This window comes from Lacerta agilis, chromosome 6 (genome assembly GCF_009819535.1).
Source record: "Lacerta agilis isolate rLacAgi1 chromosome 6, rLacAgi1.pri, whole genome shotgun sequence".
NCBI lineage: Eukaryota > Metazoa > Chordata > Lepidosauria > Squamata > Lacertidae > Lacerta > Lacerta agilis.
Genome location: NC_046317.1, coordinates 52,299,427 through 52,587,784, shown reverse-complemented (window position 1 = coordinate 52,587,784; position 288,358 = coordinate 52,299,427). Strand labels below are relative to the sequence as shown.

General features: G+C 42.4%; 2 protein-coding genes across 7 annotated transcripts; both read right to left on the bottom strand.

Moving 5' to 3' along the window:
• Positions 1–22,391: 22,391 nt before the first annotated feature.
• Positions 22,392–64,206, bottom strand: MDFI (MyoD family inhibitor). The gene is made up of 5 exons (XM_033152680.1): positions 63,715–64,206; positions 63,245–63,349; positions 34,984–35,211; positions 24,511–24,771; positions 22,392–22,756 (listed from the first exon to the last, which is right to left on the bottom strand). Exons 2-5 carry the CDS (start codon positions 63,336–63,338, stop codon positions 22,500–22,502), a joined length of 840 nt encoding a protein of 279 aa, XP_033008571.1. The 5' UTR covers positions 63,339–63,349; positions 63,715–64,206; the 3' UTR covers positions 22,392–22,499.
• Positions 64,207–115,841: 51,635 nt separating this feature from the next.
• Positions 115,842–264,455, bottom strand: FOXP4 (forkhead box P4). Of its 6 annotated transcripts, none has more exons than XM_033152674.1 (17): positions 264,237–264,455; positions 220,625–220,823; positions 193,952–194,041; positions 170,337–170,459; positions 164,100–164,186; positions 155,873–156,023; positions 153,459–153,663; positions 151,482–151,586; positions 148,421–148,508; positions 145,223–145,306; positions 142,661–142,862; positions 142,468–142,544; positions 138,183–138,284; positions 124,184–124,305; positions 121,313–121,379; positions 119,880–120,046; positions 116,565–116,709 (listed from the first exon to the last, which is right to left on the bottom strand). In XM_033152674.1, the coding sequence occupies exons 2-17, from the start codon at positions 220,805–220,807 to the stop codon at positions 116,565–116,567; spliced, it is 1,998 nt and encodes a 665-aa protein (XP_033008565.1). In that variant the 5' UTR covers positions 220,808–220,823; positions 264,237–264,455. The 6 variants fall into 6 exon arrangements, with proteins under 6 accessions (XP_033008568.1, XP_033008570.1, XP_033008565.1 ...); XM_033152675.1 differs by lacking the exon at positions 264,237–264,455 and adding an exon at positions 263,918–264,023; XM_033152676.1 differs by lacking the exon at positions 264,237–264,455 and adding an exon at positions 233,995–234,116.
• Positions 264,456–288,358: the final 23,903 nt, after the last annotated feature.

Genomic DNA, 288,358 nt, shown 5'->3' with positions numbered 1-288,358 from the left:
CGCCCTTGCTTATACCCATGCAAGCCATTTTTGAGCCTCTGTGGTTGCAATAATGCAATTAAAGGCAGGATTTGGCCAGCTGCCTTGAATAAGCAAGATACAGCCCAAGTTAATTACAAAACCCATCCAAACCTCAGAAGCAGCTGAATACACACTCACTCCTCAGTGTCCTTCCTCTCCCAACAAGTCCTGTCTGCTTTCAGTCCCAACTTCACGGTTCTTTGCAGGGCAGGGCGTCATTCACAAAGTTTCCAAAATTGAGACCCCCCCACCCCCGGTTTAAAAAAAAGTTCCAAAATCTAATTTGCAATTCACTGTAAACTACTTCTGTTTGAGCTCATGAGTAAAGAGGAATGGGAAGCTAAAGAAACCCATGAAATACTTCCCTGGGTAAAGATGGCTCAGCTCCAAAGGTACTGCTCTTAGCTGTCTACAGGAACCTAGCCCTTAAGCTGTGTCCTGGCAATAATCTGATTTCACAAGAGCTTCATGTGTTAGTGGTCAAATACATGGTCAAGGAGGTGGGTCCATAACTAAAACTCCAAAATCCACCATTGCACAATTTTTTATTAGGATCTAATGAAGGTTCAGTTTTCACCCAGGACTGCTGGGACAAAGAAACAAATAAGGAATGGCCAATTCCCCCCCCCCATTTTTAAAAATACAAAATCCAACAGCTATCCAGTTTTCAGCCGTGAGCAAAACACACAGGTTTCTTGCTAGGTAGAAAAGTCAAGTAAAGATAAACATGGCAGTTTTTTATGTTAGCTAAGCTGGTCAGGAAAGGCAGCGTTGGAGGAACCTATTTGGACAGGACTCTGTTCAGGAACAGTTATGGATTTAACAGTAGGCCAGAACCAGTGGCAGGCGGGAGTGACCAACTAATTCCAGCCCCAGCCCCTTCCTTCTGCCTGATAAGTTCTACAGGGGCAGCACTGAGACTAAGGAGGAGGAAGCTGACAGGACAGGCAGTGCCACTTGCTGGACTGGCTGTAAATGTGGAGGTAGACAGGAATGGCTGAAGGCAGACTTGAAGTTGGTGAGGCAGTGTTCCATCCATCCTAACTAACCAGGCTCCACAGCCTAATTTGGAATACAGTATTCATTTCTGGGCTGCAACATTCACAGAAGACATCAGCAAATTTGAAATGACAAAGTGAGACTTGCAACAAAACGTTGCTGTGTATGCTTCCCTCCTAACAGGAGCGCCGGGCAGCCAGGCCTTCTTCCATTCCCCCTCCCCTCCCTCCTTTTTCTGCTCAAAAGATTGTTGCTCACTGAACTGTTTTCTTGAGGGAGTTGCCCCCTTGTGTCAATCATGCTAATGCCTCTCTGATATTTCTTGGTGACTCTATTTTTTGTTGGCCCCCACCATCTTAGCTCACTGCTGGGAGAGTGATTCCAAGGAAAGGCACAGAGCATCTACAAGGGGAAAAATTCTGTAACTGCATACAGTGGTACCTCGACTTACAAATTACTTGACATACGAATTTTCCGACTTACGAATGAAAAAAGTACCGCACGCCTACGAATTTTTCAACATCCGAAGGACACCCATTGGTGGTTTTAGATGGGGTTTACTTGACTTATGAATTTTAGATGCTGTTTACTCGACTTACGAATTTTTCCGAATTTTTCGTTTCCAATGCATTCCTATGGGGAAATCGCTTTTTTTGACTTACGAATTTTTCGACCTACGAATGTGCATTCGGAACGGATTAAATTCGTAAGTTGAGGTACCATTGTACATTTAGGTTGCAGAGATTAAGATTAAGTGAGAAACATACATTGCAAAATGTTGTGATTTGATCAAAGACATTCAGGTCTGGATCACTCTTGGGCTGTGAAAGACACAGCTGGGTTGTTCTTTAATAATAATAATAATAATAATAATAATAATAATAATAATAATAATAATAATAATATTTTATACCCCATCCACTCTGGGCAGCTTCCAACAGAATATTAAAATACAATAGTCTATTAAACATTAAAAGCTTCCCTAAACAGGGCTGCCTTCAGATGTCTTCTAAAATTCTTGTAGTTGTTTTTCTCTTTGACATCTGGTGGGAGGGAGTTCCACAGGGTGGGTGCCACTACCGAGAAGGCCCTCTGCTTGGTTCCCTGTAACTTGGCTTCTCGCAGCGAGGGAACCGCCAGAAGGCCCTCGGCACTGGACCTCAGTGTCTGGGCAGAATGATGGGGGTGGAGACGCTCTTTAAGGTATACTGGACCAAGGCCATTTGGGGCTTTAAAGGTCAGCACCAACACTTTGAATTGTGTTCGGAAACATACTGGGAACCAATGTAGGTCTTTCACATTGAAGCTGTTTGTAGGGAAATGCATCAAAACACAGTATATTGCATAAGAAACAACAGGAAATTGTGGCCAATGTATTGTGTACACTGTTTCCCAAACCAGTAGTGTGATGGGAACATACTGGATGAAGAGTAAATGGGAATGTCTACATAACCCGAGTTCACTCTTTTTCATTTTAACAGTGGCCAGGTTGCTTAATCAAAGGAAAGTAGACATAGGTCCACTGAAACTGTGGAACAATTATCTCAAATTTTGATTTATTTTTTTGCAGTGGTTGATTTATTACAAGGATTATACAGTAGGAATCACGGGTATTCTGGTGTGTTTGTTTTGTTTTGGAAGTTGTGTTACAGAGAACCCATGATTTTGCATGCGGCCATTAACTATGAACCCCCAAATTTGGGATTGCTCCTGAGAAACTTCCAGTGTCTATGAAACTAATGTAGTGTAACAAGGATCTGAATACTATCAAACACCAGGGAAGCTAGGATGTGCAGGAGCAAACCGCTGCATTAAATATTTCTGCAATAAAACTCACCTTTTGCTGGGGACAGGGCCAGCATGCAGTGTGAAGATAATCTGATGGCGTGTTTGTGTTGGGATAAGAGATGCTGTCTGGGGTAGTCTTTAAAATCCTTCCTTGGGCAGGGGGTGGTTTGTAAATAATCCAGTTTCACAGAGAAATCTCATTGACAAATGTTAACCGAAGCGATAAGGAGAACAATCAATTATTTAGAGAGTGGAAACAGCCTCCAGTAGGCTGTACAACTGCAAACAAACACTCCCCAGACTCAACCACTTGGCAGGATTTCAGATCACATCTGAGCTTTACCCTCACCCCAAGAGATCTGAAAACTCCTTGCTCTCCTCCTCTCTCTCTCTCTGAGCAGAATTTCCAGAGGACTTCAGCTTCCATGAACAAGGGTACTTTAAAGACATTATGACCCTGTTTCCCCAAGAGGAGGTTGGTGGATCTCACCAATCAACTGGATGCTTTCTTCTGCATCTTTCAGTGACCAAGGGTGCCTCAATCCTGGATAGCATGCTTCCTTAAGATACTCTGCTTTAGGAAATATGGGAGGTCAGGTGTGCAGCACAGACAGCTCTCAAAGTGCTTGGGACTGATAGCAACCCAAGGTCAAGGAGTGGAGTAGGCCCAGATTTAATTTATTTATGCTTCTAAAGCATTTTACACATTGTATTTCACTTCCAAAGAAAAGAGGCATTTAAATTGGGTGAGTGAACAGTGCAAACCTAAGTGCCGAGGAGGACAAGCCCCCTGTTCAGCTGTGTGGAAGAGGAAGGAGCAGCTTTTCACACCCTGCCCCCCACCTAAAAATAAACCCTTCTAAAGAACTATGAGAGTTACTGGCACCCTACCTTCCTTTGAGTCTTAGATTTGGGGTGGGGAAGCCATGGCCTTCCAGATGTTGTTGGATCCTTAATAATGTCATAGATCTGAGCTGTTAGTGAATGGTAGAAATCAATAAATTGTAGTATTTAGGTAATATCTGAGATATGAAGGGAAAATACAAGCTGCAGAACTGTGCTAGGCAAGAAATTCCTGGGTTTGCTTATGCAAATCAGTCTGGCTGGGCCAGCTAAGTGCAGAGCCATTGAGAAACTATGGGGAACCAGGTACTGGGCCATTAAGTGCAATTGGCAATGCAAATGGTTATCCTTCCCTCCTGCTCTGAGCAGTAGACAGAGACAGGAGATTTGGGAGGTAGCTAAGGCAGTGGGGGGTGGTGCGTCAGAAAAATGTGTCCTTTTTGAAATCTAAAGATGTTCTGGGGACAAGAAGGAGGAGGTAGCCAAATGAGGTGCTGGTGGCTGGAGGAAGCTGCTCCCTGAAAGCCTGCTACATTGGACCCAAGCTTGCTGAATCTATGAGGGAACAACGAGAAACACTCTTGGGGTATAAATGCTCACTATAAAAGTCATCAGGCCCATTTACTTCAGTGGGACTACTCTGAGTAGGGCTAACATTGGCTACAACCATTGTTCAGTCCGGACACTGAGGTCCAGCTCCGAGGGCCTTCTGGCGGTTCCCTCACTGCGAGAAGTGAGGTTAGAGGGAACCAGGCAGAGGGCCTTCTTGGTAGTGGCGCCCGCCCTGTGGAACGCCCTGCCGTCAGATGTCAAGGAAATAAACAACTATCTGACTTTTGGAAGACATCTGAAGACAGCCCTGTTTAGGGAAGTTTTTAATGACTGATGCTTTATCGTGTTTTTAATATTCTGTTGGGAGCCACCCAGAGTGGCCGGAGAAACCCAGCCAGATGGGCAGGGTATAAATAAAAATTATTATTATTATTATTATTATTATTATTATTATTATTAGTGCTTTTTTCCTTTAAAAATGTTTAGGGGTACTCTCATTTTACTGCTCATATTGAAATACTGCCCCTCAATGAGGCCAAACTTAGATTCACAAAATGTTTAGGGATATGCATACCCCTGAGTACCCCCCAGAAAAAAGCACTTATTATTATTATTATTAAAATAGAAAAAATAATGCCTCTCACAATTGTGCTCCTGCTCAACCTGCTATCTAGGTGCAACTTCAAAATGTTTCCTGTTCTCCTTTCCTATGGTTCTTTCTCTTTTAAGTGGACTTAGTCCGTATAGCCCTTCAAATAGAGAGCAGTTCTCTAGAATGCAGCACTCATGTTCACCTTATTTCCAACTCTAGCACTGCCGGAGCACTGGCATTGGAAGAGGGACAGCCATGTAGCTTTCTGTACCTGCAATGAGGAGGCGTTGGAAGGCCTTTTCCCCCTGCTATGAGGTCAGTAATATTCTGCGGCTCCTACAACACCCTCACGGGGACCACAAGCTTGGGCTCTGGCGCATTATATCAGTTTGAACTGGGTCCTCCTGCTGCCAACTGCCATATAAATATTCCAGTATGGTTAACATTCTTTGTTCATGTTATCAGCAAGCATGCTGGTTAGGGAGTCTGAGGGCGTGCAGACATTAGCACCTTAAAATGCAGTGGGGTCGTTTCCCCCTGCTGTGTTTCGAACCACATTTTATTTCGCGCCATTACCTGATTTGTTTCGCCACACCTGCAACCCTTCTGAACTCGTATTCACCAAAGCAATCATCTGTGCATGTGCTGTCATCTGCACATGCGCAACAGGTGCCTCCAATATACATACTTACTGCGGCTTAACTGTGGCCTATGTTTCCGAAACTCAAGAAACTACTGAATACATAGCTTGTGGCTAGTCATGTGTGCTCTGCTTCAAGCATCAGCCCTGGGAGTGCACTGGAGCCTGAGTAAATGGTAATGTGTACACAGCCTGGGATTTTGTGTTGTTTTGTTTAACCACTGAGGAGAACCATTTGGGATAGAAAATGTGTTCAGCTTTAATACAATTTTCTCTGACTTTGTTACTGTTTGAACATTGCGCTATTTGATTTGTGACTGATGTCTGAGATACATATGTGCCAGTGCTAGGCCTTTTTTTGTTGTTGTTGTTCATTCTGTTGATTACAATGGCATGTCCCCCCCCCCTTTGGTTTTCGAACTGTTCCCTTGACTTTTGCTGTTGCTGTTGGCTTAGGTTGCTCCTTTTTTATCTTCCAGAAGTATTCTACCGTACAAGTAGAACAAAAGGCTTAGAACAAGTGAGTTTACTAGGGCTCAGCCTTGGTGCCTGTGTTTTCAACACCAGGCAAGTCTCAGCCTTGGTAGAGGTGGCATTAATAACAAAGCAGAGGTTAGGTTTCTGAGCACAGGCAAAGTATATTTCCCTCACTCGGTGAGTAACTGCAGCTCTTCCACCCACAGCTGGAAGGAGTGTGTGTGTAAGGTTTTAAATGCATGGCTTCTAGATAGACCCCCAGAGCTCCTCTCTTTTTAGAACTGTGTGTGTGTGTGTGTGTGTGTGTAAGCAAACTGCCAAAGTTGTATGAGGAATGTAGGCAGACCATTCTCTTTTCTTTTTCAAGGCAAAAAAAAAAGGAAAAAAGTTGACATATTTTCACTCCATAACTCACAGAGACATAAGCCCATTCAGTGAATTTCGAAGTGGGTTAAAGGTATGTCTCTTAATTATCCTCCCAAAATATTCTCGGTTAATGGCTTTCAAATGTTGGCATGTGTCCTTTCCTTGTGCACTTTGGCTGCTGGCTCCGTTTCAAGCATACAGCAACTCCTCCAGGACTGAGATATTTAAACACCATCTCCTCTCCGATTTCAGCAGCGTGTTGTAAAGAAAACAACTCCTGCCGGCTGCAGCAGGAAATCACTATTTGGCTTTATGAGGCACCTCTTCCTGACAGCCCTCACTGAAAAGCCTTTGCGAGATTTACAGGGTTAGTATCCCACAGCCAGTCCAGCCCAGTCCCTTTTTGCTCCCATCACAACTCCTCCTGGAAAGAGCAGCATGGTGAGCCTGGAATGTGGCACTCTCCAGAATAAGAGACCCTCCACTCTATTCGCTTGTTGGGCTTGGCCATGACTGGAGACAAGAAATGGATGGGGAAAGGAGGCCCTTGCTGACAGCAGATCCAGGGACCAGAAACTAGGGGTATAAAAACAGGGAGGTCCAAAATACAGTCCAAATGCAGAATAGAATATCTGTATAAACATACCGGAGTAGAGGCCCAAGGCAGAAAAAACCATCCTTTGCTCCAATGCTCCAAACAAAAGAAAACACAACACTTGCCTTACCCAGCCAGTGATAATAGAAGAACTTTCATTGAAGAAGAAAACAAGCCGCCGCCATCTCCCCCCGCCCCCCCCCCAAATCCACCCAGAAATATGGATTCTGGCACTAATAAGAAGGAAATAGCTTTACGCACAAAGGTGCAGCTTGCTATTGGACCAGGCAAATGGACATGAGACAAACCCCAAGTACTGTGCCAATCATAGATGGAAGACAACGATTCCTCAGTTCTGCAGACATAGATTGCCTTGCCCACAGCACCACGTTATATCCTCCCAACATCTGACAAACAGGATATGGGCTTTCTTTTTAGTAAACACTAATCAGCAAACTAATTTCTTAGGAATAAAACTCCATGTTTCCGGCCAGTGTAGGATTCCTACCAATTTTCTCATTGTACTACTGCAGCCAATAGGGGTGGGGGGGGGAGATTGAAATTTAGAGGAATTTGGAAATCCAATACCATCTATTAGCATTGCCACAAGCTACATTAGCCTCCCAAAAAGCCTACAAGCTCACATGGTTTTTAAACTAGAGTGTATCCTACCTCTTCCTATGTATTCATTGTCTGTTTGCCGGAGAGCGAGACCAGTTTCATACATGCTAACAGCTTAGTGCTGTTAAACCTTTCTCTCTGTACTATCGGTGTGCAGTTTCTAAGGGCCCAACTACTTGTGATGTTAAATGCGACTCTGCATATAATGTGCTGGTTTTCTGAATTACAAATTGTATCAGCTTGTGGAGGGGTGGGGAACTGATAATAGGATCAAGGCAGGCACAGAGCAAGAATGTAACCCTTTCATTCCTTGCAGCCCCAATGAAAACCCTTTTTCAGAAGCTGGCATTTGCTTTTGGAGGAAATTTCCCATTGGAAAAACAAACAGTGGGTGGGGCAGGCTCTATAAACTCATATAATTTGCATTGTATGGATTTGAAACCATGTTTAAACCCCTGCATGGTCTCTACACAGCATGTATCACATGGCGTGGTGTCTCCTCACCTTTGTTAGCTCTCTCCATTCTGAGGTGTATCTTTGCCATTTTAGATTGTTGCTAAGTACTTACCCTGGGACACTGGTGGTGCTGTGGGTTAAACCACAGAGCCTAGGGCTTGCTGATCAGAAGGTTGGCGGTTCGAATCCCCGCGATGGGGTGAGCTCCCGTTGCTCGGTCCCTGCTCCTGCCAACCTAGCAGTTCAAAAGTACGTCAAAGTGCAAGTAGATAAATAGGTACCGCTCCGGCGAGAAGGTAAACGGCGTTTCTGTGCACTGCTCTGGTTTCGCCAGAAGCGGCTTAGTCATGCTGGTCACATGACCCAGAAGCTGTACACCGGCTCCCTCGGCCAATAAAGTGAGATGAGCGCCACAACCCCAGAGTCGTCCGTGACTGGACCTAATGGTCAGGGGTCCCTTTACCTTTAAATACACACCCCACCACAATTTTTTGGGTGGGAATATTAGAGACCTGATTAGATAAATGGATTAGTTGCTGCTGCTGTTCTTTTTCCTTTTCTTTTTTTTTGTAAATTACTATTTAATGAATTGTTATGAGTGGTTGTGTAGTTTAAGGACTGTGTTGTTTTATGGATTTATGTGCTACGCGAAGGGCAGTATATATATAATCCGAAACAACAACAACCATTAATCGTCTATCTAACTAGCGAATAAATTTCAAACTTCCTGCACATATGTTGTCACCTGTGATAAAGTATGTTCTGTCTGAAGTGACATGGCAGCATGGGCATCTGCTTCCCCATCCCCCTCCTCCAGACTCGGGTGAAATGGATGAAGCTAGAGTCTTATTTCCCTTGTTGGGTTTCTTTCTCTCTCTCTCTCTCTCTCTCTCTCTCTCTCTCTCTCTCTCTCTATATATATATATATATATATATATATATATATATATATATATATATATATATATATATATATATTACTATGAGCATTTGCCTGATGCATCTATGCACATGCTTTTGAAGAGTGGCAGTGCGGGGATGAGGGGGACAGGACTTCTGATAAAGCTGATAGGGTTTTCTTACAGTCCTGTCAGTTTCACTTGAATCCAGAAATGGAGGACAAGCTTGAAAGGCCAGGCAATGCCAAAAGGTGGTTTAAACACTGTCAGTTCCCAGCCTTGTTTTGCTGGGACTGCATCCGAATGAGGATGCAGGGAGGAAATGTCTTCCCCCCACACTAAGCAGAGGGGGAGTAGGTAGGTTTAGTAAGATAAAAAGAAACATTGTGAACTGTGCAAATGTGTAAAAGCAGGGGAAGAATCCCACGTGATCATGAAATATGCCAGTGTGATTTTTGTCCACATTCTTACTTGCTTCAGGAAACGTAGAGAAGTTGCAATTTATGAGCCTGTGTTAAACTGGTACAGTTGGGGAGTATGTCGCACTCCACCTTCTCTCAGCTTATTACCCCCTCCCTTCCCCAGAGTATCATTCCAGGAGCCAAGAAGAAAGAGCCACCAGCTGCCACATTATCTAGGCCTATCTGACACTATGCTTGACACATCAGCATCAATACAGAGGCTGTTTGTCCACCCATATTCATGCAGCTGATTCAAGGTGGGCATCTGAGGATGAAGCTTAAGTATATGAAGCGAAGGATGCTGGGATTTCTGCATTTTGGTTGGCTCCCACAGTGCATGGATAGATATATGTGCGGGTGTGCACAGGCACATGCATCTGTGGATTGAGAGAGTGAGCACTAGCCGTTATAAAGGTAGGAAACATCTGCTAGCATGTTGCAATGGCCAACATTTATAGCAGGAAACTGATGCCGGTTTGGTGTGCAAATGAATAGCGGCCCTAGACACAGCAAAAGCTGGGCAGCAGTAAGAACTGATGTAAACTAAACTGAACTAGATTGGCCACCCAGGGCTTTTTAGTTTTGGAGAGGGGGCAGGAGGGGAAGAGGAGGTACCATTTATTATCTTAGTTGGTGTTTATAACTTTAAACCAAACCAGAGCAAATTCATTGTTTAAACAAGGCTGCAGTCTCACTGGGCTGCCTAGGAAATGGAGATACCCACCCACCCCCCCAAAAAAGTGGTGTCCTCTGCTTGTTTAGACTCTCTAAGCTAGTCATGGGCAATTGCATTCCATAAAAGTCTGAAAAATCATAACAGGTGTATTATGTGACTTAGACCACCAGCACCTCTCTGCATACAAGAGCTCTCTCGTGGCAAAATTCCCTCATGGAAATCATTTTGTCACAGGAATATACAACGACTCCTATGTCAATCCTATAAAGTGGTAGTTTACTGTTTGCAATGGAATATACAGCACATGTACCACAACAGAACTTCCCCCTTCAACAGAACTTCAACAGAACTTCCCCACGCAACAGAACTTCCCCCTTCACCTCCCCATGTGCCTTCTCAAACAGGGGTGGACTTTGGTATAAGGTTACCAGATGTCCCCGTTTCCTGGGGACAGTTCCTGGATTTACAAATCAGTCCCCATACAAAATCCATTGAAGTTGAAAAGTGTCCCTGGATTCATTGAAAAAAATAATCTTGTAACCTTACTTTGGTAATCTTTCATAATATGGCACCCTGTGCGAGGCCAACATTTGGCACCCCCAAATGGACCTTCTCAACTGTGGATCTCAAATTTGCACCCACTCAGCTTGGCGCCCTGTGCTGGGGAACTGCCCATACTGCCCTAAATCTGGTACTGCTCTCCAATCTATTATGGGGTTTGTGGAAGGTGTGGGGGCATGAACAGGGGGTGAAAGTGATGTTGTGCAAGTGGAAATTCTCACACTAATGGAAGGAGGGGGTTGGATACTGCCCATGAGTGTTAGGCTCTTGAGAAGATCACCTTTCTCCTTTGGATGCTGAGATGGTTGTGTGAATTTAAGTACTTGTACCTCAAACTGTTGATCATAGTTTTGAACATGCATCATGTCATAGAGAAACCCAGTTGTGCCTCTAGGGCATTTCTGGAGCAAGAACAAGTTCTCACACTTGACTTTGGAGAATTTTCCTTATAAAGCTGGGCATCGCTTGTGACAGAGCTCATTCTCTTCGTATCCACCACATATTGAAACCCTTCCCACTGCCCCACCAGAGTAAACTCCACCCAACTGCAACTTTTCTCCTCCAACCTGGTAGCAATGCAGAACTTAGAGGAATACGGACTGTGTTCACTCAGGGCTGTGCTGCTGGAGAAGCCAAAGTTCCCAGACAGACTGCAGTTTGGCACACGGAGATCTGGGACCTGCCAAGTTGGCCTCATTTCCAGTATTGCAGGATCCAGAGTGCTTCTGTTCCCACAAGATATTACATGATAGCAACGCAGATCAGATTTGGCTCTTCCACTCCTAGGCAACTATCAAACGAGCAAAAGGGTTGTGTCTGCAGAATCTTGGAAATAAATGCAATGCAGAGTGCATTTATTCATTCACTCATGTACAGTATTTATAAGCCTGCTCTTCATTGAATATTTTCAATCCTAGAGTAGGGGGGACTAAGTAATAAAGCTAAAGAGCGGATACCAACAACATATAAACATTGCAAAAGTGTATAGACGTGTGCAATAAACAGCTAATGAAATAATTCTATCATAAGGTAGACAAGCAAAACTACAACGGCAAAAATTAAAACAACCCACTTAACCAAATACATAGATGGAAAAACACACAGGGCATTCAATCACATTAAATGGCCAATGGTCTTAGCAATAGTTCCCACCCCATTTTTCACTTATGGCTGACAACACCCCCCCACACACACACACAAAGAGGTCCCCACGCTGTGCTAACAGATTTTCTCTCACTCAGTGGCTTTTGAAACAACAACTTAGCAACTTTCACCCCCACTCTCCAAGCCATCCAGGCTCTTGCTCTGGGCGGTATGAACTGTTGTCCACAGGCATCCACAGCAGGAAGCTCCCAGGACAGAGGGTTCATGCTACAAAACTACAAAACTTTGGCATTGGTTTGGAGGGCACCCAAAATTTTGGGGTTTGTAGTTAATGAAGCTAACTTCATACCCTCCAACATTCCTCAGAGCAAATTAGAAATGTGTAAGCAACTGCAGCATCCTGGGTGGATCAGCTGCGCAGGCTTCCCCCCCCCCCAGCAGCCCCCTCAGCTACCCTGGGACTCCCCTTCACTCCAGTGCACAAAATGGGGGGACTCATCAGATTTCAAAAGGCACCACTAATTCAGCTCATGGGAGAGATCTGCTTCCAGATGAACTGTTTACTGAGCATTCATTCTGATTCGTTTGCAGGAAAAGTATACAAGGTTGCAATACCATGTAATTGTTGTCCCTCACTTCCCGGTGCTTTTCCCCATCACATTCCTTATTGCAAAAAATATATATTAAAAAATCCACTTTTGTGGGCAAGTAGGTTAGTTGTGCAATAACTCAGATCTCCTGTAATTGCACAACCTGAGTTCCCTGCCATGTGATTGAATCCCTCCCATAAACGATCTCTGGATCCCCAGAGATTTTTTGCTTGATATCATAATTTCATGATTTATCTTGCCCTTTTTGATTATTATTTTTTAAAAAATCTATTTATGCTTTCTATATATACTACTCTGGGAGCTGAAGAGCAGCCAACAAACATTTTAAATAACAAAGAGCCTGACTATTCTTAACATGTCAAAGTCAACTGGCAGTGGTATTTCTGTGGATTTTGGTGTACCAAAGTCGTTTTCACTGTGTGCTTTTTGTTGACTCTTCCAGACAAGCCTGTAAATGATAACAGCTTTCTGTACTCCTCGCAGCACAACTTCTGTAGCGCTTTTCTTTCCTCGTCTCATTGCAGGTTGGGGGCGGGGGGAGAGAGAGGCACAGGCAAAATCAAGCCAGCAATTGTCTGAAGCGAAGGGGGACAAGGTGAAGCTGCCTAGACTACAGCCGTCAAGCCATTTGTTTTCTGGAGGGAAAAGCAGCAAGGCGGCTGATGGATCTGAAATGTTAATTTCTTCCAGCTGTTGTCAGTCTGGCAGGCTCTCAAAGGAAGTTTAATAGACTGCAGCCTTCTCTGCTTGTCCCCCCCCATTCCACCAGCTTCGCTTAGCAGAGGCAGCGCAGCACAACCCGATGATTAAACAAAAGTCGTCGTCTCCCACGGAATTGTTTTTCTTTTTGGCTTGGCTCACTTCGGTGCCATGTGTTTCCTTGCCCTTTAAATTTTCAGCTTCTTAAAGGGGAGGAAACCATTTCGGCAAAGGGGGTAGGCAACCAATGGGGGGTGGGCACCTTTAGACGTGACTGAAAGTCAGGTGACTAGCCTTGGACGCCATTTCACAGCACTCCACAGCATGTCCCAGTTTGGTATTGCGGCCAGATGGGAAGCAGGATGGAGAAAGTTTTTGCAATGAAGGAGAAGAGAAAGAAGAAAACCCTTACATTTTATTGATTTTTTTTTTCTTTAAAAAAATGTGTGGCTAGAAATAGCATATGCGGTTCAAAGCAACAATTGCCAGATTGAACCAGAATACGGATGAGTTTACTACAATATCCTAAGAGCCCGTGCCAGCCCCACTGCACGGTAAAGCAAAGGATAACCACAACCTTGGCTACACCGCTCAAACACAACCCTCCACAACTGGCTGAGTGGAGGGTCAGTGTAACTCCACATCAGCCAGTGAAAACATCAAGAGAGCTGTCTGTCTGCCATTTAAAGCTCTTTCTTTTGTGGTGAGAGTCACCAAAAGTAATTCAAGACAAATCTCAATGAGCCTGACCAGGTGCTGGCAACACTTTTTCAGATTTCCTGACCCCCACGCTCCTCCATTTCAGACATGCAAGGAAAGCACTTTGGTTCATGTTAGTCCCTCACCTTTGTACAAAGCTGGTGGAGACCAGCAAGAGGCCTCTCTGGTCCCTATGGCTGACTTCCGTTCTTGACAAGTGAGCCTTGCATGCACACATCCCACTGGAGAAGGTTTTCCTTCCAGAGGTTTGCTAGGTCACCAGAACAGGAGCACAGAGCCTGCGGTTTCAGCATCCCCTTACTGCTTGTTGAAAGTTAAGCTGGTGCCATTTTATAACAGCAGACAGAAGAGGAGGAAATCAAATCCTGCCTGAAAAAATATATATATATAAAGATTTTCTGACGTATGTCATCCTCTGGGCTTGGGATGAAAAAAATGCAAGCAGGATTTAGATATAGATCTGATTCTTGGATATGGCTCTTGAAATAGCAACAGAAACTAGTATCAAAAACATTTATATTTGGGAAGAAAAGGAAAGAGGGGGGATTTTGTGAGAGGAGCCAATCTACACTAAACATTTTGGTTCAAAAAATTCAGTCACATTCTTTTTGTATTGTTTATTCAAAGCCCACTGAGTCCTCCTTTTAATCCTTTTGTTTCATATAATCCTCACAACTACTTATAGGTCTCTTGTATCCTAATTTTATCAATGAGGAATTGAAGCTGAAAGGGGTTGTAATATGACCAAGGCCACACGATGAGGTGATGGCCAAGGTGTGACTTGAAGTCAAGCTTCCCAGGGAGAAGATCAGCTTAGGACTGCAATGTCTCACTAATTCAAAACAAAACAAAATAGTAAAAAATTCCTTCCAGTAGCACCTTAGAGACCAACTAAGTTTGTTCTTGGTATGAGCTTCACTAATTCAACTTCAGCTGCCATCCTTTATGTACTTACCTGGAAGTAAGTGCCACTGGACTCAAGGGGACTTAATTTCTGAAACTGTTGTTCACAAAAGCAAATGGGTCCACCCCAGCAGAAATGGTTTGGTTTCTTTCGAGTGAAAATAAAAAGCTTTATAACACAGAGAGCACTGACTGCAAAAAAAGGAGAAAGGAAAGGAGATAGAATAAATCACTATAAATTGTTGTGGTGATTTGGAGGTTAAATTTGAAATTAAGTTGGATTTGAGTTTGTTGATGTCTCTGGTAACCATATCATGGATGTTGGCTCATATTATGGATGTATGATCTGTATTGTTTTATTGGTACTGTTGCTGTGGGTTTATCATGGCCTTTGGCTAGAACAAGAAACATGTGTTGTGTTGTATGTATTACTGACACTCTAAACTGCAAGACTACTAAGGTGATGGCTCCTATACTACCAGGTGTTGTTTTGTTTTTTGACATAGTTGCTGTGGTGCTTCTACTCAAATGTTTCTCTCTATCCATTAGGTTCAAGGTTAATATCCTTCATCTCCATCTGGCTGGACATCTTCCCTGGGCCAGCACTTTGGCCAAACCTCAACTCTTAATAAAGGGAAGTGCATTTCCAAAAGCAATTTCCATGCAGAGGCACAGCACGAAAAGAGCTCTGTGCATTAATGTCTTTTCTCGAGCTGGGAAAGCAAAGGCAGAGCTCAGGGAATGTAGTTCCCTTGCAGTCAATTAGCAATTCGACAATAAACTTTCATTATTAATATGCTCCATAATAAATTGCTGGTGGTTAAGCTGATGAAAATTAAAGCTCCCCTAAATGTAATCCATCAAAAGGGCCCTCTGGATGAAATTTGCTGGAAAGGCCATCTCACAAAGTCCATCTCACTTGCTGTTTAATAGATCTGTCTGGGGTTCCAGAAAATGGATTCCTATCTAGTCTGATCTGTTGGACACACTGATGGTATATGTTTCAGAAGGATTTTCATACTTATCCAGACACTGGTTTGGAGCAGGGAAAGTACTAATCCAGGGAAACTACTTACCGTATCTTAACCCCAGGAAGAAGCATGTTCTGTAAAAATAGCAAGGCTCCAGACTAGGCATCCCCAAATTTCGGCCCTCCTGATGTTTTGGACTACAATTCCCATCATCCCTGACCACTGGTCCTGCTAGCTAGGGATCATGGGAGTTGTGGGCCAAAACATCTGGAGGGCCGCAGTTTGGGGGTGTCTGCTCCAGACATTAGTAAGGGTGCAGTATTGTTACTGGAGCATGGGAATCTGCTTAAAACCAAGTCAATCTATGAGCCCATCTAAGCCATTTGGTACTGTCTACACTGAGTGATGGTGGCTTTGCAAAATTTAAGAAGGGCTTTCTCCCAATCGCATCTGAAGATGCCGGGGAATGAACCTGGGACTTTACGCATGGAAAACATGTCTCTACCACTGAACTACTTAAATTAAGAGTCACACAAACAGAAATCTGCTTTGTGGGGAAAGCATCAACCCATTTCTTTGTCCTTTACTTGCTAGGTTGGTATGTTGTTTCTAAACTGATTGCCCCTTGCCCCGAGAGTGTTTGGGGTCCATACCATAATTGCTTCATACTGACTCACTACTGTGTTTCTCCTAAAATAAGACACCGTCTTATATTCCCCCCCCCAACAAAACACACTATGGCTTATTTTCAGGGGATGTCTTATTTTAACCGCGTCGCATCGGTACGCTGCATAGCCACGCCTCTCCAGGCTGTTTTAATATGAGGTGCTGCGTCACTATGGCTTATTTTCGGGGTATGGCTTATTTTCGGGGAACGGCTTATATTTCACAAATGCATGGAAATCCTGCTATGGCTTATTTTATGGCTATGTCTTATTTTAGGAGAAACACGGTACTCAGCAAACAGCATTTTGCAACACAGGGCAAAGGAAGGGATGTACATATTTGACTTCCATTTGTAGGACTTGCACCCATGGTCGGGAAAACAACCCCCAGCAAGGCTACTATCATTGCAGCAATATAGTCATGGAAACTACCCCTGGTGCAGTTCTCCTTTCATGAAACTCAAAGTACCGGTAATGGTGGGCAACTTGTGACCCTTCAAATGTTGTCGGCCCCCATCTCCCATCAGCGCCAGCCAGCATGAATAATGCTCAAGGGTTATAAGTGCAGAAGTCTTCCCAGGGGTCTGCAAGGACAACCTCCTCAGCAGTTGTGTAGCACAGATTGCCACTTAGCAACCATCATTTTATCTTCAATTTAAGAGAAAAATAGCCCATCTGATTTTTAAAAAATCCCATCTAAAATTCAGCATATGTGCTTGCCATACAGTTTTAAGTGAAAACTGATCCTGATTTAAGTGATCTAAATTCATATATTTACCTAATCTGGACTGATTTTCAGAGTCCCCCTGAACACACAGTGCCAGGTGGCAGTAATTACTGGCCAATGACCCGCAACCCCTTGGGAAATAGTCTGAGAAGCATGACGCTCAATGCGTCACTGCTGCCAACGTCAGGGGAAGTGTGCCTGTCTGGCCAGCTGGCGCTGCGCAAATGGGAGAACAACAAACCCATTTACTCACTGCCCCTGCCCAGTCAGGCTGCTCAAGGCCCACGTGACCCTCCAGGCCTGTAGGCATGGGACTTGCCTTGGCATCTGGACAGCTCTTCGTTTTGGAGAGGCTTCCAAGGGAACTGTAAAAACCAAGCGTGGCAGGAGATTAATTAATTGAAACTGAAGACATCTGTTGTTAATTAATTCCCCGAAGCTTGGTTAACTCTTCCTTTGCCCACTGCCTGCAGGTTTCAAAGCTTGCAAACCCCTCCGTCCTACTAAGATTCAGACTGTTTCTGCAGTCTATGTTTGGTACTAGGTGGCTTTTTGGGGCAGGGGTAAGTTGCTTAGATGGGATAGAGGAGGCAGGGCTCGTGTTCCTATAAGCATTGTACAAAGGGGGCATTTCAGCAAATGTGGCTTTCCTTGCCTCTGCATTACTGTATCTTGGCAAGCGGCACCTGCTTAAATTCTCTTATGTAGCGGCAAAAGTTATGAATAAATGAAGGGTGGAGGAGATACTGGCTTCAGTCAATAGGAATTCCTCCCAATGAGGAGGAAGATTTTGCACCCTTAAGCATCCACAGACAGGAATAACCCCATTCAGAAAAGCTCCCTAATCATGGGGGATGGTTGAACAATTCAGTGTAGAAACTGCTTGTGTTTATTTTTCTGTAAATATGAGTCTCCCCCCCCCATTAAAAAATACTATGGGTATATATGCACTGGATCAAATTCATTGTTCCTTTCTCCCTCACTGCCATGTAGTCATTATTTTTCAAGTATTAAAGTGGATTATAGGGTGAAATTTAAATTTATTTAAATAAATAAATATATTTATTTAAATAAATATATTTCATTTATTTAAAATAAAATAAAGTATTTTATTTTATTTTGAGCTAAAGGGTGACATTTTGTCACTCAACAGTTATATCCAGTTCTACAGTACTAATGACTTCCCGCTCACCCATCATCAATGTTTATAATCAAAATTTCTGACAATTGCATTTTAAAATTCCACCTGATGTGGGAAAGGCCACTGTCACACAAGCCCCTCTAGTAGACACACTGAGTTAAGGAGAGATGACCATATATGACTCTCCACCTGGGAATCCTGCACAATTGGGCTTCCTGGTTGCAAGGAGGAGCCCTAAGTGCAAATGGGGCTGTCTCATGAGTTTTGAATGCACAGCCGACAAGGGTGGAGATGGCAAGAAGCTGCATCGCATTTGGGGATGTGACCAGGATGGGGGAATGTCTGTGCATCCTAATGTTTATTGACATACTGGGAATTGATTGATTGATTTGCGCAGACCAAGTGCAGCTAAACGCATAAAAGCAGAGCAGGGCTTTTTCTGGTTAGTTGGCAAACTTACCACTAGTCCATTCCTAATTGGGCTAGACTCTAGAGTGATGTTATGCTCCCCACAAAGGTGGAAGAGATAAAGGCAGCCACGTCATATCCCACCCCGCTCCACCAAGCCCTTCCAATGCATTAGGTCAGGCATAGGCAAACTCTGGCCCTCCAGATGTTTGGGACTACAATTCCCATCATCCCTAGCTAACAGGACCAGTGGTCAGGGATGATGGGAATTGCAGTCCCAAACATCTGGAGGGCTGGAGTTTGCCTATGCCTGCATTAGGTACATGGTGCTGCTTGAAGGCTTTTAAGCAACAGAATAATAATAATAAAAAAATACGGCTGCAAGCTGCACATTCCAGTTTAATGGGAATCCTTTGTCCAGCCAGCAACCTTTGCACTTCCATCTGATAAGCTGCATGGACAGGGGCTAAGAGGAAAGGCGAAACATGTAAGGAACCAATTAAAATAAACTTCTGGGTTTAGAGGTTAACAGTAAGCATAACTAAGGAGCAGATGCTCTGGAGGGAATGGGAATACGTAGAAAGAGGGAATTTGGATTGCAAGGGATGGAGGGGGAGCAACTGAGGAAGAGTGTGGAAGAAGCACAGAAAAGGATTGGGGAGGCTGAGCAAACAAGAAAAAAGGAGCAAAAATTGCACATATACTACCTAAGCAGATCAGACAGACAGGATTGTCATTGGTGCATTTACTAACTAGCTGTCTGGGAAACTGAAAATGACTAAGTGATAGGCTTCTGGTCAGGGTAATGTGAGATACCCAAGGCCAGGAAGGAAAAGGAGCTGATATTGTAGCTTCTAACCACTCCACCATTGGCCTAATGTCCTGCACAGGTTTCTGCAATTGGGGTGGGATTTCTCATGGTACCCTAGTGGTTCAGGACACAGTAGTGCTGCTGCCATATGTTCTCATGCTGCTGGTGTAGCCTAGGCCTGCCCAAAGGCCACCAAGAGTGGGGTCCTTGGGAAATGCCTACAATTTAGCTGACATTCCCCTCTCCCTGGATTCACAGGCATGTAGGGAGCTAGCAATTCTCCTACCTTGTTTGCACGGGGAGAAAGTGAAATCCTGCTGCTGCTTTTTCCTGGAGGCAGGAGAGAAGGGAGATGCAGGCACTGGTAGCACAGTAAGAGAGTAGCTCCAATGACAGCTTAACCTGTATTGCCGCTTTAGCAGGGATGGAGAACCTATTAATTCCTGGAATGTTGTTGAACTACAACTCCCATCATCCTAGAGTCCGCAGGCCATGCTTGCTGGGGCTGCTGGGGGTCGGGAGTCCTACATTTGGAAGATGCCAAATATGTGCCTATGTTTTACTCAAGAGTAGAAATTAAGGGACCTAACTTAGTCATACTTAGTAATTTCAGTTGGTCTGCTCTGAGTAAAACTTCACTGAAAACCAGCCACAGGGGCTGCCCATTTAGTCCTAACTCAAAGCTCTTCCCAGACCTACAAAGGCAGAAGAGGCTCTCCACTTCTGAAGCTTATTCCCCGAAATGCAAGGGGCTGGGAACAGCCCGGCAATGTCAGGGACAGGGCTAATATCGTCATCGTCATTGTCCATAATCATTTTTAATTGTTAAACTGTCCTTCACCCCATAGGATCCCAGGGCGGTTTACATAAACGTCAGATAAAACACCACAGAGCAGAATTTGACCTCCTTATCCAAACATATTACAATAATAAGAAATGACAGCAGCAGACAAAATAATAACTGTTGAGCTCCACATGTTTATCTCCCAAAAGCCCAAAGGAAAAGATAGTTTTCGGTTGACGTCAAAAAACTTGACTAGGGGGAGAGCTGCACCTCCGCAGGGAGTTCCACAAACAAGGATGTCCTATCCAGTGTCACCACTGAAGCATGAGCCTGGCTGCTCCCCACCCCCACCCCTCCCAGCAGATCTCAAAGCATGGGGGTAAAGGTGCCATCATCCCACAGCGACTTTGTTACCTGTGTCACCAGTTCACGAGAGCACCATGTTAAGGGGGCTTATACAGAGAGCATTCAGTCACGCAAAGCCTCCGCCGACAGTCTGGAGCACAACCCAGAGAGTTTTCAACACTTCCATAAAAAATGGAGCAGTCTGGCTACTAGACCTTTTTTCCTGGATGCAGTATAATCAAACCCAAAACGACCTTGTTCTCCAAACAGCGTTCATCATTAAATGATAAGGAATTGAGAGATGTGCAGAGGCTCCTGAAGTCAGAACCACTCATTCCAGCGCAACACCCCTGCAATTCTTCAGCTCTTTCCAGACGTTTTTTTTTGGGGGGGAGGGATATATCTAGTGAGTCCCATTTCCGATGCTCTGATCTGGGAATTACTCCCTGCCTGTCTCCGTCTTAAAGAATGCCTTCCCAAAAAGGTCCTCCATTTATAAATTTAGGCTATTTGAAACAAAACATTTTGTGCTTGGATATGACAACCCAGATACAAAATGTGCATGGGCTTATTAATTAATCACCGGTGGCATGGTTTTTTTAAAAACACACATGCACACATATGGCAGGTAATGCTTCATGCACTTAATATGTGGTGTGTGTGTGATTTGTACTGGGGTAAAAGGACCCTAGGAAAGGCGTCTCCTTATCAGTGTGTGGTAGTTTCACCCCTAAAGTCAGTAGACAACACTGAAGTATTTTCTGGCTCAATGCGATTTTTCAACATTTTTATTTACAGTAACAAATAACAATGGAAAGACAAAATATGAACCCATCGCTGAAAGGGTTTTGAGGACTCTGCACGGCAAGGATGTCTACATCTGGAGCGGTATCTGTTGTTCCCCTTTATGGTCCCAAAACAGGCTACCATTTTGGATGGCTCTCTTGGAAGGCCGTCATGTCAGTGTCCAGTATCAAATGGATTGCTGCCTTTGCATTAGGCCTAGTGTTTGCCTGCTGTGGGGGAAAGGCACAGAAATGAGGCTCCTGCTATCCCCTTCCACACCTAGCATGTTCCCTATTCTCGGGGAAAAGCTCCTTTAAAAGTATTGCATTCAAACAGCAGATATGTCATTGAGATCCTTGAATGTGTATGGAGATGACTTTGTAGTGACTGGATGGAGCTGTCTAATCTCAGCACCGATATGTCCACTGCAAAAGGTTGACTAAAGGATTTGGGGAGGGGAGTTAGGGATGAGATACGAGTCCTCTTAAAAGTTCACAGAACAGTTCAGCTCCTGGCTGCTGACAATGGTGGAGGGGCTGCTCACAAGTCACTTTCTCGTGGGATTAGGGGCTGCTCTGGGGCTTTGGCTTCCTTTCTTTCTGCCACCGGAAGAATTCTGCTACAGAGCCAGGGATCAGCCCAGAGCAGCTGCATGAAAACATTCCATCTTGGCACACTAGGCTAGCTGCCATTCCTCTTGGGCGCCAGAGATGCTCAGTAGCCAGCCAGGAGAGAGCAAGGCTGCCAGCTAGTTGACATCAGTACATTTAAGGCACTTTTGCCAAACAAAAAGCACCAGAACTAAGGGGGGAATTACCCAGGAGTCGAACAGCAGCAGGACCTGATGGCCAGTAGGTGGCACAGCTTACTGGCACGCTAGACCCAGGCAGTACATCATGCCCATCTCTGGGCTCCGTGTGACTGCTCCAGATCCCGGCCAAGCAACATAGCTGGATGTGCAGCTCATCTTCATCTGCTCTTGGCTCAGGCAGCAGGAACACTCCTCTCCCCCAGCCGCCATTGGGAGGAATCTGGTTGGAGGCGAGAGATAAAGCAAGCACACCCACTACTTGTCCTTCAAGAATCCTGCATCTTGTTCCCAAGCAGTTCTGCAGCCCATAATTTTGGTCCCCTCTACAGGGCTCATCTGCTGTTTCAAACTTAGCTTCTTTGGATTCAGATTATTGGATGGTGGGGGAGAACAGTGAAGAGACCTCATTGCCAAGGTTTCCCGCACATTCAGTTTCTATTCAGGGAATGAGATCTGGCTGCATGTCTCAGGAGGAGAAGCACAGGCCACAGCACTCCATGCAGATCTCAAGGCAGTCAGCAGACTCACAGCATGCATCGATAATGCCGCAGTCCATGTCACATGGCAGGTCGCAATCGGCGCATTCCCCAGAGCCGCAGCAGCAGCAGCAGATGCAAGAATCCTCGGAGCTGCAGGAGCCACAAGTGGCACAGTCCAGCATGATGTTGCAGAGGGTCAGGAACTCGCAGAAGAGGCAGGAGAGGATGCAGTGGACACAGCAATCTGGAAGCAGAAAGAAAAGAGAATATCAAAAAGCAAGCAAAAGAGAGCCAAGTGTGGGAAGCTGAAACCAGGCATGGAGAGAAGTGATTGCACCAGAGTGAGAAGACAGGAAGAAACAGAAGATACCATTGTGCATAGCATTCTGCAAAGGCATTGCTCCAAAAATCTAGTGTTGCTAAGAAAAGCATAAATGTTGCATTTCAGTATATCAAGGCATCTGGGGCCAGTCTGATGAAAGAAGATGCTGTAGGCGCTTGGATGAGAGTCAGTGATTATCTGGGATGCTATGGCTAGGGAGAAATCACCTAGGAATCTCTTCAGTGGTCATGAGATTGTGAGCCTGGCCAGCTAGGGAAGGTTAACATCCACACTGTGTACAGTGACATGAATTAAGGCCTGAACTTTCCTTTTGAACATACGTAAATATAAATCCTCTCTCTTCCAGAGAAGATCCCATCATAAGCCAGGTGCCCCACAACTGGTTGAACGGAAGAACAGATAGTGAGAGTTCATCTACTGGCTTGCTGGCATCAACAGTCCCTTGAGATCTCTTGCCGAGAAACAGTGGCCGGCCTCTTGCAGCTGCAAAAATAATGATGTGCAACTGCAAGGTCTGATTTGGAGCACACACACACCCTTTTCAGTCTCTTTTTTCTCTCTCCACCCACCCACCCAGCCAGAGTGCTAACCTGGCCCTTGAAGTGGCCCTGTTTACTTTGTGCCACACCTACTGGCACACAGCCTCCAGATGTTTGGCCAATGGTGAGTGCGCAAAGGCAGAAATGGTTATAGCAATTAGCGTCAACAATTGCAGGGCAAAATTGCTCTGTCAGTAATTCAGCATGCCACATAATGCCACAGTGCAGATAATACTCTCCAGTTCTCAAGCAAGGGCCACTCAGCAGCTTCATAGTAAAGGGAACCAGGGGACAACTCCCCATGAAATATTTCCCACTCCTGCATTGTTCTGTAGTGCACAGTGGAAAGTATAGGAGACTGTATGCGCCACTAGTCCCCCAAAGGATGATATGTCCACTTCCCTTGTGAAGGCTGCATTTCTCTGCAATTGCCATATGACTAGATGAAGAATCTGGAAGAATCATACACAAGTCCCAAAAGGAAGAGCCAACAGCTGCTATGGTAGCTAAAGTAACTAAATCCTGAAAGAGGGAAGGCATATAGCTTCAAGAGCTAATGCAAATGAACATGTGCATGTAATCAAATTGTTTCAGACACTGAACAAGAGTTGTGAGAATAGCAACTCTTAAATCCATCTCCATAATTTTGCTTCCTTCTCTTCAGGCCTGTTGAACTGCCCCTGATCTTGTCCCGGCTTCCACTTGCTGCCTGCATCCTTCCACTGAATCTGCCCTCTGTTGCATGGAAGCTGACCATTCTCCATTCCTGCCACTGAGACTCCGTGGACCCTGGCTGGCTTGCTGGCTGGGGTCCAGTCATGTCTATCTAATGAATCATTGGCTTTGTAATTGCATGAACTGGAACTCGAGTTAGAATATATCCTATGGATAAGACATGCATCTTAATGCAGGCATTGACCCAGTCCTTGTGTCTGGGAACAAAACAGGTGGCGTATATACTAAAAAGTAGTAATCAGGAGCATCAGTGTTTCCACCTTCACATTCTCTCCCAAACAGTCACTGGTGTGGTGGTGCTTTCTACTCTCCTCCTGATGAACGAAGGACCAAATAAACTCTAGCAGTAGCTGAAGAATATTAAGGTATGGGGAGAGGTACCTTCCTGTGCCTCAGTAGGTATCTGAGATGATGCAGATTTGGAGCTGCCTTTGCTCTTTTTACTGATCTGGCTGTTGATGGAGTGATGAGACTGTAGCTTCCGATGAGGCTTCTGGGAGCCTGACAGTGAGCTGAGTTCAGAGCACAAGGCTTCACCGTTAGAAGCACTGAGGTCTGACACATGCCCAACACCATTCTGCAGCAGGGGAATCAGTGTTGAGGTTGGAGGGGTCCGGACAGTTACACGGCTTTGGGGCTGACCTGTTAGGGAGGAAGAGAAAGATTATTGAACATAATGCCTATGCAGTGCTGACAAAAATATATCTAGGATTCCACACTGCCCTCAGAAGCATTGAGAAATTGTGGACTCTGTTATGTGTTGTTTTTTTTTTGGGGGGGGGAATACTTGCTTTGCAACAGTTTGTCCCTTCACATTTTCCTTTTAGTTCCCCTCAACCCACCTTTCTTTTCACAATCTTAAAAATAAGTTGCAAAAAGATAAACCTAAAGTATTTCAGAACATTTACAATATCCCTCTTCCAAGCAAATGACGTCACCTCCAAAGCTCCCTGAACAAAATCCAAATTGAGTTTTGTGATTTCAGACTGTAAGCTATTCCTTTTTCAGCCGAATAACCATTATGAAAGCTACACAGTTAAAAGCTTTGTACCTACAGTTTGCAGAAAGTATTGTATTTGTCCAGAAGACTAGCTAGGCAGAGCCGGGGGGGGGGGGGGCTGGTCCTAGAATAGACTTTGGTCCCAATTCAGTAATGGCCATGCACAGCAGTGAGCTATCCTCCTGAAATCTAATCTACAGGGCCAGTGGTGTGCAGTTCTGGTACAAGTTTGAAAGAGAATGAGATTGCTGGAATCAGTTCTGCACCTGGAATACAGATCCTTTTGTGATGTTTGCTCACAGGTCCTCTACACAGTTGATTAGAAGTTTCCTTTTTATAGGTTTTGCCCAATTCTCTCTTAGTTGGCTCTTAGAGGCTATAAGTACTGGATGTAGGGGGGGGGGAAATAAAACATACAAATATAGCAAAGGCTAAACTGAGAGCAGGGTAAGTTAAACAGTTTTAAATGTATGCAGTAAATTTGTCCGAAGGAATGTGTGACAATGATGTGGCAAGAAAGATGAATAACTAATATAGCAATGGAAGGTGGCAAACGGTCATTTTAGGAGAGTTCAATAAATAATAATATACTGAAGACATTTCTGTATGGGAGATAGTTTGGCAATCCAGCCATCGATTATCAGGTCTGATGATCATGCAAGCATCTTTCACTGCATGTAGAATCACTACATATGATGGTGTAAGCATGGATGGGGGGCCTGTAGCTCAGCACCAGCCAGCCCAGCAAATAGTCAGGAGTTGATGTGGGTTGTAGTCCATCATCTGGAGGGCCACAGGTTCCCCACCCCTGATGTACAAGCAGGTTGCATGCTATTTCCTACAGTGTAAAAACACACATTCCCTGGCTTGGTTTTTGAGATCTGCTGATCTCTGGAAGAAGGTACTGCAAGATATCTGCTTCTGCTGTGGAGTTTCTCTCATTCATGGGTTAAAAAAATGTTACGGAATGAATTCTTTCTCGTTGGGGTTTTGTTTTTGTTTTTTTGCCCGTCACCTTGGTTATTCTTTTGGATAGGAAAGTGGATTATAAATATTTTAATAATACCAAAACCCCAAGCGGCTTCCATTCTAAAATGTCTGAGGCCTTTTGGGAATGCTGTTGACTTTGAACCTTTTGTTTTCTGTACTGACCATTCCCTGTGGTTAAAAGATGTATTTGTGCGCCTTGGCATTGCTTTTTAATAAGTGCGTGTAGAAATGTGGGGGGAGGGAGATTACAGGAGATCTTACCTGTGTATTACACAAATCCATACAAAATGTGAAGTAAAGTAAACTCAATAGTTTCCTCAGGGAATAGTAGCTTTAACTGATAATTCCTCCCCCTCCCACACCTTTTTTACTTCAATGAGTTTTGAAAAACAAACAAAAATTATACTAGCTATCAAGTGGATATGTGGTTAACATCACATACTGTACATTCTTGAACATTCACATATCCACAGTAACCAAGAGGCAAAATAAGCTGCGACTTCCAAAATACAGGCTATTATTGTACTGAATGGTAACACATGTGAAAATTGAATGTATGCAATGGCAAGTCAAGGGTTAGTTGTGTGTCTCTTCCCAATGGCTCATTCAAGTCTCCATATGACAATGGGGATTTAAAGGGGGACGGGACGGTCCCCCTGGCTATTTATGTGGAATTGTACTTATTTTATTTAATTATTAAATTTGTATATCACCCTTCATGTGAAGATCACAGGCGGTTCACAAAAATACATAAAAATGCAAAACGAGAACACAAAATATGTAATAAAACAAAAACAAACCAGTAACACCATCTCCCACAAACACAAGCACAGGATCACAGCCGAAAACAAAAGGGAAACCATGCTAGCCATTTGCTTGGACAACAGAGACATTCTAGACTCCTAAAATCAATTTTTGCTCTTCCTTGGTGGTGGGGAAGAGAGCAAAACTTCTTTGGGGTCTTCACTCTACGCTTGGAGCCTTGGGACATGGACCCTTCCCTTTTATGAAGCTGCAGTCTCCTCTCTGGTCAGAGCCAGCCAAACCTCTGCTATGAATGGCATGCATCTGCTGGCTTGGGTTCCCCCACCCCCCTCCGAGCCTCAACCACAAACTGTTCAAGAATGAAGAACAGTTGTGATTACAGACCATTGTCCGGTTGTGTCAAAGTAGCTCCGTTGACTTTAGGAGAGGTTACACAGTATGCATGGTGGCAGCAGTAAGGCAGGGGGAGGCCTGTGTACAATAAAGACCCCCCACGTGTGCAGCACTGGAAGATTTCAAAGCATGTACACCAGCCCACCGGGAAGCAGTACTCGCTGAGATCTAAGTGGTGGCGCTCTATTAATTTTTGGAGGCACCACTTAACGATGTTGCGGCATTCTTGCTTGAAATGTAAATGTACAGAAAATCAGTTTAAAGAGAGATTGGGAAGTGATGCAAAGATGTGAGTAACTTGCCCAAAGCCACCATTAAATAGGAAGAAAATAATATTATGTAATTCCCAAAATCCACCTCCCCCTACTCGTAGACATTTTTTAAAAGAAGAGCAAAGGAAGTCAGCTCTCCCCCTTAATTCTAGCACTACCGAAGTGACAGTCATGAATGTAAAGTGTGTAAACTACTCCTAAGTGCAAGAGATTACAAACTGCAGTTTGGCAGTGGCCAAGTCATGGAAACAATCATTTGAATGACCTTAGCCAAGAAATATATTTGGGGATAAGCAAGCACCATTGGAACCTGCAACCTTTTGCATACGCTTCTGATTTTCAGTTTATAAACCAACAATCCAGATCAGGATAGGGTTAAGGAAAATGACGTGATTGGCCCCCAAACAAATAACTCGCCACACATTCACCTCATCCCTCCCCTTCCAAGCTAGGGCTTGTTTTTTCCCTCTGCTAGACTTTACATTTCTCTCCCCTCTCTGATCTGTAAACACGCGGTGATTCAGCAGAAAGGCTTGAGAGCAGAAATTATCTTGAGCCAATCCAGGGAACAGACACTGCATTCTCTTTGGGGTGTCAGCTGGACAGGACTCCTGAATTTCTGGGATGAAAAGGGCCAGGGCTGAGTCATACTGAAAGCATCATGCACAACCTTCCAGCACAAGATGTTTCTTGTCTCATGATAGTGGGGGAGCAGAGCAATGCACAGTAGGTGGCAAAAAGGCAATCGGTTTCTCTAGCATGGGTAACCTACCAGAGGGTGTTAAGTTGACACAGGATTCTATTTTGACACACATGGACTCAAGGAGAAAAGAGGTGGAATTGTAGGCACCAAGAAACACAGCTGCCATTTCCTGGATCTGAGCTTGGCTCTGCCAATAGAGACATCTGCCAGATACAGTAGGATGCCAATATTGGTTTGATGGTGGTAAGAGGGCATCTCTGGATCAGGAGCCAACATTTTAGAATGGCAAAGCACCAGAATGGCCACCTAGTTATCTTCAATTATTATTTGTTCCACTGCTCAGGAAGCTTGTGAAGTCACTCACATTAAGAGATGAATGACAGACATTATATAGGAAAGCTGACTCATTAAAGGCTTGTAGGGAAATATTACAAATATTACAGAGGCCTGCATAAAGCAAAGCGTTTCTTCTTCCCATACATACCACACCTGTACATGAGGTTAAGCAAGAGAGGATTCTTCAGTGAGCCAGAGCTATTGGTAGTTAATAAAGGCCTCATAAAATGAGCATGGATATACTAGTTATTTTATCTTGTGGTTTTGCATAGAACTGGACTGGTAGGGCCAGGCTCATAGGAAGGGTTATTCTTCTGCTGGAGAGTTCATGCTCAGGAGAGGGAAACTGCTGGCCAATGAGTGCAATCATGATTATGAATAATCACTATTTTTTATTTACTTATGAAACGTCTATGCCACTTTTCAATCAATATTCCCAAAGGACATTGGATGGACAGGTGGCAGATACTGTCACTGTTTATAGTTGCCAAGATCATTTTCAATGCCAAGCATAGTCACTGACAACCGTACCTGGAGGGAGGGAGGATCATTATAGGATTAGAGATGGCAAAGAGGCAAGAGGCCTTTATCAGGTGTGTTGAATGAAGAGGGCAGGTTGGGAGGGAAGAGCACCCACAATCACACTATCTCTGCCCCCATCCCCATCACATCGTGCATGTTCCAGGGTGACGGCCTGCAAAGTGAAAGCTTCCTATACTTGTGGAAGCTCCCACATGAATCAGAACCTTGAAAAATAATGAATAGAGAAGCAGAAATTCAGCCCAAAGGAATGGAGAGCTGAAGGGACAGGTCATCACAACCATAATGGGAGGGGCAGGGTCATTGAGCAAGGCCTGCTCTCCCCACCTGCTCTTGCAGTGTGCAGGAAAATGGCTGAATGGGGCTTAAGAAGAGGACTTGAACCTTGCTGCCCTCTGCCCAAACCCGATGTCCCACTCCCTACACCACACTTGTCTCATTCATATTGTGACATGGTGAGGCACTGTCCTACCAGCAGAAATTTCCTTTGCATACATATAGCCCTTGCCAACACAAAGACTTTTCGAATTCAACTATAAAGGTTTTGACCTATCCACGACCTGGGTGTGCAAGGATCAGCATTTTGAAAACACTTTGTGCTGAGGTTTTCATTCTGACAGAATGCCAGTTGTAAGGTTTCTCCCCTACCTTTTGACCTCAGAAACCGCACATTAGCATGCTAATGGCAGCAGGACAGTTGGTGACTACACAAGTCTCTCGCTTAATGCTAATGGTTGCAGTATCCAAGCACACCTATAGCTCCTTATCTGCAACATGACGGGAGCAAAAGCTTTATCGTTAGTTAAAACTTTTCTAAGAGGGAGAGACTCCTTGCTATATGCACATCTGCCTCGTTTTCAGTTTCAGCTTAAGGCTAAGAATGAATTTCACCAGCTGAGTTCAAATAGAGCCCATGAGAATATGGGTTCACACACTGACATGACCTTAACTGCAGTGGCATGAGTGAACCATTATAATCATCATTATTTCGGGGATGAAATTATAGAGTGGTGAATCCCCTAATCAGATAATTACAGGTGGGAATTCCACTGATGATAAGAATTTCATTCCCAGCCATTTATTATAGGTTTTTTTCCCCCTGGCTTTTCAACACAGTCTCCTTTCTCAAACCAGGCCAACACCCAATTCACCATTAGCAACCTGGACCGTTTCAAAAGCTTTCTCTGTTCCAGAGGTGAATAAAGGGCAAGTAGCCTGAAGACCCATTTGATACAATCCACAGGGAGCTTCCCTTATGCAAGCTCACCAAAGTGAACAGGAGCTGCACACATATTCTATTCATATTCCTTTGGTCCTGTTTTCTGAAGGAAAAAAATATGGGGGGGAGGAGGGATTAAGTCAAGCTTATTTATTTATTTAAAGCCGGGGTGACCGACATCTGATCTGACCCCCCTCCAAGCAGATTTTTCTGTCCTGCCAAAAAAAAAAAAAAACCCAACCCCATTGATTTTGGCAGTAATGATGATTTAATTTCTATATTCAAAATATATCTAAGCAGTGTACAGAAAACTGAAGCAACAACAGACAAGTTAAACAAAAATATTATATAGCACGCAGTTACATATAAAAATGTTACATTGATGCAAAGTTACTAATATATATAAATCGGTATCAATTCATTTTTTCCTCACAGCCTCTGGGTTCTCACCCAGGGTCTGAACAAACTCTCAGCTGGCCCACAAAAGTCGCACAATGAGAAGAGATCCTGGAAACAGCAGACATCACCCTAGTCTCGCACTCCAGATTTGCTCTTTATGGTCAGGCTCAAGGTGGATGTTACTTCCTCAGGCTACCCACAGCTGGGTCCCATTCAGCTGCACTTTTCACACCCAGTTCCAGGTGCAGCAGGTTTGTTGAGTTTCCCTTGAGGTCCAAAGGATAGGGGAAATGGCCCCCTGCACTCGCAGCTCTTTCTTCACCCTCTGTGCTTCTCTCCTGCTCAAGCTGCGGTGGCAGCAAAATAAATAAATAAATCAAGTGGACACAGCACTGAGTTGGGCTGAGAGGTTTGAGCTAGGGCTGCAAAATTGCCCCTCTTACCATTTGAGGAGCGGGGAAGAGGAAATAATTTGCATAGATCATTAGAGGAGGGGGCCCTGTGTGCTTGTGCATGTGTGTGAAAAGGCGCTGACTGGCCACATCGACTTTTGGCCACATCCACGACTGGCACACAGCCCCAAGTATAGTGAAAATGGAGCCTTGCATCATCATGTTCATCAATTTGGAGTAGACTCGGTTTTGTTTTTCAGGAGAAGGACCATCGCTTTTGAGATGTAGTTCAACAATAGAACAGAAGGTCCCAGGTCAAATCTACAATGGCTTCCTAATGTAGGGCTGGGAGAAACTGACTGAAAGCCACTGCCAGTCAATGTATACAGTACTGAGCTAGGCAGACCAAATGTCTGACACACTGCAAAGCAGCTTCCTAGGTTCCTAAGGGAATGTTTGTACAGTAATGAAACAAATTCAACATCTTGGCTTCTCCCTACCCAATACCATCTAAAGAGTGATGATCCTACCTGCTATGTAAGCATAGCAAAAAGTTCCGACTCAAGTTCCAGAACTAACAGAAGTGTCGCAATCTGGTTGATGCATTAACGCCATGAGTATTCCCTTGATCTGGTCACTCTAGTCACACTGTTGTAAGGTAGCTAGGACTTGTTCTAGATCAGGGATGGGGAAGCCCAGGGACTAAGCCTGACAAGCAGTTGATGCCACAGTGACATCCAGTGATGCATATTTTTGTATAGCTCTGTGCATGGAAGCCCTGATGATCGGCTGATCACTGGAGCTTCAAAAGCACTGCACTTTTCAGGCACCAATGACCAGCTGATCAGCTGTGCTTGCAAAGTACTGTACACCCAGACTTTGCAGATCAGCTGTTCCGTGGTACCTGCAAACTCCCTTCACCCCAGCCTCACCTTTACCTGTCACAAACTTGATGACATTCATGATAGCTTGGCCAAAATGGCATTACAGAGCAAACAAGGAGGCCTGGCAGGTCTAATTAGGTCTGCAAGTCAGAGGTTCCCCATTATCGCTCTAGACAAACCTATTTTGTCTAGATGGTTTCATTCTCTCTAACCCCCGCTCTGCTAGCTCGGAAGAATGCAAAATAGGATCCCGAATGGTGTTAAGTTGGAGTGGCTTAAATGGAAGCACAAGCCCAACACTGGCATTGCCAGTTAAAGATGAGAGGTCTACTTCAGATGACCTAGCCATGACGATACTGTGACAAATGAATCACAAACAAATCCACTTGAATATGGAGATGCACATTAGGTCAGATCATGGTGGAGCAAAAACCTTGCTCTCAGTAATGTTCTTTGTGGCGGAGGGAAAAAAGCACAATTTATAGCATGCTTACAAAATCAAAAGCTTCTCCTAAGGAGAAAGATCTCTATTTCAAGGAATTTTCATTTGAGGAAGCCACCTCAGGGAGTGGTTTGAGGGCCAGTGGCAATGTGTGTGTGTGTAAAAACCTACAGCAGAGGCGCAACATCTGGGCGCGTAGCTGCTGAAAGTTCCCTCTCTGCAGAGGGTGCAGCATGACTGCAGAGTGACTCATGAATGCAGAATGTCAACAGGCAAGCAGCCCAGCACCAGATGCTCACAGGCAAGCATGTGGCTTCAGAATTGCTAGTACCCTTTCCCCAGTAACCTTTTGCTCTCTATATATGCCTGCACAACAAATGATTTGCAGAAATCACCCAAAGTATTTTCCTAAATGAGGAAAAGCCTTTGGGGGGGATGAAAGGGCATGTTAGTGCCCAGAAGGGATTGGTGTTCTTAGGGTAGGGCAATCTCCCCTTCCTTGTTTTCCTATTGTCTACTTATGGAAGGTGCCATTGGGAGCAGAAAAGCAAGGCAATGGGTGCTAGCCTCTGCCACTATGGTCGCAATAGCACCCTCTCAAAGCTTCCAGGGGGGAAATGGGTTATCAGGCTATCATGACATGTGTTAAGCAGTAATGTGCAGTTTGGCCCTCAAAGTAGCTTCTGGTGCTACTTTGTCTCAACACAGATCTGTGTCCCAAGAGCCACGGCATCACCACCCTGGAATGATGCTTCTAGATCAGTGTTTTTCAACCTTTTTTGGGCAAAGGCACACTTGTTTCATGAAAAAAATCACGAGGCACACCACCATTAGAAAATGTTAAAAAATTTAACTCCGTGCCTATATTGACTATATATAAAGTAATTTTCCCACGGCACACCAGGCAACATCTCGCGGCACACTAGTGTGCCGCGGAACAGTGGTTGAAAAACACTGTTCTAGATCACCTGTTTCTTGAGCATTTAGTCTGAATGCCTACCTCTACCTGATTTAGCTGGATGGCTTCCCTACCTAGAAACAGCATCAATAGATGGCAGTAACAGAGAAAGGGTAGGCCAAAAGAGCTTTGTGCACCTGTATATCAAGTAACTTTCACACAAGTCAGTGTGTGCTTGCACTGACTGCTGAAGGGAACTGTGCATTGTGGGACAGACTCTGCACTTCCTGGCTCAACAGCCTCCATGCAAAAAAGTTACTCTCTTGATGGCAACAACCTCACATGTAATCACCTAGTTCTACAGGGTGGAATCCACATCCCTGAGAATGGTATAAATCAAAGTTTAATCTCGCAACAGAAGGAGATTGTGCGTGTCCAACCCAAATTTCTGTGGATTACCCTGTACTGGCTGTTCTTCAGATTTCTAAACGACAGCTGTTGTATCCTGGTCACACTTCATTTTTTTTCTATCCAGCCACGAGTGAGTGCAAGAAAGGGGGTGGGGGAATCAGAAAGTGGGCAATAATTAGTTTTTGTATTTGTATTTCCAGGGAATACATGTATCTATTGGAATTAGAAACAGACATTTAAGAACATTGCATGAAGATCCAGAAATAAGTTCCTACCACTAGAGGAACAAAGGATTTTTTATTAAAAATATTACCATCTTATAATCGGGAAAGATTTGGAAGCAGGCGAGTTTTATGGGCTACATAAATGCTTCAGTCATTGACTGATATCTGAAAGACATTTTCTTACCAGGGAGCAAAGTCAAAGTTCTTGGACAGTGGAACAGTCTCCCTTGGGAGGTTGTGGACTCTCCTCCTGGAGGTTTTTAAGCAGAGGTTGGATGGCCAACTGCCATGGATGCTTTAGCTGAGATTCCTGCGTTGCAGGGGGTTGAACTAGATGACCCTTGGGTCCCTTCCAACTCTACGATTCTATGATTCTACAAATACAAAACGTGTATGCATCTCTAGACAACTTGAAGATCTCTGAAAATGGGAGGAACTATAATGTTACCTTTGCTTATTTCTTGCATATTTGCGCACTCACGCCCATCTGTGCAACAGTTCTTGATGGAAATGGTGAAGGAACTCAACAGGATGATAAACTATAAACATACCTTTAACCTTTAAAAAAAATTCACTTCAAAAGGAATTTGTATTAACAGTACAGTATCTTTACTAACAGCATAAAAAAGATTATTCCTAGATACCGCTAAAAACAGAAAAGGCCCATCATTTAAAGAGTGATTGACAAGGGTTTTGCAAACATCTCCATTGTATAAAGGGAGTAAAAAATGTCATCTGAATAGGTAGTAGACAGAGAAACAATACCTAAAGAGTTGGTGACCTTTTATTTACTGAAAGCAAAGAAATCTTGTTTATAATAGCATATGTAATTTATTTTTGACAGTTTCGTTACTTGCATCAGATTCTTCTTTCTTTAAGATAATCTGATTTTGTCTTTCTAAAAAAGAATGCCCTATCAAAATTGAAAAAAGTTTCATGAAACAGGAGACCTTACTATCAGTTAGAGACAGGGGTAATAGACATACGTGTTATAGCTTCTCTCGCTGCTGCAGAGTCGTCCTCAGATTTCCTCTTGGAGGGTGCTGTTCCGTTCACCAGGGACCTACAAGATGCTGAGTGTTCTTGTGATGGGTTTTCTTCCTTCACATCTGTGGTCTGATTATGACAATGAAGAGCTGAGGTTGGCAACTTTGGAGTAGTTGGTGCTACCGCTGAATTCGGCATGGAGGAAGGGCACGAGTTTGTATCTTGGCCTGAAAGACAGAAGACAGCTCCAGCTTAAGTGTTGCTTTATGCTGATGACAGCAGGCTCACCTGATGCCTGAAGTCCTGGAAAGGAGGTATCCTCACAACAGCTCTCACCTGATTAGAGGTGATGGATAGCTCACTAAAGTTCATTCTCTCTCTCTCTCTTACACACACAAACCACTTATCAGTTCAGACCTACAAATCTCAGTTTACTAAGCAGAGATACCTACAAGGTAGTGTTGTGCTGAAACTTGTCCTCCAAAGTTTTCTTCCCCCGCAAAAGAGGGTTATTTTTCTGACTAATTTGCAGGATGCTTTAGCAGTGCAGCAGGCACAGGACTGAGCCTATTTTATTGTTGCAACATGGCCACAGAACAAAACACGAGCAATTTTTCAGTGCAGCACTAATATGCGCCCTGTGGTTTCATGCTTGGTCCTCACAACCACCCCTTTATTGCAATACAAAAAATGTTGCTTATATTTATTAACCATGGTTTCCTCTCACCCCCAAGGTCTGAAAAGAGGAACAATGGGATGCCATGTCATTTCTTTTCAGACAGACCTGTAACTATCATACTTCTTTTCTAGTGGACATAACTGAGCCTGGAATCAAAAAGGAATGGGGTGGTCGACACTCCTCTTTGAAACCATCCCCATTCCTTCAAAACCATTCCACTTCTTTGACCCCTGCCCATCCCACGTTGATTACTTACTTTGATTACCAAAGTGGGAAACTGATTACCAGGTTAGGAACAAACTAGGATCTTCAAACTCTGGTTCAAGATCCCGACTTATTCCAGTCCTATTAACCAAGATTTCCCCATTCGGACATAAGAAGAGCTGGCTGGGATGAGGTCAACAGCCCTTCTAGCCCAGCATCCTGTTTTTGCACTAGAGAAGCAGATGGCTTTGGGAAGCCCACAAATAGGACATAAGCACAAGAGCCTCTGCCCACCTGTGATTCCAAGAACCTAGTATCCTCAGGTCTAATGGAAAACTAGAGTTAATTAACCCCAGAAGTGCTGGATTGCAGCATGCAGAAAAAAAGAAAGGAGTGGTATGCGGTTGGAGCGTGCAGGTGCAAGGCTCGTGCATATATCGACTTAATAAGCCAATATATCTACGTTTAAGCCAGGCCACAGAACTGTGATGCATTAAAAGTGTAAGTAAAATGTATTCCATTACCATATTTTTAGTACCCTGGTGGGAAGGACAAAAGGGCGACTCAAATTCGTATTAAGCACTGTGCAACGAAGAGAATAGTTAAACTGTACAAATGCATTTGTAGCAGAGACGGTGAAAGAAGAAATAAGGGGCAATACTTTTCCTGCATTGTTTAAATCAGGAAAGGGGAACTTGTGGCCCAGATGTTGTCATACTCCACCCCCACCAGCATGGCCAATGGTCAGGGATAATGGGACTTGTGGTTCAGCAACATCTGAAAGGCCACAGGTTCCCAGCTGTGAATTAGGAAATGCGGGGAGTCTGACCTTATGAGAGCTTCCCAGGCCATATATGGTCTGCTGACCAATTGCCCTCTTAAGCGAATTTGCAATAAACCCTTCTGTCTGCCTGAGTTTGGCCTCAAACTGAAGAAAGAGCTCCAATGTCAGAATCTCCTTGCCATTAATGCCAAAACACGGTCACTTAAGCTAAACCAGTTGTGCTCAGTACTGATCTCTCATTTATTCACAATTCTGTTTTCCATCAGGAAAGAGCCAGAAATGTTCTGTGGATGAGAGACACTGGGGTGTTTTTTCACCAGGATGCCATTGGCGTTCAGAATTAAATTTATCTCATGCGCAAACCCCAATTATCGTTGCCACTTTTCTTTTGGCACACAGTGCCTTTTGGCATAACAGATGCAGCTATGGGCCATCTGTGTTGGGGGAAGCTGCTCTTGCTGGATTTCTTGCCCAACACACACCTGTTGAAGGCACAGGAACCTTTCCAGAAAGAAGGTGGAAGCCCTATTTCTGAGGTCTTGACTAGTGGACAGGTGGAAGGCCAAAAGGCAATACTTAAAAAGCAAGCAACATCTAGGAGTTGTTGATTTTGGCCAGGTCCATGAAATTTGCTTATTGCGCACTCAGAGGAAGCACATTCCGCTTCACTACTTGAGGCAAAGCAGGAACGTGCCACTGTCCCTGCTGCCACCTTGACCCCTCGCTACAGCCTCACGGCCAGCACCATGCCTCTCTTACCTGTGTAGTGCAACAGTGTCCACAAAGTGCCAGCAGTGGCACTGACTTTGCTGAAGTCTTGTGAGCTTTCATGTGCTGTGTATGCCGCAGATCACCTCTAATGGTATTTATATTGTTTGTATGCATGTGAACATGGGTTTTCCCCATAGATACTAACTGCAGCTTCAGCATTCCTATACACAGGGGCTTTTTTTTTTTTGCCAAGCTTAACCTGCTGCATGGGGCATAGAGTATGCTCAGGCCCCCAGCTGGCCACACCTCAGCTCTTGGGAGGGGGAGTAGGCCCACTAGGACCTTCCTCTTTCCCCCTCCCTGCTGTTTTGCTGCTCTGCCTAGCCCCTATCCTCCTTCCATGAGAGAAAGTATGGGGCTGGGGCAACAGAAGTATATAGGTGAATAAATCACAGCCCATAGATTAGGTAAATGGGCAGCAGATTGTGGGTGAAATGGAGGGTCCAATTAGGACTTTGTCAATTTTGGTTCCTCTCCATTTCTTGTTTTTCAAGTCTTAAGCTCCATTTTCCACATCAGTTCCCGAGTTTCTTCATCTATCTATCTATTCCTCATGAAAATTCATCAGCATTTTATTGCATATTTCTCTGAATATGCATTTCTGTACGTTGTTTTGCCCAATATACACTTTTTTTGCAAAGCAATTTCCTCTAACATACAATGCATATGTGTTATTTTCACTAATAGATATGCATCTTTATGCACACTACTTTAATTGAGCTGAGAGATTGCTTAGCAAAATTCTGCAAAGTGTGAGTTTTGAAGGATGGCTATGTTTCAGTATTACTGAATTAGCTAGGTTCACCTTTAATTGAGAACTGAACCAAATTTCTCCCCCATCCCTAGATCCAATCCACACACAATGCAATGAGCCCAATAAAACCATGTTGGCGCTCCTGTGTGTTGCCAGTTGTGTAGTACAGTAGCAAAGTGTGCAAAAGGAAACCTGCCTTATCTCAGCAAACGACTTGCTACAATGGAGGATTTTTATCAGGTGAAACGGAGGTCTGTTCTAAGGGAATGGAATAATCACACACAAATGACCAGAGCATAGATTCACTGAAATCACACCGGGACTCAGGGTGGTGGTTGTGGTAGGGATTGGACCTGCAAATCCTTCCTCTCCCTCTTTTTAGCATCCCTCCCCCCTTCACAGTTCAACCACGGACCTGTTCACTCCCCCCGCCCTCAGAGCCCCTTCCTGCTCCCTCCTGGCACTCAGAATAGCAACAATTTACACACAAGACAAGCAGCTGGAGTGCAACAGCTTCGGAGGGGTGGAACCACACTTTATATAAAGTAAATTACACCTTAGGCGCAGCGAGCGAGGCCAAACACCCATAATTACACTGACGGTAACAACAAGACCTACTCTCAGCCAGGCAGGGGGCTGAGGGCAGGAAGCAAGAGGCCCTTGGACCCGTTATTATACTCAATATAACAAGAGGTCCTACATGCAGGCAGACAGGGAGGAAAGGAGGCAGACTGCACATGCACATAATTATAGTGACTGTATCACGGAGCCCTGCGTGAAAGGGAAAGGGCTGGATCCTCAGGCCATTACAGTTAACAGGCTACTTTCTATAGGCATCAGAAGGCTTCACGTCAACCAAAAGGCTTACCAGAGTTGTGCTAAACATACAAGCTTGGATCCTGTGTAGCTTAGCCGCTGAAGACTATGGCACTTAAAACATGGTCTCCACAGAACACGTGCTCATAAGTCGTTTAAGCATATGGGAACTTTGGTAGGTTAATTGATTGTAAAGGATGAGGCACCTCGCTCATGCTCAGAGGCCTTTTTTTCAAATTATTGCTTCATATTTTCTATTCCAGAAGTGCATACTGGCATAAATGCAACCTTTCACATTGCTGCTTTCTGTTGTATGTACCTAGAGCAGGCATAGGCAACCTTCGGCTCTCCAGATGTTTTGGCCTACAACTCCCATGATCCCTAGCTAACAGGACCAGTGGTCAGGGATGATGGGAATTGTAGTCCGAAACATCTGGAGAGCCGAAGGTTGCTGACCCCTGACCTAGAGTAAAGCAGCCACAGTCATCGACACAGCAAGTTCTGTGGCTGGTTTCTTATGTGATTATTAGGGATGAGTCATAGCTCACTTGCAGATGTTGCAGTCGTAATGACAGGTTATTAAGTGCATCATTTTCACACTGGATCAGTTCAGATGACATCACCAAACCACACACACACTTGTTCCCTCCTGTCCTCAAACACTTCTGATTCCCCACTATGGTTCTTGTTTCACACAAACTACAGGTTGCTTGGACCTGGTAGATGAGGGTTAACTGCTAGGAACCTTTGGAGAGTGGAGCTACTTCAGCTCTTTTTTTGGCACTGAGGAGGAAGGGGAGCAAATTATTTTATTTTATTTTAGGCAGGAAGGATACACTGGAATTTTGGTGACTGAGATGTTTAGGAAATGTTACTGAGATTATCTGAATTGGAAACCACCAACTTCCCAACTCTGATTTGGAGGCAGCTTGTGGTTAGTAGTAACCACGGTTTGCCTGATGATAACCAAAACGAGCCATTGTGAATATATTCACCGAATGAACCTTCATACAATGAGAGTTAGAATTTACTAAGTCATTAAAAAGGGAGGGGGATTCACTTTAATGTGGTAAATTCCCCCTCTCATCACAAGAAAAAATGTGGGTAGGCAAACTAAGGCCCGGGGGCCAGATGCGGCCCAATCACCTTCTAAATCCGTCCCGCAGACAGTCCGGGAATCATTATGTTTTAACATGAGTAGAATGTGTGCTTTTATTTAAAATGCATCTCTGGGTTATTTGTGGGCCTAGGAATTCATTCATCCCCCCCAAAAAAAATATAGTCCGGCCCCCCACAAGGTCTGAGGGACAGTGGACTGGCCCCCTGCTGAATAGGTTTGCTGACCCCTGAGAAAGAAGATTCAAGCAACATATTCATCACACAACATTTGATACAGTTAAGATGACTGCTAAAATGTCTTTCAAAAGCCCCAAAGTAACAGCTCTTAATCTCCAGGAAAAAAAAGCCTAAAGAAAAAGAGAAATGTCAAGAAGCCTAAAACCCTTGCAGCTAAGGAAAAGACCATGCAGGCTCATACTTTCCATGGAATATATAAGCATTAAAAGTGCATTGCACTTTTCCTGACCTGGTTCAGCTGTACTCATTGAGCCACACTCCAGGGAACTTTATGTGGATGGTTTCTCCACAGTCTGCCTGTCAGATTAGCCCATATGAGAAGAAGGGGCTCTCTGAAACCCTCTCAGAGACACACACAGCCTTGTGTCCAAAAACAGGAAGACAAATATTGGTTTGGCGTACCAGTTTTTTTCCTCCTCGGTATTGGAATTATTTTAAGACAAGCTCTCTTTCTGGAGACGCTTTTATCAGCAAAGCGTCTCCTAGATTAAAGCTACATTTTCAAACAAATGTAGAAAGGTCCAAAACATTATCCAAAACAGTTTTGTTATTCCAACAGTACTATACACACACACACATATTCTGACACCAAGACCTGCAAATTACTTCCTGCTAGAAAGGAACACAGAGGTGCAGCAGGATAGAGAAGAGTCACAGACCATGACTCTTGACTGGAAGAATTTGGTTGCATCACTGAAACGTTTTTTTTTTAATGAAGAATCTTGCTAGAGTATACCTGTTATAAAGCTGCAAAGCACTCTGGATTTAAAGAGATGTCATCGGCATTTTTTGAACACAGCATTGCAAAATGAGCTATGCTTTTCCTTAGATACACCCCCCCCAAAATACCACAAACCATGCAATTTACTCAAAAGTAACCCCCATTGCCTCAATACAAAGCATAACAACTGCTGTATTTTTATGTGATGGGCCCAAATATTTCACCTTGGCAAGCTTCTATGCCTGTGGCATACTTGTTTGGGTTAGATTCTGGGTCTGAAAAGGTTGACAACTGATAGACTAGAGGGCGTCTTCAGTTGGGTGCTGCAAAGGTGATGAAAATGGGGAGGAAACTTCCTAAAAAACTCAGACATCAAAAAAGCTGTGCATACTCTCTGTGATATAACTGAAAATCAAGGTACAGTAACATAAATTCTGCATGAAGAACTGAATTCTCACTCAATATATGCAAAATGCAACTTAAGTACACCTGCATATATTTGCCTATTTTGCATAATTTATTCTGTCGCTAGACTTGCCATTCAGGGAGTCTTTTTTTCAGCTGAAGAGCAGGGAAAAAATACTTTAAATAAATGTACCGTAATAGGAAACTGTGATGCCTACTATGTTAGTGCCTTTTGTTTTATCTCACTGTTTTTGGTGATGATTTGTATTACACAATTATTTCCTTTTTTCACCTATACTACTGGTCACTCTGAGTACATCAGAGTGAAAAAACAGGTTTTATATCAGACATTACTACTACTACTACTACTACGCAAAGCATTAGACCTCCTTTCCACATATTACTTAAAATCATAACACGCCCCTTTCCAGATCCTGAGATTTTATATCCCAATCCTATCCATATCTACTCAGGGATTATTTCCACTGCATTAAATAGGGTTTGGTTTACTTAGAATTCCAGGATGAACCAGGTGTGGTCTACTTACATTCAGGTCTACTTTTTAGCCACGAGATCTAGAAACTAATTTAAGGAATAAAAGCCAAGATGCACCTCAACCAATTCAACTCTAGTATTTTTGGGGTGTGGGTGTGTGGAAAAAACCACAAAGCCTCTGAGTACAAGCTCAGCCAAGAAGCTTTGATACTACTACTACTACTACTAATAATAATAATAATAATATTTATTATTTGTACCCCGCCCATCTGGCTGGATACTTTGCTGGCAATATGATTTTATATGTGCATATTTCCAGATTTCTGTGCCAGATGCACATTGTAATCCTAAGCATGTTTATTCGGAAGCAAATCCCAGTTAGTTCAATTAAACTTCCTCTCTAGTAAATGTGCTTAGACATGCCACCTCAGGATGCATTGCAAAATAGTCATTTATTCCATGTTTTTGCATAATGTGTACGTCAGATGCAGCGGACACCTCAAGGCAATGCTATAGTAGAAGCATTGAGTGTTAGCAATCCTAAAACTTAGCACAATTTCTGCATTCACACTTTTGAATGTGTAGGAGGCAAAGGGCTGCATAGCAAAGAAAAGAAAGCACTCAGTCGTTTGTGTTTGTAAGCAGGGATCTTTTGGATATGCTGCCAATGAACCTTCCCCCAGTTCATTGAGATTTTGCATCATTCTCTCAGAGAAAGGCACATATAAATAGCTTTGGTTGCAGACAGAAACCCACAAGTGGAAGGATGTGTTTTGGTGGCAGCTGACTTCTGTGAAATGTCTTCAAAGCTATAATGCTTGTGGGCAGACACTTGAGCCTTATAACAGGGAGGTCAAAACTGTGGTTTCATGAGGTCGATAGCTGCAATCCTGCATGAAATTTACACATGCCAATGTCCCATTATTTTCAAGACAGAGGGCTCCACTCAGCACTGTGTTAAGAGAATGCATATATGCCAACGATTGTGAAGTCTGGTGCAATAGTTTATTTTGCCACAAATGGGGCAGTGAAATACTGTATACTTCCTTCTTTGGCCAGTTGGCCACAGCGATACAAGCAACAACGTAAATGTTTCTCCCCCTGCCTGCCTGCTAATTCCATGAAAATAAGCCTTGATACATACTGGCCTGAGCAAGATGTGTTGCATCAGGTTTTTGTCTACATGGGGAATTGGATTAACCAAACATGTGAGGTACTTCTAGATGGGCTGCTTATTTGCACAAAATTTGCTTCTCACACACTTCCTAGTTAAATCAAGACACCACAGCATAGTCACACGAGCAACAGGTTATTGCCTTTGTTCATATATTATGCATTTTTGTGTCATTATATTGTAAACTGCCCTGTGATCCTTGGATGAAGGGCGGTATAGAAATTTAACAAAAACAAAAACAATACTTCTTACCATTCTAGTTTATGAGTTTGTTCTCCAAACAGCTTATTTATATTAAGTCTGAAATGAAAGCACTAGAGCATTTCAGATTCAAAGCTATTTGGAGAAAGGGAAGTGGTGGCTAAGGAGTCCAAAAGGTAGGGTTGTACTGGCATACTGAAAGACAGACCATGAAAGACATGCAGTTTGCCAAGTTGCCTATTTGTAAAACCTGGTGCTGGATTTCTGATCTAATGGAGACATCTGCTACTGTAAGAGAAGGGGTTTTTTGTTCAACAGTTCTTCTTTCCTGCTGCATCCCCCTGTGTTATTTTCCATGCTTTTGGAGAGCCCCCCCCCCCAATAATCTAGAATGGGGTGTGTGTGTGTGTGTTAGTGTGTGTGTGTGTGCAGGGGGTTGCAGCAGGAAGACAAAACCAGAAAAATCACCTCTTACATTAGCAAAAAGCTTCTGTAGACCCCACATTGCACAGCATCCTTATCTTAATTTACTATATTTGAAAGAGGTCTTTGCAGTGCAACTTTAAAATGTTTTTATTTTAAATTTGGCTGAAAGCGGTAGTCCTTATTCAAAGTTACTAATTTTTAAGGACACAAATAGTGCATCAAAAAATGGGAGATGTGGCACATTCCTACCATTCCTTTTATTTCTGTGCAAATGCAGAGATGAGCTTGAAGGCTGGGAGGAAGATAAATATGGTACAGATCACCTTCAAGAGGTTTTGGAAACTGCGGACCTTTCACACAGATCGTCATGCCAAGGAAAATTATGGAGAGTCTAATTAAGGACATGCTGGTACAGTAATTGTATAACCTTCTCGGGTCAAACCAGCACAGGTTCTTCAAGGGGAAATTGTGCTTCTCTAACCCGTTAAGAGATCTTTTGAGAAGTTAATTGAAGATTAGATATATGGGAGCTAGTGGACATCATTATTAATGAGAATTATAATTTGAACACATCCAACACTTTTGTCGCACATCAAACTCATCACTTAGCTTAGGTTTTATTAAAATGGTATCATCCAAGGCAGTGACTATGCAAGATCACGCTGCATTAGCTTTTCCATGAAATATGTATGCCAAAATGCCCATCTATAGAAGTTTCCAAGAGCTCAGTGCCTAGGTCCAACCCCAGATGAGATCTAAGGGTGTGTACACATTACCTGACTTCTGTGTGATTAGCTTTAACACCAGTTAATACTGACTCTGCATGCCAAATTGAAACAGTCTGGGATTCAACCTTTGTTGACAACAATCAAGGTGTGGATGTGGCAAAGAACATAAACATCATGTTAAGCAAAAGCTCGAGCCCATTGCAATATGTAGATCCAGGAAAAGGTGCCAACACCAGCTCTACCACCTTCTGCTAGGATGACTCAGCAATTGGCTATATATGAACTTGTTAGTACACTTTTCCAACACCAGTACACTTTCAATACAGTTTATATATAAACCAGGGTGGATATATGCACCAAGATCACCCAATTCTGTTCCGGTTATGATCAAATTCTGCAACTTGCATGAGCAATTAGGCATTTTTTGTATATTATTCTGCATAGGCATTTTTTGTATATTATTCTGCATTTGGTGTCTGAAGAAGTGTGCATGCACACGAAAGCTCATATCAAGAAAAAAATAGAAAATTCTTTCCAGTAGCACCTTAGAGACCAACTGAGTTTGTTCAGTTGGTCTCTAAGGTGCTACTGGAAAGAATTTTCTATTTTGTTTCGACTATGGCAGACCAACAGGGCTACCCACCTGTAGCATGATTCTTAATTAATGCAATAATTCCTAAGCACTGGAAATCTTGTTCAGCTCCCCCTAGATTTCTAATATTTACCAGGCATTACTGACAACACTTTCAAACTTCTCTTCACGGATTTCGGGCTGTCTTGAGAGTGAGAGTGTGTGTTCTCAGGTTCTCAGGATGTTCAGTTCTCCAGTCCACACCAACTTCTCTGTTCTTGTGCCAGGCAATTATGGAATACATTTGGCCAATCCCCATAATTAGGAGGTTGATATTCCAGAAAACTGAGGCATGATGTGGATCATCAACGTAATCAAGGCAGACCGGTGCATAAAGCAGAGCTGGAAGGAGACTGCATGTCACCAAGCTCAACTCTCTGCATTAATACTTGCACATTCATCCCTCCCACCACACTTTTAATGTCTGTTATAAGCAGATGAAGGAAACCAGAAGGCATTTTGACCTGCAGGGAGCAATGAAATCTACCTGCACTTACCACTATTCCCCACTCCATCACTCTTCAGGTCTGTTTTGAATGGTTTGAGCTAACATCATTGCTGTTCTCAAGTTCAGGGCACCAACTCATCTCTGGACCACAGGCGCACCTTGTGTACCAATGCAAATACAATGTAAGCTTTCCATCCATACAAGACCCAGGTCATGCTTTATTGACAGCCTCAGCGCTTTATTCAATTTGTTTCTCAGCATACCAGATAAGATTGAGGAACAACCATGCCCTGTATGAAAATACATGTCAGACAAACTCAAGATTCCAACACTTCCTAATCTGAGTCATCATGATGTGATTGAGCTGCATGCAATAAATTGCTAACTGGCCTGTTTTGTGGTTCTTGCCATGTAAAATTGTTGATGCGTAGTGGAAGTCTGATCTTTTGCTACCCTGTACAGATCTAGCCTCAAAACTCCCTTGTAACATTGCTGGTTACAGTGAGATCACTGCCTCAGGTAGTTACAGACATACCTGTATTGTATGAATTTCTCCTGTTTTAGGTCCTAGGCCAGAGGTTTATAGGGTAGTTGTACTGCTATGTACAAAGGGAACAGTTAACTCGAAAACAGGGTCATATCAGCAAGACTACTGGAGACAGGCTTCCCAATGACAAAGTTTTGAAGAGAAGGCTTATTCCAGTTCCATGAGGCTAGCAGTCACAAAGCCAAGGCGCAATGCAAGTTACAGTCCACCAAGGTAGCAATCCATTGCATGCAACCTTTCTCAAGAAGGTTTTGTACAAAGGCTTAGGAATTAAAATTTAAAGCTGTCAAACTGGGTAAACAAGCAGGATGGCTTGTGAAACAAGCTGGATTGACTGTAGGGCAGCCTAAACTTTTTTGCCTTAACAGACAGACAAGACTTGAGGCATGAAACCAATTAGCACTTGATTTGCCTGGCAGTTCCTGTGCACGCACACTATGGGTTTCTCCACATTTCTGCTTTTCCCACAGGTCCCTGTGCTTTCTGGGCATGGGTCTAAGTGGTTGTGCATTTGTCCCGCAGCTTCCCCCTGGAAAACACACTCTTTACTGCTGAATCGGAACAAACGGCAATCCGCAGAAAACCCAAAGACAGTTTGGTCCGATTCAGCACTGAGCCATGGGTTTTCCGGGGTGTGTGTGAGAGAGAGTTGGGGCAAATGGAGGTGTGGATAAGCCTTATGTCTCAACATATAGGACAGGCATAGGCAAACTCAGCCCTCCAGATGTTTTGGGTCTACAACTCCCATCATCCCTAGCTAACAGGACCAGTGGTCAGGGATGATGGGAATTGTAGTCTCAAAACATCTGGAGGGCCAAATTTGCCTATGCCTGATATAGGGGATATGTGTGTAAGTCAGGTTAGGGGAACATTTGGCTCTCCAGATGTTGCTGAAGTGCAACTCCCATCACTCCTTACTACTGGCCATACTTGCTGGGGCTGATGAGAGTTATGGTTTGGCAACATCTGGAGGGTCAAAGGTCTCTTACTCCTGGTGCAAGTAAACACAGCTGGACTAGGGTTGCCAGGTGTCCACTATTTGAGTGGACAGTCCACTTTTTTCACATTATGTTCACTATTTTTTTCCACAAAATAGTGGACATTTTTTAATTCAAAAGCTTTATGATGAAATGGTATTTTAATACGTGTTAAAATGTTTGTAAGAAAATATATAATTTAATTTAATACCCCCCCCCCACTTGTCTGCTATTTTTTGGAAGCAGACCTGGCAACCCTAAGCTGGACACAGGATGCATACCAGCAAGAAAGAAGTGACTGGCTGTAGTTTCTGTACATGTGTCCAGCACATGTTTTTATAAAGAAGTTTTTCGCTTTCAAACTTTATAGCACTCAGCAGAATCAAACCTGTTTGATATGTAAAGTCCAGTTCAGCCTTCACCTATGTCCTATGCCAACCAAGTACCAACATCCAGCACTTCTGAAGAAAATTGTATACTCTGGCAATAACAGCAATTCCCCCCCCCCCCCAGAACAACTACCAATTAGTCGCTGGTAAAAAGACAGGCGGAGTTGTGATGCTGTCATTTCACTTCCTCTCCCCCCCCCCCACCGCACAGTTACTGCTAAGCATGGCTAGGCTTGAAACACAGTACATGTTTGCCTAAATAAGAGGTGTAATGGAAAATGTGTGACACTATACTATGAGAGCTTAAGCAGGGCATGCTGGTCCCACAGAAATGCAAAACAGATAAACTAGCGCCAGCTAGTGCTTAAGATTCTGGAAGGAAGCTTTTGAATCTTCCTCAGCTATAGATGTGAGCTGCAGAATGTTTTGGGAGCACATTTTTTGCACCCTGCTGTCTTGAGAACTCGGAACTTCTAAAATGCTCATGTACTGAGAGCAGGGATGGACGAATTTGTCAATTTCTGTTTCTTGTTTTTCTAACCTTAGGTTCAATTTTCCGCATTCCTACATCAGTTTGTGATTTTTTTCTTAAAGTCCTCATGAAAGTCCATCAGTATTACAAAGTCCTTACATGCACATGCTTATATGCAATTTCCCCTAATTTACACATTTTTGCAAAGCAATTTCCTCTAATATGATGCATTTTTGCAATGTTACTTGCACTACTATATGCATTTTAATGCACACATTACCCCAGTATATGCATTTTTGTACCCATTACTTGGCTGGAGAACTGCATTGCAGTGTGACTTCTGAAGGATGGCTGTGTTTTTGCTCTCAAATGTTTCAGGAAGTGTGAATTAGAGAGTCACCCTTAAATGGAATCCGAAATCAATTTTCTCCCCATTCCCAACTAAGAGTGAGTAGCTGATGAGAGGTAACTGTTAAATAGCAGCACTGCATTCCCACACCCGATATTCCTTCTGTTGCTAAGCAAGCCACCACAAATGACGGGTTCCAGACACACCATCGATTCTTTCAATCAATTACTTTCAGTCAAACATGGGCCAATTTTTATCAAATTCAATTACTTTAAAAAAAAATTCACATTAGTGTACTTAAAGCCCTAAGATCACATGGTGGCCTTCAGGGCATGAATTCAGCTTTTCCCAGTCCACCCACTGCCACTTTGCATTACTTGCCAGAAGCAGAGCAGATAAGCAGGAGATACTAGTTGATACTGTGAGATCTGAATTAGGGCTCAAGGCCTGTAGGCATGGTGCCTGGCAATGACATCTGAGGAGACCCAACCCAGATCTAAAACCGTATTAATTCAGAGGGTCTTGAGTCCTGGGTGAAATAGATCCATTTTTGACAATCCAGAAAAGAAGCCCAGCACTAGCCAGATTTTTATTATCTGTACCTCGGATCTGGGGCCAAATGCAGTTCTCCATAATTCTCTGTCTAGCCCTTAAGACTCTCTCTAGGCCAATCCTGTCTGTAGTATTTAGCAGGACTCATAATATCCCCTCTCACAAATCATTCCCACCCACTGACTTCCTCATATTCCCTAGAGGCAGCACCCATCCCACTGCTAAGAGGGCCACACCCTAGCCGTCCAGAGACCCCACATGACTAGAGAGAAAGGAGAGGCCACTGGTTCTGAGCCCATCAGGCTCCCTGTCCACCCCCTCAGAGTCCCATCCTGAGGCCAGTTGAAGTCAGATCTTACCAGCATGGAGAAAAGGAATGCCTATCTACCACTCCCTAGCAACAAAGAAACACCACATGTGGCAATGTCAAAGCTTTTGGTGCAGTTCATGCAGGTTTGCCAACCAGGCACCCCAGCAAGTTTCCTGACCCTTGGGTGATGGCTTTATAAACAGCACAGTCTTAAAGATCTAGGCCAAACAAAAATGAACCCGGGTAGAAACGTTTAAGTCCATGCATGCATCTCTCTGTGTGTTTTACTGAAGGCTCATGTTATAGTCTAGAGCCTTCTATAAAGTTCTGCACCCTACAGCTCCTGCTGATGTCACATGCCCTTTAATCTTGACCCTCCTTGTACAATTCGTCATAGTCTACTTGGAATTTACAAGGTTGGCTGATGTGGTCAGTTGATCTTCTCTGAAACAGCAATAAAAATTCTTAACACACACTGCTGTTGGGAAAGACATGTCCCTGGTGCACCAAGCAGACCTTGTGGGGAATGGAAACCAACAAAAGTCAACTAATCCAAAGACAATTTACTAAGAACTGGCCAGAGGTCAGCTAGCTAATTCTTTACCTCTCCCTTCTTTGCATGAATGAACCTTGACCAGACTTTTAAGCTTCTGTAATCTCCCATATCTTGCAGCACTGTAGAACAGTTATGCCTTGAGGCCAGCACACTCTTGTCCCACCCTAGAGTCATTTTCTAACTCATTAAAAAAACAATCAAATATGCTGCCTTCAAACATGGTGCCTTTTAGATGTTTTGGGCTACAACCCCCATCATCCCTGACATAGGCCATGCTGGCTGCAGCTAATGAGAGCTATAGTCCATAAGATCTGGAGGGCACCACGTTGGCTACCCCAGTGTTAACTGCAAGTCAGAAATGTCAGAAATCAGAGCATGTCTGAATCTGCATCCACTTTTGTCCAACTAAAAAAATGCAACGGAACACATTTTGAAAAATTTCTTAAATTAAAAAAAGATGCTGTTCCTATTTACATCAGTGGCGTCCGACCCTTACAAATAAAGCCAGTGCCACTGAATTCAACTAAGTGATAATCTGTTTGCTAACCATTATTGTTTGGACTACCCTTGAGCACTCATTGATTTATAACTAGATTCAGGATCTTTGTTTTGGAGGCTTCTCGCGTCACACCCAGAAAGTAACAAGAATATTTTTATTTTTTAAAAAAATAATAATCTGGAGTATCTGGACATTTCAACACAGCTGAAGGAAATTAGAAATCAGATGTCCTGTTTTATTATTGCTTATATTACAGCAGGGATGGGGAACTTGTGGTCCTCCACATACATGTTGTTGGACTACGCCTGCAACTCTCATCACACCTCATCACTGGCCGTGCTTGCTGGGGCTGCTGGGAGTTGAGTCCAATTAACTACTGTAGGGCCGCAGGTTCCACCCCTGAGAAGGGAAAGCATAACCCCCCCCCCAGTGTTCCATTGTGGAGAGTACTGTAAAAATCGATACTGCATTGTACATTGTGCATGGTTTTCCTCTTCACCCACCAGGCCCCAGCATCTACACAGAACATGGGAGACTAGAAAGCCACAAGTTGTTAGAATGGAAAGTATTTTATTATGAGTTTGCAGGTGCCATATCAGAGGCTCAGAAATAGTGAAATTTCCAAGCGGTAAGTAACATATAGTGCATCTTCTTACCCTAGTACCATATTTCTTGGAGGCATAGTATTAAAAATGTATTGAAATCCTGACCTCAACATGCTGAACATTAAGTCTTTTAAATTAGGAAAGCCTAAAACAATGCAACAGATAGAGAGCTGGCATAGTGTAATTGGCATCTGTCTGTCTTGAGAGACAGCCTCACTGATGTAGTCCAAAGGAAAACAGAGCAATACATTTGGCACCAGCTTGGCTGCAAGAGTTGCCAGAAGGAGGCACCACCCAACTGTCTTAGGGACACCACCTGTGTAGGGTTTGCTCCTTAGCTTTTTCTTTGCCCAAAGATATCCTGCAAGGCAGTGGTGGTTTGGGATCAGTTTTCCTTCTCCCAGATGGGCTACCTTTCCAGGTTGACAAGCCTCATCTGCCCATAGTGTAGCAGTGGCTATGAAACTGATCTATAGGAAGCCATGAAACCAGTAGGTGGCTTTGGGCAAGCCACTCTTGGTCAGCAAGCCACCCTTTGCAATAATACTGCCTTACCTTCATTCATTCATTCATCTCACTGAGTCACTTAACCTATATCCTAACCCTTACTGGACTCTTGTAAGAATTACAGCATCATAGCACAAGAAGACTGCAACCAAAGCATCACTGATAGATGGCCTTCCAGCTTCTGGTTAGAAGCCTCCAGTGAAGAAGAGTGTGCCAGTTTTCAAGGCAGTACCAATAATTTGTACTTTCAGGAAGTTCTTCCTAGAATTTACTTGAAATCCCTTTCTTGTAATTTGAACCCTCTGGTTGTTCAGGCTCCACCCTCTGGAGCCACAGAAAACAAACATGCTGCATCATCTATGAGGCAGCCCACCCTTCCAATATTTGAAGATGGCAATTATATTGCTTCGTAATAAGTCTCTTTTCCAGGCAACCAGAAAATGCAAGTTTATTTAAAAAATTGTGTGTGTGTGTGTTTTCCATTTTAAACCAATTAAAACATTCCAAATCACAACAAATCCCAAAAAACCAAATACAGATGCCAAATTATATATATTTTTGGGTGGCTTCCCATGCTTTGAAGTTTGTGGAGTGCTGATCAACCAATGTCCCATTGCATTTCATAGTTCTTCAGTAAACTACTCCGGTGTTAATCCTTCTGTTTTTTATTGATTTTTATTCCTTCAGCCACTGGTTTGTTCAACTTTTACTTTTATAAATCTGTGTGGATTCTTCCTTGTTGAAATCCGTATTATATTTCTGCTCTCAGGGGCCATAATATTCCAAGTCTCAAACAAAAAGATGCCAGCAGCCATTGACAACTGTCCAGGATTCCCCCAGAAAATGCAAGTTTAGTGCTTTGAACACATGAAGGCGCCGTGCAAATATTAGTAGTGGTAGTAGTAGTAGTATTAATGGTATTAAAATTGACAAGTTCCTTCAGAACCTGCTCATGACAATTTTCACTAACTCCATCTTTTTATTTTATAACTGGTTTACTTGTCTGCTTTAGTTTAGTCTGGGCTGTGACGAATCATGGCAGAGGAAACCAAAACACAAAATAAGCAAGGTCAGAACAAGCAACCATCCCTTTTACAGCACTTAATAACCCATCTTTGGTTCAGGCCTATCAACACAGGTCAAGCCAGGGAGCCTTTGGATGGAAAGAGCACAGCCTGGAGCCTAGCATGCATGTGGTTTTACAGTTCTGGGAAAGAATGAGAATATAAGAATATGAAACTTAATAATACCCCAATGGGATGCTGTTTGGTTTCTGCAACTAATAGAATCTAGTCAGGCAATTTCAAAGGAAATCCAATTAGAAATTAGTGCAAGAATGCAACGCTTAAGCAGCAGAGAACAAATCCCAGAAGGGGAATTTATTTGTTTTGCTTTAAAATTGGAACCCTTGAAAAGGGCAAAAAGCTGCTTATTGTTTCTCCTGACTCTCTTCAGTTTATTATTATTTTAAACATATGCAGATATGTCACAAGTTGTAATGAAAGCTGAAGAATAGGGATGGCAACTCATGAAAGAAAATTCTGGTATGGGGGCGGTTGCACAACTCAAACTGGGTCTACTAGACCCATTTTTTTAAAGCAATATGAACTAAAGTCACTTCTGGGGCTCCTCTGGGATTAGGGGGCCCTGAAGCTTAAGCTTCATTAGTTTCATAGTAGATCTGCCCCTGCTGATGATAAATATGTGCCATTAAATGTCATGTCAATGGTATGAATGGAAAAACTGGACACAACATATCTCTATTGGTGAAAATATTATTATCAAACTGGGAAACAGTCAAAATATAAATTGATTTTAGATACATTACCTACAATACCAGTCTTCTTCAATGAAGAGTAAGGATACTAATAGAGAGTTTGTAATTACGGGAACTGTGTCATTGTAACAATATTATGGAATGCATCTTTTTAAAAGGAGGGGGAATTTGAGATGGTGATACTGTATCTGTGGTTGTATGGAAAGTAACAACAGATCTTTGTTATTTCATTGCTTCCAAAAAAGGCACTGTAGCACAAATGTGAAGATGGGCTGCATAGGGGTGTGTGTGTGTGTGTCAGAATAGATGCTTTCTGGCACAAAGGCTTCAGTTAAGTTAAAATTACAGTGGTGCCCCGCTAGAAGAAAATAATTCGTTCTACGAGTGTCTTTGTAGAGCGAATTTTTTTTCTGTCTTGTGAGGCAGCCCCATTGACTTTTTCATCTTGCAGGGCAGCCTTCCGCTAGCGAATGCCGTTCGTCTAGCAAGTTTTTCATCTAGCGAGCCATTTGTCTAGCGGGGCACCACTGTATGATTATTCAGTACTTTATGAATTTTGTCTTATAACCCATTTCAAATATATGGAGAAGCGATGAAACAATGCAAGATTAAGGTGGGGGGAGAACCCTACTTTGTTTCAGGAAAAAATAAAAATGTCAAGGCCAATATGTGATTTTTAAAAATGGTTTGTCTTTTGATACAACTTTGTAGAGTTTACGGTTATGAGTGGCTTTATTTGAGGAGGTTTCAATCTGCAGTTGCCAAAAAAGGGGGGCTGCCCCACATTAATAAGTCAATGAAATTCCAGGTTTCTATGTAGAATTCATTTTGACCAGCATACATGGATACATACATGGATATCATTACAACAGCCTATTCTTTACTAGGATTTTCACATGGATTAGTTTAACTCTGATTAAAGCATATTTTCTCCTACTGGGACTTGGAAACACAAACTTCAATAAGCCAACCTTCAATCAAAGCTCTCACAGATTTAAATAAATGCTGGCTCAAAATAAACTCAATTCTGTGTGCATTACGAGTCACATTTGTATTGAGAAAGTTAAGCAACAGATTAGTCTAATTAGTCTCACGTCAAGGGGCAATGACAGACACCTACCTGGGAGTAAGGCCCACTTGAGCAACAGAGTACTTACTTCTAAGTAAGCCTGCATAGGAATGCACTGTGGCATGCAACTATTGACAACATCCGCATCGGTGACTGCATCAGCAGAATGTAACCAATTTAAAAAAGCAGAATTGGACTATGGTCAGGAACAATGGAAGTTGAAGTTCAACAGCACAAGTTGGGGAGGCACCAGTCCAGGCAAGGCTGATCAAACCCAGTATGGCTGGCAGTTGCTTTACAGTTTCTCTGGAGGTTGAAGGCTAGACTTTGGGAGCTTATTCGTGAAGAACATATGCTCTGCCACCAAGTTGCGTTGCCTCTCCCTGCTCTCAAACAGTATTCTGACTGTAGACATGTGTGATCAGATTTTTTTTATGCTGAGATTTTGCTTTCCCCCCTCTCCCTCACTCCCCATCAGCAGCCAGCAGTTATTGACATCCCTGTTCCAGCACTCAGCCTTTCCTTCAGAGAGACAATGTCCATTTGCACTGGCACAACATGCTCAACCAGATGCTGCCTGGCAGGTTCCATCTTTAATAAGACAAGGAAAAACATATCCCACAATGACAAGAACAATCTCGGTCAGAGGGAAAGAATGAACTCAGCTCCTCCTTTGCCGCACAATCACTCAACTTGCCTTACATTTTCCTGTTTTCACCTGCCACTAAATGCTGGGCAGAGCCAAGTAGCCGACACATGAAATTATGGATTTAATATATCAAGGAAGGATCTCCATGTGCAGAGGGTTGCGCATTTTAGGCAGAACAATGGACTGAATGGAGGCCACATCAGCACTCTGCTTGGCTCAGCCAGCTGAACTCTGAGCAAAGTATCAGTGGAGCACTCTTGTGAAAGATGCATTGTTTACAACTACCCAAGGGGATGGGCAGTCCAGCTAAGTTAGGATCTGGACAGAATGGCTTTCAAACCAGCATGATGCCTCAGGGCAAATTTGCCAGGAATGATCAGAAAGCTGCTCTTTATGCCCACAAGAAGTTAGTGCTCCCTGCCCCACCCCCTGCTAAAGCAGAAGTGAGAGGCCACAGACGCTTTAGCTTGGGTACCAAGAGAGGGATGCAAGAGCAGGAAGCTAGCCATGAAACAAACTTCTGTGGGCCAAAGGAAGGTGTATTGTTTCCTGGGAAAATATGTGCATATCACAATTTGGCCCAGCCTTCCCCAACCTGGTGACCTCTAGACATTTTGGACTCCAACTTCCATCAGCCCCAGTCAGCACATATTGTTCAGCAGAATATTTGAAACAGGAGCCTACACAGATAACAGTGTTGCAGACACAGGCTTTCCATGTCATCAACAGCCTGCATCCATGTCTATGCACATGCAGGTCTGCAGGGATGAATACTGCATCCCTCCTGCTTCTACTGGCAGGAGCATCCCATGAGCAGAACTCCACTCCAGGGCTGGGCCCATCACAGAAAACCTAGTGAGGAGGATCCAAGCCTATGTGAGGAAAAGTGCTATTTCCAATAAATAAACAAACAGCTAAGACCAGGCATGCAACAGAGGCATATACAGTACCGGTATGTGTAGAATAGGAGTAGCCATCCAGATGTCATGAGACTCTGACTCTTATAAATAATAATAATAATAATAATAATAATAATAATAATAATTTATTTATAACCCCGTCCATCTGGCTGGGTTTCCCCAGTCACTCTGGGCGGCTCCCAACAGAATTAAAAGCACAATAAAACATCAGACATTAAAAACTTCCCTAAACAGGGCTGCCTTCAGATGTCTTCTAAAAGTCAGATAGTTGTTTATTTCCTTGACATCTGATGGGAGGGCGTTCCATAGGGCAGGCACCACTACTGAGAAGGCCCTCTGCCTGGTTCCCTGTAACTTCGCTTCTCGCAGTGAGGGAACTGCCAGACTCACTGGGACTGATGGAAGTGGAGAGTTCAACACTATCTGAATTTTCTCCCTTGGTGTTGAGTAACCTGTCATTCACCTCTAGTCTCTTAGTTAGAGCAGGTAAAGGTAAAGGGACCCCTGACCATTAGGTCCAGTCGCAGACGACTCTGGGGTTGCGGCTCTCATCTCACTTTATTGGCCGAGGGAGCTGGCGTACAGCTTCCGGGTCATGTGGCCAGCATGACTAAGCCGCTTCTGGCGAACCAAAGCAGCGCACGGAAACGCTGTTTACCTTCCCACCGGAGCAGTACCTATTTATCTACTTACACTTTGACGTGCTTTTGAACTGCTAGGTTGGCAGGAGCAGGGACCGAGCAATGGGAGCTCACCCCATCACAGGGATTCGAACCGCTGACCTTCTGATCGACAAGCCCTAGGCTTTGTGGTTTAACCCACAGCGCCACCCACGTCCCAGTTAGAGCAGATATACCCCTAAAATTGCAAAATGCAATGAGTTCCCATTTCAGTTGGGCCATCTACATTTTATTACAACTCCATCTTCTACGCTGTATACCGGTATTTAAAGCAGTCTCATTTCACAATAAACAGTCATGCCTTCACCCAAAGAATCCTGAGGGAGTTACCTGGGAAGAGGGATAGACCTTTTAAGCCAATCTAAAAAGTGTAGCTCTGTGAGGGGAATAGGACAACCTCACATGTCTCAGCACCCTTAACAAAGGATAGTTTCAATAATTCCTTGAGGGAAGTCATGGTTGTTTAAAGTGGCATGATACTGCTTTGAATGTATACTGCGGATAAGGCCTTAGATGACTACCACCTTTACGTTCACACACAATACACAAACCTTGGATCTTGCGTGCTAGAGATAAAAGGTATTTACAGGTTACCAGAGATCCCAACAAGGAACCTCCAGCCTTTATACCCTGCCCATCTGTCTGGGTTTCCCCAGCCACTTTGACTAAACATCAGGAAGAACTTTCTGATAGTAAGAGGTGTTCGGCAGTGGAACAGACTCCTGCGAGAAGTGGTGGACTCTCCTTCCTTGGAGGTTTTTAAACAGAGGTTGGATTGCCATCTGTCATGAATGATCTAGTTGAGATTACTACATTGCAGGGGGTTGGACTAGATGACCCTTGGGATCCCTTCCAACTCTACAGTTCTGTGATTCTATGATTCTACAATAATAGTACATAAACATAATACATAAAAGTTATGTGAAAGTAATTTAAAACAAAACAAAAAATGACTAAAAACTCCAATAACACATCAGCTACTTTTAAGTGGGCAGCTGAACTGTTTAGTGAAGCACTTTTGACTGGTTTCCAGAGTTTTCCTAAACACAGTTGTTGGAAATTAAGGCAAAGTTTATCTGTACTAAACTTGTTAGAGTGAAGAAAAGCACAGCATAGGACAGGACTGAGGAAACACAGGCCCATCAGATGTTGTTGTACTACAACATCCATCATCCCTAACCATTGGCCATGCTTCATGGGACTGATGGGAGTTGTAGTTCAACAACATCTGGAGAGCCACAGGTTCCCCAGCCCTGTTGTTGGGAGAATTTAGTGCTTTCCAACTTTCAGTTCCCTTTGCTGCTTCTCACACTCCCATCCTACTGGTGGCTTGATAGAGAGCCTTGTACAGTAGATTCAAGACTAAGTGCTTGAAGCTAATGACTTGAATAAAGGAAGGACAAGGCAGTACAGAAGTTGGAAGGTCCATCCACACAATGATTACAAAGGAAGAGACAGACTGAATCTATTGCAATACAGCCACATGACTCCCACTTCATCTGCACTAATGAATGCAGAATAGCCAAGGGTATGGCTATTATTTGTCTTCTTTTATACTTTTCAGGATTTCTGGTGTACCACTGTCTCACACACAATGCTAGGCCAGGGCTGCAATTGCAGAAAGTCCCACTGTATGTAAAGTGACTTACTTCTAAGACTTGCTTGAGAATAAGCCTACGTAGTAATACACCTACTCATTTTGCTCAATAAGGTTTGCTCTCTTTCTAGCAAGTGCCTGCAATATTGCATTATGGCCAAACAAGATGTTATGCACAGGCATGTGTGACTGTACCTCAACAGTCCTTTTTAAGAAGCAAAAGCCACTTTGGAGTAGGGAGGTGCTTAGGCCTTTCTTAAACCTTCCTGCTTACCCCCTGCTTGTTTGGCAGCTCCCCACTTGCAGCTCAGAGTTCCAAATGGAGGAAAACACTCATTTAGAACTCCTTAGACAGGAAAGCTGGTGCAGGGGGCCAGGGGTGGTGAAGAGAAATGGGTGCTTCACCTTTTCCCCAGCTCTTCTCCAGCACCAATTACCAGCCCCCAAAAGCAACTTTTCTTGCTTAAAAAATAGTGTAAGAGTACATGTGGTCTTTAGTGTATATATTTAACACGTACATGAACTCAGGAGACTGTCATTATCTTTTTCGAATTGCTATCCACAATTGGTGCTCCGACCGTAATTCTGTTTCCCAAACCATTCAGCTTGCTCTTGTGTTCTAAAGCAACTTTCCAATGGATTTCTTGCAACTGAAGATATAGGCTTAAAAGTATGTAAGTAACACCTGGTGAAATCTCAGAAGCCGGAATATTTTCCAGTAGTTGGAGGCCAAGTCTTAGTTTCCTATATTGGGGTTTGGGGCTTTTTGCCACTTCTAAAGACTAATAGACATATGAAAAATGCAAATTTGTTCAATTTGCATAATTTAGACAAAGTTACAGAATTCTGCTCTTTTCGGTACCAGATTTGGGTTATTGTTGCACAGGATTTTGATAGGCGTACAGTTATTTGCTCCAACCTGCCTGCCGCCACTCATTTTGGTTAGGAATGGTTTGTGATATAGAATAATCCCTGAATCAGTGTTGAAAGTGGGGCCAGCAGTTAACATGAAAGTACTTAACTGGGGAGTTATAGGTTTAAAACTACGGTACTCCTTAGTTACTAAATTCATTTGGCGGCTTTGTGAAGTGATTTCCTGGAGATCTCATGTACTCTCTTCCACTACATCTGATCCTGATAGGACATACAAGAATACTGGAGGGCTTCTGTCTACACTGCTCACCTTTATGAACTGTAGGTGGATGGTAATGATCACCTTGCCAGCATAACCTACCCAAGTCACTCTGGAACATAGAAGCCACTCATCATGGCCTTATGCTAAGTAAGACCATTAAATAATCTAGCTCACCAACTACAGCATTTCTTCTGGGTTGCAGATAGGGGGCATTCCCAGATCTACCAGGAGATACTGGGGGTTGAACCCAGGAACTTCTGCATACAAAGCTGATGCTCTGCCATTAAGCTATGACTGTCTGTTGCCCAGAGGGAGAGTGGAACACCTTTTCATATGCCACACCATCCCTGCTCAGTTTCAGGGATGGGGGTTTGCTGCACTTTTAGCTTAAAGGACCAAACCAGAAGGCACAAGGAAGTTCCTATAATCCTAATCTGTAACAACGCCATGAAGATAAATGTGAAATGAAAACATTCTTCGATGTGTTCTCATTCTTTGGGGGACAGAAGGGAGAAGAGGAAGGAAAACCTAGTAGAATACACAGCCAATTCACACAATCGCCATGCTCATGAGAGGACACCTTCTTCCACAACCCTCCATGGCTAATTTATTTGTTTACTGCATTTGCATGCTACTCAACAACGAAAAGGTTATCTGGATGGGGAAAAAGGGAAGAATTAGGAATCGAAAAATAAAGCCAATAACCTAACATTTAAAAAGATTTTTTTTAAAAAAAGGTAACTGTGTTGGCTCATGAGGAAAAAACAAAGAAACCTCAAATCCACAACGGGAAATACCTTTATTTATACAGTCATACCTTGGTTTTCAAACAGAATGCGTTCTGGAAGTTTGTTTGACTTCTGAAATGTTCAGAAACCAAGACATGGCTTCCAGTTGGCTGCAGGAGCGTCCTTTGCAGGAGGCAAAGTTCACAAACTGAAACATCTACTTCCGAGTTTGCGGAGTTCCAAGTTGTTCGTGAACTAAGTTGCTCGAAAACCAAGACACGACTGTATTATAAAATATGAAAACAGGAGCAAAACGTAGCACCAGCATAACAAACATACATCAGGACTACAGTTCTCACAGGTCTTAAAACTTCCCGAATCTCAGGGCATCATAAAATATGTTTAAACCCAAGGAAAATAAAAAAGAACATCTTCACCCAGTGCTGATCAGATCAGAGGGCTGAAGCCAGTTGATACTCTAGTCTGGGGAGGACATTCTATGCCTGAGGTGCTTGCTGTTCACGGCAAGCTTGACATGGGATGCAAAAGCTGCCATCTTAAAACAGTGAGTCCAACAATCTGCTGGTCATGAGCATGGAAGGGGCAGGGACAAACACAGGCAAAGGGTCTGGGTCTCATGCATTGGCCTCCTATGAAAACAGGCAGAAGTCCATGTTGGTTGAGGCGGTCATGCAATCACGCCACCCCACATTCAAGTCCTGATTTCCCAATACAAGCTGGGAATTTACCACACCTTTTTAAGAGGTCACTACAAAGGTTTCATGGTTCATTTTTGAAGAACATAAACTATTATCTATGAAGTTTGGGTGGAGCTCAGATCCCCACCCAGCATGACTTCAGTGGAAGGGCCTTAGGCAAGCTACTCCCTCAGACTCCATACTAGGAGTGGGGAGACTCAGATTCACATCCTCACCCTTTGGGTGACCTTGGGCCAGTCACAGTCTCACAGTCTAATCTCCCCCACAGGGTTGTTGTGAAGACAGAAATGTTTGGAAGATAAAAAATGTCAACATATAAATGACACAAATATGACGATAATACAGACCAGAGATGCCATCTGCTCAAGATGATTGAGGGGGCACAATGTGACGTCCTGATGTCACATGCGCAACATCACGAGAAGCATGGGGATGGAGCTGGACCCCATCTGAATGTTGAGGGGGCCAGGCCCCCTCGAAAAACACACTGGCGGCCCAAAATTGGCACGTATGACACAGACCTACCTAACTAGGATTACAACCAAATCAAAGCACACACAAGGCAAATAATCATATATTCTTTCCGTGTTAATCCCAGCCTCTCTTTTGTCTATTTTATCATCTGCATCTGGTTTTAGATTGTAAAATTCTTGGGACAGAGACTTGTCCTCTTGTCCTCTGCAAAGCATAGGCGCAACAATGGTACTCTATTAACAAAGAGTGTAGATGAACTGCTACGAACACTTCAAGGTAGGGTTTTGAGGGGAGGGCTGTAGCTTTGTGGTAGAGCATCTGTTTTGAATGCAGAAGGTCCCAGGTTCAATCCTTGGCATCACCAGGTAGGACTGGGAATATCCCCCATCTGAAACCCTGGATAGCTGCTGCCAATGTAGACAACACTGAGCTTGATGAACCATATAGGCAGTTTCCTAAATTCTTATGCCCTTAAAATCATGAATTATTTTGAGACCTAACGGGTTAAACCACAGAGCCTAGGGCTTGCCGATCAGAAGGTTGGCAGTTTGAATCCCCATGATGGGGTGAGCTCCTGTTGCTCGGTCCCTGCTCCTGCCAACCTAGCAGTTCGAAAGCATGAAGTGCAAGTAGATAAATAGGTACCACTCCAGCGGGAAGGTAAACGGCGTTTCCGTGCACTGCTCTGGTTCACCAGAAGTGGCTTAGTAATGCTGGCCACATGACCCGGAAGCTTACGCCGGCTCCCTCGGCCAATAAAGCAAGATAAGTGCTGCAACCCCAGTGTCGTCTGCGGCTGGACCTAATGGTCAGGGGTCCCTTTACCTTTACATTTAACCATCAGTCAGCCATAAGGTTCAATTTTTAAAAAGTACATCTTGAAAAAATTGATATTTGGTTACTGCACAGCCAAAAATTCACCCAGGTGCCCAACCACGGCCCACATTCCCCCAATTGAGTTTTTATAAAGGAGTTTCCAGTGTTGTGTGAATCAGTTGCAGCTCAACAGGTCAGCAGTGCCAGGAAGGCGGCATCTCTGCTGAATCCTCTCCAGATCCCTCAATTGCAGTCTGCAGCCAAGGCTGCTGCAGGGGATACTGGAATGTACAGTACACTCCTAACTTCAGTGTACACAGCCCACTCCCCCCACCCCAGTTACAGAGCCCGAAGCTAGATCTGTTGAAAGGATTAGATGGAACAAAGAAGAAAACTCTTTTCCTGGCTGCAGCTCGGTCTAGAGGATGTTATTAAATTTAATATGATCAGGACTCGAAGTGGGGGAAAAGGGAGGGGTGGAGGAGACCAAATCCCACAAGGAGTTGGCCCGGGGCCCAGCAGCACGCGATGCCTGAAGGAAGACAAAAGTTCTTGTGAGAAGCTCGGGTCCCAACACACCCCAGCCCCCAACGCCTGTTTACAGTGTTTACAGTCCTGCAAAAAAGAGAACGGCGCACGAGAGAAAGTAGCTTTGGAGAGAAAAAGGAAATGGTGGGTTTCGTGCTGGATGAGGAGGGGAGGAGAAGGAGTAGACCCTCTGGCACGCAAGCCCCCAGCAAACGCGCTCTCGTGAACGCCCTGCGCTTCTGCAGGGGAGGGGGGGAGAGATCAACGCTCACATCCAACCCGAGAAAGAGCCAAGGCGCTGAGAGACTCGCGCAGCTCCAGCCCTGTGTGCAGCCTTCGAGGAGGAAAAGTCACACGCACGCACGCTGCATGTATGTGCGCGCGCACACAAAAGGAAAAGTCTCCAAAACACACATGCTGGGCCATCGCCTTAGTGGATGCAGCGTAAATCAAAGCATAATGGGGGCGGGGGGTGGAATCTGTCTTGCCAGACTTCGGGTGTGTGTGTGCGCGCACACACACACTGGGGGCCAGCTGGCACAGATCACAGGAGGCTTTTTGCAATATCCATACATACTAGCAAAGTTTCGACATGGGAAGTGGGGGAGGGGGGGAAGTCTCTTTTCTCCCCCTGGAGTTTACCATTCTAGAATCAGGCCCACAGCTAAACGCGCGCGCGCACACACACACACACAAAATCCACGGTCTTCTAGACAAAATTAAGGGGAGAGCTTAAAAGTACCCCCCTCCCAACTACAAGCAAGTATCGAGGCAGTTTGTAAGTTTCGGGAACAAGCGCTCTCTGTGCTTACCTGCGCTGGGGGATGGGAAGGGCGCCGGATCCACCTGGGGGTCTCCATGGAGCGAGTCAGAGCGGCTGGACGGCTCGCTTCTCACCTGGGACATCGGACTGAGCCCTGCGAGAGACGCCACACGCCGAGAAAGACACACAGAGAGAGAAGCTCATTGAAGACGCTCCCTCCACCGCCGGCCCACAAGGCTCTCTCTCTCTCTCCCATGGAGATGAATCAGCCGTTTAGGTGGAGAAACCGCGCCGCGCCAGCCCAGGCGCCCTCGGTCCTCTTGCCCCACAACCTGCCCCAAAGGCCATTCCCCTTCGCGAGGAAATCCGAGCCCCAAGTGCCTGCTCTGGACACCTATGTGTTCCTTGCCAGCTGCATGCAGGAATTCAGCAACACCTCTCCCTCCCTTCCCCTCTCCAACACGGCCCCCCACCAAATAAATCGATAGGGGAAGGGTGGAGAATCTGAAAAGAACTTACTTTGGGTGAATCGTTTAACGGCGCTCCCACAAGCCGAGGGTCATCTTACTGTCTTCTCCATACAAGTTTCTCTCGCGCTGCCAGCAATTCAGCCCCTTTTAAATTGGGCTCAAACTCAAAGCACAACTTTTGGCTTCCGCTCTCTGCCCCGTTATTAAGAGTCTTTCACACACTTCATGAGAAATTGGGGGCGGGGGGCGCTTTGCTTCACTCCTTTATCTCCGCAGCTTGTCCTTTATTGCACTGTTTGGTTGCAAATGGACAAGTTTCTGCCTCTCCCCCTCGCCCCGTAAGCTCTGCCTCCAGCCTCTTCCACAGGAAATTGCATTCAGCCTTCATTACTCAGTTTCCTTCAAGCAGGAGATATTTGGAGTTCAGGCAACCTATAATAAGTTGCTTGGCGCTAAGGTTTCTGGTGGTTGTTGCTGGGTTTTTTTGTTTTTTTAGCAGCAAAAGTAAACAGATGCGCACACACAATTCCACAAACCCACTTTCCGCAAAGTTTTTTTCTTTTAAAGAAGAGGGAGGGGCAAAGTGGAGTGAAGCCGATTTGCGCACTCCTGTGAGGGAAGTGCCAGCAGAACCCTAATTCAAAATTTACATGTGGCAGATCTTCAAAGTACACTTTTGTGTCTGCTTACACATCCACCTTTTCAAAAAGTAGCAACAGTGAGACTAAAATCATCTCAAAGGCCTCTTGCCAGCCTTAAAAAAGAGATGGGGGGCACCTATCTACCCACCAGTGTTTTACTTGTTTTAATTAAGCCTCTGTTGAAAATGATAACAATTATTACTATTACAGTCATACCTTGGAAGTCAAATGGAATCCATTCCGGAAGTCTGCTCAACTTCCAAAGCGTTCAAAAACCAAATCGCAGCTTCTGATTGACTGCAGGAAGCTCTTGCAGCTAATCAGAAGCCATGGAAGCCCCGCCAGATGTTTGGGTTCCAAAAGAATGTTCACAAACCAGAATGATCACTTTCAGGTTTGTGGCGTTTGGGAGCTAAAATGTCCAAGTTCCAGGGCGTTCGGGATCCAAGGTATGATTGTACCTGCACAGGCCCTGCAGCAGATTCTTCCAGCGAAGAAAATAACCCCAAACCTTTTTACACAACTTTTGCATGTATGGTACTGCTGGACTCTTACTTACAGCTTATCTCCAAATGTTGTTGGACTACAAATCCCATCATCTCTATTGGCCATGCTGGCTAGAGCTGATGGGACTTGGAGAGCAACAACTTCTTACAAGCCAATGGTTCCCCTACCCCTTTGTCTTAAAGTGTCAGAGCAGCAATCGAGGTGAATAGAGACCACTCAGAGAAGAGATTAGAGAGATTTTCTTATATACACACCCTTTTGGTAATTTTTCATTGTTTCATGTTGCAACATTTTCATAGAAATGAAAAAACCGGCCTGGTTGCTTCTCCCACCTGACTTTGTTTTAAGAACTAGTCACATGGCAGGCGCAGCTGAGATGAGAGACATAACTGGCATTCTTTGCTGCCCCATTACAACTTTGGTCCTGGGTTTGTTAGATATCCCACCAGGATCAAAGGGAGCTGGCTAGCAAATGAGGCTCAGCAAGTAGACATTAGAAAGTTGTATTAGGTTAACTCTCGGTACAGTAGAAGTCATTGATCTTATTACCAGCTGCCTCAAAGTGGCACAAATTAGAGTTTGCATGTTTAGCTGGACTCATTGAGTATGTTCTGTTTAGTTTCCTTTCTTGCTCCAGCGCCTCCAAGCTTGCTGAGACTGCTGGGAGTTGTAATCCAGAACCTCTGTGGGGCACCAGGTTAGCAAAGGTCACTAGAAGAGGTAGAGTAAAACTGGACCTCCAAGCATGGTGTACATGCCACAGAGTAGCATCTTCACATAAATGCTTCTTAGACTACCCAGGATATTCTTTTCACAGTTTTGACAATCAATATTTCAGCTTGGGAGGTGCCAGGGGCCAAGGGTCTCAGGCAGCATAGGGGTCCCCCACTGCCTTCAGTATCAGGTAGCTAAACTTTGAATAACATCGTTTGACGAACTACTTTTGCAGTTAAGCCAACAGCTGATACTATTAGGATTTTAATTCACACCAGCTAGTAAAACTTGCAATGAAGTTGACATATAAACATCAAATTAACGTAAGTTATAGGTTCAGGGCGGGGTAAGTACAATTTACATTGGCATATTTGTTTTTACGGCGAGATAGAAGATTTGCTCAAGAAGATGTCAACACTCAACCCAATTTGCTTTATGAGTTCCAGACATGTACATCATGGGCATGTCCACCTCTATTAGATGTTTTGTATTCAGGTACTGGATTATGCGCTGGATTATGGAGAAAGCCAGAGAGTTCCAGAAAAACATCTACTTCTGCTTCATTGATTATGCAAAAGCATTTGACTGTGTCGACCACAGCAAACTATGGCAAGTTCTTAAAGAAATGGGAGTGCCGGATCACCTCATTTGCCTCCTGAGAAATCTCTATGTGGGACAAGAAGCTACAGTTAGAACTGGATATGGAACAACTGATTGGTTCAAAATTGGGAAAGGAGTACGACAAGGCTGTATATTGTCTCCCTGCTTATTTAACTTATATGCAGAATACATCATGCGAAAGGCTGGACTGGATGAATCCCCAACTGGAATTAAGATTGCCGGAAAAAATATCAACAACCTCAGATATGCTGATGATACTACCTTGATGGCAGAAAGTGAGGAAGAATTGAAGAACCTTTTAATGAGGGTGAAAGAAGAGAGCGCAAAATATGGTCTGAAGCTCAACATCAAAAAAACTAAGATCATGGCCACTGGTCCCATCACCTCCTGGCAAATAGAAGGGGAAGAAATGGAGGCAGTGAGAGATTTCACTTTCTTGGGTTCCATGATCACTGCAGATGGTGACAGCAGTCACGAAATCAGAAGACGCCTGCTTCTTGGGAGAAAAGCAATGACAAACCTAGACAGCATCTTAAAAAGCAAAGACATCACCTTGCCGACAAAAGTCCGTACAGTTAAAGCTATGGTTTTCCCAGTAGTAATGTATGGAAGTGAGAGCTGGACCATAAAGAAGGCTGATCGCCGTAGAATTGATGCTTTTGAATTATGGTGCTGGAGGAGACTCTTGAGAGTCCCGTGGACTGCAAGAAGATCAAACCTATCCATTCTCAAAGAAATCAGCCCTGAGTACTCACTAGAAGGACAGATCCTGAAGTTGAGGCTCCAGTACTTTGGCCACCTCATGAGAAGAGAAGAATCCCTAGAAAAGACCCTGATGTTGGGAAAGATGGAGGGCACAAGGAGGAGGGGACGACAGAGGATGAGATGGTTGGACAGTGTTCTTGAAGCTACTAACATGAGTTTGGCCAAACTGCGAGAGGCAGTGAAGGATAGGCGTGCCTGGCGTACTCTGGTCCATGGGGTCACGAAGAGTCGGACACGACTGAACGACTGAACAACAACAACAATTCAGGTACTGCATACAATAAAGCCGTATTAGTCACCCATAAAAGTGTCTGTTTCTTTCCTTTCAGCATCCATTGCTTCCATTAACACAATGTTCCAAACTTTATTATGGTATACCAATGATCTAAGGTGGCATCCTTCAGATCTTTCCAGTTTTAGGCAATTGTGAGTCTTGCTGCTGCCAGTGTGAGGCATACCAGAGTTTTACTGCTGAGGTCCATATTTTCTCCTGTAATTCTTAAAATTCCAACTAGCTAGTATAAGTATACCACTCTTTTCTTCAGTGAGTGGCAGTCTGGCAGTTCTCAGTATCTCCATCTGTAGTGTATAAGAAAAAAGACTACAGCACAAATCTTACATGCAAAAGGTACTAGGTTTAATCCTTGGCATTCCCAGCTACAAACTGCTCAGCTGAGGAATCATAATAGCCCTGCTAGTTAATATTTGGGTCAGTTTTGTGAAAGACCTCAATGACCCTGGAGGACTACTGCTAGTCACAGTACTGTTAAAAAGGGTGCATACCACCCCCAATTTAAGATGCGATTCCAGGAAGTTCCGGGCGCTCCCCCAAGGTCATGTTTCCGTTGATATTCAACACGCGGCAGAGGCTGTAGTGTCTTTAAGAAATGTGGTTTAATTACACATACAGTGGTACCTTGGTTTTAGAACTGCTTAGTTTATGAACAACTTGGAAATAGAACGCTGCAAACCCAGAAGTCGGTGTTCCAGTTTGTGAACTTTGCCTTGGAAGCCAAACATGTTCTGCTTCCTGTTGAGTGTATTCTGTTTGTAAATTGAGTCCCCCACTGCTAATCAGAGGCTTCTTCTTGAGTCTGAGGGCTGTTGGGTCCTGAGCACCCATGCAACACAGAGGTGATATTTGGAGCAACTGTTTTTGCTATTTTTCCGTGTTTTTGTTTGTGTGGCTTTTTTGTTTTTTTGACTGTGACTTGTTCTTCATTTTATGTGACTGACTTGTGACTGTGGCTTGTGACTTCGTTTTTGTGACTGTGGCATGTGAATTCATTTTTGTCACTTGTTTTTGTGACTGTGTGAAACCCAGTTCAGCTATTGATTGATTGATTGATAGTGTGACTGCAGAAATTGATAAACAATGCATCAGTGCACGTAAGAAAAAAATTAACTTTATTTTTTATCATCTACCATACTGTCTTATTTATTTTATAGTACAGTACAGTACATTGATTATTGCTTTCATTTTATGGATCAATGGTCTCGTTAGATAGTAAAATTCATGTCAAATTGCTGTTTTAGGGGTTTTTTTAAAAGTCTGGAACGGAGTAATCCTTTTTGCATTACTTTCTATGGGAAAGCGTGCCTTGGTTTTAGAACGCTTTGTTTGTTTGTTTTTAACAGAATTTATTAGCATTTTCATAATATAACACAAACCCAACCCCACACCTACAAATACCAAAACAAATACAAATACACATAATGTCAGGATTCTTCTTCTTATCTATATGCCTTGCAAAAAAAAAATTTCTAGTTCTGAATCTTGACGTTTGACTTCCCCCGCCTATACACCTTCGGTTTTAAATCAATATACTATTTCCTTAACAACTTTTCTCTATAGAAAATTTAACTTTACTTAAAAAGAAAAAACACAATTGTCTTAATCTTTGCATTATAACCTAAATCTTAACCAAGTATTCTTATAGCTAAACTTATTTCTTCTATCCTTTATCATGCTGCTTTTAACTTAAAATTCAATATCTCCTTACTTATTTAAAATAAACTTGTAATTAACACACTTCACACTCCGATTTCGGATACCATGGCAGACCATTTGAATTATACATTTAATACTTCAACCCACTCCCCCTCTGTCCATTGTCTTTTTCTGTCTTTCACCAGAACCGGATCTCCAATTGTCTTCTTCTGAGTGTCCACAGATCCAGGCTGCATCCACAACAAACCTTGCATCGAGCTTCAGGGTGTTCATCCCCTCCATTCTGGGTTTCTCCGTTTCTTTGTGCCATACTTCTTCTTCTTGTAGAAATCTTAATTCCATGTCCCTTGCCCCCGAGCTGCCACCTCGGAGTCTGGATATTGTAAATTTTCCCGTTCCAGGGCTGCCACCCCCAGAAACCGGCCCCCCTTCCTTTCGGAGTTGCCCAGCCATCTCAGACCATCCTTCAAGCGCCTCTCCCAGCTCTTTGCCAAGGCTTGTTTCCATTGTGTAGAACTTTTGAAAAGCCTCTTCTGTGGAAAGTAAGTTCTTTCCATTTATAATTCCACTCAAAACTTGTAGTTTTCGATTAAGCAGTTCCAGTTGCAAGACAGTGAGCATTTCCTCATCCTCCAAATCAGAGTTCAATACCAGTGCGAACGCAAAGTCCAGCATTTTAGGGGAGAGGGTGAGTATCAAGTTTCAGTTCCTGTCTCTTCCTTCCTTTGTTTCAGTTTTTTCCCACGAAAGTCCAAGTCGTCGCCATTTCTCCGATGCCGGAGTATAAAGACCAAAACTTCAAATGGAGATATTTTTTCCCCAGTTAACCCCCGAAGGGAAATCTCAACAGTCTCAGTTTTCAATTTCCAGATACTTTCTATCGATTACTGTAGCAGCAGTCACTTAAAGAGTTAATTCCTTTCATCTCCCGAAGGGAGGGAGGCGGGCTGCCTTTCTTCTTTCCCCCAGATCGTGCCAGGAATACAAAGAGTCAGTCAATTACTCACCGCCTCTGGGTTCTTAACAATCACTAAAGACAGGTAGAACTTAGACGCTCATCACAGGCTTTGTCGCCGCATTTACATCCCGGTTGGGGCATGTCCCCTATAGCCCGGCTCCGTCGTCCCTTCACCCCCACTCCCCCTTTACAGGGGGAGCGGGGGAAGGGTTCGGAGCCACAACGGGCACAGCCGGGGAGCCCAGGGTGCGGGACGCTCTTCCCGCACCCCAACCGGAGCCCCGCTTTGCGGTAGCAGGGCTCCTAACCCCCGGGATGAACTGGGTGCTTCGCAGCCGAAGCAGCCCACGACCACCCGCAATGGCGTCAGCCGCCGGAAGTGGTTTTAGAACGCTTTGGTTTTGGAACAGACTTCCAGAACGGATTAAGTCTGGGTAGCACTGCATTTGCATCTGCGTTTAGATGAAGGGGATGCAGATCTTACAGCATTGTTATCCACAGCAGCCCGGCATTGCAGACTGAGCCATCGTAAGCACTATCCCTCTCATGGCTGCTACCCTTCAGCTCTTGCATGGTGTTCTCCCAGCTTCCTTGATTGTTCCCAGAAACCCCCTGCTCCAAGCCCCTCCTCTCCATCCATCTGTTATCCCAAGCCTAGTTTTAAAAAGGCACATTTTTTCCTGTGAGCACAGCCTGCCCCCTTCCCTGTTTTCAATCCTAAACCGCTCTGCTCCCACAGTAACCATGACAGCTATGTTTTGAACAGATCCAAGGATTTCTCTGGGATGGGCCATCAACACCTTTTGTTTTATTAACAGCCTCTATCCTAGGTGAGGCCCTGGCTTGAAAAAGGGAGCTTAGCCTGTGTTTTTCCACTGGCCTGGAATATTCCCTTCCATGCTCCAAATATTATCTAAATACTTGTGTTTATTAATTTCTGCCATTCACTAACAGACGTACCCCAGTTATAACAGTAGGCAGTGTTGGACTTGGGGGGGGGATGGTCTCTGACCAGTTTCCTGCATTGCTAATCCACTCAGAGGATTTCTGATGGATTTTAGAAATAATATCTGCATAATTTTCAAAGGCTAGAGGGAAAATCATACACATTTCCACAGACAGTGCAATCCTATGCAAAAGGAACTCTCGCTGAGTAAAGGGTATATAGGATTGCAGCCTTAAAACCCATGATAATCCTGTGGGTTGATCCTACTGTTGCTGCTAACGAGGAGTCTTAAAGTACAAAGAAAGTCAAAAATAGTATCTCCCCCCCCCCGCCCTGGAGGTTCATAGATGCAAGTTGGTTCGTATCAAAGTCAATATAAGGAATGAGAGAGGAGAAAGGTTGGCAGGAGAAGGATAAGACCTGATCAGTGAATGCTGGCAGTAGCATGCGATCAAATGTTTCATAGGGGAGCAGTTAGGGCCAGAGGCGCCAGCTTGCGAGAGCGGGGGGGGGCAATATGTGTGTGATGCGCCTCTTTCCCCAAGCCAGGCAGAAGCTCCCCAGGCTTTGGGAAGGTGATGCCAGGCCTCTGACAGGATCTTACAACCCTCCTGCCTCCTTGCCAAAGCTGGGTGGGCTTTGGGAAGGTGGCAGGAAGGTTCTTGGATCTGTTGGAGCATCATGTCTCCTTCCCTAAGCTGGACAGAAGCTTCCTGGGCTTTGGGAAACATTTAGGAGACTAGCCTAGTCCCTCTAGTCCACTAACCACACACCACTGAATGCTGGGCTGCTGAGTTTGTCCAAATTCCCAGATCCAAGTGAACCAGGACTTTGGAGATGAAATGCAGCAGCAGCAGAAATCTCAGGCCTATTAGTAAACATCTTGGAGAACCTACATCAAAGAAAAGTTCAGAAAAGAGATAACATAATACCAGATGTCAAAAGGGGGGAGAAAAATATACACAAATGCATTTTAATTTATTTCTATGGAACACTATTAAGTCATAAAATGTTTAACAGAACAGTGTCAAATTAACACTCAACATGGATCAAATCTGTTAGCAGTACTATCAAAACATCTTATTCTCCAGGCTATGCTCTGTCAACAAAGTCTTTGCTACAATTCCATGTGACATATTGAAGTAAAGTAGGTTGAAGGCTACTGTAAAGTGACTACATATTTGATGACGATTTCAGAGTTGCAATGCATGGGGTTCTGTTAAATGTTAAGATTATAGAGTTCCATGTAGAACTAGCCTTCCTCCTTTTTGATAATGACTAAAGGAATATGGAATATGTTCACCATAGGTGGTGGTGATTAGCAATGGATAGAACAGAGGAAGAACTGATGTTCAAAATAATATTTTAAAAGGGAAGCACTAAACTGAAGAAGTGGAATGCAATTCAGGACAGACATAATGAAAGAGATCTAAAACACACAGTTAAGAAAAAGGTTAGCAATCTACTAACTTTCTGAGCAGGATCTAAGAGAAGCCTCTTGCATCTCTCCTAAAACCAATTGCCTGTCTCCATCCTAAGAACCATATACAGACTGGAGGCAATTCAGAGAACAACTATGGTGGTGAAAGAGAGTCTGAAGTTCACAGAGTATGTGGAATCATTAGCAAGACCTGGACAAGTTCAAAACACAGAAAATTAAACTTGGGGAATTTTAGTTTTCAAAACAGCAGTCATATTGCAAAGACAGGATAGTCAATGGAGGACAACTCAATCAATTGTGCAAGGAAATTATGGATATACTACTATAAACAGGCTGTGCCCCATTTGGGTCTGCAAAGGAGTCAGTCCAAAATGTATATGATGGAACACTTTGAAGAAGTGCATGGCAGGGCTGGTTTTGCTATGACATGGCTGTCTGGTACATGGTTTGACACACTATATATGATGCAAGATAAACCTAATGAAAGCATTGCTCTGAATAGAAAACCATTGCTGTGTACACACTGTAAAGCACATTTCCCTCTCTCAGATAATTCTGGGCACTATAGTTTACCTCTCACAAAGTTACAATTCTCAACAACTCTTAACAAACCTGTTTTGCAACATGTATTATATATCAAATCATGACTGAAAAAACGGGCTTCAATATGTCCCCCCCCCCTTTGAAGCTGGCCTCTGCTGATAAGCAGCTTTCTAACAAGTAAACCCCTGGGTCCTGGTATAACAATAAAAAATAGAGCGGAGAGTGAAGGATTGCAAGTGGTCTGGGGTTGCTGATGTCATGAATCTACAGAGTAGGGGCAGCCAATGTGGTGTTTGCCAGATGTGGTTGGACTCCAACTCCCATCAGCCCCAGCCAGTTAACAATGGAGTCCAACAACATCTTGAAGGCACCATGTTGGCTACCCCCTCTACAGAGGAGCACAGGGCCCAAGGAACAACAGAGGACCAGGGAACAATCTGTGTGTGTATGGGTGTGTGTGTGTTTCAAGTCATCTGGTACTTTGGTCAATGTGCACTTTTGTTGGCTTCAGTGCTGAAAATTTACTTGCTCGACAGTTTGTTTTTCCCTGGGGTCAAACTGGCATTGGAAATTCCCACCACTCTCCTTCAGAGAGACAGAGCCTGTCTTCATCCGACACTGTGCTACACCAGCCTGTCATGGCCACCAAAAAGACCCTGCCAGTTTTTTCACAAGGGCTCATTGACCAACGATGACAGAGAGGCTGGCAGGGCTTGTGACACCCGGCGAGCCTGGCTGCAAGCACGTCTCACTGGGCGTGCCTTGGATTTCCTGACTACTAGGCTGTGTGGCTGTGAATCATTCTCAAAACTTGTCAGTGCAGCCACTTTGGGCAGCGGCTGCTTCTTGTTTGTTTACCTGTGTGGCTGATGCATTTTAAAAAAAATAAAAAAACATGCCCAATTCTCTCCTGATTCAGCAACTGGTTGGGGTGGGCTGTTTGTAGAAGGGATCTGCTTCCTATCACACAATTGAACCCAGCCCTCCACTTTACCTTTCTAGTCATCATCTGGGAATCCTGCCCTTTTCTCCCCCATCACCCTGTTGCCTGCCCTTTGGTGCTTCTAGAGATGGGAGGTGGCCCACATCCCCAAGAATGAAAGCAGTTTGTTTGATGATGAAATATGCCAGCTCACCACTTTCATGTGTCTATTAAGATTCATGCTCACAGGCAGGTGATGTGATAGAGAACCGTTTTTTGCCTGATTGTTCTTTATTTATAGTGAAAGAAAAGTGGATGTTTGAGTCCTTTTTCACTCCCCCCCCCCTTCTTATAATGATGAGGAGTTAGAGAGCACCTTTCATGTGAAGTTTCATAACCACTAATTAAGCCTCCTGGCCCCATTGCAAAGGAGGGCAGAGCTGTCAGTCCAGTTTTGCAGATGGATGAGATGAAGCACAGGAAGACTAAGTGGGTTGTCAAGGTCACACATGAAATTCCTGGCAAGGTTGGGAATGAACTAAAGGGTGTGTTTTTTTGAGATCACTTCATGCAGATTAGTTGCCCCTTAACACCATTTATCCACTCAGTTTGGGTGGGCCCAGAATGCAAAAGCATCCCTTTCAGAATCTTAGCAGTCCACACAGAGGTGGCTGCACACTGGGTTAATGGCTAAGGGGACTCTACCAGGAATGACAGTTACTTCCTATGAATTCACCCAGAACATATATGCCACTTATTAATTTATATAGAGCTTTTGGCCACTGTGTGCAATTTTAAAACATCTTTCATTTAATTAATACAACTGAAAACAGAGTTATTAATTTTGACCAGAAGTCATATATGTGCAATATGTGCCAGATATATCAGTAGATATATCTGGCACGTTTGATAGAGTTCCTCAGGAACTCCCAGCACAAAATTAGTCCAAGTCCTTCCTTCCTCCTTTACACCCTTACTCTGCAGCAAAAGAAAAGCATCACATGTGAAAACAAAAAAGTGGTGCCCACTTGTCTGATTCCCAAGAAAGAAAATTAAAGATTGGGCTTAGCATATCGGTCTTTACTTGTGGGATCAGCATTATAAATTGCAGTTGTTAGTGTCAGCAGTGAGGGAATCACAGGATGGGTCAAAGAATTCTGCAAAACAATGAAGACCCATACCCTTTTCATTGGGAATCATACTCTGGTTTCAGTAGCCCCTGCCCCCCTGAACACGGTGGGCTCTGAGGTGTAGGCAACTGCAGGAGTAGTGCTCTGGGAGGCTGAGACAAGCAAGGGCCCACAGCCCACCTCTCCAGCTGGCCAGGTGGGGCTCGCTAGCTCTGGGAGAAGGAGTGTGATTCCTCAGCTGGAGTAGGCTTGGAACAGGTGAGGGTCGCATGCCTCATCAAGCCCAGATGCTGCAATCAGCATGCAAAAGGGAAGCAGAGCTGAGGTGCTGTGTTTGCTCAACTGCTCATGTTGATGGACCTTGGCTTGGATGTGCCTGGACCTCAAAGGGCCTGTGCTTCGGGTTTGATTCTGGATTGTATCCTGACTGCTGGACTGCAGACCTGGCTACTTGGATTCACCCTGGACTGTGTTTTCTGACTTTTGGACTGGACATACGGACTTGCTGCCAGGTAGGCCAGGGGTTCAGGATAACTTGTTCTATTGTCTTGTATTGGACAGTTAACAATTCCATGGGAATTGAACTTGCAGGATTCAATCTAGTCTTCCATGCTATATAATGTCTATGTTAAGCCTGCCAACTGGAGTGAGGTATTACCAATATACTGATGACACCAAACTCTATCTTTCTGTATCATCTGAATCAGGAGAGACAGTAGAGGTGTTGAAACTGATGTCTAGAAGCAGTAATGGGCTGGGTGGAGGCCAAGAAATTGAAGTCAAATCCAGACATGGCAGAGGTGCTTCGGATGAGCGGTTCCTGGATTGGGATTTGGTACTCTAGGCAAGGTTGCACTCCGTTTGCAGTTTATGTAAAATGCAGGCAGCCAGGGTGCTTGCGGATGCAGCTGGTCACTAACATGTAACACCTATTTTGAAACAATTGCATTGGTTGCTTATTTAAGGTGCATATCAAGACATGTGAAGCTGAAAATGGCTTGGGCCCCAAATATCTGAAAGGACACCATCTTCCATACCAACCCGGTTGTGCTTTAAGATTGGCAAGAAAAACCCTTTTGGTGGTTCCTGCGCTCAATGAGAACTGTGGCTTTGGGGTCCATGGGGAGGGCTTTCCCTGTAGTAGCTCCACACCTATGGAATAACTTCTCCTCTTAGGTGTGTCTCAACATTGCTTTCATCATGCAGCTCTTTGTACAAGCCTTTGGGGAGAGGAGAGGAGTATCTGAGCACTGAGAAAGTTTTGTTGTTGCTGCCTTGCTGAGGTTTTGTGGTGATTTGTGTTACTGCTGAGGTATTTTCTGTTAGTCATTATATTGTAACAGCTATGGGGTTGCACAGCCACAGAGGGCCTTCCATTTGCCTCTTCCCCCTGCACCCAAAATCTGCTCTGGGTGGTCCCCTAACCTTCCAGAGCAGAACTGAAGGACAGGGGGTGGTTGGAAAGGAACAAGAGAGGGAGAGGAAGCTCTGCATCCCTGATCTAATTGGCTGACAGCCCTGCCCCTAATCAAATAATTTTTCAGCTGACTACCTAAGGTATTTCCTATGTCTTCCTCTGAATTCCCTTTGGTCTCTTCCATTGACATCCAATATTTAATCCAAACAATGGAATTATTTTCTAAGGATGTAAACTTTTCTATTGCCTCTAAATATTCCACAGTGGTGTGAAATCATTTAATAATATGTCTAACTTTGCCCTAGCTTTGAGTCTACAAAGTATGTAATTCTAACCTACATGGTTGCCTCTTTTGTTGTTTCCCCACACCCTAACACTGATCTCATCCGAAGCACCTATTTCCTTGGCAACATAGTTCATCTCTAAATGCATGCCCCACACAGAAAAGCACCTCTTTCCCCTAAAGGCACAGGGTTTTGTAGTGCCTCCATCGCCAAAGAATGACAAGTCTGTAAAAGCACAAGCTGCAGCAGGAGCAGACAAAAAGATGGGTTTATAATGTCTTTGCACACCTCAGACGTGGAGGTTGGGTGGAGATACATCTGTTAGGAATCAAAGCTTGGAAGGAATGTCAGCTATATTCTCCACTATAATATCTTTGAGGCAAACTTCTTCAGTGAGCTTGTATCCTTTTCAATATTATGTAAACCTGGCTTGTAAAATAAGCACCTTTCTTCAGACCTGTCATTTCCAATGGGTTTCCTGTCATAAAAGTCATCCCTGTTGAGGCAGCAGTATATCACTTTGCCACATTAGAGCAAAGGCACTAAATGGAAGGAAGTGGATAAATCAGTCACACTGAGGCAAATATATGGCGACGGCACAAGCTGGTGCAGCCTGAACAGGATTCTCAAAGCAAGGAAGCAAATCACAGGGGCGCTGAGCATGAAACTGAGAACACAGTAGGCCTTGGTGTGGCTTAACGTGATTTTTTCAGAAGCACATCTGCTGTGTAGGGCCTAAGTAGGGACACAGGGTGCTCCTGCCCAAGTGGTCTAGGATAGAAGCTTGCAGGAGACCACAGAGATCTGGTAGTCAACTTGCTGCCCTTTTTTCACAATCAAAGCCAACAAGTGGAAGTATTGGGACTTTTTAGTTAAGAGAAAAGGTGAGTAAAAAAATGACATGATAGAGGTTTATAAAATAACTAGTACATTAACCCCGTTAAATTAACGGGCGCTAGAACATATGTGGTCAAACTGTTGCCCTACCAACGTCGGGGACATGTGCAGAGCTGACTGAGCGGCTCTCGCTTATCTCGTTTTTTCCCCTAACAACGCGAGAGCCGCATGACGTAGCCAGCTCTGCGCATAGCGTCCCTGTTGCCCTAGCAACATCGGGAACATGCGCAGAGCGTCTCTGCGCTCCAAGTCCCAACGGCTGTCCGTGGGGCACATGTGCAGTAGCGCAATCCCGCGGACACAGGGACTGGACGCAGAGACACTTGCACTTTATTATAGGTGATGCATGGTATAGAGAAAGAGGCTAGAGAAAACTTTTTCTCCCTCTCTCCCAACACTAGTATTTGTGGCCATCCAATGATGCTGAATGTTGGAAGATTCAGGACAGATAAAACAAAGTAGTTCTTCACGTAGTAGCACATAGCTAAACTATGGAACTTGCTCCCACGAGCAGGGATGGCTTTCAAAGAGGATTAGCCAACTTCATGAAGGATAAGGTGATGTCTTCCATAGCAAACATGGGGCATGTGGAATTTTCCAATTATCCAAAACTCTACTGTGATTATTATTTGTGTTCACATGACTTTTATTTCTTTCACCAGTTACATAACAGGGAAACTCATACTGGCAGCTAATTACCTGCCATAACGCAGGCATGAGTTCCTGCAAAGCACAGGAGGGATTTCTTTGTGTGTGTGTTGCTGCAAAGGAGGGTTTTAGTTGGTTCTCTAACTACAAAAATAACCAGCTCATACCTGATTATTTGTTTATGTACAGAACTTGTTAATGGCCAGTGATGTGACATTGGAGCAAAATTGGGGTGGGGCCAAGGTCATTACCCCAAATTGTTAAATATAAGGTTAATCTATATACTCTCGTGCTGCATATTTGTGTAATGGACTTTCACAGACCAAGGAGTTCTCTCTCATTCATTCATTCATTCATTCATTCCTAGGCCAAACTAGATATAATGTTATAAATATATAGCTTGGGGTGGGGGGAGTCCTAATGTCATGGAATGTTTAGTTCCCTCACAATCAGCAGCCAATGATGTGCAGTATGCTGGGGAAAATGCAGACTACTATTACAATTGAGCATGGGAATGAGTATGGGACATAGGTGCTGGCTCCTAGGGACTGAGGCACTTGGTTGTTGTTGTTTTGAGGGGGCAGGCCCCCTCTATGTTGAGAGGGCATTTGGCTCCTTGTGCTGTCACATGTGTGATGTCAGGATGTTGCATTGGACATCCTCAATTGTCTGGAGAAGTTGGCACCTCTGGTACAGGACATGGAAAGTTCCTCTTGACTGAGTGGGGGGGATCATGGGTCTGGGCCTAAATGCAGCCATTGAGGCCTCCCTATCTGGCCTTCAGAACTCACTACCTAAGTCACATCCCTCATTGGCCTTGCTCCATGCTGTCCTTGAGTGCTTTTTGCCTGGTCGGATGGAATGTGTCCTTGAAGTATGATAATGCCTCTTGTTTGAATGAGAATACAGTAAAAAGGAGAATAAGCATTTGTGTGAATAGATGTGGGTGTGTAGAAACCTCTCACTTTTGCATGGCTGAAATATAACCACCTGTACCAAAGGAAGAGTCCTGCCCATTGCTCCACCCACATCTGCCTCTAGCCATACCCATTTTTACTCTGCTTGCACCCATCATTGGCTTGTGAAGGCTGCCCATGAGGAATGCAGCACTTAGACTGAAAAAAAAAAGTTTCCTTACCCTGTTTTACATATTATGCAAGTAGGAAGAAGTTAGACATGTGGTTGTCATTTTGACGGAGTCCTTGAATTAATGAAGTTTGGGTAAGAATGTAGGAAAGAGAGAGAACCCATTTTAGTCAGTCAGAAAGCTGCAATTGAAACATGCTCAGATTCCACATTTGGCTGTACAAAACTTTCCTTCACCCTTACACATTCACTAAAATTAAATGGCAGATTTCTTTCTTTCATTCTTTCTTTCACTATATCAGTACAGACAGAATGGTGCTGGGAGAATGTATTTGTGAACTTCAATTTCATTAAGCATTCTTATGCATAGAAGCTAGCTTATTATATAGGCTAGGTTAGCCATCTCCCTGATGTGCTAGGGATTTTTTATATCAGAGGGCATAAAATGGCAGCTTCACTCACATTTGCAGTCTGAAGATGAATATATGGTCTGATTTTGCAGTCATGTAGACTCCCCTTCAGTGTACTCCTTTAGAACTCAACAAGTGTGATAGTGTTCTGTTGGGGATGAGTTGTTGTGGGTATTCACTTTGAGAACCTCCATGTGAATGTGCCTATAGGAGGACTCTTGTCCCAAAATAGCTTTTAATGTTGTTGTTGATCCTCCCCCCCCCCAAGTGGCAGATTCTGCATCACTGCCAGGGTTACTATGCTATGTACGTGCTGAAGTTTATGTCTGCAGGCTTTAGTGGGACTTGCCCACATCCCACAGGAAATCTAGAATAAACAAATCTCAGATGCCCCTGGTGCCTGAGTATTGGCCACAAGACCCTACGTCCCCTTCTGATCTTCAGGGTGATGGATTGCTAAACATTCAGACCATAACCCAACAGACTGCGGCTTAAAGTTCTGAACTGCATCCTCAATGCATGCAAATCGTTATGGATATTCATCACAGCTGAAAAAAGCCCAACTTTTACAAGATAGCAGTGCAAGTTTGTTTTGCTAATGCTAACCATAGGCAACAGTTTTGTAGGTTTTTTTAAAATGTGTGCATACTTGTGTACATACACATACAAAAAATATGAAAAACCTTACTTGCGTCAGTGTCAAATGAATGGCATTGCATGCATACACATGCCTCTCAGCACAAGACATGACTGTAACAGTGTATGGCTAGTGTTAATGCACAAGGGTCTAATCTGTCTAGCATAATCACCATCCTTTGCACACATGCAGAAAACTTTTTTTTAACAAAACAAAACAGCCAGCATTCTTAAATCACTCTATTCAAGGGGATGGGAGGGATCAACCTTGGTTTGGTTTGCAAGTTTGGAAGTGAATGACTCCAGTGTTTTACATTTTCAGCAAAAAGATTTGATGAGTCACAAGCTATTTCTGTAAATACAGAAAAAGAAAGAAACAGGCTTTCAACCTAAATCTTTTTGAAAGTATTTATTTTTTAAAATCTGCAACATGGCATATTGATAATGGGAGAGATTATTAAACAAACAAACAAACACTTCAGGGGAGAAAAAGACAAATTTGTGCTTCAATTACAGCCTAAGAGAACAAGGGATTCAGGAATGATATCAGTATGGGATATGAACCAACTTTGGATTCAAATTTGGTTTTATTAAGATGTTTTCTTTGACTTTTTAAATTTAGTGTGTCGAGCCTTGATTGGAAAACTGGAGCATGACAATGTGTCACCAGATGACACAGCAGAAGCAAGCAACCGTTCCACATTTATATTTAGCTTGTTTGGGACGGCTTGTTCACATGGTTGGCTAAAGTGGTTACCTTTAGTAAACACTGGTGAATTTTTCCCTCACAAACCTCACAGATTTCTCCTTGGGTTTCATCTGGGTTCATTTGGACTTACTCCTGAATAGGTGTGCTTAGGGCCACAACTGAATTGCATAGACCAGTTGCCTTGGATGGGAATGCACATTCGCGACAAGTACTCCGTTCAACCAACGTCCCGTGAGCACCACACTGAATTCCAGTCACACTTGCCTCAGCAGAGATCACTCTGAACAAGAACCAGTTTCAGGTCTACTGAGCTGCATGAGGTCAGCTGCACCATGAGGCAGATTGGAGAATCTACCTCAGATGGCAAAGCCCCAGTACCATGGAGTGGATGGATGCCATGTGGTCTCTAACAGGGTGCTGCCCTCAACTGTCCTTTTGCCAATGTCAACTGCCACTCTGGGTAGCTTTTGTATATGGAATTGAGCAAAGCACCATCTTGCCCTTTGCTTCAGGTAGCAATGTGCCTTGGGCCAGCTCTGTTCAGTTGCTTTGCCTCTTTCTGGCAGGCAGCAGTGGAAGGGACTTCTCCCCCATGTCTCATGCTCACCACTCATGACTTGCACATCCCAGACAGCCCTATACACATTTATTTAAAAGTAAACCCTGTTTTATTTCAATGAAACTTACTTGCTCCCTGCATGGATGCCATGCAACTCTAAAGCATGTGCACTTAAAAACAAGTCTCACTGCATTCAAATGGTATTTGTTTACTTAGAATTTATGTAGGGCACAATCCTGTGGCCCCTGGGAGGGCATCAGAAGAGACAGGCGTATTCTAGGTTTTCCTCTGTTGGAAGTCCCCTTCCAGCCAATGTGGAAGGAACCGTGGCTCGTGGTGCTTCCTCACTGCTGGTGTCAGGGACTGAATGAAGAAGCTGAGGAATGGTGAGGATCATAGCTGTCAACTTTTCCCTTTTCTTGCGAGGAATCCTATTCGGAATAAGGGAATTTCCCTTTAAAAAGGGAAAAGTTGACATCTATGGTGAGGATCTCTCCCCCCACCCTCCTCCTATAGCTGACAAGACAGCTTTGAATTGCAGCCAAACTATGAGGAAGATAAGGACGTGGGGACAGGCGAGCAGCTGAGCTATGCAGAATTCGGAGAATTAAGGGAGGGGGGAGAAAAGCCAGCGAACACTTCAACAGACAGAATAGGAGATCCTCCATCCCTTAGGACACGATGGTCGTTGAGGGTACAAGAACAATGTACGCAGCGATGTTTGGCAACGGAAGACTTCCATAGGGGCCGGTGTTGTTGGGGAAGGGGAAAGGAGGAGGAGTCAGAGTGAGCAACTCCATCATGGGGTAAAGACTGGAATTCTTTGTCTGTTACTGAAGTGACTGAATAAATCTTAATTAAAAGCTTTCTTGCTTTCTCCTGGCTCCTTGAAACCATCAGGAGGGGAGGGAGAGATCCCTTAAGCCTGACAGCTGGTGCTCCAATGGCAGAGGGCAAAACAAGGAACATATCAGCGTCGGATTGGGTGAAGCCTTAAATACGCGGGATCCAAAGCCCTCCCATTCTCCTGGCATGTTTCTGGAATGGAGTTGGGGTGAGGAAGTGTGCTGGCCCTGAGGCAACTTGCTCAGGATAAGCATATCCCTGCTAGTCAATGGGTTCCCCACTGCAAAAATACATATCTGAAGATGCATGCCTTTATCCTGGCTTTTGACAGTTGAGCTGTATATTTTTAAGGACACGGTATTTTCTGTAACTGTTGGTTAAAATTGCTTTTAAAGTTGTGTTTTAATTGCTGTATGCCATCCTGGGACCCTTACTGGAGTCTAGGGAAGGAAATGAATCAGATGGGCAGTTACATTGGTTTAGTAGATCATGTTGGGTAAAGAGTGAGGTGGTTAATAGCTGCACCACATTGCTAAGTGTACCACTTCTGTTTCTGCCTCTACCACAAGGAAGTTACTGAGGAAGTAAAATAAGTGGTAAGCCCTCATTTGTTAGGCGATGCTCACTCTCTACTGGAATCATTGTCGGGAAAGGACAGCTTTCTTTCTTTTCCTCAAACACTCACGTTTGTGGAATTTTGCGAGATGCAGCCATTCGGCTACAAAACATGCAATTTTTACACGTTTCAGAGTGAGAAAACTGACTCCGAAGTTGGACCGACATTCCACACATTCGCCCCTCCCCATTTTTAACTTAAGAAAACTGTATTGGCTTTAAGGAGACAGCTTGCAGCTGCTCCAAATCCCAGCCTGTGCCAAGAGCAGCAATGTAGCGTATCAGAGACTGGCATAAGAAAATGCACACCACCAGAAGGGCAAAAATAGATATGCATATGCTGCTTTTACATTATGAGAGTGGCTGATTGTATAGCACGGAGCTGCTGGTGGTCAGTATCGATAAGTGAGCTAGATGGGCCAGTAGCCCTCATAAATCAGCTTCCTTTGTTCCTACTTTAGAGCAGTGGCAAAAAACCCACATCCCATCAGATATTCTCTTTTACTGCAGGTAGGTCTGAATTTGGAGTTAGCACATACAGGGGTATTGAGGGTGAGATTCACACATGTGCCTCTGTCCCCTCCCCATAGATTGCCCAGATACAGGTAAATGCCTGAATTAGAATATACAGGGAAGGACTGTAAGGCCACACCCGCACCATACTTTTACTGTTATTTGACTTCAACAATCATGGCTTCCCTTCAGTTAATTCTGAGAACTGTAGTTAGTTAAGCATGTTGGGAGTTGTAGTTCTGTGAGGTAATCTCCTATCCACTCTCAGTCCTCTTAATAAACCACAGCTCCCAGGATTCTTGGGGTGGGTGGGTGTGGAGCCATAACTATTTAAAGTGGTCTAAGAGAGCTGTAAATGGATGTCCTCATGTTCCTTCTGAGGACAGAATTCAAGAACACCTGAAGAGGGTTGGTGCCTCGTAAGGAAACAACAGCCTGCTCCTTACTGAGGGAAGTTTGTGGTCTTTGGTGGCTGCTTGTATTGGTGAGGGTGGGAGAGAGTTGTGGGCTGGGCAACAATCTTGTGGTGAGTGACACAACTCTTCTCTCCCCCCACCCCCATGGGAAGTATAGTGGTTTTTTGTTTCTGTTTCGTGCTTTTTTGCTTCTTACATTTATAGTTTCTCCCCATGACCAAACTACAAGCTTGGGGTAGCTCACAACAATAAAAAACAGTTAAATATACATCCCCCCCATGTCAAATGGTGGTTATGCCAGACCCTCCAAGTGTCCCTGTTTTCCAGAGATGACCCTAATTCAGAGAAGCCATCTCGATTTCTGATTTGATCCCAGAATGCCCCGCTTTTCCTTAGGATGTCACTATTTTCATTGCAGAAATGTTGGAGGGTATGGAGTTATCCGACCCCTGAGCCATCTGAAGGCAATCCTGTATACAGGGAAGTTTTTTTTTAACGTTTATAGAATCGTAGAATCATAGAGTTGAAAGAGACCACAAGGGCCATCCAGTCCAACCCCCTGCCAAGCAGGAAACAGCATCAAAGCATTCCTGACAGATGGCTATCAAGCCTCTGTTTAAAGACCTCCAAAGAAGGAGACTCCACCACACTCCTTGGTAGCAAATTCCACTGCCGAACAGCTCTCACTGTCAGGAAGTTCTTCCTAATGTTTAGGTGGAATCTTCTTTCTTGTAGTTTGAATCCATTGCCCCGTGTCCGCTTCTCTGGAGCAGCAGAAAACAACCTTTCACCCTCCTCTATATCAGTGTTTTTCAACCTTTTTGGGGCAAAGGCACACTTGTTTCATGGAAAAAATCACGAGGCACACCACCATTAGAAAATGTTAAAAAATTTAACTCTGTGCCTATATTGACTATATATAAAGTAATTCTCTTGAATAGGAATCAAATAAACACAAATCTACCTCACATAGGAGGCAGCATGTTGGGAGCACATGCCCTGCTTTCAAGCTTATTTCCATTGGGCTACTGTGAGAACAGGATGCAGGAGGGGGGCAGACCTTTGGTCTGATCCAGCAGCCCAGTTTTCTTATGGAATTAAACAAGAGGAAATGAAAGAGTCGAATATTTGCTACGAAAGAATGCCAATGAGTTTTATGCTGGCCACACACAGCACTGATGCTGAGAGATCTTTATCAGCCCTAAGTGCTGCGTGTCATACCTTGCATAGCTTCAACAAGGTCTCCAGTTAAAGCAGCAATTCACCAAAATCAGAGCTAGGAGGACAGCCATAAATAGATAAGTAGAAAAGAAAGCTGAGTTTGGCAGGCTCTTCAAATACATATTGCCCTGCCCCAAGCCATCATTTTAATAGACGACAAATAGGAAGGCAACAACGGGTTAATAGTGCTTGGAGGGGCATGTTTTGCCCTTTATCTGCCGCCTTTCTTCTACTCTGGGACCCCGGCAGCCCCCACGAAGCTCTCCTTGGGGTCCCTCAGCAACCCCCCCCCGCATTTGACGGTCTACTTCGGGCAGGAGCAGCGCAGCGAGCGAGATGTTGGGGGCCGGGGGGTCCGTAGCCCTGGGCTCAGGTTGCAACAGGCCGCTGGCTCTTGGGGGATCTTGTTCCCTTATTGCACGGGCTGCGAGGCGCTTCGCCATGGCTGGCGGGAAGCCCCTCCGCCCAGCTGCTCCTGGCGCTGGAAGCTCTTCTATGCAGCCCTGTCGGGCCGGGCAGCGCTGCACAGAATCCTCGGGGCGAGAAGCCCGTTCAGGAGGGCGCGCATCAAGGAGCGCTGCCTGTTCCCACCGGGCCCCCGTCCTCCCCACAGCCACGCCGGTGTAGAGGCAGCGAGGTGATCCCCCGGGAGAACCCGCCGGCAGCCTCCTCCCCCGCGCCCCCTCCTCCTCCTCCTCCTCCTCTCAGGCGGGCGCTTGGCGAGGCTGACCTCAGGTGCTTGCGCGGGAGAGGGGACGGAGGGCTGGCTCCTCCCGCCGCCCGGGTCCAGCCAAAGGCCAATGAAGAGGCACCGAAAGTAGGGCCAGGGAGCCCCTCGCGCCCCCGCCTCCTCCCCCTCGCCTGTCCTGCCGGACCCTGGCCGCAGCTGCAGCCCCCTCCTCCCTTTTGTGTGTCTTTGCACACTGTGTCCCTGCGCAGCCCGAAGCGGGGAGGGGGGTGAAGAAGAAAGAGTCCCCCGGCGGGCGGGCGGGCGCGCTGGCCGACGAGGCAGAGAGAAGCCATTCGGCCCTCTGGACGGACGGACGCGCTGCTGGCCGGAGGAGGGCGATGCCCCAGAGAGGCTAAATGGCGCCCCGACGGAACCCGCTCGCCGTGGAAATTTGACATTAAAAAAAAAAAAATCTTTCGAATTTTTTCAATTTTTCCCACGGAACACCAGGCAACATCTCGCGGCACACTAGTGTGCCGCGGAACAGTGGTTGAAAAACACTGCTCTATATGACATCCTTTTATATATTTGAACATGGCTATCATATCACCCCTTTACCCTCTCTTCTCTTCTTTAATGTTTTGTTATGTTGGAAGTTGGCCAGAGTAGCTGGGACAAGCCAGTAAGATGTGTGAGGTATAAATAGTAAAAGTATCATTATGGAATGGAATGTCCCTATTTTCATTGGAGAAATGTTGGAGGGTATGTTATGCTCAAACTGTTCCTATCCCCTGTCCCTAGTATATTACTGTACATTTTGCTGCTGAGGGCAGATCCATGTGTATTTAAAACAGACAACCCCCGCCCCCCCAAAAAGGAATCCTGGGTGCTGTAGTTTGTTAATGAACTTGAGAATTGTAGCTCTGTGACAGGGAAACTAGAACTGTCATTGTTCTGGTTCTCATTCTCTCATACACTGTCTCTAGAAGTTAAATCTCTGAGGAGAGGTTTGCTTCTAGCTTCTATGGCACATAAATGCATATATACAACAAGGGCTGAGTTACAGCTGATGTTACACCATCTGGTTTGCCCTTGAGTTCAATATTTCTCTTTCACAAGCAGCCTGCATGAGCACTTCTAAGCTGGATTGGGACCATGATATGGGAAGACCTTCACACTCTCTCTCTCTCTCTCCCTGGCTGCAGCTCCAGCCGGAATTGGTTGTTCACAGCTGCCATTTGCATAAATAACACCACATGTTGTTACACATGTTGCACAGCCTGCCATTTCATGCACTGTAGATGGAAGGGTCTATTTCAAATTTGTGAGCCCATGCGGGGAAATTGTTTATTTGAAATATAGTATGTACCTAAACCAAAGAATGATCACCCTTGTGTTGTTGTTTTTTTTAAATCAATGCTAATTGTAGAGAAAACCCATGTGGCAGATGGAAGGAGAGCTTTCAATCATGTGCAAGTTTTTTTTGGGGGGGGGGTGTGGACAGAATGAGGTATTTAAAAGCATGCCACGGTTTTCAATCTCTGATATATTAAGGGGATATGCAGTTAAAACCAATATAAACCCCAAATGTACAAATATATAATATACACATACAAAGTATTAGTATTAGTATAGTACACATACGAAGTATTAGTATTAGTATTCCTAGGCTTCGTAGTGCCTAGGAAAAACGTGGGCCTGTATTTACCTTCACTGTGGTGGGGAAGGTGTTGACATAGTGATGGATAGTGATGTTGCTGCTCTTCTGTGCAATGTAAAGATTTAGACTTGAATGCAGAGGATGTGTATTCACAGTCAACCACACCTGTCTGTGGCAAGGGAGTAGCCAACTCACTATGCAGAGCACAACAAGTTCCTGCAATTACAAAACAATAGTTGGTTTCAACCATTCATAAGTATTGTTACCATATTCAAGTGAATACAATTAGCCAAACTAATTCTGGAAGTTGAAGTAGCAGACAGTACAGTTTTATAGTTGAATACTCACTCCAGAATTTCTGATTGATACACTGTATCAAGGTACATTGTTTCAATTTATAGTTCAACTTCCGGTTCACTTCAGAAAGAAGTTATTAACTTGAAACAATTATATAAAAATATTTTGGCAGGGTACATCCAGACTGTTGCGCTTGGTTCCCATTCAAATAAATGGAGTTTAGGTGAAATTGCAACTTAACAATAACTTATAGCCTATTTTTTAGTATAACAGGTCTTTGCCATGGATGTCTACTTTGGTTTGTTTTTCTGTTTACTCTGTTATTTTCTGTGTTGCTTTTAATCATCTTTACTGTACAGTCGTACCCCGGAAGTTGAACGCCCTGCGACTCAAACATTTTGGATCCTGAACACCGCAAACCTGGAAGTGAGTGTTCCGGTTTGTGAACGTTCTTTGGAACCCAAACATCCAATGCGGGTTCCGCAGCTTCTGATTGGCTGCAGGAGCTTCCTGCAGCCAATCAGGAGCCACGCCTTGGTTTCTGAATGTTTGGAAGTCAAACGGACTTCCGAGGTATGACTGTATTCTCTATATCATCTCTGGTCTGTGTGGGTGTGGGTGTGAAATAGCTCTTCTGTTGCACCTTGCAACACCTGTTCTGTCCTTATTTGCTTATAAATTCCATGCGGAATATGTTTCAGTGACCCTTCCCACAGATGGTGGTGGACTCTCTGTCATTGGAGGTTTTTTTAAGCAGAGGTTGGATGGCCATTTGTCATTGATGTTTTAGGTGAGATTCTTGCATTACAGGGGGTTGGAATAGATGACCCTCATCTAGTCCACAATTCTATTATTCTATCCCTTCCTAGAAGAAAGATCTAGTGTTTTCCTATGGAAGATTGTATCCCAGTTATACTCTACTCAAAGTAGACCTATTGAACTTAATTGAACTGAATGCTATGGCCATTTATTTCATTGGATCTGCTCTGAATATAATATTACCATGGTTATAACCATGGATATAACTATAATACTGTCTTTCAAAAGTGACTCTTCTTCTTTTTCCTTCCTTCTTAACTAATCTACTGGGCCTTAACTAAGTTGTGGACACAGTGGAAAGTCAGGGTGTTTCCATTAAGACCCTTTTGTATGCCTACGCGGTATAAGTCTATGCCAAGGAATCTAAGATGTTAACACCCATGAGATAAAAACAGCCATACTGTTTGGGAAATTTTGGGAAGGAAGAGCAATTGAAGGAAGAGCAATTGAAATAACAGTGAAACTATATTTGATGAGGGAGTGGAGGAGAATTAAAAGCATTCCTTGCATAGTTTAAAAGTCAAACGCAGTCTTGTTCTTAAAGATTGACAGCACAATTCTGTGCATGTATATGGGACTCACATGCAGATTAGTGGGTATAGGATTTCAACTTTATTTTTTTATTGGATCACAGAAGAAAAAAATATATATAGTAAAACATTATGTTTAGTACTGAAGAAGGGTTGATACTATACCAATCAACCAGTTATAATTGGAAAGGTACCAAGGATTAATATTTACTGGAACAGATGGTGAGAAAGTAGGTGCAGTATCCAATAAATAGGTATAAGAGGAGGCAATGGAAAACCTGACTGCACAGAAACTTTCACACCTATGCCAGTGGCAAGTTTCCTACACCTCTTGCTGGCGTCTTCTTCTTAAGGCTCCTGGTGGTTGTAACTGGAATAAACTCAGGATAAGGCTACTCATTCTTCTAAGTATCTCCAACTTTCCAGGAGCTGTCTCTGAGAACTAGAGCTCATCCTGACTCCCTTTTGTGCCATGTTTCTAGGCACAGATTTGGGCTTTAAAGCTCTGTGTCCTAGGAAGTTTTTGTTCTTGTTTTGTCCCAGTGCTTTCCCTGGGGAAAACTGTGTTTTACCACTGAATACATTCGCCTGGTTACAGGTTACCCCTTGAATATGTGAAACTATTGCAGCCATTTGCTCCAATTCAGTGGTAAAATGTGAGTTTCCCCAGGGAAACAAAAATCCTCTGATGCAGAGCTTTAAAGTACAGGCCTGTGCCTAGAAAGTGTGGTGCAAAAGTCAGAAGTCGGGATGAGCCCTAAGTTGCACAGGAGCCCTCCAATCTCTTGTTTCTCCACCAAAACTGGAAGAATGTACTTTGAAGACTTGGAAGCCCCAGAGAACGAGGAGCTTATTCACACTTGCCTTTTGCCCTGCTCTTTCCAGACTCAGGTCTGTGCTTAAAAGCTCTGTGTCAAAATGTGAGGTTTTCCCCACAGAAACCCACTCTTTGGCACTCAGTTGGAGCAAATGTCAGTTTGGGTTTTCTGCAGATTGCCATTTGCTTTGGTTGAGCTTTAAAGAGCAGGTTCTCATGGGGAAAACTCTGGAGGTGGGGGAAGGGTGCTCTGATACAGCTTTAACACATGGACCATGCCTAGAAAGAGAGGAGGAAAGCTAAGTGTGCTCTAAGTGTGCTCAGAGCCCTTCCAGTAATGTCTCAGCCATCTGTGAGGAAACTGGAGTCAAGTATCAATATATGTGCTACTGGCTATATGGACCTGACAGCCACCTGCTTTTTGTTTTGGTCTCCAGTCAGGAGCCTTGGAGTGCCTACACGTTGCAGGCTTAAAGCATCATTAGGCATTTGCTTTTTCTGAATTCAGGTTGAAGCTGGTTTGGAGGGGAAACACATCAAACCACAGTGTTTCATAAGAAACAACAGGATGGATATGGTGTGAGCTAAGTTGTGTGCACACCGCTTCCCAAACTAGCATCAGGAGTAGACTGGATGGAGAATAAACAGGAACACACAGTCTTAGACAGTGAAATAAAGCTAACAACCTCTTTGGTGAGTGAAATGGAAGGAATTAAGCAAATATTTGACTCAGGAAATATCTTTGCAGTGCAAGGTAGGGAGGAGTGTTGGGGGCTTTATGCAATGCAGCTGAATTGTAACAGGCAGGGGGAAAGTTGGGGAGTCTTGTGCCTCTGCATAACTACAGCCACATCTCTCTCAATTAAGGGCTGGTTCATAAGGAAGATACCTGATTTCCCCCTATCCTCACTACCACAATGGACCGCTCCATTATGCTTGCCCTGCTCCAAGCAGCTGACTCCTCTCAACACATTAACAGCACAGCCTGCAGGGAGGACTGATATTAGTCTAAACCTTTGATCCACTTCTTGGCAAAGCTTGGAGCTGGACCATTTCAGGCTCATCTGGACTGTTTGTGTGTGTGCTGCTTCAAGTGGACAAGAAACCCTTTGTTCCCCAGCACTGACCTATGTACCTCATAAGGTGGCTGCTGCTAGAGTTTATTTTTTTAGGTTGCCTTGTTACCTATGCATTTGGTTAGTATTATGTTTTTGAAGTTGGCTGGGCAAGCTAATGCATTCCTCCATTTACACCAGTTCATCCTAAAAGTTCTCTGTGTGTGCTTAAACCAACTGAAAATAAGGGCTCTTCATTTGGGAGATCTTTTTGCCTATGAAAGTGAGGAGGAATTAAAAAACCTTTTAATGAGGGCGAAAGAGGAGAGCGCAAAATATGATCTGAAGCTCAACATAAAAAAAAACTAAGATCACGGCCACTGGTCCCATCACCTCCTGGCAAATAGAAGGGGAAGAAATGGAGGCAGTGAGAGATTTTACTTTCTTGGGCTCCATGATCACTGCAGATGCTGACAGCAATCAGGAAATTAAAAGATGCCTGCTTCTTGGGAGAAAAGCAATGACAAACCTATACAGCATCTTAAAAAGCAGAGACATCACTTTGCCAACAAAGGTCCATATAGCTAAAGCTATGGTTTTCCCAGTAGTGACGTATGAAAGGGAGAGCTGGATCATAAAGAAGGCTGATCGCCGAAGAATTGATGCTTTTGAATTATGGTGCTGGAGGAGACTCTTGAGAGTCCCATGGATTGCAAGAAGATCAAACCTATCCATTCTGAAGGAAATCAGCCCTGAGTGCTCACTGGAAGGACAGATCCTGAAGCTGAGGCTCCAATACTTTGGCCACCTCATGAGAAGAGAAGACTCCCTGGAAAAGACCCTGATGTTGGGAAAGATGGAGGGCACAAGGAGAAGGGGACGACAGAGGACGAGATGGTTGAACAGCGTTCTTGAAGCGACTGGCATGAGTTTGGCCAAACTGCAGGAGGCAGTGGAAGACAGGAATGCCTGGCGTGCTCTGGTCCATGGGGTCATGAAGAGTCAGACATGACTAAACAACAACAAAATTATTACATCGTTACACAATCAGTGCTGTGTGTTAATTTGGCTTAACCAGTGGTGAGGTCCATCTGGGGTACATTCAGACATGGGGCTTATTGTGTTAGTTTTCCAGGTTATAATGCTAGCTCATCTGTCCTGTTTTCTAACAGTGCTTTCACACTGCAGCCCCTGTTGCAATATGGAACTGTGGCTTTTTGACTGATATACTGCTAGGTTGTGCTAAATTTCATTCACACCAGTAGGCATGGTGGGGTGATCAAGTTCACAAAATTGCCTGTGACCATAGCTCAGTTGGTAGAACATGAGACAGTTAATCTCAGGGTTGTGGGTTCGAGCCCCATGTTGAGTATTGCAGGGAGATGGACTAGATGACCCTCGTCGTCCCTTCCAACTCTACAATTCTATGATTCTATTGTGCATACTACTGTACAAAGAATGTGAACAGGGAGTAGCCTTGCTGTCTTATAATGCTATGGGCCAAACAGTTGGCACAAAAACCCCCATTGTGAATAGAAGTGAGTTGTGATGCAAGGTGGCACTTTGCCTATTTTGAATAACCATGGCTTTCCTGAAATGCCATATTTGTTGTTTTGCGATATCAGAACCAGCTCTAGGAAGGGCTGGCCCATATAGATGCAATAGTATGAAGAGCTTTTCTCCAGCTAAGGGAGGTGTGATATCTCTGGCCTCTCCTAGCCAGAGGGTACCTGATAGTGTTTATTAATGCTCTGGTAACATCCAGGCTTTGTAACTTCCATTTCTGCTCTAACAATGAGGCTGTTCAGTTACTACATTCTGATGAGATTTCTCAGATCCACCTGAAAATTAGGAATGCATCTCTCCTTCCTTCTCTAGGCAAAAATAAATCATTGAACTCTGCAATGCCATATTTATTTGAACACTGTAATGCTCCCTCATCTGACCTACCCCTCCCTTTCCTTTTTTTTCTAGGGACAGATTAGGTGTCCTCGTAGTTATTGTGTTCAAATAAATGTTATGGAGACCAATATGTTCCCTAATTTCTCTCCGCAGTGAGGGTGTAGGCACAAGATTATTTAAGACTTGTAACTGAAGAATGAACAAGCTCAGTGATGTGCTAAACCTAAGTATCTGTGCAATGTTTTCATTGCTTTAGGCCTATGAGGATAGACATGTACAGGCAAATAGCACAGAAACAATGGCATGCGATATAATATTCAAAACAGCTAATATTATGGACTGCAATGATAGCCCTTTAGGCCTCTGGTTTGTTTTGAAGTTTCAGTTCCAATTTTATTTAAATTTTGAAGTCTGTTGATAGAACTGTTGAACGTTGAAATTCCATATTTAATATGTGCAAATTGGAAGTTCTTACACATGCCTTAATGTTTGTGGGGGATGAGAGAATTCTGAGCCACAGCTGAACAACTGAAAAGATTTGCTCTCAAGGTGATAGCAGCCCAACATCATAACTGAATTTTTAGTTAGTGATTTGGAATCTGAAATTCTAAGCTTTGATTTACAGGATTAAAAAAATGTGCATTTCACCTGTACTCAAAATACAGAAATGTCACAAAAATGTAGCCACCTGAGGGCAGCAAATAAGTATCACAAAACAATGCACTGAAGAAAGCTGAGATGAATTTTGGGCTATGAGACAATTTTTTATTTACATGCAGCCAAGGCTGCCATTTAAACGTTGTTTATTGTGTTTGTTTCATTTAAATAGGGTAGGTGACAGCAGCCAATTAAACCATACTTAGAGTAGACCCGTTGAAATAAGTGTACTTGAGCTCATTGAGTTTACTTGGGTATGACTAATATTTGATATCACTGTGAAAACCTTAGATTAGAACCATTCAGGTCAAATCTACCGGCTTCTCAGATAGCAAGATACCCTTGTCATAAGTTCTGGTTCACTCTCAGTTTCTCGATTTGTGAAAAACAAAGCCGAGGACACATTTTTCTATTTAGAAATGTTATTGCAACTTCCATTTACATTTTAAAAGAGCTGACATGTATTTTTCTTTCTTTCTTATGGAATTTATTTCCCGCCCTATAACTGGAGGTCTTAGGGCGGTTCACAGAAAAGATCACAATATATAAAATCAAAATAGGAACAATGACCCAATAACTCCCCCCCCCGAAAAAAGCCACATTTTAAAATGGCATAGGATGTTGGATGTGTAGTTGAAATATTGTATTTAAAGGGTATTGGGAAAGCAAGAATTGATGTTAGTTGTAACTTGTCATTATGTGCTCAGCATCAGAATCTTATCACACTGCCATATAAAGTAATAAGCACATCTGGCCAGCATGGTGTCGTGGTTAGAATGAGACCAGGGTACAAATCCCACCTTGGCCATTAAGCAAACTGGGTGGCCTTTTGCCAGGCATTGCCTCTCAGCCTAGCCTCTGAAGATGGTTCGGAAACTTTAGCCGGTGTAGAATTCAGTGGCAGTTTGAAGGGGAACCAAGAAAGTACGGCACTATACAGTCCTTTGGGACTCATTTGTGAATGGGTGAAGCACCAGTGCTCTCATAGTTTGAATCTATTTAAAGAATTCGTAGAGTGAGCCCATTGTAAATGGGATATTAATAACATTGTAGGCCAGGTATTCATTTCCAATAAATAGGGGAAATGACTGCCCCTCAAAGAACGGGACACAGCAAGAGAGATCAAGGCAGGTTTATTAAATACAGTAGGGAGGGGAATAAAATTGCATGGGGATGATGAGTGCTGTAGAACACAATTAGTACACAGTAGCCAATTCAGTGTTTTAAGTCTATCAGTAAGCTAACAGAAGCAGTATGCAGACTGGCAAACACCATGGCTCGGAGCCAGAGTTCCCAGAACTGAATGGAACTGTCTCACTGGTAGAAACGACTGAGGAGAGTCAGTTTTGCCAATTTCTCCCTCCATCTGCAGCTCCCTTGAAACTTTCTCTAGACTCTAGAGGACTTCAGGATGTCGTTTGTGGCTGCAAGGATAATTGACAAAAGATCTCCTCCCCCACACCCCAGTACTTCCATCAGGAGCCTCCATTGGATTGCAGTTCCTTCTGTGAACAGAATACAGTAAATCCTCCAGTTTGCAGAAGGGCAACTCAGGATCCAACTATTTCAGATTTTTCAAAGCCTAGAATAAAGTTTTAATGATTGGCAAATAATATAAAAAAAATTAAAGCTTGAAAAATCTAAATTGGTTGAGAGTTAAGAAGCTGCTTTTGAAATGCAGAAGGAGCAATTTTAGTTATTAGCATGCTTAATACATACACCAAACCACTATGATAAGTACATAAAAGGCTGACAAATCATCATCAACTGAGAGAGTTTAGGTAACAACGGTGTTTTATTGTTAAAAATGAGGAAGAAAAGAATGGCTATTCATACGAAACAGAAAGGAAAACAAGACAGAAATATTAACAAAAAATGTATGGTTTCATTTCATAATAAAAAAAATCAGAAGGGATGGATTTTAAAAACAAACAACTCAGAACGATCCCCCCCCTGCCTCAGAATCCTGTTTGCGTGATCTCTTCTGGATGCTAGGCATCCTTTGCACTCACAGGTGGCAGAAACAGAGACTTTTTCAGTTGCTCTGGCCGCTGCTTTAGCAATCAGAAAGAAAACATTTTCGTGCAGCCACGGGCTTTATGGTTTCTTTAAGCAGTTAAACAGCCTCTTCAGCAAGTGTTAAAGCAATCAAAGCCATATTCTTTTCATAACAATCAATAGCTCCATGGAGCAAAGTGCTTCAGTCACTGACCGAAAGCTGCCAGGAAATTGCATTGTGGAATTGCATGCCGTTATGCCGCATGCTAGATGAGCTGGCTTCGTTTTCTTCCCAGGCTAACTCCTGAGGCCAAATTCACACAGCCGTTTATTTTATTTTTTTGAGGTAGAGACTGTACCTTGTGAAAACTGGGGGTAGGGGAGTGTTCATATAGAAATGGCTCCATGTGGGAATACATCAGGTTATCATGTCCTAAAAATAGTTAGAAAAATTAGGAAGTCCGTTCCAACAACAAACAGCATCCAGGACTGAACCTAGTCCAGTCTCTCACCTCTGCCCCATGTCTATGGCCTTTATCAACTCTCCCTCCTTCCTGAATTCCCATTCCACCTGTCAGTCAGTGGTGTGTGGTAAAAATTTCCATAGGCTAAGAGTTAGGGCCAGAGGCACCAGCTTGCGAGGGCAATTGGTGGTGGTGGGGCGTCGCGTGCATGAGCATCATGCCTCCCTCCCTAAGCTGGGCAGAAGCTTCCCTGGTTTGGGGAAGGAGGTGCCAGCCTTTGATAATATAATTTACCAAAAACATTTAGGGGACTATCCTAGTCCCCCAGTCCACTGACCACACGCCACTGCTGTCAATGGTTGACTTGTTCCTATCATTACTTCATCTGTTGTACAACTTCAAACCTGATGCAAGTTGTAAGTACTGGTAGTAAGGAGAACCAAGACTTGTCCATTTCAAACTCATGAAGGTGACACAGTTACCCCTCATGGCCTCATCATTCATCCACCATTCACCCAGACATCCTTTTGTGGCATGCTTTCTAGGCACAGGCCTGCACTGTGTCTGAGCACTCCTCCCCTGCCACTTTCCCCATGAGAGCTCGGATTTCCATTTGCTCCAATTCAGCGGTAGAGAGTGGGTTTTTGCAGCGAAAGCACCTGGGGCGGGGGGGGGGGGAGCACTTGGGCACAGTGCTTTATAGTGCAGACCTGTGCCTGGAAACATGGCACAAAAGGAAGCCTGGATGAGCCCTTAGTTTTACTCAGAGTAGACCCACTGAAAATAATCGACCTCGCTTAGTACCACTCATTAATTTCAAAGGGTTTACTCTGAGTCAAGCTCAACTGAAGACCATCCTATGTTCTTGAGTGGGTACCTATGAGGTAAACAAATAGTTTCAAACATGTGGTAAATAGGGGCATCTCCCAGAGAGCTGGCTGTGCTTCCTAGTTGCATCCACACGTAGGAAGCTGCTTTATAGGGAATTAGCTCTGTAGCCCATTTAGCTGGCAGTTCTGCAGGGTTTTAGACAGGAGTCCAGTTAATGCTAGGAATTGAACCCCAGAACTTTCTTCAGGCAAAGCTTCTACTTGGCCACCAAGCTCTGACTTTTCCTGCTCACATTCCAGTGACAATTCCGTTATCTGTAGCTGTTTGGTACAAGAGAAGGCTCTCTTTAGAAGGCCAAGGCATTGCTTGGAAAAATAACAGTTAAGTAACAGATGGCGGGAGGAAGAGTGATAGTGAGTGTTGGATATAGGAGGCCCATTGCAAAATGCTGTTATCAGAAGTTCCAGGGTAGGATGCTCAGTAGCATGTTCTGGGGTATGCATGAGCACCAGATTTGGATGGATCTGGAGATAAAGGGGGTTGTGCCTTGGAGGGAAATGGGGCTTGCCTAAGGCAAAGCAGATTCTGCACGAGGCTGAAAAAGTGCTTCACGCCATTCTCAGCTAAGAAAAACATATTGAGGTCTCAGCACGCTTCACAGAACAAGATCAACATAAAAACCACAATATATGTAATCAAAATAAAAACAACAAGCCAATAACAACCCCCCCCCCCCAATCTCACATTTTAAAAGGATATAAATCAGATCAACCAAAGGCCTGGTTAAAAAGCAATGTTTTTGCCTGGCACCTAAAAATGTATAATGATGGTGCCAGGCGAACTTTCCTGGGGAGAGCATTCCACAGACAGGGGGCCACTGCAAAGAAGGCCCGTTCTGGTGTTGCCACCCTCCAGACCTCTTGAGGAGGAGGCACACAAAGGAGGGCCTCAGAAGATGATCTCAGGGTCCGGGTAGGTTCATATGGAACGAGGCAGTCCTTGAGATATTGCTGTCCTTTGCCGTTTAAGGCTTTACAGGTTTAAGGCTTTTACGTTAATAATACACATTTAAATAAAAAAAATTCTTTCCAGTAGCACCTTAGAGACCAACAAAGTTTGTTATTGGTATGAGCTTTCGTGTGCATGCACACTTCTTCAGATATGCATGCACACGAAATATCATACCAGTAACGAACTTAGTTGGTCTCTAAGGTGCTATGGGAAAGAATTTTTTTATTTTGTTTCGACTATGGCAGACCAACACCTGTAACTACCTGTAACTAACACATTTAAATACTTATTGAAATGTGGGTTTCTGTGTGGTTACTACAGGAAGGGGACAGAATGAATTTATGTGTGGGCACATGCCAAAAAAGACATGGCATAGAAATAGATGAATTTTGTCATCCCTAGCTTCAGATCAAATAGTGGGTACTTTTTAAAGGAGCTGCAAAGCAGGGCCGCTGGGATCAGGTACTGAGAGAAAGGATTCACTGTAACATTTCCTTCTCTAGACCAGAGGTCTTTTTTTTTTTAATAAAAAATAATAATCACATTCCAACACGCAAGGGATTTATTTTTAATCTCCCCTTTGCAGCCTATTTGAAACCTTGTTGGAGAGTGCTGGTGGCTGCTCCCCCATTGACCCAGAGACCCTGTCATTTTATACTAGATGTCTCATTTTATATCTAAAGACTGGGTACAGGGGAGACACCTTCCTATTATAGAGGTGGTAGAGCTGTATCTGGGCTATATATCACTTCAGAATGCAGGTGGCAGCTGACATGACTGAGTGCTTTTCAATACAAACAGAGCGACAAGATCCAGGCTACATACACGCCATATATTTAAAGCACGTTAAAAGCATAGCTCCCCCAGAAGAATCATGGGAACTAGTTTACCTCTGAAAGAGCCCCTTAAACATGGGCGTACCCAGGGGGGGCAGGGGGCAGCTGGTCTTTCTCCCCCTCCCAAAATCTCAATAACAATTGAGCTCTTCCGCTCTTGCCGAGGCAGTTGGCCACTGTGTTTGTGTGTGTGTGTGTGTGTGTGTGTGTTGCGCCGGCTGTTTCCCCCTCCCTCATGCCGACAAAGAACTGGCGTGCTTATCAGAGACCGGATCCTAGCCTGCACCCTGCTTGGTCAAATGTGGTTGCAGGCTGAGACTTGGGCAGTGGGGCGAATTCATTGTTGCCGGGATTCATCGTTGCAAGGGAGGTTGGCAAACTGAGTTCCCTTGCATGGTGAGTAGTTCCTTTGCGAGGACTGAGGATCCTGGGAAACTGAGTTTTTCAGCCATTTTGGGGCTTTCTGTTTGGGGGGGGGGTTTCTGTTTTTTGAAGCTGTTTTTGTTTTTAGAAGCTGGTTTTGTTTTTGAACCTGAACGACCATGGCTTGCCCCCCCCCCCCAGTTTTGATCCTGGGTACGCCCTGCCCTTAAACTACAGTCTCCAGGTTTCTTTGGGGAAAATGTGTTTTAAATGTGGTATGTGTACGTAACAGTCTGGTTTTCTATGTAGACATTTATTTTATCGCAGTGGAATAGTTCAGCTTAGATACAGGCTTAACCTCAGTGTGAAGCAGACCATTTCAGCTGGCCATTCTTTGATCCACAGTCTTCCTGAAGGACATGGTAGAACCCCTAATGTATATTTTGAAGGGAAGGTTGGGCAAGTGAATGGCTCCTTCCCAAATAATAATCTCCTTTTTGTACTTGAAACTAAAAGGGCAGTCATTCAGGATTTTTTTTTTTTGCCTGTGCCAATTAATTTAAATGACTGCAATTTTTTGTTGTTGAAGGAACTCATTGTCTAACCAGTGAAAGCCCACACCCCTCAGATGGTAAACTCCTTTAGCTCACTTCTTGCTGGGCACAAGCATTGGATCACATATTCTTATTCCATATAGACCAGTGAAGAATAATTAGCACCCATTTGTTTAATCCCTAATGTATGTTAGATCTTACACTGCATGTATTAGCATGCACAAAAAGGAGCAGAGACTCCTACCTAGAGATGGAGAAATTCAATTTTGTGTGCATTTTAATGAGAAACTACCTAATTCGCACTTCTTGAACTAATACGTGAACCAAACACTGCTCTGTCCTTTGAAATCCGTACTTCTCCGAATTTTGCAATGCAGTTCTTCAACCAGTATGTGCAAAAATGCATGCATTCAGGGAAAGTGTGATAAAAATGAAAATATGAATGAAAATAATACACAAAAATTCATTAAAGGTAGGGGAATTGTTTGCAAAAAAAGTGCACATTAAGCAAAATGGCATTGAAAATGTGTTGATTAAGAGACACTCGCACCAAATAGCTATTGAATTCTCATGGTTTTGTTTTTTTTATAAAAAAAATCACAGATAGCTGCAGACATGTGAACTGAATTTCAAGATTGCTAAATTGAAAAGCTGAGAGAAATCTAAACTGACAGATTCATTCCTCCCTTCCCTCTCTCCATGTTTTATTACAAGCGAGGGCAACTGATGAGTAAGTGGATAGGACAGATGAGTGCATCAAGCTGCACCATTAATCCATGTTTAGTGGTCTTGCACATTCACCATGAATCTGGTCAGCAGAGCACCCAACCTCCATGGGCATTAGAATATTCACTTGTTGAATGTAGTACAGTGGTGCCCCGCTAGACGAAAATAATTCGTTCTACGAGTGTCTTCGTAGAGCGAATTAAAAAAAAAAAATTCGTCTTGCGAAGCAGCCCCATTGACTTTTTCGTCTTGCGGGGCAGTCTTCCGCTAGCGAATGCCGTTCGTCTAGCGAGTTTTTCGTCTAGCGAGGCATTCGTCTAGCGGGGCACCACTGTATACTGTTTAGGGGAAAGGTTTGTTTTTTGAGGGGTGTGATGATACAGCTGTGGTAGAGGACATACTGGATAGCAATCACACGTCATAATTACACTGACCTCTGTTTTCCCATCCTTCAAAATCAGACCATAATGCTAACAATTTTGCTGATACCTGCCCAGATCCTAGAACACAACACACTGAAGAACCTGCCACTGGCTGTACAAAAATTGCCCTCCTTATTCCTACTCACCCATTCGAACTATTTGTAAGTAGCACTTGTTTGCAACAAGGCGCCAAGTTCAAATCCAATGCCTCCCTCTGGTGGCCGATGAGAGAGAAATGCCGGATTGAAAGTGAAAACGCCGGCCAGATGTTTTCAAGATAAAATGCCAGCGGGTAAATTAGAGGGGGGAGAAGCTTTGTCCAGGAGACAACAAACCCATCAGTCATGAGTGTGAGAAGCTGGATTAGTGGCCCGGTTTTAGAGAACTATTTGGAAAGAAACTGCAGGTGATGAAGAAGAGGAAGTAAATTTTACAGTGAAAGCAAAGGGCTTAGAGAGGGAATAGCTGCTGTCTAGAGTCTTGTGAGAGGGGAAATTTCCCTTGTGGAACTTCTTGACTCCATGCTCACCTTGGGAAGGCCTGTGTGGCACTTGTCACTCTCGTTTCCTACTGCATAAGTTCCAACCTCCCCAGTACAAGTGAGGGGGGATAATGGGAAGAAAGGGAAAATTGGGTTCAGCTGTGCTGAGCGGATCAGCTGCAATGACCCAGCAGAAGTTACCCCAGGGTAAAGATTTGTTACAAAACTGACATCAGCAGTGGGTCAGATTGGTCCAGGAACCCAGGCAGGAAGGGCAAATGTACCCTGTAAAGTGGTACCTCAGGTTAAAAACTTAATTCGTTCTGAAGGTCTGTTCTTAACCTGAAACTGTTCTTAATCTGAGGTACCACTTTAGCTAATGGGGCCTCCCGCTGCCGCCGCGCTGCTACCACTCAATTTCTGTTCTCATCCTGAAGCAAAATTCTGAACCCAAGGTACTATTTCTGGCTTAGTGGAGTCTGTAACCTGAAGCATCTGTAACCCGAGGTACCACTGTACAAAATTAGAGAAGTTGGGCATACTAAGAGGCCAGCAAGACAGACGACTTAAATGGTCTTCAATAAAGGACTACTTTATTGAAAGGCAATTTATTTGGGACTAAGGTGATTGTAATGGAACAGTGCCAGGCCTCTTTGGCCAAGGGGCAGGAATTGCTATAGGAATGGAGGTCTTTAATCTAGCATCAGGATAAAAGGAAGCGTGACTTATCAAGGCAACTGAAGTGGAGGAATCATAGGATCATAAAGTTGGAAGGGACCCTGAGGGTCATGTAGTCCAACCCCCCTGCAATGCAGGAATCTCTGCTAAAGCATCCATGACAGGTGGACATCCAACTTCTGCTTAGAAACACAGTAGAAACCTCTCCCCACCCCTGTCCCCAAATTGAAAGGAGCAACATCTCTGATTTCTTGACTGCAACAAAGAGTGGATGAATTGACCATGGCAAGATATTTACAGTGTGATTTGCTGGTGTGGGAAGTCATGCAGTCAAGTTGGCCTGGGGCTGTAGTAGCGGTGGGAAGTCAGTCTGCTTTGACAGTCATCATCAGGCGCTGGCTATCAAGCAAATGAGCAAAGTGATGAGTCTAGTTGGGGTGGTGAGGGCCAGGTAATGCCCAAGCAACCTGGTTGCGTCAGAGTAGCCAATAGGTCCATTTGATGCTTGCTCCCACCAGCACTACACTCTCACCAGTATGTGCTGCTTTGTGAACTCCTCCCAGTCTTCTAGCACAAGATCACAACTGGTATTTGATCCGGAGACAGCTTGCATGTGCTGCTTGTGCAACCCAGTTGATCTTTGCCTATATGGCTGGAGGATGACAAAATGCTCCACGATGTGTGTCTTTTCCTGTCTGTGGTTGACTGGTTAGAGAGCTGCCTAGACCAGGCATACAAATGATGAATTTGGCTTTAATTCTGCCATTCACTTGGTCAGTTTGAATTTACATTTCTCATTCCACTGCCCTATATCATAAGTTACCAGTGGTGCAGTTAGATAATTTTAGATTCGGACATAATGGCCTTCTGTCCCTCTACCCATCTTAGATAGTAATGTATAATTACTTCATATTCTGGGGGGCTCTTTTGATCATTCATTGGAGTGCGGCCCTGGATCTCTGCCCACCACAAACTCCTGTCTTGAAGGCATTACTGAGCTACTAGCAGATGTTCCTATAAGAGTGCAGTCATTGCTTCCATTGTTATTTGCCCCAATAACCCTAGTTCCTTACTCTGCCAAATGGTCTTTCTCCCAGAACATATCTTGAATTTTTGCTCCAGGAAGGCTCGAGGCTTTGTTAAACATGCTTCCTCCCAAGCAAGCCTACTGCATGTTCTTCTATCCTTCTTGGCATCAGTCAGTTAAAACTATGTGTTGTTGTTGTTGTTGTTGTTGTGTATGCACAGGGGCTCAAATACAAGCATACAGGGATCCCAGAGACTTGTGGCTATTGTGCTTTGGAGAATCTCATATCCAGGAGTGCTGAAGCATCTTTTTGTGTCCTTCAGGTAGTATGTGTGGTGTGGAAGAGAACATTAGGCTATAGTGCATGAATTTACTACTTTCATGCCTGACTGATTCAGGGTTTTTTGTTGCTGTGCGTTAGCTTCGGTGTGCTTTACTTCTGGGAGTGCATAGGATTCAGACTGCTAAATTTATATTATATTGACTGAAGCAGGCCACTAGTATGGGAAGGCTCATTGGATTACCATATTAATGGAGAACGTCCACAAGCTTGGCTACCAAATATACTACCATTATCCTTTTGAAAGGGGGCAAGAGTTAGAGTCATATGCCAGAGTACAGTGGTACCTCAGGTTACAGACGCTTCAGGTTACAGACTCCGCTGAGAAATAATACCTCGGGTTAAGAATTTTGCTTCAGGATGAGAACAGAAATTGTGTGGCGGTGGCACGGCAGCAGCAGGAGGCCCCATTAGCTAAAGTGGTACCTCAGGTTAAGAACAGTTTCAGGTTAAGAACGGACCTCCAGAATGAATTATGTTCTTAACCCGAGGTACCACTGTAATTCACATAGGAAGCTGCCTTACATTATGTCAGGTTATTTGTCCACCTGGCCTAGTATAGTCTCCTGACTGGCAGTTCTCCAGAGATGTATCCCCCATCTCTTGCCTGATCCTCTTAGCTGGAAGTAGCAGGGACTGAACTTGGGACCACATGCTCCAGCATGGAGCTACAGGCCTTCTTCTAAATCTGTATACAAGACAGATGTGTGCATTTTACTACTGTTGTCCTATTTTTATTTTTTTAAAAAATATTTGCCCTTTTTGTGTCTATCTTATTGTGCAGTTAGAGCTGGGCTGTTTTTCCATACAGCAAAACAACAACAACAACATGAAGGGTACATGGAATATTTGCTTTCAAGATGTACATTTGATGCAGCAGAAAATGCCACCATTCAAATAGTTCCTAATGGTGGGGGAACATAAATTTTAGCTTTTGGCACAAGGAGAAAAGTCAGGTCAGACCCACCCATGAGATGAGGTGAGACAACTGCCTTGGGCAGCAGGATCCACAGGGGCAGCAGATCTGGCCCCCATGGAACTCATCACCCACTATTGCTGTGGTGGCGGCAACAGCTGCGGCATGCTCCTTGGAGGCTGGATCTGCCTCTTTAGCAGCCCCCTCCCCAAATGCTGTTGGTACAGCAGCCTCTGGGCAAATAGGAGGCACTGCTGGTTTCCTCCCACCCCTAGGGAGGAAATGGCCCCTTGGACTCTGCAAGATTCAGTGAGCCTCTTTCCCCTCTGTAACGGCCTTTGATTCTCACTTCAGCCAGTGGGCAAGGCTGATTGGATTCCTCCTCTGTTGCACCTGATGTGTAGTGGGGAGGGTGCCATTTTGTGGTTGACTTCAGGTGCCCAAATGTCAAAGTTGATGAAGATATCTTAAGTAGTTATCTAGTTTTCTCTCTGGAGGCACATGCACTTTTGGGTATCTTTGCCCCACCTGTATCAGTGATATCCATTTTTCTTTATGCACTGGCAAACAGAACAACCTGAACCCCAGCAAAGGGGTGTAATGGAGCAGCTGAACCATACCCACAGCCCTCTTGCTCATTCCAGCCAGGTTAGCTGGTGGTGGGAGGAGGGAAATCATTGTGCCAGCCTGAACTCAGTGCAGTAATCAAGCCCAAAGTATCTCAGCGCCTGCCCCAATCACCCCTGCTTTGGAGCTTTTTGCCAGCCACCTCTGGCAGGGATCCCACTAGCAGCAGGTCTGCCTGCTTACACATTCATTGGGTGCAACAGGGAACTGCACCAGCTGTGACACTGGCATCACACTATAGGCTGAGACCAACAGGGCTGAGGGGAAGGACACACCCAACCAATCCACACACACACACACAGCATGGCGCAAAGGGGCTTTGGATTGCAGCCTATGTTTAGGGACTGGGAGGAGCCATTAAGGAAAAGTAAACGTAACTTGTGTTACTAGTGAAAGAACCCACTAGCTTGTTTCCTGTCTATCTAGCTGACCACTTTCTAAATTCTTAATTTTTCTTAACCTGGCCATTTCTCTTCTAGACTTTTCTTCTAGGCCATAGCTGAGGGCCAAAACTTCTTGAGGCCTGAAATTTCATTCCTTTGAAAGGCAATATCCCTTAGGCATTAGGAATGGCAGAGAAACTGCTACAGTTTTAGCTGGATCAGAAGCATCTTAGGGGTTGAAGGAATCCATGCCATTGCTTGGAGGCATCTGGTGCAGGAGCAGTGTTTTTGTTGAAGTCTGTCTGCCTCCGCTATGCTCTGCTTATGAATTTATAAACAAACATTGCATGGACATTGAACCCTTCAATCCTGCATTTAATACAGGAGCCTGATAAGTTCTCACTTCTGGCGCAGTGGAGAGCGTAACACGGTGAAGGAAGTTACCAATACAAACATAAGAGGAATAAAGGTTAGAATACTTCAATATTACTATCTTTATGCAGCACAGAAAAATGGCAGGATGTGGCAGAGACGAAGCATGTATCCCCTGGGGGCAGGGAGGTAGGAATGTAAGCCTTGACAAGCCACCAGGGCAGGTGAGACCATAAGGTGTGCAGATGTTCCAGGATATGAGGTGCTGGTAGGAGGTCTTGAAACTATTGTTTGTTTGCACCATAAAAGTCAGGCTGGCCTTAAGTAGTTTGGAGCCCTAGGCATGGGGGTTAATTTTCCATCCAACAGAGAGATACCATGCTGATTGGAGAGGAGCTTTGAGGAAAAGACCAGCCAGAACTGTAAATAATTAGGGATGTCAGATTCAAATGGTGCAATGAAACAAAAAAGGAGTCAGAAAGCATAATTCATTTAACCTCTTAAAAGATCTGCATCTATTAATATTTCAATTTGTGATCTCAGGGCAAAGCAGTTGCTATATTACCTATGACAAGGGGGCTCGTGCAAAATATTATTTTTCTTTATGCACGTTTTCCAGAAAAACAGATTGAAGACACAGGGTCAGTTAAGTAGACCTGAGGTTACAGAACGGGGCTGAATGGAAGCACAACATATGGGGGAAAGTGGTTCCCTGTTGCTAATGTGCACAGGAGTGTTAAACTGCCAAACAAAGGTGAGAATATATTCAGCAGGGTAAGGAAAAGCAAACAAAAGAGCTATATGGAAAATGGATAATGTTCCATTTTAGAGGAGCTAGAGAAGAGTACATTTTAAAGAGCCACAACCACCTCATAGGTAATTTAATTTTATTGCATTTTATAATGCCATTGTCATACAGATTACATGCAGCTAGATCTACTGTACAAGGGTTTACCGTCTGCCAGAGCAGACACACAGAAGTCCAGAGTACAAATACACAGCAATGCTATTTCCTTTATACAGGGTGGAAATATGGCAGTGTGATGCAGTAGGAGGAGGATGGATCAAAGGTTTACAGACATCCTTCCCCCTCCCCAGTAACCTTTCCCTTCACACTGACTTGCCACCTGCTAAAAGGATGATCACATCAAACCAACAAATGTGAGGAAGGAAAAACCCACAATATTAAAGGTCACTGCATGTCTCGCCCCTTTCTTGCACCTTCCTGGGTACCAGGAGAAGGAAAAGACAACAGAGTGCTGACATGCCACAGTCCCCTACCCTCCCACTGTATGTTGGGTACTAGGATGAGGGAGAACAGATCCACTTGCAATATAGAAGATCTAAGGAGGAGCCCCTGGAGGCAAAATTAAACATTACAAATTAGCAAATCAGGTCATTTCAGGAGACATGTTAACCTCCCCATTTCCATTCAATGAGATCAGTGACCCCTTGGCTCATGCCAAACTGCTAAGCTGATATGGTTTGAAAGTCACGAGTCATTGTTTCCTGGGTGATTTTTCTGCCACCTGAGATTCAGTGAGAGATTTGGAAGACAAGAATGCCAAGTGGTGAAAAGCTCAGAGAAGCCGAGCCCCAACTCTTTGGGAAGGTTAACAGGAAAGCTGCTCCGAATAGCAAATGGTCAAAGTGAACAACAGGGCAATGGGGCACCAGTATTTCATTCCTTTGAAGAAGAACAGCCCCATTGCAATGAGTAATAAGAAGACTCCCATTTGACAAATCCTTCAGCACTTTGGAATAGTCTAAATTTGAAGAAGGAAAAAACTAAAACAAAACCTCTGCAAATTATGCAGAGTGGCCACATTTATGTGGAGTTGAACACTTGAAAATCTACAGAATGGATAAACAGAACAGGCTCTTGTGGGTTTTTCTGAGTGGGATTTTTGTCTCTCTCCCCTTGAAATATACCTATTAAAGATTATGTAAACATACAAAACTGAAACACACACACCTTTGGTTTAATAAAATGTGTTTTGCTTCTGTTCTTACTTGTCCAACTCTGAGGAAGTGAGAAGGAAAGGGAAATGATTACATCAGTACCCCCAATTTCTTTTAAGCAACGGGTTCTCTCTTCCCACCCTCACCATTTCTAGAACCTAATTTTCAGAAAGAAAACAAACCAAAGACAGCATAAAGAACTGGAACAGCATCCAAGTCAAGTCAAAGAGAGATACAAGAATGGCTTCCTAAATTCCAGAATAAGGGGAAAAAACCTTCCTAAAATATTCCCTGCATTAGTTTCATCACAGGATAGTTAAATAGAAAACAATAAACTAATTTTAGTAGGTTTTTAACCAGCATATATATCAATATATACAGATACTATCCTGCCACAAGTTGGGTTTGGTCTTTCCCACACTACCCCTTTAAAAGCCATTTTGAGGTAACAACAAAAACCATAGAAACACACAAATACTATACGTAGTTTGAGTGAAACAGAGTTTTGTGAAAAGTTATTTGTGCAAAAAACAGATGTACCTAATGCAGTTAAACTTGGGGAAAGTTAAGTGCCAAGATATTTTCAGCTTAAAAAAGAGAACCGCCCAAGGCTCATGCCAGCCATACTTACTTTTCATGAACAGGGGATGAGGAATAAAGGATACTGAACAAAGTTACAAGAGCTTAAAGCCACAAAAAGAAACTCTGTGGTAAACTACTCTTCCAAAATTACTTATGGAACAACAGTAAATGGACACATTTGATGAGGTGAAAGAAATTGCATGGATGCATTAATTGTTAAGAGAAGATCCCATAGAGTCATTGTCTGTTTGTACATATATTGCATTTACATATGGGTGCTGATGTTTTTAATATGGCATTACCGAATTATTCAATTTTGAGCAGAAGACAAATAAATAAAAACATCAGATGTTTAACCCGCCGTCAGAAAACTATTGACTAGAGGCCGTTTCCCAGTCTGCATAAAGAGCCTCCACTTTTTGCAACAGCTGAATAGAAAGAACACCTTACAGATGAAATCACAGCACTGGAATACATTTTGTACAATTCTGGGCAGAGAATTCAGTCAGTAATCATTAATCTTGATTTTGCTGGGAAGGCCAGAAGAAACAATATGAATTTCCCAAGCTTATTCTAAACATATTTATATTAATCTAAGAGAAATAATATCTCAACAGTATTTGGATTTGCTCTTTTTCTCACTTGACCATTAACTTTTTCTGAATTTACACCAGTGTAACGAAACACACTGCATAGATCTGACCATTTGCCAAGCAGTTGCTCACATCCTAACAACTATGCTTGTTGTTGTCCATCACTTCTAAAGAGTTGGTGTTGCCAGGCTGGAACCCTTTTCAAAGGAATTCTCACAGAAGGTAAACATTAGAGGAATGGGGAAATACCCCTGGTAATCCAGGAAAACACAATAAGAAGACACTCAACACCATGACCTGGACATAAGAAAGGATCCTGGTCAGGTAGCTTGAGTCAGATTTAAATGAAAGGCAGCATTTAAAGAAAATTATGCCAACTGAAGCCATAGCACTTCAATGAATAAGAAAAAAAACAGGAACAAGTTTTACACTTCAAGCTGTTGGAGGGCAAACAGACCACAAATTGAATAGCTGTAGCAAACAGCATGGATTCAGTGATACTGAACTATAGTCTTTATTTTAAGGGATGTTTCAGTGTTAGCCAAGAATATTTGGAGCCCTGTTATTAATCAAGCACCTGTAAATATTCTTAAAGTTGTGTCTAGAAAGAGCAGGGATAGGGCAGATCCTGATCAGTTGCCCAGTAAAGTTAGTGGGAATCCTGTTATTGATATGAATTTAGTACTTGCTGTTAGGCAGCTGTTTGCAGCTTTATACACAGGCAAGCCCACGAGTCATGTGGAAACTTATTATAATGGCACTCCTTTATGTGTATAAAAGATGAGGCAGAATCTTCAAGCAACCAAACATCAGAACCACTCTAGTTTTGTGGTACATTTCTTTCATTGGGACAGTGCATTACCACTGAAAATTATAAAGCTGTAGAAGCATTCAATGTGAAATCAAGACTCTGGTTCAAATAGCTTTTGCTGGGAAAGTCAGAAACACAAGAAAAAATGAACCAAGCCAAGAGAGGATGGTTTTGACTTGAGCCATTGAAATGGAAACAATTGCAGGGCACAGAGGTTTGCAGGACTGACAGAATGACACCCCTGACACCCCAAACCTCCTCTTTAATTATCCAGCTCACATGTACACTGGTTCCCTTCAGGACCAGGGGTGGATTTGAAAATCCAAAGAGATTCAAAACTATGCCACTTGCCTAGTGACCAATATGCATACACCCGGCACACTGACAATTCTGATGCAAAATCCTGGTTGTAACATACAAAGCAGTTGGTGTTTGGACAGCACATCCAATGTTTTAAAGCTAGTGGGTTGCAACATGGGGGCAGGAATGCCCCTCTGGCATTTGGAGGGGTAGGAATCACTGTTTTGAGAAACTAAATAAGATAATAATAGTCAACACAGATAAACACACACAAATTCCTTCCATTAGTAGTAATATAGTATAGTTCTCACAGAGGTAAAGGAATCTGTGTCTGAGCTGGACTACTTCATGTGACTGAATGCTCCTTCATTGGGGTGGGGAGCGGGGGTGGGGAATCTGTCCATATAGACAACCAGATATCAATGAAAACCTGTCTTTCCAACAACTAGTTTTCTAATGTGCATGGAAATACTGCATTCTCATGGTCTCCTGTCCCACCTGCATTCTGAAGTGGTGCAGCTCAAGACACAGATTTATTGCTGCAGTGAGAATTAAGACCAAAAGTTACCCTGTGGTGTGCACACATTAATATTGTCACATCTAGGCAGGGAGGAGCTTTAACTGGCAGAAATGGCTAGCAGCACAATACAGACTGGAGACACTCTGTTCTGGGTCAAAAGCTAATTTGTCTTACAAATTATGTACATGCACGGCAGGGTCTCTAGAAAGGTTGCATCCTCTGTACCTATAAGATAGCAAAGGCTGCTGCCTACTTTCACTGGAGTCATAGTAAGTGCCCAAACAGGTATGGATTATGCAGTATGAGTGGGCAGTGTTCCACCAAGTTAATCAAGATTTTCAGTCAAGACTAGATTCTCTATAAATATGACAGTGCAAGCCACTGAGGTTGTTATTGCTGCTCCAGGTCCAGAACTCGGGGCCAGTTTTTATATTCATCAGAATCATGGTTAAGCTTTTCCTGGACTGCAGCATGGAGATGTGGGTGGGTGGTGGTACTTGTTTGGCTTTCTAATGGAGGAAAAATCCTGCACAGGGCAAACAACCAACTTTGCCTCCACCTGTGGCCCAAAGCAATGGAGTTCAAGAAAAGTTTTACCATTTGATTCTACCAAAAGTATAAACTAGTTGCCATATGCCCAGCACTGCAGCAACAATTCAGCATTAGTTGCTCCATCCCTTGCCTCCAGTTGGTTTGAGATAATGGGCAGTTAATATATTAACTATGACCATCATGCGCCCTTTTCTCGGGCCCCTCCAGTAAGTGAGTCAAGTTGAACAAACCCAAACAGCGAGGCACGGGCTTTGGTTTAAACAGAGACAGTTATATTTCTAAAGAGAACCTCTTCCCGCAAGTGAGGATGGTTACAGTTCAGTTATTGGCTGTACAGCACCAGGTAACACCACTTTAATACTGGCAGAACAACGCATATACTGGGCACCCCAGGTCCAGCTGCAGGTGCCTAACCCAAGTTATTGTACCAGGTAGGAGAAAAACAGACTGAGGTCAGTGAGTCAGAATAGTAGCATCTTTGAAGAGTTCAAATTGATGGAACTTAATAGGAATTGATGGGGAAAGAATACCAAGGGGTAACATAAAAAGCACTGGGGTATAACCACTCAGCTCTAGAGTTGTTTTCAAAGCAATGTGACATACTACAGTAGTACATGGATCATGATGGAGTAAGACAAAGATCCAATAAATATCTTATTGCAAAGTTGATCTACACATTAAATAGAATAAGGTGGCAGAATTCCAGAAGGAACCATTTCAGACTACAGGAATCTTAAACAAACCCTCTGTTATGTAAAAATAATCATCCAGTTTATATTAAACTAGGACATCAGGGAAAAGGCAAGAGGGTGTAATTCAATGCTGCACTGTTGCAGATGTTCTGCCTTGCCAGATGGAATGATGCACTATTCTGGGATTCTCCCAACCCAATTTTAGGGGCATGGGGAGAGGCAGGAAGCCCTGTTGCATGAGCTGATGGAGTTTGTTAGGTGAATCCCACCCTATGCGTTTAGCCTAATTTCCTACATGCAATTTACTACTTGCAGGGAGTTTAAAAAAACAAAAACGTTTTCAATGTATGGGAGCATTAAAAAGATGGCCACAACAGCCCCTCCCCTGCAGCCTGAAATCATGCGGCCCACAATTCTGCCATCTCACACTATGTAAATATGTTAATTGACTCTCAATACATTGCGTGGCTACAGTGAATCTTCTGTGAGCTTTTCAAGACACATGCTACTCAGACAATGCCTTCAAGATCTGACAAGGCTCCCAATCATTTTGGATGATGAGGAAAGGGGTTAGGACAACAGAACTTTGGAAATTAAAGAACGACTGCTGAAAACAAAGAGAAGAATCCCAAACTGTACAAACAACCTCTGATAATAGCTGAAATGAAGGAACCTATGATCTGAAAAGGGGAGCGAGTGAGACAGAAGCAGGTTCAAGAGAGACCCATGGAATGCAAACCCTCTCTAGACTCCACGGCGTACCCTTAGTAAAGCAAATGACTAACACAAAGCAGCAATCCATGATTCTGGTCTACCTTCATTAGAAGCGTACAAAACAGCACCTGTAAACTTTGGTTTAAATAATAACTTAAAATCAAAAGAAAGTGACAAAAGGGCTAAAGGGGTGCAGGATCTTTGTGAATTTCTTTTTGGCCTATGCCAGTTGGGATAAGTCAGAATAAAAGCACCAAACAAAAATTAAAACAAAGTGTTTTGGTTTATGCTTCTTGTCTAAGAAAGGTCTTTGGTCAACGGTTAAGCCAATTGTAAAGCATTCTGAAGAGGGCACTAGGGAGGTATTGAGATATGGTCCCAAGGAGGAAGTGAGGTGTGGTGTGTTTCTGCTCAAACTAAGGATGGGAACATTTTCCTCAAGCTGCTTCTGGAGTTGAGCTGGGTCCTGAGGGATGGATAGACAGTCAAAAGGTTCTGAGGTATTTTCAGCTCTTGCAGTCCTGTACTGACTGTACTTGCAGGCTTTGCCAAGCCAGCCACTCACTGGCAATGGATAGTTTCTCTGGGAAGGTTATTTAAAGCTTCTTAAATTTGATTCACATCCCTTAAGCAAGATCACCTCCAGCTTACTGCAGCTTAAAGATGGCCCCTCTTTCTTCCAATAGGTATGCAGTCCACTTCTCATCAAACCAGAACAACTACCCACAATTTAGATAATAAACTCCAATTTTGCTCTGCTGGTTGGAGAAGTCAGGAAGCTGAGTAGGGGGAATTCATGCTCAGTGGAGCCCTGTAGTGTAGACTCCAGGAACCAAGCACTGGTGGTTTTCTGAGTGAGGACTGTGGCATCTCTTTATTCTTGCAGCCATGATTCAGAAAGAAAGGAAGGAAGGAAGGAGGGAGGGAGAAAGAAAGGAAGGAAGGAAGGGAGGGAAGCTTTTTAATATATATCTTTACTGCTTTTCATTTTTGTCTAGGTGTGATACAAATCTGGGTCACTTAAGCGCACTACTCAATATGAAGTTTCAGGAGAAGGAAAGTGTTAGAGAGGAAGTATTGAGTGTTACATACATGGACAAATACAATCGCTTAGATAAGGCTTACATGGGGTAACATCAATCTTTGTTCTTTGTGACTTGAGGGGCAGGCTTCCCTTCCATCAGCAAAATTATTTAGAAAAAATAACACAGGGGGTAGGGAGACTGGCCAAGAAGGTGACTAGAGATCATAGTGCATGGTGTTCCAGAATTTAATAAAAAGATATATTGTTCTAGTGTAACCCACCAGAGATCCTTCTAGGAGGTAATTCCACTGGCAAAATTGAGCAAACAGACTCAAATGATTCTGCTAGGTGGTTTTAGAGCTGTTGCAGAGACTAATCAGAGAGCACCTTCTGAGAGAGAGAGAGAGGGAGGGAGGGAGGGAGGGAGAGAGAGAGAGAGAGAGAGAGAGAGAGAGAGAGAGAGAGAGAGAGAGAGAGAGAGAACGAGAACTTGATCTTGGTTAAGAGGTCTGATCCCAATCACCATTCATCTACAAACGTAAGTTTGGGGTTGTATAGAACTAATGTGTCATTCTGTACACTTAAGAAGAGGTAGAGTGGAGGCAAAAAGGCACAAGAAGTGCCAGCTGATTTACTGTAACCTTTTAAGCTAAGATTGGGAATTAAGGAAAAGGAAGAAGGAGGGATTGTTATCATGGTCTGCCAGCTGGTGAAAGGAGACTTTAAGGAAGAATTTTAACACCATTAAAATGCACTGTGCTGGAGATAAATGGAGCAATGGTGCATACAGGCTAAAGAGACAACATTTTGGGTAGGTTAGCTCTCTTCCTTACCCAGACTGTATTACCCCTTACTTTACCAGATGGTGCTTTTAACAATGGGGGGGGGGGGGGAATTACCTGATAATGAAACAAAGAATGGTGCAAAGGAATCCTAAGACAATTTAATCATGACTATTTTGCTCCAATGTCTTTGGGGGCCTTAGTCTGGGGAGGGCATCCAACAAGCTAATCTACGCTGAACTTCAGTGTTGAAGCATGGCTATGGCAGCTTACTCTTCTAACATAAAGGGTTGCCTACAGAACACAATTTCTTGCTGGTTTTGGAATCATTCAGGTGTGGCCAAGTACCAGCTTATTTTCCCAAAAGGTGATGATGAAACTCCTGTATCATGATTAGACCCTTAATTGGGGGGTCTTCCACACTTTTGTTTGTCCTATGATTTCTAGGCACAAAATAGGTTTGGATTCCACTGCTTTCCCCGGGAAAACCCACTGTTTGCTGCTGAATCGGTAAACCCCATCTATCGGATTTTCTGTAGATAAGCATTTATTCCAATTCAGCAGTAAACAGGTTTTCCTAGTGAAGGAACCAGTGGGACAAAAATAGAACCTCTCAGGCCCATGACTGGAAATCACAGGGCGGAAAGGAAGTGTGGATAAGCCCTAGGTTACACAGATTTACTGTACACACATGAGCTTGCTTTAGAAAGAGACTCCTCAAAAGTCCAGTATCCAACTTCTTTGACCCACTGCATCCCTTGTCCCACAATGGCCAAGACAATTTTTTGGTCACCAAGAGGGAGCTTTTCGGTTGCCCTCTCATGGAAGTAGAGGGAGAGGAGCCTTTGGAAACCACTTTTTTCTGCTGAGAAGAGCCCCTGGTATATCCTCTTGCCTCTCAGTCCTGAAATTCTAATTTGAGGCATCAGACAATGAGTTAACATAAAATAAAAAGGCTGTGGGAAGGGTTTTTGGTTAACACTGTTCGTTCACCTGAAAGATGTACTAGATCCTACTGTAACGTTTTGGAAACTTTTGTTCCCCCTCCAAAATAGTTGGCATCTAGGAACTAATTGCTAGCATACCAATTGTGTGGTTGGATATATTTCCACTAGACAAGCTAATGTCTAGAAGGAAATGAGTGCTTCATCATAGCGTTGCTGTGTTTGGTCACAAAGGAAAAGGTTTGTTGACCTTACATTTATATTGCTTTGAGTTTTGCATGGTCAACCAGCTCTTGGTTTTCTACAGCCACATACATTGGCCTGTCCCCACTTCCCCCTCCCCCCACAAGTGCTTCAGATTTTGCTGGCTTTGCTAAGTCAGCTCCACTCGCATATACTTGGCCTTCCCATTTACCCACCTCTTCACTCCCACATGAGCAACCAAGAGTCATGCTTTCTGGCCTTATCCCGAGCACGGGTGAAAACGGAAGGGACAGAATGGAAGCTGGGAGGAGCAAGCAAAAGGTTCGTCTTGCAGAAGTTAAAGTCTTTCCCTGAATTCAGTCTCATGCTGGGCCCCAGCAGCTTGCTGTCCAATCACCTGGCTGTTGACTTCCGGTAAAAAATTTCACAGTATGTGATGGCGCGGAATGGGTATTCATCCCTGGGTTTTGTGGTGAATAAAGCTTTGTGGACTGAAGTCTGGCTGTCAAGCATGACTGGTAAAAGGAGGCTACTTCTTGAACTTGCAGGGGCACAAACACAGGTTGGAGAAAGAATAACCAAGTGGTTTTATGTGTGGCAGTGAGAGACCCTTTGGCTGTTTGTTGACCTACAGTGTATTCATTATACCCAGCTCAGTTTCCCCCCATTTCTCTCTCATTCAGGAAATGAACAGAAGCTGGGACAACACCAGGGCCACTGTAGGGTTCTAGTTTCAAACTGCTGTTCCAGTACGTCGAAATGGTGCTAGGGGGTGTGTGAGTTGTGTATGCATATATGCTAAGTGTGTGCGTGTGTAAAAACATTCCTCCTAGTGCAAAGTTCTCAGTGGGATAAACTGGCAGGTTATTGGAAATGCTTTCCATGGGAAAGTGGGGGACATTCACAGAAGCCCATGGCTTGGATGCTGCCCCCTGCTGGACTGGATGCTTCCAAAATCTTGATTTGTGGAAATAATATGGCATATGAGCTGAAAATGACAAAACACAGAGCAGACAATACGAGACACCTTCTTTTTATCCCCATGAGAATGGGGTGATGGAGCAGGGGAAGGCAACAAAGAAGTCTTCGGACAGAACCAACCTACCATCCTCGTTTATCAGTTATAAAATAATAAAAAAGTTAAAGAAAAAGCTCAACTCTGGTTTTTGTTTCTTTGCACATCCCCCTCTGTGAATGTCTGTTAAGAGTCACTGGGATGTAAGGAAGGGAAAGAAGTGTGTGCCTTCAGCAATGGGTAGACCCAAGGAAACCCTTTTGCTTTGCAGAAGTGCCTTAAACAAGATAACGCTGAAGGTCACCTTGAGGAGGTGGGAGCCATTGCTTTGTCTCTGGGGAAATGCTGGGCCTAGGTGAGGAGGGAGGGCCCTTAAGACAAGTCTTCCACTGGCAGCTCCTCCTCCATGTCTCTGTCATCAGGAATTGTCACATTCTGATTGGTTGTTGCCATGAGAGAAACAGGTCTGCTGTCATCTTCTGTCTCAGTTGGTTCTTCCTTCACATGGACTTGGTGGCTGCAGAATGGAAAGTTGGACAAACCAAGGAGAATTAGAACAAGATTTAACTAGGGAAAATAAGATCATTCAGGAGATTATTAGCAAAAGAAACAGGGCAGAAACTGAACATTTGGCTGAAAGGACATTAGTCCTGACTTTTTCAAGATACCAAATATTCAAGTCTAAACATGTTTCCCTTGGGACAGAAAACTTTGCAGCATTTGGATCAATTACATGGGCTGGGGGGCGTTTTATGGCAATTATAATTTAATCTATACTCATTGCAATATCCAGATTAACTTGATGTTAATATTTCCCCAGATGAATTTTAATGCTGATTATTTATTATTTGTATATTCATCCAAAGATCACAGAGTGGTTTACAACATAAAAACACAAAATGCGTAATAAATGCAAACTAATAACCCTCCTCCCACAAAGACATTTATTTTTTTTTTTTAACAGAATTTATTGGCATTTTCACAAAACAACATAAACCCAACCCCCACACCTACAAATATCAAAACAAACACAAATACAAATACACATACACATAATGTCAGGATTCTTCTTCTTATCTGTATATCTTACTATAGAAAAAAAAAAAAAATTCTAGTTCCGAATCTTGACACTTGACTTCCCCCGCCTATACACCTTCGGTTTTAATACAATACACTTTCTCCTTAACATCTTTTCTCCATAGAAGTTTAACTTATCTTGATATAGAAAGAAAAAACACCTTTGTCTTATCTTTTGCATTATAACCTAAAACTTAACCAAATATTCTTAGAGCTAAACTTATTTCTTCTATCATTTAGCATGCTGCTTTTAACTTAAATTCAATATCTCCTTACTTATTTAAAATAAACTTATTTAACAAACTTCACACTCCGATTTCGGATACCATGGCAGACCATCTATGTTATACAATGATTAATTCAACCCACTCCCCTTTTGTCCATTGTCTTCTCCTGTCTTTCACCAGAACCGAATCCCCTATTGTATGCTTCTGAATGTCCACAGATCCAGGTTACAACCACAACAAACCCTGCATCGAGCTCCAAGATGTTCATCCTCTGCATTCTGAGCTTCTCCGTAGCTTTGTACCAAAATTCTTCTTCTTGTAGAAATCTTAATTCTCTGTCCCTCGACCCCGAGCTGCCACCTCGGAATCTAGATATTAAAAAACTTTCCGTTTCAGGGTTTCTGCCACCCCCTGAAAACAGTCCCTGTTCCAATCGGATTTGCTCTGCCATCTCAGACCATCCTTCCAGCACATCTTCCAGCTCTTTGCAAAAGTCTGTTTCCATTGAGTAGATTTTTTGGAAAGCCTCCTCTGTGGAATACAGATTATTTCCATTTATAATCCCACACAAGACTCTTAATTTTCGATTAGCCAGCTCCAATTGAAAGACAGTGAGCTTTTCCTCTACCTCCCAGTCCTTCTGTGCCAGCATGAGCGCAAAGTCCAACATCTTCGGGGAAGGGAGGTGGGTATCAAATTACATTTCCTGTCTTTTTCCTCCTTTGTCTCAATTTTCTCCTGCGCAATTCCAAATCGCCGCCATTTCTTCCGAAGCCAGAGTATAAAGACCAAAACTTCAAATGGAGATATTTTTCCTCAATTAACCCCTGAGAGGGAATCTCTACAGAGTCAGTTTTCAAATTCCAAGCACTTTCAAGTGATTAGTGTAGCAGCAGTCACTTAAAGAGTTAATTCCTTCCAACCCCCGAAGGGAGAGAGGCGGGCTGCCTTTTCTTTTGATCCCAGAGCTTTTCCCGAAGTACAAAGAGTCAGTCAATTACTCACAGCTTCTGGTTTCTTAGCAACTTCTTAATGACAGGTAGAACAGAGACGCTCCTCACGGACTTTGCCGCCGCATGTAAACATCCCGGTTGGGGCATGTCCCCTGAAGCCCGACTCCGTGGTCCCTTCACCCCCACTCCCCCCTTACAGGGGGCGCGGGGGAAGGGTTCGGAGCACAACGGGCATAGCCGGGGAGCCCAGGGCGCGGGACGCTCTTCCCGCTCCCCAACCAGAGCCCTGCATGCGGCTGCAGGGCTCCTAACCCCCGGGATGAACTGGGTGCCTCGCCACCGAAGCAACCCAGGACCATCCGCAATGGCGCCAGCCGCCGGAAGTCCCCCACAAAGACATTTAAAAGGCCTGGTTATAGAGAAACGTTTCCATCTGGTACCTCAAGATATGTAATGAAGGCGCCAGGCGAGCCTCCCTGGGGAGAGCTTTCTACAAATGGGAAGCCACTGCAGAAAATGCCCACTCTTGTGTTGCCACACTCCAGACCTCTCATGGGGGAGACACATGAAGAAGGGCCTCAGAGGATGATTACAGGGTCTGAAAGCCCTTGTCATTACAATCAATGATTTCACATTTGGACATTGAATGTGTGGCTACTATACCCACCCACCCATTACAGATACAGTTGTACCTCCGCTTACGTATTGCTTTGGTTACGTAAATGGCAAACCAGGAAGTATATTTCTGGGTTTTCGCCATGCGCATGTACGCAGAAGCAGTCTCTCTGGTTGCAAAAACCTCGGGATCTGGCCGGACCTCCAGAATGGATCCCGTCTGCAACCAGAGGTACCACTGTAGTTTACTACAAGCATAGGCAAACTTGGCCCTCCAGATGTTTTGGGACTACAACTCCCATCATCCCTAGCTAACAGGACCAGTGGTCAGGGATGATGGGAGTTGTAGTCCCAAAACAGCTGGAGGGCCAAGTTTGCCTATGCCTGGTTTACTACGCCTGAGTAAGGCAGTATTCACATCCAACAGTGATGCTGACATTACAGCTTGCCAAAAGGCACTGTACCACTGTGTGTTGAAGGAGGGTCCTGATGTGAAAACGAAGTATCCTTTAACTGGAAATCTGGTGACAATTCATTAGCATTTCCAAGAAGCCCATTTTGAACCCCAGGGCTACCCCCCCATGACACAAGCAGCAGGGCAAAACTCAAGTTGTACATGTATTTGCATCTTAAATGGGTCCCCCAAACGTTGCACAGCCTGACCCACTAATGAAGTGTAGAAGATGTCTGCATTTTAAAGACTACTGTATCTGTCATTGCACTTCTAGGGCAGTCCAATATGCAGGAGCTACCGGAGCTCCAATTCATTTTTGCCTGGAAGGAAGCCTATTAAAAAAAGGCAAGTCTGAACTTACCTATACTGCTGTGGTGAAAGCCTGGGGCTATTGCTGCCATTACTGTTGACTTGTTCCACAGTGCTGCTCACATCATCATGGCCGACATGTAGCATGCCGCTAGTGGAGCTTGTGTTGATCATAGTGGGACTGTTCAGCAGAGGGAAGTTGCTCTCAGCCAGGGCTGCCTAAAAAGTCAAAATGCAAGTAATAAAAATGCCATAGCACAATATCATTCCCTAAATAAAGACCAATTTAGTGGGTGTGTTGTGGGTGGGAATACAGTTAATGAATACTCAAAAAGAAAATTATGACAGGTTTACAAAACAACTCCAGTTCTATATAGCTAATGAGAAATAGAAATTACTTTCCCCAAGTACTTAAAGTGCATCTGGCTATGTTTTCTTCCACAACAGCTCAGTGTATAGAAATGGAAATGTATGTTCCACTTTTAAATCTCAAAGCATGAAATGAATCAAGGAACAAAAGTAATAACAAAAGCAACTAAAATACTTTTGTAAAATCTCATTAATAAACTTCCCTGTGTTGGTTTTATTCCTTCAGCAATCATGGGAATGAAACTCAGGTAGATGTGAGCTTTTTGTGTGTGTTGAGGAAGCTCAGGAACCCATCTCATTGGTTAAGAATGTTCTGAAGTCTAATTTAGGGGACTTACTAAATAGTGCTAGGTCACTGGTTCCTTAGCAGTAATGATCCTAATGATACCTGCACAATTATTACATATTAGAACCCTCTCCCAATCCATAGACCTATAACACCCTAGTATCCCAATCTACAGAGAGGGGAGGCTGAAAGGACAATTACATTTACCATGCTGCAAGGCACTCAGCTGTGATGAGGGATAACAAGGCTATTTAGATATTCTGCCATTTGCTATCCTTTACTCCTTACAACTATTGCCAAAACACTTGGTCTTTACATTGCTTAGCAGGACATTAATGTATTTTAATATTTGATGGAAGCTGCCCAGAGTGGCTGGGGTAACCCAGCCAGATGGGCGGGGTACAAATAATAAATTATTATTATTATTACTATTACTATTACTATTATTATTATTATTATTATTATTATTAGTGAGCACAGCATTGTTACTGCTACAAACAGTAAAGTGGGTTTCTGGCCATTTGGAGTGAGGGCTCTCACATTACTGTGGGGAGTGGGATTGTTTAGGTTGGTCTGGTTCTCCAATATATCTTGTGGGAAAGGAGCACTGGCTATCATGTGATGAGGGAAACAGAAAAACCAAACCACCTTTTATGCATTTGATTTCTATATTTTATTTTATTTCTATACTCACATTGCTATGAGGAACCAGTGGAGTGGGAGCTTGCTTTGTTTGACATGAACTGTGAACACAGCACTCTCTCAACAAGGATGGCTCTCTCTAATGGGAGTAATATTACCTATAAAACGTGTTCATTGGTGGGTCATACCTGGTAGCTGGCATTAAGTGCTCCATAACTAAGGCCAGAAATCATGTTTTTGACTAAAGTTGGACTCCTGTAAACAAAAGAAGCAGCTGTTAGCATTCGTATCTAAGCACAAGATGCAAAAATAGACACATCCTGTTATCACAGTAACCAATCAGATGCCTATGGGAAGCCCGCCAGCATTACCTGAGTGCAAGTGTTCTCTTTGCTTGTTATTCTCAGCAGCTGCCATTCAGAGGCATACTGCCCTCAAAAGTGGAATAGAACATAGTTCTCATGGCCAGTAATCATTGACAGGTTTATCCTCCATAAATTTCTCTAATCCTCCTTTAAAGCAATCTGTGCTGGAGGCCATCACTACATCTAATGGGGAAATGGTAATGGTGGTTCTTTTTTCAGTGTCTGAAAATATGCCCCACTGTGGTTGGAAGATGGTAACCAGGCCCATGTTATTTCCCCCTCCATCTACTACAATCTAAGTATTTAGATGAGGAGTGATTAACCAGTAAACCTAAAGATGTTACAGGACTATAATCTTATCTTCCCTGACCACTGGCCATGCTAGCTAGCACTGGTGGGAGTTAGGAGTCCAGCATTTGGAGGAGCACAGGTTAGCCACCCCTGCTTTAGATGATGTGAACCATGTCCTAGGCTCTGCTGTGGTCTGTCTTGTTTCATTTTAGACATGTCTCCAGACTGGGTGTGCCCCAGAAAAATTCAAGAAAAATTGCAACAGTTGTCATAGATTTTTAATCTGAAGGGCTAGGGCAGGCTTCAACAACCTTGGCCCTCCAGATGTTTTGAGACTACAATTCCCATCATCCCTGAGCACTGGTCCTGCTAGCTAGGGATCATGGTGGTCGTAGGCCAAAAACATCTGGAGGGCCGAGGTTGAGGAAGCCTGGGCTAGGGGTTTCTTTTAATCTCTTCTCCCCCCCATTTCTTGTTTGTGTACATAAATACACTAACAGTTTTCTATGGTTACAGGAGCTAATACCACAAATGGAATACCACCAGTGGTGCCCTGTTTGTTGCCTGTGCAGCTTCCACTAATGCTTTCTGCTACTGCTAAAAAGGTAAAGGGACCCCTGACCATTAGATCCAGTTGCAGATGACTCTGGGGTTGCGGCGCTCATCTCACTTTACTGGCCAAGGGAGCCGGCGTACAGCTTCTAGGTCATGTGGCCAGCATGACTAAGCGGCTTCTGGTGAAATTAGAGCAGCGCAGGGAAATGCCGTTTACCTTCCCGCTGGAGCAGTACCTATTTATCTACTTGCACTTTGACGTACTTTCGAACTGCTAGGTTGGCAGGAGCTGGGACCGAGCAACGGGAGCTCACCCCATCGTGGGGATTCGAACCGCCGACCTTCTGATCAGCAAGCCCTAGGCTCTGTGGTTTAGACCACAGTGCCACCCGCGTCCTCTGCTGGTAAGTGAATGTTTTTGGCTGTGGAAATATGCTCCTATGCGCATGCTACTGCTACATACTGCTATGATGCTTGCAGTACATACCCTATGGTTGTCTACTCAAGATGTTCCTTTGTGTTCAATGGAACTTACTACACTGAAATCCTATACAAACTTATACTGTGTCTGATAGCTTGCCAAACAGGATTGTACTCCTCTTCCCAAGGATGTTGTCTGGCAAGCTATCAGACATGCTGTAAGTGTGTGCAGAATTGCAGTTTTGTTCGTATAAATTTAAAGGGATTACTATCATTGGTACCCCAATAATATTTACTGACAAAATGGTTAAAGTGAAAATAAGTCAGTTTATATGTCTCGTATCCCTCTTCCTTTGGCTGGAAATAGCCAGTGATGTTTATGTGACAGTTCCATACAACTGCCCCATCCTCAAATGAACTCTGGTAAAGAATCTGGTAGGTAGCTGTGTTGGTCTGACAAAGTTGAAATAAATTTTTAAAACTGTCCAGTAGCACCTTAGAGACCAACTAAGTTTGTTCTGGGTATAAGCTTTTGTGTGCATGCACACTTCTTCAGATTCCCAGATATACTTCAAATATCTAAAGAAGTGTGCATGCACAGGAAAGCTTATACCCAGAACAAACTTAGTTGGTCTCCAAGGTGCTACTGGACAACCTGGTAAAGAAAATGTTTGCTGACAAGAGGGTTGTTGTCTCAATGCAGGTAGAGAACATGAACCCATATTTCCAATGCAATGCATACTTCTAAATGTACATCTTTGCAGTAGTGATCACACACACACAGCTGTGATAATCATAGAGCAGTGTGTAATGTTAAAGTTCAGTTCTGAAAACTGGCACAGGCAATAAACATATTAATCAGTGAAGCAAAAGCTAAAATACGTTTCTGAAAAGAATAAATTCATAGGAAAATCTTGCAGGAATGAAAATAATAACCCAGGCCTCTCAGCCACTTCTGAGCTTACCTCAGGGATAATAAATGGGGATTATATCCCAATCATTTGAAGAGGGATATTTACTCCTTCACAAAATACTAATTCATTTACAGAACTCATAGCCACAAGATTTACCAGTGGTTGTCACTAGCCTAAAAAGCTCCCCTCTGCCCTTCAAATTCATTGGGTATTTATCTACACATGTTAGCAATGATGTATGTTCAGACATGGAATAGTGCCAAATTCAGAGGACAGGTGTTGCCTTCAAGCCCTGTGTGCAAATTTCTCAGTAACATCTGGCAGGGCACAGTTGACGACACAGGTGGACCTTTGGTCCTAACCAGCCAGGTTGTTTTCATGATTCTGCCCCACTGCTCCCCTCCTATGTACCCCCCCCGCCATGAGATGAGCTTTGCATACTCCCAGCCATTCTCATATTCAACTGCAGCACTCCTCTTTCCATGGAGGCTGCCTGGCAAGCTGCCTGACACACCCTGTCATCTTTGGTGGCCTTCTCTTTTGGTACTCAAGTTCATCTACAGTCCAGACGGCTCCCTTGACATTCTCCACTCGGACAAAGCACTTGTGTAGGCTCAGGTTGTGGCGTACGGCGTTCTGCAGGGAGGACAGAAAGAAGATAAAGAATGATGTTGAAACATGTGAAGACCTTCCGCTAGACACCCCTCTCGGCAATGCTTCAGCTGATACCTCTGTTAGCTGCCAGTCTCCTACAGATTAGTCAGCAACCTACTACCGATATCCTGAAAATCTGTCTCTCTGTATAATGGGGGGGGGGGGTTGGTTGATGCTTTTGGTCTACCATTTTCTGAAGACAACAATCTGCTCTTTGTTGTAATAGCGAGATATTTAGGGTATTGTCTCTACTGTACATGCTCCTATACCATATTACTCAGCTAGATTGTTGGCTGGGACAGCACCAGCTCCCAGCCACCTCCTCACAATAGCAGGGATGTGCTCACATACCTCTGGACTATCCTAAAGAAACATCACAGCTAGCAGCACACCCTCAGCAGCACACACCAGCAGTGAGAGCGGAAGATGAGCCCCTCCCCTTCAAGGGCAATTGATGGGATCAACAAATGCCAGCAGCAGCTGGGAAAAGGCTTGGTCAGAAATGCAGAAGGAAAGGGCTACTGTGTGACATTCCAGCAGAGCATGCTATGCAGAATGTTTCAATCCTGTTATTCTGAGATCAGCAGGACAGCGACCACACCATTCCATTCTCTGGGACACTTGCTAACAAAGCTTCCATGGAAGAGCCATTTTGTGATTGTGTGTCTTGTTCTCACCTCCCATGGAAGTGAACTGAGAATGGTTGCTGGGCTTCCACAAACCAGCCTACGTAATTGCTCATTATTGGCTAAATGTAGAGAAGAGGGAGGGAGAGGGAAAGCAAACTAAATATCGTGCTGGGAAATGAATTGCCAATGCCAGCTCCTACTTGGAAATCTTCAGCCTCCCCCCCCCCCACCAATCACACAGCCCATCCTTCCTCTTTATTCTGTGTTGCCCATCTTTACATTTCTAAATGTAAAATAAAGAAAATGCACGTACACAGGCAGTGTTGCCCCGAGAGATACTAGCTCCCTTTCCCCCCTTCCAGCTCCCTGCCATTTGCTACTGCCCCTATTTCATTACCAATTTTAATTTGCCTCTAATTAAATCCTGTGTATTTTTCCGACTCACTTGCTAATCCATGAGGGAGGCAGGAGGCTGGAGTGGAATCTCTCCGAGCTATAATTACAAAGGGCCTAATCACGTCGGGGCTCTGCCTTTGAATAAATTTCCTTGCATTAAGGTTCTCAGATTCTCTGCCTTGCAAATGAGAATGACCCCAATTTCAGGATGTTGGCCTCGGAGGGTTTTTTTTTTATTTCGAGTCCTGATTCGTGATGAGAGACTAATTCGTTACGCTAAAACATTAACAGCAATTTAAAAGGTCGAACGGGGGCCGTATAAACAAAAGAGCCTGCCAAGACAACAAGGCAAAAGAGAGAGATGGGGAATAAAAACCCCACCTTCGAAAGTGTTACAGTTCTTGGAAACTCAATGAATCAGACTTTTTCTTCCCATACTGGGTACAGTATTTTTCAAGCCTACCCATTAATCCTCCCCATCAACTTCTAGTATTTACCCACCTGAATATATGTGATGATGCAATTGTCCCTTCCTAGTGCCCCTGTTCTCCAGACATGAGAAGAGAGGCCTCAGTTTCCATTTTTGTTACAACTGACAGCAGTTCAGGCTAGAATTATATGGGGCTTGATGTTGCCCATGTACCACTTGAAAAAGTGTTCATAACTAGCATACTCTTATCACTACAGTGTTCAATAACAGAGGAAACTTCTTTCCTGCATTCAGTAGGACTGCATCAACTAACAGTAAGGTTAATGGTCATCGCATATCAGGCATGCCTATGAGCAGTAAAAACCCAATCACTGCATCTTGCTCAGGCTTGCCACGCTTGTGGCATGTTGGCACACATCTCCAATAGGTAAATACTATGCCAATTTTCAAGGTATGGGCCCTTCTACATGGCACTGTTTGCTTGTGGCAGCTCTGCATAAGCTTTGCAAGAGCTTGAGGGATTTCACATGGCATCATAGCTTGGACTTGGTAACACTTTCCGGGAATTGAATAGCAGCCTGGTGAAATGGCTTGGGGATTTGCTTTGCTGCTCTCAGAACAGAGTACTGAATAGTGTTTCTTCTTCTGCACCACCTTTATGATGACATTTGAAGTGCCTTATAACCCTCTCTCTTTTTGTGGCATTGATGCTGCTGCAGTGTGAGGTGCAGATGAGCTCTGTGACTCTGTGGTTGATCGCCTGTGAGTAGAAGATGTGCCTCAGGGCTTACCCCAGACAGGAATCACACAAGTGTGTGTGTGCATGAGAGAGAAAGCACGCCTAAATGGCTTGCTGAGTTCCACAAAGGGAATCTCAGGCAGGAAGTGAATCTGTCTCTAAAGACAGTCCCAATGAAGAAATCAAGAGAATAAGGTCAAGCTTTCCCTGTAAAACGCTATGGCCTCCTGTTTTGTTTTTGGTACAGCAAATCCTGTATGGGATTGGTTACTGTTGGAAACACCACATCTGCTTCTGTTACAAAATGACTGCCTTTTCTCTTTGGTCTCCACTAAAACCGCTTTGAGGGCAGACACCCTCCGACGCTGAAATCAGCAGATGAGCACGTACGTCTTTTGCAAACCTGTGCTGGGAAAAATTCTACCTCTGTTTCATTAGTGTGGCCATGCTGCTATTGGCCAGATGATGAAGCCCGAGAATGTTATTTGCATGTGGCTCATGAGGGCCATAATGAGATTGGGAAATCATCCCCATTCTGCCCCAAAATATGGCAGTGATGGATTTTGGTTGCAAGGGTCTCCCCATTTGACATTGATCCCTAGCCAGTGGACTACTTTTATCATTTATTTTATTTACAAACTTTCTGAACTGCTCTTCATCCAAACAGAACCTTGACGCGAGTGTGTGTGTGTGTGTGTGTGTGTGTGTGTGTACAATACTGGCAGAAACTATAAAGCAAAACATTAAGCACCACAGAACAATAAAAACAGGCTAAAAACCGAATCATTTAAGAGCAAGGCTTGCTCTTCTGATCATCAAGAGGCACAGAACCAGACTCAGGCTCGCTTAGCACCCATTCAGTGTTTCATGGGTACCACTAACCATCCATAGCTGGCAACAGGACATTAGCTTGCTTATATGCACAGGGCAGGAAAGGAAATGGAGGCCAAATGAGGCCACTACATGTGCAGGGGTGTTCCCAGATTCTTCCTGAAAATCCCAAATGCATTTTCATAAGCTGTCTAGGAATAACTTCACAGAGAAATCCCAGGAAAGAAAAATCTATGAAAGGTGCTTCCGGCAGCATCTGAAGAAAGAAACGCTAAGCTTTCTAGCTCTTTATGTGGATTATTTGCTGTTTCTTGGCCATCCCAGTGGCTGGCAGGAGGGTGTCGCCAAGTGTGTCTATACTCTTTCCTTACTTCTGTGGTCTCCTGCTCCAGGGAGGCATGATTTAAATGCAGCTTTTGTGTTTTGACAGAGTATTTGTTTAATGCCAGGCTTGGCTGCTCTGTTTGCTTCTTATCTTTGTCTTTTCTAATGATGTTTGCTTTATGCCCCTGGCCCAGCTTCTCTCCCCAGCTTCTACCCCAGCCATCCAGCATCTCCCTGCTACATGCGCTGCTGCCGCCATACCAACAAAAACCTCCTCACACCTGCCTCTTTGCAAGCACCTCTTGCCATACCTCTTGGCACCTATTTACTTTGCACTCACCCAGCTCCTACTACCTAAGTACCTCAAATCGCTCCAGAAGGATTAAACCATCATTTTAAAAAATGAAATGCTCTTTGTGAGACAACCAACGTAATATCCGCTTTCACTGGAAAAAAGCCATAGTGCTGGAATTTCTGTTCCTTCCCATACCTCTTTTATACTGACATTATTTTCTTCAATTTTGCCAGAGACTATAAAGAAAAATATGGGACTAAGTGGCAAATTGAAGCAAACACAAGATTTTAAAGCTATTTTTCAAAGTAAGATTATTATTTTTAGTAGAGATTTTCAGTCTGCACCAATCTGTTTCTAATTAGCCAGGGGTGCAATTAATGTGTGCACAACATCAATAAAGGATGTAGAAATGGACACCATTCCTCACTTCCTCTCTAAAGGCTAGAAAGAGAGTCCAAAAATTTGGATTTCTGGCTCCTGCCCTAACCATTTAAGGCATAGCATTTTCTATGTAGTTTTAAACAAGAGTAACAGCTATAGCTTAGCATTTCTCCACATCCCCTTCCCCAATTCTCTCCCATACTTGAAACGTGTCTGGGATACTGTCTACAGTTATTTGTGTCTTGCACAAGCACAGCATATTTACTTGTAGTAATCCACCTGAACCATTAGGGGGACTCAATGATTGGTGCACACAAACTTACTTACAGAGCACTTGAAATGATTGCAGCCTTCCTCAGTTTGTTTAAATTACCTATTCACAGGCACCCATTCTGGTTAATATTGTGGCTCTTATTCTTTACTTAGAAAGGAAAATAAAAGGGTCATCTAATCACAGTCTTGTTTCAAATCACTCCCTACGCCAAAACTCAAATGTTCCCATGACACTTGCTTAAAGGCTGGTGCATTTAACCAAAGTACAAAAATCTAAATAGAACACAGATAGTTAGTCTTATAATTGTTCAAATCAAAGGGAGAGAAGATTTTGTTTTTACATCACCTTCTCAGTTAGGGGCACTTTGATACATTCCTTTTTAGGATACAGAGTTTAATTGGCATATCCAGCCAAGCATGAAACTCAAAATATGGCAATGTGTCTTTTTACTATTAGCATGTATATTGGGACACCACTGGGCAGAGCAACCCCTCCCCACACACATGTTGTCACTCATACATGCCAGGCATGCACTTTTCACTGCACAGATTTTAAAGAGCAACACATGTAGTTGTCTTCAGAAGGTCCCATAGGGTTAAGCAGGCGAAATGAAGGTGGTAAAGTCAGAGGAAAATTCAGTGGCGCAAAGCACTGGAATGAAAGACGGGGAGACTTTATGAGAGCAAAGGTTTGAGACAAAGAATGAAATGAAAAGAATGAATGTATAGTAGGATTGCATTAGCCTTGTACACCCGCTTGCCAAGAAAGTGGGAGTTGCTGAAACAAACTCTTGCTGTACCAATGAACAAAAGCAGCTGAGGAAGGCTTAGAGGATGAGCATAGACTAAAACCTGTAAACCTTACAGAATTAAAATACAGGCACAGCAATACGTTGTGAAGCAACAGATCTCATGCTGGGGGTGGTGAAATTACACATTTCAGTTCTCTGACATCATTATTCATGGTCAGTCATCCAGACAGAGGCACAGAACACCAGCAACAAAACAACTGATTTGGGAGCAGGATGCCAGCCTTCCTCACAAAATGGGGCCTAACATATTTTCAAGCGGACTTCAAAGAAATTAATTTAGAATTAACCATTTTCTCACAAATAACTGAAATGTCTGTAATTCTGCTGTCAAATCCACCATGTCTATGGTGTACTTTAAATAACTTTGAATCATTAACATCAAAAACACAAAGGTGAGTAACAGCAGTTTATGCTATAAATAACAAGTGAGGAAAGAGCTGCAGCTTTAAAATAAAATAAAATCCAGTTTTATTCTTATCTTGCGTGCGCACAAACACCAAGGGCACAACCAAGCCAAAGTTAAGCACTTTAAGTCACAATATTTGCAATAGGAGAGCAGTGCTATGCACATGCTTAACATTTTTGCTGAAATTTAGTGAACTGTTTTCTTTCTAGCAGTATACAAACAGATTTATTTCTGTCTTGCAACCCAGAAAATGCCTGGCAGAGAGAAAATGGGACAAGTAGGACATCCACTCTCAATGAAGGAGGGGAGCATGGTGCCCATGTGCACTGTCTCCACTGTGCTCCTCCTTCCTGCACTTTTGGTAAGGGAATGAAAATGGAACAACCCACTTGCAGGCTGGAAAGGAAGAGGAGCTATTGCTGTTATGGCATTTCTTTACAACAAGGGTGTAAAACTCTAAATTACCAAGGGACACTTTTAGGACGGCTTTATCCCATCAACAATGGGCAAGCATTTCTGCCAATTGTTATACTCCGCATTTTCTTTTTAACCACTTGCCTGTTAACTCCCATGCCCCCCTGCTCTGTATTCCATACTGTACTCTATCTGAACTACCTCAGGTCCTTCTATAGCTGCTCTCACTTATCGTACTTTCACCCAGCACATCCTATTTGTCACAGCATCCTCATCTCCTCCTTTCCTCTTGCTCTGAACCATCATATCTGCTATGCAATAGAACTCTCTTCCCCACAATCTGTACCAGCTTCTCTCTCATTTCGCTGTCTCTCTGCATTCTTGTCTCTATTACTCCCTTTTCTTGTTTTGGGTCTTTTTTCCACTCTATTTCTGACCTTCTTAATTATCTCTACTCTTCCCTACTGAAGCCCATGGTAAGAAGGCACAAAGGGTGGAATGCAATGTTGTGCTAATATTATTGTTGTTTCAGAACAAGCATTTCTGCTTGCCAGATGGAGCGATTTCGCACCTTCACTCCATGAACCATTTGGGGGTTCTCCTGAACATCCAGAGCAGATCTGGGGGAGATGCAGGAGGCACATGGGGGGGGGGAAGCTCCACTGTGCTACCAGGAGTACTTGTGCAGGCTTCCACCAGTGCTCCAGCTTAGTTGAATCCAGCCCTAACCTTTCTTTTTCTTAGCAATTTACGCACTGAAGGAGTTTCTGACGCAAAAAGGCTATATAGCATGGCCAGCTGAATGAATCATGCTGTCAAAAATGGTGCCAGTTCCACTGACTACCTCTGAATCCAGAGAAAGAGAAGGACCAGTCTACCAAACTCACTTCACCTGTTAATGAGTCTATGAGGTTGAGAGAGATTTGTACTCACGCACAATAAGGCAGAAATGGGCTACAAAGAATGGATGTTTGACATTCTTTTTTGTCTGTGAGCTGGAGGGCTAACATTTTCTTTCAAAGGTAGCGGAGAGGAGAAGGAGGAGAGTTCATCTGTTTGCTGAAGAGATAATTTATGATAAGTGACTTAAGAGACAAATGTGTCCACATGTAAGGATCTCTCTTTGAATATTCCATTTCTGAGCAATTTCATATTGTTTGCCTAACATAAGCCCCCTTCATACGTGATCAAGGGGCAGCAGTGCTGTCACAGAGATTCCTTGTCACAACCAAATGTTTGATGTGGATGTCTGCAAAAGGGAATTATAGACCTGTACACATGTAGGCTTCTATGTGTTCTGACATGGGTCAGGGTTCCACAGAATGCATAGAGATCTACATATATGGCTTTCTGCACTGCAGACACCCATGCCTAATGCAATGTAGCCCCACTGCCCCTTGATGATGTGGAGCCTCCTCTCCATGATAAATGTATGAAGGGGGCTATTCTCTGCCTAAGACTTTTGGGGACAGATTCAACAGTACTGAAGATTTTGTGGGGTCCCTGCTCACTTTTGGTCTTCTGCCCCTAGTCCACTCACCGTAGAAGACATTTTGAAGTTCACATAGTCCATGAATGTATTAAGGAAGACTTTACATATAATTATTTAAATGACACCACACAACTATGAAACAGAAGACTTTATGTCCCCTGGACAGGAAAATTCTAGAAGTACTCCATCTCTGGTGCAATCAACATCCCTTTTACAAGTGTCCCTGGGACTCCTGTGATGAAATGCAAGAGGCAGGTGGCATGATAACTGTGAAGAATGAGCTGATATTTCATTTGGTTACCAACACATTTTTATTTATCTTACGCAAAATATATTTACTTTCGTGTGTGTGTGCGCACGTGCGTGTTTTTAAAGCAGCCATAACTTGCCCACTAGGGAAAAGGACAACACAGAAGTCCAAAAGAGGGATAGCTTTGGATATAGCAGTATACAAATATATCTGCCTACCGACCTTAGATCCAGTTACAGGTAGGTAGCTGTGTTGGTCTGCCATAGTCAAAACAAAATAAAAAATAAAAAATAACTAAGTTTGTTCTTGGTACGAGCTTTCATGTGCATGCACACGAAAGCTCATACCAAGAACAAACTTAGTTGGTCTCTAAGGTGCTACTGGAAGGATTTTTTTTATTTTGTTTTTACCGACCTTAGAGTACAGCTGCAAGCAAGCACTCTCATATACCTGCACTCTAAAGCTGTAAGAAAACATAAAAGCACAAGGCTGTGTGCTGTTGGCATAATAGTTAAAGACATCACATGCTGCTTGAAAATTTCACAGCGGTTGTATTCCCTCAAGCACTTTCCTATCTGGTGTTTTGAGAATGCGATTACAGCATAGCATAAGCTATTATAGCTGAAATTTGTTGTATTGTAAATAATTACATAGTAGGAAAAATTCGTCCTCTGGCAGGTGAATTGACTAGGTGTCAGCTAATAATTGTTTTCTAGACTCTAGTGACTAAGATTATATAATTCTTGAAGAAACTGGAGTGAATATTCTTTCAAGTCTCTCATTTTGCACTTGAATAGGTTAACTATCTGTCTCCATCTATGGATGATGTGGCGAGCAAACCCCTAGAATCAGAGCTTACAGTGATTTGTTACATGAGCGCAGGCACAGCTTATGTTAACCAGAAATGAAGGGACCTTTTTCCTCAGCTGAGTGGCAACTAAATAAAGGAGGGAGAGAAGCTCCAGACATGAATGACAAACAAAATCCAGGGCTTTTATAGATAGTGAGCTAGGATATTCTATTCCTTCTGTTGCTAGATAGAGCTGCACAACCTAAGCAGGGCTGTCAGCCAACTGCAGCACCCACCCTGCCTGTTTTTGGCCCTCCAGTAGAGAAGTCCAGGAAGATACCTGCATTATATTCTACATAGCTTTTCATTTCCCTAGAATCAAAGCTTTGCGGTCGACTTGGCTGTAGAGTTTACCAGCCTATTGCAACCAGATCACCATGTTCAATGGTTTCCTGCCTATAAGACCCCCTCAAGGCAGATTTACATGTTGAAAAGCATACCTCTAAAAATGTAATGAGCAAATGAGCCAAATACTTGTTTGTAAATGCATGTATCATATTACTAAACACAGCAGAGAGCTAGGATTGGCTCCAACTCCCTATCACAAACACTTAGTTGCTAACCCAGGTTTGCTGCCAAATAATATATGGAAAGGCACTTAATGTGTGAACCGCTGAGAAAATGAATGCCTTGGGTATTCTTGCTGAGTTTAGCAAGGCAGAAGAAGAGATAAGGGTGGGGGTAGAAACAGATCGTATAAAGGGACAGTCTGCAATCCTACACTCCCTTGCCTAGGAGTAAGCCTTATTGAACTCTGTGGGATTTACTTCTGAGTAGACATCTATAGGATTGTGCTAGCAAAGGTGAAAAAGAGGGTACTAGAGAGATAGTGGTGAAGTGAGACCAATAGCAGCGGAAACAGAGAAAGGGAAGTAACAGATCCGTGTGTCAGGAGACCTGTGGAAAGGAGAGAGAAACAAAAAGGGGCATAACCGTTGGAGGGAACAGGGACACCTGCTGCTGTGCAGTGAGAAGAGAGAGTGAGCAAGCATATGCTGTGGGGTGTGGAGAGGAAAAATGGCTGAGATGGGGAACAGAGAAAACTCTAAGTTGAGTAAAAGACAGGACAGTAACGACAGGAGGGCCTGCAGACCACCACAGAGAGGGGAACGGAAAACAGGCAGGGCTATCAGTGAAAAGGATGCAGAGAGACAAATGTGTGCACTATAGTCTATATAGAGAAAAGGGGGGTTAACAAAAGCAGGGCTCATATAAATCACCCTTCACACATTCACAGGGAGCAGGATTGGGCTGCTGGCCCACACCACATGTTCTACCCATGCGTAAAGTAGTCCTCTGCATGCATCAGCCTGTGCACACAGAGCGCCTCCACTTAAGCTGAGATCCTGGTTCAATCAGGATCGCCCCTCATGCATGGAGATGCTTTATGTTTATAAGGACCACTTTACATGATGGCCAAACATGTGGCTGCTGCTCACAGCCCAGCTCCCCCCATCAATGCATGAGGGTGGAATGTATGAACGTCTTAAAGAGAATACAAACAGGTTAGGATTACAACAAAAAGGTTCTGCTACAGTTGACGTCCAATGCGACCCTCTTGCACTTCTAAAATGTAACAGTGGTTTGAGTTGTGCATCCATGGGAAAGCATCCACCCACAAGAACTACCTAACTAAGCAAGAAGAACCAGAATGGCAATAAATCGAGGAGAACTGCAGAGCAAGTCAGCCAGGCTGAGAACTCAAAAGAGGACCACCAAAGCCATAGGAACTTCACATGCATCTAATTCAATACTTTAGCACATAACCACAAAATGGAGGAAAATGGATGAGAACAAATAAAGGTACCAGGTTGTAAGTTTAACATCTTTCCTCTATGAGGATTCGCTAACTTCCAGAGCAATTACACAATTTCTCCAGGGTGCCATAATGTGAGACATCAGCCCTGGGCACCACAGCTGCTTTGTGGCTTTCAGGGATTAGATGCATTGAAAAGCACACCAAAGAAAAGCAAAAACCAACATCTACGTAAATGCACCAAGCACTAAACACCTATCATGTTTAAGCAGACACTCAGTCCTTAATAAGTAGTCTCTTCCTAGTAGTTCTGCCCTTAGATTCAAGGCCAGATCTTGGTATCATTTATTTATATGCCTGTTGGTGTGTGTCACATTTGTGTATGTATGCTTGCATATATAGGGAAAGGTAGCCAACAAGCTGCACAAAGGACCTTCCTTCTGTTTCTTCTTCCTTGTTCAGGCAGTACAAGAAAAGAAAAGGCAGCAACAAAAAAGAGGTTTGACTTCTTTCCCCTTCGTCTGAGTCTTTAAGACTTGTTTTCTGAAACCAGCCTGTTTGCCAATTTTGCAGATATGCCAAGGCCTCACAAATTAAGCAGATGAAGGATGACAGAAAAGCATTGCTTCCAAGTATTTAGGATAGGGTCTTTTCAGTAGTAGCACCCCAGTTATGGAATAGCCACCCTGGAGAGGTGCATCTGATGCCATCTTTATGGGCTTTTCGGTGCCAGGTGAGTATCTTTCCAGGTCTTTAAAACTTCATTGTTTTGGTCTCTCAGTTTTAAATTTGAGGTTTAAAGTTGTTTTTAATGGTTTCAATTTTTGAAAATAATTTAATTTGTTTTATGTTGTACTTGAATATTTTATTTTATTTTCTTTATGAGCCACCTAGAAAACACCTGTTATGGGGTAGCTACATAAATATAGTAAGCAAGCAAGCAAGCAAGCAAGCAAGCAAATAAATAAATAAATAATTTTTCTCCAAGTTTGTTCCCCAGAAGCTAGGGTATAAGCTGCTATGTAGTCAGGAACAGTCACAGGCAACAACGGACAAAGCCATCAAACTTTAGCCTGGCATAGTCTCCCTTGGTAAGCAACACAACAAACGGAGGAAGAGGCATTTTCTCGCCCTGCTCCCTGGTATCTCTTCACTGAAGATTCCATGAACTTGGGACTTCTTCATTGAAAAGCACATGCACTACCACATACAGCTACCCTTCCCCAATGACGTTTATAGGTGACTTAGTATTTTCAGCACTTCTCTAAGAACTGATCCAAACAAGTTCACTCACTTCCTACATGGTTGATGCCATAACTCCCTTTTCACTCACAGAAAATAACTCGCTAGTCTCAGACTTGTGTTTGCTTAATGGGCAGCAAGCTCTGCTTGGCCGTTATCAAGAGTTTGACGGCAACACAATGACTCTGGCTTCCCGTCTGAGGGAGTGATTGTATCAGGGCTTGCATGTGACACTGGCAGAATTATGTCATGTCTGGAAGACAGAATCTTATCAGGCCTCCAGCTGAAAGGCAGAGATGCCCAGCTGCAGGAACACAGCACACACCCCTCTACTCTGGAGATAGTCCTTCTATCCTCTCTCTCACCCTCCCTCACTTTTGTATCTCTTCTGGAATTACTTCTTCTGCTTTCCAGATCTCACTGAACACACGAGCAAGGAATAGATCACATGTATTCAGAGAGAGTGGACAGTAACAGGCCAAGCTTTGAATTAGGACAAACGTCAGGACCACGTTCACATGATGAAAGCACACACAGGCACAGGCACATTTTAAGGATGCACGCTTTTGCTAAAATTGAATTCTTCAGGAAAAAAATACAAGCAAAGGGAGTTGGACTTGATTCCAAGAGCAAGCATCGGCACCTGCATATCCAGAGCCTGTGCCTCCAGTACACAGTAGGGGAGATGTGCTCATTGTCTGGTTTAGAAATATTGAAAGAAGAAGCTCCCTTTATACAAGTGAGGCCATTGGTCCAGTTTGCTCAGTGTGGACTTCACTAGCTGGCAGTGGTTTCTGAAAGGCTCTCTGAAAGGTTTCTGAAAGGCTCTCTCATCTCTACCTCGAAAGTATTGAATCTGAGACTTTCTCTATGCAAAGCATGTGCTCTACCACTAAGCTATGACCCTTTCCCATTGTTTCCCATACAATGCCTTTACAGTGGTGGACTGGCAACTGCCTAGAAAGTTATACATTACAGTGAAAAGGAGAAAGACAGAGACAGACAAATCAAGATTATGATTATAGAAGTAATCAAGACCTCAGGATCAGGGGTCTACTGCATTATTACATATATGTGAATGTAACAGAGGAAACCGGCCCCTTCTTGTTGTGCCATTTTACAGATGGGAAGACAGAGACACCAACTGACAGCTAACATCCCATAGGCAATCTGAACCAGACAGGAGACTGGGTGGCGCTTCTGTTAGCCCTTTTTCAAGTGCAAGATTGTTTTCTGTTACAAAGATTAAGTTGCCTCCTCATCTTGTTCTTCCCCAAGGTTGAAAGTTGAACATTAGCAGCTCACACACACAATCTTTCCTAACAGGAGACCATCTGCATCCCAATGCTCTGAAAAACCAGCTTGAATCGTTGCTAGCTTGGCTAAGGCATCATCTATTTGCCACATGCAGTGAGATACCAGCCCCCGGGTTATCATTAACCTTATTTTCTATTTCTAGCATCTCTAACTCCCCTTCTGCTTTTCCTGTAGACAAGCCACGTGCATGCCAGCACAGACCTATTTCTGCAGCCTTATAACGGAACAGATTGGTCACATGCTGTTGTCACCCACCCACACATCACTGCCTCCACCTCAGAGGGCTGAAACAGATTCTTCTAAGAGAAGGAATATATGGCTTGTTTTACCACCCAGGCAGTTTGACACATTTTAAGCTAAATTCTCAATTTGTCAATTGTACTGAGTACCCACAGCTCTCCCACCAGAGCGAGCTACAACCGCAGGGCTTAGGAAGAAAGCAATGGAGATGGAGGGACGTTAGATATTCCTTGCTACTAGTACTCCCTGCTTTCAGAAGGTTTGCATCCATTGGTCCCAGCTCCTTTCCCTGAGAGTCTCACAGTCACATCACAATTACTGTAAGCAGCACAAAAAGGATGGGGGTGGGGTGGGAGATAAGAATGGCTCATTCAGCTACTTCCCCCCCCCCCCTTCAAGTCATATCCAAGGAAGGGACCTGCCCACCTTGCCAGTGGCAAGTTCCCAAAGATATGGGGAACTTACACATCTCACTATAGGGGAAATGAGTCAGAAGGAGAATCTTTAGCAGAATGCTGACAGAGTAAATGCCTTAATTCATTAACTTCTTCAAGATTCTCAGTGTCATGTCCATAAATAGGATGCAGCCAAGATACAGATCAAACATGGACACATGTAGTTGCTTAATAAGAGCTCCCTGCCCCCACTTATTTAAGAACCTCTTCCACCAAAAACATTTGGGACATGAAATTATTTGGCAGGTCCTCCAAGTTGAGACCCAGTTCCATATTAAGAGATGTGTAGGCACTAAAGCTACATTAAAATCCTAGACTAAGCTTTACCTTCCAGGTAGCTGTGTTTCTCCTGAAGTAGGCAAACATCCGTGTGAACCAATTGTAGATTTCATTCAATGTTAGCTGCCTGTCGGGTGTCTCAAGGATAGCCTGCATTGAAAGGTGAGATAAAGTTACTCACAGACATCAGTCCCATAAGTTCTTACCAGTTCTAGGCAAACAATTATAAGGACATATGAGAAGATAGTGCTCTACTTTTCAACTACACATTTCAAAGATCTGAATTTAGGACATCTATGTTTCTCACTTGAGGAATACAGTGCCAGGTTGGGGACCCACATGCATGAAACAGCCACCACAGATCCAACACTAAAAATAGCTGTATAGTTGTACAAGGTTACTACGAAACAATGCATTTTTAGTGAAGACAGTTCATGAATTGAGACTCAAGTAACTGAGGGATAAGGCTTTGAGAGTGATTTGTATGACTGTGTGAATCAGCCGAAACATAGCCTTTATTAAAGATACAGGGGAAGCCAGATATGTTGCAAAGCAATTACTTACCGAAGATTATAGACCAAAGCCAGGAATGAAATATATTATGGACTGAATAGTCAGTCCTCAAATATAAAAGGAGGTGCAGAAGCATTACTCTCATAATTCGAATGCTCTACCTCTTGGGCTAAATGCACTGAAGCGAGCTTAGCAGCAGAGAAACACTCTGTACGTGGCAGGAACAGAGAACCCCAGGCCTGGAGTGTGCATGTAAATGCTGCCCTTGTGACTCTCCCAAGCCAGACCCCTCCACAGGCCACAGTTCTCACTAGCCTTGCTTCACACCCTCCTTGAGTATTTTTGCCTAGTGGGAATGTGTCTTTGAACTCTGATAAAGACTTTTGCTTGTCTAGAAGACATCTGAAGGCAGTCCTGTATCAGGAGCTTTTTAATGCTTGATGTTTTTATTATGTTTTTAGATATGCTGTATTATTATTATTATCTGGATGGACATAGAGAAGTGTAGAAACTAGCCTATTGTTCAAAGGTAAAATTCACATTCACTGCTTTGCCCACTGTTGCCTCAGGCCCTTCCAACCACTGGCCATCACAGACCTTGAACGTTGCCCGGAAGGAAATTCAGCTCTCAAGCTGAAAATGGTTCCCCACCCCTGCTGTGCATGCTCAAAGATCTACTTCAGTCAAGTCTACAGGTGCAGAGAAGCATAGTCATGGGTAATAACAGGCTCTAAGGCCGTAAAGAAACTTCTGAAACAGATTCTGGGACCTGATATGCAAGATTCTATGAAAATTGTTTCTTTTTCTACTTAGGTGAATGACCAGCTGCATAAAGCTTGGTCATTTTTAGATATGACATATCTCTGCAGATTAGTATTACTGCCTACAGAATACGCTAAAACAGTCTTGAGATATTTTCATTTAGCAGGACATACCCTTATGCAAATGCAGTGACACCCTATTTCACATAAAGCATACCTGACTGATTAGAAGAAGCTCTAGTAAGTACTAGCCCAGACAAACCATTGATTTCAACTACTCTGCCTATCTCACAGTTAATTGGAAAGAAGTGCTCCAGGTTACAATGGATGGAAAGTAAAATCAGCGCTAAAGTATCCCTTTCAAGATACATAAAATTGAGTTAATTTAGTGTGTGAAGCACAGTAACCATTGCTGCAAACCAGGAATTGCACCAGATTAAATCTGGGCAAGTTAGCTAGAATGTACTCAAAACAATCCTTACTGAGCTAGACTTGAACATTGGAATCCTGATCCCAGTTTTGTAGAGCAAGATCAACAATTTCTGCCTGAAACTGATGCACTCCAACCCCTCTTCATTCTTATCTCATGCCTATGGCTTAACAAAGGGAACTGAAAGCAAATAACTGGTTGGGCCTGCTGTTTGCTAACTTCACTCAGAGAATAATTCAGGCACCATTTGCATCCACATGAGGGGAGGGTGCGCCATATTTTGTTGCCATTGGTGAATAAAAAGAGAGCATAATGGAGGTACATAGACTAGTTTCTCCATTAAAACTTAGATCTTGGCATGATCCAATGAAATTCATAAGTGGTAGATTACAAGACAACACCTTAACCAGCTTAAGGGCTTTTAAAAAAAGCCTTAAAATGAACTTTCAAAAGATCAGACAAATTTATGGGTGGGATACCAATGGGTATTGGCCATGGTACAGCCAAAAACTTGGAAGTTAAGGAATAAATATGTACAAAGCCTATAACATTATTTATTACAAAAAGAATAATCACATACACACAACTAATAAAACCTGAGCACGCCAAATACAGTAGTACCCCGGGTTACACACACCCTGTGTTGCAGACGTTCCGAGTTGCGAACGCCCACAACCTGGAAGTGTTTCCGGAGCGCGTGCGACCCCCGGATGTCTAGAAGAGTTCTGCGCTTCGCTCATGCGCAGAAGCGCTCAAATCACACTATTTCCGGGTTGTTGTTTCTTTTGTGCATTCGTGATACGCACACCCGCGTTATGTACCGCAACCCAGAACGGATCGTGTGCGTAACCTGGGGTAACACTGTAATATATGTGTTGAATATTAACCATGGTAGCTAAAAGCAAAACTCAAATGCAGAGGTAGTGAACTTCTGATTTCTAGATGGTGAAAGCAAAATACAGCAGATAATGCTCTATCATGTCCCATTTTGTGAGTATTCCAGGAGAACCTGTCTGATCCCAGCCACTTGGTCTGAGCTAGCATTCTTAAACAAAACACTGCGTGCAGAAGGGTGTGTGATGCTGTAGGAGGGAGGGAGGTGAGATAAGCATAAATGCACTCATTCCCACACTTTGGCCTGGTTAAGCGAGGTGATATTGTGTCTGAAAACACCAACTACTGCTTGCTCTTGGAAGAGCTTCCTAGATCTCAGATACTCCAGAGAGGTTAACCTCAAAGAGCTGAATCAAAAGGAATGAATTCCAGGAGCCAGGGCTTTAAAAGACCAGTGCCAGCAAGCAGATCTTAGCATCTCTTCTGAAGTATATTTTTACATGGACAATGAAGGCATATTTTTAGCCAAAGGAGAATAAGGGTGTAGGTGAGATCCACAGAACAATATCATAGCCTGCATGCTAACTTACAGAGCCTACTTCAATTAACTGGAAGGTGGGGAATGCCCACACAATACAGCACCACTAGGGAGCAATAGAAGCCATCCTCCCCAGGGAATTTATTCTTTGTCAAAGATATGCTGTTGGCAGCTCTGGAAACAGAAGGTTGCAGTTCATCCAAGAAACTGACACAGTAAAGTCCCACCTGCTGTGCCTGAAAGCTAAGGCTGAAAAGAGATTTCAGTTGTTATGGACCACTAAGGCTGATCCTGACAAACTCTACTGCTAATACTCTGACACAACAGGAAACATTAGTAGTTATGTTATACCCTGGAAGCCAGAAACACTGTAGTGCAGGAAAGCCCACCGTGAACATTGCTCCTACATGCATGGGGCAGGGTGCAAATAATTCAAATATCAAGTGTGGCAGCCATGAAATAGCACTGATATACGCAGATCCTATTTTTCTCCTCACAAAGGCTAGTTTTCAGGAAATGGTATTGGTAAAAAAAACAACCCCAACCATCTCATTTAAAATGGAGATTTGAGTTATTAACCACAAGGTGATTCTGTAGTAATGACTTCAAAAATACCTTGTTGGGCAAGTTTATAAAATCCCTGAAAACAGTGGGGTGGCAAAATCTTATTGTTGCAAGTTGAAGTCATCACTGTCATTTCTGTTGCTGAAAACTCCCCATCCTCACTCCCTCCATTTGTAGCTAATGTATCTTTCACCCAGGGGACCAGAAAAGCACCAAGTCAGAGACACTGTAACAGAACTAAGTTGATTTGAACTCTTGAGGAAATAATGATCATGTAAAGGACAAAGAGGCACTGAGGTCACAAGATACAGCAGTGATGGGTGTAGATATTGCCTAAAGTCTTAGTCTCTAGGCCTTTGACTTCTACACAAAACAAACTACAGAGAGAATTATGTGCTTATCCATTTACCCGAAGTGCTAGAATGTCTAGTGTTAACTGTGAAAGGCATGGTTGGGTGAAAAAAGACGATAGCTCAAGACCACAAAGGGTGTGTGTAGTACAACAGGGACATGAATCCAGGTTTCCCAATAGCCAGATTTATACCCCAGCCACTGACTCAAATTCCATTTTCAAAGGCAGCATAAGAAGGCGATGTCTAGAAGGTACCATTCAAGGTGAGTGTGAACAACTGTTGCCTGTTCCAGGTCTTTCTGGCACACTTGTACATTTCTCCAAAATAAGGAATTTCTCACCTGCCGGATAAGCGAGGCGTATGTGAAGGGGGGGCGGACATCTGCATTTTTGTAAAACTCATGATTCTGCGCAAGTTCTAGGGGGGGGGAAGAAAGAAAGTTATGAAGAAAAGTAGCACACAATTCAGTCTAAGAAACACACAATTCAACCCAAGCATAAAGTTGCAGCTGCAGTTTCCCCAGTTGCTCTCACCTGAGGAGATTGGCGTGCAGAACTTGTCTGAGTTCCTCCTGCGAATAGGCCCTACATTGTGTAAAGTGGATGAGCTGATGACAGAAGGGCCCTGCCGCAATGGAGTAATGGGTGCAGTAGCAGAGGTGGGGGGATGAGGTAATCCATCAGGGAAGGTATCAGAAGTGCTCTTGGAGAGGGTGGCGCTGGAAACCAGGTTCAGCTGCTCAAAGAGGATGACAAACTATTATTAGAATCAACCCAGGAGACAGAGAGGTGTCTGGGTAAGCAACAGTTTTCTATATGGACATAGCACAACTGTTCAACTTCTATCAATGAAGGTCTACTAATCAATTCAGCTGCAAAGATTGAAACAGGCATCTCAGATAAGAACTTGAGACTCATCAACTACAATGGAAGGGCTAGATGTGGATGAGAAATCAGAGCATACTCTGCAAACATGAATGAAACCTGAAACTCTTTACTAGCTACATCAAAGCCAGTTGTTAAGATACGTGAAAGAACCAGATGACCATCTAGTACAATATAAAGTATTTCCCCCTTGCTCAGTTTTTTTAAAACTAATCCATAATTCTTGTCCGTAGCAGTTTTTTCAAAGCAAATAAGCCAAACTTTAGGAGGAATGGTTTTCAGTTACAGCTAGGACACTCTACCACCTGTATTGCAGATGGGGGCTGAAATTACAAGACAGCGGCTTGCATAAATCCACACATGGTCCAAGTCTATGAGTGTTTATTTAGAAGCAAGCAAGCATGCACAGGTGGGGACCATTAGTGAGCTCATGGCTTAGGCAAGATTTGAGCTCAGGGCTTAGGCAAGATTTGAGCTCAGGGCTTCCTTAGCTACTATGCTACACCACTCCCTATGAGATTGTCTAAACTGCAGCTTAACTTGGGGGGGGGGGAATTAATTATCTGCTCATTTCATAACGGTGATCAGGTAGTTGTGGATTTCATTTTAAAAACATTGTGGCACTGCCACAAGTGTCTCACTAGCAAATTGGAGCAATGCTGTCCCAGGATACAGCACAATTCCCAGTAGTTCATCAGTACCGTTATCTATAGTCATATTCTAACACTGACAGATAAGCATTATCTTTTGAGGATCAACAGCATCCATGTAAAATTTCATTTCTTGCTAGAGCCAAGAAAGAGGACTGCAATCATTTCATTTCATGAGTTAAAAAAAATTCAGGTCAGCTTATACAACCATATATTGAAGCACTGCAGATGTCAGTGAGCTCTTGGGGTTCGGAATGTAATTCAGTGATATGCATGTACTTTCTCTCTTCCTTCCTCAAAACTGTAACCATGGCCACCTCCCTTCTCATGAACAGGAGGGACTTTCAGAAACCACAGAGGGGAAACACATATTTTTGTCATTGATGCAGGTTCTTCCAAGAGGGTCTCACACGCACAGATGTAAACTAGAACCTCAAGAGAGCATAGATGTCACCAGCTGCTTTTCCTGAGATAGATGTGTGTCTCAAACACCTTGGAATGGCCAATAAGACAGCATAGAAGACAGTAAGTCAGGAAGGAGCCAGTATGCTGTTTCAGCACTTCCAAACTCCAGATAAACAGCACTTTTCAGCCTATGTCTATGCAGTTTGCAGGACTGACACAAGTAGTGTGGTCTTTCTACACAGCTGGCTTTCTAAACTGCGCAATGTGAATGCAAGGATGGCCTAGGCACGACCTGTCTGATCCCAATCCCCTTGCTTCACTCCTTGTGTGCAAGAGCAGCTTGGGCTATCCGGACATGCTCTGTGAGCTGTTACCTCTGGAAAGTTGTGTCAGTCTGGCTTGATGTTGTGAGAACGAGTGATTCTACCTGCCTGCAGAAAGGGTCAGCACAGGTACCTATGGTTGTCTGTATTTCTATAGCACCAGCAGTATGCATGCATGTTGAGAACTGCCCTGAGATCTTCAGATGAAGGGTGGTATGTAAATTTAATAAATAATAAAATAATAACATGCATGACAATTCAGAGTCCAAGAGGACAGGTTCCTCTCTCAAGGAAATTACTCAGCCTATACAGTTTTGAGTTATGCCTCTGTGAAATGCCATGGAGAGATACAAGTGCAAAGCGTAAAAGAGGACTTGGAGAAACAGATAGAGGAAGGGTATTGTTATTTTAAAGAAGGGATAGCTACATGGTGGTTCATGGGCAGTATCTGGCAGGCATTATGATATTACATGACCCTCTATGGCTGTGACTGTGGAAAGTGAAGCTCAAGTAAACCATGTTTGGGTTGTAGTAAAAGGGAGGATTCGGCAAGGGTGGAAAACTGGTAATCATGAGTTTAGGAGTTTCAATGGAGTGTAGGTGTACCTTGGCTTCCTCACACCATCATGCCATCTATTAGGAGCCTTGTGGCTCAAAATACTCATAGGAAATAGTTCCCGTTACTGTGAGCCTAGCCATGTTGCCACAGCCAGGGTTGCTTCAGCCCTGAGTGACTCTGGCAGGACAATATGGGCCTGAGGCTTGAGGTGGCAATCCCTGCTAGAAAAGAAAGTTAGAGCGTAAAGGTGAGGAACAAGCTGAGCACTGCTTACAGGCTGACTGAACGGCTTTGGCTCTGAAGGTCTCATATGGAGGTGGGCCATCATCGCCTGGAGACGCTCACTCTCCTTAGCTAGCTGCAAAGAAAACCAAACAGGAAGTCATTTGTTTTGAGGAAGCATTTTCCCATTAGCGGTCAATTCATTTGGCCAACATATTTAGAAAGGTGGTCCAGTTAAGTGTTCCATCAATAAGCATGCCCTTGAATGGTTCCCTCTACATCAGCAGGAATCACACACACCTCGTTTTGCTTGCTCCATTCAACATCAGTGTGAACATGCCATTCTCTTCTTTTGACTAATACTTCCTACATGCAGTAATGTGACAGCAGTGGGCTGTTCCCTTTAGCTCTTGCTGTGCTGTGCTGCCTTCATAGAGCACTCCTGGAAGAGAAAAGCTGCCAGCTTCCCTAATTCCCTAGTAACACTGAATACTCCTGAGAGCCATGAATCTGGCTGGAGTATCACATTTCCAAGCCTCTAAAGAGCTGCCTTTTCCTATTGGATATCAAGATCAGGATGTGTGGTGGTGTTTGATACTCTGGTACATCCACTGTGCAGTAACATAGGAGTGCCAGTGACCTTGATGTAAAGGAATCAGATGTGGGTGAACAGAGGCAGAAAAAGCTGCTGAAAAATGGAACCTCACATTATGAACCTCACCCCCCTCCATTTCATTCATTGTGTTTTCACTCAGTTCTCGTCCTTTTCATCCACCATGGCATTAAATGGGCTGGCCTCTCTCCCTATCCCAAGCATCAGGATCCTCCTGCCCCATGTGAAGCTGCTAGATCACTTCTACCATTTTTCCTTTTGGCACTCTATCATATTAGTCACCTCCTCTCAACATCCTTTGCTTCTATAGTTTTCCCTCACCTCATCACTTGCTCATGTTTCTAATCTCTTCCCTCTCTACACTACTTCCTCTCATCCATCTATCACTCCCACCATGCCTTTTTCAACCCACCCACTCACCTGCCCATCCATCTCTCCAGATGTGCAACATTGCTTTAATTGCATGCTCCTGGGGTGTGTGTTTATTTCTCAGTGTGCGAAGAAGGGTGAAATATTCGCTGTGGCACAGGGAGAGAGTTTGAGTGCTGCAGAAGCAATGGGATCTGACACCATCTCCCTTTGTGTCACCTTCCCTTTCTGAGTTCTCCCCTCAAACTTTGCCTCAGTTCCTCCTGACCTGATGGGCCCCTATGCAGAATCTAGGACACACCCAGAGAGGGCATTTCTCTCCTCTCCCACCAGGTCTTGAAACCATCCCCAAAACTAAAAAAAAAAAAAAAGAGAGGGCCAGTGAGGCAGGAGTTAAAGGAAGCAGCCAGAGTGGAGTTTGCTGGAAGTTTGAGAGACTCTGACGCAAGGACGCTCTGGCACTGTCGTGGCTCTCATTAGAGCTGACAGATCCACTCTCGTGATGTAGACACTCTTGCTGCCGACACAGCAGGAGCTCTGTAGTGAAAACTTTATAATTGGGAACTCTGGTGGCAGCTTCTCCTTTTCACGCATGGAGCTTTCTGCTCTCTTCAAGGATTCTCTCCCCCACATTCCCTTCTTTAAGCGCTAGTAATTGCTTTCAACCTTTTGCTTTAGAGAGTGCTTGGGAACAGGGTAGAATCACACGGTTTGACTCAGGCTGTGTAACAATCTTAACTCTGCTCTTTGAGTGTTGCACTCCTTCCTTTTCTCTCCTCTTTTTGCATGTCTGCTGCATTCTCTTCGAGGCACCCCATCTGCAACTACTGACTTAGTTTAGCTTCCAACAGAGACTACTTGCGCTTTGTGTTATAGCTGCCTGGCTCCTTGGCACACTCCTTCCTCTGCCACTAATCCTGCTGCTGTGGAGATTCATGTTCCAGAGAATGCTGCTCCTTTCATCCCTGCACTGCTTCGTATATATACAATCTAGCAACATGGATAAAAAGAACCCCCTGCCCATTCCCTTCAGAATCCATCAGTGCTGGCTGTTTCCGAAAACGAGCTGGAAGTAAGGAATGGGGGAAAAAATGCCATTCCCCATTTATATTCCATCCTATGCAATAATAATTTATCACAGATTACATGCTGCTTTACCTGTTCCTGCACCCTATGCAAACATTTATAGGTATTGCCTATATGCAAAATCCATACTCTTCTAATTTACTAATGTTGCCTCCTCCTTATGTTTACAATTTCTCTCAGCTCCAAACTAAATGTTACAGGAGCAATTTGGCTTCCACTCATATCAGCAGCAGTGCATCACTTCCTCTCACCCCTGGTAGCATCCATTAATATAAAGCACGTGGTGTAATGCCACCATGCCTCAAGTTTCCCAGCTCCTCCTCTTCATCAGTTGTCATAGGGGGGGTGAGGAAACTCAAAGCACAGTGACATCACATCAGATTTTTTGTATTACTGGATGTTCCCAGCAGCAGCAGGAGATGCACGGCTTCTGCTTTTAGAAGCAGCCACATATCTCCTCTAAGTCCAGCCACGGCCTCATAAAGTCAATAACTCCTTTGGTGACATCCCTGCAAGTTGTTCAGCTCTGTAACCACAGAATAAAGTCCTAGGTTATGGAAGAAAGGCTGTTTACACCCTTATGCATCCAATTTTTACAATTCTTGCAAATTTCAGCAGGAATTCTGCTGGATTTGTTTATGATTGACTCATATTTCTGAGGCCCTCTCCACCACTCTGATAGGTGGAAATAGATGCCTATCAACATAACAGAAGACAGAAGTAATGAATACTATGGACATTCATGACCTGCCTCTGATCCTAAGGTTGCAATGTCTAAGGCAACTTCAAGCTAGGGAGTGGAGCAGAGTCTGCATTCTTTCCTGAGCTTTTCATAGCAGCAGGGGACACTTGGGAGCCCCACAAGGGATTTTGCCAGGTAGATCTGACAGCCTGTATGTCAATCATGCGATAGTCATAATGACATCATGTGCTTAACAGATGGGCAACCCTGCTTACCTGTCAAATTTGGCCCATGAGGCCGATCCTGATAAAGGACCTAGATCCTTAGAGCCAAAAAGGCGAAGGAAACCTTAAACCAATGTAAAAAAAAAAAACCCTCCAAAATCCATCCCTCGGGTACACAACCCAAATTAAACAGCTTCCTGACTTTGCTGTGTTCAAGGATTTTGGCTTGAATACAGATGGAACTGAATAAGGTTCACTGCATACATTTACACTCACCTGTATTTCCAGCTGCTGTACCACTTGCATTTGAACTCGACACTGAGCTGTGCTCCGGTCATCAAGTGCATGTTCTGTATTGAGGTGTCTAAAAACAGAAAACATTTTTGAAAATAAATAAATAAATAAATAAATAAATAAATAAATAAAGAATTAACATAGTTCTGGACAACCAGAACTCCCTTGACAAATGTTTACCCCTTTATTAAGATTATTTAATACGCTGGCTGTGCTATGCAACATGTCTGCTATCTTTTCTATCTCATTTTTATCCTGTTCATCAACAGGTTATTCAATTTTATCATCACAATAATGCTGTGAGGGAGACTAGCCTGAGAAAGAGAGAGTGACTTGCCCATAGACCATGATCAAGGGTGAAATGCTCCTAACCAGGCCCATCAGTTCAAGGACTTCCTCCTCCCCTCCCTGAAAATGGCTCAGGGCAGGAGGAGATCCCCTAGAACAGCACATGGGGGGAAGAGATGGGAAATCGTTCCAACTGGCAAGCTGAAGTGCTTGCACAGACGGAACGAGTGGAAGAGTGCAAGGCTGAATTCCTCCCTAGTCAGCATCACTGCTGAGAGGGGATTTGAGCCAAAGGTTTTCTGATTTAAGTCTACCACCTTGTCTGCTATACCACACTGGTGCTACATATACATATACACAGCAACAGGTGGGTAGCCGTGTTGGTCTGCCATAGTCAAAACAAAATCGAAAATTCTTTCTAGTAGCACCTTAGAGACCAACTGAGTTTGTTCCTGGTATGAGCTTTCGTGTGCATGCACACTTATTTCGTGTGCATGCACACGAAAGCTGATATACACAACAAGTAACACAACCTACAGCACTCCTCTCCAACCTGATTCCCTACAGATGTTTTGCACTACTAGTCCCATTTGCCCCAAACAGCATGGATAATGGTCAGAGATAAGTCACAGTCCAAAAGATCTAGAAGACATAGAGGACATCTAGTTAAGGAAGGCTGCCCTAGAGTCTGAAGAGACAAGTCAACCAAAGAGTCGGTTGGAGATCCTAAACCACAGAAAGGCAAAGTGACATGCTTACAAATCAGTTGGAAAAAGAGCTCAACACTTGTAAGTCTACCAATTTTCCACAGATTTTTCTTCATTCAGGAGAGATGGATTATAAGGACAGAAAATGCATTTTCCTTTATGAATTCAAAGAGCCTCTTCATTTGTAGGTTTACAACTTTGCCTCAACAAGCCACCCTCCATCTGCTGCCAAGCTCCGGTCCATAACTGAAGCAGCACAGCCTTTTGCCATACAAAATTTAACAAAACCAAAACAGGCCTGGACTTTATATCCCATTTCAAAGCTTGTACCTTTAACAGGCGAATGAATGTAAGCTTTCTCAATGTCAGCCAATGTACTAAAGGTAGTGCAGGGAATTAAATTCATTTTACTCTAAGAGCCTTAGTTTCGCTATTGAACAACATTCCATGCAATGTTTCCTTACTATTTTAAGCTGTGTCAAGACTTCCCAGTTAGGGGAAGCAGGATATGGCTGTCTAATGTTAGGAGGCTCCTTTCGGACCAGTCAGTTGCATATGGTAGCACAGGTGGAATCAATTCTCCCTTTTGGCTTCCCCTGGCCACATGAAAAAGGCTAAGTTAGGCTTTGAAGGAGTATGCAAGTTCCCTGCCCATCTGCCTTAAGTCTGTTGCGGTTGGCACCTGTTGGCTCGTTAACAGTGATCCTTCGGTAGCTGAAGGCCAGGGTGGGGGTGGGGTGGCAAGTTTTTCTAAAATGTTCATTTCACAGAACAAAACTACACATACGCACACAGATTAGGCATACAGGCTGTGCTTCTGACCGTCTCCAGTCCTCCTAAACGTCATTTTCAACCCTCACAACATTCTGTTCGGAGGCAGTAGGGTGGGAGGTGGAGGGGGGCCGAGAAAGAAGAGCAGCATGTGCATATGTGGACGGGGTGGGAAGCATGTGTAGTAAGAAAGGCATTGGGGGGAGGGGGGAACCCGAACAAGCAAGAAAAGAAAACCCGTCAGTTTCATCTGATGTCTTTGCTAAAAATCTTGGCTACAAAGAGATCTAATTGCAAATGAACTAATTAAGTAAACCTCTGACGAAGCGTGAAAACAATTTGTTTGACCCTGACGCTAGCAGAGGGCTCTTAGACAGCGGAGTTAATCAGTCAGTGACAGAGCCCACAAGCGGTGTCAGCAGGCTGCCGCGCTGCCATCTGTTTCTCTCTAGTTCTCCCCACCCACCCCCCTTTTCTTCTTCCTAACATGGGCGAGCTATAAACTTTAGTGGTCTGTCTCCTCTCTCCTCCAAAAGCCTTGTCATTATGGTAGGTCCCAGTCAGCCTCTTTCTCTCTAGCAGAGTCTCTCCCGCTCTTCCTATATACCCCACAGTGCCTGGCAGCCTTTAAAAACTTCCCGGTTCTTACCGAAGGTCTATGACAGTGATATAGCTCTGTTTCGGAGAAGAAGCCTAGAGGGGTCTAGCTCCATTTCACAGAAGGAAAAACTGATGCAGAAGTACTGTACCCATTTTTTCTAAAAGTAGTGATGCTAGAATGTCTCTAATTCAGCTCTAAGGGGGCTGGCGTGGTGGTGCTTCTAGACTATCAAAAACTGCCAGGTACCTGTTCTACAGACATAAATTATATTTTCTGAAGTATCAAAGCTCACTAATAACTGATTTTGGGGAAAATATCTCTAGAATCTGAGGAAACCATCCCCAGGGCCAAAAAGCAACAGACTGATCTTTGGAGTTCACTGCACATCATCAAAAACAGTTAAAGTGCTTGCAGCAGGACTTTCCCTTTTTTAGGTCTATGGCAGGCTTCCTCAACCTTGGCCCTCCATATGTTTTTGGCCTACAACTCCCATGATCCCTAGCTAGCAGGACCAGTTGTCAGGGATGATGGGAATTGTAGTCTCAAAACATCTGGAGGGCCAAGGTTGAGGAAGCCTGGTCTATGGTGTGAGAAAACACAGGAAGAATATTAAGTACAGGTTGGGCCAAACAACACAGCAGCATGAGTATACCTTGCACATAAGGAAGTCACCTACTTGACAAACTGTCCCAAGTCCTCACAGAGGGTTTCACAACCAGGCCACTTGCACTCTCCATGTCCATACAGAGGGTGAGAGCCAGGAGTCTCCTCATGAGAAGAGCTGCAAAGGAGGGGGTAAAGGAAAACAAAAAAGCATTACTATGGAATAGCAGCTCTAGCGCTGTATAGTTCATTTGCTTTGTCGGCTGAAGGAACAACCACATAGGGCATTTTAAAGGGATTCAGACCATCCAGTCTTTACAGAATGTATACTCCCTTCATTGAGCAGATGTTGTCTCCACCCAGTCAACTGCAAATCTAGTCTGGGCTGCTGGAACCATAGTTGCAGATGTAGACCAGCAGAATTCATCCTCAGTTCATATTTTAGATTGTCAGGTGTGGCACAAAATGCTTTTTAACTATCTTCTTCTGTTGGTATGCTAGGTGGAACTCTTTTTGAAAAAAATGTTCACTGGCTACAGTTTTCCATCCCGTGGTTTCATCAAGTTACAGGTAGGTAGCCGTGTTGGTCTGCCATAGTCAAAAAGAAAAAAAAAAAATCCTTCCAGTAGCACCTTAGAGACCAACTAAGTTTGTGCATGCACACGAAAGCTCATACCAATAACAAACTTAGTTGGTCTCTAAGGTGCTACTGGAAGGATTTTTTTTTTATTTTTTTTTTGGTTTCATCAAGGTTAGATTACTATAAAGTGCTGTGTGTGGGACTACCTATGAATAATGCACAGAAACTGCAGTTGGTTTCAAACACAGATGCAGAGGAACATGTATGACCAGTACCAAAAGAGCTTCATGGTCTCCAAATTTATTTCCAAACATAATTCAAGTGCTGGTTCTGAGCTATAAGGCTTTAAAAGGTCTGGGACCACAATATATGAAAGGACTGCCTGCTCCCCTGTGAACCTGCCAAATTAGTAAAAGCTTCATAGGATGTCAGGTCATAGGTTCCTTCACCTTCTGAGTCAACTTGGGTAGTTACCAGAGCTATCTTGGTCTTGGTGCCTCATTTGTGGAACTCTCTCCCTGTAACCTTTCTTCTGATACCTACTCTGCTAGCTTTGGACACTCAAGTAAATAATCCTGTTTCCTCTGACTTTTAGTGGATTTTAATGAGATTGTTTGTTTTAATCCATTGATGGTTTGCTTTATTAGATTTTAATATAGATTGCTTGTCTGCTTCTGCTTGATGCAGAACTTCCTTCCAGAACTTCTCTGCAGTGCATCTATGCTATGTTTCTTGCTTATTCTTGATAGCCCACAAGGCTGGCAGACCTATGCACGGTGTACTTAGCACAGCTGCCTTCATCTAATTAGCATGGGACTGTCCCAAGGGGTCTCTGCCTATATGCAGGATCTTGTTAGGTCCTTAGCTGTCTGCTAGAGTGTCAAAGCAGCAGAGTGGAAAGCTCTTTATTGGATACTCCCAAACAGTACAGCATCTAAGCCATTTCTCTGACATGAATGACTATTATGAACTCTTATTTGGCCCTTGGGGTAAACTAAAAAACTAAAGGCTGTGACTGCACCAGTGCCATTAAAAAAAAGGCAACTGAGTCAGCATAGTCTCCACAACAGCAACGGGGCCATTTTACACAAATGTTTGGGAAGATAGTCATGTAGCCATTCTCCAATGGCTAGCAACATTCACATATAATTTGTTCATTGAGCCTAAATTGTAATTCATTGGGTCTGAATTGAAGTGGCCAATTTCCACATGGCCAATCCCTCCTATTGTGACTTAATAAGTTCCATTTGTCACTGAAGGCAGGTACAATCACAAATTTGACTCCATATCTGGTAAGCCAACACTGTGCCAAACAGTAGTGAAAAAAGTAGAAGTTCAAGGTCTGAACGCGATAGAAAATACTTGTCTCTCCCAATCATGTGTAGAATTTTACCCCATCCTTTGAGATAAATTCTATATCCTTTACAAATTATCCATTCCATCTTTTAAAGGACCACATAAAGTTTCTACCTGTCCCTCCTTTGTGTGAGCATGGCGTTCTGTCCATTGGGAAGAGGGTGATGGGAAATTGGAGGAGAGACCTTGGCGGCCGAAAACGAGGTAGAATTGGAGGTGTTGGTGCTGAGGTCAAGTCCCTCTTGCTTGATACTGTCTTCTACAGGCTGAGTAGCAGTAACCTCTTTCCATAGCTGCTGAAGGTCTGAGGGACACACAGCTTCACACATGTTGGAGAGAGCAGGAAGAAGCAGCAGAAAGAGGAAAAGAATTTTTAAAAGAAAGATTTAAGAATCACAAATCTGCAGAACCCACGCTAAGATGAGGCAAAAATAAATAAATAATCCATGAAAGGTGTGGCTTCTGTGTTTAGTTTGTTGACAAAAGAGCTAATTGAGTCTCCCGGCTACTGAGAGCTCTCCTCAATGACTATTTATGTAACACTATTAATTGTGGCATCTGGAAATCAAACAGAACTTAGTGTCTTTTAGAGCAGGCATGGAATTACTTCAGTCTTACATGGTCTAGAATCTCCATGGCCATTACAAGTTTTAAATTAATTATTTAAAATCACAATTTTATTGAAGGGTTTCTTAACAACTAATCTCTATTAGAGATCCCAAGAACAACCCCTTGCTCAATAATATAAAAACGACTTTTGCTCGAGACAGTCAGGTACACTAGTCCACCATCTCAGCAGTATGTGGCCCACTAGGAATTGGATAGCAGTCCTCCAACGCACTGCCAACAACTGACTGCTTTTACCCATCCCTGATGCAGAGGCTGGATATTTATACCACTTATACAGAGAAGAAAAACTAAGCCAGAGGGTGGTTTTGTTTTGGCATGTCTGGTATGTACCACAAGTGGTTCTGGCAATATATGGATTTCATGCCATAGAATGCATTCATTCTTATCTTGATTTGGCTAGCTAGATGATCACACTTTCTTTTAGATACGTAAAAATTACTGACGTTTAGGCACAGCAGCAGTAGCTAGAATGCTTTTCAGGATGTAACTCTTAAAAATTAGCTGCCTCATTACATATTTGCATTCAGTTACTCACAAGAACATAGGAAATTGCCTTATATCAGCCTGGTTCACACATAACACCAAATCAAGGCTAAGTGTGAACAAGCAAGTGTATGGGTAGACAGAGCAAAAATCACAGCCATTTTCCTCCTCTCCCAGTCCTGCTATTGCCCCACTACCCAGAGCTATGCCATAGTTTGGCTTAGAGTTAAGTGTGAACCCAGGCTCACGATTTGTCTCATTCCAAACAAGCTGTATCAAGGGCTTGTTCTTAGCTTAATGTCCATAGTTTGTTTGGAGTGAGACAAACCACAGTCTTGGGTTTGTACTTAAAACTAAGCCGAACCATGGCTTAGCTCAGGGTAGAAAGGCAGTAGCAGAACCTGGTGAAGAGTGAAGCAGTTGTTATTTTCTCTCTGTGAACCTGCATGCTTGCTTGTTTACTAACCAGCAGTAGCTCGTCAGGATTTCAGACAAGATCCCTCCCAGCTCTACCCGGAGATACCAGAGATTGAACCTGGAACCTTCTTCATGCAAAAGCATGTGCCTTACTAGTGAGTCAATACCCTTCCCCAAAGGATGGCACTCAGTTGACTCAGTTCTGACCATCAAAGTCAAATGAATCCAGGATGCCAGGCTGAAATTTCAAGTGAGTGTGTGTCCAAACTTCTTCTGGTTTCCATTCCAAACAAATAAAGAGACCCTTGGACATTTGGATATGAAACTGAATAGGCTTGAAGGGGGGGGGAGTGCAGAAGGGATGGGGATGAAAGCAGTACTCAGCTAACTCCTGCTGCCATGACCAAGGCAAGCGGGGGTGGGGGCAATTACTGGCAAAACCTGAGCATTGCTTTCAGCTTGCCCACCACCACATGCATTGCCACTGCCTGTCCCTACCAATTCACGATGTTCAAAGACCCCATTTAGCATGAACTAGGCTGAGTATATCAGTCTAGAATGCCACTTTCCTCAAGGACTGCCTCTCAGGGAGAGAGGGACATAAGGTGTCTGCATAAAGTGAAGCTACTTTGCTTATGCATCCCCCTCTTGCAGACAGAAAGTAGCAACATCACAGTGGAGCTTCCACCGGCAGGCAATCCCTGTGTTACACACGAAAGGTAAAAATGAAATATTAGGCCCCAGCTTTCTCCCATTAACAGCAACACAGCTCCTGGAACAGGAGTCAGATCAGGCACATTACATTTGGTACAATAATGCGTTATTGATGTCTGTTCTATAACAAAACCTAAAACATGCCAAATGTTAGGCCCCAATGTGCATTCAAACAGTCAGCTCTTAAAATTAACAGAAAACCAACAGGCTGTGCTAATTGCTGCTCTGGGTGCATGGGTTACCTCCTATGGCACTAAAAAAGCAAGGAAGCTTATGTGAATTACCTTGTGGAAGGGTCTGCAGAGGAACGGTGCCTTGTCCTGGCTGTAAACTGACCAGCCCTTGTCGCTGGAGGTTTAACAGGTGCTGCTGCTGCAGCTGCTGCATCTGCAGTAGCTGTTGTTGGAATGCCAGCTGCTTATTCCCTAATGGCTGCTGGAAGACAAAAGGAAAAAATCAAAACACATTATTTTCAACCCTGTAGCACAGGCCTTCCGGGATTCTCTAGGGTCTTGCATAAGCAGCCCAATCCCAGCATCAGCCTTGCTTTCAGCCAGCACAGCTCACAGTCCTGATCTCTTGTCCTCAGTGGCCACACAGCATATAACCAAGACAGAAAGCCTTTGATCTATCATAGCAGCAGAACGAAGGGGGTGGGTGGCGGAAGAGAAGAGAAGAGAAGAGAGCGAGCCTGCTTGGCAGAGCAGTGAAAATGCTGAGTCTCTCTGCCAGATGAGCATTTCCACAAAGTCTGTGCGTTTGCATTGTGCATAAAGAAGCAGAATCTCTGTTTCTCAGTTGCATCCGCCTACCCGAAGCATATACATCAGTATCATTGGATTGAGCTCCTATGAGCAAAGCAAAGGGCTTGCAAGCTAGAGCATCATAACCTGGGAAACTCTTAAAGGCAATGGTTTGACTTTATGGAGAAACACACAACCATCTGGGCCATATCTACCCCTGAAACTGTAATGCCCAGGATCTGGGGCTCCTGCTGGTCTCAAGGAATACAGGTGTTGTTTTTTTAAAAGATGTATTAATTAAATTGGCAGAGGGACATATACTCTAATATAAACTTTTTCCACCTCTCATACAGAATGATACATAGAAATCTGGTGGTTTATGCATGGCTTTTCAGAGAAAATGGAATGCCACACAAATATGGGCCATAATTTAGAAAAGGTTTTGCAAAATTTTTCACAAATGTTCATCATTATCTTCCTATTACAGGTAGGAAATGGGTTAATCCAATGTAAAAAATAATAACGTTAAGATGGAGAATCCATCTCAGTCTCAGAAATTAACAGTACTAAAAGATCTTAAAATTCAAGAACTCTAGCTGACTGTGGGCCTTAACCACAACCCACTGACATCCATGTACACTGATTCCAACAAGACGAGGGCCATTAATTACAGTGAAAAGAATAATGGCCTGCCCATGATTTCATGGGGAGTTTGTGGCAAAGCCAAGAATAAGATTCTTCTCAAATATTTTTAACTGAGATAATTTAAAAGTAAAGCTCAAGAGGCAAAATGAAAGGATTAAATTCAAATGCAAATAGTTTGAATATTATTATTACAATAATTTATGTAATGATTCCTGAAACATTTATCAAAGATTTATTTGGAAGTTACTGTTATTATTATTATTAATTAAATTTGCATACCACCCTATATCTGCAGGTCTCAAGGTGGATCACAACATAAAATCACAATCTAAAAACACACAAGTAAAATGAGGTGGCCCCTCTATTTGCAAAAAAGGAGCAGAACTACAGCCATTGATTTATTTTATAAACAGAACTGTAACAAATGAGAATATATAAGAGAAAATAATGTGTGGCCCTTTTCTCACCATAACCCTATGCTGGATAGCTCAGTTGGTAGATAGAGCATAATACACATAATCGCAGGGTTATGGGTTTGAGTCTCACACTGGGCAAAAAGATTCCTGCATTGTAGAGGGTTGGACTAGATGACCCTTGTGGTTCCCTCCAACTCTTCAATTTTACAATTCTATGATTCTTCATACTAAATATGTGTACTTTAGCTGGCAGTTAAGATCACATTATGCTTTTATGTTGTACACTGCCTTCTATTCTTACGCAAGTGTTATAAATATTCTTACGCAAGTGCTTATAAATATTTAAATGGATAAATTTAAGAGGTAGAGAGAGATCCACAGTAGCATAAACCAAGGCGGCCTCAGAGAAGCAGGAACTGGCAAAATATGGGAAAGATTCAGAGCCTAAAATATCCATTTTGTCCTCCATCTAATCTTTGAAGCATTTATTTGGTAGCTATCTGAAGAGGAGAACAGAATACATCATTGAAGAGTACATCAAGGCAAGTCCATTCATTTTCAATTTGGATAAAATTCCTAACTGATGAATCATCAGGCACTCTGTCTCAGCCAAGGGGCATCAAAACTGGGAAGAGGCATCCCCTACAGACTGTACAGCAGGCAGACAAGCAAGGAAGGGTGAGTCATTCATGTTAAAAAAAAATTATGTGTGTGAGATGCACTCTGAGTGGCCTAAGGGTGTGGGAGGAGATCCTAGAACGCTCCCATGTAAAAAATCTGTAGCAGTATCGCACAGACTAGAGTTTGCTTTTCCCCTCCCTTGCTTCCCCCCTCCTTGGTAGGGCATTCTATGAGCACAGGTTTCTGCCTGTTACATCAGAGCAGTTGAACACTGCCCCATTCACTCAACTTCCAGGCTGTAAAACAGAAGGAAATTGGGAACGGATTAAGTCATTAGGATCCCCAGGGCATGTTGCTTTCACTTCATAACTCAACAGTCCTCTGTATCTTTCCTCACGGACTTGTCATTGAGCCCAAGCATCCTTATAGTAGGTTCTGGGAGTCTGGAGGATAACAGATGAGGACAAGGGAACAGTGAGTAACCAGCAGGTGAAATGGCTTCAGCTGCATAGCTTTTCTACAGGCCCACACTGAAATGGGATCTCATAGGCACAGAGAATGGAGTGACTCACGGCTGTGGGACAAGTGGGAAAAAATAGAAGGTACAATGAAGTCTAGGGCCATATGAATGAGTGCTGGAGGCTGCAACAGAATCCAGGAGTGTAAGCACCTCTCCTTAGAAAATGGATTGTCAGGACATGTTTTGCATACAACAGAGTAACTAATGCATTAGAACATAGCTTTTTGGAACTCTTAAAACCATTTGGGGATGGAACATGTTGTCATATATGGAGTTCCTGCCACTGAGAGAAGAGCTGGGTTAAAATGATTGTTTGAACCCTTTAGCTAGTTTCATTTAAGCTTCTAACAGAAGCTTGGATATCAAATCCCCTGGTTGCAAGTCTCTAATTCAAGCTAACAAAAATTTATCCTCCTCCCCAGAGTCCTTACTCACAAATAAGTTCTAAAGCTGCTTTCCACACCATGAAAAATGGCAGGGCAGGAAACTATGAAAATAACTTGCTTTCCTACCCAGTAGCAAGAGGCACCTGCAGACGTAATCCTCTGGGAATTTCTCCCGCATAAGCACTTTTGAAATGAAAGCAAGCTGAGCAAGAATACTGCTGTGCTCTTCTGCAGCTTCCATTTATTTCATTGAGGCTAGCACTACAAAATTTCCTGTTAGATTGTGCCCTTTGTCTACAATGAGTGAGTTGGTAATGTGGTATCACCATACTCAGTAGTACTGTTTTCATTACTAGTACGGAAAGGACTGATATGATAACCACATTAGATATGGTGGTATCTTGGTCCTCGAACTTAATCCGTTCTGGAAGTCCGTTCGACTCCCGAAATGTTCGAAAACCAAGGCGCGGCTTCTGATTGGCTGCAGGAGCTTCCTCCACTCAAGCTGTGTTGGATGTTTGGCTTCCGAAAAGCGTTCAAAAACCAGAACACTTACTTCCAGGTTTTTGGCGTTCAGAAGCCAATCTGTTTGTCAACTAAGCCATTTGAGAACCAAGGTTCCACTGTATCTAGTTTTGGGGAATACAGCAAGCACACCTTAAAATGGCATTTTGACACATTTCCAAATATAATCTCAGACATCCACCAAAGGTGCCCTTTTTTGACATCAGGTTCAGACAGCAAAGATGGTGTGAAGAGAAGCATTATTGGTGGCTCCCCACTCACACCAATTACAAACCTTACTCCAATTATGGATTCAACAAAATCCAAACCTGATTGCTTTATGGTAGCTTTGCGAGACCTTACTGTTTAGGGCTGGACTTTGAGGCTTAAATTAGGAAAGAGTGAGGGAATGTCAGTGAATTTTTTAATGTTATGCCAGTCTGTTGGTGGGTTATTTTTTGTTTTATCCCCCCTTTTTTTTGCTCACCCCAAACCTTTGGGAGAAGAGTAATCAGTTTTAATATTCAGATAAAATACTGAATATGAGGCACAGTAATGCATGTAATGGAATTATTGTTTTTCAGATATTATCACAGGAAATTGAGTTCAAGTTATGCTTAAAAGATATGAAAGCTTTGCTAGTTTGCCAGGCCTAACAATGGGCACCGCATTTGTAAAATAGCACAGTCCATTAAATGCACTCCAGTCTTTCTTCCAGCCTTTCTTCTAATAAGCCACATTCCTCAAACATCTTTCCCTGATCACCAGGTACTAAAAAAATAAAGTTTCCTTCTGCTGTTGCCTACCAGCTCCCTCTCAGCCTCCCCTGACGTGCTGCTGCCAGAGTCTGTGGGTTTCTCTGGACACTTTCACTTTTGGAGGTCATCCGTTGCGTACTTTTGATAGAACCAATGAAGTATGAAGCTTATCGGCCCACAGATAAAAATCTTAAACACAAAGAAAGTAATTACTGAACCTTACTCTGCCAGTCACTAGCACCCACTGGGCCTTTCCAATCTTCCCTTCTCTCAGAGATGGAAGCACATAGGGAAGGTTTTCTGTTAGGGTGCAATCCCCAAATCCAACCCTCCCTCTTCCTGCTCCAGCCCTATACACCCTTGATCCCTGATCTTTTCCCTAGTGACGGGGTTTGAGTTCCTTAATGCATTTTGTCTGCACTCTGTTTACATTAGACGCAGCTGAGCGGGTGCAGCTACTAGGGTAACAGGCACCGTCACTTTGATTTATGAGCACATCAAGAGGAGTTTCAGCGTGACACTCTGGACTGACAGGAGCACTTCATTAATCTGACGCCTAGGTTACTCGCTGGCCAATCTTCATGTGCTGCCCCCTCATGCAATATCATCTGGTACACTGGGGCAACTGCCAGAGACGAGGCTCTCATCTGAAAGCTTTTCTCCCTCTCAAGTTTTCTGGAAGCATAAAAGGAACTAGGTTTGTAAGAACAGGGACAGCTGGTTTCGCATTCCAAATACACTACTAGAAATAACAACATAACATTACTGGCCTGAGTACACTGTATACTGCTGTCCACATTGGTTGTGACGGGATTAACTCATATCTGCCAAAATAAAAATGTTGCTCAACTAAAGGAAGCAGCACTTTGCAAGTCAAAACAAAACAGGTGCCACAAAATTCAGATACTCGTCTCAGATTCAGAGTTTTTTCTTATTCTGCTGTGGGCTTGCGGTATGTGTTTGGACAAGTAACTGTGATTTCTCAGTTCCTCAATTACTGCACTTCTTACGTACATTTGGGCATGAGAGAATAAAGGTGCTGATTTCAAAAGTGCTGAGTTAATACTATTAGAAACAACTATAGACAGGTATAGAACAGATATAGAACAAATTCAATGAATTAGGAAGAAAAGGCCAACTGGGCAATGGGCTCTGAATAGGCAACATATTCCATGCAAGTGCAGAATTTACACCTTGAGAGTCTTAGCTTTGTGTGTGGTTTTTTTCTAGCCCAAACAGATGCAAAACTAGGCTTGAAAGCATGCATATTATTCTACATAAAATATCAGAACCTGGGAAATGCAGAAAAATGTGTAAGAATATACATAAAATTTATGGGTATGATCTGTTGTTGTTTAGTAATTTAGTTGTGTCCGACTCTTTGTGACCCCATGGACCAGAGATGGGTATGATCTATCTCTAGGCAAAACTCTTTCATGTCCCGCTGACTGTAACAGAAGAGCTTTAAGCATGAGTTTGAGTTCTCCCGCTGAAATCAATAGAATTTAAGAGTAGTTATTTACTTCTACTGAATAGTGCTCATTAAAAAGTTTGTTTTCTAGTGGCATTATGGCCAAGCTGCACATGACACCAAGTTGTGTGTAGTTCTTGCCCGCTCCCCTAAAAACAAAATGCAGCAATGGTGGCAACAATCTGCCTTCACAGATCTGCACCTTTTAAACTATATCCTCTCCAGGTTTTTTTGGCTGTTGAAAATTGTTCCCTCTCCCCAATATCCTTTTTCCCCCCTGCAAGGGAAAATATTTGAGGTACGTTTATTTCTTCCCACTCTGAGGGAGAAAAGGAGCTGGAAGGGGAAATTCTCAACAGAAGGGGGAAAGGTTAAAAGGCTATTCCTGCATTTCTTCTTTCTGCATAGGCAGATTTTGAAAAATAAACCCAACTGGGGGTGAGGAGGTGAATGACATACAATTCAGTATGATTTGTAACCTGGTTCTGAATCCCCACTCTAAACCTTGAGAAGGGGGTATAAATTTAAATCAACCAATAAATAAGCAAACAGAATATTGCCCACATATTTAACGTTAGAGAAAAAGTAAGTAACAGCGGCCAGACTTTGAACAATAGCATTTTACTATTTCAGAGATTATCTTAAGCATCATATGACCAAAAAAGTCACTCCTCCAGATATCAAAACTAGGTTAAGCAATGGCTATCAGACCTTTTTTATTTTTTTTAAAGAGGCCAGTCTAAGGGCCTGTTTATACATTACAGCCAACACATGGAAACGGTCTTAAATCAGAGAGGTGTGGCTGGTATAACGTTTAGGGGAGAGGAGCAGGAGAGCACCTTGCTTTCATAAGAGCACTCTAGAACCTTTCGAGTCTGACCTGAGCATGCATAGTTCCTACTGGGTTCCCAGAGAGGCCAAAGGTTAATCCTGATATCTGGCCATATGCATAATGTGGTTAAATCATAAGGTGGCCATACATTCCTTAATAATAAGTGATTCTGAGCTGCTGATAATTTTGGTTATGCCAGATGGCTTTGTGGTGGAAGCTACTGCAACAGAGAATGGAAGAAACTAACAACAAATATATTAGAAGCAGCACACATCACCTGTGACATAGCAGGAAGAATCAAAGTCTGTTTTAGGGAGTATACAGAACAGTACTGCTGAGCTAGTTCCTCTATCAATCCAACACTGACTGAAGAACTTGATAAACTTCCATTTTTAGAGTGGTGACATGGGAGAGGCCCTTTTTGGCTGTGGCCCCTCAGCTACAGAATATTCTCCAATCAGGCTTCCCTGACACAGATGCTACCATTTTCTGCAGCAGGTTAAGGTCAATTGAGAAAGGTTGTTGTGGCCCATATACTGCTGCTATTTTGCTGTTGCTGTGATGCTTGAGGTTATTGTTTTGTTAGAGTACTGATGGTTGTTACATTTTTATCTCCCTATTTTTATTCTGTTTGTAAATCGCCTAGAAACTATTTTTGCAATAGGCAACTAAATAACGATGATAGTGATTATAATAGTAATAATGATGGTGGTGGTGTTAATCACAATAATTCACAACAAGCTGAAATTCATGGTGCTTCAGTAAATATTGGGGAAAATAAACTCTATCAAATATCACAAAAAATAATCCAAGAATGTAGAAACATCAATATAGCTGAATCATTCTCCACTTGTCCTCGCACAAACCTTTGTGGAAAATGCTAAAATAACTTGTAGCATCTAGAATTTTAATTATCTGGCCCAATCACAACACAATTAACTATGCAAATATAAAGCTGAAGAAATTCATTGGAGAAGGGTTAAGAAGGGTTTGAGATATGGACGTTTGAATCCTGGAAATTCTATTATTCCCTAGAACTAACAGGTAGCCAATAAATAAGTTTTGCGTGTTGTGCTATTGTGACAAGCATATCAGATTTTCCAGGTTATCATACACTGCAACGTGTGCTTTCAAGGCAGCAGCACAACTGCCAAAGAATGCTTTCACAGCACTCAGTATTATGGTGTTGATTCTGGCAGGAGTGTTAATAGCAGGGATGCGGCAAATATCTATGATTTTTGATTCCTGAAGTGAAAATCATACGTTTGCAGTTGCAGATAAGTGTCTTGAACAAGCAACAGGCTCCCAGACAATTACTGGGGATCCAGGAGAATTTACTTCTTTTAAAAAAATGTAAGGTTTTTTTAAAAGCATAGTAAAATTTAGCTTGTTTTATAGAATAAGGAAGGGCAGTCTGTGTCCCTCCCCCCTTCAAATAGGAATTGGCCTGTCTGTTATTTTAAATGAGGAATAATGTACCACTCATCTACCATTCCCAGAAGACATTTCTGAAGTTGTTCCCCCCCCCTTTATAAACAAGTTGAAGGAACTCACTTTTCTGCAGAAGTGTTCATGCAAACTGCAGTGCATTTCTGTACACAGAGGTCAAACTCACCTCTTTGGCTTGCTGCTTTCCAGCTTGCTGCTGAGTCAGTAGCTGCAGATGAAGTTGCTCCTGCTGCTTCTTGTAGTATTCCTGCAGCTGAGGAAGAGGCACGAGAGAAGAATACAGAGAGGAAATATGACCATTAGTTGTTTGTTTGCACATCTCTTTAAACCAGGTGTGGAGAACCTGTGGTCTTCCAAATGTTGCTAAATTACTACAACACCTACTGGGCCACCGGGCATGCTTGCTGGGGCTTATTGTAGTTCAGCAATATCTGGAGCACCAAAGGTTACCCACTACTGCTCATGCGCACTGCTGAAATTGAAGGTGCTTCACTCCTTCCCTGCTCCTGTTCTCCCAAATAAACCACAAGCAGGAAGCTAAGAACAAACTTTGCTTACAGCCCCTGGCTTGTTTGGAAAGAAAGAAATGGTGAGCCTGGGTTCAGACTCAACACTAGGCCAAACCATGGCTTAGCTCCTGGAGCATGGTGGCAGCAGGAGTGGGTAGGAGTGAAATGCCCACCATTTCAGTAGCATACACCAGCACACTGAACTTTCACCTTAAAACTCTAGTTTTGCTTAACTATAGCTTAAAGTGATATGTGAATGAGGTCAGTGTTTGATTTAAAAAAGGGCAGAGTGATTGAGAATTACATATCTGGGCTTCACAATTTCCTAAGATGTTAGCACACAGGCACAGGCAACCTTCGGCCCTCCAGATGTTTTGGATTACAATTCCCATCATCCCTGACCACTGGTCCTGTTAGCTAGGGATCATGGGAGTTGTAGGCCAAAACATCTGGAGGGCCAAAGGTTGCCTATACCTGTGTTAGCACATTGACAAGGTGTTACATATATGTTTGGCATTATTTACAATATCCCCCAAGAAGCAGGTGATTTGAACAGGATCACATAAGGAGTCTGTGGAAGAAAGCTATTTATTTCTGTTGTACTTTTAGTATAACAATTTTCTTTACAGCTCATCCATCCTCACGAAGATCATTTGAAGCTCACTGGCACTCCCATTTAATGAATTCAAATAGAGGCTGAGAAATTAACTTGTTTAAGAAACCCAGTATTCCACTAATATCTCTCTCTTGCTCTGTGAACTGGATTACACTGGCACTTATAAAACTCCTTCAGTTTCCCCGGCACTTCACATTAGATTGATATCACGTGGCTAAGAATTGTGACATTATTTGCAAGAATTGCATTGGAATGATGGGAGATTCCAAAACTCCTGAGAATTGTGGGTTTTAGAATCTGTGCCATTTAAACTAGGCTCTTTCTTCCATGCCAGCAACACCCAGAGTAAAGCATGCTTAACTCCACAATGTTTGATGTTAAATCATCATTTACACAACAGCAGAATCTGGTGGTTGTGCGGGTCACCTTCCTGCTTATGCAGAGACAGAGAAGACTATAGCAATTGCAAATCCTTTGTTTACAGGGGAAAGAGAAAACCAAGGAAGGAAGACAGGGAAATTATTTCCTCCAAAGGTTCTTGCAATGGAAACAGATAGCCAAATGTAATATTTTTCTAAAAGGTGTGGCAAATACATGTAAAAATTTAAAGGAGAATTCCCAGAACTGAAATATGATTCAACAGACTGAATTACATGAGCTCCAGGCTGTAACCTCTTCCTGTCCATCACTACACCATCTGGGGCAAGAGAAATTGGAAAGAGGGAGAGATAGGAAACTATGTATTTTTGTGTCCAGTACAACCAGAGACTAACTGGTATAGAGCTGAACGAGTTATTGAACAGCCTACTTCATCTGAAACAGACATATATTTATCCTACTATATCATGCAATTTGTCTGTTATTTGGTTATGCATTGTATTGCTTCATCTTCATCATCATCATCATCAAATTTGTTGGTCATTTTATCTTGTCCAGGGTAACCCAAAGCAACTTAGAACCAAAGACACAGACAGACACTACCACCCACACACATAGATAATTAAAACAAAAGGGGGAGGAGAGAAATACATTAAAAACAACTTGCCCTCTTCTAAAAGACCACAGATAGTTAAAAGCAAAAGGCCTGGTTATAAAGGAAAGTTTTTGCCTGATGCCTAAAGATATGTAATGATGGTGCCAGGTGAGCCTCCTTGGGTATTCCACAAATGGGGAGGTCTGCTCTTGCGTTGTCTCCTCTAGGCCTCTCATACAGGAGGCACATGAAAAAGGACCTCAGGTGATGATCACAGGGTCTAGGTCAATTCACATGCGGAGGGGGTGTCCTTGTCCTGAGCTGTTTAGCACCCCAACTCTAAAGATTTCCTTCATTCTCGCCCTGTTCAGTTGGTTTATCATTGTTAAGTACTTTCTAAGTGCAGTTTCACACATGCAGTTTCTCCACGCTCCCCTTGCGCACAATTCGCATGCAAATAGTACTAGTGAATAATAAATTTACAGAAGAAAGTCATTTCCTCTAGCCAAAGTATGTTTTACAGTCACATCAGAAACAAAAAAGTAAAACTGTTATCTATTTTGCTTTTTAAAACATTAGCATTGTGCCTTTAAGCCTAAAGACAAGCTGTAACGAATTTTAAAATCCATAATATGAAAAGTAAACAAAACAGCAGAACACACCCAGAAATCAATACATTAAATTAATAAAGCAAGCCAAATTTTGTGTGTGCCAAACTCAGAGTTTCAAAGGCTTTCTAAAAAAAACCAGATCTTTGTCTTATGTCTGAAGATCAGCAGGGAGTGAAAAGAGCAATTTATAGCATGCCAAAGGCACTTGGCACTCATATGTCTCTGCCTCCAAGATGCCTACAATCTTAATTTTTACATTGCAGAAGGCAGACAATGTTGCAAGGGAAGAAGAGGAAACGGGCAGCAAGGGATGAATGTAAGCTAATGCAATGGCATGTAGTAAGGCTTGGTTACATTTGTATACTATGTATGGTGTACTCTTTTCAAGTTGCTCAGTTCTTAAATTGTAAATACTCACAAACATACTTTTTTTTTAATCTTAGGAAAATAAATTGCTCTGCCCTGAAAATACTTGCCCTTGTTTCTGGATGTCCTGGGCATGGGCTATAAGAAGCAAAAGTTTGGTTTTATTAAATAAAAATGCAAAAAATAAAATAAAATCCTAAAAATGCAATTTATTTTTTTGTTTAAAAAAATTACACCTCAAAAACGTGACAATGAGAGTGTGGCTGGGGCTCTGGGATATCATAACTCACTTCTACTTAGCGTCTCAGTTTTGCTATCTATGAAACAGGCATGCCAGTATATACTGCACATAAACACTTAATACTCTACAGTGTGACCTAAGATTCCTGGATAAAGGGTAATTCTCATTGTGTGCTGAGTGGTATTATACAGGGATTTTCAAAGGGATGCCAATTCTAATTTAATGCACTGTGCCCTTCTAAATCTACAGATTTGGTTTGTTTTCCACAGGAGGGGGCCAGAACCACATAAGAGGTCGACACAGGTTCTTCAACACTAGGGAAAAAAGCTGGCTCCTGAGGAATGCCCCTGGGGATTCTGGGAAAGTCCTTATCAGCTTGTAGTTGACAGTGCTGACAGCAGAAACTTTTCTCTCTATGTCTGCTGAACAGGTTTGGAAAGCCTCTCTGTTTACCCAAAAGCCAATCAAAACCTGGTCTCTGTATGGGATTCTGAGAACATTGGGTCAAGAGGTGAGAGGTGTGATGTTTGGTTTTCTTCTTGTGGAGAATGCCAGCTATTCCGGCCTAGGCTGTTTAATTTGCAGTCAAACATGTTTCTCTATCTGGCTCCAAAGAGGCTCAGAGAAGGAAGGACCCCACCCAAGTTAGTGTTTACCCTTTGTTCTTTCCCTGGGGCCAACCTTGACTTCTTATCAGCATGTATGAAGTAAACAGGTACTGAAGGCAGGAAGAAGGGTGTGGAGGATGCTGTGTTTTCTTGTTCATTCCCCCTCCCTAGAGAAAGTGTTTATCAAAACAGTTGTGTTTTGTTGGGGGATTTTATTATCTCCTCCCTCCCTTCTTCTAACTATTTCGTAACTGAGAGAGAAAGCATTTTCCTTTTGCCAAAGAAATTCTGTCTGTCTGTAAAAGTACCAGACAGATAGCCATGCTCAAATATATAAAAGGATGTCATATAGAGGAGGGAGAACGGTTGTTTTCTGCTGCTCTAGAGAAGTGGACATGGAGCAATGGATTCAAACTACAAGAAAGAAGATTCCACCTAAACATTAGGAAGAGCTTCCTGACAGTAAGAGCTGTTCGACAGTGGAATTTGCTGCCAAGGAGTGTGGTGGAGTCTCCTTCTTTGGAGGTCTTTAAGCGGAGGCTTGACAGCCATTTGTCAGGAATGCTTTGATGGTGTTTCCTGCTTGGCAGGGGGTTGGACTGGATGGCCCTTGTGGTCTCTTCCAACTCTATGATTCTATAAGCTGCTAAGGGTGACTTTTTATTCAAACACTCAATTCCAAATTAGGGGGCAAGCAAATGTGGTTCAGAGCTGCAAAGAGGAACAGCTAGACAAAGCGTTAGGTCAAAATATATCTCTTAAATGGAATAAGCTTCTCCAGTTAAGTAATTCCTAGTGGTGAGAGCACCTTAATTTATTTAGTTGGATAAGAACACCCTTAATTCATCTTATCTTCTTAAATTTCTCATTGACCTGGTCAACACATCGCAAACAGCCAAACTAGGTCTTTGCTATAGCTCATGGTTAGCAAGGAGAGAGCTGAACTACAAGCCCATATTCAGACAACAAAAGTTTAATTTGCAGGGCACCAACCAAACACTCTTGATACATCCTTGATTTGGGTGCCAAGTCTTTAACACAAGGAATATTTGAATTAAGGGCTGGTTGAATATCCCGCGATCTTCACATTTGCAGAACTATCCATTCTCCATGAAAGTGTATATGGAGATATTTGGCAACTTTCCAGGATGCAGACAAATCTCAAGAATTTTCATCTTACCTTAAATACAATGTGGTTGTTGGGAGTGTTTCTTTTGATTTTTATTATTTTGAAAAAGGATTGCAGCTACTTTGAAAAGCAGCCTGGATGCTCTGGTTGCATCCCTGGCACAAAATGTCCCTGGAAACAAATGCTACACAATGGATGAATGGCTCCCCCACCCCCCCACCCCGAAAGATGTTACATCAAGATACAGTATTATTTCCATGGGGCATTCCATCCCAGGAATACAACCAAAGCAGCCAAGCCACCACTTGAACAGCTGCCAAGGTTTTGTGTTGTTAGAAAAAGAAAACCTTGACATCTTGTTTTTATGGCAATTTGAAGAATTTTGAAATTCACCTGCACCTGAAGATTCATCCAATCTTCAAGGATCACTTTTGCCCCAACCCAATATTTACAAAAATCAAAGGCCAAATACTTTGACTCAGTACTAATTAGAATGGCATACACATCCAACTTACTATTTCAGACTTGCTGCAATTATTCATAGTTAATGCTCTTAATATTTCACAGGAACAGCTAAAGCAGAGAGGAAGAGGCAAAAATGGAATAAGGGCCTTTCTAGACTCTAATCTCATTGCAAAGCAATGTACAATTATGATTATTCAGTTGTCATAAGGTATCCAGACATTTCCCAAAGCAGAGCAGCAGAAGACTAACAATGTTGCATTAGCAATGAATCTGTAGGATTTTGTTGCTGGGAAAAATAAATTCCCTCCCCACACAAGCACACACCCACACCTCACCACCTTGCGACAAGACCTGACTCCCAAATCCATTTGATGGGGGCAGACTCTTCACTATACTAGCACTGGTCTAATAAAGCATGAAGAAGAAAAATCCTAGAGGGTTTTGTTAATGTTTTTTGAAGAGAGGCCCCTACAATAGAGCAATCTTTAGACTGTTCATTGGGAGGGCAATTCAAGCCCTTCTCAAAAAAAGACCTGCCATTTACAAAGGGGAAACTAAAACAAGTTCAACTAGCCTAGATATTTGTGGCCAAACCATATTCAGAGGCAAAGGACATGGGTATAAGTTCTTACAGTAGAAAGTGTAGAATGTGGCTGTCCAGGACTCACATCACAGCTAAACAAGGACACATTAAGCAACCCTGGGTAAGTAAGTATCTCTCTGCCTCAGGACATCAGTGTATAATATCAGTGCCTCATCTCAGAATTTACAAACAGAAAACACATTGTATTTGCATGCGAGAAATGCAGAGACACAAAGGTCGGTCCTCTGAAATCACATGAAATGTCAGTCACAAAAAGGCCACTCAAACACCAGCTGTCTTACCTGTTGCAGCATAATTGCTTGCTGCTGCTGCAGCAGAGCTTGAAGCTGAGGAGGAGACAGGATCTGTTGCATTTGCTGTGGGGTGATCATCTGAGGAGACATCATGGCCACAGACACTGGAACCTGCAGAAACAAAGGACAGTGGAAGATGGCATATACTATACCCAAATGAAAGGGTGTAGGTAGGAGAACAGGAAAAGAAGATACAGCTACATTGATTCTTCCTGGCATGTGGGCAAGAGCAATATGCCTGTTACACTTACAGGTACTGTATTGCCAGGCCGACTGGCTCCCGGCACATCCCCTCTCAAAACTTCACAAGGACACGGCCTTAGAGTTGAGATAAACTGGTCTGTCCAATCCTACAACTTTTACCCACGACAGACCAAACACAGTGAGGCAAGTCCAGGGCAAAAGCAGATCTTAAGACCACAAAGATAAACAAATCATTTGTCAGAAACCCTAATTCTGTTGCTTCAATTTCTACAGGTAATTTAACACAGTACAAAATATTGCAGAACTTGGAACTAGTTTTGAACTTGAGGTTAGACTGAAACAAACATAGACACCTTGAACACTGATGGCTCCATAATACCACTTCTTTGCCTTTGGAAAAAACTATTGCTTGTAGATGATGATAATATAATTTACTTTGCTTCTATGCCCCTTAATATGTTTAAAGTATCTCTAAGCAGTGTTGGCGGTTCGAATCCCCATGACAGGGTGAGCTCCCGTTGCTCGGTCCCTGCTCCTGCCAACCTAGCAGTTCGAAAGCACATCAAAGTGCAAGTAGATAAATAGGTACCACTCCGGCGGGAAGGTAAGCGGCATTTACGTGTGCTGCTCTGGTTCGCCAGAAGTGGCTTAGTCATGCTGGCCACATGACCCAGAAGCTGTATGCTGGCTCCCTCGGCTAATAAAGCGAGATGAGCGTCGCAACCCCAGAATTGTCCGCAACTGGACCTAACAGTCAGGGGTCCCTTTACCCTTTACCTAAGCAGTGTACAGAAAACTAAAGCAACAACAGAGAACTTAAACAAAAGTATTACAAAAATACAGTTACATATTAAAATGTTACATTGATACAAAGATCTCACCCAGGGTCCGAACAAACTCTCAGCTCACCCATAAAAGTCTCACAACGAGAGGAGCTCCTGAAAGGTTATTATTGCTGTGGTCTGCACTGCTATGAAAGATCCTTTTCCTTGTCACTACTTTTTTGAACCCCTCTTGGAAGGGGAACTTGAAGAAGGAACTCAAAGGTTGATCATAAGGAAGGGAATGAAGGTGTTTGGGGAAATTAGGAGGGTGCTTTGGGGATTAGGGATATTAGGGTTATCAATTTATTTCTGGAAAAAATCATGTCAAGGTGAGCAGAGGAGAAGTTTGCCCCCCCCAACTTACTTTACTGGCATGGGCTTCCCACCATCACCTTAAATCAGTAGTTCTGAAGAACAGTAGTTCTGTGAGGGTGTTGAGGGTCATAATGATTCTCAGCATTCTTTACACAACAAAGGCTCTAATCTCAGGAGTTCTTCTGGGTTCAAAAATTTACATTTGTATGGCCTTAATGCAGCTGCTCACACAATTCAAAGTAACTCCTGGAGATATTCTAAAGGTACACCTTTTCACTCAAGGCTGAAAATGGAAACCAAAAGTCAGAAGAACTCTGGTGAAAATGGCCAGCTCTCTGCAAACCACCATTAAGAGAGCCACAGACTACAAACCACTATTCTAGGTATTTTCTCATAGCTCAGAAAAAAATCGGTGTAGAATCAAGTTGATAAATATGAGTGGTGTCAAACTGTTATTTAAAGCATTTGTATTTGGCCTTTATACATTTGCTCAAGGAATCTCACAACGTATTTAATACAGAGGTACAATGAAAACCAAATCTAACCATATATATATATATATATATATATATATATATATATATATATATATTATTTAAAAAAACACATACAAATACAAATACACATATACACAAACACAAAAAATAGACATATACATACTACTATCCTTTTCTTTTCTTATTTACAAACAAATTCTTGCACCTCCAATTATCCTCATTGCATTTTGAGCTATTATATTTATATCGCGTACAGTTATAGATTTCATTTACAAATCATATTTTTCCTCCTTAAGTCTCTATTTATTACTTTAAAAGTTCAGTCTGCATCTGCCATTAGGATTCCACTTATACCACTATTCCTTAGGTATTCTTTAAATATCCTCCACTCTTTCCATACTTCTTGGGTCATCTGTTTTCTAACTTTGCTAAATCTAACCAAAAATAATCCAAATCTAACCAAAAATAATCAGTATAATTTTTCCCCCCTTACACTCCAGATTACAACACAATTTTTTACTTCTGCTTTCAATGACTTTAAATAACTGCTTCTTTGTACCTCAGATAACTTCACCTGTGAGATAAGTAGGCTGTTAATGGCTATATATAGGTCATGGTGGTCCAACTTTCATACCAAGTGGGCCGCAAGAGTACTTTGGCATGGAAAACACAGCCTGCACACTGCCTTGTTGCTTGAAGAGGGGGGAGCAGAAGGCCAAAATCTGACACACACACACACACACACACACACAGCCCTCACGCTGCCCTCCCAAGGCCATAGCTGTCAACCTTTTCCTTTTTTGCAGGAAATTCCCTTATTATAGCATTAGGAAACAGTAGGGAGGGTTGACAGCTATGTATATAGCAGTGGGGAACAGCAGGGAGGGTTGACAGCTATGCCCAAGGCTGGCTAAGCAAGGCACCAGGCTTTGGGGAGGAGGTGCAAGGCTACTAGAGCCCTCCCATCTCCTTCCCAAAGCTGGGAAGGCCCTAACTAGGCTTTGGGAAAGAGGCTGCATTCTAGGACCCTGTCAGAGCCTTCGCACCTCCTTCCTCAAGCCCAGCACTTTGCTTACCCAGCTTTGGGAAGGCATCTCAAGGGGTATAGGGGGAAGGTAACTGTCAAATGTTGCCGAGGGGTGCCAAAAGAGGCTTCAAGCGGCCCTTGAGTTGCACTTTGGACCACCCCAATATAGGGCAACAAAAGCAGCTTTAATTGGGTCTGGAAACTCACAGGCAGCCACTGCAATTACCTCAGAACCAAACGCAGGAACTTTTCCCTGCCTACACTCACCTGCAGCTAGGCTAAAGCATTCCACACTAGTTACAGCTTTCAAACAGCCTGAAAGGACAGACCTATATAGACCAAACATAGTCTTTGTTACAAAGGCATAAATAATGGTTCTTACCATCTGGAAATAAGTACAGCCAGTGTATCATAGATGTAGTAGTACTGACTGACCCAGGAACCCACCAGCCTGCATCCCTGCTCTAAACGTCCTACAGCACAACAGAAAAACCTGCCACTCCAGTTCCCATCAGCATCACTTTTAGTTTTACCTCGATTAAGCCTCAGTTCATTAATTAAGCCTCATCCATCTAACCACAACCTTCACACACTAGTTATGGACAGAGGCAGCGATTTCTACCTTCATAGGTAACAAAATATAAAAGCTGGTTGCCATCCATATACTGCTTATTCCCAATCCCTAAAACTCATGGTACTTCTTTGCTGCAGGTTCCTCTATTTTCAGTTCAATGCTTTAGTGTTGAAGAAGAACGGAAAGAAAATACTATGGACATAGAGTTTTGCATGCCATTCCCTCATAGAATGAACTGAGTGCACCTATCCTATAATTTCTTTGGTCTACCATGTGAGGAACATCTAGGTTTCAATTGGGTGGTGGCAGAGATAAGGTGACAAATCAGTGTGCTCTTGTTAGGAAGAGAGAATAAATGTAGTGAGGAAGTTATTCCACCTTCCTTCTACGACTACTTTGCCTATCATACCTCTATACATACAAGGAAAGTAGTAGTGGAAAGAAGTCCACCCAGGCAGGAATTGATTGACTGGTTTAATAATCGCATGGACATGGGGGTCACAATTGGATCACTCCACACACCCCTGCTTCAAGTGAGAGTGGAAGAAGACCAGGAAAGATGCAAGAGCCTACAGAGAACGTGCTTAAGGTGCAGATTGTGCAGGTGTGGAAAGTATGGAATGAGAGGTTCATGAAGGATGTATTAAAGAGATGAGCTCTGCTTGAATAACTGTCATTACATATTTTAAACTGATGTTCCTGGGGAAGGGTTAACAAGTGCACAGAAACACCAGTCTCCAAGCTACCTATCCCTTAGGGATTCAGTGCACCTTTTTGAATAATGTAGCATATTAAATATTATTGCTATAATAGCTATAGTGGCGGCAGCAGTAATAAGAACAATAACCACACCTTATTCTCAGAGTGAAGGTTGCTTCAACTGTCATGCAATTCCTGCATGGAAAACCTTTTGTGTAAGGAAAGCCCACAAAAAAATCCAGATACACACACAGTGATCAACTGTATGTTCATGCAGTGAAATTTGCATCAGAAGCAGGAAATCAACTGGACAAGCACTGGGAAGATGGCAAAGGTGTTAGAAGAACACCGAAGTAGTAAGGGACTTTAAAAACGCTATTCCATTCATCAAGCTTCACTGCAAAGAGCATTTGAAGAACACCCACATTTTCTCAGCACCACAGATTAAGAACTCTGTCGTGTAAAAAGTGACTATTATAACACACTATTTTCCTAGGAATGAAATTCCTGCATGGAGAGCTCTCTGGAGCAGGCATGCCACTCTCACTAGCATACAACTTTTTCGAGCTAAATAAAGTTTCCTGGGTCTTTTCTATCTGCAAAAAGCCTGCGGATTCTCTATTACCAGGAATATTCTTCGTAGAGTAGTGGTGCCCAGACCACCAGCACCCCACATGGCACAACTGAAAATTGCTGAAGGTCTTGGAGGACCACTTAACGATTTTTCTGCTGTTGTTACAATTGCTGCACTAGATGCTGTATTGTATTTTCACTGCTTGTTTTATTTCTTATATATTGCATTCTATTGTATTCCATGGAATTCAAATGGTTATACAATAAAATACAATAAAAGAAGTAAAAGAAGCAATTAAAAATAAATATTTTTAATGTGATGGATATGCTGTCTTCTGTCTTCAACCATAAATCCACAAACATGCTGCAGGCCACCTGATTGAAGCTCGCAGACACCTGGTGGTCTATGGACCATAGTTTTGGAACCTCTGTCTTAGAGAATAAAGGCACCATTTGGAGTTAATGCTCCAAGTATTGAATTGTATACAAAGGGAAGAGAGGGTTCCTAGAAGGTGGAAGATGGATGAAGGACTCACTAGACCTAGCCGATGTGGGGGACAATTGAAATGATATGACACTCACACATAGAGAGACACACAACTTGTCAGATCATGTCCTGCTCCACGAGCCTTCACTTTGTGAAGAATGACTATTGGTTTCCAAGACCAGGACCTTTATCCCAGTTGCCACTGAAACTAAGGAATGACCTCCCAGCTGAAGTTAGAGGATGTTCCTCCTTCTGTCTTCAGTAAGAGAGGAAAGATACATCTGCTTTGTAAGCCACTCTGAGCAAAGAGAAAGTGGCAACAAAATCACTTTAATCAAATTAAACAGGGAATGCAAATGATTACTCCATTTCATCCATGCCTTTCTCTAAGTAGAGAAAATAAACTTCCCAGTTAGGATTAGCACTCTGTTGCACCGGTGTGAAAGAACAAAGAATGTCCAGAAATAGCTCAAATTTGGGATGCATTCAAAACATCTGTCCCAGTCCTTCCAGGATATACACGAGATACAGCTAATGCAATCTGAAACTCTCATCCCTCTTGTGTCCCTTGTCAGGGATGCACTCTCCCCTCCATCCCTGTTTGAAATCGAACAACTCAATGAAGATACTGCAGTGAATAGTCTTCACCCTTCCACTGGACCACTCAGGATGGAAAAGGCTGCAGTTTGTCAGATGAAGCAGATCAAACCCACCATCAACCTAGCAAGTGTGACAAGCTGGAGGGCAATCTTACCTTTAGTTTTACAAGGAGTTCAATACCTCACTCAGAAGGAGGAACCTGAGCAGAGGGAATTCTACCAGGGAATTTCTCCCCCCTTCTGTCCTGTTGGTTCAAGCATTCAGGAGCTTGCTGACCTTTGGGGCAGGTTGCAAGTCTTATCTGTTTACTCAGGTTGCTGGCTTGAGGGAGGTGCCCAAATTTTCATTTGTTATTCCAGAAGTCACTTTGAGTCAACTTACAAAGTTAATTATTAACTGCTGTGGGCTTGCTCCAAAACTGCTCCAAAGAGGCACCATTAATCAGAATCAGTCCATGAAGCAAAGCTGTAAGACCCTTGGTCCTCCCAGACTGTCTAACCTTCTTCACGCTGGACAGAGATTCTAATCCATCAATAGCACAGTTAGTTGCAAAGTTCTTCCAACATTCACCTGAAAGCATCTTGTGCAAAACCAAATATAATACTGGCAGCACAACACGGAAAAGCCATTGGTGAGGTATTCCACTAAATTATAGTGTAGTAGTTAATATAAAGCCTTGTTATCATAGCAAAACCATGGCCTCTGCAACCTGTATTTCACTGATGAACATTGCTACTAGTATTTTGTGCTTTGTCTAACCAACGGAATGGGTGTTCCAACATGCAAGTAGCAATGAAAATCAACATAGAAACTCAGGCAGCAGTACCACGAGAATGAGAAAGAATGGAGTTGATGCCCACTCACTAGGAGACAAGCATCACGCTAATTTCCCTTTGCTGTTCATCAGCCTGCAATGTGCTCTGAATGAGAGCCTGTAATTAATTGCTCATCTGCATCCCCCATCTGAACTCCCTTCCCCACCAACCCCCACCACTACACCGTGCATCCAGCTTGATACACGTTGGCTGGCATTTTCAAAATCGGAGGCATTCTAATTACCGGAGAGTTATAACACCTTCCATTTCGCGCCCGTCGGACTGACACCCTGTCAAGAGCAAAGAGACTTGCCAGAGGTTTTGACAACACTAATTGCCCCTATAATCTAAAAACACAAAGGAGAGGCGATTAGTCGTGAGGGCCGCAGCTCTCGATCCGACATGAGGTTTTCACAACGTTACAAGAAAACAAAAGCAGTGCCTTTTAGAGTGTGATGGCTGCTAACAAAGCAGAATTATATTTTCATACAAACCTTTGTCTACATCAAATCGCTTTCCCCTTTCTCTTAAAATGCTAAGCTGACACAGAGAATGGTGGGGGCTCCTTAGGAAGAGGGGCAGGAAAGAAGATAAAAGATACATGAGCAATGGTTCTTACAAGATGGGAGTATTCTTAGGACTCAAGAGGCCTCCAGATTTCTTGTTTCCTGGTTTAAGATGAGATGGTGAAAAAAGTAGCACCATCATTTCCAGGGCTGGGTTCTACCATCTTATCATCTACCTCCCTCAAGATCTTCTACCCAATATTATAAGAATTGTCAACACAGTAGCTGCATCTCATTACAGAAAACATTTGTCCTAATCAAATGCTGAAAAGTATATCAGCCCTGCAAAGTTATAAGCTAAACACATGTACTCTGCTTATTGACACAAGCAATGATGCAAAACTGCGTCCAGTACTAACAGGAAATTAGCATTGTTAAAAATGAAGTTTCAAATCATAATGCTTCCTTGTTGTATCTCCTCTCTTAGTGTACACCTATTGTCTGGAGATACTAACACAGACCAATAGGCTCCATAACTTTGGATAGCCATAACTGCCCTATCCAGCTATTTTTCTTTCCCCTTCTAGCTCGAGCAACGTGAACAAAGATAAATAAGTTACGAATAGGCTAAGAGCAGGGGCTTCAATTAAGGGGGGAAAGGCTTCAGTCCATTTCTTGGGGACTCCAAAATTAACTTTTCCATCAAAATGGAAGCTAAGCCTGCTCACCCTTAATATCTTTCGTAGCAACACCTTGAGCTACAGCATGCAGGATGGCATATCTGAAGACAATGGAAGTATGAGAGGCCTGTTTTAATGGCTCACACAGCCATAGTAACATGATAGCAATTTTGACATGATCTGAACATACAACATGAAAGCTTGAATTTGTTTCTACCATTAAACACATGGATTATTTCAATATACCATATTATACTCTGGGAGGGTGACAAAGCTCCCAAAGCATCAGGCCACCTGGGCAGAAGATACTTTAATTTTGGGCATAAGCTTTCAAATATTTAATAGGAATTATACAATCAACCAACATTATAGGAAACTCGTGTTAAAAGGGAAGATCAACTACTTTAGCATCAACCAGTTAGTTCAGGACTTTGCACACTGCAAGCTCAACAAGGAAGAAATATTAAAATAATGTTCAGGTGCAAATGAAAGTTGAACTAGTACAGAAACTTCAACTAACTCCTTGTCCCAAGCCTGCTTTTTTACTTTCGTAAGAACTATGGACTCTTCTCTGTTCTCTGAATATTAGCACTCCCAACAACAGAAGCATTGTGTCTGTAGACAGAGAGGCTGAATTTCTCTCTCCAAGAATGGTTTGTGGGTGTGCGTGTGTCATAGCTGGCATCTGGCAGACAGTGAGCTAAGGCAGGCAGTGACTCACTTGTTGGCCTGTTGCCATTCCACAAAACTGCTTACTAACAGCGCTGGCTTCCTAACAAAGCTTTGACAATGCATCTGAATAGAGATGCTTTTCCAGGATGCCTTACTCAAATGGAATCCCACCATATCAGAGTTAGGAGTGAAATGCAAATGGACAGCCAGCGTGTGGTGGAAAGTGTGTTTCCTGATGAAAGCTCACCACATTCAGTGACGTTAGTTGTGATTTCAAAATAGATAAGTAAAAAGCAGAACTTGGCAGAACAGATTCTTAAGACTGCAGTACCAAAGAAGCAATATGGCAAGAAGGAACCAACCCTGAAGGGAATGTGCCATCTAAATCAGGGTAAGAGTCATTAATGAAGCATAACACAAGACTTCAGCTGAAGGCTGTGTTAGATGAAATCTCCTATTGCTTGAAGCTGGATAAAATATCCCAAGAGTCAAAGAGGTTACAGTATTCTTCAAGGTAGAAGGCAATTCCTTACCTAGTATATCAATTTGTCTTTGAGGAACAGAGGGAGAAAGGATCATATGACTGAATGAGCATGACCGGAATACTGAATGCTACTGCTCATATTTTGGTTTGATGCACTGTTTGAAATCTTGTTTTGCTGTGTAAAACAACAGATAAATATTCTGTGCAAATGTAAAACAACAGCTATTATGTGAAGATATCTGGATAGAGCAAGCGAGCTGCAATAGATGCAAAGAAGCCAGGTGTAGTCAGAAGAGCAAGTTCAGGGATGGAACTGCTCACACACAGCTGAAACTTGTTCCATACACCTACTTAGAGTTGACATGTGGTGCCCATTGCTATAATGACACTGTTGAAGTCTTCCCCAGTGCCTGCAAAGCCTCTGACATGGCAAAATAATGTGAGTTCAAAGCACAGTTCCTCCTAATTTTTACTAGGGGTTCCCTCAAAACGAGGACCCATGCTTTGGATCAATGTTTGTGCAGTGCTTGCAAGTACCAGATCAGTGATACTGTGCAGCTTACCAATGTAAGATTCAATTATATGGCGATTTGTTTTTTGAGGGGGGCGGACACCCAAGGAAAATGACACAAATTCAAGAGGATTACTTAATTTTACTGGATCTGATTTTTATCCGAACCTCATGGAAAAGCAAATAATGAGCAGTAGTCAACAATGGGAAATCTAAAGGTCAGAAGAACCCTTAGATGGGGGGGGAGGGGCGAAAGGCCCGTTGCACAAAGAAAATCCTTGCATTGACAAAACATTATCTTGAATACAACCCAATGCATGTTTGTATTTGTGTGCACATGCACTCTGTCTATTGGGGGGTGGGGAGAGGTGACCTGGAGGAGACACGCAACCAGACGCATTGGTTCCCATGCAATTCTCTCAAGAACCTAAATATGCTCCCTGGCCCCAAAAGGTTGGTTACCCACTCTAATAAAATGTGGTAATGGGTACATACCAATCCACACTCCACACATGTACAGATTTTGGACTGATTTTCTAAACCTGCATAAAGTTAACAAGCAATCTAGTACCAGTCCTATTCATAATTTATTCCATTGGCCCACCCTGGTATCTGCCTACAGCTTTAGATCCAACATTACACCTATACAGTTGTACAAAACCCAATTAACACAGCTGTACAGAACCCGATTATAAACTTCTGTAATTTGAAGCAAGATGCATAAAATATTATTAACAATTCTTGGGAAAGAACCTTCCTCAAGGAAATGGGTTCAGATGAAACCACATGTTATCACTCCAAATAGAGTATGATATACACATGCATGTTATGTCTCTTGCAACCCACAGAAAAGGGATGAAGAGAACACTTAAGAATGTACATTAACATTCCTTGATGGTAAACAAACTAGGAACAAGGTCATGTCTGATGTTTTATGTTACCCTAACGGCCTTCTAAGGTTGCATCTGCATTTGCTGATCTCCTAAGGCTAGTTAAGTCAGGCTGTACATCAGACCTGCACCAAGTTTTCCTATTATCCTGGTATAAGTGACTCCTATCCTACGTGCAGGGGCACTTTAGACTGAGGACAGTGCTGCCACACAGTATCTGTTCAAAACGAGTTCAAATTTTCTTGAAATCAATCACATAAAGCAAGAGCAAGTAGTGGTGAAATGCTCAAGCGGGACAGAGGCTTGGTTCACATGTCACATTAATGTTCAATGATGCGTGCTGCGCAAAAGACAACACTTCACTCCTCCCAGCTTCGTTCCTCAATGTGCTGCTGAAGCAACAAACCAGAGGCTGTCTAGCTTTCATGTGTGAACCAGGGCTCATGGTTTGTTTCTCTCTTGACAAACCATGATGGTAAGCCAACGAGACTTTTGCACCCGCATGTTGCTTGTTCACTTTAAAGCAGTGTAATTTAAACTATGGTTTAAAGTGATGTGCAAACAAGTTCAGAGTGTAGCACATAGGAACAAAATTCTGTCATGAAGAGTGCAAGAGAACTAACTGCAGTAAGAACAAGTGTGTGGGGGGGAATCAGCTACACAGCAGACACACAGGCAGCTCTTTTTCCTCGAGTGAGGCAATGCAGAGGGGCCAGTATTGATCTGTCTTCATTACCCATTTCACTCAAGTTCAAATCAGCAAAATACACTTTTCCACACCAGTGCCCTCTCTGCCACAGCAGACAAAAGAAAAGCAATTTCCTGCAGTTTGCTCCAAACTTGCTACTCCTTCCATGTACCATTCCCCCCCCCTTCTGCTACAAACATGTCTTCAGATTTCCTCCACAATCTTCCTTCAGAAATGGATGGTCTTGAGGAGAATGGCAAAAGAGAATCTAATGTTGCTTTCTAATCACCAGATTTTTTCAATTGGCATGATCTTGTTGCAAAGTTACTCTCTGATACAGAATCTAGAAGATCTCTGAAATCCAAAACCATTCCAACTATAGACCTTCTTAAAAGTATTTAGTCCATATGGTTGGAAATAAAATGTGGTCCAGCATAGAGCAAATGCAGCATAGTGGTTAGAGTGCCAGACTAACATTGCATTGATCCAAGTTCAAATTCCCAGTCATGTGACTTACTTGGTGACATTTAGGCCAATCATGTTCTCTTAGTTTAATCTATTTTACAGCACTGTTGTGAGGATAATATGGGGCAGGGAGTGGGAAGAAGAGAGAGGGAAATCCTGCAAGACACCCCAATCTCTTTGGAGGAAAGGCAGGAATAAAATGTAATACAGTGGAACCTCGTGTTATGGATGGAATCCGTTCGGGAGGCCTGTCCGTAACATGGAACTGATGCAAGCCGAAGCGCTGCATCTGTGCGTGCGTGATTTAGTGCTTCTGCGCAAGCGGTGAAACCCGGAAGTAACCCGTTCCAGTATTTCCGGGTTGCCGTGGGACGCAACACGAAAACACGTAACCTGAAGCGGATGCAACGTGAGGTATGACTGTAAGTAAGAAAATATATAAACAAACAAATAGAAAGTGGCAGCATAGTTGCAGAGCTACAGCACTCAAAATGAAATCCTAACACAGAAGAAACTTATGTGGGGGCGGGGGGGGGAAGCAGCTGAGGAAACCACCACTTAAATAATCAATACTGGCAATTTCACACCTATGTATTATGCTGCAGGAAGCTTACTAGGAACCTGGGGTCAATTTAGCATTTCACTGCAAACGTACAGCACAATATTATTACAGTACTATTATTATTACAATTAATTATCTGCCCTTCACCCTAAGGTCCCTGGGCAGGTACAAGGATTACTTGGGCAGTCCCTGGGCAGGTACAAGGATTACTAAAACACAATATTACACGGGGTGAGCTCCCGTTGCTCAGTCCCTGCTCTTGCCAACCTAGCAGTTTGAAAGCACATCAAAGTACAAGTAGATAAATAGGTACCGCTCTGGTGGGAAGGTAAATGGCATTTCCGTGTGCTGCTCTGGTTCGCCAGAAGCGGCTTAGTCATGCTGGCCACATGACCCGGAAGCTGTACGCCGGCTCCCTCGGCCAGTAAAGCGAGATGAGCGCCGCAACCCCAGAGTCATTCGCAACTGGACCTAATGGCCAGGGGTCCCTTTACCCTTTACTCAAAACAACATAAAATTATAGAAAAAGGGTGGGTCCAAAAATATATATCTCAAGTGTCAAAAGCCAGGGTAAATAGTCTTCAGCATTTGCTGGAAGTGCCAAAAGCACCTCTGTGGGGAGCCCCACAACATAGGGGCTGCCACAGAGGATGCCCTCTCCCAGACTGCCACCGTCCAATATCTGAGGGTGCTGAACATTCAAAGGGGCCCCCTCTGCCACCAACTATATATGGTAGGTGATGTAAGAAGGAGGTGGCTGAAAAGGCATCACACAGTGAGCTTCATGAATGACTATTCTTTCTTCTAAATAAAGTAGAAATAATGGCTGATAAAGGCACCATTAGATCACCTAGGTTAAATCAGAATACTATAGTGGTAAGACTTGAGATAGCTAAAATCTGATTGTTTCATATCAGCTGGAGTAACACTATCTTCAAAACTCCTCTTCAGATTCACACTTATTTTGAATCTTTGTATATAACCTGTTAAAAGCCCAGCTGAAAAGTGACTTTCACTTACAAATCCAGAAACTGTTGCTACCAGGGTTGATCAAGAATGAATGGCCATTCAATAAATTGAATGGCCAAGTTATTAAACCTATCATTACCTCCACACAAAGTTTCCAATGACAAGCAGCAGTTTACCTTCTTGAAATCAAATAGGTGTTCCTCTCCCGGACGGAATGTGATATTAAAAAAGAATTTAATTACAAAAAAGGAATCAAAGGAATTTTGTTTTAAATCATCTAATGTCACACATCCTTGGATCTACAACTAAGAATCACAGATTACTTAACAATGGAACCAAGAATCAATAAGATGGTGGCAACATTTAAACTGTTACCCTAAATTACAGCCAAAGTGATTAGGCTTAGTTCTAGCACTTCATGAGAAAAACTAGAAGTTCTCTTTGAACATTTCAAATATTGATATCTGTATACTAGGGTGAAATTTTCAGGAGTGACTACTGATCTGAACCTATGACTGTAGTTACCCAATTGGAAATAGCAGAGAGGGAGCAGAAAGCAGTTAGGACACAGCTGAAAATAATATATAGAAGGCTCATGACTTCTGCACTTGACTGAGAGGTTGCCATTGCTAAAAGGATTTGTATTTGGCTTCTTTAAAATAACCAAGAGAATTGCAATGGCAACTCTTAAATAGTCATACATTCAACATGCAATACATTTCATGGATTATGATTACTTTGGTGCCTATTTAGGGTAATGTTTATTACTGTTTATAATAACTACATTATTTTTATTGTACTGTATTGTTTTTTTCAGATTTTATATTATGCTCTATGTTCTTAACATTTTGTAAGTCACTTGCAGACTTTCTCATGTGGCAAATATTTTATTTAGTTTATAGAACAACAACAACAACAACAACAACAACAACAACAACAACAACAACAATTCAGAAACCTTGCTACCAAAAAGTGTGGTCATAAATCAGCAGGCTTTGCATGGCTGCAAATCACCTGTGAGAAAAAATCCAAATGACACAGAAACAACCAAACAACAATAAGGTATATTGTCTGAAATCACATCTCAGCAGCACACCTGAAAATGAACGCAAGATAATCTGCCAGGTGAAGTTGAATGGAAGAAATGCTACTGGTCCAGAGTTTGGACAAGATGATCCTTAGGTTCCTTGAAGCTCTACAGTTCCATGCACAGTATTATTTTTGATATCTCTTCTAGCAAAACATTTATGCGCAAATTCAGAATGTTGCATGGTCAATGGAACTTTACATTTTTAAAAGAGTTTACGCTTCACAGGTTATTCATGCACACCTGAGAGAATGTTCCTTAAAACTTCTACACCAATGGCATCATACATCCATTCAATTATCTCATATTACTTCTCATATATCTGCCAACTTTTGGAGAGGTTGTGGGGAAGAAGAGAATTTTTTTCCATCTCTGGTGGGAATGCCCACAGGTTGTTTTTTTTAAAAAAAAAATTGGTGTAGTTGTTAGGGTGTCAGACTAGGACCTAGGAGAGCAGGGTTCAAATCCCTACTTGGCCATGATGAAGCTCACTGGTTGACCTTGGGCCAGTCAATGCCTCTCAGCCTAACCTACCTCACAGGTTTCTTGGCGGGATTAAATGAGGAAGAAAAAAGCTCCTTGAAAAAAAAAAGGTGGGATATAAATGCAAAAAATAAATAGTAATAATAAATATCTGGAATTTAGTTATTGCAGAAAAAACAACACATTATGGGTCTCTAAGGGGCAGGAAGATCCTGGTCATTTCTATTAAGTATGGTGGGATTTTATTTCATATACCGGTAGTTTAGTTTCCAGTTTACAGGCATCTCTCCCCACACCGCCAAAAGAAATAGGATTGTCGTGATTTTAAAATGGGTGTTTTTATTTAATATGTTTAGGTTTTGTATGTCCTGTCTTTAGTTGGCTATATTATTGAATGTTTTTGTTATTGTTTACGTCTCTCTGTGGCTTCATAATAATTTGAAAACTAATGTGTGTTTTTTTAAGCAGACCATTCAGGCACATTTATCCATATAGCTAGAATTTTGGGGGAGTAATTTCTGCACTTCTGGTCCACGCAGTCCCCAAAATGCAGAGTAGCCTGAGTCTGCACTAGCTTCCCTCTAGTCTTCACAGTTGATAAGAGACCAGTCTGGGCCATGAAGACGGTTAAGCGTAGTGAGTCTTTCTAAAATGCACACACTTTGTAACACAGAGCCCAGCCACAAGAATAAAAAGCTGTCATCTGGATGTGGCTCCAAAGACAGACTGATGAGTTAGGGTCCAGCCCTGAATCAAGTAGGGGACAGAGGCCCCTGAAGTCAGGTGGCAGCCAGCCAGTTTAGTTCTGTTTATTAAAATTGCATTACAATACCAAATTAGGGCACAGAAAAACACTTTTTAAAAGGAGGTAAAAGTAAGTGAATTTGTTTGATTTAGCATGCAGTCTTAATGTGGTCAAAATGTTGATTATTTGACATAATGCCATTCATTAAGATCAACAGTCAAAACAAAGTTTTGGCATTCCTTAATATTCACAATGTGTATACTATTGTATAAGTGCAGTGCTAAAAAGCAGACTATAGGAGAGAACTTACTGGTAGTCTTTCAACCACTACCTGCCCGCAGAACAGTCATAAGTGAGGGTGGGAAATGGAGGAGGGAGGGGGGGGAGAGAGAGAGAGAGAGAGAGAGAGAAAGGAGGAAGGAGGTGAGGGAGAGAGATTTGAGAGCACATTTTACAGCCTGTTCTGGAACCATTTCCCTAATGCTATCCTTCCCTCTCACTCCCAGCTACTGAGAAGGAAATCTATCAGTTCACTGCCAGTCCAGGATATGGTTACACTTTCACTCCAAACTTGGAAATTGCTGCTTTCCTTTCTGTACCTAGCTGTGCAATTTGTTTAGTTTCAGTCCCTTATACCCTCCTTGTAAAACAAACAAACAGAAAATCCTTTCAGCTCAGTTCAGAGGCTACTAGACTGAGGGAAGCGCTCTGCTTTCTTTCTTTATGTGGGTAGGGAGAAAGGTTGGGAGGCAGCCACTGCAGCCCTGGCAAGCAAGTGGGAAAAAAGTGAAGTATGTGGTTTTTGCTTCCCCTAAAGGCAGGGAAGCATTCCTGCTCCACTTAAACTTTGCCATAGCAGAGCTCGTGTGGAAGTACAAATTCAGATTACTTTGACACATATTTTACAATCACCTCGGTGTACCCCATCACCAAGCCCAGACCTTGGCCCAGGAATCTTGCTATATACATTCTTCATTCTCACCCATATTCTCTACATCTGCACCCCACCCCCCATCCCGCCTGGAGAAACTCTCCTGGTCAATCTCATCCACACCATTCCACTGTTAGATAAACTTCCTTTCAAAGTGAGTCTGCTTAATCCTATATCTCCCCTCATTCAGATCCTCCTCCAGTTGTAATGCAGGGCATGAGGAGGGGAGAGAGGTTGCTGAGTTATGAGCTATTCCTGACTCATGTCTACAACTTTCACAAGTTCTTTTGCAACACAAAAGGTGGGGAGGGAGACAGGACGTCAGGCTCTGTTAACTCTGAGAAAGCCAGCAGGACAGACAGAGGGGAGGCTGGGAAAGGGTGGACTAGGAAGGGGGAGAGAAAGGAGATTGAAAAACAAAGTGTGAGAGAGAAAACAGACCATGAATGAGTGAGGGTGAAAGGGAAGATAAACAGGCAATGACAGAATGAGACTAGGTTAGAAAGACACAGCTACACAACACACACACACACTTCATAGTTACTAGGAAAAGAAACAGCAGGGGGAGAAAAACAATAAGAGAAAAATTGCAAAAGGGGTGTGTGTGTGTTTGTGCGCGTGCACACGCACGCACACACGCACGCACACACACACACACTAAAAAAAGAGGAGACACTCACAGATTACAGGAATCTGACTTCACCCTTACTGCCTTTGTTCTTTCAAGATATTTTCCATTCAGTGACTGCATTTCCTTCCTGAAAAAGCTATTGGAAAAAGCTGGCTGTTGGCTCGAAAGAAGCCCTGATGAATTATTGCTGTTAATATCAGCAGTGATTTTGCCTTCTTCACTTTCAGTTAAACTCATTAATGGAGATGGCGGCCCGTCTGGTACCTTCACAGAAGGGCTACTCCTTTCAGGGCAGGTGTTATAGAGGCCCGAGGGAAAGAGGAGGAGGTGGTGGTTTAGAAGAGAAGGAAAAATGTTTCAGGCCAGGTCTGGATTCCATCATATCCCACAAACTCCCTTAAGAGATGGCATTTTTATAGTGCATTTTCAAGACTGGAAAAGACCCATTAGGGCATAAAGACAGTCTCCCTGCCAATATAGGATTTTCCCCTATAGCCATCTGCCTTTTCTAAATTTATTGCATTTCAAGTAATGGTCTTCCATAGCCACTGTTCCAATATAGGAGGTACTTGGGCCTAATCCAAAACTTGTTGAAAAAACAACGAAGTCAGTGGAAAACTCCCAGCAGGGCTCCATTTAAAACTTCTTGGAATAAAGTAAAGTCACCTAACATATTGCCAGGAACTTACAGACACTCCTGTTGGAGAGAGATCAGAACATTTAAGCAAAGGTATTTTGTGGAATGGATACTGTGAAAGCTTAGATCTGTTGGTCCCAAAGTTATTTTTCATTGATCAGGTTTGGAAAATTGGGGGGGGGGGGGGCTGAGAAGAATCCAAAAGACCCTAACCTTCATTGCACTGTAATGGTTGGAGATACTGAAACTGACACATTGAACTGGTAAAATTCCCAAAAATGGCTTTAGTTTTGCTAATCCTAGTCCCATCTGGCTGTTCTGAAGATTAACATCTTCAACAATATTTAAAGACATGCAGGACATCAGATGAAGTCTTATTGCCTTCAGTGCCAACAATGGTGCCTTGAAGCTAAGTGAGCCTATACCAATTTTATTTGATAGGTTTAGAAATAGGCAGCCAAATGAAAAAATAAATGCAACCAACAGACCTGGATGAGGAGAAGACAGCTTATACACTGCAGGTATGTGGTTCCAAACTAAATAGAATAAGTGAGAGGGGAACATAACAAGCAATATAATCCCCTTGTTTTATTCCAGACATATTTCAACAGAAAGAAAATGAGAACAAACAGTGCTGAGACCACTGCATAGATTTGGCTCTCTGGGGTGTCCGGAAAAGCAGAAGGCAGCCTCTCCCATCTCCATACTCTCATCCACTGGGTTTCCTTCATTTCCAGCAGACTGTGGAGGCAGTTCAGTTTGGTATAGGCGGGACCTTCAGCTCCAGGAGAGCACATACTAATTACTTTCCTTTGTTAATTAAACCCACGTGGCTCTAATAAGGTAACCTGCTGTTCGCCGATAAATTTAATTAGCCTGAAGGGAGAGCCCCTCCACACAGCTATTTAAAATTGTCACTTTCCATTCACTTGGGCTTCCCCCCTTCTCTTGCTGTTCCTCCTTTAGACCTGAATTTATGCTCATTTTGCAAGCCCTTTCATGTCCCAAACCTGCTGCCCTCAATGGCATGTACATGTTCAATGACCTCCATCTTGGCAACATCTCTAGGGACATTCAAAGCTGAAAGCAGGACACTTTTATAGCTTTGCATCTGAAGAGCAGGCTTTGTGCTTCGGGTGTAACTTATTCAGTGTTACTAGGTGCTACAAGAAGCACAGAATTGCTGCCTTTCCACGGCTCTCTTACCCTCTTCCTCATAGTGTCTACATTAACACAATGTGTGGTGTGATGTCATCATGCTATGCATTGCCCTTGTGTCATATCATTGGCTGTCATTTATCAGAGAGGGGCAGAGCACAACGTGACAACATAATGTCAAGCATGATAGGAAATGTTTTGAAGAAGAGTGGAAGAGAGACACGGAGCAACAAACAATCTTTGAGTGCATCCAACATCTTTCTGAATCACACAGAATGAACAATAATCGGCAGGTCATGTTTTGAGCATTATATTGTGAGGGGGCAGGGCTTGCAAAGATATATATTTGATGTTCAATGTTCCTCTTCTGAGAAGGTTTCCTTGATCAAAAGACATGTACACTTCTAAGGCCACCCTGCCCACCTTGTAGTTTTCAACATTTCTACAAATGAACAAGGACTACACAGTGTCATTTTCCATTATCCTAGACTAGGTATTCAGGCAAAAGGGTCAGATTCCCACACCCCAACCTCCATCTCTGTGTCTGGTTCCTACAGCCTCATTACTAGGATACCACATCAATTTTTTAATCTATTAACTGGAAGCACTTCACTATTAATTATATTGCCACAGACTCAGCTATGCTGACTCACTGGCGGAGGAAGAGGAGTGCAGGGGGAGCGCACCGCCCCTGGCAGCATGATCCCAGTAGGGTGCCATCGTGGCTGCTCCACCGCCCATGCTGAGCGCCACACCCCTGCAGCCGGCGCCCCCCGCCCCCCGGTGCTGGAGCATGAAGCTCCGCCACTGTGCTGACTCAAGCCCTCACTTGTGGCCTTACTTGGTCAAATATTAAAGTCCACATGGCTGCAAAATCAGCTTTTTGCCATCCAGGGGTGTCTCTTTTTAACATGTCTTATTTTAATGACTCTAACAAGGTTCAGCCAACATGCTTCCCTCTCTTCTTCCTTGTGCTTAACAACCAAATCTCTTTTAAAATTGCTTCACTCATGAGGGCATCATCTGAACCCTTGGTAACTTGCCAGCTCTCTTGGCTATCCTACACCATCCTCGTTGCTCTTACACCAACTTGACATCTGAGCAAGGTGGCTGAGCAAGGTGTATGGACCCCATTTAAGAACACAACTTAAAACATAAGGTAGCTTCTGACTTGCACACCTTCCAATGGCTAGTTTCGCCTATGTATTCTTCTACTCTGTCTGCAGATGGCAGGTAGTTGTTGCATTCCTCAGATCTCTGTCATGCTCTGGCCATCTACGCTGGACAGGGTTTGTCTGTTTGTTTTTGGGGGGAAACATCTAGTTCTCTCTTTGCATGGTATGGAGGCCCTTCCAAATGGATATCCCATATCGGCTCACTGTGTCTCTCACTGGATTGTCAAGACAATTTCACACTGCCATGAGATGCAGAACGTTAATTGTCCAGATCTGTTTTTTGCACACTCCACTAGCTTCATGGTGACTCTACAGCTGTCAAGAGGCATAGCCATCACTAAGATCCGCAGAGCAGCAACCTGGTCCACAGGTTTGACTTTTGCCAAGCAATACAAACTGGACATGAAGCAGCTTTCACGATTCCTGCCCTAGTTACAGGTAGGTAGCCGTGTTGGTCTGCCGTAGTCGAAACAAAATTAAAAAATACCTTCCAGTAGCACCTTAAAGACCAACTAAGTTTGTTATTGGTATGAGCTTTCGTGTGCATGCACACTTCTTCAGATTCCTGCCCTGAATGAGATCTCACAGCATTGCTGCCTCTTTACAATGAATTAACAAAATATTCTCCCCTATGAGGGGTTGCACAGAATCCATGAGTAAGAAGCAGATAATTGCTGACCTGTTATTTTTAAAAATAGGTATCATGTGCATTCACACATCTCACCCTCCATCCAAACACTATGAGAATATCCAGAGGGTTTAACTTGTCTTATAGGACCTGTCTGTGATGCAAAATATTGGCACACTTTTTCCAAGAAGCTGCTCAAACATCTGATCGGCGTTCTGTACTCTGTAACTCTCTGCGATGGTTCGGGGATGGGTCTGAGCAGAAAGTAGTGACTGTGCCTGCTAACTTCATTTATGGTCAATTATTGAGGATGGGAAAGGGAGCCATTACTCCTGGTCTTCCTATAAAATTATGTTAGTGGTATTGTGCTAGCACACTCTCATTTATGGGACTACACAGAATCCAAGAATGCACTGATTATGGTGAGTGTATGACCTTTCATCTGGGGGACACATGCACCCAAATTCACTGACCAGTATGAAATCAGCTAATTACAGAGTGAATGGCAGTTGTGTCAGAAATGGATAAGTTATGACATCAGTGGTCTATTTAAAAAATCATTTAGCTTCTTACTCTCCAATTGAAACCATGAAGAAATAGTTAAGATGAAATAGTCTAGGATGGAATTATAACAGATAGGATCATCTAACTCAGAATTGTCATGTCATTATTAGCTCCAGTCATGGTCTTAAGCAGAACTCTCTCTTGCTATCCAAGATCATTTAGCTGTAGATGGCAGGGACTGAGCACAAGAACTTATGCATGCAAAGTATATGCTCTGATATGGAGACTTCACTAACATGGTCACAGGGATATACTTTAGCTAAATAGGAATGAATAGGGGAAGGGACATAAACCTAGAGTGAGATCAAATAAAATGGTGGACAGATATGATGGTCCGAAAGGATGAAGACAGCAAGGAAGTGGGTGGGCAAGCAAAGACAGGGTTGATTAACCCATTTGGCTATGTCTTTATTTTCTATTTAGGGGGGGAAAATGATAAAATATACATAGTAAAAGATAACTTAACAGATCTTGTTTATAAAACACTAAAAAGTCAAAACATATTTAAATAAAAATAAGAAAAGAGAATGAGAGAAATCAAGCATAAAGTAACAATTGATCAATATATATTGCTCAGCAGCCTGGTTAATTATGAGGCAAACCTGTTATTACAATTAAACAAATGAAAATAAAGCATGAATATTTTGTGAATTTCAAATTATAAACTCAATTGTTCTGTGAGTTTACTGAGAGCACAGCCCTCCTTGCTTCTTTCATAAATAAGAAAGTTAGTAGTAAGAGGTTGATTCCCTTTTGATACCACTACAGAATATACAAATAGGGGTTTAGGAGATTTCCAATTAGCAGCTATTATTTGCCTCACTGTTGTCAAAAGGAAAGCAGTTAATTCCAGACTCTCTTTAACTATTCCCTTTATAGCAACTTTATAGCAAGATTTCCATAAACATTGCCACCATTTATGGCATCTCACTGACATGGCAACATCTCAAATGTGAAGTGTCCCAAATAAACAAATCCACATGAGCAATATGCAGTAGCCAATTTCCTTCTGAGCCTAATAACTAGTGGTTCAAAGATGAGCCTAGATCATGTTTTGGCATGCTACCATTCTGTTACTAAAGTGGGTTGAACAGTAGGAGCAAAACTGCATTCTATGCCTGTGACAAGTGCTGCAGATTGCCAGTCTGTCATGAAACAGTGCGATCTCACCTGAAAATGGAGTACATTTGGCCCATGTGGTTGTGTGAATCCAGTCCTTAAAGAAAAAGGCTCAAAGCCCAACCATGCCATATCACATACTAATGCAGAATATTGACAGGCATTTAGTCCTCAGCAAGCTCTTCTGCACCTTATTGTTAAACATTCTTTGTAGAACCTGGGAATACTGCCATAGATTCTTGCTACCCCAGAGCACTAAGGCATCCAGCAACTCTGACGCTTTTCTCAGTATACTCTCCTCCAGCCTCAAAACCTAAATAAAAAGCTTCCAATAACACAATAACACATCTGCTTCCACAGATCAACATCCAACTCACTGCTGAGCCACTTTAAATATTATATCCATAATGGGAATCAAATACACAGGTGTCTTAAGCAAGCTCTGCCCAAATGGCTCTATCAGTCAAAAGTATGTATGTATGTGTGTATGTATGTATGTATTTACTGCCCTTCATCATAAGATCTCAGGGCAGTTCACAGAAGTAAATCTACAAGAATACAGATGCCACTCTCACTTCAAGATCATAGAATACAATCCAGATGTTTCTGCCTTCCTCCGATATTAACTCTCAATGAATTAAATAATTTCAGTGCAATTCTCCAGAAGTACTCAACAAGTATAAAGTTCTATAAATGGTATTTAAGCCATATGGCCTTGAACGACATCTTTAAATAGTTGTTTTGCTTGCTTTGACAATGTAAAATTTAGCATGGGTGCCACAATTATATATATATATATATATATATATACACACCAAGAATGTATTCAGAAGTGACAACCTCATCAATCAACTGACATGGAAGGTGGCTTACTAGGTAAATACCAGCTTGGTACATGGAACAAAAATTAAATTATCATCTGTGTAATGGAAACAACCATAGTGCAATATGTCCAAACTTTGGTTCTTAAATACTATAGTATTAAGATGTATTAGTATTCCTCATAATGTTACTGTGGTCTTTGGACTCCAAAGACCACAGTAACATTATGAGGAATAATAATACAGTGGTACCCCGGGTCACGTACGTGATCCGTTTCAGGTCACGGTATGTAACGCGGGCGTGCGTATCACAAACACACAGGGGGGGGGGAACTCGGAAGAAGCGCGATTTGAGTGTTTCTGTGCACGCTCCGGGAACACTTCCGGGTTGCGGGCGTTCGCAACTCGAACGTCCGCAACATGGGGTATGCGTAACCCGGGATACCACTGTACATCTTAATACTATAGTATTTAAGAACCAAGTTTGTGATTCAGAGGATCAGCAGTCGGTTTTTTTAAATCACATGCAGGAAGCATAGCTTTTCAGGGGCACGCTTTGCCAGAAAGGTCTTATCCTCTCACCTGGACTGCTGGCTGCTTATTTTCATTGCTGCTGGGAGAAGTCAGCCCTGTTGCCTGTTGCAGAAGGAACTGCCGTGCCACCTGAAGAGCCTGGAGGGAAAGATACATAGTACAGGATGAAGATGAAAAAAGTGGAGTCTCTTTTTATACCCTTTCCAATGCAAACTTGCCATCAAATTTGAAAAATAACCATTCGTATACGCAAGACAGTAGATCAAATATTACTTGCCAAAGTAGTTTTATTAAGCATGCAACACTGGCACAGAAAGACCACAAATAGCAGGACCTCCACGAAGCCAGGCTTTTCTCTTCCACTATTGTGAAGGAGGGAGAAATGTGTTCACATTACCAGAAAGATCTGAGGCCAAAGAATGATCCTGGATGCTGGAAGACTAAGCTAAAACAGAAATAGTCCTCACCAGCTATCAGCATGGGAGACTCAACATAAGAGCCATATTAATAAGGAATAACATTTAAGAAGATAGATCCAGGGAAATGTAATTTATTTTCTTGATCTGATTTTCTTTGTGTCCATATCCCACTCCAATCTCATAGCAACACAGAGGTAGTGCAGCGTTGAGTAGCTGCATATTGTTTTTAGCATGGAGAGGATGGGATCAAACAGTCAAAGGGAACAGGCATCCACTGACCTAACTCCATGTGGATTTACTGCACCCCACCTTGGTCTTTCAAGTCTCAAATACAAGCATAGATTATGTCTGTACACAGATTAGTCTAGATGGGCCAATATACCTTCAAGAATGACATTCTGGATACAGATTGTTAAAAATCCTGCCCGATTCAAATATTCTAGGCAGCTGGGAATAAAATTTGTATAACACATTAAGTAGTCACTACATATATAACAATTATGGGTATTTATTTTTTTTACTTACTTGTTCTATTAATATATTGCGTTTCAGCCAAGGTTCCCAACACGTAATCCAAAATTTAAAACTACTTTAAAAAAACCCACTACAAAAAGAAACCAGTTGTACATAATATAGAACAGAATTCTCTCAGGCAGACTAATGGTCCATTCAGGAGCTGCTAGAATGGGCTCTCTGGCCTGTGCTTTCTCACTTCTGTCTTCCTTCAAGACACACAGGACTTTAAGTATCCCCAGTGAAGATGGGGAAAGGGCTGCTCACCCTTCTTCAGGCCACTGATATGTCTCTTATGGCATGCCTGTGCATGATCACGGGCAATGCCTAGCCTGGTAAACTCAACAACAAACCAGGATTGGCAAGCAGAGGGTGGAGCATTGGGGAAGTGGAGAATAGAAAGGTGTGCAGGAAGGCATTGGACTTTAAAAAAGAACACACAAGCATGGGAGGAAAGTGCACTCTAATGTGTCAGATCACAGCAGCCATACCGCAGAGGGAAAAAAGTGTATGCTTGCAAAAGAGCAGAGGAGAGGGGTTTCATTCAGGAGCCAAGAGCAGACTGCAAGCAGAGAATAACCCCTAACACAAACAATCCTGTGGTACCAAAAGCGGCTGCTCCCAAAGCCCCACTTCCTCATGCGTTTCTTATTTTTGCTTTGAGAAGAATTATTTTTTTTAAAAAAATGGTACATTTCTGAACAACAAAGTCATTGTAGCCCTGCCTGCAAGACAGGTTTTTATTACAGCATAGAGACAGGAGGGGGGAGCACGGAGGTAGAGGTCGACGGGTCATAGCCCAGCTTGGCGGTGCTGCAAACAGCATGTGGGTTCCACTGAGCTGTCAACACTGCAGCCGTAAATCAAGACTCTGGCTTCCAAAGGGCGGCTGTGCTCTCCCCAGTCAGCAGAGGCACTTGCAGGGTGTGTCCCAGAGAAAGAACCGCTTGTTAATTTTCCACATTTCCAGCTATAAAGAACAAAGTTACTTTCCGTCAGGCATTTAAACCTTACATACTGTACCGTACTCTCTCTGTTTGGAGGAGCAGCTGATTTTCAACACATGGATCAAATTAGTGTGTGCACACTTACCCATATGCAATATAATTGCATACACCATGGCATGCAAATGCAAGACAGAGATTGTATTGTTGTAGCTACAAATGAGAATGATGCATAACTTAAACATGGGCACAATGTAGTTTTGCAATGTAGATAGATATGCATGTGTGCTACGTGGAACACATATGGACACACAGTGTAAACAAGAGTATCTACACACTTGTTACGAAGTGATCTCATGAATATCTCTCATGCATACACCATATCTGGGAACACAGCAGGGATGTTTGCAAGTAATTTTATTTCTATGACAGTATGCAGCACAATTATAAGCAAGAACATACTCATCACACAGCTATGAAAAACACATGAGCAATTTTTAAAATGCATTTTAATATTTTAAAGTTTCAATATGATCTATGTTGCATACTGCATGTACATCAGATATACCATGCATGTAAACTTTAAAGGTTAACATAACTATAGGTTTGAAAGCACACCATATGTGCGTCTTTAAGGCAGACACCCAATTTTTTTCGAGGTGACTTTACATTAAGACGCCACACACATGTCCAAAGGATACCAGGTGTTTTATTAAAGTTTCACTAAATGCTAAAAGAAGTGCAAGATTGGAAGACCCCTCCTCATTCCAGAGGGGAAGAGTTGTGGGCGGGGGCCATTTCCCGCGCTGGCAGGTGGGGCATGTTCGGCCCCCTGCCTTGTCCCCTGCCGCGCCAAGCCCCATAGCCAGCCAATAAGGCTGGCTGGGGGGCAGTGTCTGGATTCAAACAGCCAGGGAAGCGCCATTTCTACCCGGCCTCTTGGTTTTTCACCTACCTCTTTATGGTATTGGCGGTTAGGCATTGGAATATTCAATAGGTGGTGTATATGTGTTGTGTGTTGGAGGTCAGGTTGTGCCCATCACCTACCTCCTAGGGGTATCCCTTTAAAGGGATCCGGCGGTCATGGATCCTGTCCGATGCCCTGCTAGTGGCTAGGGCCATGGCACGACCCCCAGTGACGTCAGGGGGATGCTTCCAGTTGAATTTGCATCAACAAGCTCCTCCTACTGGTTGTTAACCCTCTTGTCCAATGCCTAAGCCAATACCACTCACACACCATAACCAATAAAGTTGTGGCCTTACTTTGCCCATTAACCTAAAATATTGTGTCAGTGTGTTTTATTTACCCCACGCAGGTGGCGGGCCATCGACCTGCAAATACAGTCTTTAGAAGCAGCTTACTGGCTAAAAAGCAACAAAGTTGCAGACACTTCCTCAGTCACACAAACAGTGCTAAAAGTCTCTCATAGCAACTTCTCCACCCAGCCACCCACAATATCAACAAACCTAATACAATTGTCTGTCATATAAAATTCTGAAACATGTTCCTAAATATATACCGTACAGGACAAACAAGCACTGAAACTGCATTGTGTTCATTTGAGAAGACCTGAAGCAACAATGGAAAATACCACAGACTAAATAATTTTTAGACTCGGTGTTTTCAATAAAGTTCACTGGTCTACATGTCAACACATGAAAAGTAAGATATCAACAGTCCATTTCTGTATAAATGGTTCTATAAATCTAAGGAGTTGTGTGTTGCCTTCTTCAGAAATGAAAGCAATGTTTCCTTGGATTTGCCTACTATACAGGCATCAACCAAAGCAACGAAAGAAAACAGTCGCAATAAAATCCCATTCAAAATTCAACAGGTTTAAAGTTTCAGCTGCACCATCTGGCTTCCAAATACCTGTGGCAACAGCTCAGGCAGCACTTTTATCCTCTTCCAATGTGTACAGAACAGCCTGCGCCTCCCCTTTAAAAGCTTCCATTTTGAAGCAATTTTTGCCCAAGGACAGTTGCCCCAAGGAAGGGTGGACCTGACTGCAATTTAAGAGGGTTGGGTTTTAGTCATGGCACAGTTGTACTGACCTTCCATGTGACCTGGACTGAATCCATTCTGCTCTGTGCCCTTATTGACTAAAGTGTGGATTTATAATATCACTGACTTCACAACAAAGAACACCCAACTGAAAACGTAAGTTCAAGGATCATTGTAAAATCCTTCCAACAATTTGACAAACAAAGAAATAGAGGCTCAGAAGAGAAGATAACTGTTCCTTTATAACGCAGAGTAAGAATCGGGAACAAAACTGGAGTCTTATTTCACCTAACTCTCCAACCCTTGGAAAGTCTTTCAGCACTTCACACATCTGCTTCCTAATCTCTCTTTCAATGCTTCACTATTTTAATTAATTATGCTTCATTAGTTCAATCAATCAATTAATTAGCCAATCAAAGTTCAAGAGGACTCCTGCGCAAATTGAGGAGAGAAAAGAGCTCTACTACAACACTAGTGTCATAATGATCGGAAGGCCAGCTTGCCAGAAGAAACTGGGATGCTGTAGTCAGCTGTATGAAGTCTCCAATAGACCCCATTTTAATTGCATTAGCCACACAACAGTAGCTTTGTTCACAAGGGGACAGCAGGGACAGCCCCCTGTTTTATGGGCTTTGGGAACCCTGTAAAGTCTGTGTGAGTTTATTAAGCTGGTAGTGGCTTGTGCAAGAAGAATACGGCTCGTGACGGGTGCCGGAACATGTCAAGAGGGCACCAAGCCAGGCTGGTACGCAGGAGACCTGCTGCTCGATTAAGGGGATGCACAGCATGGTGCATGAGAGCCAAGGGAATGGTGGACAGAATATAAGAGGCCCACCCCATGCAAGCTCTCATGGGGGAATTTAATTCACTCCCTGCTGACTCTCTCACTTTGTTGTGCTCTGAAGCAAGAAATTACAAGATTTACAGGGAAAAATGACATGGCCTTGCAGTCTCACACTGGGGTCTCCCTGTGACAACTATGCAGCTCACCCACAGAAGGCCATACAATCAGGAATGGGAGAAAAATGAGCAGGGGGGAAAACACAACTAGGACACAGCAGTATACATGGCTCCACTTTTCAAACAGCAAATTCCAACATAGGAGAGACACCTCTCCATAATTATTATAAAGTCAACATGCTAGTCATATGTACTGGTAGCCAACATTATTTTTTTTAATAGGCAGCAGACAATTTTCCAACCACCTGACAATACTGAAACTAGTACAGTAGTTTGCTCTCAATCCATTTAAAAGGAAAGCTCACCCCCACTACTACCACGAAATAGGTAGAAACAGGCATGTGCCTTCAGTTCAAGAACCTAATGGCCTGGTTACTTTGGGAAAGTTTGGATTTTCTCAAAAATCTATAAAAGAATAATAATTTTATACCTCTCTCCTAAACTGAAAGTAAGAACAAACGAAATTCTTTAAGAACCATTTGGTCTGGAACAGGGTACCAGATAGGGCTGCCTTCTGATTTGTGTTTGGAACCACTGATTGCATGTGCAATCAGATGGAAGACGGTGATTTGTGGTTTTGTTCATTAACAAGTATAATTTAAATTAGCTTTATATATGGATGTGTTATTATTATTCATTAGTAGACCTGAAACATCCAACCAGAATTAATAAATAGTAATTAATAGCTTGGGTAGACTATTCAGGATATACAAGTAATTGGTCAAAATCTGAATTAATACCAGTGGGCAACTGCAGACAACTTACTTTGTACAGTGGTACCTCGACTTACGAGTGACTCGACTTCCATATTTTTCGACTTCTGAATGACCTCTGGAAGCGAAAAAATGGCCACCGCTTCCGAAATTTTCAACTTCCGAAGGGAAAGCAGCGGCACAATACCTCGACTTACGGAAATTTGAATGCGCTTTTTTCAATTTCCAAATTTGTTTCCCATTGCGAGATGGCACCTTCGACTTATGAAGATTTCGACTTATGAGCGCGCCTTCGGAATGGATTGATTTCGTAAGTCGAGGTACCACTGTATTCTAACTGGTGATTTTGTTGGTGCCCAGAGGTCTTAACATAGCTAGGTATTTTGGTTCCAGGAGATATTCATCAATTACATTGAATTTGAATCAGTTGATAAAGGTTTTCCAGTGATTTGGAACAATGAGCCTCACTCAAATTTAATATTTGGGGTTAGGTTAATGCACTTTAGATGAGTATTTTGTCATGGATAATAAATATACTGCGTGGTGTTTCATTGCATAATCTCCAAGTATATTTTCAAAGGACTAATGACATATTTCAGAAGTTTATGTAGGATAATTCTGCACTGCATTTTTCACTTAAGAAAATGCAGCTGCCAATATTGGAAGAAGGCAGATATTAGTTTACATGACAGGGCATATTTGTCAGCATGTACAAAAGATTGGCATTTTTTCCCCTTCTTTGAATTCCCCAGCTTGGGCAATTTTAGAGATGGCTTATTTGACATCCTTATTTAGATGGTTAGTGCTGGAATAGAAGTTTCATAAAAGGAAAGACACTACGCCACCTAACAGAAAACTAAATTTGTAAACTGTTGTTTATAAGTGTTATGACGGATTTTTTTTGGGGGGGGGGGTTGTCAGACTCCTCTGATCCCTTGATCCAGCAACTGTTAAAAGCTAATCAAGCCTTCTAATTCCAGGGACTAACCAAACTAGCTTCCTGGTGAGGTGGTGGAGGATAAAAGGGCTCGTGTGAGACAGCAAATGGGTGGGGGCCCCTTCTCAACAGAAAAAGCCAGAGTTGAGCACAGAGTTTACCAGTGATGTGACCTAAAAGTAAAGCAGCAAGCTAGAAAGAGCCATGTCTGATTTCTGCTGGAATCCAAGGCTGTGGGCAGTGGGGTGTTAATGCGGTGAACCCCTCCATCATAGGCTCAGGTTGTCTATATGTGTAAATAAACCATAAATCATAAAGACACCACAGTCTCCACTGTCCCTCATTCCAAAAGCAAACACACAAACCTGGATAAGCACCTGGAACCCCTGGAATCTCACACAGCTTGGAAGGGGAGGGAGGGAAGTCCATAAATGTATGGTATAATAAAATATGTTTAATTTATAATGTAAAATTTGAAAAATTAATACAAATTATATTTTAAAAAATGGAATCTCACAAAGCTTGGAGATTGATGTGGAGTGCAACAATAAGCTCAAGAACTCAGGTGTGGAATAGGGAATTAGAGGGCATCATGCAGCCCAAAAATTTGCTTTATAGTCTGTATGGACAATTTCCTTAGACTTGAAATTGAGACTGATCTAGCAAAAATTAATATTTGAGTATATTAGACTCTACAACATTTGTATAGGAAAGGAAGATGTTGGAGCTATAATGCCCCATACCTGTTTTAAGGGCTAATTCCTATTCTTTTAGCCCCCCCCCCTTCTACAAGTATTCTATACACAAAGCACCTTGGTCCCAGAGCAATGATTATGTCATTTATTTCCTTTATTAGCCTAACAAAAAAACTATTATAAAATTGTCACTGATCAATAAACATGTAACTTGCTGGTAAGGAGTTCTGTAGATAAAAGCACAAACAGACAATGGGCTAGGCATGGGGATATAGGTTTCAGCAAGGAATGAAAAATTAGTAAAAGAATATGGAAATGATAAGCAAGAGCTAGAAAATTAATGCATCTGAAGATAACAGAACCTTCAATGCAAAGATGGAAAAAGGTAACAAGTGAAGCTAAATATATATTCAGAAACATGACCATATTTGCATGCAGAAAAAAATAAGATGGGCAATAGATCACAAAATAAAAACTAAGTGATGTTCTACATCAGAGTAACTCATCTACTCTGAGTATGGCTAACACTAATAGGTTGAAGTGATGATCAACTAACAATGAGCAAAGCGGGACAAAAAATGGAATCATGTATGGACACAATTAACAAGAAAATGTTGTTAAAATTGTTGTTTTCTGACAACTGAAAATTACAAGACTAATGTTGACATCTGAGAGGAAAGAAGGAAATGGAATAGAACATTTGTTTATTTGTTTGTTTAGAATCAATTATAGTCCACTCTTCTTCCCCAAGGATCCCTAAGATCTCTATCTTGAGGAGGAGGAGAAGTAATCACATGAGCAATAGATAAAGAAATGGAAAAAGAAGAGTCCAGAGGAAAAATACGATATTCTCTTTGAAAGATTTGGCTTCAGAGAATGAGAAAGCCATGAGGAAATAAAAAGACAAGATGAAAAATTAACAAAAGAACAGAAAAGATCAAAGACAGAAAATAACACAACATTGTCATTATGAACATGATTATTATAACTAAAATATAAGACATGGACAAGAATAAAAAGCAAGGTGATTAAAATAGAACATTTAAGAACTCTGGTAGACAGAGGAAGAGGACAAGGAAACAAAAGAACCATTAATGGAAATGTGGCAAGTATGGTTAGATAGATAAGACAAAAATGAAGAGAATGACCAACAGTATTGAAAGTAGAGGACAGAGCAAGAAGAACAAGGATAGATCAAGACAAATAGACTATTAGCACTCTTCACTTGACTGATAATTAAATAAAGTAAAAGTAGCTTCTGTTGAGCCTAAGAACAAACATAAAACTGATGAAGATCAAATAGTTAGGTAAAAGAAAAACCAACTAATGAGAGAATACATATTCAACCAGTTTACAAAGAAAAAAAATAAGATAAATTAGATGATTGTCAACAGGCAAGAATCAGTTAGTGCTAAGGAAAAGCTTCCCAAAATATTACAAATATAGGTAATGGTAAGATCTCCAGAAACCTTTTTAAGGGAAAAAGACAAAATAGGATTAAAAGCACCAGAGGTCTTTTGGGATGAAGACAAACAGAAAGACCATTCAAAGAAACGGGATAAAGGAAAAAGAAGGCAGCAGAGAGGTTCCAAAAAGAAAGGGTAAAAAAAAAGCAAATGCCATAAATATCAGAAATAAACAGCAGTTGATTTATATCACAAAAAATGACCAAGAATCTGAGGAGCTGAGTGAAAGAAAGAAGAAAAAAGGTGGAGTAATAATTTAACTGAAGGGAGACAATGAGCATTGTGGGAAAATCAGTTTTGAATATTGCCTAACAGGGGAAAAGTGTGAGCATTAAGTTTAGACTTCTAAAAAACCAGTGTGCTCAGGACCTGCGCCATAAACGTGCAAGTTGTCTAATGTATGAATGAAGAGACTGGAATGAAGAAGTAAGCCAACGCTGAGAAAGAAAGGATTATGAGAGCAGGCAGAAGAATAAATTATAGTAGAAAGAACAGAGCTAAATAGTGAAACAGCCTTATTAGGGGAAGATGAAGAGAGAGAAAACAGGAGGTAATTGCAAAGAAATCCTTCAAGAGAAGGGTTTCATCTAGGATCAGAGTAGAATCAAGGAGAAGAGTAAAAGCAAGCAAGTGGTGATCAGAAAAAAGAATGAAAGCAAAAGCAGCAAAACAAGAAAGTTTATTGCAATATCCGGAAGATCAACTAGGTTACTCTACTAGGAGAGATGACAGAACATACTGCACTACCCTTCCCTCTGCCTTTCAGTACCAAAAGTTAGAGATGCAGAATACTTCCTGATAGGGGCTTAAGAATGTTAATGGTTGACAAGTTTCATAGGGATGCCATGAAGGGATGGTCAGTCCCTGAGGATTTAGAAGAGCTTCGGGAGTTGGTGCTGGATGATCCTGGATGATCTTGAGTGGGGGGGGGGTCCTAGCAGTTTAGGGGAGGTGAATTCAGGACCCCAGGAAGTGTCTGGAGGGATCAAGTGGGTTGGAAGAGGAGTATTCAATCCCTTGACATCAGACATCCCTAGCCAGATACTGCTGTTGTGGAGCTGTCTCTGGACTCTCCTATCAGTGAGGAGTCTCCAGGCAACTGAGAAGAAGGATTTATTCACTTTTTATATATTTTATTTTCTATTTTTATAACAACAATAATTTTCATATACCTACATATTCAATCCAAATTTACTTGATTGACCCCCTCTTTCCATTTCCCCCCTTTTTTCCCCTTGCATCTAGTTATTTTTCCACATAATTTCAAATTCTTTTTCATATCCTAATTCTATTTTCAGTTCATAAATGTTACAACAATCCTGCTAATGTGTCCACATTTTAACAGTGTTCTTTAAAGTAATCTATAAAAAAAATCCTGTTCTTAATTAATTTTTTCCTCATCCTGGTGCCTGATCTTCACGGTTAATTTAGCCATTTCGTCATAGTCTATCATCTTAGCAAACCATTTTTCTTTCGTTGGGACGTTCTCTTCTTTCCACTTCTGGGCAAGCAGCATTCTGGCAGCTGTGGTCGCATACATAAATAATCTCTTTTGCTCCTTTGGCACTTCATCTCCTAATATTCCTAGTAGAAAGGCATCTGGTTTTTGGACAAATGTATTTGTAAACATTTTTTCATTTCATTATATATCATTTCCCAGAAGCCCTTTACCTTTTTGCATGTCCACCACATATGAAAAAACATACCTTCTTTATCTTTACATTTCCAGCATAAATTAGATGAATTTTTATACATTTTAGCAAGTTTAACCAGCGTTAAATATCATCTGTACATCATTTTCATATAATTTTCTTTTAGTGAACTGCATGCCATGAATTTAAATTGCAAATGGGTCACTAGCAATATATTGTTGTTTTTTAATTTACCATTTTTTCCTAGAAAGGGTAAATCCAGATTAAAAGTTTGGGTATGGGGTATGGATGCTACAGATGCCATAAAGACCCTGCAAAGGGGGGGGCAATGCATGAGGAACACCCATCCCACAACAAACAGCCACATAAATTTGAATCTATTATCCCATTGCCATCAAGAAAAAGCAATCCTAGCATAAACAGTCATTACATCTCAGAACAGTAAAAGTTGGCTAGAGGCTAGGGCTAAGGTTTGCTACATGGTTGTATCCATGAAAAAAGATGGAGCCTTTCACAAGGAAAAGAACAGGTAAAAGGAACTGCCATATTCATATTACTCTACAAATTCTCAGTGGTTAGCCTGAAATAATGTCCCCCAAAGACACAGAAAGAGAAGATTGTAACAGGTAATTCAGTTTTGGTGTGCAATTGTGGAGTGGCACAGAATCTAAGAGACACTGAAGACTCAAAAAGCTACTGAAGAGAGATTTTTCCTTGAAAAGAGAATCTGATAAACCTCTGAGAACAGTAATCAACCCAAATGTTCTGGGTATTTTAATTCTTTTATTTTAATTCTTTTTATTTGATGAAGACATTTTGCAATATCATTTTGGGTCTTTGCCTTTTCTTTTGCTTCCCTTGGTTTTGTTTTTCCCAAGAGGAATATTACCAACAATTCAAAGCCACTTGGCAATTATGTTAGCCCTTTGGCTTCTTCTTAGGATGAAATAAGATGCTCCCCTATTAGAGTATTCTGGCTGACATACAAATACTTTTCTTTAGATTTTTAACCCACATAATTCACAGAGGCTTAAAGTCACATTTTTAAATGAGTTTCAAAAAAAGTTGTTTAAAACTATAAACTGTGTTAAAGACAAACATGTTATCAGATATATCCACCAAATCCCTGACAGTTACATGATTGCCCAAATAAGAAGGTCTTGTTTTGATGCTTCTATACTCTGGTTTAATCAACTATCTGAAGGAAGACAGTTCTAGAGTAGCTATCAGAAAACTCCATTTGAACATCTTCATCATTTGTACACAATGCATTCAAAAAACCCATCTAGTGGTCAAGTCGGCTGACAATAGCAAACATGACAGAACAAATGGGCTGAGAACTAGGAAACTCAATCATTTACAGAAAAACAACAACAACAAAAACAACAGATAAAGAACAGAAACGGAAAAAAACAAAAAATTCGACCAGTCTTCCCTGATTGAATGTTAGTTTACTTTGTTTGTAAAAATGAGTGAATGTAATAATGAGTGAATGTTAGTTTATTTTGTTTGTAATATGCGAATGTATTAATAGTTGTATTGGCGAGTAATAAAATAAAGCTTTTTTTATATTAAAAAAAAAAAAGAGAACTAGGAAACTCTGGCTCTGTGCATGGCTGCACCATATGACATAGCACCCAGATTAAAAGATGGAGCATCTCCCTAGATAGTAAATGGCTTATGGATACTAGAGTGGCTGCCTATCACGCGTGGCCACTGAGAGTTCTCATCAAACAAGGCTAAAAAGGCCTCCTGTACAGGCTGGGCCTTTGCTCCTGGCTCTCGACTTGTGCTCTGGTTTAGACATCCCAGTTCTGTCCCTTAGCTCTTGGCCCCCACTCAACAGTTGCCTTAATGATCCAACTCAGATGTGAAGCTATCAACCAGAATTATCCACTGTTCTAATCATTCCATCTTAGCAAGCACCTCAGCTTCCTAGAAGGAATTATTCCCTCTCTCCTCCCCCTGGTACACTGTTCTGGAGGTTCTCTCAATGCCCCCCACAAACCAATTTCAGGGGGCGCACAGGAGGATGAGAGGGAGGAAGGGCCACTGCACAAGTGGAAGTCCTTGCACTGGGCTTCTGCTGATGGGGATAAATTCAACCCATTTTACTCTTATTATTATATAGTGGCCCAGTTTACATGTCAAATTAAGCCATGGTTAAAATATAGTTAAAAACATTGACCAGGAAATAAGAGAGTCTGGCTCGACATGACATCTGATCTGGGGCTTCTTGCTTGTTTTCCCCAAACCAACCATGAGCAGTATGCCAAGAACAAAGTTCAGTTACTGCTCATGATTTATCTGGAAAGAAACAAACCCATAAGTCAAGCTTCTGGTGTAGACAAGCTTCTCTTGTCTAGTTTCTTCCACGGTGCAGCACCAGGATTGGAGCAAGAACTTTACAACACTGTATACCAGCTTGCTGCTTGTTCATGTTAAAACCACAGCTTGTTCCAAACTATGGTTAATGTGATGTGTGAGCCAAGTCACAAAGAAAAGGAGAGAGAGAAAGAGAAAGCATGAATACATGCATGTGTGATGTTCTGCTGAAAGTATATTTAATGAAGCATTCACTTTAATGGTTTATATTATGTACTGTATATTAATATTAAGCAATCAAAAATGCACCAAGAACTGAGAGCCATGGATGAGTTTCAGTTTGGAAAATGAAAAGTGTTTCCATTTCAAAAACATTAACCTAAAATCTGTGTTATTTTCAAAATCTTCCCCACCCTGCCCAATTTTAATCCACACCAATCAGCTGTATTTCTGGGGAAAGAATTTGAGCTTTGGGGGCTTACGGTACTGACTTTTTCAAAGTGAATTTTAGTTCCGACTTATGCTCTGGGTTCTAAGCCAATGTAGTGTGGATCCAAGTATTCGGCTCAATAATTGTTTCTGTCTGTATTTCTTTATGTCTGATTTTCAGCTGCTACTTTATGGCTTAGCTGCAAATATCCAGAGCAACAAAGCCTGCAAAAAAGGGTTGTGTGTGTACACATCTAGCAAAAAAGAAAGTCTACAATTAATTCCAGGTGCATGTGGGCACTAAGAAAATCTTGCCAGTATCAGATCTCAAGAAGAAATAGGAGCTGCTGTCATGAAGAATCCCACACTTTAGAAGTTTGAAGATCATCACCCTCTTAGGCAATGAATCAGCAGACCTGTCGCTGTCTAATTCAAAATGTTATAAGGATATAGTTGAAAAGATATACAGTATTCCCTCCAACTTTTCAGCTGACCAAAATAGTGGCCAGACTTGAGAGTTGTGGTCATATTGGGTAATACTTTTCCCCACATGACAGATGGAGCAGCTGCTTCTCAAATTGTACAATGAACCTAGACATCTTTCCCTCAAAGAAGCACTTCTAAGGAAACTGCACTTTCCTGCCCTTTAAAATGCAAGGATTTTGTCACTGAAAAAATGCAGTTTTGCTCCAGCTTTTCCTTAATGTGATAGTTATTGCAATTAGAGGTTTGGTTGTGCAAGAATACCTATTGGCCAGTACCACTTAACAATACTGCTTACAATTACCTCAAAACCACCCCAATGCAAGTACTTTGCATTACATTTATTTTATTTCTTTGCTTTGGGGGGGGTGTCTTTAGAGACAAAGCAACTTTCTGCTATACTATGGAAATGTAAGGGTTTCTGAGGTGAGTAAGGCTAATCTCTCCTCAGATCAATGCACAGGAATAATTTCATGAACATTTTCCACCACCACCCCATTTCTCCCCTTTTGTTCTCTGAAAGCAGAAGTTTTGATGTACCAGAGCAGACTGTCCTGGATGCAGGCAGGATGCCTCTAGGAAGATTGCCCAATACAAGAGATGAACACCTGGAGGAACGTGGCACAAAATCAGCCAAAAGTAAGAGCAAAATGAAGCTTAATTAAGTTTTCTGGCACCTGCTTTTAACTTAAAATATTGTAATAAGAGCATCATTTTTGCAAAAATATATTTAACTCTCTCTCTCTACACATACATACACACACACACACACCTGCAAAAAAAAGGTCTGTTCTTGTGTTGCCAACCCTCTGGACCTCGCTCAAGTCACATACCCCATGTACCTTAACTCTCCCTTCAATATGAAACTGCTTCATCTTAGGGACTAGTTTTCGTTTAACGGTTCGTTTAACGGTTTAACATTTATGCAATGTATGAATGTCAAGAAATGGTTCCAAAAATTGTCCTGCGGGCTTACCTTGGGTGCTTAAAGCAAGAGGATGCCCAACCAGTACCAAGGTGTTTTTTAATACCATGTGACCACCATTTTTGAAAACTTACAGAATTCTCCACTCCCTGTAATCAGCACAAGTCCTAATTTTTGAAAGCAACAATATCTTATACTTTTGTATACGCACAGTATTTTGGAGTTTGGATGAAGGAGAACACAGTAAACACTCCCTTGGGAGGCTTTTAACATTTATTTTTTAGTCTTCAGACCCCCTTTCAGCAGCATATTCAAGCTTTTTTCAGTAACGAACATGGTTATGCATTTTCTTTAAAGTGGAAGAACAGATTTTCATGACATCTAAATCCAAAGCTATAAAATATAGTAAAGTCTGCAAACAAGTTATCAAAGCTGATAACGTCATCTTAGTACTAATACCATTACTACTTTGTTAGCTACTGAATTATATAGAAAGCTTGTGTGGAATCACTTTAGAGGAAGATTTATAGGGCTTTATATAGAATTGGGAGGTGGGAAAAGAGCAAGTTCCTCATTCAAACAGAAGCAGATTTTCATAAAGTGCCATACAAAGGCCAATGTTTAGTTTCATTTGTCCACCAGCCGTTATATTTCTGATAGTCACCTTTCATCAGCCACTCTAGATCCAGCCTGTGTTGTGGGAAACCGAGCACTCCACTCTCATTTCAGCATTGCACTTTAAATGAGATTCTTCCCTTCCAACTAGTATTTCCATTGCTTTCTAATTGCTGTGCGTAAGGTTGCTGCGGGACTGTCAAGGACACTTACAGGATGATGCCCGTGAGATCACCGATGAGAAGAGACATATCTGCACCCCCATTACGCTCATACAATTTTTAGATGGTATTTTCTTGTCTTCATTTCTGCTAGGGCCTCACTTCATTTTTACTAGCAATTCCTGGAATACATCTCTCTCTTTGCTATGTAGGGTTGGCATGCCAATATGAAATACTGTCAAATGACTGCCAACTTGACTGCAGTCAAATATTCCATGAAGCCATGATGTTGACGATACACATATAATTGGTCTGCTATGTGTTGTATACAATTCCCTTTAAAAAACTGACTTGAATTTTTTATTTTGATCTATTTGTTTTAAAGTGGAATTTTAGGCTGACCTTGGCGTTCCAAAATAAAAGCAAAAGAGAAGGTTTAATTTGGTGTACAATTAACATCAATAGAGATCTTATCTAACATTGGTAGCTTTCAGATAATATCCCAAGTCACGGTTTGGAGGACTGGGAATGAGGCACATGCTCACACACTGCCTCTCCCTACCTCCACTCAAGATTTCAGTTAAATACATTGCTTTCTTGTTTAATCAAACTACAGGCATGCCAGCAAGGCCACAGTGGCATACCAGGATCACTTCACACCATTGCTTGCTATTTTGGATCTAGTGAAACACTACGGCATGATTAAACCAGGAAGCAATGTATTGTATTAAGTTGAATGCAAGGGGAGATGATAATGTGCAAGCACGTGGCTAATTTCTTATTTCCCAAACCATGGTTTGGAGTACTACCGGTACTACCGGTATCTAAATGTTAAAAGTTATGGCATGCCATTGTTGATTGTAAAAAGTTGCAATTTTTAAAAACACTGGTATCATTGCTTCACAATAAATAACAGCTACTCAAATTATAAAACAAAGTATCAAACCGTTTGAGTATATATTTGCTGTTTGGGAATCCAGTTAATGCTTTACAGAGCAATCCAACCCCCGCTTATGCCAAGCTGTGTGGTATAGATTGAGCAGAGGCATCCCTCCGCTCAGCTCTCCCGGGTGAGTGGGCCTCAGTCTGAACAGACAAGAGATCTGCTGGTGATAGCCCTGCCAGGAGGTAGCCCCAAAACGGGGCATTCCAAGGGGTGCGGTGGAACCAGACCAAGATCTGCTGGATCCCGAATTGGTCTTACAGCCATCACCAGCTGGCATCTAATCACTGTGCCAGTCTAGAGCATGTGCAGGCCTGACTGTGTTACCCCCCACCCTGCCCACTAAACACACGTGAACAACAGGGCTGTGGTTGTGGGAGTGAGCTTGGACTGCACCCATAAAAATAAGTGACTGTTAGTTAGCCAACACCCGACCAGTTGATGTATCAAGTCCTTTTTTTACCACTCAAATGTTCAACTCTACCCCATGGTCTCACTCATTTAATCTAGCCAACTTTGACACTGCCATTATGCAAGCACTGAGGGAAAGGAAAATGCTTATGAATCTTAAAATTTTATGGGCTATATTGGTTGTGTGTTTTTTAATTTGGATTACGTATTTTGTGGTTTTATATTCTGATTTTATCCTGTTAACCACCCCGAGACCTGCGGGTATAGGGTGGTTTATAATTTAATTAATCAATTAAATAATAATAATAATAATAACAACAACAGGATTTTTTTAAATGGAGAGACAGCACAAATACTAGACTAGATCTGATACACAATTATATGGAGCAGTATGCCATATGCAAAAAACAACTTTGTTTCGGAAGAAGGTTGTAAAGGGTCAAGAAGGCAATAAATGAAGCCCATAGATTACACTTTTTAATGTAACAACTGTAGGATTTTGTTAGGGCAAAGAGTGTAAAGTGAGTAGTAGAGCAGTGTTTTTCAACCACTGTTCCGCGGCACACTAGTGTGCCGCGAGATGTTGCCTAGTGTGCCGTGGAGACGGTTGGGATTTCCCCCCCTACTCGGGTGAAGATGTCGCGGTATGGCCGTTACGGTGGAGGTGAGTGGCGCGGGTGGAGAAGAGACCGCAGCGACGCCTCTCTTTGGCTCTTTTCGAGGCCCCGCTTAGCTAAATTCGCGGCGCCTAGGAGGGGACTTGTGGCCGGACCTGGCGGGGTTTGTTTTCCCTCCCTTCGGCGCTACTGACGCTGCGCGGGCAAAATGGAGGCGGCGGCAAAGATGGCGGCGCCCAGGGCTGCTTCGCTCGCCTTCGGCAGCGATGAGATGGGCGGGCTGGTCGAGGGAAGAAGCCGCGAGGGCGGCACCGCGGCGGTGCGTTTGGCGGAGCCGTCGGCGGAGGGAGGGCGGTGCGAGTGCGGAGAAGCGGCGCCGGAGGGCGTGAAGGGCAGTTACCGCTGCTTGCTCTTCCTCTGCCGGCTGCCTGCTCGTTGGCGCGCTTTCCAGGAGCCTCTAATAAAGGGAGCGGCGGCCTTCCCCTTTCTCCTTCTACACGCGCCTGCTTAAACTTTTGTGCCCCAAAGTATGTGAAGTGCGCTTCCAATGCGGTTTTTTTTAAATTAATTGCTTTGAGTATCTCGGCTATAACATCCAATTAGATTGACAGAAAAACTAGGCGAAATCTTTTGCGTTGATACAGGGTGTCGGTATAATAGTATTATTTTCCTCCTTGCCATCGCTTTGACGTGGGCCCTTCCCCGCCCCCTCCATAAGCTGCCAGCATGGATGCCGGAAACTTGCGTTTATGATGGTTGCAGCCCTCCTTTTGCGGTTCAGTGGGAGTGCAGTTTGGCAAGTGAAGTGAACATAGCCTGAAATTGGCATAAGACTATTAAGGACGTGTATTTTCCTGTAATATTCCATAAAAAATTCTTTTTTCTTTTGCGGGCGCTGGACTGTGTCCTGGGTATGGGGGGGTGGGTTTTTTGACATCATCTTCTGACTTCCTTCCCGCCCGAGCACCGAATTTCTGTTTACTTACTATTTCATAATAAAGTAATTATAAAATACTTTATTTGTGTTTATTTGATTCCTATTCAAGAGAATTACTTTATATATAGTCAATATAGGCACAGAGTTAATTTTTTTAACATTTTCTAATGGTGGTGTGCCTCGTGATTTTTTTTATGAAACAAGTGTGCCTTTGCCCAAAAAAGGTTGAAAAACACTGTAGTAGAGCACAATCTTTTCATATGCAAGGTCCCAGATGCAATACTGGACCTCACCAACCTTTTTTGTTGGGTTTCGGTATCAGGTAATGGGAAAGACCTCTGCCTGAGATCCTGGAGAGCTGCTGTTGTAGCCACCAGACTGTGAATACAATCACACAAGTGGGAGAAAAGCAATAAGGCCCCCAAAGGGTTAATCTCTTCTCCAGATGTTCTCAGCAGTGGCTCCCTAGGAAGTCAAGAGCAGTCAATGTGCAGTATGGCTCAGAGGATTCTTCTTCCTCTCCTCAATCCTGTCTTACCAAGTAGGTTGGAGGGTGTGTTTTTTTCATCACACTGCCTTGGTCTCTTGCTTTCCAGTCTCTCTAATGCTCCCTCTTTCCAAGGATTAAAGAGGATCTGAACTTGGGAAGGTGGGGTTCTGGTGGGGAGGACTTAGCCCAAGTTAAAAACTCATTAATGTGCAAAGACTAGAGCTCTTTTGAATCTCGTTACAGGATGTTAACACACTGGAGGTCTCTTGATGTTCCCACAGCAACCACTGTGGGAGTTCCCAGACGCTAGGCAACCCTCCCATGACCCTGGCTGACCTTTCCCCTTCTATGACCCTTGCCACAATGTAAGCGCGCGCTATTGAATCCCAGGACGTTTTTCAGCTGGGCCCCACCATTGAAACCTAAGGATTTCCCCCTAACACCATCAAATTTGCTAGAGAAAGATGGGAAGTGATCCCTCCATTCTTTCCTCTCTCTTCAGAAAGAGTCTGCGGAAGCCTCACTGGAAGTTGTTTCTAATAGTCTACTCCTTGGAAGGAGGTGGGAGTTGTTCTCCCCATTTCCCCAGTGCACGTTCAGAGCAGCAAAATTACAATACAGCAACTGCATGTTTACTGTAGGCTAAAGCAGCTTTCAGACTACAGATATACAGACCCTTCTGAGCTAAAGCATGAGTGGGAATATAAATAGACACTCCAAGACTGCTTTGAAAATGAACACATTTCAGAATGAACAAGGCACCACAGAGCATTTTGCTGGAGCCACATTTGCTGGAGCCACATTTCAAGAATCAAGGGCTCTTGACCCACAGACCTTCAAAATGTGTGGAAATAGCCATAAAGTAATTTTACTGATTCTTAAATCGCTGTTTTACTGGATCATACAGAGAGCTCAAATGGATCACAACCCCCTACCCCTCCATCTCCCAAAAGAAGACATTGATCAGGTCACAGCCGCAACACATATGCCCATATTGACTGCACTAGGAAAGTTCACCGAGTTTTACGGATACATGGATAGATATTTCCTATTCTTGCAACCTGTTCCAAGACACACCCTATAAAGACTTGTACCCATAACTTGAAAAAAGAAAAAATAGCAATGTTATGGGTAATAACAAGCTTGAAGCTGCACAGATGAAGCCTGGCATATTTTAAGAGAATTAATTACCATGGCTTTGACCACCTCCATCACAGCTAGTTTTATTATCAGGATTTCAGATCTTGCTACTGCCGTTTCCATCTCCATAAGCAGTTCATTGATGACCAGCTTGCTTTTGTAGGCATCTGAAAAGTCTTTATCTATGGCATGACTACACACAGAAGCATTACCATACACAACACTTCTTTATGCCAGTACAGCCAACATGGTACTCTCCAGATGTTTTTGGACTCCCAGCTCCCATCAGCCCAAGCCAACATGGCCAATGGTCAGGGATGGTAGAAGTTGTAGTCCAACATCTGGATAGTAATACATTTACTATCCTTTCCTTACCATATGTGTATAAATTGCATGTGAGTCATAGAATTGTAGAGTTTGAAGGGATCCCATGGGTCATCTAGTCCCATGGGTCATCTACTCTGCATAAAGTTGTGCAACAAATGTGATAAGGACTGTTTAAAAATCGTTAGTGCTTCTGCATAAAGAATTGTCACAGATATTTTGACCAGCTGGCAAAGGGAAATGGCAACATCTACACCAAAACATATGCATACAATATCATTGAATATCATATGTATATTTCAATGCAACAGTATCAGTGTGCTTATAGAGCCAGAAGCGGAATAGGACAATATTGTTATTGCTGGGTTGTTTTTGTTATATATAAAAAAAAAATCAAAACAAGTAGGTGCTGCAGAATAACTTTTTTTTTTTTAAGTCCCTGGGTACAGGCTCACAACTGAATTAAAGACCGGACACATTACAGAGAAAAAGGAAGGAAAGTAAATGAAACTATAACATGGCTGTTCTGTTTTCCTGACAGCAGCACACAGTGTTTAGTGTTTTCTCAGAGTCTGCCTTATATCAAATTGGAAAGGGCAAGCTCCACAGGAGAAAGGTTACTTGGAGGTGGGGGGAAAGACAGGAACCCAAAAGAGCTGCAATACCCACAAACACTGGGAACATAGGGCTGGGAGGTTTGATTAATTGACCAACTTTCAAAGGATATAGAAGCATGACTGGGCATTTAGGTTACTGTAGCGCTTTATGTGTGATTTTTTTTTCATGGAAAAAGGTTCCCTCGGGGGCAATATGATCTATTAGGTAACAGGTCAAAGTTTGGGAGTTAGCCATGTATAACAAAACAAATCAAATCTACAAGGTGAAATCTTTGTTTCATAAGTTATTACTTTAGACATCTAGCAATAACCAGGTTTGCCTGTCAGAGCTCAGACTTGATACCTAGCTGCCAAATCATATGCTGGAGCTTCTGCTTTGCCCTCTGATAAATGGAGACCTTTCTGCGATACATAAAAGAAATAGCTCCAGGAACCACTGAACTTTCCAACACATCTGCATGCAGCACTCAAGGGATCTGCTTGCCCATCCCATATTTCTTTCTTCAACCATCCTGAATTCAAGTTCAGCAACTCCTCTCTTCCTAACATCCTCCTCCCTTTTTCTAGCCTCAGGACCATACGCCGGCTGCAGGTCACACAGCCTCCTTGTTCCTTTCATCTCTATTTAAACAAGCTCTTCAGCTCTGCCCGTTGCATGGAAACAGACACTCCGTCTTGTTCAAAAGTGACGAGCGCTCTCTTGCCAGTGCTGTTTGTTTCAGTCTAAACTCCTGTCAGATGCCTGACTTCTGACTCTCTCTGTTTATCTCCCTCTCCTTCTGTCACCTCATTACTCCACAGCCCAGCTCACGTTTCCAGGCCTTGTTTACCAAAAGCTCAGGAGTTGGGCACTTTGTCTGATGGGAAGAGGTGGAGAGAACATGTTATACCTGCACAGCAGCTGGAATAACCACAACAAAATCCTCTACTGTGATCTTCAAAATGTGCTCTTATAGTATGTGTACCATGAACAGATCTTCAGCAAAGCAACATCAGCAGGGTCCTGGGTTGCAGCTACTTTATAAAATATACCAACCTTAAGAGAACAAAAAATCCTCGAGCTGACCAAGCAGAGGCCTTGAAACCAGGAATCTGATAGTTCTAATCCCTACTCTGAGCCTTATTGTTGTTTGGGCAAATCACTTTGTCTCTCTGTAGGAAAATGGCCAGGACCTTCCATGTGGAGTACAATCAGCAAAGGTTTATGTTGCTCTAGGTGTTTGGTCATTTTGCAGTAACCCAATGACACTTGCATGGGAATCAGCATTCAAAATCATTACCTCCTTTGGCCAAAGGGATAGAATGCAGCATTGAGAAGGCAGCTAGCTCAAAGTGCAAGCCAGAGACTATACAACTTGGGGGGAAGGGTTGAGAGATTGTTTCAAATAGGCCTGGGGGGGGGCACACAGCCATTCTGGAAAAGGGCTATTATATTTTTGCCCCAGACATCTCCAGAAAAAAACAAAAACAGCTCAGTTAATCCCACAATGAACTCCATAAAAAGTATGTGGATGGAGCTGTAGAATTTCTATACAGACAGCACTGAATCATGTAAAATCCTAGAAGTAAGCACTGTCTAGACATACTTATGAAAGTCCACCTACTAGTCAGCGTTCATCAAATATGATCAGATCCAGGATGTCCATACTAAAACTTTGGGAGATGATTCATGTATGCAGGTGAATTAGAGAATGCTATCACCCAAAGCAAACTAAATGCATCTAGCATGTCAAAAGCAACTGTTCTGAAATGTGTAGTGCTGAACACCACATATACAAACACACTGTATTATATTAGCAGTTTCAACAAATACCCGTAACACAGGATAAAGCAGGAGGGGTGTGTGACACAGAAAATACATGTCCAAAATCGCCCTAACAAAGACTAGCTATTATTCTGAAGCAGCAAGTTTTAATCTGTCTTTCCATGTTTGATGGCATTAGCTATTTGCCCTCTAGAAGTAGTTCTTCATGACCAGTTTTATTACAGTTCTAGGCCTTAACTCTTCTTGTGGCAGGAATTTTACCAACTGGTTGCATAACATGTTCACCAATATCTCCCCTCTAGCCTTTTATTTACAGTCCACTTATTATTTTTCTAGTCCTCCTCCTGAGAATTAGTCCTGGTTTTCTTCTGTTTCATTTTTAAAGAGGAAGTGAGAGATGGCACATTTGGGATCTGAAGCACAAGGAAGAGACAGGAGTTGTCAGACAGGAACAGACCAATGGCTCAGAAGCCTTTTTAAACAGGGGCAGATATAGGATGCTACTGGAGAAGGTGTAAATCCTTCATGAAGCACCTAATTGTGCAAAACTCTATATATGGGGACATTTATTACTGACCCCAGCTGCTGCTCAGCTTGTTCCCTGAAGCATGAAGATTGATGGCACCAATGGTTCTCATCTGAGCTACTGTCACTGCAGATGCCATCTGCGTTCAGAAGTCTCCTTTGCCTTTAAATACCGTCTCACACTGGTGAATTCTACAGGTTAATTATATGCAGTGCTGAGGGGGCAGGGGCATGGAAGAAAGGCAAAGATTACTTGGGATAATGATTCTTCGCCCCTCCCCCCACAAAAAAATAACCTCCTTTCAGTTACTTCACACCTAAGCTGTTTCATTCCTGGTGAAGAAAAGAGCACAAGAAATACAGTTGCTCCCCTTTACTACTATATTCATTGGTACATCCCACTATAAAGTGACTTGCCTCCAGTAGAAGGTGCCCAGGAAGGAGCTTGGGCAAGGAAGTTCATTTAAATTGCAGCAGGTGGGGATTTGTCATTTTTGGTCAGACCCTAGGGGTACTTGAAAAAGCTTATATGCTGTGTGTGTGTGTAAATTATAAAAAATATAAGCAAATATATATTGCCCTAAGGCAGGTATATGGGAGCATAGAAATTGACCAAAATGACACATCTCCACAAGGTATTGCAATTTAAAAACAACCTCCTCCTCGCTTTACTTCCTAGGCATGTTCTACTGGAAGTAAGGCAGCCTCTCTTCATAGTGAAATATGGCTATGGACATCTAAGTCTGTTGCAGCAGATTCTGCACATTGTTTGGCAAGGTAGACAAAATGTCCTTGCGGTTAGAACAAGAGACTCAAGTTAGTACTTTTATTTCCCATTCCTTAGACCTAGAATGGAAGAGAACAGGTTCCCAATTGTTTACCTTCCCTTGAGTGCTTTTTGAGGGAAATTCTATGGAACCACGCACATAAAAAGCAGTAGCTGATCATTCATATTGCCTTATCAGAAAGAACCATAGGTTTGGGGGGATACTTGATTCCTGCAAGATCCTCCACTTGATTCCTGCAAGATCCTCCTCAAGTTCATCTCAGAAAAGTCCACATAGAGAATCAGAGAACTGTATTGTTGGAAGGGACCCCCAAGTGTTTTCTAGTCCAACCCCCCCCCCTGCAATGCAGGAATCTCAACATGGCTGACCAATTGTGGTATAGCATTTTCCACAGCCATCTCTTCAAGAGAGTTCTGCCACAGAGCAAGACAAGGTATCATATCTGCCTTTGGACAAGCAAATGCAGTAAAAATGTAGGTACAGTATTAGTTGCCACTCTGTGGCACATGGCAAGTCTCAAAACAGTGGCATACATATTACATCAAGCCAAACCACACGGTATTATAACCCCCACATTGTTGATGTCAGATGATTGTCAAGTGGGTTGTCCTGCTCACCTATCAAGTCCCTTGCACAGAACACCCCAAGTGCCTGACAGCCAGCTGGTTATCAGGCACTTGGGAACTGCAGCACAAGGGGCTTTGTCAGTCCTATGCTCAGCACTGAACGTAGGGCTTGCAAAGTGCTTTGTGCACCACTGCTCAAATGCCTGATAGTCAGCTGTCTTTTGGGAGCTTGTGAAGTGCCGCACATAGCACTTTGCAAGCCCTGTGCAATCAAGCTTCCCTTGGGGAACTCGGTCCTGCAGCCTATCTAGTCACATCTCTCCTTGCCCCACAACTGATGTCACATATGGCATCACATGTGGGGCGGGGCGGGGGCATTATTTCAGGAAAACAGGCCCCACTGGCTTATTTGGTCCAGAGTCCATGTGTCATTCTCTCCCCTAATAGTAAAACCACTGCAATACAAAAAGTTGTGGGGGTTTTTTGTTGTTGTTTTGTTTTAAGCAGTCTCACACATTGGGGGCAGAGGGGATGTATCACTTGAGAATTTGGCTGTAAATGTCCCACACACATTGTTCATCCTGACAAAGCAATAGCTTTAAATCAGGAGCAATCGCTTTTACACGTTCCCACAGTGGCTTAGGCCAAACAGCACCAGGTTCATGCTACTCAGTGAGTACTGCATAATACTTTACCTGGGCCATGAGTGAGCACACATCTGTTTACTAGAGCCCACAATACTGTTAAACTAATTGCAGTGCCAAGCCCCAAGGCACCATGAAGACAGCCTTACTACAGCCACACACGCCCCTCTGAAGGAGGGGGAGAACTGTGTCTCTTTCATTCAGCAGGGGTGACTCTGAGAAGCATGACATGCATGATTACCCTTCAGATCAGGGGAACAGTGGCTTAACTGCATGAGAAACGGCTGTTATTCAGGTAATGGATTTACAGTGCTCACTACTAAAGTATCAGACACAGCAATTTTTTACAGCTTTCACGCTGGAATTTACAACTTAGACAAGAGGCGATCTCCGTATGAGTCTGGGCTCATTGCCTTATTTAGTATCTGAGGTTACTAAAGTTTTCTCTTAAGTTTGTTTTGAAAGGTAAATTGTAAGCACTTAAATCCATACACAAACACATGCAAATGCTACATAAAAATTATATGCACATACATGCCTAAGAAAAATATGAATGGACACAAAAAAATCCCTGTAGTGCATGTGTTCCTATTTTCCTTTACATGCAGCACATGTAGTAAGACCACCAAAAGAGAGCTGCACTGTGTGAACATGGGCAAACACACAGTATGCCAAAGGTAAACTCTGGCATGGACTCTTCGTTACATCCAAATACCTGGCCAAGCAGGGTAGCTAGTGCTTCTAATTTGGGACTACTTAATCCCCGATTTGAAGGAAAGACAGCAAATATGTGGAGTGCCTTCACAATGCGGCATCCATGTGTGTATTTGAGTCAGCTCCAAAGGGTAACACTGCTGTGACAAAAAGTCACCTTTAGGACTTTGTGTGAGCAGAAAGAATCCAGTGATATGGTAACAATTGTTACAGCTGGTCAGTTTTCACGGCAGGTGATAGTGCAGTGTTTGCAAGATGTGATTCATAGGGCTGCCCCAAAAGCCTGCTAGTACTACACAATGCCAGCACTACACTGGCTTACTTGCAAAGCTGGAGACAGAAAAAACACACATTAACAGTATCAGTAAAGTAGTTTGTACACAACTGAAGGAGGATGGTTCATATTCAGAAGAGTACCTTCCAATAGGGTTGGCCACAAGATTTATGCATGCTTGAAGTTACAAGTGGACATACAAACAGCCATGAGCCAATCTGTTCACATGACTCTAAGAATATCCTGGTGCGTGTGGGGTACAGAGAAAAAGAAGCAGAGTATGAACACACAAGGATCTGTCATAAACTAAGTCAAACATTTTGGGAAAGTAAGCTGGAATGCTAATTTAAGGTATGCACATACCTAGGCATAAATGCTAATCCTAAAGAAGTCACATCTATGAAAAAGTCACTTCCATAAAAAAATATTCATTCCAATCAGAATTTTATGGAAGTAGGTTCTATGAAGGAAAGATTACTAAATGTGGCTAAGAACTGACAGCAGCAGACTATCCACAACCTCTCCCACCAATTAACCTACCCTATTCACGGCTTATTATTTTTTCATTGCCCTTTTTCTGTATTCTACTATACCACATAGTAGTATAAAGACCAAGGAAAGGGTTTGGGATCTGTTTTAGATCAACCTGTTCCTAACAGGCTGAGAGAAGCACTCAAAAGGTAGGTAAACAAGAGAGTGTCTGGAAGAATCAAATACTCAGTACCTGCTGCTGCTGAAAATGCAAGAGTTCCACTGGGCTCATTTCTCCATTGGTTTCTCCACTGGCTCCTCCTTCTCTTCCACATCCACCACCGCCGCCTCCATCAGTTGGATTGTTTAGGCTGCTGACCCCATTCTGACTGGAGGGAGTAGAACGTATTGTCTCCGAGGCAGATTCAACCATCATGACTTGCTAGCAGCACCTGCATAAGCAAAGTAGTACTATTACAAGAGCATAAATTTGAGCTGAAGCTACTATCTATGCTATACTGGAAGGCATCACTCTGCAAAACGTTGTCCACACTGCAACAGCGTTCAAAATTCCCATTGTTCTAGCCACATTTTACGACAAGGAATTTCATTAGTGCAAGGAGTTTCTGAGCTCTGGACGCAGTACTGCGCCTAGGATTCAGATTAAAACTGTAGAGTGGAAGGAAAGAAGGACCTTTTTCAGCCTCCCCACTTCCAGGTACTGGAGAAGAGACCCTCTTAAGAATATTAGCAGGGTGGACAGGGGCAGGACTAGTCAATGTAAAAAATAAACATAATATTCTAGCTGTAGTTCATTCATTTTCAACTTTGAATTCTTGTTATAGCAGAAGCACACCTGGACATTCAGTTGTTTTGCCCATAACCTTGGTTTAAGTGCCTAGCTTTCATATCAGTTTCAAACACTGCACTGCAATGACCTAAGCATGACAGACTCCTCCCCATCCCAGATGTATAAATGCCCTAAGACATCCAGAAAGCAGGAACCAATGGGACATTTGCCAGAGAGTAGCTGTGCCCACAATGTTGTTTAGTACAGCTAAGTCTTCAGTAGACACACTAACATGTCCTCCTTTTTACCAAGTGAAACTCTCAAAGAACTTAAAATAGCTTAGCTGCTAGGAGTAGTTTTCATAACACACTTGCTCTGGGCCTGCCCCACTTGCATAGAATTTGGAGAAGCTCCTTAGTAGAAACCACTAGAAGAAGGAAAAAAGAATCTCCCATACAGAGTTTAGAAGTCAAAAGCAAAACAGGAGGCCTAGGAGAAAGTTTGTTTGTCACCTACCTGAAACATTGTGGGAAACAGGCACTCCCATGACATGCCTTCAATCTAAGGGGGTGGGAGCTGAAGCCCAATTCATGAGAGCTCGTAAATTTTATGAACCACTGACTATATTTTTTGTAGTTGTGATCATATTATGGATTATGATGCCTTGCATGGCCTAGTGAATAAAGTCCACTAGAGTAAACCTCTAAAGATAAAATGTTGGCCCTGCACTCGAAATAGGCTTATCAACATAATGATTTCAAAAGAAAATGATGGCGCAACAAAGGACTTTCCACATGAGTTGATGGAGTTAGAAATTTAATATTTCCAAGTCTCCTACTGTGAGGTTCGCGTGATGATGCTCACGAGTAACGAAGCAGGAACCCGAACAGTCTTTTGGCAGTTTTACTGGTGCAAACTATTTCCAGTGCAGAGCTACAGAAAGCATGTCTGTCTCAGTCGCTGGCAGAATCCGGGAGTGGCCCCTTCCGGCTCCTTCCCCAGCATAAGAGCTTCGGCACCCCAAATCTCCTCCTACCCTCCTTACGTTTCATCCCTCTGCACAATTGGGTGCCGGAACTGGCGTGCTTCCCTCCAGACCAGCCGGACAAGGTGAGGTGCTGGGGCTCTGTGCAGCATCGCCGAGCCCTCTCCTCTCCCAGCTGGCCCCTTCCCCTTCCTCCCCACTGGAGATGTGGCTGCTCTTCGTGCTAGAAGAGGTGCTGCTACTCAAAAGGCATCGGGGCTCTCTGTATCTGTAAGCGGAGCCTCCGTTCCCCTCAGCGGGCCAGGTGGCAGTTCCCTAACACCTACCTAGCCATGCAGTCAGCTCAAACACATCTGGATAAACTAAGATTTCATAAGAAAAGCAGGAGGTACTTCAGGAAATGGTTGCCTTTGAAAAGACCCTTGCTCCCCCCCATTTTCCACAATATGCTGTTAAAAACCAAAGCATTTCTTCATCCTAACATGTAAACTGCAATGAATATGAAAGTTTTCGATTTCTATAGTTTGTCTTAGTGGTGAGTACATGAACATAAAATCTGTTAAACCAGGGATGGGGAACCTCTGATCCTCCAGATGTGTTTGGACTACAAAGCCCACCACAGCTAACCAACTGACCATGAAGAAGAAGAAGAAGAAGAAGAAGAAGAAGAAGAAGAGGAGGAGGAGGAGGAGGAGGAGGAGGAGGAGGAGGAGGAGGAGGAGTTTGGATTTGATATCCCGCTTTTCACTACCCGAAGGAGTCTCAAAGTGGCTAACATTCTCCTTTCCCTTCCTCCCCCACAACAAACACTCTGTGAGGTGAGTGGGGCTGAGAGACTTCAAAGAAGTGTGACTAGCCCAAGGTCACCCAGCAGCTGCATGTGGAGGAGTGGAGACACGAACCCGGTTCCCCAGATTACGAGTCTACCGCTCTTAACCACTACACCACACTGGCTCCCCATGATGCCGTGGGCTGACTGGAGATGGAGTCTAACAACACATGGAGGGTCACAGAATAAGGCAATCAGTGCACATTTTAATGGCTACTCAATACATAAGTGAATGGTAGGTCGCCAATCCCTGCAAGTTTGGGCTGAAGAGTTAACAAATACCAGGGCAGGATATGCTAATATTTCCATTTTATTGTTAATAAATAGAAGGCAGCTTTCCTTTTTCAAAGAGTAGCACTTTACTCCAATCTTAACTTCAACATAACATAACTTTTGTACACTTTAGTGAGAAGCATATTCCTGCTGTTTGCTCTGTTTTGTTCCAAGGCTCAAAAAGAGTAGCAGCTATGCTGTGTGTTTTCATTTCAATGTGTACCGATACCCCAGTTTTCCTTTCAGAAGGAAGCCCAAACCAACAAACAGCATACAAAAACAAGTATCAGAAGACAACCAAGCAATATGAAAACAAGCTACAATAAGCCTGCAGAGCTTTGATTCAATGCCTAAAAGAAAGCCAATTAATAAACAATACCCCCCAAAAATAAACAAAACACTGGGATAATAAAACACATACTTTAGTCAAAACTGAACCAGCCAATATACTAGGAATTGGGACATACCATTAAAAGGGGGGCAAATCCACCCTAGAGACAGGAGAAACCAAGAGAACCACCACAAACAATAATAGCAAAGAATACCAAGAGCCACAATAGCCCCAAAACCTCTCATGTAAAACCTCTCTCATTGCAGGTTACTACTCCCTTGCGTTATATGAGTATGGGTGACACAATTTGTAAGCATCCAAAGGAAAACAAACAGCAATGTGAAATTGAATTACTGCTGCTAAAGTGCAAAGTGTAGAGTAGCAAAAGCACAAACTGCAGTAAACCAGCAGGAAAGTGGTACTAGGAAAGCATCCATAGCAAACTAAAGCCAGATCTATTTTGAAAATCCAGCCTTAACTTCAAAGAAGCCACCAGATAGGCAAAGCAAGGAACTAGCAGAGAGCAGCTCTGCTTTTAAACCCACCTTATAGTCAAGGGCGACTTCCCACATTTTTACCATAGATGGGAGTGCATATGCAAGGTTGGACAAATTACCATCCTGAAAAATCATGTGCCCATATGTCTAAATTTGAAATTAGCACCACCTGAATGATAGTGGGCGAAGCAATACAGCAGACCCAACTTTTTGTTCCATTTTGTTTTTAAAACCTTTGAAGCCATGTCAGTTAAAGTTTCTTTCCTCTTTAAAATGAAGGGGGGGGGGGTGGAAAGAAGATGTGTCTGCTTCTTCAACTGGTCTTCAACTGCTGAGTCAGGACTCATTACACATCATGTCCTGATCTAAGGTGGGTTGCAACAACCACAGTAAGGTAAAGGTAAAGGGACCCCTGACCATTAGGTCCAGTTGTGTCCGACTCTGGGGTTGCAGCGCTCATCTCGCATTACTGGCCAAGGAAGCCAGAGTACAGCTTCCAGGTCATGTGGCCAGCATGACTAAGCCGCTTCTGGCGATACCAGAGCAGCGCACGGAAACACCATTTACCTTCCCGCTGGAGCGGTACCTATTTATCTACTTGCACTTTGACGTGCTTTCGAACTGCTAGATGGGCAGGAGCAGGGACCGAGCAACAGGAGCTCACCCCGTCGCGGGGACTTGAACCACCAACCTTCTGATCAGCAAGCCCTAGACTCTGTGGTTTAACCCACAGCACCACTACAGTACCACCATACAAATACATGGTTAAAAAAGAAAGAAAGATATGTTTGGGCTAAAAGGTGGGTCCTCAGTCAGAAAAGACTACTGATGTGGAGGGTTTTTTATTCCAGCCTCATAAACTGTCTAAGAAAAACTAAACAAGTAAGAAGGTAATGGTCCTAAAGGACTCTTGGGAAGAGGTACCGGTAGTTTCTATCCCAAGCACATGCATCTATCAGGAACCCTCCATTAAAGAAAATGCCACTGTGAGTGGGATAAAAATTATGGGGAATCACATACACACAACCACACACAAAAAAGTAAACAATACTTACTGAGGTTCAAACATGGGGAAGGGAGCATAATGGAGGTTAATCCTCCCCCACCCACACTCACTATTAGGGAGAGTTCAGAGGCAATATTGATTTTTCCCCATTCACGACCCTATAGCCTGTTAGGTATTTTGCCACAGGTACAGCTTAAATAATCCTGTAGTGGTAATATGGATCAGAGGACTTTCCCCTTCCATCCCAAAGGAAACCTTTAAATAGTGATGGCAGTAGACCTCTTAACAACTTTAAGGAGCCCATGGGGAAAACTGGGGTCTGTATTCTGCCCTTATATTGCCAGGGTTCCATGGCAATATGTATTCATATGACCTGATCTTCTCATTTTCCTTTTAAGCACACTCTTTTTCTGAGTACCTGGGTTGCTTTGCTGATATACTGGTTGGCATGGGGCCACTCACTTCTCTAAATGGAATTAAGTATGGTAAGTTCTGGACTTTAATATTTTGTTAAGTCTCTATGAGATTGTTTGTAAAAAGCGAGAAACTCAGAACTACAAGGAGGAAGACAATGATTATGTCATCCTACAGAGCTTGGGCAGGAATTAGTTGACATCACACAGACAGACACAGAGGGAGGGAGGGAGAGGGAGAGACTTACTGACAAAAGGAAGAAAAAGAGGAGTTGAAAAAGTCTGTTTTTTATTCTTCATACATTCAAAATCATCACTTCTGACTGCATTTATTTAGAGTAACTGTTTCCCCTAGCTGTACGCACAATCAGTAACATGTCCAGTGAGAGATGCTCTAGATTACTTACTTAGTAAATTGCCTAGTACACTGACAGCAGGAATTATTTGCAGTGAGGTTTGGCACTGGATAGGCCCAGCAGCTGGTATCTGCTTGACTTTAATAAAATGCTGGATTTTTTGCAGGGCAGGAGGGGCTCCTCAGAGAAAATTCTTTTTGGAAGACAGAAAAGGTTCCTTTTTCTAAATTTCCCATTTGAGATAGTTAAGAACGCACTATTGTCATGTTTTCAAGCTCTTCTCTGCAACCAGAAAAACTAGTAGTTTGTTTTAAACATAAAAGTGAAAGCAGATTCTAATATTCATTCACATTACTTTAGCAGTATACTACAAATAGTTATATTAGCGTAAAGGAGGAAATACCAATTATCTTAAACTGGTAACACCAATTCTGTTAAGATCAATGAGCAGAGTTTTGCTATCCCAATTCTATATGGCAGTGCCATTTCACCTTAATAAATCTATCAACAATTAATGTAAGACTAAAACAAAACGGCTAAAACGCAACAGACACACTAGGGTGTCTTGTTTTAATTTTGTCTCTTGACAAAGAAAACAAGCTGCCAAGCCAGCAAAGAATCAAAGCAAAAAAAAAATTAACTGGGACTGATCAGAGAAGCGGTCAGCAAGTTTGAAAGTGGAAGAGGGGCAGCAAGGAAGGGATATTTCTTTTTTCTACCTTTTCTTTCCTATGCATGGTTCCCCCCTCCCTTTTTTTGGCACGATAGACCGACAAACTGGGAACAACATAATTGCTGAAATGTGGCGTGTAATAATAGCTATTCAGAAGCTGATCATTCATATTAAACAGGGTGAAGCAAGCTTCTCATTTGCATGTTTGAGATTATATGCATTTCAAAAGTCATTTCCGCAGGGTGTATGAATGACATTAATTCCCATGTGGAGTTGTCGACTCTCTCCTGTAGTCCCTCACACTATCAAACACACACACACACACACACACACTGACATACTTGTAGCTGCAGGAGAATTCAAGGGCACAGAGATTACTGCATTTTTGGTTTTGTTGAAAATATACATGTTTGAGGCTAGTGATATTGGGACACAGGATAGTAGGACATTGGTGAAACAATGTTCTGAGGCAAAGGCTGTTGAACTTGGACTGTGGGAGTTGCAAAGTTAGCAGGAAAGATGATGAACATTTTGCAAGCAAAACACAGATACAATTCAGCTTTAGTCACATGCTAACTATACAAAGCTGTTGACAGTGCTTTCCAACATGCATCTTCCTACTTCACAGAGACACAGACTCTATTTTCAGCAAATAAGTTGTTCAAAATGTGAAAAAGAACTTGGTTTTCAAAATCTCAACAACACTTTAAAAAAAAGTAATCCTAGCTGTACACATTATCAGTATTACCTACATTGTGAGCGCTGCTCAGACCTTCATGGTCCAATACGATTTCTTCTCCCTTCCCTTTTTATATTCCTGCTATATTTTCTTTCAGTTTATCAACTCCCTCCATCAAATCAGTGCCTCTGAAGCTTTTTTATTCTGTAGAAAAATTATACCCTGCTTTTTCACTCCACAAAAGGAGTTGCTTGAAATGGCTTATAAAAATAAAAGTAAGAATAAATTCCTAATTAAACCATAAAAACGCAAAGTTATGAAGCTAAAAATGGCATCTAAAGCAAACACAAAGAGCAGCACAACCATAAAAGCAGCTACAGAATCTTGTTTCAAAAAGAGTACTGTATTTTGATCACTGGTGGGCAAAAAGTATGGCTGTATATTGTTTTGTTTCAATTTATAAATACTGTGTGAGCACATGTGAAGGCTGTTAATACGAACACCAGAAGCCGCTGTATAGCAAATCATCATGCAAACCTCCCTGCCACCTCACACCCTCCTCTACCTGGTAAGCAAGATAGACCCATCTGCTAGAATGCAATGGTAGCACAGAAGCTGCACTCCGCTAGGCGAGTCACTTCTGCCATTGGTGCATCTAGCTCAGTATTGTCTCTACTGACTGGCAGTGGCTGTCCAGGTTTTCAGACAAGAGTATTTCCCAGCATCACCTGGTAATTCTGGTAACTGACTTCCTGCATTCAATACATGTGCTCTGCCACTGAGCTATGGCATCTCCCTCTTTACCCAAGGATAAAAATGTTTAGAACTAAAAGCAGGAGAACCATTTTTAAATCACATGAATGTTTTAGCCAGCATAGGCTTTGCTATTACAAGCGTGGGAACACAAAAGTAGATTTTAATCTTATACATGACGCATAGAAACAACATGAATCAATCTCCTTCAACTTGCCATTCCCCTCCATTACATCTTTGTTCAGCAGGCAAGCCTAGTCACTTAAAGAAAAAAGACACGAGGAAAAACATGCAGCTTGCTCCAAAACATCATGAGTTTGTATTACTGGTCAGGAGACAGGGTGGGGTGGAATCATAGAATTGCAGAGTTGGAAAGGTCTCTGAGGATCATGTAGACCAACACCCTGCAATGCAGGAAAATGCAGCAGTCCCAAACGGGATTGAACCTGCAACCTTGGCGTTATCAGCATCGCGCTCTAACCAGATCCATTTTGTTTAGCTACAGTTCTTTTCTAGCTTTTCTCCATCACTTAGGTACACTTAAACTAAACCAATTATGATAGGTCAACTGTACATATTAGTTTTCTAGGTACAGATAATAAACGTCTGCAGATGAAAAAAATGTAACAGAAAACATGCTACATGAATCATGCTGTTGTGAATTGTGTTTATCTACACCATGATACTTTGTATACATAAGGGAACATCTCTTCCAAGAGAGTACTTGCCATGGCAAAAGTATACATTATCTAACTGACTGGTTGTATGCTTGAAAGTTTATATTGTATTGTATGTTGCCTAGTGGTTCGCTGCATGAAGTGATTGATACATATAAACAACTAAGTAACTTTTAAATATAGAAACAAAGTAGTCTTTTCTTCCTCAAAAGTATTCCTTCGTCCATCCATCCATACGTACATGCAGTTAGTTGACTCAAATGCATATCATCAACTAACATTTTATTGGGCAACACCTGAAGCGTTCACACATGATGTGTTACAGGTGCTGTGATACAGTATGGTTCCTGCCTTCCCTTGTCTGGATCCTATGCTCCTCTGACAATATCTGAATGAAGAGCAAACTTGGGATGGTTTAAAATGGCTTACTTCTCCCTCTACCCACATCAACAGCATTTATATGAGTACATATATAGAACAAGGCAAGGTACCTGGGAAGGTACCTGGGATTTGCATGTGATGGTTTGGGAAGGCAGCATGGTTGGTGGTGGTGTCCTGTTAGAGCACCATCAAGGGAAAAAAATCAAAACAACTGCTGCAGAACAAAATCCCAGTCTATCTTTATCTCTTCCCCTTGATGCCCCAAGGACATGCACTGGGTACTCATTTAATTCTAGTCCTGCCTGTCTGAAAACTGCTATTGTGGTAGAAGGAAAAAGAAAACAAGCCAAAGGCACTGGGAAATCCCAAACACACCAAGAACTGAACCATGAAGAAATACTATAGATTTGGAAAGGGACCACAGTTCAGCGGTGGAACACATGCTATGTGTGCAGAAGGTCCTCGGCTGAATCCCTGACATCTCCTGGTTTGGTTTGGTTTTTAAAGGGATCAAGTAGCAGGTTATGTGAAAGACCTCTGCCTGAGACTCTGGAGAGCCACTGCCAGTCAGCAGACAATATTGAGCTAGATGGATAAATAGTCTGAACTAGTATAAGTCAACTTCCTATGTTTCCATCTATCACAGAGGGTGATATATGTTTGCATAAGGCTTCAAAGCTCCAACCCACTATAATATGGGAGGAGAGTTTCATGATGAAATAAAGTATTTTAAAGTTAAACAGGTTCATGTTCCAAATATCTTTTCACATATTTTAGTAATAAATATTCAAGAGCCTACAGTTTATAGGGACTTCTAAGCATTTTAGGAAAGCAGTTGTTCCCTTATTGTCCATAAAAATACACACAGAAATACTGGAATATAAGAGCTCTGGAAGTCTTGAAGTGGAAAATATTTATTCTTCCCCCATAGGTCGAGAAGCATATCCTGATGACCACACCACATACAACACTTGCACTGAACATGTTCATTGAAGCTCCAGTGGGCTAAACATTATACTGAACTTTAAAGTTCAACTGTCACCAGCCATGCCAGACCGTGGCTAAACATTTTTGTACTCCGAAGAACAGTAACATTCCCAAATGAGCCCATGCCACATGACACCCAAACATTCCTGTGATCCACAACTTGTACACCAGGTGTGTAAGATATAGGCAAGTGATACAATTTTATCAAAATCAAACTCCCGCCAGTTTGCAAAAGTATCAACATTCCCAACATATATGTATTTTCTTGATGGGGGGTGTTTTTTTTGTTTTTTGTTTTTTGCCCTTTTTACTGTTTTCTCCACTCTTAATCTTAATTCTCAAACTTTCACTGCATGGGGTTTGTTTGTTTTTAGAGAAATAGAAAGAATCAATTTTCAACCAAACCGGGGTGGGGGTGGGAAGTTCCTAGATAAGTGAGAGTTTACTCCACAAAGTGTTAGGGACAAAATGCTGTTTACAGTTTTAGAGGACTGTGTCAGATGGTTAATGCTCTACTAATATATGCCAGCAACTTTAAGGAAATGCAGCTAGAGTAAGCAAGGGACAGAGCAGTCATATTCCCACATCTCAGGTTTGCCAATAAAAACTTGACATGCAACCCTTAAAGTGGTTCTAAACCCAGGGAAGTGTAACAAACCCTCAAGTTATGACTTTTTAAACACAATGATTTGGAAAAAGTTTTAAATTATGACTTTTAAAGACATTAGGTTCCCAGTGCTATTTGGACAACTATAGCACCCAGAAGGCTCAGTAAGGCCTATGTCTCCTGCCTTAACGAGTTTAAGGGCTGCTTTGCGGGCTATAGTTTAAGAGCATACATCACAGAGCATGCAGCTTGACTGACACATTTTACAGTAAATAGATGCATGCAGCAGCGTGACAGATGCGATTGCACAAGATGTGTACACTTTGAGCCTACATATTATTACTACACTTATTGCTCACTTTTCTTCCACAGAGCTCAAAATGGCATATCAATAGCACCTCCAGACTGTCAGTATTTTGCATGAAGGATTCAAGCACATACCAAGAAATTTAGGTTTGTGCAATTGAAGTGGATTAAAGTGCTTTATCATCCCACCACCACAAATCCACTTTGAAAAAGAAACTGACTTTTGTGGTTAGGGAAGTGACAGGGAAATGCATTGAAAAGTGTGACATGGACAAATGGTCACTGCAACAACATATGAAAACACAAGCAAATCAGAATGAATGCTCATTGTTGTATGACCCCCCCCAAACAAATCAGAACCCCCAGATACAAAGTAACTTTTGTGAAAGCAAATCAGGATGAATGATCAATAAACAGGTTGTCTGGAAGAACCCAAAGAATTCCCAGATAGGATCCCTAATCCACATGCTGAGAACACCCAGACCTGCTTCAAGGCAGCAAGTCTGTTGAATCACATGCCTTCAGACCACAACCCTGGCTATAGCCTCATAAGAACATAAGAGCCTGTTGGATCAGGCCCATCTAGTCCAGTATCCTGTATTCTCAGTGTCCAACCAATGCCTGTGGGAAAGCCTCGGTTCTGACAATCCTCTAAACGGCAATTTGGAAGGATTAGAAACAAGACACTGGTTTCCTCCTCAGCTTCCTGATTTGTTCTAACTATAGTGTGCCATGCCATCCAAATCAAGCAAACTGTGGCTGGTGCTAACTAGGATTATCTTGAAACAATGGTTGCCAGATTCCAAAACCATGCTTAGAACAACCAGGAAATGGAGGAGAGAACCACTGCATTAGATGGAAGGAGTGAAGCCATGGTCTATTTCCAACCTTCGAATCACATTCTGAATGGGATGTCTGAGCTAGACAATGGGAAAATATTTAGGCTGCAATTCTGTACCCATTTACTTGGGACTAAGCCCTATGAACTCAGTGGGATTTACTTCTCAGTAGACATGAATAGAATTGCACTCTTAGTCACGTCACACAATTGAGACAAATAATAATCATAGCAGTGAGTAACAAACTGACCCTAACATCAGCTCATGGCTTCAGATACAGACTTAGAATAAAGTCAAGTAGCTATTCCACTGATGTTAATTCCACTTTTCTGCACATGGTGAATAATAGAGGAGTATCTTCTACTTCACAACCACAATGCTTTTGCCCATTTGTTAGTACACTTACATCTTTACCAGTATGTAGTGATGGAATAAACCCTGATAGATGATATTTGCTTTTATATAAATGCTGCCTTCTGCCAGCCTTCTTGCTTGAGTTGAAGCACCGGTCCCTCAGTTACTTATTTATACACTGGGAGCAGTATTCTAGTTTATCTTTGGGAGATGAGCAAGACGACACTATCAGTAAAGGACTGAAGGAGTGTTAAGCCTGGCAATAATTTTTCCAGCATGAATATCAGGGGAATTTATTGCCAACTTATTAGAAACCTTGACAGGAGACTGAAAAATCACCAAACTATAAATTGCCAAAACTAGAAATGGATCCTATAGTATAAACACAAACACACACAAAAATTTCTCTCAGCAGCTGCTATGGCAAGCTACACCACTTTATCTGCATTCAGAAGAAGGCATGTGGGTACAATCAAGAAGTACAAGCCCAACAATTTAGTCAGTCTTTCTGGCACAAGCTCTCACAAATCACTACCCAGCATATCAAATGGCAGCCAATAACAACTACCAACTGACTAGATTTTAAGTAGTCTGAAAGAGCCTGTTTGCAGTTAAAGCCTAGTCTCAGTGCCAAGCAATTTTTAAATTTAAATGAATAAATAAGCAGTAAAGATACAGATGAGCAGTGGTGGTTTTTCAGTCTTTCTGGGAGAGGTAATACTGGCAACAATACCACATACAAGTACATGCACAAATATAAAGAGCAGGGAGGTCAGACAGTCATCCTTCAATGATTAATTAGTATGACTGGGTAACTAATTGCAATTCTTTTTGTCTCGAATCAAAATAATTTCATTCAACAATTGTCCACTGATTTCACTTTCCGTATTTGTTTGTTTCAAAGTACACCTTTTATTTGGCAGTGAAAGAAGGTTAGGGAAAGAGGTAGACGAAAGAGACAGGCAACAGGAGTAAAGAGAGACCCAATACCATATGGCACATAGGCATATTCATTACTGCTGCTTTTTAATTAACAATTGCTTAATCTGAGCAGTAACATTTGCCTTGACATCTTTTGACTCTCTCCTAACCTGTGAAGTGCGCATGCCATGCCAAGTCATCAATTAATTTTTATTGACGTTTTTCTTCCCTTAAACAGGCACAATACCAGGGTTTTCCAATTAACACCTCCACACTCTCTAATTAGTGCAATTAACAGACTGATGGATGCCCGGAGTTTCCCTGGGAGAGAGAGCACAGAGATCAGCTGGTTTTGCTGTGTGGACAGATCTCCCACTGAGAGCAAGCACAGGTAACAGCATATACATATTATCTTCTAGAATTTTAAAATGAAGTATTTGCAGATCTGGGGGCAAACTACAAGAGTTTGTTCTCTGTATTGGGAGAACTGTACGTGTAATGCAGTGGTATACATGTACAAAAACACAGAAATGTTTATCCTTAAAGCAGCACAAAGTTCATCAAAACGTTCAGCAACCCACATACTGTATGCTCTCTTTACAGAGGTAGCTATATTATGACAGTGCTCTGAAGCAACTGTTTCAAATTGCAGTTTTACAATATACAAAAACTGTAAAGTTAGATTCTCAAATATATTCTTCTCATAAAGCTTTTGAAGCAGCAAGGAGTAAAAGCTACACTTTCTCCTTTCATTCCTTGATCTCTTAAAACTACAGGAGCAAAAAAAAAAAAATCATGAAGACACCTTAATTTTTTCTTCTTCCAATATTCTGGTCCCACACACCTCAAGACAAGGGAGCTAAGCTAATGTGCTTGTAGCGACAGTCTGTAGATGCTCTTAACTTGTCATTTCAACTCTGCACATATCTTACTAAAATATTCCTTCTGCCAACATAAAATCATCACCTCACATCCGTCCGCTCTTCTCTTCTGAATGTTGGGTAAATATCTTCTCCTGCCAAGAATATACTTGTCACTGATAGCAACCAGAAACTCCATGGCCTCAAGACTTCCCCCAATGAGCACCTTCAACTGTCATGGAACCTTCTGCCACCAAAGATTCTGCTCTCGCCACCTTTACACATTTGACCCCCTGCGTAAGTCACAGCAGATAGACACCCACATGCATCATCTGTGTCTGTGCCTTCCACCTCACTGCCAAGCAGCACTGAGTGGAGAGGAGAAAACAAGAGCCCACAAGCACAACAGCAACACTCCAGAAGGCAGCAAAAACTCTGTATTTGCTTTCTATTTGGGAAGCAGGTGCACTTTCCAAAATGCTGAGATAGCTGAGGAGAATAGAGTGCTCAACACTTTAAGAGATAACAAGGTCTACTTAGATTGAGTTAGAAACTGGGATAGAAAAGCTAGTAGCCAAATGGCTCTTAGGACCTGGGTTGTGGGTGCCAAAACAGAATGTATAGTTGCCATGGGGGGGGGGGGGGGTTCAGCAACATTTTTTTAATCATTATTTTGATAAGCGTGAATTCACATAAGTGAGATTGTTAGTATATGTTTAATTTAGTGTTTACAATAAAAATATTGGTACCATACTTCAGTTTTCATAACACTCTACTCTTTATTGCTAAACTCCTTAACATTATTGTCTATCCTTAACATATACTTTGAGGCTTCAAAGCACAAACATTTCAGTAATCCTGGAGTGTCAGTCAGGCTCAAATCATGGCACCCGGACTTTTTGAGGTGCTCGCAAATGGAGAATCTTTAGGTGCAAAATGCCCCTGGAGCCCTGCTAGTTTCGAACCCTGTCTGCGGGGGTCTACTTTTAAGCATGGAAAGGAAAAGCCATCAGAAGATAAGAGGATTCACTTTGATTAGAAAAAAAACCCTAATTCTGTGAATAGTATATGGGCTAAAAAGGAGCAAATATCAATTTTGTCCAAACTTGAATGTAAAAAAGCAATCTGAAGAAGTGTGCATGCACACGAAAGCTTATACCAAGAACAGATGGTCTCTAAGGTGCTACTGGACAATTTTTTTATTTTTTATATATATGTCAAAAAGCAAGACGCTCCACTCACTAGCTCCTCATTGCACTCCACAGTTAAATCCAGGAAGTTCGGAACATGGAATGGTACAAGCAAGAGCTATGCACTGCAAGTACAGTAAACCCTCCAGGGATCTCACTTAAAGCCCAAATTGTGTATAGTCAAAACACAATGGCAGTCCCACCTGCCATTGCACCCAAAGTATTTTTTCCTGGATGCTCACCCCCCCTTTTTTTTTAAATTGCCAAACACATAAAGCTGAATGAGCACATAAATTGTGAACATACTATATGGTGGTAGTACAGCAAATTGTTGCATATAAGTATGTAGGCCAAGCATGTACACAGCAGTAGGCAATATGTGCAAATATACAAACATGTGTATGCATACGCACATCCTTCCCCACTCCAGAAGCCATGACCAATCTGAGATGCATGAAGATTCCTTCCAGTACCAAAATATGAAGATTAGACTGAAAATTCTATATGTAGCACATCACACTCCACATCAACAGCATTCTGTCTAGATTAAACAAACCCTAATCTCCAGGAAGCATTGGGAGAAAGGTATTCTAAACCCTATTCACATACGTACCCTGTGATTTGGACAATTCTCTGGCTTTCCTGCACCTTCTATCACATTCTAGCTGAAAAAGGAGGCCGAATGAAATTTTTAACTTCTGGCACTGAGCTGGCAGGAGCTTATTTTTGGTTGGAAGTCGGAACATACTCTTGTCTTATTTTAATAACCACAGTCTTAGAGATCCAAATTCATACAGCTTCAGGGTAATTCCCATTCAGTTGCAAACTCTGAAAGTTCAGCCCCTCCCAACATTCACCCAAACCGGTTTGCCTCATTCATTCTTTCAGGCTTCAGAACTACCAAGAAAGGAAGAGACTAAGGCCAGGCATAGCACTCAGTTTACCAACCAAAAGGTCTTCTCCCCAAGTTGTGAACGCCAGGATTCAAATACATCAGCATGTGGCTACTCTTTGCCAAAGGTTAGCAGAAGTAGCAAAATGAAACACTTAATTCTTTCATTTAAGCTTGTAAATATTTTTTGTTTATTTTACTTATTTCATAAAATTTATGAAATGAATTATGCCATTCACTGTAAAAAAAATCAAAAGTTAACAAAAGATAAAACAGTAAAATAAAAAACCATACATATTGCTTTAAAGTGGAGATGCCAACATGTTCAACAGGTTGCATAGTCCAAGGTACAACAGTCAGTCCTTTCCTAGCAGTCCTGTAAATTTCCTCAAGTCTGTTTGTCCCTCCTTAAGAATAGAATCTGTTGCCCGTAATCTGGCAAAAGATCACAAAAAAGTAATGCAAAGGAAATGCTTTATGAACCCAGGAAGATGGACCCTATGCAAAGAGGGTGGGGTGATGAAGAACAGAGTTGCCCCAACTATCCTAACTGGCAACGGAATATTATTAATTTACCTAAACATTTCTATATCATCCTTTACTGTACTTGAATTTTAGAGTGATGTGCAACAAAAAAATCATATCATAATGAAAATTACAATAAAACAGCAAAAAAATGTTAAAAACAAACCAAAGTTTACAACAGATACTTGAGTGAATAATAACATTTTTGCCAGGCACCAGGAACACTGCAATGTATGCATCAAGTGTACCCCTTCGGGGAGGGCATTCCATAGGCATAACTCCACTATGGAGAAGACTCTTGCGGTCAAATAATGTATCTCTGATAAAGTAGGTACATGGAGGTACATGGACAAGGGCCCCAGCAGATCTTAACATGTAGGCAAGCTGGTACTGAAAGAGATGCTCCTTCAGGCATAAGAGATGCCACAAACAACACTTTTTCATGCCTAGAGTTTTATTTTTCTGCTTATTCTCAGCATTCAGCAAATAATCTGGATATATCTGAGGCTAAAGCTAAGTAGCTGGGAAACCGAACAGTCTTTTTTAAAAAAGATTTATTATCAAGTACTTTTGCACTGAGAACAGTGATTTTCTAGGCTACCTTATAAAGGTTATTTCACAGAATTATTTGTCCTCCAACTGCTGAGGAGAAAAGTGTCACACAGGAAGCTGCCCTAAGCCTCATGGCTCATCACCCATGTCGAAACCCAAAAGTCTACATACTGCACCATACTACTTGTTACTTTGAATTCCAGGGTCTGTGGAAACTTGTACAAGGTGTAGAAAGGAAGGGAGCAATGCATCCTTGTCAACTGGCCATGCCTCCTTAGGACCACTTCAGAATGCTACAACTTGGCCTTTAGAATGACTAAGCAACACTAGTGCTAGCCAGGAATGAGTTTGCACAGCTATCTGAAGGATAAAGAATTTTCTCTCACAAACCTTTACTCACATTCAGTCTTTGCTTAAACATGTGAAGAGTTGAACAATATTCCTCCCCAAGTGTGGGTAATAGGCAGTCTTTAGAAAACAGCTCTTAATCTTAAAAGGCTTTGGGTTCAGGAGGAGAAGAAGAACCTCGGATTGCTCAGAGTGGCTTTTTACCCTTTAATTAACACACAAACACATGGAAATGTGGAAAGGGATTAGAAAATAAAATCTGCAAGAGCTAAAATGAATTTAAAGCATTACAGTAAATTAGAAGAGATTTAAGGAAGCAAGGATTGGCTTAGTCCAGGTACCCCCTTTAATGGGATCACACCTATGGATGCTTTCATCTACTACTTTCATCTAGCTAAAAAGCAACTTTTTATTTTGGAATAAGTCACTTTTGAGCCCACCCCATGCACTAATAGTCATTAAAAGAACATGACAACTTCCCTTCAATGTCCCATGCTCTTGCACTTCATACTTTTCTATAGTCTTAGTGTTGCTTCTAGTGTTGACATTCATTAGTGAACTCACAATGCAAAACAATGTGAAACCCTGTCCAGATTCTGTTGCTTTCCAAGTTTTTCCTATTTCTCCAAATCCTTGACTCTAAAGAGGAGTTGAAAATAATTCTATGGCAGTTCTCTTGCTGAAGCTGGAGCCAGGGAGAAGTTGCATAGACTTACATTTCATACAGTCTCCTTTCTCCTAGGTCATAAAGAAGTGAGAATTGTAGACATTTCCATTGTACTACTGGGGACTCTATTTTTGACAAAGGAAATAACATTTAAAAGTCCAGTCCAGAGGGCTAAAGCGTTTACTACACCGTCAAGACTATGTGCAGCAGGTACAGTATTTACAAGATAATGAAAATTTTCACAGGTGGTATTCAACTGGTGGGAATGAAGATGAATTAGAAAAGGATCTATGGGCTTCTAATACAACCAAAACAGGGGTAGGCAACCTAAGGCCCGTGGGCTGGATGTGGCCCATGGGCCTTCTCAATCCAGCCCGTGGACGGTCTGGGAATCGGCGTGTTTTTACATGAGTAGAATATGTCATTTTATTTAAAATGCATCTCTGGGTTATTTGTGGGACATAGGAATTTGTTCATATTTTTTTTCAAAATATAGTCCGGCCTACCACATGGTCTGAGGGACAGTGGACTGGCCCACAGCTGAAAAAGGCTGCTGACCCCTGACCTAGAACAACCTTTGCATATCCATCATTTTAAGCAAAACTTAGCACTTCAATAGGGAACCACATAGTTAACAATGAGCAGAAATTGGCCTCTCCAATAAAGTCACTTGCCTTCCCCGAGAAGGGCCATAGGTCAATATTCCATGTAGAAGGTCCCATGTTCAATCCATGGTATCTCCAGATACAGCTAGAAAACATTCCACCTGAAACCCTGAAGAGCCACTGCCAGTCGATCTAGAGAATACAGATCTAGACAAACCAATGATCTGACTTGATACAAGGTCACTTCCAATGTGCCTTTCATTAGAACGAGGAGGGGAAATAGCCAACTTTTAAATCCTTCCACAGTAGCAAAGTTTCTTCCGCCATTATTATCCTATATGAGATGCCAAGGCTAGAATTGGAAGCCTTCATCTCTTCTGCGGAGAGGAGTGACTGGGTGAGGCAACCGGCCTGCTTTCGCTGCCTTCAGTGACTGAAAAAGTGCCAGGCGTTGGCATCCTGGTTTCACCCACTGCTTGCTTTCTGCTGAGCACTTGAAAAGATTAAAAAAAGAGCCCCACTCCATCTCATTAAGAAAGTAAACACAAGAGCCATCTAAGTGTCTAATTAAGCTTCTAATTAGTCCCTGCTTGTTACTAATGCAAATTAGATTACGCCGCTTAACTACAGCATGTCCACAACACCCTTGTTAATTGCGGCCTTTTGAAATTAAATTACTCCCTAATTAGCATATCAAAGCCATTGATTCGAAGCCAGGAAAGATGAGGGCAGAAGGAAGCTGAACGCCAAGTTTTGTTAATCAGGGACGACTAATTAAATAGTGACGCACACACAGGGGCTCCTGCCTTACTGTTTGGGAGACTCAGGAAACCATACGTTTGTGTGACTGGGTCTAAGCGAGGGTAACAGAACCTTCCTCATTGTGTCACCCTGAAGGGTTTCAAAAAGGAAGAGGGCATAGAGAAGAGGCTACTGCTTGCTAGCACTAATCTGTTCAGAGATGGCAACTGAATTTTTAAAGTTTTGTTCTGTTTCATGCTATTGCATGCTATAACGAAAAATGCATGTTTCCAACATGACTGCTCTTATAAAAGACATCCTCGAAATATAATTGTGCATATGCAGTGTCTCTGGACTTGCATGCGAATAAACTCAAGCCAATAATTTCCTCTGTTTTTAGAATGATTCTGGTCATTCGCAACTTCTGGCACCCCAAAACAACTGTAGTCCTCTATCAAACCAATTAAGGCAACCTAGGTTTACCACCAAGTTCACACCAGATGCATTTTAGGCATGCACCTAAGAATGGGATTTAAAAAGCCAGAGAACATTTAAGAATTCAGATCCAAGTTTTCCATCATATCGTATAACCCCCCTAGTTTATACCAAACTATACATAAAAAGTGATACAGAACAACAATATCTTGCTTTTATTAATAATTAAGTACAAACCACAATGAGGATAGATCACCAGATTTTAGGAAAGTGATTATAACCAACAGCCCTGCAAACAAAAAAATCCTGTGGCACCTTCCAGACTAACAGATGTATTGCAGTGCAAGTATTTGTGAACTAGAGTCCACTTCAATAGATACCTGAAGCATTATCCTCAACGGACGATAAGGGTACGGAGGCTTGAGGGTGGGGGACGGGAGACGAGGCATGTAAATAGCAAGGCCAGAAGTGTATGAAATGCAAAGAGATATATCCTGTGACATTTCTGTGGAAGCTCAAATGTATGTAAGATATACACAGTGACCTCTCTTATTCCCGAGAAAAGAGCAAGAGAACTACTAAGAATTGTCACACCCTCACCTGATAACTAGGGATTATTGTGGGGACTTTTCGCAAGGTAAAAATGGGGAGCAATCCAGAGACAGGGCAAGAGGTTGCATGTGCATATTAACTTATATTCACATTAATACCAGAATACGTTCTTAAAGACTAGATATTTCTCCACTCGCGTGGCAAACCCAAGTAATAATAAGTACCAATTGTCACTGCAGGTACAAGCCAGACTAAGAGTAAAATATTAAAGTGTGGCTGATAGGAAAGGATACTATGAATCTATAAATTAGATTTTCCCCATTTCATTTTATATATATATAAAAATAACACCTATTTTTTGCAACCCAGGCTTGTAATCGAAATCATATAAATTGTATGACTTTTCAACAACTGAGGCTCAGTGCTATGCACGCCAACCTTGAGAATATGTACCACTGAACATGCAGGGTTTAAAGCTGTTTTTCCATAACAGTATTTTTTAAAAATGAGATTCATCCTAGGCATGCATCCCACTGCTTTCAATGCTTATTTCCAATAAACATTTTTAGGATTTCAAGCTATCATGCATAGGCCAAACCTACAGCGGTAAGAATTTAGTCACTGAAAATGGACCTCTTCTTATTTCCCATCAACAACATTCAGATATGCACAAAAAAGTGAGAGGGCAAATCAAATTTCTAGTTTCATTTGAACAAACCCTACATTTTATTCAGCATTAGAAAACTAAGGTGACGTGTACAGACATAAGTTATTCAAAATATGCTGGAAAATGTATTACTTGAGCATGCAGTTTTTTGTGGAATACAAAAAGGGACTTAAAATATCTAAATGAGAATGTACTTTGAAGCTGTAAGAAGGAACACACCATCCAATATCAACCTTGCCCACTCTAGAAAGGTTTCACTGCCACACTACTACAGCTACTTGACTTAGTGCCTGGTAGGGGGAGGTTGGATTGCTCTGGAAGAGTGCAGTCTTAAACCCTCCTCCATTGAACTCAGTGGGACTTACATCGGAGTAAACAGGTATAGGGTTCTAATGTACATCTTTCAAACTTGATGCATATAAGTCACAACAGAAGTGAAAATTGAACCAATCCGGAACAAATATTGTAATATTTTTCTATCTTAAATGTACCGTAGTTTACCTAATTCCCAATCTGTCAAGAAAATATATTGAATGATGGGGAAGCCACTGTGGTATTTTAACTAATGTGCTTCGGTATCCTTATTCAGTCATCAAGTTCACTCAGCGGCCTCATATAAATCACAGTATTTTACAGGGTAGTTGGGAGAATAAAATGGGCAATCCCTTGGAGGAAGGGGGGGATCAGATGTCATCTGCACAACAGTGTTCATTTGGCACTTGGCTATTGGCCACTTGCAACCAAGTGAAGATGCCCAGGCGCCAGGATGGTACCTGATGTCTCCACCCCTCTGGAAGTACATGCCTGGAGATCCTTGCATCTGGACTGTTTTCACACACTAACAACGCATCCCGCAGAATTCTATCTGTTATATTTTATCTGTGCAATCACAATTAATTTCAGGAAGCAAAAAGTCTTATTGGAAAAGATGACTTTTGAGCTGTCTGGCCCCCAAATAGCAGCTAGGCATTCTGTTTTTGTGACTGTAGCCCTGGTTTAAGGAGCCATTTGGTGCCTAGCTTACACATCGGAGTTTCTAATGCTGCTCCACTGTGAACTTCCATAACCAATAGAAGTATCAGGGTAAGCATAGGAGGCTGCAACTAAACTAACAAGCTTCTAAAGGTAGCATAAAACCAGGACTGTTGAAGCATCTTATAGTCTAAAGTTCAATTTATGCTCTGCAAGACCGAAGCCTAATCTGACGTTCTATCATTATACACACCCCTGACTGTTCCACGAATATCATCTTTGGTACAGGAGATGACCAACTAACCATGCTGTTCTGCTTAGTAGAAAAATACATTTCAATATAGAAACCTTGAAAGCATCACTTTCCAAAAGGGCCCAGAGAAAAAAAATCTGAATTTTCCAAGTCAATCAGTGATGATGAAACTAAGAAAAGGGGTGTATACACCTTCCAACTTTTTTCCTTTGCATAATTATAATACAGTGGTACCTCTGGTTGCGAACGGGATCCATTCCGGAGGCCCGTTTGCAACATGAAAAGCCCTCAACCTGAAGTGCCGTATCTGCGCAGGTGCGCGGTGTGATTTGGTGCTTGTGCGCATGTGCGAAGCGCAATTTAGCACTACTGCGCATGCGGCGAAACCCGGAAGTAACCCTTTCCGGTACTTCCGGGTCGCTGCAGGACGCAACATGAAAAAACGCAACATGAAGCAAACGTAACATGAGGTATGACTGTACATGAAGTTGCTGTCATAGTGTAAAATCTACTTAGCAAAATTAAGAAATCGGTAATTCAAGGGATACACACAACAGGAGCAGCTCAGTTATCACTTTACATCAAGCTAGGTGGTGTTTTTATGTTCAGGTTCACAACTAACTGGAGCATAATATTGACCACGATTTAATTATGACTTGATATTTCTCCTCCTACCCCTTGATGGTTTAGAACAAGCAAGTGACAAAACACAGCCTATAAGGTGTAAATGGGTCTTGAACATTTTTGTGAGCCCTTGAAAAGATAAGCTTGAAATCAAAATAGCAAAATGCATTGTAGGCTCAGAAATTGGTGAAAAGTAGAAAGCACAGCACCATTAGAGGTAGAACACATAGTTAGCATGCAGAATGTCCTAGGTTCAATCCCCAACCGAGCTAGATGGTCTACCCCTTAGACAATACTAGGTTCAACCAAAGGTAACCCTCGGGTAATTATTAATTAATTATGCTCCAAAACATTTCATTTATTTGAGGTCCAAACTATTTTATGGCTTTTGCTATGCTACCACCAGGTTCTCACATTTGGGGATTTTTTTGTAGTTTCTATTAGTAATAGGCCAACCAGCTGAGGAATGGAGTCAGTGGCAAATGCCTGATTTCCAACTACAGTTTTATTTTTAAACTTTATGTCAATTATAGTTGGCAAATCTGTTAGCACTTTTAAGTTGCATATGCTTAAATATATTCATCCTAATAATAATAGTTTCCTACTTTCATTCTGAAAGAGGAATTGCATCTACTGCCATATTCACATAAATAAGAATTATGCCGATTACACATTAACCTGCTAAATTACTTGCTATGCAAAACTGAACTCCAATTGAGTTTTCTTAAAGGTGCATATGGTTTAATCTATAAAATTTCATTCACTTTTGCCCAATCAGTAGCTCTGTCTGTAGGGGAAGCCATTTCTGCATGACAAGTCTATGCTTTCAGCTGCTACTGTCATTAATCAGAAACACTACCATTTCTCAACAACAGTTGTATAAAAACAGCTATGAAAGGACCAAACTAAGCAGAGAAGCTACGTGAGATAGCAATTGAACAGACTTGTTGGTTAAGTTTACATTGTTGTCTTCCATGATTATCATTTTATATCCATACAGATGGACAGATAGGGCAAAAAAATAATAATTTCAAAATGCTTCTGTACAGTTTAATCACTACAAGGATCCCAGGCTGAGAAAGAACACTACAGGATTGAAAACAGTAGCCGTAAGGTGAACGATACATACAAGTTTATACTCTTGTCAGGTCTGTGAGAACACTTAAGTACTATTAACAGGAGTGGCCTTCCTAAAGCAACCGGGATTGAAGAAGTGAGAAATTTGTTCTCTACTGCTCATGCTATTCTGTTGCAATCTAAAATTTGCTCCATCCATCTATTCATGATCATGTTATAGAACTAGGGAGACATAGAGTTTGAATAACTCTGCAGTTTCAGTGTAATACAGAAAAAAGAGAAAAACACTTCAAGATATAGTTTATTTAAATAATTTTTAAAGAAATAATAAAAAAGCTTGTGCGAATAAGTCAGTACCTTTGATTGCCAGCTTTTTGTTTAAGAAAGCAGAAAAGGGGACAAAGAGTTGAGAAGTTAATAAAGTGGGAAAAGAAGTCTATTCATATTGAAGGAGTCTGTCTCGTCTCGTGGGAAGAACCGAAATTTACAACAAAAAAATTACTTCAGCGGAGAAAAGAAGCAGGTTTAAGTGAAGGTGCTCTACGTTTTTAATTGAAAGGGAGAGTCAAATGAAATATCCAATATCCCCATTTGAAAGAGAATGAAAACCCAGCTACATTGGCAAGAAATTGCTAAAGCACTATTTTTTTCCTGAAGTCTTCTTAGGAAGTGGAAGGAAGAGGAGGTTTCCTTTCTATACAGTATATGAAGACACCCCAAGAAAGGCGGGGGCAGAAACAAGTTTTATTCATTTATTTTATATAAGAAGAGTAAGATAATAAAAGAAAGTTTTATAATGTCACAGTTTGGAAGAAGCAGTAGAGGGGGGGGGAGAGTGTTTTAAAAAAGCAGCTAAGAACAGAAGGACTAGCTCTAACCACCCGCTGCACAAGCCTCCTTCCCAACGAGATTCAATTAATTGATAACAAGAGGCATCAAATTAATTTTTCAAGGATGTTAGATTTTGATGAAGGAAAAAATCTCTCTGATTTTAATCGGGGCGGCGTTTAAAAGGCATAAATGAATATCCCTTTCTAATCATCTGAGGCGCCGAGGAAGCGCCAAGCGGTTAACGTGCAAATTCAAACCGTTTAATTAGGGGGGGGCAGGGACGAGGCAGCATGGGGAAGGAAAACAGTTTCTCTTTTAAGAAGCTTTTATGAAGAAATTGTTTTTTATAATAATAATAATAATAAAATCCCCCTCGCCATTATGTACTTGTGCAACGTACAAAATTTTGGCTTGGGACAAAGTCAGGAGTTTTACTATCGAATAGAGATAATTTCCCATCACAACCTAATTTAACAGAAAAGAAAATACAAATATGGGAAAAATTAAAACCGTGGGTGAAAAAAGAAAATGAATGGAATTGCAACTCTTAGCCACGCTATGCCCTCACTGTTTCCTGCTATTGGAAACCTACCTTACACACTTGCACATGGATAAAAGTGTGCAGGAAATAAAGGAAACATGCACAACACACAAAATTAAAAGTAATGAAAGGAAGCCTCATCTCCCACCTTGATTTGCATGTTTACATTTTTACAGGATAGAGAGGCTCTGGATGACTTTGCTGCTCAGCAAGTGGAGATTTAGCTCATGAAAAGCTCATAGGAATTCACCAGCGGAAGACATCAAATACAGCTAGTTTGCATTTACTGTGTCCAGTTCCCTTCATTCATAGCTTATACAAGAGAAGTCATTACCAGTCATGGGACAAATTTACACCTCAACAAGATTTTCAGATAGCAGCCCCCCCCCCCCCATTTTCACATTTGGTCTCACACTCAGCAAAAGGTTTAATATGTGAATTAAAATACACTGCCCCACCATGTAGCAAGAAAGTAAAATGTGGGGGGTTTAGTTGTCATCTCAAGCATTAGCTACATACAGCTAATAGCTTAATCACCAATTCAGAACCAGACAAAAGCATTTCTGGCCCTACTAAGCCTGTGTGTGTGTGTGTGTGTGTGTGGAAGAGAACACTTTCCAGTTCTTTTTTTCTATGCCCCTAGAGACAATGAGAAGTCTGTCTGCCCAGTTACCTATAAATTGCAAGCACCAGAAATATCCACAGATACATTGGCAATATTCTGATGAGTGATCAGCTGGGGAGGGGTTGCTTAATAAAGCAACTATGGCTCAGCCCACATATACTAAGCTTAATAAGGGCAGGGGAAGCTAGTTGCTTCTGCTGAAACTATTGTCGAATAACCCCAAACATCAGACGCAAGAAGAGGTAGGCCAAGGAACAAGCTCTCATATACATGTGTTCATTTAAACTGCTGGTTTAAATGAGGGAGAAGGCCTTCTCCATGATGGCCCCATGGGTCTGGAACTGTATGCCAGTGCATCTGAGACATGCTTCCACGCTTCAAGTTTTCAAAAGACTTTAAAGACATCTCTCTTCTGACTAGTCCAGTCTCGAACTGAGGGTTCCTAGTTGAGATTCCTGCAATGCGGCAGGGTTGGACCAGAATGACCCCTGGGACCCTTCCAACTATACAATTCTATTTTTCTAGTGCTGTAAAAGTGCTTAATTGGCCAGCTCAGCATATTTATTTGTTTTGCTTTTGAACACTGTATATATTTTGCAAACTTTTACAGTTGATATTTTGTAAACATTTCCCGCTTCAAGCCACTGTGGATGGGCATTGTCCAGAAATAAATACCTTAAATAAATAAAAATACAGTAAAATTTGAACACCCCCCCTACTGCAACCACAATTTATTCAGAAGGCAAGAATCTGTCTTAAATAAGACTTTAAAAAATATATCATGCAGGCATGCACTACAGAATCTAAGAAGTAAAAGGTATTACCGGCAACTTGTTAGGAGTTGTGTGAATCAACTTCCCTGATTCAAGTTCTGCCCTGTTTTATGAGAGTGAAGCATACCTCAGTCATACCACCAAGGTAGCTGTTGAAATACTAACATCACTTTGTACGTACTGCCAAAGAAAGAACAAGATGCAGCATAGCAAGTACTTAGATACGGAAAGCCTATCCAGTGTCTTACTCTAATTAAGCCCTTTACTCAACAGAAGCAGCAGTTTGCTGTCAATGTAAAAATAAAAAAGCAACTACTACCCTCAAGAAGATAGTGGAAATAGGCCTTGGCCCAGTCCCAAACTGCTCTATGAAAATATTTGTTCTGTTAAAACTGTTCCTATATCCTACAGATATGGTGCAGCTTATCAATTTTTGTTAACAATAAAGAACTAATAAATCAGAATCAGTAACTAGTACCGTACCAGCAGCCAGGAGACAAATTCCTAAATCCTCCAGGCAAAAATGCATCCAGTGCATACATGCCTATAGTGCAAGATTATACCATTTAACTGGTGCCGCCCTCAGTGCAAAGCTGTACATCTGGGAACTCTGCCTGCTTCAGTTAATTTTTCCTTACAGTTTACAAGACTCCAAATTAGCCACTTCCTTCAACAAGAAACAGCTAAGAACTAGTTTACTAGTTTTAGAATAGGCTATTAAACAAGTAACTGAATAGCTCACATCACAAAGAGAATTACATGTTAGATATGAGCAAATCTAACTGCACATTCTGCCCCTACCCCAAATAAATAAACAAATGGTAGCTCTGCAAAGTCAGTTGACTTGGCCAACTTTGGTGTGACGCCAGAAATAGCTGCAATAATTTCAATTAAAAACTTTCCCATATTGCTTTACCGCCACATGGACTAATAGGGGAAAGAGACTGAGAGAAAACAAATGGAGCAAAGAAGACAAATATGCAGGTTCTTTCTGACCTAAAAATTCTTGGTCATCTTATGCTGGGTAATATATGTAGCTCAAAGTCCTCAGTGCCTTCTGGCTCCTGCACCCGCGATTTCACAAAATGCACAATACCAGATTTACAGCTCTTAAGAAATTATAGCTTGCATGATCACAGGACAAGCATGGAATCGGAAGAAACAGAACTGTTTCTCTGACATGTCTTAACTTTTCCTCTACAGCAGAAAGTGAATCTCTCTACCTATTCAATCACTAACCAGTAGCAAGAACTCCATATGACAGCAAAAAAAAAATACTAGTTGCATTTGGGGCTTTAATGGCAACGTTATCGCTCCTATTGAGAACTGGAAAGAGATTCACAATTCAGCTCATCCCAGACTAACAAATCAGTCCTCTTGTTTTTATGGGTCATGTTGGAACCTCTTCTCCATCATCCCCCACCTCCAGCTATGTCAGGGTGGAATGCTATTTCCAGATGATTAACAGAGTGATTTTGGCTTTGTTACTGCTGCAACTTTCCTCACAAAGTGCATGACAACAGATGAGTACAGTAACTATTGCGGCAGTCTGAAGTTGCAGTCAGCTTCATTTGCACACCTTGGTGTGTTCTGTTTCACAGGGGGGCAAAACAGTAGGGTCTGAGCATGCCTGAGCAATATCCAACATGCCAATGTTTGAGAACATAGAAATTATCAAAAGCTGAAATTTTTGCAGCTTGAAATATGGGGTTACATTTTTTTTTTTTAGTTTTAGTTTTAATGGTTATATCTTAAAAGTGGACCACGCAACATGTCAGCATTACATTCCCACAGCTGGCTAAATATGAATGCCTAGGAAAATAATACAGTAGTTCTAGAGTAGTGCTAGATAATACACTCCTTGCAATATTTGAGATTTTTATACCTCCATATAAAAGTTTATCAGGGTGGTTCACTAAAATTAAGAATAAATACAATAGTGCCTTCAAGCTATTACTGGGCCAAAAAGGGAACTTTCAGTTCTAACAGGTGGGGGAAGGGGGACAGTGGCTTACTTCAGACATAAATGATTTTTGCACCAAGAGAAAGGTCCTATACCTACATGCCTCCCTGTTCCCCATTCTTGTGTACTATAATGCAAGACTTTATTAAATCTCAGTTTTCAGTTACATATGAACTGGAAAATCATATCCTAGTTTGTAATCAGAGATTAAACCTGGTTTCAGGTTTCCTGGTTCTAATGTAATAGGAAATCGATTTAAACAAACCCTGGTAGTTTTTCATTACAGTGCATAAGAGAAGGGAAAGGGAGGAAGGGCACATACAAGTGTAATGTTCATTCTCAGTCCAATGTACCATGGCTTATTAGCTAGAGATCAGTCTAAACTGGGTCAACATGACTGTCTTTGATTTCATCAAGAAGGAAGCAACTAATCATAGTACTTCCAATACTATGCTACAAACTCCATACACACAAGAACAAAATGATTGATAGAGCAAAAAAGTGAACTATGCTAATGAAAGATTGCTGAAAGGAATTTTTTATTTTATTTGGGGTATTTATATACAATATTCATAGTATTTTATTCTAAGATGGTCTACAGAGTATCCATGGAGGAAGAGGTTCGACAAAGGCAACCTGGAGACCAAGGATCAGAAATCACCCTGAGTGCCATTCTAGTCTCGTCCCAGACCTTAAAATCCAAGGAAACTCTTAAATTCCATTCATCCCTAGATCACAGGACAAGTGCTCCAGCACTAAATAGCCTCAAATTGGATACATCACTGAGTGGAGGCATATAAAGATTTAAGAACACTGGAAGGAGAGGGATTTTCCTACTTCAGAATTAACTAAAATCACTAGGATGACAAAACCCTTTCAAGGAAGAGATGGTTTTTTAAAAAAGCTTCTCTCTCATTTCATCGATCCTTATTCCTGGGTCACCACTTTATCAGGTCTATATGTATGTAGTATAATGCAAACTGAACCTTATTACAGGTAGGTAGCCGTGTTGGTCTGCCATAGTCAAAACAAAATAAAATAAAAAATTCCTTCCAGTAGTACCTTAGAGACCAACTAAGTTTGTTCTTGGTATGAGCTTTTGTGTGCATGCACACTTCTTGAAGAACAAACTTAGTTGGTCTCTAAGGTGCTACTGGAAGGAATTTTATATTTTATTTTGTTTTGAACCTTATTAGAAACTGTCACACTCAACCTTGAACTTGGGTCAGGGGAGAGTACAGTACAGTATAACAGTTTAGGCCCATTTTACATAATAATTTAAATTACATAGTTGAGGTTGTCTTAGGGTGTACCATTTCAGGGTGCAAATGGGGTGTTATCTGAATGCTTCCCACAGGCGGGGGGGGGGGTCAGTACACCAGGATAAAGAGTTTTATCTAAAGGGTGTTTCTCCTGATGCCATGGAGAATATTCACCACCTGCAATCTTAAGTGGTACAGCCCAGGAAAGGATTTCCCACACAATTTCAGTGATTGTGGAAAATAGGATCTAAAAATATTGCTATTTCTCAGGAACTATGAGATTCCCTTCCGTACAGACAGACAGACACACACACACACACACACACACACACGCTAGGTAAAATGTCACACGCACAGAGACATCATGCTGCCATGCCACCTTTAACAGACCTAGACAGTGCTATACTTACTTTATAATATGTCATAAATAATGTGTTAACATGCCACTCCAAGAAAGAACTAGCACCACAAGGAATCCATCACCAGTTTCTGGGGCAAAGCCTATACCTCCAACCATTTACATGCCGTAACCAAGAACTACAGAATCCGACAGACATTATTCAAACAATTCCTTTCTTCAGTTTATTTTAGTGCACTGTACTTCAAACAATATATTTTCAAAGCACATGAATATGTACCTTTAAAGAAAATACACAGCCCTACAGCACATCAGCAAGCAAAAGCAGACATTTGATTTTGTGCAATAATGTGTCAAACTTTGGAACAGAACTTTCTCCATGTGGTAGCATGGGCTAGGGGAGAGAAGGAGCACCTGCTTATTCCAAGTCAGGGCAAGGCTACTACATCAAGGTTTGAGGCAGCAAAACATAAAAAATCACATTGGACTTGGGTCCACCTTTGCTCTGGACTGTGAAAACAGTGTAGAAACTCTAAACATTTTCTGCTGACACCAAAGCATGGAAACCTTTTATTTCAATAAATATTACATTTTAAGAAAAATGATAGTCAAATAGTAAGAATAGTCATGACGGGGTTTTTCTTTTTGCCCTCTTTGCAAAAAGGTCAGATGCGCTTGTACTGGTTTCATAGTACAAGGAAATACATCAGTTATCAAAACATTGAGTATGTCTCCCTTTATTCCAGATGGCTATAGAACAGTGGTGGCGAACCTTTTAGAGACCGAGTGCCCAAACTGCAACCCAAAACCCAATGATTTATCACAAGTGCCAATCCGGGGGATAATGGGGGAGAGCTGTTGAGCTTTTTTTGGGAGGAGTTGTTGAACTTATATCTGCACTTTATGTATAATATTTTCAAAATAAATAGTTGCCTTTCTTAAATTACTGATTTACTAAAATTCAAGAAAACACAAATTGCCTCCAGAAAATGTAGAATTATATACATGTTACTTAAGAGGCAATTCAAAGGCTTGAATAACTTTCGGAAACTTTGGAGAGGTTTTAAAAAGTGGTCTTTGCTCTCTGCCCTAGTGCTGAAAGGAAGAATCCTATATTTGCATTATTGGGTGGTTGCGGGGGAGTGAGGAATATGGTCTTGTGGAACCACTGCTGTTTCTTGTGTGTTACCAAGAAAGGAGGGATTAAACGAAGGCTTACACAGTCACAACAGCAACCTGGTTGGGCGCTTGGCTGAGCAGCAGAAAAAGGGGAGTTCAAACCCCACCAAGCCTGGAGGGGGAAAGCGCCACCGCTCACCACCTGCAGGGAGTTTCGCAACAGGAACCAAAGGAAAGTGACTGCTGGGACTCAAGCCACCACCTGGCTTGTCGTCGTTGCTTTAGAGTACTTTCCGGGTGGAAAGACAGGAGGGCTTATCACCTTCCTGAAGCATAGGCTGCTTAGTGCTGCCCCAGGAAAGGTTTGCTCGGGAGGAGGTGAGCTGCGCGGAATTGAAGCGCGCGTGCGCTTCCATGCCTCGCGCAGCGCAACCCTGCGCAACTTTGTGCAGAAACATCCCCAGAGAAACGAGTGAAAGCACCGCCGGGCACTTTGAAGGCGCCTTTTCCACTCTCCCCGCCCTGTTGGCTGCTTCGTTTTCCTCCGGGGGCGAGAGAGGGGCGCAGCCACCCCACACACTCTCATCTCAGGTTCCACCTTCTCGGGAAAGGAACAACTGGCCCCTTTTCTCTCCCTCTTCCCTACACAAAACTTTGTCTCCCAGCAACTGTGCGGGCAGCGTCACTTCCTCTCCCTGCAAGCCAGCCCTCGGTGGGCGGGAAAAGAAGAGGGCTCGCTCTGTGTCTTTGCAGGCTGCTCCGCGCGGGGACCAGCCACAAAACGAGCGTCCTATTGCAGCAGCAGCCAACCAGCTGGTTGGCGGGCGCGAAACTCTGGGGAGCGTTTCCAGCTCATAGCGGTGTGGGGGGACACCCAACACACACACACTGCCGCTGCGGCTGGCACGCACTATAGGGAACGTTTCCCGCCCGCTGTGGCATTTGGGGGGGGGGAGAGGCTGTCACCTCTGCAAACCACAAAAAAACGAACCTGATGGGGCGATGGCGCGCGTGCCCACAGAGAGGGCTCTGCGTGCCCACTTGGGCACGCGTGCCATAGGTTCGCCACCACTGCTATAGAAAGTCAAGAACACACACACACACACACACAGAGAGAGAGAGAGAGAGAGAGAGAGAGAGAGAGTCTTTTAGACATTTGCGTAACTCAGAATTCAATGTGCATAACAGGGAGTTTTTATCTGAAGTTCCCATCCTAGTGCAACACATGTTCAGAAATGCTTTTCATTAGTTATATTTCATTCTGGCCCTATTGTTCCCTTACAATCGATCATCTAATAGCAATCAACCCCTTCTGCCTTCTCTTGAGAAAGTCCTTTCAGAACAGACAAGAGACTGCATTATTGTCTCTTGCTGGAGGGAGACTAAAGCAGCAGGAGAGTTGATCTAGAACTTCCCTCACCGAGTGCCATATTTACCACGCATGGCTCAGTTCTGCTCTGGATTCCAAACCAACACTAGGTGGCTGCATTACCACGAATACAAGCCAATCATGGACTCCACAAGAATGGTGGTATTTCTTTTACTGGTAGTTGCCCTTTTCAGTGATCAAGTAAGTTGTTCTACCCTGAGCAAGCTACATGGTAGAAGACACACTATAGGGTATTTCTACTAAAGAACACAACAGATACATACCGGTACTTTGCACATACACCAGCCTCCTCTCTTATTCCTCTGAAAATATTCAGTATAGTACGGTTGCCATACATCCGGAATTTCCCGGACATAGCCAGCAATCAGCTGTCAGAAACAGTGTCTGGGCAGAAATTGCTGAAATGTCTGGGAAAATCTTTACATATGGCAACCCATGTCGGCAGTGTCATTTTTTTGTCGAGATTTTGTCAATAAAAAAATAAAAGCTCAACCTTACAGTATAGCCCAGTAAATCCTATTTGAGTATCCTGTTGGAAGCGAGATACTAATTTCCGCACTATGGTTACTTTTAAGACTTCACACTGAAATACTATGGGAAAATAAAAACAGTAGGTGCAGTCTGAAAGCATACAAAGTGAAACAAGCAGGACTCTCATTTGTAGATCATTTCTCTGAATGTGGTGATGGAGCCAAAAAATAGTTTCTATTTTCTTTTTAACAAAAGGCTGCAAATAGCAAGAATTCTGCATAGCTTTTTTTTTAATAGAAAAAATGCTGGACAAAGTTAACCAACTGTACTCCATTATAAATTCCCCATCTCTAAAATGGGGATAACAGCAAACTGCCAAAGAGTATGTTATTAAGATCAAGAATACAGAAATTTTAAAAGCGCCACAGAAATTAATAATACACAACCTGATCACAAATTTAGAACATTTCATCCCAATATAGATAGTGCAACAACTTTGTTGTGAAAAATGAAAATATTAAATCTCAAAAAAAACCAGAATATTAAGTTTTAACCTCTAATTGCCTGGAAGAGAGGGAGAGAAATGATCATTTTTGTCCTTTCAACCATGCCAAACGTAACTCTCAGAATTACACGACATGAAGTATATGAGATACTTGAAACCAAATATTGGCCAGGCATAAAGGTAAATTTTAAGTTAGATGAACAAAAAGAAAACCCTCAGCATGATTGTTATGTTGTATTCTTGAAATGCCACTTTATCTGACTGAATGAATAGGGCATAGGAGAGAAAACGACCTCAGTGCAAAGATTTTTGGCACTCGAAATTAAAATGATGCCTCCTTCCATGAAAAACATGAATGTTATGTTTACATCTGAGGCAAAAATAGGAAAAGAAAAGGTCAGGGGTGAAGCTGACTGAAGTCCTGCAACTTAAATCTTTAAATCAGAACAACTGCTTTCCTTCACACCTGCAAATTCCACCTCAAGAGTCTACTGCAAAAGTACTATTAACATACTTTCATCACCCAACTACATAGTTTGGTCTAGTTAAAACACACATAAAATCTCAAAAAAGGGACTGCTTTTAATATATTTTGTAGAAAACGGTTTCTACTAGAAAGTGGGCGTATAAGAGACTCTTCTTCTTCTTCTTTCTCCACTCTGCTATGCCAGCCTCTTCCTTCTACTTATTTGGGGGGGGGGACCAGTCTGCGAGGAAGAAAACTGTTGAACTTTGCTTGCTAAGAAAGTATCTTGGCATTATAAACTGCCATCCACTTCAGATTAATGCACCCCCCCCCCAGTAATACACAAAGGCAGAGAAATAGAAGAAAACCAGGGCACCGTTCATTAATGAACAAATGCAACTTGCCGGAGTTCGTAGCCATAGTCTCTGTGTGGAGAAGGTACCTTGTCAAAACAAAAGCCGGACAGTTGCAAGAAACAAAGGCACATCTTCTAAAATAGAGGCTGGGGCTTGCCAAAACATCGTGTATATCCAATAGTTGAACCAAGATGAATCAGAGAAGAGAGGGATGCCAACTGTCTGCATAAACTACTTGGTATCAGCATGCTCTCTGGAATTGGAAAAGGTTGATACTGAAAGGGGACCTCCAAGAACCAAGTTGTTCTAGACGGTTAGGCTCATTAGAAGATGAGGATGTAGGTTTATACTGTATCCTTGGCACCCCTCTATGAACTTTCTCTTGCCTTCTTGAAATGCTTCTCAGTCAACTAGCTGGGCACACAAACAATGTTTGGTGGGCATTTAAGTCAGCTGTAAGAACCTGGTTACAACATACATGAGTGCCCCCCTACAAAAAAAAAAACACCTCCTAACCGAGAAAACATCAATAGGAAGGTAGAGAGACGTTAACAGTACTGTTTCCACTGCCTTGTCTAGGCAAAGATAATGCTGCTTCAGCCTGAGCTAGAAGGAGATAGTCATCAATTCCAACTGGCTGTTTATTGTGACGTTAAGGGACTGGCTGTACTAATCAGATTGCAGCAAAACAACTTGCCACAAACAGTCCAGTTATGTCAACTATCTGATATTCAGCATTTCTACCTTTAATCCCACATCTGGCAAATCAGGACCTAAACCAAAAGGCAGCAGCATCCTTTCACACGTAAATCGGAAGAGCTCTGTGACCCAGACCTTCATCCATCTGGGAAGCCATTTCTGAGAGCATCAAGAATATCTTCAGGGCAGAAAAATGGGCAGAGCCGGGTCAAATTCAGGTCATACTACGGAGTGCTTTCTATACAAAACCAATGTAACACACTGGGTTCAAGTTTAAAAACTCCCTACTAGGTTACGAACATAAATCACTTGTAAATATTTTGGAGTTAATGAATGTTGAATGACAAGAATGCAAATAATTATCATATAGGGTATCACCAGGAAAATTAAGGTATGAAGTGTTTGACGGTGCTCAAATATCACTTTGCTCCATTATACTGGCATGGTATTGCCCTTCATCTAAAGCCAACTGTTCCCTACAATGGATGAAGTCCTGCTATTTGACTGGATCTACTGCCTCTCCCATTATATACTTCTTCTCAAGTCTTTGCTGCTGGCAGAAAAACAGGCTTTCTCAATCTCCTCCAACCCTTCACATGCACCACAAGCAAGCTTTTTTCACCCTATTCATGTGGTCAAGTACCTTATTTACAGAGGCTTTTCTAAGGTGCCCAACACCAAGAAGTACACCCAACTACTTCACTGTAATTCTATTCCAAAACGGGGGTAACTGTCATTGAAATTAGATGTTACTGAAGCAATGGCCCACCCACAGCAACACAGGATGGACACAGTACAACCAAAAAGTAAACTAGACAGTCTGTAAGTCTAGGTCTCGAAACACAGGTCAACACCATCTACTTATATCAGCCTTTTGTCTAAGATCATGAGAAAACAATCACTATGTTTTAATTTGAATATACCTGGGTTGTCATTGGTAAAGCTTAAAATATGTGTGAACTAGAAGTGTATATAGGAAATAGACCATAGGAAAACCCTAAGTATTGCCTGAAAATATGCAACTAATTCATCTACACTCTTCTTTGACGCTTCCCATGTTTTATTTGTTTGTATGGGGCCATGGGATATGGGAGAACAGTTTTAAGCCGCTGGCAACTCCTAGATTTTTTTTAAAGAGGAATGACTGGTTTTTAACTGAACAAACTGCCTCTTCAGAGATGGGATATATTCCCCAAAACTGCTTTGTTCACTCCCGCATGTGTGAGTCATTACACAGTTTCCTTTTGACAGGATCAAACAGTGCCAGATAAATCCAGAAGCATGTTAGCTGCTATGCTGCCCTCAAGGAACACACTATACACATGCTCCGTTGCCTAATACCGCATAGGCACACTGGTCATTTCACTGTCTTCATGCAGGATGCTTTATGCTTTACCTGATAGTGTAAAGCATTCCACCCTTCTTGTGCTTATATAGGCAAGTAGGGCTCTCTTCTAAACCATACCAGCATAAATTCAGGAAGCTAAATAGATTGAGGAAAAATAGTGCCAGGATAGTGTTCATGTTAAATTAACCAGGTTCATCGGCATACAGCTGCTATATACAAATGGGCTAACGCTCCCATTCTTCAAAAAAAGATACGAACTTCTCTTCCCTTATGAATTTGTAGGGATTTTCCTTATTCATATTTCATGAACTAGTGAAGCAAAGTCAAGCTTCTCACAGAGAATCACTTTTATTTATTTATTTAACAAGACTTATATACCGCTTGATTGTAATAAAACCTCAAAGCAGCTTGCCAAACCTTGCAGAAAAGCCCCTCCCCACTTCGAAGTATGACTTTTTAGTTTACCCCTGTATTCACACACTTGCCTGGTAGCCATAAACAATAAGGAATTGCATGCAAGTGAGCTAATGGACTGACAGAGGATGGATGGGGCACTCCAGCAAGTAAGCTGCTGCAGGACAGAAGCTGCCTCCTCCTCACCCAGTATAGACATGCAGCTGGCTGCTGGGAGAGGAGCAGAGCTCTCTGTCCCTCCTCTGCCAACCCCTGTAAGCTAATTAAAACATTTGCATGCCAGTGACTTCCATAGCTTTGTTTCCAACTCTGGTTTAGCTGCTGCCTATATGCTAATGCCCGTTCAAAGGCACCACGTGGTAAACTTTTGCCAGTGGGGCAGAATAAAAAGCAGCATATCAAAAACGGGGCACAGTGGCTTCTCTCTCCCACCCAAGTATTTTCAATGCTTGTTTTTGTTTTTTTGTTTTTGTCGATACTTAGAATTTTTATAGTGTGCTTTTATGAAGTTTGCACGCAGTTAACATAATACTGAATCTAGAATGCCAGGATACACAACAACCCTTTAATGGGTGGCAGAAATCCTTGTCTACTGATCCATTTGTTGTTGAAAGTCCTGAAACGGATCAAAGTGTTTCAGGTAAGCGGGCAGTGAATTGATCAGATTCTGTCTCTTTGCAAGGACATGGAGGTTGGATAACATGTGCAGGCTAGTAGATAACAAATGCTGATATTGCCATGAAGACCAACTCAGTAGAGTACTGTACGATGTGCAATAGAGAATTTGAAAGAGTCAGATTCACAATGCTAACTAACACCTTGTCCAGGAAACTCTACTGACCTGATGAGATACTTACATTGCAAAGTTTTCAATAACCGTCCTCCATACAGACAACCTCTGTTCACAAGACACAGCAGGGTTTTTATAAAACAAAACGAGAGCCCAGGTTTTCCCAATGAATCCCCACACTATGATCTTGGCTTAAATTACCTTATGTATACAAATGTGCAAGTGCACTTGTACTTTTTAATATATCCTTCTTCCTAGTTCAGCTTTTTAACCCTTTCCTAAAATCAGGATCTCTGTGGAAAATATATTAACAGATAGAAATTCAATAATCAACTGAACCATCAGTTCAAACGTGCACACACATATATACACTATTATAAGACAAATTGAAACTGAATTCTGGAAATGTTCTTTCTACTGCATTCCCCCCTGTATTGCTTCAAAATCCTTTTCACGTAAGACAAGTAGATTTTTCAAAGAAAACAAAAACTGTTTTAAATTCCATGTGCAAACTGCACACACTAGAACTGAAACTCCAGTGTGGGTAGAAGAACAAAGTCAAATGTGAAAATAGTATTTTTAACTTAAAAACAAAAATTTCAAAAGCCTCCCTCTTGACTACCAAGGAAAAAAATGTTTATGACCAGTGAAGGAGCTTCTGAGACAAAGCAGCACAATGAATTAATAGAGAAATGTATTAATGTGTCTATTTGATACAGAGCCAGAAAAATTAACAGAACAAATCAACAAATGGAAGTGAATGAAATCTAAGTTTTTGGCACGGATGCCAATTTCAAAGTTTATATATTAGTAAAACTGCATTCAAAATTTGAAAATTTATTATTTTGTTAATCATATCTCCTATCACACACCTCCCAAGTACAGATTTCCCTCATATAATTTAAGTCATCGCTCTTTTCCTATCAACAACAATTCTGAAGGTGTGTTTTAACCTGCCATGTGGCATTTACTCCCAGTGTAAGGAGGAAATCACTTAGCCCTGGAGGCAAATGAATTAGCCAAGTTTGAAAGGTGGCATCCTGTTCTATGCAACAGCACAACAATGCCAAATTGAAAATAATTAAATCAAAACGGGCATCAGTGGGACTTGTTTTGAAGTTGCTGTCTTTAAATCATGTTAAAGATCTTTTATTGTCCTCTCTTAAGACAACTGGGATAAAACAATATATTTTTGCAGGCAAAAGCAAGTTCCTCCATAAGGAAGCAATAAGAGAGCCTATTTCTACCCTGAAGGCCAAACCATACACAAGCAGAGTTTGATTATAACGGCTGATAACGAATTTCTTGCAGGATCTCAGTGCCAAGAACCTATGTAACAATATGTTGTCTTCCTGAAGCACCGGGCACAGATGAGTAGCTTTATATGATGTTATCCCCGAACCTTTTTTTTGGAGTGAATGCCTTTTCTAGAAACAAACACCTGCTACCAGTAAAGAAGGACTTTGGTGAACAAATGACTTCTCTCTCCATTTCAACTTTCAGGGAAAATCACTGATTGGAAGTGCATAGCGGAGGTGGAAAGCTCTTTCCTAAATGGTGCTAAGCTATAAAATTTACATTCTAAGGGAAGGGGAACACATATATGCTCATCTTTTCTGTTAGATCCATCTCTTCCCCCTCTAGTTTTAAGGTGGGGGTTCAGAATTCTGACTCTCCCCAGTTCTCACATAGGCACACACTTTATCACAGCAGTCCTAACCATGGTTACTTGGAAGTAAGTCCCACTGAACTTAGTGAGATTTATTTCTGGGTGAATTGCACTGTATGTCACTTTAAAAAGCAAAACACAACAGTATCTTTTCTTCCTCCAACTTCGATCTCCCTCCACATGCAACAGAAACATTTCAGCCATCACCCCCTCCCTTCCCCATTTCAGCCCCACAGCGAGACACACACAAACATTATCAGATTCAAAAGCATCCCCTCTGCCATGAGAAAAGAAAAGCTCTTAGGCTTCTTTGGGCAAAAACTTCACAACTGACTGCACATAGTTCCCGGCTTGGTTATTAGAAAAGAAAAAGAGAAAGCGCCTGAAGTGGTTATTTTATTTGCTCTTTGTTTTATAGATTTCCCCCCTTTCTTCTTAAAGAAACCCTCCTTTATATAAAGAGAATCTGAATTAGAGATCCACCAGATTTTTTGGTAGGATTAATTGTACTCCTAATAAGTAAAAGAGCAATGGAAAATGTTAATATAGTAAGAATATACGCAGTGTGGATTGAATGAACTATTCACTCCAAATTATTTTCTCAATTATTACATCCTTTAGTCCTACATGCAAACAAAAAAACTTTTCTTATTATAATCCTAAACTGTGACATTAGAGTATCAGATGAACTTGACGACTTCATGGTCTAGAAAGTTACCAGTCCGGGAAGAAAGAAATTCCATGCCTATTTACCCAGCTTTCCTTACAATATTACACAATGGAGCTGTGAAAAGGCAGCCTACTGTATGTATCTTACTCTGCAAGAAGGTTTTTGCCTAACACCAGTGCTTAGTGCCTGTGGGACTGTAGTACCCCCCCCCCCCCGCCGCGCTTTTAATCTTTGCTAAAGAAGAATTCAAAAATGGATGGGAGAGAAGGTTTTTGATCATTTATTTCCATGCCAAAATACTCAAATTAATCATATGAGATAGCACTTTACTAGAGAAACATGTTTCCTTTTCATTATGTTTGTAGTTTTAAAATATAACTAATCACTTGCATCAATTGTAACTAAATAGATGTTCTCCCCAAACAAAATGTAAATGTTAACAATCTATGCACATACGCATAAGCATTAAGTTTTGAAGATTTGTTTAAACTTTCAATAACTTTATATAAAATCAATTCAAAATACAGGAAGCACAGGGGACCAGCAATTTACTCCACTTCAATGTACGCCCATTTCTTTGGGGGGGGGGGAATAAAGGAACAAAGATTTGGAATCAGAACCAACTGACACACACACCCCACCAGACCTGGTTTGCACAATAAATTATGAATCTGGTTCTGACCATCTTTCTTAGTTTAAATGTGACTGGGTTTTTTTAAAAACTTGAGAGGGGAAAGGGGTTAAATATTTTAAATCATGTTATACAAGCATCATTTGCCTGCAATATATGCTCTCAGTTTAAACTACAATTAACAGAAATTAAGAAATGTTAAATATGTGTAAAAATGGTTTAGGATCCTGGATGCTATTGTAGGCAATATACACAACTCACAGGGCCCAGTGCCTAAGGAAGTAACACACTGTGACAATTTGACAGAAATTGGCCTGTGAGCAACACAAGCCCCTTGTGTAAATGTTTTAACATGTAGTAATATATCTGTAGAATACTATACTATTTCTGTTGTTGATTATACCCACCTTTTAACACAATGTAATAATTCTTTTTTACTGTACACCCCACAGCTTTTCTGAAAGCATTAAACTGAAGTTATAAGCCATTGCTAAAAACTGGAGTACATTTTTGTCTCCAAAGAAACAGTATTTAGGACTGAGCACTTGACTGAATTCAGCAATGGACCCTGGAATGGGATCTGTAGTGAAATTCCTTAGGGCTAAATTAAGAAGAGACAAATCTCACAGAGTTTGTCAAATGCATTCCTTGTAATACTGTATTGCGCTTCAAAAGATCTTTTAGAGTCTAAGTGTCTCTAATGAATTAGTATACCTATTCTCATTCATTCAAAGTTTATTTTGAACTTGAGGAGAGATGATTAAATGATTTCATTTTTTAAATACCAAATTCAATGGGAGTTTTTGTTTCAGATCACACACCAAAAAAATGGTCTGCCAAAATAAAACTATTTTAAACACTCCCCCCATATTTGAACTCATCTGCGTTATGTAGCATTCAGAACTTTATCACTTATGAAAATTTATAAAAGAACTAAGATCCGTAACTTTATTAATTATTCTGCTGTGTGTCAATGGTGATGAAAATGATAGAAATGGAGCGTTATCTTCATAGACCCATGTCAACTACAAGTTTTAAAATACATTTTACTTGAAACTTCTCAGCTGCCCAAGAAAGGCTGATAATGAATTTGCTCCCTTTCTCTTAATGACCGACTAATGCTCACAAAACTATGATACACCTACTAGAAGACCCAGTCCCAACTCACAATCACAGCAAAATCTATTGAGCTCCATATATATGTGTGTGTGTGTGTGTGTGTGTGTGTGTGTTGATTTTTTAGGTTGTTTTTTAAGATTTGTGCTTTTAAAAAGTTCTGTTAGGAGAAACCTATACAGATAAACCGAGAACATCAGTTCTAAGCTCCTAAGTCTGAATATAAATTTTCCCCTTTTAAGTTTCAATCACCGTGGCATTTAAATTATATATATTTGCACCATTTCCCACTTTTATATATGTTTATATAAGTTATATAAAAAATTATATAGGTTCCCCCCCCCTCTTTTTAGGGAGCACTGGGGTGGCATCACATTGTATTATATTGAACAATGTATATGATCATTTCTCTGCTAATTTTTGTTCACGTTTGCTGCTGTAATTCAGAGGTGGCATTTAAAGGCGGGAGTAGAAGACAAACCGACAAGAAGCTGAGGAGACACAGACTGAAAGACTGATTGGGCCAAAAACATTACCTGACAGCAATAAATACATTTTGTGCATTTAAGAAATATATAAAGCAACGGAGATCAAGCTCATTTAAGAATGCAGATGATGAAGTGAACTACTGTAACAACTGAGTATATTTATTGCTACCTTCCCAGCAGGAAATAATAATTTAAAGAGCCATTAAAAGTTTTTTTTTTGTCTTGTTATTTAGAATAAAGCAAATTTAAATTTCAGCCACCGTATAAAAACCGGTAAGAAATAAGGGGAATTCAGGATTTATGAATTATTTTTCTAGCATCTCTACCACCTCAAAGTTTTATTACCCTAAAGAATAGACCTAAGCCAGAGAGCCGATCTTTTCGCTAGACAAAAACTTTCCTATCCGTTGCCAACTTGTTTGCCAGGAAAAAGTTATTTCAGAGTGGGAAAGACAAGAAATTATGCTATCCCAATTCAGGATCTCACCCCCACTCTAAATGTGTACTCAAGAAGATCATAAATGTGAGTGCCTTTGAGCCTATCCATCCTGTCAATCACAATAAATTGTAATTCAAAGACACACTTACAGGACTGATTGATCTGCAGAAACCCCAAAGCGGTTTTGCAACATCTACTCCCCACCCCTCTTCACATTCACAAAACAGAGGAACAACACAAAAAATAATAATCCACTCACTGCTTGCTCCTTCCTTCGTTTTTCCCTATAAGCAAGAACCTCATATCCCTGCCTCCCATCCTCACAGCTCCCCCCACGAACAAAGAGGAAAGCTTTCCAACACCCCAACTAGTCTCACATATCCGATTCCTTTGGTTTCCATGCCACCCTCTGTAAATCCCAGCTGAAAAGTTATTTCCACCAGCACCTCTCTTTGTCTTGAGTGCTCCGTTTTCCGGGTACCCCGAACTTTCATGCGTCTCCTTTACTAAAAGGCACAGATAAACTAAACTGAGAGGAGGCTGCCTTCGCCAAGTAGTTTTTCTATACATATATATTTTCCACATACACACCCTAACATCCTTGAGGTTGCAATCTCAAAGGGAGAAAGAGAGAGAGTAAGGAAGGATGCGGGGAAGGGGGGGGCGAGGGAGAAGGGAGGGAATCAACAAAGCATAAATCTCAGTCTCCTTCACACACCTGCTTTTTTCCAAAACACCTGGGGGGCAGGCACAACAGACCGGCCAGTTTATCAACTTTAAGTCGTTCCTGGTCGCAAATATTCAATGCAAGGTATATATCTTTAAAGCAGTAGAGTGCGCGGGGGGGGGGGTGTAGAGAGAAAGAGGAAGGAACTACTAAACGTCCTCTGTATGGATTAAAAACTAAACTAGCACTGAAAGTTTAAGAGGAGGGGGAGGGGAGGGTTGTTGTTGTTGTTGTTGCTGCTGCTGCTGCGGCTGCTACTGTTAAAAGATCCCACCAACCTGTTTCGATCTACAGCGCCTGGAATCGGGTCTCAACTTTTAACACCCCCCACTTGGAGCATGTGGCTGCCTCTTTTTTGCTGCCGCCGCCGCCGCCGCCGCCGCCGCTGCTGCTACCGCTGTTGCCGCCGCCTCGTCCAGCTTCGTCCCTTGCGGAGCAGAAATGCCTCCAGCTCCCAGGCAGCCCGAGGTCCCCCAAAGTTAAACACCTCGGAGACAAAGAGAGAGAGACAGAGAAAGAGAGAAAGAAAGAGAGAGAGAAGCAAGCCGACAGAGAGAGAGAGAAGAAAGCACTAACACAGTTCAGGCATGATCATACTTTTCTCCTGCCAAAGCCTTTGCCGCTTTCTTCTCTTATTGTATTGGGGGGGGTCCTGTTTCTTCTTCCTTCACCCCTTTCTCCTGTTCCGTTTTCCTCAATGGAAGTCTCAAAGGCGGGCGGGGGGGGAGGGGGGAGTCAATCTATGTCTCGGGTCCCTCCTCTCTCTGTCCCATTCAGATGTGGAGATCAGCCTCTAATCACAGGGGTTGTGTCTGTACTGGAGATGTGACTTGAGAGCTGGGAAGGGAGGGGAGGGGGGAAAGAGAGAGAGAGAGAGAGAGAGTTACTTCCAGTTCTACCATAATCCATCTAAAGCAGGTGCAGCTCTTTTCCAAGCCCACAGGTCCTGAATGGAAAAGGAAGCCACGGGCGAGGAGTGCGTAGGAGAGGGGGAGGAAAGGTTTTTTGAATCGAGGCGAGCAAAAGGAAGCGAGGCCCCTCTCTCAAGTCACTTTTTGTGGCCTTTTTCTTTAATACCTGAAATCGTGATTTCTCCGCACTTTTAATGTGTTAAAATATATAAGAAAGGAGGGGAAACTTCAGGGGGAATAATAATAAGGGGTACATATTTTTCTTAGAGTTTTCCGTGTTTTGGGTTGTTCAGTTTTTACTAATAGCCCTTGTGTTAGACTACCGATTCTGGTTTTAAAGACCCTGGTGAAAGAGTGGCCTCGCGGCTATGTCATACCTTAACGTATTTTACCAAACAGTTTAATGGGCACATATACTTTGTCTGTGTGCCACAAACCCGCAGGGATCATTGCAGGTATCACACAGGTGCATGAGGCAGGACTGGCTGCTGCTCCTCTCAAGGTGCACAGGAAATATTAAATGTGTGTTTGATACCAGATAACATGGGATGTGGCCCATACAATTTTGTTGTGAATATGGGGGGATGATTAGGGTTGTTTTCACTCATGAGACTTAAGTCCCCCTCCCCTTTTTTGCATTTCTCCTATTTGTAATGCCAATGAAATACTTATATTAGCCTGAATAACTTTGAAATGGCTTCCTACCACTTTCTGACAAGTATTAAAAAACATTTGCATGAGCACACGCAGAGTGAGGGGGAGACTCAATTTATTTTTAATTAACATAAGTAAAAATGTCACACTTGCAACCCTAAGCATAGGATTAGGCTTCATGAACGTTATAAAGTACTTTTCACACCTGACCCTTAGTTTACTTGGAAATGGCTTTTAAAAATTAAAGCGAGATTGGAAAGCTTGACCATTTTTGCTAATCATACTGAGATCCTTTTCATTTCCCTAAATGCTTTGCAGGTCTCTTCAAATTTGCCTTGAATTTTGCTCTCACTGAAACCATACTTTCCAGTACTGTATGTATGTGTAGGACTGGCTTGTAAAAGAGCAGCAGAATTCACCCAGGTTTATTATTAATAATATGCAACACAATTATCAGTATATTTATTCAAAAGAGGGTCCCCCTACATTTAGTTGGGCTTACTTTCTAGTAAGCGTGTTTAGGATTACAGACTTAGTACACCCCAGCACTTATCTTCTTGATACATTCAGTAGGTCAAAAAATGCCCATACCTGTATTTACCAATCCCTCAGTAACAATGATCCTGATCTGTTCAGACAACACTGAATATATATGCTTAAATAGGACATTTTATTTGGAATATTTCTATGCCTCCTTTCTATTGAAGGATATTGATGTTGCCTTATTCCATACATTGAAAAATAAAACACATAAAACTATAAAATACAGACAAATAATAAAATAACCATCACCTACATTTGAGGTTGGGGTGAAGAGATCCAGCTGCCTCGGGGCAAGGCCTGATTCAGATCAAGATTACAGTGCTGTGGGATGGTTTTCACCTGTGCCATTTTCCCAGCTGAAGTCAACTTATGGTATGTTTTACCCTGTGGAGAAATGGCAGCGATGGGGGGTGGGATGGATTTTGACCAGGAAAATGGATTGGTGGAAAGTTTAAAACACCATCTCCTAGCAATCATGGTCCTGATTTGAATTCCCAGCTTCTTATGGCTGCTCTGATCCTTTTTAAAAGCAAATGGGGGGAGGAGATCTGATTCATCGATCTCTCACATCACATCTAGTTTGCCTTAAGTCTAATTAAAATGACCCAACATAAATGGACAGAAATCAGCACTACTAAAAGGTATCTACAGTTAAATGCCTCTGAAAGCTCAAATAAATTACATATATTTTACCTGGTGTTTATATTAAGGGTGCAATCCTACAGCCAGCTGAGGGGCCACAGGAAAGGCCCTTGAATGGACAGCACAAAGGCCACTGGAGGTTCTCCATGTATGTTGTTAAAATTTGTATACCACCCTTCATCTGAAGATCCCATGGGTGTAGATGTTGCACAGGTTGTGGGGGCCAAAATTGAGTATGTCAGGAAAAGCAAGGAACCAGAAGATCCTAAACCCCCTTCTTCCCAACACTCCCCCACTGGGGGGGGGGGGTCCAAAACTACACCAGCCCCAGTAATTTCCATCTCATTGGAGTCAATGCAAGAGTTTTTTTTTTTTTTAAGATGAACTTGGAAGGGGGGTGCTGCCCCCAACCCCGTGCTGGCCACACCTAGCTGACAAGACTTCGGGTGTGGTGGTTGCTCTGTCTAATAGATACCATACATGTATGAGGGGGAATGCTGTAGTGCTTCAGCTGTAGAACAGAGAAGACCCTGTCCCCTAACTTCCAAAGGTAGGGGAACCAGAGCAGCTCCTCAGCCTAACATCTGAGTAAAAGAGTGAGTCCATATGAATGCAGACAGTTCTTCAGGTTTTTCTCGGTCTTAAGAAATAAGGCATTTTCCTTAAACTTACAGATAATCTGGTTACAGGGCATATGTGCTACCATTACATTTTCAAGTTCTTCACTACTTCGTGAGGGATAGAAACAGATTTTTAGAAAGCCATTTTGCATACAAGAGTAGCATGGATGTTTCTGCTGCTACAACTAAGTGCTGCTCTTGTCCCACTGTGGCTGCAATCCTAAATTTATTTAAGTAGTAAGGCCTATTGAAATCAATGAAGCATATTCCTGAGAAGCCATTATTAGAATTAGGCTGTAAAAGCTGCAATCCAATGAATGTTTATTTGGATGCAAATCCCACTGAACATAAAGCAAAATACCTTAAGTATTCCTCCATTAAAATTGGTCAGACTTGCTTCCATGTACAGTACACATGCATAGCATGGCCTCCACAGATTCAATATGCATGGTTTTCCCCTGAGTAAAGATTAATAGGTTGAATTGTAAAAACATATTCAAATGCCACAACATTTAACTTGCTTCTTGCAAAACCTTATGAAGAGCAGCAGTAGTAGAAAGAAAAACTCAAAGTGTTTTTATCAGACAGAAACCACAACCCAATGCACATTTATGCACTCTTAAAGCCCACTGAAATCATGGAGCTTAGGCACATCTAACCCTATGTAGAATTGTGGCCTAAGGCTGCAATCCTGCTATCATGTTATGCATAGGTAAGTCCTACTGCTTTGCCTTAAATGAAAGGAAAATCTAATTTAAACATTTCTGCAGGAAAGGCTCTCAATTCTCTATCGTGCTTTCATTTGTGAGACCAGGCCTTATTTGCTGAGTGATTCTTATACCTCTAAAAGCAATGCAATAAAGTTTTCTATAACAGAATAACTAAATATTTGTTGAAGATTGTATTTTAGTTGGAAACATATCAGGGTTTGTCAATGAATCTGTTTGAACCTATTATTTTCTTTGGATTTTGATTAATTGGGTGCTATAATATGGGGTACCTCTATCGTCCAGGAAAAACTGTTAGTGTTTCTTTCTAGAGTAACATTACTGCCCGAAAATTTTATATTATTATATTGTCAACGGTGTTGTCTTTCAAAGCAGTCACACTATGAACTGGGCTTTCAAAAGCCTGCAAACTGCAAATAAAATGAAAAGTCTGACCTGTATACAGTGGTATCCCTGGTTACGAACACTTTGGGTTATGAACGCCACTAACCTGAAAGTAGCTGCTCCTGGTTGCAAACTCTACCCCAAGATGTGAACGGAAATCATGTGCAAGAGGCGCACGCGCAGCGGGAGACCCCATTAGTGAAAGCGCGCCTCAGGATAAGAACAGATTCAGCTTAAGAACGGACTTCCGGAACGAATTAAGTTTGTAACCAGAGGTACCGCTGTGCATGCACAGATTTTCCTAGAAGCTGATCAACTTCAGGCTGATTGTTTTCTCTTCTCTCTTTCAAGAAAATTCTGTATTACCCTGTGTTGTACTGAAATTGCATATAAGGCTAATTTTGGCTACTGTTTTCTAAAAAGGCTGATATCTAGAGTATGCAGTTTCTCATTTATTTTTTTATAAATTAATAACATTATATTTCCCCCACAATTCTCTAAAGAGTTCAGGGCAGTGTGTATGGTCCTCCACCATCACTTTTTTATCATGGCAGCCCTGTGTTAGGGTGAGTGCCTATAGGCTACACATGAAATGTTTTTGAAAATCAAATCAACAAAGCAAAATATTGATAAACTTTTAGAAAAAATATCCTGACCAAACATATTCCTCATATTTTTGATTTCTTCTAATAACAACTGAAGGTCTGTGTCTAATGCCTAATGGACAATGGACAATGGACAATGCCAATGTGATCTTATAAAGAGAGTTTAATGGGACACAATAGTTTCTGAATATTTCTAAAGCTTAGATCTCAAAACTTCATACTCCACCTGAGTAGCAAAGAGTGAAGACTTTGAAAGAATAAGAAAAGGCATCCCACATTTCACCAAGGCTTTCCCAGAAAGACTCGTTCATTCTTCAGAAATTATTCCATCAGCAAGAATATAAACATGATAAACTTTAAAAAAAATATCTGGAGGTTTATGTAGTCCTAGTGCCGTGGATGTTTCTGATGCATGTTTAATTAAAACAAGATTGTGGCTAAGAATTTTTTTGGCAAGCTTGGTGAGAGAAAAATAATGATGCCACAATAGGTGCTGTTTAGCTCACAGCATCCCTCAGATTTGCAAATGGAGATACTCTAGGATCCTATTATTCTGAAAACCTAGGTTGCAGCAGTTGCCAAGAATGCCTTTTGCCACTCCCACCTTGTAAAAACGCTGTGGCCCTTTCTACCAGATCAAACCCTATCTGTCAATTCCTTATTGATAATCTGAATAAGTACTTGAAATGTACTGATCCAAGGCTGTAAATAGCTACTCACTGGATCACCTCCGGCTAACAAAAATGCCAAGCAGGCACTGTGGCACATAGGCTTTACATAACATGATTCATTACCGCAAGCAGATTAGTGATAATTGCAGGAGGGTTCATAATTTTTGTGGACCTCTTTGCAGTGCTATAGTGGTCCGATCTGTGTGGAACTATCAGTGATTGTGGACAAACTACAACTTCACATCCCAAACCTATATTTCATCTCGTCCTGCAACACGAGGCCTACTTTTGACGTTTGTTTCGTTTTTACTATACATGCCCACCTTTCTCTCCCACTCCTCTTTCTCAGAAAGTAAATAACGGTGGTGTCTCTGTTCTTAACTGCCTTGCATTTGGCTATGCTTCAATTGTGGGCCACAACATAGCCGTGAAACACTAATATTTGGGTAGTGTGAGGGGCTCAAACAAGATGGAGGACGGGAAAAGGCTATTTCTTTCATTACTACCTCACACACACAAAGTACACAACTCACCCAGTGCACCAGCAGGCCCTTGTCTACCATACAGTATTGTGCACACTCGAGCCCACACTTGTGTCCTGACTGTGGAATCTGCGGCCTACCATCAAATTTTGGTTGATGACAGTAACTACAAAATTAGCAGTTTAGGCCTACAGTCAGGCTCTTGAACGACAATAAGCCACAAGTCATGTGAACAAGGCTTTACTGTAGACACCATTTGCCCTGAGCAACAAAGTGACTTGATTGTAGCTCTTTGCCTTGCTTAGACCTTGTCCCTCTCTCCTGCTGGAAGAGCACAATTGAAGAAATATGGCACTTACAGCATGCATTTTGTAATTTTACAAAACAAGGATGCATGTCAAGGTTTTTAAAAAGTCAGTTTTACGAACAGAATTGCTGTTAGCTGAAGAGTTTTATCAAAATGTGCACTGTATACATTCAGATCTTTTTCACTTGGATGGAGAATTCTGTTTTGATTAAAGCATTTCGTCATTTCTCAACAACAGAAATGAAAGCTTGTTAAGAAATACAATACAATATAAATACAATTTCCATGCTACATGTGCAGTGTGGGTTTAAAAAAAAATTACTGGCACAAAAATTATCAAAATAATGCTTGTCAATGTTCAGTTTTGCTCTGATGTTTTACAAATGGAAAGTTTTAATGAAATCATATATTTTTTCAACAATATGTAGCATTGGGTAATGTCCCAGTTTTGAAAACAATACTGCTAAAGCCACATTGGGCACATTCCAGCAAAAATTGGTTGTGTGACTAAAGCCATATTCGGGCATTCTTCTCCTCACACACTGAGGTGGGGGGGAGTGATTGTGTGCCAGCTAGCTCCTCCCCATCACCAACCCTTTGCCCACCACACACTGGAAGGCAAATGTCATGCAATTATAATCAAATGAAAATAAGAATGCCTGCATAGTTCTGAAGTCTCAGTGAAATCTATGGAACTTGTCAAAGAGGCCCATTCCATTCAACACAAGTGTTCCTAGGATTACTTTAGAACTGAATGGGAGTTACTTCTCAGTAAAATCCACTTGTAGCCAGATCCTACCCAAGCTTCTCATCTTTGTCTTCAAAACTGACCATGGCCCTGTTCGCCACCCTCTTACACCCTGTATTATATCCCAGCACATCCCTGGTCTGAAGGTCTCCTGCTCTCTCAAACAACCCCACCCTATCTCCCTTGCCTCATGTATGGAACTGCCTCATAGAATTGTAGAATTGTCAGCTATCAACAGGAACCAAATATCATTATATATACCATAATATACTATGCTATATTCAATACTGATATCCAAAAGTTAAAGTCGAAGGGAAATCAAATATCAACAGATGTAACACTCATATAACTTGTTCAAATTACAGAAGGTGAATATTCAATATAAAAATTCATAGGAGAGTTTTAAGAATTTTTGGAAGCAAATTCCATTGATTGCTACAAGATTTCCAATTGATCACACACACAACCTGCTACTTCCTTTACTTCCTTTACTTCTCTTTGGTTCCTTTGAAAGTACCGGTACTGTAGTTGTTTTCTTGTTGAGGTGGATCTAGCCCCAATACCCCCTTCTTCCCCCCTCAGCTCTCAACATTTCAACATAACTCCTGCTTGCAAATATCAATAGGGAAAAGGAAGATGTGGGGGTTACTAATACCCTCCTGCTTATCTTGCTCCACAAAGGCAAAGGAAAATGGCCTGAGTGAAAACAAGGTGAGGTAGCTTCAACTTGTCCCTTAAAACTGGCACCCACAAGGTTCGATGCCTTTATCTAGAACCATCCTTCTTCTCAGCCTGCTCTACAAACATCTTTCATATATAACGTTATACCTCAACAAACATATATTAAGAGGCCATGAGATGGCTCAGAGTCCTTTGACTCAAAGCTGGTGTGCTATAGTGGTTAGAGTTTTGGGCTAGGACTTGAGAGACCAGGGTTCAAATCCCTACTTGACTATGAAGCTCACTGGGTGACCTTGGGTCAGTCACTGCCATAATCTACCATGCAGAGTTTGCTGTGGGGATTAATTGAGGTGGGGAGAGCCATAGGTGATATATCAATGCAATGAATGAATGAATGAATGAATGAATTGCAGCATTTACTTTGTCTACCAGCTCAGCTAAGGCTGTGTGGTTCCTCACCCAATAGACAGTTATAAGCTACCTCACACAAAAGCTGGATCTGATTAGGAAACAGCCCAAACATAAAAACAACCCATGTCTATTTCTTCCTAACACTTTCTCTGTTGGTTTTGACCAGGCTTCACCAACCTGGTGCCTCCAGCAGTGCTGTCTGGGGCTGATGGAATTTGTAGTCTAAAGGATTTGGAAGGCACCAGGTTGGTTGGTGATGGCTTCAATCAAATATGACTTTCTCAAGCTTCTGCATCATTTGAATCTATTTGCATAATGGATCCAGCACAGCATAAGCAGCATACTGGAAAATTCCAAGGGATCCATGAGTATAAAAATAGTTAACAGAGTTTAAAATAAATGATGAAACAAAAGCAGTGCCCAACATTGTATGAGTAAAAGCTGGCCTGTAATTAGCAGAATCCCAGAAAGGGGAGGTGTCTTTCTTATGCCCCCGAACTGGAGAAAGTGTCTGATACCTTTCCATGTGGTTGCTGGCACTGCCTTCCTTGGTTAAATAGTTGTGAAATTCCTACTCCAGCTTTAGACAAAATGGTTAGGTGGGTGGCCATGGCTTTGTCATTGGGCTATTACATTCCAGTTGTGTAAGGCAATGAAATGACGTGATCCATTTACTGTAAGTGATGAGAAATCCCCTGGCTCTGCATTTAAAAACAACATATTCCTCTCAGCGCTGGGTTAAAAGCCAACCCACTAGCCTTAGTCAACAAGTAACTGCATCATGTTTTCCCAAACAAATATCCACAAGGAAATGTAGAACTCCTTACTGGCTCTTAAAGCCAGAGAAGGAGGAATAGGGAGGGCTGCATGTGGAGTATCCATCTTGGAGATGGATATGCTGGGAGGTTTTAAATTAGATGGGGCTGTGTGGCATAAATACAAGTATATAGTGCCTGTAAATTACTCCAAAGGTGCCAAACGCTACCAACCTTTAGTCAGGCTAGCATCTGTGCTATAGGTTTTCCAATGACCAAAGCAGTGAAATGCTCTAGAAATGATGCTTCTATTTTTAAACAATGGGTTTTGCCACCCAAATCTTTTATATTACTGTGGGTGGTTACATGTTAAATGCTTAGGATCCATGCATAGAATAAGAGAATTATAGAGCTGGAAGGGATCCTCAAGGGCCATCTAGTCTAACCCCCGCAATGCAGGGGTCACAACTAAAGAATCCTCGAAACATCTTCTCTCAAAGTAATCCATCTGTTGTGGATTTATCATGTTTTCTCAACATTGGATTTTGGACATTTCCAGATGAGATTTTATTTTGTGATTTATGTTCCTCGTGCAACTTTTTTGCAGCACCAATACAACATCATTGCTGTGTAGCAAAATGACATTCTGCATCTCCTTCCCACCCCATTTAATCCAAACTAAACTTTACAGACAAAATCTAATAAGTAAAATAACTGCTGCCACAATACATTCATGGTATCTCAACACCTTGCTTGCAAATTAAGCCCTTGTCTGGAAGCACCCTTTTTGTCTGGGGAATATAATGTCACATGAACTCCAGGGGCCATAACAAACTTGCTCTATGCCTCACTCATTCTGAGAAATATATATGGCTGTGTACACATTACCATTTGCTCTGGCTCCAGGTGTTTGAAGCCATGTAGACAGAACTTTAGCCACAATCCATACCTGTACTTTCCTGAGAAATTCTGCTGCTTGATGCATATTCCCCTCAAACCAGATTCCATCCATTTTGAAAGTGTGCTATGTGGTTAAATCTCTGGTGTGTACATGCAACATGTAAATGCAGCATGTAAATGCAGTGGCTGAGGGAACGACCTTTCTGGGTTTTAAGCTGCTAAGGTGTACACAGCCCTAGTTTTGAACGAAAGTTTCAGGCCGTGCTGCTCTTTCCTCTTAATGCTGCACTGCCATCTCAGGAAACTTTGACACTTTTTGTCTAAATCTCCCTGCACATTCTGTGTTTTCCAGTTGTGGATAGTCAGTACCATAAAAAAATGGTATATGTCACACATGTCCAACAGGTAGATTGTGATCTACCGGTAGATCACTGGATGTCTGCGGTAGACCACTGGTAGATCATTGGCTGCCCCCCCCAAGAAGCTGAACAACTGTGGCTCCCCTAAAAAAAAGCTCAGCATGGGCCTTCCTCCTTCCTAAAAAAAAAGCTCAACAACTTTGACCTGAAAAAGGGGGTAGATCACTGCCAGTAGATTGCAGTCTCTTGGGAGTTGGCCACCCCTGGTATAGACAAAGGAGGTGATACGACTATATCTTCTCAAACCACAGCAAGGCTAACACTGCCACTGCAAAAGTATTCTTCCTCCTTCTCTCCAATCATTGTGGTGGATGAGCCAACAGATTGCTGTCTCCAGACAGTGTTGGCATTACTACAGAACTAAGGATAAAATCTGGATTTTAAAAAATCAGCTGAAAAAAATATTTAGTTGCCGTGTTCTCTGCTGCTGACAATTTTTTTCAAAGGACTTCTGGCCAGCCATAGGGTATTCTCACAGGGAAATGTGTTTTTGGTGAGAGGTTGAACTAGGAATGTTGCCTCCCACACATTCCTTGCTCCAGCTCCTGCTTTCAGCCCCCCCCCCCCCCCGCCGCCGCCACTTTTCACCTGGGAATCTTCAGTTCCAGATGGGGCTTACTCAGCAGGGAGCCTGCATCATGTCTCTGAAACCTCAGACCAAAAGGAGAAAAGCTCTGGGCTCGGAGGCTATGTTTGAGCACGAGAGAACAATGTAATTCCAGACCGATGAACAGCTGACCTGTGCGTATTGCTTGCTTCATGCCAGGTGGAAAAAGACCAAGGCTGTAGTACCACCCGCCCAGAGCCATGAACACTTTACCACTCACTTCTTTAGACACAGCAGGTCTGGGTTTCATTTTTCATTTATCTGCTTTTCAAATAATGTTACTCATACAGATCGGCTGTCTGTACACACCACTCACGGTGCTTGTCTGCATTGTTTCCTTAGATTTAGATTCTTCTCTCCTTACCCTTTCAGAGTCAGCTGTGAGTAATCCTTTTGAAATCGATGGGACAAGTCAGACACTCAATAGCGCTGTGTAAGAATATTCCTTGCTCTGAGGCTTTAAGTTTCAACTGCTGTTTATGTTGTTGTTTCTTCTTATGGCCTAGACTTCATTTAATATGCTTTGGGACAGATCCTTGCCTACTGGAAAAACAGCAGCAATTTCAGTTACATCAGGTGACTTTCTGAGCCATTCCGTTCCCTGATTTTTGTTTTAATGCAAAGCATGAGGAGAATCTGCCCATTTGTTTTCTTTTTGTTTCTCTCACCTTGCTTATTGTTTACCAGCTTCTTCACAAAGGTCCTTCCTTTCCGTCTTTGCCCATATTCTTGTCTTCATCTCCACACTGCCTTTCATATTTTATTCAACCAGCACTCTCTTTTTGCTGCTTTGATACCAAGGCCCAGATCCTGGACTGGTGAAAACTGACTTTCCCCCCTAAACCACACAACTGCTGCATAGGAGCTGAGCAAGGTCCACCTGTCTGCACCGTGTATAATAGCAGCAGAATTGCCATACAAAACACACAACTTGTATTTTATTTCTGCTTTCTCTGTGTGTGTTTCCTCTCTTCCTTGGGGAGGAACTGACGTTTACTTTTCTCAGAAGAAGACCATCCTGTGGGATGTAAAACATCAACAAGCATTATCCATACTGGTGCAATATAGCGGGAACAGAGCTTTGTGCCACCCTAGGGTCTTGGTTGGACTCTCTGAAGGTCACTTGACAAGGTCTGGTGTGTGAATTACCATGTTTGTAATGCTGGGGCACAATCTTCTGTTTTAAGTGCGTGCTTGGGAGGACTCGACAGAAAAGCATTTGGGACACAGCCCGGTCCTTTCTCAGTGCACAACTGCAGCAGATCAATGAATATTTTAACAAAGAAATATTTCATTAAAAGGGTTGATTGCTTAATGAACTGTCCCTGCGAGCCATCAGACTGCAATGGTTCTCCCCCCACCTCCTTTTAACAAAGGCAAAGATTCATATCACGAAGAACTGGCTTATCAAATTACCGTAATAGCCTGTGTAGAACATGCACTCTTCAAGAATAACTAGTGATGTAAACAGGGTACAAGGACTGGCTCATGTGGCAGAATGATGGGCAGCTACTTTTGCTTGTACAGAATGTGTGGCATTTGATATGGACACATCAGCAATATGGGGTGTCTAATGTACATATTTGTTTAGGACCTAGAACTACCAAGGCCTGGGCTGGATTGGGTCCTTTAGGTAGTAGTTCTAGAAGAATTATTGCCCTAGACCTAAGTACAATGAGCATGGATATGTCTATATGTGTGACATAATTTCCCACCATGTAACTTACTGAACAAGATGTGCCATCTATTTCAAAATACCATAACTCTTCTGTGATTTTTATTTGACAAGTATTTAATAATAATCTCCCACGATCAGCTTTCAGCTGTGTTAAATCTGATTTACACCCATTCTCTTTTCTCTGTATGATTAGAAATTGCTCTGATTATTAAGGGTGTCGTCGACTAAATACTGCTGCTCTGCAACCTTGATACATCTCAGCAGGACAGTGTAGAAGCTTCACACAAACCCTCATCATTGGAAGCCTTGGCGATGCTGGTAACAACAGCAGTGTTTGGTGGGGAAAGCGGAAACTTTAGTCTATACCAGGCATAGGCAACCTTCGGCTCTCCAGATGTTTTGGCCTACAACTCCCATGATCCCTAGCTAACAGGACCAGTGGTCAAGGATGATGGGAATTGTAGTCCGAAACATCTGGAGAGCCGAAGGTTGCTGACCCCTGGTCTATACCCAATGAAGAGTTTTCTCTTACTGCTTGTTTGCACTTGCTCATTGTGCAAGATGAGCTGCAAGCCCAGAAAGCAGATTTCTTTTCTAGCTACATGAAGCCGTATTTCCAGCTGTATTTTAGTAAATAAATAAATAAATAGTCTCAGGATTTCAAACAGCTACTCTTAGTGCTCACACGAAAGTGATAAAATGTCATTAGAGGGCAGTATGTAACATACAGTTTAACAGCATGAGAAACTGTACAGGTATTTTATGAGATTCGAAATCTCTGCCCTGATTGGTAGGAAACACAAGTCATTAAGGACCACAAAATGAACAATAACCTGACAAGAAACAACCAATTTTCCATCAATTAGAATGAAGCCTCCTTTTGTTTTGGGGCTTATTTTTTAAAAATATAAAATTAAGGGTGCTGATTGGTGATTACTTTTGTCTGACGACAATTCATTACAATGTACTGGAAGAGAATGTTAACTGTTAGAACTAACAAAGAAAGGGGAGGGTACAAAAATGAAGAAGGTTGGTGTTACAGCAGCTCCAAGCAACCTGATAAGGTGGTCTTCCTGAGGACAAACACAAATCCAGCAGACCACAGTTTTTTCCTGAGCGAACAGCTCTCTTGGTGCCTTACACAGAGGTTACACAGATCAGCATCCGTTCCCAAAGAATGCAAGCACTCAGATGAAAAGCAAGAATAATCAACAGACAGCTCATTAAATCTGTTCTGCAAAGGTAATTGTTTTATTGGAACCACTGCTTATCTTGTTAAGCAACAAACTATTACATCCCACACTAGCTTTCAAACTCTCCTATACATCTATGAGGAGAAAAGAGGTTTCTCAGGGCTTAGTACATATCCACAGACTAGCTTCTTATGCTCCTGGATTTTGCTCAAGCATGCAAGTGCAGAAAAGCATCCCTGGAAAAGGTGGGTGTCTTGACAGGGCCAGCACCTGTAGCTCCTACTTTGTATATAGGAAGTCCCAGGTTCAGTGCCTAGCATCTCCAGGAAGCACTGGAAAAGATGCCTGTCTGAGGAGAGACACTCTCATTCCGTGTTAACAATTCTGAGCTAGATGGGTTTGGATGAAATATAAGGGTGCTTCCTAAGTTTCTGTTCATTTGCATGCCTCTTGTTCATTCATGGCCATCATTGTTTTGTCGAGGGTTCTTCTGAACGTGGGTGTTTATTTTTAATTCCATCTCCCTGATCTTCCAACATATTAATTCATTTTCATTGCTTCCTGCTATGATTTTGTTGGTGCTTCTCTTTTGTTCTTCTCAAAACACCGCAACTGAATCTTGGGCAATCATTTTCATGTGCATCATCTTCCTCTCTCATATTAAGCAATCTTTTTCACACACAATACATACTTAATGGAATGAGCTCCCACAAGATGTAGTGATGTCCACCAACTTGGATGGCTTTAAAGAAGGATTAGACAAATCCATGAAGGAGAGGTCTATCAGTAGCTACTAGTCATGATAGTTATGTTCTACCTCTACTGTTAGAGGCAGCATGCCTGCTGGGAATCACAAATGGGGAGAGTGTTGTTGCGCTCTGGTTCTGCTTTCTTGCTTCCCATAGGCATCTGGTTGGCGATTGTGAGAACAGGATGCTGGACTAGATGGGCCCTTTGCTTGATCTAACAGGGCCCTTAAGCTCTTACGATCAACTTTTCACCTTTAAAGAAAATGATTGGAATCCATATATATCACAAGGGTGTTGTAGAACAGGGATGGTGCTGACTCAATAGCTAGTACAAGATACACTGACCTAACCTGCACTTCTTAGAGTTCTCCTGCCATCAGAGATATGGTGGGTGGTAAGCTGGGAGAGGAGGGCCTTTTCACCTTTGAACATCCTCCATGAAGGAGCTTACCTGATTGAGAGGTTTTCATTCTATCAGATGATTGATGATTTTGTATTTGCTGGTAGTTTTTGTTTTTCTACTCTTCTGTTTTATTGATTTTTAAATATCTTATATATTTTCATTCTTGTTTTGGAATTACAATCATATTGCAAAGTTCCCTGAGATCATTGCTATGGGTTTCTGGGTGCCTCAACTCCCCTAAATTCCTGGGTCTATTAGGTGTTGAAGTTTAATCAATGCTTGGAATATTAAAATGGGCTGCCAGGCGGTGAATTTAGCAGTGTCAAAATACATGCCAGCCTGATAGTGGCCGCTAAGTCATTAACAGGGATATGCCATCAGCTAAACAAAGACTACATGCCAGCCAGCAAATGGGTGAAGTCCCATTCTATGCTTTGGGAAGTAAGCAGAAGACAATGCCAGGTTTTTTTGGTGGGAGAAAGTTTTAGGATTGCAGTTGAGGATGATGTGGTTTGGAGGAAAAATAGCTGCAGTCTGTTAAACACAGCAAACTGAAGAGTGGCATCAGAGCACAATGTCGACTGACCGTTTGAAGCTGCAGGAATGGGAGAAACAGGATCCTCTTGGAGTGTAATGCTTTGAACACCCCTGCCATAGGCTCAGGTTGTATATATGTGTAAATTAACCATGTATCCTAAAGACAACATAGTCTCCATTGTGCCTTGTTTCCAAAGGAAACACAGACTGCGTAAGCTATGGAACTCTGGAATCTGGTGCTGCTCAGAGATAGGGGAGGCGTGTAACACATTATATAAATATATTATTATATAAATAGAAATATATGCAGTCTTTATATTGTTCCCATGTCATGGCTTTGCTGCCTCATAATTGGGACAACCTTGCCCACAAGGTGTGGATTTGTTTTAACTTTCTACATGGGCACAGAATGTGAGCTGCATAATAGGTAAAAATCAACAGGTGTCAATTTCTCTGGCATAGAGAGGCACTGGTGGATACAGTTCACCTTTTGATTTCCACCAGTAACCTTTTTTAAAGTGTTTCTCTGCGAAAAGGCAGAAAGCTTATAATGTGAGCTCAAGTGTTACTAAGCCAATTGTTTCTTGGAGAGGGTCAGGCAAATACATCTGGCTCGTTTTCCTGTTTCTTTGTACAGTACTATTTGTGGTATTCCACTGGAAGATTTCAATACACACCTGCAAAAAATTGTTTCCCAGATCAAGATATGTTAAACTGTAAATTTTGTTTGCAACTTTCCTACAAAAGGTACTCATGCTGGATAAATAGCCCACTTTAAATGGCAGTGTTCTAAAATATTTGATTTCAATATTGTTGCTCTTTTTGATTGAAATGGGTTAATAAGCAATTTTTAAAGGTCATTTTAACATTTTGTTTTGTTTTGAAATGTATTTGTAAACAAATTTAATGTCATTTACATAACTTGCATTTGGTAATACATGTGTCGGAAAGAGGGCCACATTTCACTCAAAGGGACTGGCTTCTATTGTTTTATAACTTCCCCAGCCCACATGTGCAACCTTGAGTTTTTGCAACAAAATAAAAGTGTGTCCGTGGTAGTATCATCTTTTTTTAGGGAAATTGTGACCTGCTAAAATGAGAGGTTTTACTTCTCCTATATGTAAGATAGAAAATCTGGGAAATGGAAATCTGCACAGAGAGTTTAGATATGCAGTCCATTCAAGAGGATCTCCTAGGCAAGCCCAGTTGAAATCACTGGGAGTCCTGCAAGAATACGATGGCGCTTTTGTGAATTTTCCATGCATTTTAACAGGGCTTGCTCAGAAGGCATTTGCAATGGATTATGTAAGTGGTTCTCAAAGGGTGTGTGGCAGGAGAGGATGGCAATTGAGGGAAAACCCAAGGGCAAGCAAAGAAACAAGGAAACATTTCAGTATAGTATAGTATAGTATAGTATAGTAGCTATATATATATGCAGAATATGGATAGATATCTTTTCAAAACGAGAGCAAGAGCATCAAGTGATATTGAGGACAATCCTAGTTGTGATGCAGAATTGCTGTTTGAACAGCATTGGATAATAGCATTAGCTATTCTTCTACAGGGGTTTTAAACTCTGACAAATATGAAAGATCAGACAAGAGAAAAGGTTATTTGTGTTGATGAAGAGAGGGAAGTTTGTTTGTCTCAAATTAGACCTAATATGACTGGGATTAGCCAGCAAAAGCAAGCTCATCCTTAAGTTACATATGTAAGAGACTCATTGATAATTATATTTTGGGGATGATTCATGCTGCATTGTTTTATACTTTCTGGATGTCCCATGATCATATTATAACATAGTTGTGTTCTGTGTTATAAATCAAGCACTGCTAGGAGTTGTTTCTTTTGGTTTTCCAGTGTATTTCTCACCAATAAGTGTGTGTGAATAAATTTTTGTTCTGAAAGTGTGGTCCAGAAAAAAAAGTTTGAGAACCAATGGATTATGTCTTCAGAGTAGGGTTACCAACTATTTATTAGCTTCCGAGCCTCTGAACTGAACAGTAGCCTGTCCTAGAGACATTAGAAGACCATAATACATATCAACCTGCCATAAACAGCTTCTCTTTATATGAATTTCTGCAGATCAAGCTACAGATAAAGGACATTTTTTTTTTTCTGGTCAGTTGACAACCCTATTTTGTGGTGTCCTCCCAGCCACACTGAATCATTCACATGTTTTCAGGCACTCCCACTGAGTCTTAGGCTGAAATCCTATATTCACAACCCTGGGAATATGCTCCACTGAATTCAATAGGATTTACTTCCGAGGAGATATATATAGGATTGCACTGCCAGTTTCCACTGGGGACTTCAGACATCTGTTACTTCCACTGCTCTTCACAAGCACATCACCCCAAGAAGTTTACAAGGTTTGTGGTACGGTGGCGCTACGTTAAATTGCAATTCACTGTTATATATATTTAAAGGCCAAAAAAAGCAAACCAAAAAAACAAAAAAGGTGGGCCCATAGTGCAATAGAGTTGTTGAGACTGGCAGTGCCATCCGATATATGTCTACTGAGCTGTCTCACTGAATTCAATGAGGCTTAATCCCAGGTAAGTGGGTATAGTATTGCAGTTTTAGGATGTGCGAAATGGGGTGCATGGAGACCTTTGAATGAACGGAACTTAGTTACTCTATTTCTCCTTTCCTTAGTAAAAGGAGATTTGAATCATTCCCCACCCCCACAGGAGGGGATGGCGATGAATTTAAAGCCCTGTGAGAGCCTGAGATAGTATTAGGGGTATTTGCATTGAGTTTCTCCCCATCTCCAAATTGACTATAATAATGGCGAGTTTATGAAAGGGAGAGACATATTTAAATGAATGAGACAAGAAAAGAAAGGGCGGGGGAGAGAAGAAAAACCATCTGGATCTCAGTCGCCTTCCAGCTCTGAACACATTTGTGCCACCAGTTCCTAAATGCACAAATTATGCAGCCATTTCACGGGACACTTAGGACTCAATTTGCAACGCGGCAGTGGGGGGAAATTGGGCACATAATTCCCCCTGAACAATAACAGGGAGTCGCGTGGTTAATTTAACTCAAAGCCTGTAGCCAGTTTGCACTCCATCAGAGAACACAGCGGCAAGCGCATTCCAGTGCACAACCATGAAGCAGGCATCCGGATTGACATGCACCCGTCTCCATGTCCAGATTGGAACCAGAAGAAAGTCAGCGTAAGATTGTGTGTCTGCACGGGAAAGCATAGACCACTGCTTAAGAGAGACATTGCCTGGGATTTAAGAACAGCATAAGATGTTCCTGATGGGCTGCAGGCTTCCTGTAGGCCCACATGATACATCCATCAGGGTGTGTGTGTTTGTATGTGAGTGTGTGTGTGAGAGAGAGAGAGAGAGAGAGAGAGCCTCTCCTTATGTGTCATGGAAGGATTGTGAAATAAATACATACATATTTCAGCGAGCTTGTATACCATGAGGGTGGGCCTCTTGGATATATAATCTTGACCAAACCCAAAATGCACCAGGACAACAGGATAAACAAGGAAGGGAAGCAACGGGCCTTGACAGCCATGATCTGGAATAAAAATTGGGTGGAAATTTGCCCATGTGGTCCCCTGTTTTCCTTTCCAAGACAGTGGCTAGGCGAGGTCAGTTGCACGTATGCACACGCGCGCGCACACACACACTCACTCTCACATACAAAACTCCTCCTCACACCATAGGAATCCAGCAGCTGGGAGCACAGTGGCAGCAGGCTGTTCTCATTACAGACCAATGAGGCTGTTTACTCACCCAGCTGGAGATGGTTAGAGAGTGATAAATAATGAAAGAGAAAACATGATTTTCCCCTCTGTGGTTTCTACTTGTGTAACCATATGTCACAGCTCAATACGTCGGCATTTTTTTAAATTCTTTTTTTTCACGAAACAGTTGCTTTTTCCCATTCTGTGGCTACTTTTTCTCTCTCCCCCCTTTTCATTTTTTGGTTCAGTGGCAAACGTTTTCTAGGTTTGGATTTCCTTAAGCTCAGGCTTCTGTCTGCTTCAGGAGTTTACTTGTCCCCGTGACAACAATCTTTCAGTAAACATCTTCTTTTTAAAAAATTATTCTGAGAGTTCTCTCCAGTGATGCGGCTGAAAAACAAAGTATCCCAAGCCCATATGTGATGGGCATATTATACAGATAGAATTGCTTACTCCCCCTGCCCCTGATGGTGCTCTGTGTTTCTAACAGCTGCATTACAGGAAGAAATTCAACAGATGTTGCTTTCCCAAGTATAAGAGAGGTAGGATGGAAGGCTGTACCTGTTGAATTTCTTCCTGTAGCACATGTTTTAGAAGCATAGGTTCCCTGTCAATAAAATTGCTGACAACCCTAATGGCAAATAACAGGGTTGCTCTAACAGTAACAGAGACCTGTTTGTAAGCAGTACAGCTCGATTGAGCTGTTTCAAATTAATACCAGTGGGGAAACCGCTTTGCTCCTATGCTTTGAACAGCTAGCTGTCAGGGGTGCAACATCCCTTGGGGCTTTTGCACTAAACCACAAATAATCTGCCTTTCCTTAAAAAAACCAAAAACTTTTAAAAATACTTTGCCCACGGGATGTTCGGATGCCCTGCAAAGCACAGGTCACATCCATACCACACATTTAAAGCACTATTAACCACCTAACAGTCATCATGGAGAGTCCAGGGAACTGAAGTTTGCCAAGGGCACTGACTTCACAGAGCTACAGTTCCCAGCACCCTTAAAAGCTACAGTCCCCATGATTCTCATTGACTGTTAAAGGTCTATGGTGAGGGTGTGACCCGTGTTTGTGAGAGCCCAGCCACACACTGTCTTACTATGTCTGGAGACAGGTTTGTGTCACGGGCCTGTGCCCCAATTCTAGCCCTGCCCCTACTGGACAGCCAAAGTTCAGCAGATTATGTATATGTTTCCTGTTCATCAGGCAGCTGTAAAAAGCAACTAAACCATACCAGAAACAAAAGTTGGCAATCCTGATGTCATACGAGTGGAGAAGGGGAAATGAAGTTCCCTCAGAAAATCTGCTTGCTGTAGCAGCCTGTTTTCACATTGTTTCATGTTAAAATTGTCCTGAAACAGCTTTATGTATCTCTGTGTCCAGGAATCCTTTCATCAGATCTGCTGACCTATACGCAGTTCACCTCAGGCAAGGGTGCAGTTTCAGTTGCTTAATATATAATCACGTCTTGCAGTTGGTGTTGGATATGACACCTAATCTGTGTAACTACAATTCAGGAGCCTGTGTTGTGTTTGAATTACATCCATTAACTTTAGCAAACACACCCCCTCACAGAGTTGATCGAATTTTAAAATTTATGGGGGGGGGAACCTCTCTGGAGACTTCGTGAACGTTATTGCAGGAGTGTCTGAACAGCACGTAACCCACCCACCCCTCACTCGACTCATACAAACACATGCATGCACAGCTAGCATTTCAATTACGTTGTTTCCCCATCTACCAAGTTCTCTTCTGTTATAAATCTCCCAGTATTTCAAGATATATATCGCCTTCATTTTAAAGCCACAATATATCAGTACCATATGAAACCAAAGGCAGATCAAGTGTTTGATCAGTCCAGAAGATATTCAACATGGAAGTCAAACAGGGTCAAAATGGTGTTAGGCTATATACGATTGTGTTGATAAGTCTTTCTTATTCCCCATCACTCATTTCTGGTCAATTAAAGCAGGGGATAATAAATCCACTCCAATTAAGATAACGTCTGGTATGTGCAACTCTGTGAGAATCAGTTTGTTCAACCCAGAATGAAGTTTCACAGTACAGCAGACGAAAAATCCTGCCTGTATCATCACACAGTCCAAAGAGTAAAGGTCCTCCATTTGTATCCCCAGTTTTTGCAGCTCACCAGATATGTGTGGGTCAGAGGACTAATATGTGTAATGCACAGAACTCAGGAGAGTGATGTAGCCAATCAGTTACCACTAACATTGTGTGTATCTCAGAATATTGTGCACAAAGTTGAGGCCTCGATCCACCATTCTGAGAATGGTGGTTTGAGAGCCCAATGTAGCAAAGCATGGGAAGCCATGTTGCATGAGTCATGGAGAAGCACCACCTTCCCAACCCTTAGTTCCGTGGCCCTACTGTATCTAAAGCACCAGCCACCGGTACATGCAACCTCTCACAACTTTGGGGTTTGCCTGGAGAAGCAATACAACCCTACTGTGGCCAGAGAATTGGTTCTAGGAAGTAGGAAGGGGAAGATTGGGAGGGGAGGAGAAGAGCTTTCAGAGAAGTCAGAGACAAAGACCAAGGGAGGGAGGAGTTGGAGTTCTTCGGCCTTCTGCACTCCCACACCTCCACCAGCCCAATTTTTCAAACATTTTGCTTTTTAATAATAAAAAGATCCCTTTGGTTTTTACAGTCTTATGGGTCATATACCTACCGGTACTTGTCACTCCAGAGATGAACTGGAGCTATCGGCTGAGTTTTGTATTGTCCAACTTCTGTCTTCCCTACCTGGCCATCCTATTGTTACCCATCCTACTGGCATGTAAAATAAGGCATTAAAATATGTATGCTAAACAAATAACCCTGTGCAAAGCAGCCCATATATTTCGAGTTCTGGTCATTTCATTCTTCAGTGATGCTCTATTTAAAGTACTTCCATTTGTGTACAAGATGATATGTTCATACTCCCATGATGATATATATAGTTCCCAATGAAGATGGATGTTTAATTAGAGGATTGATTGATGCCAACTGCTATCTGGCTGGATCTGAACCAGTGATTTGGAAAACGAAAAGCTCCACTAGTCCATTCCCAAAGCACTGAACTAGCCGAGCCTTGACCAACTTCTTGGACTTGAGAAGAATGACACCATCACTACATTACATTACTTTACTTTACATTACATAACATTACATTACATGAGGGCGATGTTTGCCCTCTGAACAAAGTGTGCGAGTAGCACAGAAGCAAAGGGCATTCTGGTGTGCCTGTTACCTTCAACAGGAGCTCTGCATATGTATTAAGAGGATAATAAAAAGAAGCTTTGGTGGGCTGTGGTGTGGGGAGCACAGGGGACACTTGTCACTAGATCAAGACAAAACCATCACAATCAGAGCAAAGCAGGACAGACAGTATGTCTGATAACAACTGTCAGCAAGGTTTTTTGATTGCATGTGTCGCAAGTATTCTCTGCACGCTCGTGCTTCACAGAAAACCTTTCAAGGTTCTATATCTCAGGGAGCAAATCCTCACCGCATGCTGGGATCTATGAGTACCACTCTACTACTGAGCTGAACATCATAACAGCTAACTGCTTTGAGTTTTCCCATACTTGCTTCTGTAATGGAGTTTATGGGTCCTACCAGAACTTGTCACACAGAGGAGGAAGAAGAAGAAATAGGCCACTGAATCTGGGGGGAAAGAGAAAGTGCCACAGTGCTTAGGTGTACCCAAAATGTTCCCAGTCACAGAGAACCAGTGATTAGTCTAGTTTAATCAAAATGCTATTCACATACAGACCCAGTTCTGAGAAGAGTTCTAACAGGAGGCCTTGCCAATGCAGTCCTACACAGCTGCATGCAGGCAAGTATATATAGAACTTCATTTTAAGGTAACTAGTGCCTAAACCTAGAGGTGCTGTCACTATCACATATTTTAGTCAAGGCAAGGAAGATGCCTAGTTTCAGAAATACAGGAGCACCTGGAAGAGGCAACAAGTCTATAAATCACCTTCCTTTCATGCCCAACAGGACTTTACAATAACAGAGTCCATGTCTAAAGATTATCAGTAGCTTTAAACCAAGTAGCAGATGCTTACGTGGGCCAGGTAATTCTGATTGCCCATCCCATTCTTCCTGTTTCTTTAATCTTTGGCTGAAACAGGTCCAGTAGGGTACACAGACAAGATGAATGCAGTCTGGTTCATCACATGCACAGAGTGAGGAGATGTCTGTATACGATACAACATATTTCTATACCTATATTACAGTCGCCAGTAGATAAAATGTAAGAACAGAGGAGTATCACAGGAATAATTTGCAAGCTGAATGGCTCTGTCTGATCTACATATTTACGTATCATTTTGTGTCTTCTAGAATACCATTGTTCAGATCCTTGTGTGAGATGAGCATTTATGACCACTTAGCCACGATCTAAATGAGGCTGCATCTGCACTACCCACATTTCTGATGCAGCCAGAAAAGCAACTGGGATACAAATTGTGCCTTATTTCAAGGACAGTTAGATGCATGACAACCTGGCGGTGTTGAACACCACTCTTGCAGACAACTGAGCAGTCATCATGCCAGTCTGCTAGACGACCACCTCATTGCATGGTGCAGCTGTTAGGGGCAATGGCATGCAGATAATTCAACCGATGGGTCATATATTAACTACCCCTGACTAACAAACAACAGCAGCAGCAGCAATCACCATGCATATATCTCTTCTATTTATTTATGATTAAAAGGTGCTACAACATCACCCACAGTGAAATGAAAGAGAAAGAGCTCCAATTCTTTGGTCTCTGTACAGCTTACCACACCTACCACCACACAATGTTTGGTCAATGTACATTCATCTATATTCTGTACAACCACATATGACCTTTACTTCCGTGCTATTCCTTTCAGAGTAAAACTGATTTAGAGCAGAAATTAGTTCAAAAATAGAAGACTGAGTGGACAAGGGTGCAAAGAAATTGGGAAACAATGTGCAAAAATATTCATTTTGTTTTAAGGCTTAGCTAGAATGTTTACCAGGGAGTTTTCAAGTTCAGCTTGGCTGGCTTTTATTGAGAAAATCTGCTTAGCCTATGAGCCTGGTACTTTTTTGTAATTAGAAAGGCTTTTGACTTTCAGTTTCCAAACAAGCATGCTTTCAGCTCTCCAATATATTTCTCCTGGGTCTCAAAACCAACTGTCGATGATGCCATTGCTGCCCACACCCAACTGATTGTGTACATCTATGAAAACATTCCCTGAATGAAAGATTCTCTTTCCACCACTCCAAGCAAATAATTGCTTCAGAAGAGGGGGTTTTTTCTACTAGGCTGATTCTGAGAGGGAAGGGTTAAATTTCCTCTCTAGACCAGCTCCACTCCCAATAATTCATAGACCCTCCC

Bases quoted from the DNA above. Each gene is read 5' to 3' on its own strand.
- MDFI (XM_033152680.1), bottom strand. From the start codon at position 63,338: ATGTCCCAGGTGAGAAGCGAGCCGTCCAGCCGCTCTGACTCGCTCCAT. The intron at 24,772-34,983 runs GTATGTCTATTA...CCTCCCTAACAG, and splicing joins AGCGAGAGAAGCTATAACAC to GTCAGCCCCAAAGCCGTGTA. The intron at 22,757-24,510 runs GTACCTCTCCCC...TTCTGCTTCCAG, and splicing joins ACCTACTGAGGCACAGGAAG to ATTGCTGTGTCCACTGCATC.
- FOXP4 (XM_033152674.1), bottom strand. From the start codon at position 220,807: ATGATGGTTGAATCTGCCTCGGAGACAATACGTTCTACTCCCTCCAGT. The intron at 138,285-142,467 runs GTGAGAAATTCC...CTTTCAATGCAG, and splicing joins ACGCCTCGCTTATCCGGCAG to GCTATCCTTGAGACACCCGA. The intron at 120,047-121,312 runs GTATGACCCACC...TTGACTTTTTAG, and splicing joins CACTTAATGCCAGCTACCAG to GCAGCCCTGGCTGAGAGCAA.